A 280,605-nucleotide genomic window follows, 5' to 3' on the forward strand; every position below is an offset into this window, starting at 1 on the left:
AAACGTTTATTGAGCACCTAACCCCTCTGCGCCTTAGTTTCCTCATCTGTACAGTGGGAATAATAATAATAGAACATGCCTTTTAGGATAAAGCACTTAGACTACAGCCTGGCACACAGCAGGGGCTCAGTAGGTGTTTTTGTTTTGTTTTGTTTTGTTTGTTTTGTTTTGTTTTGTTTTTGAAATGGAGATTGGCTCTTGTCACCCAGTCTGGAGTGTAATGGCGCAGTCTCAGCTCCCTGCAACCTCTGCCTCCCAGGTTCAAGTGATTCTCCTGCCTCAGCCTCCAGAGTAGCTGGGATTACAGGTACCCGCCATCATGCCTGGCTAATTTCGGTATTTTTAGTAGAGACAGGGTTTCACCATGTTGGCCAGGATGGTCTCAAACTCCTGACCTCAGGTGATCCATCCACCTTGGCCTCCCAAAGTGCTGGGATTACAGGCGCGAGCCACCGTGCCTGGCCAATAGGTGTTTTTTGTATTATCGTAGATTTGCGGCAGGCCCTAGCTAACTTGTGGGAATAAAAGGAGGCAGAAGACAGAAGCTTTCCCCGAAGGAGCTGACCGGCTGGTAGGAAAAATGGACAAATAAACCATCACAACCTAGTAATTCTTTAAAAAATTAAAAAGTGCTACTTAAAACTTGACCAAAAGTAGATGGCACTAACTTTACAAAACAAAATAGGGGGGGGGGGGGGGGGGGGGGGGGGGGGGGGAGTTGAAGCACTATTTAAGCAATAAAAAAAAAAAAAAAAAAAAAAAAAAAACAAAAAAGATTTAACAATACAAAATACTGTTGAAATTAAATACACTTGCTAAAAGGCAGCAATGTTCTGTGGACTAAAACACAGTCCTTCCCTCCACTTGCATGAGAGCAAGGTTCTCGTTACTTGCTTTGTAAAAGCAACTTCCAGGGTAAAGCACTGGTCCAATGTACCAAACCTCCCAGCTGCTCACCACCTACCATCCGAATCAAGATTCAGGGCGACACTTAAATGCTATCAAGAAGAGAATCGGTCCTGTTCCACCAAGGATATCCATATTGAGCCTGGAAAGGAAATTTGCATCTCTTAGAAATATTTAGGGACATTAGAAACAAATTTTTGAAATATCTGGAAACTACACTTTTCTAAATTATATTTGAATTAGAATTATACAAGCTTTTGGGAAGCAGAGGCAGGCAGATCATTTGACCCCAGGAGTTTGAGACCAGCCTGAGCAACATGGTGAAACCCCATCTCCACAAAAAAAAAAAAAAAAAAAATATATATATATATATATATACACACACACAAAAATTAGCCTGATGTGGTGGTGCATGCCTGTAGTCCCAGCTGCTCAGGAGGCTGAGGTGGGAGGATCACTTGAGCCCAGGAGGTCAAGGCTGCAGTGAGCTGTGATTGTGCCACTGCCCACTGCACTCCAGCCTGTCCAGGCTGGGTGACAGGGTAAGACTCTGTCTCAAAAAAAAAAAAAAAAAAAAAGAATTATATTCGAATGTATAACTCTAAATTATAATTTAGAATGTAATACTATTAGGGTATTCTATTCGTGGTCTAAAACATCATTTCAGAAAAGAAAGACTTCACCACATGACTGCTGTCCCTTGGTAACTGTGCAGGAGAAAGGCCGTGACTCTCACCGATATCTGCAGGAGAGGCTCCGAGGCGAGGTGTGAGTGATCTACAGGAACCCAAATCCTCCACCCCTCGGGGCTGGACCCACTGCAGCATTCCAGCTGGGGCTGCTTCTTTACTGGTCTTGGGAATTCTAGGGAAGATTTCTCCCCTCCCTGTGGCATGAAAGCATGAGTCACTTTTGTGAACCACACTAGCGCGATGTCTAGTGAAGGAATGTGCCATTGGTGGAAAGATCTGGATGGGAACGTTATAAATTTTTAAGCACAAGTGAGGTCAACCCACTATCACTTGGTGTAAAATACGGTCATCTGCCAACCCTTCCCGCTGAGGGCCGAGCTCACTGGCAGAAGGAAACAGGACCTCAGGCCCTCACCGCATTTCCGGAAGGCGGTAGAATACGCCATCTAATGAGAATGTGACATGAGGAGAATATATGGACTCCTACTGAAGCCAGAGAACAGATTCCAGCTGATCCTCCATCTCTCTGGCCTTTGCAAAAGCAACAATAGTTTCATCCTTCAACCACTTACCAGGGAGGCAGATCAGCAGGGGACAACGGTCAGGAGCCCATCTCTGGCCTCACGTGACCCTGAGCCAGTAACCTGTGCCTCAGTTTCCTTATGTGTAAAACATAGTCGGTGATAATTACACGTTCCTCCCTGGGTGGCTGTGAGGATTTAATGCGACTACACAGGTTTCGGTTCTTAGCAGAGGACTTGGCACATGGCGAAGTCTCCCCACGCAGAGCTGATTTAGTATGGCGTTCCCTCCCTCCAGGCACCATGCTAAGTCTTGGCCTGCACCATTTCATGCACCCTCACAACACCTCATGAGGTGGATATTTTATTTTCTTGTTTTACAGAAGAGGAAACTGAAGCCCAGCAAGGTGAAGTGCCTTTGGCCATGGGCAAGTAGCCTCAAAGCCTGGCAGGACTCTGTGGGCCACCCCAGCTGCCTGCACAATGCCCTCCCACGGTCCTCACCGTCCTCACCACCCTCACCGCCCTGCCTCACGTGCAAAGGCCTTCCCGAGCCTTGCTGCACCCCTCCTTCATCTCGCCACCCTTTCTTGCCGCAGAGTCAGCTTGCTCTCCTGAGACCGGGTTCCAGTTATCTTAACACAAAAGCAGCCCTATTGGAGGCAGCCTCTGGGCCAGGGCTCTCCACGAGGGGTCTTCACGTGGTCAGGACTGCCCTCACCCAAGCTGCAGCCTCCTCGCAGGCAGCCCAGCCCCACGGACCTGCCCGTGGGCCTTCTGCTCCAGCCCAGGCCTGTCCTGCCTCTCTGCCCAGATCCAGGCTCTGCTGTGCCTTTTCTCATCCATAGCCCAGCTCCTAATTACTGCCCAGCAAGCATGCTGCCCTCACTCCAGAACCAGCCAGCGAAGGAGAAGCTTTAGGCTCTCAAGCAGCCTCCTCGAGCCTCCCAGCCATGAGGGTGAGCCATGTCCCTTTCCCTGGCAGGTTCCCTTAGGGAGGCAGACCCAGGGATGGAGCCACACACCCTGGGCCAACTGTGCCATTAGAGATGTGTTTATGGGAACCAGAAAGGGGGAAGTGTGTGCGTGCATGCGCGTGTGTTTCCCAATGCCTCCTGGGGCTGTGCCCAGAGCAATTCGAGAAGAGGGATATGATAGGGGTAGGCTCCTGCTACTGCTGCTTCTGGAAGGGTCCAGGGCCACCTGGAGGGCCCCTAAACATGAAAACATCTGCTTTCCCACCTGAGCAGGCAACAGTGTTTGCCCCAGGGTCAGGGGTGGACATGGACCATTGTCTTCATGTGGTAAATGGAGAAACTGAAGAAAGGTGTGTGGGCTACATCCTGGCCTCTCCCACATCCACCCTCTTGAGCACATGGTGCACAGCCCCAGGCCTCCAGTGCCTGGGCGTCATGGACTGGCTGCCCTAGGCTCACAACATAGCAGCTTTGCTGTGTGACCTGGAGCAAGGCCTCAGCCTCTCTGGGACTCAGTTTGTCCTTAGTATCAGTGATGACTAAAAGGTGACAGAGGCCAGGCGCGGTGGTTTACATCCCAGCACTTTGGGAGGCTGTAATCCCAGCACTTTGGGAGGCTGAGGCAGGCGGATCACGAGGTCAGGGGTTAGAGACCAGTCTGGCCAACATGGTGAAACCCCATCTCTACTAAAAATACAAAAATTAGCTGGGCGTGGTGATGCGCACCTGTAGTCCCAGCTACTCGGGAGGCTGAGGCAGGAGAATCGCTTGAACCTGGGAGGCGGATTTGCAGTGAGCCGTGATCGCACCACTGCACTCCAGCCTGGTGACAGAGCGAGACTCCATCTCAAAAAAAAAAAAAAAGGTGACGGAGCGCTGACTGGGTGCCAAGTACTGTTACCGTCATGACAACCTTTTGCTGAAGGGAACTGAGAGATGATGCCGTGCACAGTGGCTCACGCCTGTAATCCCAGCACTTTGGGAGCCAAAGGCAGATGGATCACCTGAGGTCAGGAGTTCGAGACTAGCCTGGCCAACATGGCAAAACCCTGTCTCTATTAAAAATACAAAAATTAGTGGGCGTGGTGGCAAGCACCTGCAATCCCAGCTACTTGAGAGGCTGAAGCAGGAGAATCGCTTGAACCCAGGGGGCAGAGGTTGCAGTGAGCCAAGATCGCACCACTGCACTCCAGCCTGGGCGACAGAATGAGACTCCGTCTCAAAAAAAAAAAAAAAAAAAAAAAAAAAGGAAAGAAAGAAAGCTGGACTGAAATCCAGATACATATGTCAGTACTGATAGACACCAAACATCTTTGAGATCATAGAGGGGAAGGGAAGGGTGCCCTGAAGGATGGAATGGGTGGGGTTTTAATCAGGTAAGAGAAGGGGGGCAGAGGCTGCTAGTTCCTTCCAGTTCAACTTTATAAAATAACTCATCCAGTTGAAAGCTAGAAAGCCCCCACCTCTCACTCCACAGAAGCAAGATGCTGTCCAGTTCCCATCTCAGCACCTCCCAGAGAGCCTTTCCAGCTGGAGCAGCTCTGCGAAACATTTCCCAAACTCATTAAGCCCTGCAACAATCTAATTTTGCTTGCAAAATTTCCCCCGGCCCTACCAACGCTCTCTAAAATTGCTCCCCCTTTCATTCCATCCTTCCCCCCAGGTCTCACCAACCTCTTCCCACATCACCTGGCAAAGAGGAGCCTCAAGCATTTACTGCCTACAGAAAAGGACTTGAACTGGAGTTTGGATTTGGTGTGAGAGGGAACTACCCTAGTTTTAGCAAACAGCTTTGCCCTGCACTGCAACCCCCACCCCACCCACCCACCACCAGCCTGATTTTCTTTAGCCGGTTTCTGTTTTCTTTCAGGCCTTGTACCTGGGACAGTTTTCACATCTACAGCTCAGTGCCAGGGCAGACCCTGCCTGGCTCTGAATCCCACCTAAGTCCCAGCCCCCCAGAGCAAACATAGAGCCGACAGCAGCCTGGAACAGACGCCTTGATTTACAGTCAAGCATAAGCTCTGCAAATTCTATTTCCCCAGAAACACATGAAAAACTTGGCTCTGTCATTTTGCTGACACAAATCTTTTTCTTTTTTTTTTCCGTTATTCCTCCCTCCACGGTCCCTTCCTTCCCCACCCCTCCTTCCACCCCAATCACCAGTACAAAACTGAAAAGTTGCAGTTGTACAGGCAAAGAGATTGGACAAACTGACTCAACTTGAACATAATCTTCTTTCTGAAGCTGCAGCTCCGGTGGTGCATACATTGCTTATCACATGTCAAGGGCAGGAGAAGGCATTTCCTAGCTCCCCGGCTTGCCTTTGCCCGGCACCCAGCGAGACCACTCACTCTGAGAGGCTCAGCAGAGTGGAACAAAATTGGCAGGCCCTGCGCCCTCCTTAAGGAGTGAAAGCCTGCTATGGAATCCCCTACAACCCGCGGGGCCACGGAGCCTCCCCACTCCTTCCCCAACACATTCTCCCCAAATCCCACTATGGCCCAAGTCAGATGCATTCACTGCACATCAAATGAGAAAGCTCCCCCCTCTCCTTCCGCCCACACAGACTCACCGAGGACAGTCCCACCATCATCCAGTGCACAGAAATGTCAGAAGCAGCAAAACCTCAGAGCAAAACCACGGGGCCTCAGAGTCCTCCCCAACGAAGAAAGTCCCCATCCCCTGTCTCAAGTCCTCTGCAAAAATGCTCACTCTAGGGGCTGGGCATGGTGGCTCACCCCTGTAATCCCAGCACTTTGGGAGGCCAAGGCGGGCAGACCACTTCAGGTCAGGAGTTCAAGACCAGCCTGGCAACATGGCGAAACCCCATCTCTACTAAAAAGAGACAAAAATTAGCCAGGCATAGTGGCACACACCTGTAATCCCAGCTACTAGGGAGGCTGAGACAGGAGAATCACTTGAACCCGGGAGGCGGAGGTTGCAGTGAGCCAAGATCGTGCCACTGCATTCTAGCCCGGGTGACAGAGCAAGACTCCATCAAAAAAAAAAAAAAAAGACTCACCATCTAAGCAAGTTGTTTAGATGTTGGAGGGTTTTGGTGTGTTGAAGGGGGGTGCTGGGTGGTTTTTGTCATTTCACATTGCCTGTTGCTTTTGGGTCAGGGACAGGAGTCACCAGCTGACTTGGGGGTGTAGAAACCTGATTAGGACATTTCACACAACACAGGAGGAAAGCATCCGCTTAGCAAGGGCTGTGCCAACTGGCAGGTGTTCACACCTGTCTTCAAAGGCCTTATGACCTATGACAGCATCAGCACCGTTCAGAGGCCAGGGACGGTTGGGCAGCACAAAATCTGGAGGGAATCTAGAGTAGCCCCCACCCCGCCCCCTCAGCACCCTCAGGTCCACAGGGGAGATGAGCGATCTAATTAAAAGGTTGTGAGGGTGCGATGATGGCGGCAATAATAACCTCCTGGCTCTCTGGAGGTCTCTGTCCTTCCTGAGAGCCCTAAGCGTCTCTCAAAGACAGTCTTATTTGTCCTGCAACAGTTCTGTGAAGGTAGAATTCCACAGAAGCTGTATCATTGAGTTCTAAGCAAAGTTGAGTCCCAGAGAGGTTAAAGGTCATGCTGGGTGGCTTTTGTCCAAGGTCATACTGTATGATAAAAAAAATAAACTGAAATTGGCAGTTTCTTAAAAGTTAAACACACATCTAACATGCAACCCAGGCATCCCACTCCTGAATATTGACCCAAGAAAAATGAAAGCATATGTGCACATGAAGACTTGTACCCAAATATTTACAGTTTTATTCATAACAGCCAAAAACTAAAAACAGCTGAAATATCTATCAAAAGGTGAATGGATAAGCAAATTGGGATATACCCCTATGCTGGAATGCTATTCAGCTATAAAAAGAAATAAATTAGGCCAGGCGTGGTGGCTCGCACCAGTAATCCCAGCACTTTGGGAGGCTGAGGCAGGGGATTGCTTGAGCCCAGGAGTTCAAGACCAGCCTGGGCAACATAGTGAGACCCCGTCTCTCAAAAAATAAAAATAAAAATAAGGGCCAGGCACAGTGGTTCACACCTGTAGTCCCAGCACTTTGGGAGGCTGAGGCAGGAGGATCACTTGAGCCCAGGAGTTCGAGACCAGCCTGGGCAACATAGTGAGACCCCATCTCTCAAAAATAAACATAAAAATAAAAATGAAGAGCTGGGTACAGTGGCCACACTGGTAATCCTAGCACTTTGGGAGGTCAAGGTGGGCGGATCGCCTGAGCTCAGGAGTCTGACACCAGCCTGGGCAACATGGTGAAACCCCATCGCCACTAAAAATACAAAATACTAGCCGGGCATGGCGACCTGTAGTCCCAGCTACTCGGGAGGCTGAGGCAGGAGAATGGTGTGAACCCGGGAGGCGGAGCTTGCAGTGAGCCAAGATAGCTCCACTGCACTCCAGCCTGGGTGACAGAGCGAGACTCCATCTCAAAAAAAAAAAAGAAGCCAGACTGAAAAAGAAAAAAAAACAAAGAGTACATACTACAGACTCCATTTATACAAAATTCCAGAAGATGCAAACTAATGTATCTTAGTAGAAAGCAAATCAAGATCACCTGGGGACAGGAGGAATGGATTACTAAGCACATGAGGAAACCTTTAGGGGTGATGGAGCTGTCCACTATCTTGATTATGGTGATAATTTAACAGGTACATACATATGTTAAAATTTATCACATTGAGCACTTTAAATATATGCAGTTTATTCTATGTCCATTATACCTCAACAAAGCTGTAATAAAAGTTGTTGTAATTTTTTGTATCTTCCTATATAAAAGCAATTTTTTTTTACTTTTTTAATATAAAAAGGGAAGCCAAGCATGGCAGCGTGTGCCTGTAGTCCCAGCTACTTGGGAGGCTAAGGTGGGAGGATTGCTTGAGCCCAGGAGTTTGAGAACAGCATAGGCAACATCCGAAGACCCCATCTCTTAAAATAATGATAATAATAGGCCGGGTGCGGTGGCTCACACCTGTAACCTCAGCACTTTGGGAGGCCGAGGTGGGCAGATTGCTTGAGGTCAGGAGTTCAAAACCAGCCTGACCAACATGGCAAAATCCCATCTCTACTAAAAATACAAAAATTAGCCGGGCATGGTGGCAGGCACCTGTAATCCCAGCTATTCAGGAGGCTGAGGAAGGAGAATCACTTACCCGGGAGGTGGAGGTTGCAGTGAGCCGAGATCGCACCACTGCGCTCCAGCCTGGGAAACAGAGTGAGACTCCATCTCAAAAATCAATCAATAAATAATATGGTGTGGGGGGTTTTTTTGTTTGTTTGTTTGTTTGTTTGTCTGTTTTGAGACAGAGTTTTGCTCTTCTTGCCCAGGCTGGAGTGCAATGGCGCAGTCTCGGCTCACCACAACCTCCACCTCCCAGGTTCAAGTGATTCTCCTGCCTCAGCCTCCCGAGTAGCTGAGATTACAGGCATGCGTCACCACACCCGGCTAATTTTTGTATTATTAGTAGAGATGGGGTTTCACCATGTTGGCCAGGCTGGTCTCGAACTCCTGACCTCGTGATCCGCCCGCCGCGGCCTCCCAAAGTGCTGGAATTATAGGCGTGAGCCACTGCGCCCGGCCATAAATAAATAAATAATATGTTTTAAATGTTCTCTTAGCCTTAGTGCCATCTTCTTAGAAACCTACGTGCCATGAGAGCCAAACACAGGCTAAAACGCAAAAGAAGAAAGACGGGGCAGAGGTGCAAGCTTGTGTACCCATGGAGGCAGAGGGAGTGCCAGAGGCTGAGGACACTGGTACAACCATTGGACTGCATGCTACTGTCTACAACTTGTCTTTCAATGGATCCAGAACATCCATCGCCATCTGATCACCAAGAGCATCTCTAAGAGATCTCCCTTGGTCACCAAAGCAGTCCCTTTGGTCCTCTGCCCTGGACCTGGGACAGCCTGGACCAGTTCTGTTCTCAGTGGTGGCTGAGTGTCACACATATACACTAAGTCATCTCTTCTGTTGTCGCAGCCAAAGCATCAAAAAAAATTTTAAAAGGGGAGGGGATGACAAGTAAAAGAAGAAACACAAGGAAGAAAATAAGGTGCTAGAAAAGGTGTCAGGATGCAGAATATAAGCTGTGCTACTTGCTAGAGGTGGGACTCAAATTCGTTTCTAAGTTTTCTAACAGTGAAGGCAAAGAAGAGGAGGGATATTAACATGATTCCGTGTCCAGGAGCTAGAAATGAAATCAGTTGTTTAGGAAGACCCACTTCTGAGTGCATGAGGCTGTTGGTCTCATAATTTCTCTGGAATAGTACACACCCATTGTCAACAAGATTCCTAATAGTGCAGGCAGAAGCTGTGGTGTGCTAGTAAATGTCTAACAACCAGCTCATGGGGTGGATTGGGTGATGTGTAGTGTCTGCCAGTTTCTGTGGTGTAAATACGCCCACCACAGCCAATTTCAAGCTGCTTATGTGAAGTCACTGAACACTAGGTAAAATAACCTCAAGAGTATAATAATAGCAAAGTGTAGAAAAATCATTAGGCAGTGGGGAGTTTTGAATACTTATTGTCTTTTTAAATAAAATCCAATTGTAAGCTTATATAATTTGATTTTTTTTTTTTTTAGACAGGGTCTCACTCTGTCACCCAGGCTGGAACACAGTGTTGCTGTCACAGCTCACTGCATCCTCAACCCCCTTGGCTCAAGCAATCCTCCCACCTCAGCCTCCTGAGTAGCTGGCATCCCAGGCATGTGCCACCACGACTGGCTAACTTTTGTATTTTTTTTGTAGAGACAGGGTTTTGCCATGTTGCCCAAGCTGGTCCCAAACTCCTGGGCTCAAGCCATCTGCCCACTTCAGCCTCCCAAAGTGCTGGGATGACAGGGGTGAGCCACTGCACCCGGCCTATAATTTGATTTTTAATGCTGCTGGCTCATGAAATGCCTGAAGATTGAACGATTGGATCTCACAATCTACTATCAGTTCCAGTTCACTGGCTGAAGGCATAAAACGTTCTAGTAAAGTTATCAACTTTTCTTTGTTGAAAATAATGCTTTTTAACCTGGCATATGTTGCTTGCTTTTTTTTTTAAGGTCCTTTCTTTTATGACATGATGCCTCAACTGGCAAAATAAACAGGCTGTCACCTCAAGTTGTCCTGAGATTGAGAAAGGTGGATTTTTACAAATCTGTGAAAGCCCAAAGGCCAGGGACTCGGCTGTCCCCCTTGGGCTGGGACTCTCCTTGAAAGTCCGCTAAGGTCCCGGCGCCACCCCAGTGGGACGGTCTCAGGGAGGACCCCTGCCTCTTCAGTGTCCACTTCGGGGTGGCTCAGCCTCACCTCCCTCCCAAGAATTCCAGAGAAAATTACTCCCACCCACCACCACTGGCCCATTTGCAAAAAGGCTCTGGTGGCTCCACTGACCCACCGAGGGCAGAACCCTTGCTCCCCAGGTTGCGCCCTGAGGGTCCAGTTGACAGTTTGGCCCAGAGGAGCCCCACTGTCCCTGGCAGGGGGAGCAGAAGTAGGGCTTCACCCTGGAAGGAGGGTAGCGTGAGGGTGGTTCTGAGAGCTTGGCCTAAAAACCTGTATGCCCAGAGCTGGGGGCAAGGGAGGGAGGAGGAGACTGAAGGAGGTGCTGCTGCCAGGACCCAGGCGGCGGGGCCGGCGGCCGGGCGTGAGGACATCTCCGGGGCTCTCAGAAGTCAGGGATAAAGTCCACGGGGGACCTTTCCTTCCGCCCCAGCTGGGGGATCCAACAGAATTCCTCTCCCTCCCTCTCAGACCAACCCCCCAGACACCCTCAGACGTGTGCACACACACTGCTCCTCACACACACACATTCTCACTCATATTCACTCTCACACTCACACATACACCCACTCTCATCCACACACTCTCATAACACACCCTCACGCATATAGCCACAGACTCACAGTGACATGCTTATACACCCACAGCACACACACGCTCACACACACTCACTGACACACTCACACTGACACACAGTCTCACATTCTCACACTCATTTACTTTTTTTTTTTTTAATGATCTTTGGGAAATCCTTTTTTTTTTTTTTTTTTTTTTTGAGATGGAGTCTCACTCTGTCCCCCAGACCGGAGTGCAGTGACGCGATCTCGGCTCACTGCAACCTCTGTTTCCCAGGTTCAAGTGATTCTCCTGCCTCAGCCTCCCAAGTAGCTGGGATTACGGCGCCCACCACCATGCCCGGGTAATTTCTGTATTTTTTAGTAGAGATGGGGTTTCAGCATGCTGGCCAGGCTGGTCTCGAACTCCTGACCTCAGGTGATCCGCCCGCCTCGGCCTCCCAAAGTGCTGGGATCACAGGTGTGAGCCACAGCACCAGGCCAGCACTGTCATTTAGTCACACACACTGACACATTATTACACTCATATAATCACACATTCTCATATGCACACTCTTGTGCTAACACACAGCCATAATCATTCACCCACTCTCATAACATTCTCACGCATATATTCACACACTCTCCACACTCATACTGACCCACACTGACACCCACGGCACACACCTTCATGCTCACGCACACCCCACCCACACCCTCACACCCACAATCATGTACACACTCTCCACACTCATGCTGACACTCAGACACCCACAGTACACACACCCATGCTCACACACACTCCCACCCACATCCTCGCACCCACAATCATGTATACACTCTCCACACTCACACTCACACACACACACACACACACACTCTACTCCAAAATCTTTCCACCAAGACGTCCCGGGCACATCCCCACAGCTACGCCAGCCATGCCCCAAACTCCCCCAACCCAGGTCTAATCTGGCTCAGGGAACTGGCTTTCCTGTGGCTCAGACTCAGCCCTGCTGGGGTAACGCTGAACCCTGATTTGACATTTCAGTCACTGCCTGCATCAAGTCTGGCCGGGGAACAAAGGGACGTCAACAAGGAATGGAGCTACACCGTCAGACAGCCAGGGCCCTGTCCCTGCGTGTCCACAGATGCCTTCCCCCGGGCTGCGGCGGCCGCGTGACAGCTCAAGCTGCTGCAGTCAGTGAGCAATGCAGGAGCCACAGGCCGGCTCCTTCTTGCATAGGGGGAAACGCCAAGGCCACTTGGCAAATGCCACGTCAGCTCTACACAAATGCTAGTGTCATGAGATGGTGTAAGGTCATGCCTACTCAGGCCTCTAGAGAAACAGCACCACCAAAACTTCCGTTCTACAGAAGGAGACACCGAGGCTGGGCTGTGACCTGGTGCCCTGCCAGCTGCCTGTCCTTGCTCAGCTCCAGAGCAGGTGCTGCTGCAGCCTCCGCACCCAGCCGAGGAGCCGAGGGAAGAACCAAGTCTCAGAGCGCAGCTGCATCCTCCCATCCCATCCTGGCAGCACCCTCCAGAGCAGGGACTGGGAACGCTCCCATTTTGCAGATAAGGAAACTGAGACTCAGCGAGGTGGGGTCAGTTGTCAACAATCAGCCTGCAGGTGGTAGAGCCCGGAGCTGAGCGCGGGCCAGCCCAGCCCAGTGCCTGAGCTGCTCAACGCCATGCCTATGGATGAGAGAGTAGACACTCAATTAATATTTGTAGGATGAATTTTTCGAAGTTCCCTGGGTGATTCAGAAGAAATTTCCATCCCAGATGGCGAATGGTCCCACCCAAGCTCCCAGTGGACACTGGACTTTCCCACAAAAATGGGGCCCATCTACCCCGCCCCTGTCCTGATTCCTAATAAAACAACAAACATGCAGTACTGGCTTCCTCCACGCCAGGCATGGTCCTGGACGCTTCCTGTGACAGAACTCGCTGAATCCTCCATTACAGCCCTGTAGTGTAGGAATTGTTATTATCCCCATTTGACAGATGAGGAAACTGAGGCACGGCACGATTAGGTAGTAAAGCCAATAGGAGGCAAGGCTGGACTTTACAGCCAGGCAGGGCAGCTCCGCACTCCACCCTGGGTGGTGACCCTTGGCACTGCCCCCTGGCACATCCCTGAGGCTGTCAGCAGCCAGGGCAGCGGCATTGTTGAGCAGTGTGATTTTTATCTTGACAAGTGGCTCTTTCACAATTGCTATTTCCCCTCCACAGCCCAGGGCGGAAATGAGAAGGGGAGAAAAAGAAAGAGGGGGCAGCGGAGCCTGATGGATGTGCCGGGCAGGATCACACCTTGAAACCAAAAATCCATTCTCTTTTGTCTACATAAACAATGCATGCAAGCAGTGGGCCGGAAGCAAAGGCACACCCCAGCCACCCCCAACCAGAGAGCTTGGCACACCTCTGGTGCCCACGCGGCCACCCCCCTTCCTAGGGACAGTGGCGGCAGGGGAGGGGCAGGTGCACACAGGTTCTAAGCAGATGGTAATGTCAGGGAGGAGTGGAGCAGGTAGCGTGACAGCCCAGAGGACAGGCCTCAGGGAAGACGCCCAAGTGCCCCAGAAGGACAGACTGGAGAAACACTTTTCAAACCACCAGGCCACAGCCCTCCCACCTGCAAACAACCAGGAAAGAGTATCAGGAAAAACCTTTCCTATGTGGCCTCAAGTCCCCAAGAAACCCAGCCTACCCCTCCCAGGCTATAAGATTCAGGGAACCTGGGGACCTGGGGGTGTGGGGACCAACACCCAGGTCGATTTGACACTGAAGCCTTGTCTGTGCTCCTCCTACATGCAATGCCTAAGGAACACAGAGGTCTTTAAGGGCCCCCAAAAATGAGCTAGATGGCTGGGCGCAGTGGCTTACACCGGCAATCCCAGCACTTTGGGAGGCCGAGGCAGGTGGATCACTTGAGGCCAGGAGTTCGAGACCAACCTGGCCAACATGACAAAGCCCCATCTCTATAGATACTACAAAAATTAACTAGGCATAGTGGGGGGCGCCTATAATCCCAGCTTACTCGGGAGGCTGAGGCAGGAGAATCGCTTGAACCCAGAGGTGGAGGTTGCAGTGAGCCGAGATCACGTCACTGCACTCGAGCCTGGGCAACAGAGTGAGACTCCATCTCAAAAAAAAAAAAAAAGAGCTAGACACACACATTAAGTGTGACACCAGGCAGGCCGTCTCACTGAAAGGACCGGCAGGTAGTGTCTGATGAGCTGGCACAATGATGATAATAACATAAATTAAAAGTTCACGGCCGGGCGCGGTGGCTCACACCTGTAATCCCAGCACTTTGGGAGGCCGAGGCAGGTGGATCACAAGGTCAGGAGATCGAGACCATCCTGGCTAACACGGTGAAACCCCGTCTCTGCTAAAAATACAAAAAATTAGCCATGCTCGGTGGCGGGCGCCTGTAGTCCCAGCTACTCGGGAGGCTGAGGCAGGAGAATGGCGTGAACCAGGGAGGTGGAGATTGCAGTGAGCCGAGACTACGCCACTGCACTCCAGCCTGGGCGACAGAGCGAGACTCTGTCTCAAAAAAAAAAAAAAAAAAGTTCACATTGATCAACCATTTGCTATGGGCCAGGCACTTACACGGGTTATCGCATGCAATCCTACAACAACCCTATAACCACGTGGGCACAAGGTAAAAACCTGCCTTTTACAGATGAAAGAATGAAGCCCAGGGTGGTTAAGTGATGTGTCCGAGAGCACGCAGCAGTGAGTGACACAGCAGGAAGCTGAACCGGGCAGCCCGACTCCGGAGGATGAATGAATACCAGCAGGGACGGGGATTTAGAGGGCTGGTGGTGGGGACGAGCCAGGGCACGGAGCAGGTGGAATCTGGGTGGAGAGGAGGTGTCCCTGCCCCGACCCTGAGACCTGCCATTTAGGAACCCTAAGGATCCATGTCTCTGCTAATACAACCAAGCGAAAGGTTGTTCTAAGTGGGCAAAGCCACCCGGGCCGGGGTGGGTTGGAGGGGTGGGAGGTGGAGGCAGCCTGGGAATGGAATAGCTGGGAAGAGCTGTGGGGCAGTGAAGACTCGCTCCACCCCACTGGGAAGCCCAGGAGTCAGGATCCCGGCTCAGCCCCCTGCCTGAGTGTTGAGGGCAGGAAAACAGTGCATAGAGCACTCCTAGCCCAACGCCTGGGTAAACAGCAGCAGCCACCAGTCCCATTAAGGGACCACACGCCCTCACTCATGCTGACTAAGCCTTGCTGTCTTTGAGTCACCCGTGTGGCCATCATTTGCTGTGCTGGGCAACTCCATATCTTTTAATGCCTGTGCTGGTAACCTGTGGCTCCCCCAAAACTATGGCTGGGCCCATAAATCCTCACCCAGCACCTCCAAGATGTCAGCCAGCCCCTGGGACACCCCGCTGAATTTACGAGCTCTAAAGTCCAGATTTGCTCTGATGAGGGAAGCAAAGGATCATGTTGCCCATCAGGGACCTGGTGCTCGGAAGCCATAAACCACGCTGGTGACAGCGCCATGACAGGTCGAGGGCCCTCGGTGGGTTATTTGCACGCTGGTTAATGGCCATCATGATGAGGCAGTAGCTGCTTGAGAACCCCTTGTGGGCCACTAATGAAGCTTTAAATCTGTCACGGGAGGTTAAAGGAGGAGGTGCCTATTTTATCTTCTTTTTGGGGTGCTTAATCCCAGCTCTTGTCTTTTTTCTCTCTTATTCCTTTTTGTTTGCTCTACCTTGGCAGGCACAATCTCACCACGGCCCTCTGAACACACACGTCGAATTCTAACTTGAGGGCACTGGGGAGTGACAGTCACTGCATTTCCCAATCTTTTTTATTGTCTTTGGAACAATAGTCTGCTGTGTTCCAAAGCACACAGGCTCATCTCAGACGGGGCAAAACAGAAGGAATGGGGAAGTCTGCGGGGAGCAGCAGCTGAGCGGGCAGAGGAGAGAAAGCTGCCTGGGGCAGTGCCCACCCGGAAGCAATGATGGGGAAGTCAGGGGCGCTCATGTCCCCACCGGTCCTGCCAGCCTTAGCATGGCCTCAGCCACCACTCCCTTGACTCCTCTCTCCCTGGACCCAAACCTCAAGCCCACAGGACTAAATAGCCATTGGAGAAAAGAGCTGGGACTAACTCTCTTGCCTTGTCCTGGGGCAAAAACTATCCAAGTCTTAACCAAGGAAATTACTAACAACTAGTATTCTTATTTGATCTAAGACTCTGTGGGCGTGGGTGTGGATGTGGGTATGAGAGAGAGGAAGAGAGAAACAGACAGAGACACAGATAGACAAAAAGAGAGAGGCAGAATTGAGGGCAAAAGAGGGGTATAAGAGGAACTATTTGTTGGCACAGGAAAGAAAGATCTAGCATCTCTTGGCAGGCTGTGAATACCCTTTAATTAAGTAATAAATTTGGAACCAGGGAAATAAGTATCAGTAGGGAAACACTCGGTTTAATTACCCATTCATCTGCTTGGCTCTGCCAGGGCGCTGCTGGGCCACTGTTGCCAAGACACACCAGCTCGTGGGCACTCAGCACTGAGGCTGCCCAAGCACACATTCCAGTTTGGTTCCAGCTCCTTCCGTGTTGACAGAGAGAAAGAGAAACAGAGGTTGAGCGAGACAGAGGCAGAGAGACAGCGACGGCCCAGAGGAGCAGCTATAATTCCATCAAAGGGCTCTGGGGACCCTGTAAGCCACCAGACACAACCAGAGTGGTTTGTCACCAGAGCCCCAGTGGAATTGACTCAGAAGGCATTGTTGCAGATTTTTCCAACATGAAGCCAAAACACAGAGGCTGAGTGTGTTCTCGGAGCCGTGCGTTACTGCGAAGAGCAAACCCGGCAGGGTTGATCCCATGTTCAGCTCCTATAGCCATCGCAGTGAGCAGCGTAGCCAGCCACACACTGTGTGTGCCTCCACCAGGGACTCAGAGCCCCGCAGAGGGCGAGGCAGGGTCCGGGGAGACAGCCTAGAAATCAGGAGCAAAAAGCCTTCAGGATTCTATTTCTGCGTCCAGGGTAGAGCTGAAAGACCTGAGGCTCTGGGCCTAATTACAGAGCTTGGGGTCCTGGGTCAGTGCCGCAGAAGCCACTCACAAGGCCCTCCCAAGGGGCCGTGCAGAAGGAGAAGCTGGGAGGAGCCGAGAGGAAGGGAAGACCCCCCTGAGCAACGTGAGAGCAAGGCTCGTGAGACCTACGCTGCCTTGTAGGTCTCTGGGGTCTGTGGCTTTGAGTTCAGCAGCATTTCTAGAATCCAAGAGAAGAGAAAAATGAGGAGGCTTTGGGAGACGTCTCTAAGGTGCCCAGGGGTGACGGAGGAGGTACTCCCTGGCCTCCACCAGGGATCCCAAGCCTCAGTCCCTTGTTTCCAGGGCTTTCTCCCCACGTGGAGGATGGAGGGAGGTGTGCTTAATGGGATGGACCAAACCTTTCTTGCTTTAGCCTCTGATTCCTAAAATCTGCTCCTATAAACAGCTCTCACCCAGCAAGTTGCTTGTGATGTGTCAAGAGTAAACGAATCTGAAACAGCAAAGGAGATCGCCTTCCAAATAGTCTTGACTTTAAAAATTAAGGCAAAGAAAGCATTTGCTGAAGGACGTTTCCAGTTTGGCCAAATCCAGGGCTTTGGAAAAATATCTTAAGATATTTCAACAAACCCAGAGCAAAGCCGGCAGGGCCCCGCTCTGGTCGTTATGAGTTATTTGTAGCTTGTTTCTTTTTTCTTTTTTCATAGTTTTTTTTTTAAATTATACTTTAGGTTTTAGGGTACATGTGCACAATGTGCAGGTTTGTTACATATGTATCCATGTGCCATGTTGATTTCCTGCACCCATTAACTCGTCATTTAGCATTAGGTATATCTCCTAATGCTGTCCCTCCCCCCTCCCAGCTTGTTTCTTATTGAGGTCATTTTCTTCTATCTGCAGGCTGAGCCCTTCTGAGCCAGCTTGATTTCTGCAGCTGTTATGCACAACGCTTCGCCTTTACAACCTGACAGGCATTCGGAGACAGGGCTGGCAGGCGGCAGGAATGTGAGGGCCCCCGCTCCAGTCCGAGCCCTCGAGGACCCTGGCCCGGTCTCTTTGTGCTACATCCACCACAGTGCCCAGGGACGGCCGTGCTCACAGGACACCACGAGTCAACATTCGCCCAAGCTGGGCATGGCCAGGCTGGCAAAGGCCTGCCTATCTGGGCCAGGTCTGTAGGGAAGAAACATCTACGGGAGAAGGCCAAATACCACGTGGTATCCAAGCTCTGACAGGCAGGGAGTCAGGACAGATGGCAGGGGCACTGGGAGAGGGTATGCGGGCACCTGGGGCCTCCGGGAAGAGCCTTAATGAGCAGGCAGGGCTGAGAGGAAGTGTGGCTTGGTGGATGAACAATGGGGCTTTGGCAGCCAATAGGTCTGGATCGGAGGCCCCACCTTGCCACTCACGGCAGTGTGGTCTGGAACCGGTAGCGTAAACCTCTGAGCCTTTGCTCCCTTGTCTGGAGGGCAAGGACAACCACAGTGCCCAGCCACAGGGCTCTCACGCTCCGAAAATCAGCTCCTGTGTGTGAAGTTTTCTCTATGTGAGTGGAAGGGCTCTTTAGGCTCCCACTTGGTGTGTGTTTGTTTGTCTGTTTGCTTTTTGAGACAGGGTCTCACTCTGTCATCCAGGCCGAGGCCGGAGTGCGGTGACGTGATCATGGCTCACTGCAGCCGCAAACTCCCAGGCTCAGGTGATCCTCCCACCTCAGACTCCCAAGTAGCTAGAACTACAGGCAGGCACCACCACACCTGGCTAATTTTTTTTTACTTTCTATGGAGATGAAGTCTCACTATGTTGCCCAGGCTGGTCTCAAAATCCCAGCCTCAAGCCATCCTCCTGCCTTATCCTCCCAAAGCACTGGGATTACAGGTATGAGCCACCATATCCGACCCCTCTGCATCTTTTCTACATTTCTTGATCCTCCCGCCTCATCATATTTAGTCCTTCCTCTGTTACAGTTGTTTCTGGACTTGCCACTCCCCTTAGCTTCATTCCGTCCCACATGGGCCTGCCCATCCAGTAGACCCCACTGCAGCTCCTCTGACAGTCAAGGCCATCAGCTTCCATGTTCACCCTTCACCCACAGCGCTGGAGGTCACCTGTCGGAAACAGACTCTCTGGAGCCCTCCACGAGATCCGATCAACAGGTAAACAAATCCCCGGGAATGTGTCCTCTGAAACTGCCTCCTCTCCCTCAGTAATGTGATCCTAAAGGCCTGTCCCACGCCTTTGTTCTCCAACAGCGTGGCCAATTGAGAAATGGGGAGGACTTGAGGCCAAGGAAGGATCTAATTACCAACACCTTATGCTCATAAGCCACGACCCTACTTCACCTTCCGCACCTCCTGCATAAAATGAGAGTGAGGGCTGTTGAGAACCAGGGGATGTCTTTCTACATGGTTTGGATGTTTGTTTGTTCCCCCCAAATCTCACGCTGAAAGGTGATTCCTAATGTCGGGGGTGGTGCCTGGTGGGAGATGACTGGACCACCAGGGCAGATCCTTCATGCATGGGTTAATGACATCCCCTTGGTGATAAGTGAGTTCTTGCTCCATGAGTTCTCATGAGTTCCGGTTCTTTAAAAGTCTGGAACTGCCAACCCCCCACTCTTTTGCTCCCACTCTCATGCCTGCTCCCCCTTTACCTTTCACCATGGCTTCCTGAGGTCCTCACCAGAAGCCGAGCAGATGCTGGCACCATGCTTCTCATACAGCCTGCAGAACCGTGAGCCAATTAAACCTCTTTTTATAAATGACCCAGCCTCAAGTATTCATTTACAGCAAGGCAAAAACAGCTGGCCGGATGCGGTGGCTCACACCTGTAATCCTAGCACTTTGGAGGGCCAAGGCGGACAGATTGCCTGAGCCACAGGAGTTCGAGACCAGCTTGGGCAACATGGCAAAACCCCGTCTCTACTAAAAATACAAAAAAAAAAAAAAATTAGCTGGGCGTGGTGGTGGGCACCTGTAATCTCAGTTACTCAGGAGGCTGAGGCAGGAGAATCACTTGAACCTGGGAGGCAGAGGTTGCAGTGAGCTAAGATCACACCACGACACTCCAGCCCAAGCGACAGAGCAAGAGTCTGTCTCAAAAAAAAACAGCCTAGCACACCTTTCCCCAAGAGCACCCACAAACACTTTTGTTATTACTTCTGCCCTGTGCACCTGTCGACACTTCCCAATACAACAAACATAGAACGCTGGGGAATAAAACACCAACGCGCCCCAGCACATTTACTTCCAGATGCCCTAGTATGACTCTGCTTACAAAAGGGACCTTTTTCCAGCGGTCAAAGTCAGTCTCGGGGTGGGATCATGAGCCCACTCCTAGACGGGCTAACGCGTTCCTCTACAGGCCAACACTGAGAGTTAAAAACTAGCCCTGGAGCTAACAAATTGTCCTGACCGTGCAGTTTGTTTCTTGCCTCGTTTCCTTCCCATGGCCCGACAATGGCAAGCTGCAGGCACATGTGTTCTGAAGAGCAGCCTCCTGCCCTTGGTCACTCTGCCCTGTGTCTCTCAGACGTTTAGTCCCGCGGACAGGGACTGCCACAGTTGGACCAAGGCTTCTGGCTCCTCTCACTCACTAAAGACCTCAATTTAACTTAATGGACTAAATAAGGAACCATTTCTATATGATTAATTAATTAGGGTCCTACTAGGAAGGATAATAATATAATAACGTAAGTAAGACTGCAAGGCCTAGCTACCAGTCTATAAAAAGAACACCAAGAATAGCACAATTAGGAAGACGTTCAAGACAGAGGAAGCTTGGAGCAGGGGACTCAGCTCTGACTAATGCTAAGATTGGTTCATGGGGTTCAAATTCAGGGTCCAGCTGGCCTTACTTAGAGAGTTACCTGACTTCTTTTTTTTTTTTTTTTTTTTTTTTTTTTTTTTTTTTTTTGGACAGAGTTTTGCTCTTACTGCCCAGGCTGGAGTGTAATGGCACGATCTTGGCTCACCGCAACCTCCGCCTCCCAGGTTCAAGTGATTCTCCTGCCTCAGCCTCCCACGTAGCTGGGATTACAGACATGAGCCACCATACCCAGCTAATTTTGTATTCTTAGTAGAGATGGGTTTTCTCCATGTTGGTCAAGCTGGTCTTGAACTCCCAACCTCAGGCAATCCACCTGCCTCAGCCTCCCAAAATGCTGGGATTACAGGTGTGAGCCACTGTGCCCAGCCGAGAATTACCTGACTTCTCTGAGCTGTTGCCTTCTTCTGAAAGATAGAAGAATTGATGTGTATTTGTCAGAGTATTGTGGAAATTCAATAAATGCAATATATGAAAATTACCCAGCACAAAATAGGCTCAAAACACCTGGAAAATATTGCTTAAGAAATTCCAGACCGGATGCAGTAGCTCACACCTGTAATCCCAGCACTTTGGGAGGCTAAGGCGGGCAGATATCTGATGTCAGAAGGTTGAGACCAGCCTTACTAAGAAGACAAAACCCTGTCTCTACAGGGTTTTACACCAGAAATGGTGATGCATGCCTGTAGTCCCAGCTACTGAGGAGGCTGAGGCCGGAGAATCACTTGAAGCCAGGAGGCAGAGGTTGCAGTGAGCCAAGATCACATCACTGCACTCCAGCCTGGGCAACAGAGTGAGACACTGTCTTAAAAAAAAAAAAAAAAAAAAAGAAAGAAAGAAATTCCAGTGCAGTAGCTGGTACTAAAGATGGAAATAAATGCAAAGAGGTTTGTCTAATGTGGTCCATTCTGTTTTATTGGCAAATGTCTTCTTTTTCTCTGCACTTTTAATTTGCACACTCACCACAAGTCCTTTGAAAGTACATGAAAATTTAAAACAGATGTAAATTAAAATCCCAACAGGAATCATCTTCATTGATTACAGATGGATAAATAGTTGTTATTTACAGATGAGTCAAGGTGATCCTAATTGGTGGGTTTGCTGGTTGGTATTTGTATTTGTGGGCATTAGCATATCAATTGAAAGCATCTGGTTGTCCCCTCTCCACGCCTCACCCAAGCCTCTTATCTCCTCCATACTGCTCCTACTCTCCCCCCACCCCCCAGAAACACTCTTAGCCATTTCACTACTCAACGTCTCCCACCTTGGGTCCCTCAACTCTCCTGGAGCTAATGACCCAATTCCTCAAGGCCTTGCTAAATAACCTCTGCATCTATCTAACCCTTTTTCTGTAAAGAGCCAGATAGTAAATATTTTAGGCCATCTGTCAACTCTGCCACTGTAAACTGAAAGTAGCCACAGACAATATGCAAATAAGTGTGGCTGTATTCCAATAAAACTTTATTTACAGGCCAGACTTGGTGGCTCACGCCTGTAATCCCAGCACTTTGGGAGGCTGAGGCAGGCAGATCACGAGGTCAAAAGATCGAAACTATCCTGACCAACATGGTGAAACCCCGTCTCTACTAAAAATACAAAAATTATCTGGGTGTGGTGGCGTGAACCTGACTGAGACAGGAGAATCACTTGAACCTGGAAGGTGGAGGTTGCAGTGAGCCAAGATCGCGCCACTGCACTCCAGCCTGGGCGACAGAGCAAGACTCCATCAAAAAAAAAAAAAAAAAATTAACTGGACGTGGTGGTGCACGCCTGTAATCCCAGCTACTCGGGAGGCTGAGGCAGAAGAATCACTTGAACCAGGGAGGCAGATGTTGCAGTGAGCAGAGATCACGCCACTGCACTCCTGCCTGGGCGACAGAGTGAGACCTTGTCGCAAAAAAATAAAAATAAAAATAAACAGATTGCTGGGCCCCACTCCCAGAGCTTCTGATTCAGTAGGTCTGGGTGGAGGCCAGAGAATTCACATTTTTAACAAATTCCTGGGTGCTGCTGTTCCAGGGAGGACACTATGGGAACCACTGGCTGCATGTTAAAAAAAAAAACCTGAAAGTGCACTGCCACCTAGTGGGCAATTCCTAGAAGTACCCTATGCCAAATATTGCTTTGATTTTAGAATATACAAAAAATTGCATTATCTTTTGTCATGGAGAAGAATCAAATTCACAAAGCCAATTTGTCATTCATATACTTGGGATTCCATAACCACATTCCAAGCTTCTTTCAAGAAATGAGGTGTCACATTATTTACAATAACATGGCAGTGATTTAAAATCAAGTTAAACCAGAAACATATTATTTTCCACCAGGGGAAAAACACTTTAAATAATCTAAATAGAATAAAACTGCTGCTGGCTCTGTTCTCTGGCCACTCTCCCATTGCCAGACGCACATACCTCTCCTGAGAAGCAAAATCCACACCCGATCCGAGCTGAGGCAGCTGATGAAATTCAGCAGGAGATGGGTCAAAATCAGCTCGTGTCAGACCCCAGAGTCTGTGATCTTTGGACACACAGAACTGTATCAGTGGTGAAGGACCCCATTAATAGGCAACTGTTAAATATTTGCTACACATGGTAGAAAACAATGAAAGCCTCTTGTTAAAGCTGAGAGCTCCTGCTCACCTCTGGTTTTCGTTTCTCACATCATATTTACATTAACCCAAATTTGTCACTGGTTTCCACCGTGCATTCAAAATTTCCAAAAAGCACTTCTGTTTTCCCCATGAAAACTGCAGTCCGACATGCCGGAAGTGAAATTACCCACTCCTACCTATCTGTCCCAGCAAAAGACCTGGGTCTCTAACTCAACCTCTCACAAAGTAAAAGGGTATTACAGTCACCAGCAGATGACTTGGGAGTCCATGCTTAGCAAGCTACAGGGTTTTTGTCAGCCATGCTACAAAAGATGGCCTGGTACCAGGAGAACGGAAATGACAGGGACCGGAATGGTTTTTGAGGCCAAAAATTTATATTTGATCTCCAGATGTGATGCAGCTGACAGCTAATTCGTTTGACTTAGATCTACACAAATCCAACCCCCCTTTCTTCCACACATGCTGTGGGGAGGCTGGTGTGAAAATGTGTCTGCCTGGGGTCGTGCTTTGATTGAGAATTCTCTGGAATGAACACACTTGGAATCCCTGAGAACACCGAAGCCCCAGCACGTGGGACATCTGGTGAGATGCTCTTTCTCCTTTCAGCTTGACCCAAGAGCAGGTAATGAAGTGGCGTTCTTTATTCAAGTGGCTGATTCCATCCTAACAAGGCTGGGGTAAACTGTTCAGCTTCATGTTTCAGTGTGCGAGGCCACCATTAACTGCAAACCTCAGTGGTCAAGAGCTACTGGATGTGAATGCTGCGGCTACTAATGAAAAAGCAATTGTGGTACATTAGCTGCAGAGCTATTTGTGAGCAATGAGAAAGACACACAGAGCAAGATGGGGGCCCTCCCTGGCAGGACACACTGAGGCAGACATAGGTCCTGCTTGTCCGGCTGCCATTCCTCCCTGCTTCCTTGCTGGTTAGGGTGTTATAGTTATCGAGGACAGCAGAAGTACCAAGACCTTAGCTACCCAGAGGATCAGAGCTAACACTTATGGCGCCTTACTATGTGCAAGGCAATTTTAGAAGCACATTTTTTTTGTTTTTTTTTTTTGAGACGGAGTCTCGCTCTGTGGCCCAGGCTGGAGTGCAGTGGCACAATCTCGGCTCACTGCAACCTCTGCCCCCTGGGTTCAAGCGATTCTCCTGCTTCAGCCTCTCAAGTAGCTGGGATTGCAGGCGCCCGCCACCACGCCCACTAATTTTTGTATTTTTAGTAGACACGGGGTTTCACCATGTTGGTCAGGCTGGTCTCGAACTCCTGACCTCAGGTGATCCACCCACCTTGGCCTCCCAAAATGCTGGGATTACAGGCATGAGCCACCGCGCTGGGCCTAGAAGCACATATTAATATAATCATCACAACAACCCTAAGAGGTAGTACCATAACTACCCTCATTTTACAGATGAGGAACCTGAGGCTCAGAGACATAAACAAATTGCTCGAGGACAAATAGCTAGCAGGAGGAGAAGCTGGGATTTGATTCCAGAAGTTCAACTCTACAGCCCATGCTCTTAACCACTACGCCATACAACTTCATAAATTGTGCTTGGACTAAGCTGTTCATGGCAATCCCAAATCCTGTTGACTGGTCTCGGGAAGGGCAGGATGTTTGGCCTTCAGTCCCCAGTAGGGGAATCATACCTGTACCCCTTATCATGTCTTCATGGAAGACTAAGTGGATTTCCTGCCCCTTTGACTTTGGTCTTGGCCATATGACTTGCTCCAGCCAATGGGACATTTCATAATATCAAGCAGGGGTTTGAAATGTGCTTGTGGCTGGGCACGGTGGCTCATGCCTGTAATCCCAGCACTTCTGGAGGCTGAAGTTGGTGGATCACTTGAGGTCAGGAGTTCAAGGCCAGCCTGGTCAACATGGTGAAACCCCGTCTCTGCCAAAAAAATATAAAAAATCAGCCAGGTGTGCTGGTGCATGCCTGTAATCCCAGCTACTTAGAAGGCTGAGGCAGGAGAATTGCTTGAACCCAGGAGGCGGAGGTTGCAGTGAGCCAAGATCGTGCCACTGTACTCCAGCCTGGGCCACAGAGCGAGACTCCGTAGCAAAAAAAAAAAAATAGAAATGGCTTGTGCCATTGGTGTGCCCTCCTTGTGCTAACGGGCCCCAGAACGAGACCCATGGAGCCCACCCAAACCAGACCTGAAGCCTAGAGCCACACGCAACTGAGCCCAGCCTGAATCAGCAAACCCCAACCAACCCATTGAGTGTTTACTGCACACCAGCATGGGGCTGATACAGCTCATGATCCTGTTCTAATCAATGACACCAGGAAAGATTTCCAGAATCAGCAGAGCCTCCAGAAGAGAAACATTTTTGCCGCTGCCCCTCTGCTCCCTACTGGGCACTGCTATGAGGACATAATGGTTAGTGCTGGGGCACCATCTGGTGACCACAGGCAACCAGGACAAAGGCAACAGGCCAATATGCTGAGGATCCCCAAGCTGAAAAGACTGAGCCTAGGACCATGATGTCCAGCCACTGAGCACTCACCCACCTCTATCTTTTTGTGAAAAAAACAATCTCCTCTGTTTCCAAGCCTTTGTTAGTTGAGATTTCAGCTGCTAATGGCCAAAGCCATTCCTCACTGCTGTTGACTTTCCCAGGTATGGCAAAATCTGTTACAGATGCTAGATCTTTATATCTCCCTCTTTTTTCTTTAGATTGGCTGGTTCCCCCACACCTTAGAATAGCAAGAAAGAAGTCACAAATTCTTGCTAATATCATTCAGTCAATACCTGCTGCTACTTGCCCCGGAGGGAGCAATTTAGAGTTGACCATGTGAGAAGCTGCATCTCCACCAACCTAAAAACATCAACCCTTAAATTCAGAGCTGCTGCGTTTCTACTTCAAGCTCAAGCTCAAGTTCTGTTTTCTCTGCTCATCTGGATCCACTCCAGCCACACTGGCCTCCTCGCTGCTTCTCAAAACACACCAGCCACATTCCTGTCTCTAGTTCTATGTTTTTGTTTTGCCATAGCACTAAACACCTTTGGACATAGTATATCATTTACTTATTCATTATGTTTCTTTTTTATTCGTTTGTCTTCCCCTGCTAGGACGTAAGCCAAAGACAGGAATCTTTGTTCTGTTCATTGATATAGCCAAGGTTCTAAAGCACTTCCTAGCATATAATGGGTGCTCAATATAACTTGTTAAATGAATGATTTAATTGATTTATTGATCTTTCTCTGCATGGGCAATCACATGTGTCTCTTGGGAATCTGTTTTGGCTGTTTTGTCTTTGTCTTCTCAAGGGGCCCCCTAGATATCATAGCCAAGTGAATTCTGCAGAGACCACACAGCCTACATATCAAGCAGACCTTCCAAACTCAGTGGAAGTCTTTTCACAGTATGGTTACAAACAGAAACCATAGCAGCTTTACTGAGATATAATTCACTTACCTTGAAACTTACCCTTCTAGGGGCCGGGCACAGTGGCTCACGCCTGTAATCCCAGCACTTTGCGAGGCCAAGGCGGGCAGATCACGAGGTCAGGAGATCGAGACTATCCTGGCTAACACAGTGAAACCCCGTCTCTACTAAAAATACAAAAAATTAGCCGGGCGTGGTGGCGGGCGCCTGTAGTCCCAGCTACTCAGGAGGCTGAGGCAGGAGAATGACGTGAACCCGGGAGGCGGAGCTTGCAGTGAGCCGAGATCGCGTCACTGCACTCCAGCCTGGGTGACAGAGCAAGACTCCATCTCAAAAAAAACTTACCCTTCTAGAATGCACAGTTCAGTGGTTTCTACATATTCACAGGGTTACGCAACCATCACCACAAATATAATTCTAGAACATTTTCATTACCCCAAAAGGAAATCCCATATCCATAATCAGTCACTACCCCACCTCACCCAACCCCTGGCAACCACTAATGGACTTTTTGTCTTTTATGGATTTGCCTATTCTGGACATTTCATACAAATTGAATCATACAGTATGTAGTCTTTTGTGTCTGACTTCTTTCACTTATCAAAATGTTTTAAAAGTTCACACATGTTATATCATGAGTCAGTACCTCATTCTGTTTGTTTGTTTGTTTGTTTGTTTTGAGATGGAGTTTCTCTCTTGTTGCCCAGGCTGGAGCACAATGGCACAATCTCAGCTCACCGCAACCTCCACCTCCCAGGTTCAAGCGATTCTCCTGCCTCAGCCTCCGAAGTAACTGGGATTACAGGCATGCACCACCATGCCAGGCTGATTTTGTATTTTTAGTAGAGATAGGGTTTCTCCATGTTGGTCAGGCTGGTCTCTAACTGCTGACCTCAGGTAATCCGCCCGCCTCGGCCTCCCAAAGTGCTAGGATTACAGGTGTGAGCCACAGCGCCAGCCAGTGCCTCATTCTTTTTTATGGCTAAATAATATCCTGTGACCCTGGCAACCAAAATCTGTGGAGATTTCTCCCCACAAACCACCAATCAATTCTGTGTCCACACCAGCTGGATGTCCTAGAATGTAACCCAATTCTGACAGTATCTACCTGGAGACAGCATCAGATCCCACAGGTAAGGGCTCAGTCCCACAAGACTGCCCCCACTCCACATACCAATTGCAAGTAATAGGTTGTCACCCACACTTCTGACCATCTGGCTATAAATTGGAGTTCCTACTACCCCCTCCCTGGGTTCAATTTCATTTGCCAGGACAGGTCACAGAACTCAGGGGAACACATTTGCCAGTTTATTAGAGCGGATGTGACAAAGGATAGAGATTAATGGCCGAATGGGCAAGGTAATGGAAGGGGCACAGAGTTGCCATGCCCTTTCTCGGGCACCATCCTCCAGGAGCCTCCATGTGTTCAGCTGTGGGGAAGCTCTCTGAACCCTGTCCTTTTGGGATTTTATGAAGGCTTCACTACGTAGGCATGATTGATTAAATCACTGGCCACTGATGATCAGCTCAATCTCAGCCCTTCGCCCCCCTCCCCTCCCTGAGGTCTAGGGGTGGGAGGAAGGAAAGAGAGACTGGGGGGAGGAGTCAAAAGTTCTAACCTTCTAATCAATCACCTGTTTAGTTCCCGTGGCAACCGGCCCCCATCTGAGGCTATCCAGGAGCCCACCAAGTCACTTCACTAAAACAAAAGATACTCCTATCACCCAAGAAATTCCAAAGGATTTAGGAGCTTTGTGTCAGATGCTCCTATCACTCAGAAAATTACAAAGGCCTTAGCAACTTTGTGGCAGGAACTGGGGTCAAAGACCAAATATTAAAACAAAAGATTCTCCTGGTGCCTCTTCTACATGGGTTTTAGTACCTCTGTCTCAGGAACCAGGGGCAGACACCAAATATATATTTTACAATATCAGCCAGGCACAGTGGCTCACACCTGTAACCCCAGCACTTTGGGAGGCCAAAGAAGGAGGATTGCTTGAGGCCAGGAGTTCAAAACCAGCCTGGGCAACATGGTGAGACCCAGTCTCCAGCAAAAAATACAAAAATTAGCCAGGTATGATGGTGTGCACCTGTAGTCTCAGCTACTCGGGAGGCTGAGGTGGGAGGATCACCTGAGCCCCAGAGATTGAGGCTACAGTGAGCTGTGATCATGCCACTGCACTCCAGCCTGAGTAACAGAGCAAGATTCTGTCAAGCAAGCAAGCAAGAGAGAAAGAAAGAAGAAAGAGGGAGAGAGAAAGAAAGAAAAGAAAAGAGAAAAGAAAAAAGAAGGCCAGGCGCGGTGGCTCATGCCTATAATCCCAGCACTTCGGGAGGCCGAGGTGGGCGGATCACGAGGTCAGGAGATCGAGACCATTCTGGCTAACACGGTGAAACCCCATCTCTACTAAAAAATACAAAAAAATTAGCCGGGTGTGGTGGCGGGCGCCTGTAGTCCCAGCTACGCGGGAGGCTGAGGCAGGAGAATGGTGTGAACCCCGGGGGGCGGAGCCTGCAGTGAGCCGAGATCGCGCCACTGCACTCCAGCCTGGGTGAAAGAGAGAGACTCCATCTCAAAAAAAAAAAAGAAAGAAAGAAAAGAAAAGAGAAGAAACGAAAAGAGAAGAAAGAAAAGGAAAGAAAACAAAAGAAAAGAAAAAAGAAAAATCAACCCTACCAGCATCTTGGTTTAGGGCTTTTGCCCTCCAGAACAGTGAGACAATACATTTATGTTGTTTGGTCCACCAGTTTACTGTACTTTTTTTTCACATCTCAAGACCCCTTTTTTTTTGAGACAAGGTCTCACTCCAATGCCCAGGCTGGAGTGCAGTGGTGTGATTAGGGCTCACTGCAGCCTCAACCTCCCGGGCTCAGGTCATCTTCCCACCTCAACCTCCTGAGTAGCTGGAACTACAGGTGCGTGCCACCGTGCCCAGCTAATTTTTATATTTTTGTAGAGATAGGGTTTTGCTTTGTTGCCCAGGCTGGTCTCGAACTCCTGAACTCAAGTGATCCTCCCACATCAGCCTCCCAAATTGCTGGGACTACAGGCATGAGCCACTGTGCCTGGCCTTGGTACCTTTTTACAGCAGTCCCAGGAAAGTTGTATGTCACCTCCTGATGGAGGACCATCAGCGCCATATTGCAAGAAGGGCACAGATGTTGGTGTGGCCATCCTCAGAAAGTGCAATCCTCTGCAGCCCGTGCTCTGGTCACAAACATTTATAGTCCTCCCACACGCAAAATACATTCACCCCCCTCATTCAAAACCACCAGTCTCATCCCTTTCAGCATCAGCTCAAAGTCCAGAATCTTTTTTTTTTTTTTGAGACAGAGTTTCACTCTTGTCGGCCAGGCTGGAGTGCAATGGTGTGATCTCAGCTCACTGCAACCTCTGCCTCCCAGGTTCAAGTGATTCTCCTGCCTCAGCCTCCCGAGTAACTGGAATTACAGACGCCCACCACTGTGCCCAGCTAATTTTTGTATTTTTAGTAGAGACAGGGTTTCGCCATGTTGGCCAGGCTGGTCTGGAACTCCTGACCTCAGGTGATCCATCCACCTCAGCCTCCCAAAGTGCTGGGATTACAGGCGTGAGCCACCACGCCCAGCCCGGAACCTTGTCCTCTAAATCTAGTCCACCTGAAGTTGCGGCTTCAGAGAACAGTTAAAGAAGACGGCTCCTCTCAACCTGAAGAGTTGTCAGTTAAAGAGACAAGTTATCTGACCCTCCCCCGGCCTCCCGACAAGCCACACACAATCGTGGGACAAGTCATTGAAGACTTCGCCTTTCAAAGTAATCATTATTCTCCTGAAGAGCTTGAAGCCATCAACTCTAAAACGACATCAAGGATCTCTCTCCGATTTTATTCTTCCCTCATTTCCTCCCTCCTTACAGAATCAGACAGTCTCAAAGTTGGAAAGCAATTTAAAGTTGAAGCTAGTCCTACACACAGCCTGGACAAACTTCACAGACAAAATGCTGAGCAAAGAAAGTCAGACTCGAAAGAGTAAATACTGTAGGATTCCATTTGTAGGAAGCTCAAAAACTGGCCAACAAATCCAAGGTGATAGAAGTCAGAACATATTTCTGGAATTTTCCACTTGAAAAAATGCCTGTAGTCTCAGCTACTCAGGAGGCTGAGGTGGGTGGATCACTGGAGCCCAGGAGTTCAAGGCATTGGGCAACATATTGAGACCCCGTCTCTATGAAAAATAAGAATTAAAAAAATGCTTATAAAAGAAGTCAGGGCCAGGTGCAGTAGCACACACCTATAATCCCAGCACTTTGGGAGGCCAAGGTGAGTGGATCACCTGAGGTCAGGAGTTTGAGACCAGCCTGGCCAAGATGGCAAAACCCCATCTCTACTGAAAATACAAAAAATTAGCCAAGCGTGGTGGTGTGTACCTATAATCCCAGCTACTCAGGAGGCTGAGGCAGAAGAATCACTTGAACCTGGGAGATGGAGGTTGCAGTGAGCCGAGATTGCACCACTACACTCCAGCCCGGGCAACTGAGCAAGACTCTGTTTCAAAAAAAAAAAAAAAGTCAGAATAATGGTTACCTTTGAGGGATGGTTTGACTGGGAGATGTCATGAGGGATCCCTCTACAGTTTGAGCTAGTTGGTGGTTGCACAGATTCACAAGTATGTAAAAATGTATCCAAATATACACTCAAGAGTGTGTAGTTTACGGTTTGTAAATTTTATCTTAGTATTTTTTAAAGAGGTCTAAGTAGTCCTGTGGTTCCCATACTTAAGTATTTCATAAACCAATAAGACTTCATACTTCTCTCAATCCCTCTCTTCAAAATCAGAGGAAGTAACTTTATACAATGACTATGGATTAATATTATAACTCAAAAAAAATGCCTTTTTTTTTTTTAAGTCTCTCCCATAACAATGCCTGTGGTGGAATGCTTGCTGCTTGGGTTTTAAAAATACAGAACTGGGGCCAGGCGCAGTGGCTCATGCCTGTGGTCCTAGCACTTTGGGAGGCTGAGGGAGGCCGATCACCTGAAGTCAGGGATTCGAGACCACCCTGGCCAACATGAAGAAACCCTGTCTCTACTAAAAATACAAAAATTAGCCAGGCATGGTGGCGCATGCCTGTGATCCCAGCTACTCGGGAGGCTGAGGCAGGAGAATTGCTTGAACCAAGGAGGCGGAGGTTGCAGTGAGCTGAGATCGTGTCACTGCACTCCAGCCTGGGTGACAGAGTGAGACTCCATCTCAAAAAAAAAAAAAAACACAGAACTGAGCCAGGCAAGGTGGCTCAAGCTTGTAATCCCAGCACTTTGGGAGGCCGAGGTGGGAGGATGGCCTGAGCCCAGGAGTTCAGGACCAGCAAGACCCCATCTCTAAGAAAAAAAAAAAAAAAAAAACTTTGCTGGGCATGATGGTGCGTGCCTGCAGTCCAATCTGCTCGGGAGGATGAAGTGGAAGGGTCACTTGCGCCCAGAAGTTCAAGGTTACCGTGAGCCATGATTGTGCCAATGAACTCCAGCCTGAGTGACAGAGTGAGATCCTGTCTCTAAAAAAAAAAAAAAAAATTTGATTTTGAAACTATGCTTCTCCAATCATCCCGTAAGAGGGCGATAAACCGTTGCTGTGCTCACTTTGAGGAGCTGTTTAATTTTTCCCAGATTCCCAAAGGGGAATGTTCGGTCACTAAACACACAGGCCTCTGAGCAACAGGAGAGGACTAAGCTGGTCTTTATTCAAAGGCTCCTATTATAGTAATAAGAATGAGCAATGGCTCACGCCCGTAATCCCAGCAATTTGGGAGGCCGAGGCAGGCGGATCACCTGAAGTCAGGAGTTCGAGACCAGCCTGGCCGTCAAGGTGAAATATTGGCTGTCTCTCGTCTCTACTAAAAATACAAAAAAATGCCAGGTTGGGCCGGGCGCGGTGGCTCACGCCTGTAATCCCAGCACTTTGGGAGGCCGAGGCGGGCGGATCACGAGGTCAGGAGATCGAGATCATCCTGGCTAACACAGTGAAACCCCGTCTCTACTAAAAATACAAAAAATTAGCCAGGCGAGGTGGCGGGCGCCTGTAGTCCCAGCTACTCGGGGGGCTGAGGCAGGAGAATGGTGTGAACCCCCGGGGGCGGAGCCTGCAGTGAGCCGAGATGGCGCCACTGCACTCCAGCCTGGGCGACAGCGAGACTCTGTCTCAAAAAAAAAAAAAAAAAAATTAGCCAGGCATGGTGGGGCATGCCTGTAGTCCCAGCTACTCAGGAGGCTGAGGCAGGAGAATGCTTGAGCCCGGGAGGTGGAGGATGCAGTGAGCCAAGATCGGGCCACTGCACTCCAGCCTGGGCAACAGAGCAAGACTCCATCTCAAAAAAAAAAAAAAAAAAAAAAAGAATGAGAAATGCCAAGACAGGATTTTCTAAAAATTGTGGTATATTTTAAATGTTTTACTTTAACCTTTACATATATGTGGTGAATACCTTCCACACATTCTAGGGTGTATTTCTGAAATTACTGGGTATTTTCTGCATCTCTCCCCAATGGACCATTTCCAGCTGAAGAAACACGCGCATCTGCCCCGACTGCCACATACACTCGTGCACCAGACAGGCGAGATGTCAGTATCTCCCAATTTCTTGTGGTCCCTCCAGCCTGTAGAGCTCCCAACAGCATGTAGGTTTCCAAACAAAAACCCAACAACCCCATTCACAGGGACAAGATTGAATCCAAAGCTAGATGATTCATCCAAAATGGGACTTTTTTTTTTTTTTTTTGAGACAGTCTCACTCTGTTGCCCAGGCTAGAGTGCAGAGGCACAACATCAGCTCACTGCCACCCTCGCCTCCCGGGTTTAGGTGAGATCCTCCCACCTCAGCCTCCTGAGTAGCTGAGACTACAGCTGTGCGCCAATAGGCCCAGCTAATTTTTATATTTTTAGTAGAAACGGGGTTTCACCATGTTGGCCAGGCTGGTCTCAAACTCCCGACCTCAAGTGATCCACCCACCTCGCCTCCCAAAGTGCTGGGATTACAGGCGTGAGCTACCTTGCCCAGCCTTAAAATGTGAACATTTTTAAAAGATATTTTGGATTGTTGTTTTTAACAAATTTACCTGAAGTGCTGCTTCTGTTCCAGCAAAAAGCCAAGGAGAACCTCCGGCCCTCAGATCCCTGGGTTCTGCAAGGAGTCGCCGTTTCTCAGAAACTAGATTTTGACTCTAACTGCTTCGGATTGGAGACGCTGACCAGGGAACGTGTAAAATCATCTTGCATAAGTGATGAGCTTATAAAGAGAGCCCCAGGGGAATGAGCATCACTTAGCTATTGCTACCTGGCCGACTGTTGCAGGAGAAGAGATTCTGGGGAAGGGAGGCTTCAAAGCTCCCGGATATCCTATTGTTTCAAACCATCAGATTGGCAGAAAGAGGAAGTCTCTGCTAGTTCTTCCTGAGAAAATGGCCAACACCTTCATGAGCAGGGAGCAAGTCACATGGGAATTCTACCCCCCTTGATGATTTCTGAAAGTTCAATTTGGCATTATCTTGATTTGGACGTGAGGAAAGAAGAGCAGATGGAATGCAGGGAATGTCCATGAGGATGATACTACTTATTGATTATATTATTACTATAAATGGCTTCTTAGCCTTTTGGCTAAGATCAAGCGGTTTATTATTACTATAATGACTCAAACTGCCGGGTCCAGTGGCTCACACCTGTAATCCTAGCACTTTGGGAGGCCAAAGCGAGCAGATCACAAGGTCAGGAATTCGAGACCAGCCTGGTCAACATGGTGAAAACCCTGTCTCTACTAAAAATACCAAAAAAAAAATTAGCCAGGCATGGTGGCAAGCGCCTATAGTCCCAGCTACTTGGGAGGCTGAGGCAGGAGAATCGCTTGAACCCAGGAGGCAGAGGCTGCAGTGAGCAGAGATCGCACCACTGCACTCCAGCCTGGGTGACAGAGTGAGACTCTGTCTCAAAAAAATAATAATAAAAATATAAAAATAATAACTCACGCCATGCCCACTTTGAAGCAGGCACTGGTCTGTACACGTCACACTCATCTGATGCTCACAATAACCCTCTAAAGTAGGTATTAACACTTTTTAAATCCAGGGAAACTGAGGCACAAAGTGGTTGGGTGATGATATGCACTGAATTGTGTCCCCTTAATGAATTTGTTGAAGCTTTAACCCCCAATGCGACTGTATTTGGAAACAGGGACTTTCAGGAGGTAACAATTAAGGTCAAATGAGGTCATGAGGGTGGAGCCCTAATCTAATAGGACTGATGTCCTTATAAGAGGAGGAAGAGACACCAGGAGTGTGAAAGCAGAGGACAGGCCATGTGAGGACACAGGGAGGAGGCAGCCATCTGCAAGACAGGGAGAGGGATCTCACCAGAAACCAACCCTGCCGGCACCTTGGTGTTGAACTTCCTGTTTTCCAGAACCGTGAAAACATGAATTTCTGTTTGAGCCACTCAGTCTGTGGTACTCTGTTATGGCAGCCCAAGTGGACTAACAGAGTGAGTTGCCGGAGATCTTTCACCCGGCAAATGGGAGAGCTGGCATTTGAATCCAGGCCGTTTGGCACCTGAGTCTGTGCTTTTTATCAGCTACTGGAGTGCTCCGGAGAAAAGGAGAGAGTAAGAGAGAGAACTACTGGAGAAGGTGATGATGATCATAGGAGCCGCCAACACTCGTGGGCATTGACTCTGCACCAGCCTGACCATCCTGGCTAATACGGTGAAACCCCATCTCTACTAAAAATACAAAAAATTAGCTGGGCGTGGTGGCGGGTGCCTGTAGTCCCAGCTACTTGGGAGGCTGAGGCAGGAGAATGGCGTGAACCCCAGAGGTGAAGCTTGCAGTGAGCCGATATCACGCCACTGCACTCCAGCCTGGGGGACAGAGCAAGACTCCGACTCTCACTAGCCCACCTCGAGAAGCACTTCCCATGGATTAGCCACTTAATCCCAACAACAATCCCATGAGGTTAGTATTATCATCACCCTCACGTCACCAAGGCCTGAAGAGAATTCCAGTGGGGCACACTCCCTCCAGAGCCATCCCAGAACACGATGCTCTACTGCAAGCCATTCTAAGCATGAGACCATTTTGTTGTGCTCAGCTCCACCACCTGGCCAAAAGCTGTGCAACTGTGCCTCCGAGGGAGAGAACAGTGTTGAGTCGAGTCGTAATGAAGCCCCCACATCTCTGAGGAGGTCTTTGAAATAAGTGGGCTAATGAGGAAGGCATCTTCACCAAGATGTCACACCCTTCGAGAAAAAGGGCCCATGGGGAGGCAACCCTTCCCTGATGGGCAGGAGCAGGGCAGAGGGGAGCACCATGAGAGGAGCAGAATTAGCCAGGACTGTTGCAGCTGGGGGTGAACAGAGCCGCCCTTCTTCCCTTGAAATACGCAATGGCTGACAAGGATTCAGCAGCAGTCAGGTGAGAGTCAAGGGTGGCCTAACATCATCCCTGTCCGCAGCCACATCCACCTAGAGAGAGAGAGAACACCCCATTTCCATTTCCGCCACTCTCCTGTACCTCCCCACAAATAGGCCTTGTTGCCTTGTTTAGGTGCCCAATTTTGTCAGTCCCACGGATAGGTTAGGAATGACTGAAATAAAAGCTCTCCATTCTGTGGGCACAGCATTTTCCAAAGGGTTAGATGTGTCTCACAGGTAGGCACACCTGAGACAGGCCCTTTGCAATTCTTCCTCACTCTTGCCTAGTCAGTGCCCAGGAGAAAGCCTCAACTTGGTGCTAACGTATCTTTCGTACACCTCTCATATTTGCTCATATTTGAACAAAGATCAGATTTGAGATCCAGAGCCTTCCACGGGGGGCAGCGTCTGCCCTTCTACCTTTGAGGAACTCCAGGTCACACGTACAGGGTCCCACGATTCACGGAGGCTTTGTTCCTATTTGTTCATTCTTTTTACTTTCTGTGCTTCACGTTGGATGGTTTCTGTTGCTGTATCTTCAAGTTCACTAATGTCTTCTGTGATATGTCATCTGCAGTCAAATCCATGCTGTACATTTCCCATCTCAGAAATTGTCATGTGCATGTCAAGAATCTCAGTGTGGGTCTTTTTATATCCCGTGTCTTTTTAACTTTTCGATGATATACAGTGATAACTTTTAATTTCCTTGCCTCTAACATTTGTGTCAGTTCTTGATTAGATGGATTGATTTTTCTTCTCCTTATGGGTCCTATTTTCCTGTTTCTCTTATGAGACACTGGGCATTGTGAATGTGACGTTCTTGGGTACTGAAGGTTTCTGTGTTTCTTTATAATTATTCTTGGTCTTTGTTCTGGAATGCAGCTAAATTATTTGCAAACAGTTGGATTATTTCAGGTCTCTGAAGATTTGTTGGGCAAGACTCAAGCAGTGTTTAGCCTAGGGCTAATTATTTTCCACTGCTGAGGCAAGAACCTTCTAAGTATTCTACCTAATGCCCCGTGAATTATGACGATCATAGGAGCCACCAACACTCGTGGGCATTGACTCTGCACCAGCCCACCTCGAGAAGCACTCCCCATGGATTAGTCACTTAATCCCAACAACAATCCCATGAGGTTAGTATTATCATCACCGTATTTTCCATTCTGGCTGGTGGGAAAAGCACTATTCCTGGCCATGAGTGCCAAGTACTGTCCCCTCTAATCTTTTCAGGTGGTTCTTTCCCTCGCCTCTAGGAGTTCTTTGCATACACATGCTGATCAGTACTCTGCCTGGTATTTGAGGGGATCCTCTGCAGACATTCCTGTACCTCTCTTCTCCCCAGTGCTCTGTACTGTGAGCTCTTGCCTTGGTCCCTCTAGACTTTCAGCTCTAGCTCCTAAACTAAGGGAGTCTTCTGGGCTCCTCTGGGTTCTCTCTCCACACACCACAGCCTATACAGCCTGAAAGTTCTCCAAAGAAAGCAAGCTGGGGCGATCATAGCTGGCTTTCCCTTGGGCATCACTCTTCTTCTATGTCTCATTTCCAGTATCCTGAAAACTACTGTTTTATATATGCCATCCTTTTTTCTTTTTTTTTGGTTGTTCCACTGGGAAGGTAAACCCATTCTTTGTTAGTCCATCTTGGTTTGATGCAGAAGTCTCCTATTTACTCTGTTTTTGTTTTTGTTCTTGAGCCAAGTCTGTCACCCAGGCTGGAGTGCAGCGGCACAATCTCAACTCACTGCAACCTCTGCCTCCTGGCAGAGTTCAAGCGATTCTCCTGCCTCAGCCTCTCGAGTAGCTGGGATTACAGGTGCATGTCACCACAGCTGGCTAATTTTTGTGTTTTTAGTAGATACAGGATTTCACCATGTTGGCCAGGCTAGTCTTGAACTCCTGACCTCAGGTGATCCGCCCACATCAGCCTCCCAATGTGCTGGGATTACAGGCGTGAGTCACTGCGCCCAGCCCTGTTTACTCTCTCAATCAGATTTTATAATCTTCTTCACGTAGATCCTGTGCTTTCTCATTAAATTTGTGCCTAAATATTTTTGTTGCTATTATAACTGGACTATTTATTTCCTCCCCTTCTCCATTTCTAGGTACTTACTTCTAGAGTGGAGAAAAACTATTGATGTTTGCTATCATTTACATTTAATTTGTTGACATTTGCCCTGAATGAACCATCCATGGGTAGGCTACCACAAAAGTAATTGCCGTTTTTGCTACTGAAAGTAATGGCAAAGGCCGGGCATGGTGGCTCACACCTGTAATCCCAGCACTTTGGGAGGCTGAGCTGGTGGATAACCTGAGGTCAGGAGTTTGAGACCAGCCTGGTCAACATGGGGAAACCCTGTCCCTACTAAAAATACAAAAATTAGCCAGGTGTGGTGGCAGGTGCCTGTAATCCCAGCTACTTGGGAGGCTGAAACAGGAGAATTGCCAGAACCCGGGAGGCGGAGGTTGCAGTGAGCCGAGATCGTACCACTGCACTCCAGCCTAGGCGACACAGCAAGACTCCACCTCAAAAAAAAAAAAAAAAAAAAAAGTAATGGCAAAAACTGCAATTACTTTTGCACCAACCTAATAAATTTATTCAACAGCAAGTAAGGGTAAAAGAGGTGAGCATCTATGTGTAGATGCTCAGCACTGCAACACAAGCTCTGCTCCACTCTCCTCTTCATGCTGACTTTCGCCCTCATGCTTGCTACTTCATGACACAAAAGGGCTTCTGCAACTCCAGGCCTCCTGGATGTGATCCAAGGTGGAAGGCAGGAGAAAGGGAGGAGCAGCACCTCCTCCCATATCAGGAAAGAAAAGGTTTCTCAAGATAAATTTAGTGTATGTCCTATTAGCCAGAATTATAACATCTGACCACCTATAATAGTAAGTCAGCCTGGGGAACTAAGCGTTTACCTGGAAATATTACAACAAATTCACAAAAAAAATCTGCGTGCTGGTTGGTAATAAAGAATTAAATTAGGCCGAGGCAGGTGGATCACAAGGTCAGGAGTTCAAGACCAGCCTGACCAACATGGTGAAACCCCGTCTCTACTAAAAATACAAAAATAAGCCGGGTGTGGTGGCGCCAGCCTGTAGTCCCACCTACTCAGGAGGCTGAGGCAGGAGAATCGCTTGAACCTGGGAGGCGGAGGTTGCAGTGAACTGAGATCATGCCACTGCATTCCAGCCTGGGCAACAGTGCGAGACTCTCTCAAAAAAAATTAAATTAAACCAGGCAACTCATAGTCTAAAACACTACTCTTGGATTCTTAGAACAAACCCTGCTGAGTCACAGTGAATTGTTCCTTTAAATACATTGCCATATTCGATTCGACAATATTTTTAAGGTGTTTTTTAAAGCTATTGCGATATTCAGGATCAAAGACCTAAGGTAATGGAAATGGGAATAAAAAGATTGAAACATAGTCAAAGTATTTTCAGAGGCATCAAGGCTTTGTGATAGATCTGTGATTAAATGCACATAGAAATGCCAGGAGAGGAGCTGGGCTCAGTGGCTCACACCTGTAATCCCAGCACTTTGGGGAGGCCAAGGCAGGAAGACAGCTGAAGCCTAAGAGTTTGAGACCAGCCTGGGCAACATGGTGAGACCTCATCTCTACAGAAAAACAAGTAACCTTCTGTTATGTCCTTTTTCACGCTGCAGGTGGGTATGAAAAAAAAAAGAAAGAAAAGAAATGCCAGGAGAGGAAACAAAGGGAGAACAGAAATTTTTTCTAAAGTGCTGCTAATTTAAAAAGAGAATAATTAATCACCAACTAACCAGCATCATATGTTATGTTGTCTTTAAACACTAAAGTTGAAGTATTTGAATTTTTTTTTTGAGACAGAGTCTTGCTCTCTTACCCAGTCTGTAGTATAGTGGCGTGATCTCGGCTTAGTGCAACCTCTGCCTCCCAGGTTCGAGCAATTCTCCTGCCTCAGCCTCCCAAAGTGCAGGGATTACAGGCACCCACCACCACGCCCAGCTAATTTTTGTATTTTTAGTAGAGATGGGATTTCACCATGTTGGCCAGACTGGTCTCAAACTCCTGATCTTAAGTGATCCACCTGCCTCAGCCTCCCAAAGTGCTGGGATTACAGGTGTGAGCCACCGCACCCAGCCAATATTTGAAATTTTCTGAGCTTCAGATTTCTTTGAATTTAAAATATCCCAATTAGATATTTAGCATTTAATTCAACATACAGAAAAAATAACAACCTTTCCCTCTGGAGTTTTATAAAAATAAATCTATTGCAGTGATAATAGTATTGTGGTCATTTAAGTCTTTATCTTTCAGAGATACATACTAAAATATTTACAGATGAAATTATGTATCTAGTATATGCACCAAGTAAGAGTCATGAAGAAAGTACATGGAAATAAAGATGAAGCAGGATTGGCCATGAGTTGATGATTGTTGAACAGGGTATTGGGTATATGGGACTCACCAAGGGTATTGGGTGTATGGAATTTCCCATAATAAAATGTTCTTGCAGTGTTTGTAGAATGGAAGCATGTATGTATATAAAGAAATGTATATATACAAATATCTGTTTTAAATGATACATTAAAAATGTTAGGAATTCTAATCCCAAGCATTTTATTGCTTTTTAAAAAGGGAACTGTACATGGTCAGATCATGGAAGGATAGCTCCATTCCTCCCTGACCTTGGTCACAGGCCGCCATGAGGAGGGACTGCTCCAGTCCTCCAGTGGCCACTGCCATCTTCCTCATCACTGTCCTTGGCTTTGGAGTCCACAACCCCAAGTGGCCCGAGTCTAGACTCTATCAAATTCCACACGGATAGCAACAATGACTGCATCTGATGTGTGCTGCTGGCAATCTTAAGCCCAAAATTCTTCAAAGATTAAACAGCCATATACATTTAAAATACATAGAAAAATAATATAATTAGAATGTATACAAAGTAGATTACAAAACAACTTCACTACAAGAAATACATCATATCCAAGCACAAAAATGTGGAAATATACATGAAAGGATATATGTTTAAGAAACCACATTTTTATTTCTAAATGCTGAGAAGGCATAGACTACTAAATTCTGGATTACTGATAAAATTTCAAAAAGAACTTGATTTTGCTAGCAGAAATTTTTACCCCATTCTCAAGCTTCTATAAACAGTTCTTGAAGGGATTAGACAGCTGTTCCTCTTTCCAAATTCTGTTTAATTTCAGCTGTGTATTTCCCATAGAATCTTTCGGCTTTCTTGTTGAATTTGGCATTCCTTTCATTAATGTAGTCGATATCTGCATCATCATTATAAGGACGTCTCCGGCTATATTTGTCTCGTTTTTCAATCCTGGGGAAAGAAGAAAATTTACAAAATTCAAAATTGCCTTCTCGTTTGATCTTTTTTTTTTTGGTAAGAATTATTTTATTTTTTTTTTGCACACAAAATAAACATTTTCTAAAAGTACATACAAACAAAAAGATGCATATCAAACATATTAGGAAGGCTGCACATGGGAAGGCGGGGAATAGAAATGGGGGGTGGGAATTAAAGAAAATAAATGAGAGGGGGACTTTGTATGGATCAATGATAACAACTCAATCCTCTATTTGACAAAGAAGAAGGAGAAGGAAGAGGAAGAAAAAGAAAAAGAAAGTGGGATAAAGGATCAGAAAGGGAGGAAAATAGAAAAAATTAGTGTATGACTCCAGGGTAGACCTGTTTTGTTTTCGCTTGGTTGGTTGGTTGGTTTGTCAGTTGTATTTTTCATATGTTTCGCCATGTTGGCCAGGCTGGTCTTGAGCTCCTAGTCTCAAGTGATCAACCCGCCTCGGCCTCCCAGAGTACTGGGACTACAGGCGTGAGCCACCACGTCCAGCCCCCACATTGCTTCTGGCCTCTGTGGTAGGCCTCCCAGATGCGGCGGCCGGGCAGAGGCGCTCTCCACATCCCAGACGGGGCGGCCAGGCAGAGGCGCTCCTCACTTCCCAGACGGGGCAGCCGGGCAGAGGCGCTCCTCACTTCCCAGACGGGGCGGCCGGGCAGAGGCGCTCCTCACTTCCCAGACGGGGCGGCCGGGCAGAGGCGCTCCTCACATCCCAGAAGGGGCGGCCGGGCAGAGGCGCTCCTCACTTCCCAGACGGGGCGGCCGGGCAGAGCTCCTCACATCCCAGAAGGGGCGGCCGGGCAGAGGCGCTCCTCACTTCCCAGACGGGGCGGCCGGGCAGAGGCGCTCCTCACTTCCCAGACGGGGCGGCCGAGCAGAGGCGCTCCTCACTTCCCAGACGGGGCGGCCGAGCAGAGTCGCTCCTCACTTCCCAGACGATGGGCGGCCGGGCAGAGTCGCTCCTCACATCCCAGACGGGGCGGCCGGGCAGAGGCGCTCCTCACATCCCAGACGATGGGCGGCCAGGCAGAGACGTTCCTCACTTCCTAGACGGGGTGGCGGCCAGGCAGAGGCGCTCCCCACCTCCCAGACGGGGCGGCCGGGCAGAGGAGCTCCTCATAACCCAGACGATGGGCGGCCAGGCAGAGACGCTCCCCACCTCCCAGACGGGGCGGCGGCCAGGCAGAGGCTGCAATCCCAGCACCCTGGGAGGCCAAGACAGGCGGCTGGGAGGCGGAGGCTGCAACGAGCCAAGACCACGCCACCGCACTCCAGCCCGGGCAACACCGAGCACCGAGTGAGCGAGCCTCCGTCTGCAGTCCCAGCACCTCGGGAGGCCGAGGCCGGCAGAGCACTCGAGGTCAGGAGCTGGAGACCAGCCTGGCCGACATGGCGAAACCGCGCCTCCAGCCAAAGGAGAAAAACCAGGGAGGGGTGGTGGCGCGCGGCCGCACTCCCAGGCAGCCCGCAGGCCAGGGCAGGAGAATCACGGGAGCCGGACGCAGGTCCCTGCAGTGAGCCGAGTTTACTCCAGCCTGGGCCACAGAGGGAAAGGACGGACTGAAGGAAGGAAGGAAGGAAGGAAGGAAGGAAGGAAGGAAGGAAGGAAGGCAGGCAGGCCGGCCTCTTTTGATCTTAATAAAACACGACCAAACATAATCTACATTTAGAATAGCACATGTTGTGAGGGCTAGAGGAAGCCAAGACAGTTTTCATCAAGTTCAAGTTGAAACTGAATTAATGGCACAACTCAGAATATGAACTGTGAAATCCAGTAAATACAAATTCATCTTCAGAATGCTAGAGCAATGACTCATTGTTGGGAATTTGACTGTACTGAAAAACCACTTAAAAGAAGATAACTTTGCAACCTACTCATCTGACAAAGGGCTAATATCCAGAATCTACAATGAACTCAAACAAATTTACAAGAAAAAAACAAACAACCCCATCAAAAAGTGGGCAAAGGACATGAACAAACACTTCTCAAAAGAAGACATTTATGCAGCCAAAAGACACATGAAAAAATACTCATCATCACTGGCCATCAGAGAAATGCAAATCAAAACCACAGTGAGATGCCATCTCACACCAGTTAGAATGGCCATCATTAAAAAGTCAGGAAACAACAGGTGCTGGAGAGGATGTGGAGAAATAGGAACACTTTTACACTGTTGGTGGAACTGTAAACTAGTTCAACCATTGTGGAAGTCAGTGTGGCGATTCCTCAGGGATCTAGAACTAGAAATACCATTTGACCCAGCCATCCCATTACGGGGTATATACCCAAAGGACTATAAATCATGCTGCTATAAAGACACATGCACACGTATGTTTACTGCGGCACTATTCACAATAGCAAAGAGCTGGAACCAACTCAAATGTCCAACAATGATAGACTGGATTAAGAAAATGTGGCACACATACACCATGGAATACTATGCAGCCATAAAAAATGATGAGTTCATGTCCTTTGTAGGGACATGGATGAAACTGGAAACCATCATTCTCAGTAAACTATCGCAAGGACAAAAAACCAAACACCGCATGTTCTCACTCATAGGTGGGAATTGAACTATGAGAACTCATGGACACAGGAAGGGGAACATCACACTCCGGGGACTGTTGTGGGGTGGGGGGAGGGGGGAGGGACAGCATTAGGAGATATACCTAATGCTAAATGACGAGTTAATGGGTGCAGCAAAACGACATGGCACATGGATACATATGTAACAAACCTGCACATTGTGCACATGTACCCTAAAACCTAAAGTATAATAATAAAAAAAATACAAAATAAAAATAAAAATAAAAATAAAAGAAGATAACTATTGGCTGGGCATGGCGGCTGTAATCCCATGCCTGTAATCCCACTACTTTTGGAGGACAAGGCCTCCCAAAAGGTCCTCTGGGAGGATCACTTGAGCCCAGGAGTTCCAAACCAGGGCCTGAACAACATAGGGAGACTCCATCACTATAAAAAAAAATTTTTTTAATACATTTTCTAAAAAAGAAGATAACTATAACAATATTAAATAGGCCAGGTGCAGTGGCTCATGCCTGTAACCCCAGCACTTTGGGAGGCCAAGGCAGGTAGATCACCTGAGGCCTGGAGTTTGAGACCAGCCTGGTCAACATGGCGAAACCCTGTCTCTACTAAAAATACAAAAATTAGCCAGGAGTGGTGGTGCACGCCTGTGGTCCCATTTACTCAGGAGGCTGAGGCAAGAGAATCGCTTAAAACCGGGAGGCGGAGGTTGTGGTGAGCCAAGATCGTGACACTGCGCTCCAGCCTGGGCAACACAGTGAGACTCCGTCTCAAAAAAAAAAAATTATATTAAATAATAACCACAGCTAATACTGAGTGCATAATATGTGCCAGACACTTTTTTTTTTTCCTGAGATAGGGTCTCGCTCTGTCGCCCAAGCTGGAGTGCAGTGATGCAATCACAGTTCACTGCACCCTCCACTTCTTGGACTCAAGTAATCCTCCTGAGTCTCCCAAGTAGCTGGAACTACAGGCATGCACCATCATGCCCAGCTAATTCCTGTATATTTTTTGTAGAGAAAGAGTTTCGCCATGTTGCCCAGGCTGTTCTCAAACTCCTGGGCTCAAGCAATCCTTCTGCCTCAGCCTCCCAAAGTGCTAGGATTATAGGCAGGAGCCACCACGCCCAGCCCAGACACTATTCTTAATACTTTTCATGTATTAACTCCTAAAATATATTTTCATTCTGCTCTACCTAATAGTCGCCTCTATCATATTAAGAAACACAAACCTAAGTGAGGAACATTTACTACAACATTCTTGCTTCTTCAAATCAAACAGCATTGTGGTTAAAGTAAAACCCTTGAAGAAGGATCATTTTTTTAGACCTTTCCCCTTCAATAATAACAATTCAATTTCATCAATATTCTTCATCTCCATTCCAAATCAGATATATTCAACCCATACTTGCTATCCATCCCCAAACCACTATAGACAGGTCAAAAATTAGCAAGTATAACTGTATAATTTCCATCTTTTGAATTCATTCTAAGCACGTCAGATACAGGTGCATATTCTAAGTGCATTTTGTCATGAAGTATTTACAACGTCAGGCTGCTCTACTGAATACTTACTGTTTTTCCAGATCTATGACCATCCTGTCAATTTCCTCTGTGGAAGGCACATGTGTTCCATGAAGAAGACTATTGGATGTTGGGAAAAACTCTTCTCCACTGAAAAGACAGCAAAATGAACTTACAGTAACACTATAAATGCTCCATTTTCAAATTTCAAACTAAAGCACCATACACAATAAGAAAATATACACATATATTTACTGTGAGATCCTAGTTTAATTTTTTTTCTTTAGAAACATACAGGCTAGGTGCAGTGGCTCACGTCTGTAATCCCAGCACTTTGGGAGGCCAAGGCAGGCGGATCGTTTGAGGTCAGGAGTTCAAGACCAGCCTGGCCAACATGGCAATACCCTGTCTCTACTGAAAATATAAAAATTAGCCGGGCATGGTGACACACACCTGTAGTCTCAGCTACTCGGGAGGCTGAGGCAGGAGAAGCACTTGAACCCGGGAGGTGCAGGCTGCAGTGAGCCAAGATCGCCCCACTGTGCTCCAGCTTGGGCGACAAGAGTTAGACTCCATCTCAAAAAAAATTTTTTTTAATTAAAAGAATTAAAATAGGGCCGTGTAGAGGCCAGGCGCAGTGGCTCACGCCTGTAATCCCAGCACTTTGGGAGGCTGAGGCGGGCGGATCACAAGGTCAGGAGTTTGAGACCAGCCTGGCCAACATGGTAAAACCCCATCTCTACTAAAAATACAAAAATTAGCTGGGCGTGGTGGCAGGTGCCTGTAATCCCAGCTACTTGGGAGGCTGAGGCAGGAGAATTGCTTGAACCCGGGGGGCAGAGGTTGCAGTGAGCCAAGATCACGCCACTGCACTCTAGCCCGGGCAACAGTGCGAGACTCCGTCTCAAAAAAAAAAAAAAAAAAAAAAAAAAATTGGGCCGTGTGCAGTGGCTCACGCCAATAATCCCAGCACTTTGGGAGGCCAAGGTGGGCACATCACCTGAGGTCAGGAGTTCAAGACCAGCCTGGCCAACATGGTGAAACCCCGTCTCTACTAAAAATACAAAAAATTAGCCAGGCGTAGTGGCGGGCACCTGTAATCTCAGCTGCTTGGCAGAAGAATCACTTGAACCCAGGAGGCGGAGGTTGCAGTGAGTCAAGATCGTGCCACTGCACTCCCGCCTGGGCAACAGAGCGAGATTCTATCTCAAAAAAAATAAAAATAAAAATAAAAAATAAAAAATTACAGAATTGAAAGGAACCTAAGACATCATCTACTCCAACACCTTCACTGCACAGATCAAAGAGCCAACAGGCAGAGAGGCTCCAGGACGTATCAGAGGTCACAAAGTGGTAGGAAAGAGCTGGGATTAGAGCTGCATCCTGAGGTTATTGCCTTTTCCACTAAAACAAGCTGCCAAACTACAGCAGCCCACCACCTGTTTATGAAAAGAGGACACATTTATGAATCCTCTGCAGCTGCTTTTGCACTGCAGCAGCACAGACGAGTAGCTGTGACAGAGACTATATGGCCCACAAAGCTGAAAATATTTACTATCTGGTCCTTCACAGAAAAAGTTCATCAACCCCAGCACTAAAGCATTCTGCCTCCTAAAATAATATCTAAGTAACTACGACAATCAGGGTGTTAACCAATCAACAACCAGTCTTAGAATGCCCAGTTAAGAAAAAAACAAAAAACAGGTGATTACTTTAATTGCTGTGAAGTAAACAATAAACAGTGCTGTCAAAACAGAGACTAGGCCTGGCACAGTGACTCACACCTGTAATCTCAACCCTGTGGGCGGCCACGGAGGGAGGATCCCTTGAGGCCAGGAGTTTGAGACGGCCTGAGCAACACAGTGAGACCCCGTCTCTACAGAAAAATTAATTAGCCAGGAATCGTGGCACATGCCTGTAATCCTAGCTACTAGGGAGGCTGATGTGGGCGGATCCCTTGAGGCCACCAGTTTGAGGTTACAGTGAGTTATGACAGTGTCAATGCACTCCAGCTTAAGCAACAGAGCGAGACACTGTCTCTTAAAAAAAAAAAAACAAGGAAGGGCCAGGCGCAGTAGCTCACGCCTGTAATCCCAACACTTTGGGAGGCTGAGGTGGACGGATCACTTGAGGTCAGGAGTTCAAGACCAGCCTGGCCAACATGGTGAAACCCCATCTCAGCTAAAACTACAAAAATTAGTCGGGCATGGTGGTGGGCGCCTGTAATCCCAGCTACTCGGGAGGCTGAGGCAGAAGAATCACTTGAGCCTAGGTGGCGGAGGTTGCAGTGAGCTGGGACCACACCATTCACTGCACTCCAACCTGGGTGACAGAGCAAGACTCCATCTCAAAGGAAAAAAAAATCCAGAAAAAATAGAGACCATCCTTAGGCAACTGTTAATAACCTATACTTTAGCATTAAAGCATGTTTCTATTTATGTACATGTATACACACACACACACACACACACAAATACATCCACATCACCTCAGGTTGAAAAAAGGACTTACTGTTTTTCTCTCAGTCTCTCATATGTTTCCATGTCAGGTTTGATCTGCTTGGTCAACCGATGATACTGGCGTAACTGGGCAGCAGCATAATCTAAAAATATAAAATGAGAATCAGAGATAATATGTTTCCTTGTTTGGACCTTCCTATTGAGAGAAAAATCTAAATTATCACAGGTGAGTATCTTTTATCCAAAACGCTTGGAATCGGAAGTGTTTCTGATTTTTTTCAGATTTTGGAATATCTTTATTATACTTAAACTCAAAATCTGAAATGCTCCAATCAGCATTTCCTTTGAGCATTATAGCACCATGTTGGCACTCAAACAGTTTTGGATTTTGCAACATTTTGGATTTCAGATTTTCATACTAGGGATACTCAATCTGTGTGAAGTAATATATGCCCATAACACTATTCTAAGCATAGCTTCTATCCTGAAGATGCTGACAAACAGACTTTGATAAATTTTATCATCAAGTATTTAAAAACCTGGCTAACTGAAGTACAGCCTTTTTTTAACTTCTCTCGTAAGAGACATATTTGTACTTTTCTTGGTCTTAAGCCTCGTCAAGAATATCCCATGAAGCACAAGAGGCACATCCTTTCTTGAAACCAGAAACAATGAAGGAAATGACTGTCTAACAGCCCAGTCAATAAAGTTCAATAAACGTCAATCTGACCTGAAAATCCCAGATCAGGGTTTTTCCTCTTCTTTTTCCTCTCCCATCTTTCTGCATCTTCTGCACTGATCTCCAGCAACTTCACTTTCTCATAGTCTTCTCCTCTTGCTGCACATTCCTAAAAAGAAGAAAAAAGCTGACACCTACAATTATGATACATGCAATAATTTGATCTACTTTACATCAAGAAAGATCCAATAAATATCAACCAATACTTTAATAGTATTTTTTTAGTTGGAGTTTCACTCGCTCTGTCACCCAGGCTGGAGTGCAGTGGCGTGATCTCAGCCCACTGCAACCTCCACCTCCCAGATTCAAGGGATTCTCATGTCTCAGCCTCCCAAGTAGCAGGGACTACAGGCATATGCCACCATGCCCGGCTAATTTTTTTATTTTTAGTAGAGATGGGGCTTTACCATGTTGGCCAGGCTGGTCTCAAATTCCTGACCTCAAATGATCTGCCAGCCTCAGCCTCCCAAAAGTGCTGGGATTACAGGCATGAGTCACTGCATCCGGCCACTTTAATAGTATTTAAAGGAAATTTGGGAATATACTATGGTATATAAGTGAGCACATGATACTTATTATCAGGTGTCAGACCTTGTTTTAAATGTTTTACATGCATTAACTCACTTAATTCATAATGAACTCAAATAATTATTGTTACAGTCCCTGTTTTATTGATGAGAAAACAGAGGTACAGAGAAGTTAAATAAACTCACCCAAGGTGTTGCAGTTGGTACTGAGCAGAGCCAGAATTTCAATTCTGGCAGCTTGGCCTAAGAGCCAGTGTATACAACCACCATATTGTAGTGTCTTGATACAACAGAATGATTGACTAAATCACTTATGAAGATAGAATAGTTCCTCACCTTTTTCTTTTCTTCTTCCTGTAGTTCCCACTCCAAACGAGCTTTTTTGGCTTCCCAGTTTGCAGGTAATTTTAGTCTTTTATCTTCTTCCACAACTTCCTGGTGATTTAATTTACGAGCTTCATTCTAAAACCATAACACAAGAAGTCTGTCAGCTAGAACATGAAAATAAATCCAGATACATCTTGCCTTCTTTGAGGAGGGTCAGGCAGGACATATTAATAAGCTGACCCCATTTTATCCTAAAAGCAATAGAGAGCCATCATAGGATTTTAAGCCAGGGAATAGCCTAATAGGGTCTACATTTTTATGCAGTCCAGAAAAATGTGTTGAGTTGCACTGGTTTGCTGTTCCAGAGCCCTGGAGGTTAAAATCAGCTTTGCCTCTATTGAGTCGTGTGGTCCCTTTTTATTGGATCAGAACAAGGTTTTGCAATATTGGAGACCATACTATAGTGGCACTTAAGTAGACTTTATTTGGCATTAATATTAAATTAGCCAGGCACGGTGGCTCACGCCTGTAATCCTAGCACTTTGGGAGGCTGAGGCAGGTGGATCACCTGAGGTCAGAAGTTCAAGACCAAGCTGGCCAACATGGCGAAACCCCGTCTCTACTAAAAATACAAAAATTAGCCAGGCATGGTGGTGCACACCTCTTTAATCCCAGCTACTCGGGAGGCTGAGGCAGGAGATTCACTTGAACCCAGGAGGCGGAGGTTGCAGTCAGCTGAGATTGTGCTACTGCACTACAGCCTGGGTGACAGAGCAAGACTCCATCTCAAAAAAAAAAAAAAAAAAAATTATGTCACATGATGTGAAAGACACTCTTTTTTTTTTTTGAGACAGAGTCTTACTCTGTCACCCAAGCTGGAGTATAGTGGAGCCATATCAGCTCATTTCAACTTTCGCCTCCGGGGTTCAAACAATTCTCATGCCTCAGGCTCCCGAGTAGCTGGGATTACAAGCATGTGCCACAATGCCTGGCTTATTTTTTTGTATTTTTGGTAGAAACAGGGTTTTGCAGTTTGGCCAGGCTGGTCTCAAACTCCTGGCCTCAAGTGATGTGCCCGCCTCGACCTCCCAAAGTGCTGAGATTACAGGCATGTGCCACCACACCAGGCCTCAATTATCTTTTAATCCTAATTCAAGAAAAAAGCCTCAATTTGGGTTAGAGGATTTAAAACCTATCTTAATGCCTCTAATGCTTTCCAAGTTCCCCTCCTTTTAAATATTTTCACAGTTCACATTGACAAATGAAAAATGAAAGGAATTTTCCATTTGAAGTACCATTGAAGAGTCTTTTTTTTGTTTTTTTTTTGGAGCTGGGGTAGCAGGGAGAAGAGTCTATTTTTAAATAAACTTAATTGCATAAAGCAAAATAAGTGTATCGTCTTAAGGAAAACTTGAGTTAGGCATTCCTTAGGTCACAAGCTGGTGGCAGTTTGTCCAGGAAGCCCTGCCTCCTAATTTCCAGACATGTGTTCCTTACACAATCACTCTAAATATTTAAGCATGTCTTTTTAATTGTTTATTAGATTAACTTTCCCTCGGCAAAGAGAGATACTCCTCCCAACTACCATCCCTAGTATATTCTTGGCCCTGGAAAAGCCCTGCAATTAAAGACACCAAGAACACACCTATGGTCAACAAAGTTGAGTCTGTTGCACACAAGAGAGCAAACCACGGCGAACCATGGGCATTTGAGTGACAGCGTGTTAGGAGGGGCTTGTTCCAGGATATGGGTTTGTATCAGGTGACTGAGGGGAGGGTTAAGGATGTGGATTGGGTACTGTCACAAAGCAGGGGCTTTCTACAATTAGGTACTATTTTTTTTTTTTTTTTTTTTTTGAGATGGAGTCTTGCTCTGTCGCCCAGGCTGGAGTGCAGTGGTGCAATCTCGGCTCACTGCAAGCTCCGACTCTCGGGCTCACGCCATTCTCCTGCCTCAGCCTCCCGTGTAGCTCGGACTACAGGCACCCACCAGCACGCCCGGCTAATTTTTTCTATTTTTAGTGGAGACGGGGTTTCACCGTGTTAGCCAAGATGGTCTCGATCTCCTGACCTTGTGATCCGCCCTCCTAGGCCTCCCAAAGTGCTGGGATTACAGGCGTGAGCCACCGCACCCGGCCCAGTATCTTACATTTTTATATAGGAGGCAGAAGTAACAGAGTGAGACTAATGCTGTATTTGGTAATAACAGTCACTGGTGTTAGCCAGAAGAAAGAAATATGTGGTCATTCTTGTGATTTGAAAAGTCTTCTGGCCGGACGCGGTGGCTCACGCTTGTAATCCCAGCACTTTGGGAGGCCGAGGCGGGCGGATCGTGAGGTCAGGAGATCGAGACCACGGTGAAACCCCGTCTCTACTAAAAATACAAAAAATTAGCCGGGCGTGGTGGCGGGCGCCTGTAGTCCCAGCTACTCGGAGAGGCTGAGGCAGGAGAATGGCGTGAACCCGGGAGGCGGAGCTTGCAGTGAGCCGAGATCGCGCCACTGCACTCCAGCCTGGGTGACAGAGCGAGACTCCGTCTCAAAAAAAAAAAAAAAAAGAAAAGAAAAGTCTTCTTTGTTTTATCTCACTACAACAGTCAGAGTGATGTTGGGATTTTGTGAAACCATGGCCTGTCAGGTCACTCCATGCTGAAACAGGGGCTGCTTTTCTCTTTCTCTGCTCCAACTGCAGCCAGCTATTTGCTGGACTCTTATCCCTAACACAAATTCTCTTTCTTTGAATTTGTTCCCTTTGCTTGGATATCTCTTTCTCTAACTCCTTTAGCTGTCTGGCTTTCAAACAGTAGTTTAGGTGTCACCTATTACATGAGGCACCCCCTGGAGACCCACAAACTGCATTCCTCTCTCCTCCTCTGCACTTCCAGGGCACTTAAACATCCGATTCCCTATCAACTGGCTGAACTACCACACTGTAGACTTTCAAAAGTTTGCCATTTTTTTATTTTCTTTTTATTCTTTTCCCCCAGAAGTCCTAAAGACAGATGATTATTTTCTTTTCACTCAAACAGATTCTGACAGAAGATTATTATTTTTTAAAGTGAACCAGGTCTCTTACTGACACTAGACAAGTTTCTTCCTGCCTCTAGCTCTACATATTTCCCTAGGTAAAATGAAGAATTTGTTAGAAGCACGGAGCAGGGAGGTTGTTAGTAATGGAGACTCCCAAACCTAACCCAGATACATTAAATTGGATGTGGGTGGGAGGGGGGCTGGAGTGAACAGGTATATTTTCAAATGTTCTCAGAATGATCCCAATGTGCTGCCAGGGTTGAGTATCACCGAACAGAGCTTTCCTCTCAGATGATCCTGCTCTGCTGGTCTGTCAGACGCAGTGGTGTGGCTTCCTCGTCCCCTCTACAAAAGCGCACAGGCTTGGCCAGGTGATGGATCTGAGCCGGCCTCCAAGACTACTCACCCGCATCAGGTGCAGCTCCCGGAATTTGCGCAGTCTCTGTTCGCGCTTCTGAGCGGCCAGCTCCGCCGCCGCAGCGAGGGACCCCTCTTCCGCGCTGTCCACCAGCACCTGCGGCAAGGAGAACTGGCTTCAGGCAGAACCGGCTCAGCTTCTCCCAGGACTGCCCAGGCCGAGTCCCCGCCAGTCCCCACAGGCTGGGCCTAGGGCCTCCACCGCCGACTTGACCCCAGTGTCTGAGCCTCCCTGAAGCGAAACTAGACTTCGCCTCCACCTCTCTCCAGGCCGCTCCCCGGAACCCTCCCTAACAAAAGCCCCAGGGTAGGGTCGGTCGAACTCACCTCGGATGCAGCGACAGCCGCCATCACCACCTTTCTCTCTTCCCACTTCCGGCAACAACATAGAGCATTTCCGGCAATCTTCAGACAACCGGGCTGATACGTACGAAAGAGCTGCCATAAGCCCCGCCCCTTCCGGGCGGCCTCCGGAAGTTGGGACTCTTTCAGCTATGAAATGTTTTGGATTGGGCAGGGTCTTGCGCAGCCGCGAAAAGTAGCCTGGGCAAGGACAGCGGGAGATAAGTCGCCAAGAAAATGATTGGGAAGAGCTCAGAATCGGACGGCTAGGAAGAAATGACCAAAAGGAGCCTGATGGAAAGCCCCCTACTCTGCACGGTGTTCCTGGAAACCGCCTTTGCAAAGACAGTGAGAGAAATCTAACATGGCTCACTCCATCTTGCTTCTAGCCTCGCAGGCCGGCTGTCTTCGCTCATTCTTGGGCATAAACCAAGCTAACCATGGGAGAATTTATAGTTTAACTTTTAAGCAAGGATGATCATAGTCCCTCCCTTAAACAGGGCCCCTCCTTGTTCGGGGGCTGAAACTGCCCTTATAAAACTAATGAAAGACCGGGAGGTTAGAATTATGAGGGGAGAATTCTGCTAAAATGTAGTTAAACGATAACCAGCCATTGTTTCGGAGGACATCGGATGTGTAACTTCCCCAGTTATTCCTGTAGATAACGTTATCGTAGAACCTAAAAGATTGGTCTTTTGAAGCATTTTTCAGACTTTGGCATTCTGGCAACTAACTGACCCCACCCAGGCTCCTGACCCATGACCCAACTGCTTCTTCTGCCCCACTCCTCCCCCAAGAGGCGGACTCAGCTGTTGAGGAGTGTAGTCCACACCCCTATGATTGCATCTCCAACCAATCAGCAGCACCCATTCCTTAGTGCCCTACCCACACCAAACTATAAAAAGCCCTAACCTCTGAGCTGACCCTTCAGGAAAACTTACTTGAGTGGTAACCCTTCTTCCCTGAGGCCAGCCTCAGGTTAATACAACTCTATACTGCAGTAGCACTTCTCAGAAATTGGTTTTGTCTGCAGTAGGCAGGAAGAACCTGTAGTGCCATTTATTCCCATGAGTGGAAAGTTCTTTCCATTTAGAGCTTAGGGTGTTGTCACTTTCTCCAAGAAGCAGGTCTTGCCCTTGGCCAGGTGTGGTGGTTCATGGCTGCAATCCCAGCACATTGCGGGGCAGAGGCGGGAGGATTGCTTGAGCCTACGAGTTCAAGACCAGCCTGGACAACAAAGTGAGAATCAGTCTCTAAATTAAAAAATAAAAATAATTTTTTTTGTTTTTTGTTTTTTTGTTTTGAGACAGAGTGTTGCACTATCACCCAGGCTGGAGTGCAGTGGCACCGATCTCGGCTCACTGCAACCTCTGCCTCCTGGGTTCAGATGATTCTCCTGCCTCAGCTTCCCAAGTAGCTGGGATTACGGGTGCCCGCCACCATGCCCAGCTAATTTTTGTATTTTTAGTAGAGACAGGGTTTCACCATGTTGGCCAGGCTGGTCTCGAACTCCTGACCTCATGATCTGCCTGCCTCAGCCTCCCAAAGTGCTGGGATTACAGGCATGAGCCACTGTGCCTGGCCATAAAAATAAATTTTTAAAAATAGAAGCAGGTCTTCCCTGACTACCCTGTCTCACTTTTAGTACTGTCATTTGACACTATTTTAATTCTCTCCAATTGCATAAGTTTTATTTTTGTCTGTTGATTTTCCATTTTTCTCATCAGCGTTATTATTGGAGAACAGCAGGGTCCACCAATCTTGTTTACTCTTACATGCTCAGTGGAGAGGCAATGCCAGAATTACTAACAGTGCTAAAGTTATTAAGATAATTCAGGCCGGGCGCGGTGGCTCACGCTTGTAATCCCAGCACTTTGGGAGGCCGAGGCGGGCGGATCACGAGGTCAGGAGATCGAGACCACGGTTAAACCCCGTCTCTACTAAAAATACAAAAAAATTAGCCGGGCGTGGTGGCGGGCGCCTGTAGTCCCAGCTACTCGGAGAGGCTGAGGCAGGAGCATGGCGTGAACCCGGGAGGCGGAGCTTGCAGTGAGCCAAGATTGCGCCACTGCACTCCAGCCTGGGCGACAGGGCAAGACTCTGTCTCAAAAAAAAAAAAAAAGATAATTCAGTAAGGTGCTGGATATAAGAGGAATATATGAAAATTATTTTTTTATGCACTAACAACTACTAGTTAGATACAGAAATGAAAAAGTAGGCCAGGTGCGGTGGCTCACGCCTGTAATCCCAGCACTTTGGGAGGCCGAGGCAGGCAGATCACGAGGTCGGGAGATCAAGACCATCCTGGCTAACACGGTGAAACCCCATCTCTACTAAAAATACAAAAAATTAGCTGGGCGTGGTGGCGAGCACCTATAGTCCCAGCTACTCGGGAGGCTGAGGCAGGAGAATGGCGGGAATCCGGCAGGCAGAGCTTGCAGTGAGTGGAGATTGCGCCACTGCACTCCAGCCTGGGCAACAGAGCGAGACTCTGTCTCAAAAAACAAAAAAAAAAAAAAAGAAAGAAAAGAAAAGTAATCCCTAAAATGAAAAGATACCTCGGTACAAAATTTAAATGGTAACATAAAAATAAAAGATAATTTGAAGTAAATTAAATCTGAATAAATGGTGGATAACCTATTTTCTGGTTGGAAGACTTAATATCATAAAAACAATATCACAAAGGAGTATCTCAAATGAGTTTATAAATGTCACGTTATTCCCATCAGAACCTCAATGGGTCATTGTTTTTGTTTTTTGGAACTGGAAAAAAAATGTGGCAAAAATCTTAAAAGTTCAATAACACACCGTGTTGATGAGACCGAAGAAAAATGAATCCTACACATATTGCTGGTAGGACTAAAAATTGATTGAACCCCTAGGGAAGGCAATTTGGCAACAGACAGAGGCAGGCGGATCACCTGAGGTCAGGAATTCGAGACCAGCCTGGCCTACACGGTGAAACCCCGTCTCTACTAAAAATACAAAAATTAGCCGGGCGTGGTGGTGTGCAGCTGTATTCCCAGCTACTAGGGAGGCTGAGGTGGGAGAACTGCTTGAACCTGGGAGGCAGAGGTTGCAGTGAGCCGAGATCGCTCCACTGCACTCCAGCCTGGGCGACAGCGAGACTCCCTCTCAAAAAAAAAAAAAAAAAAAAAAAAAAAAACCTACTCTCCATTGGTCTCCATGTTCTGTGTTCCTGAGTGCTAGCCTGAATGGACTGCATCAGTAAATTCTCTTGCCCTCTACCTTCTTGGGTCCTACCAATGCATAGTACCTACATAAGATCAGAGGTTTGGAAGAAATGAGGTCAAGGTATTTATTCTCTGGCTAGATTATGGATTTGGCATATTTCCGTAGTCACTGCTTCTGTTTGAAGACTATCTTCTATCCCTCCTGTCTCAGCCTCCCGAGTAGCGGCGACTACGGGCACCTGCCAACATGCCCGGCTAATTTTTGTATTTTTAGTAGGGAGAGTTTCGCCTTGTTGATCAGGCTGGTCTCAAACACCTGACCTCAGGTGATCCACCCGCCTCGGTCTCCTGAAGTGTTGGGATTACAGGCGTGAGCCACCGCGCCCCACCTAACCCTATACTTTCTGGATTCCCATTGCTGCTCCCTTCTTTTGCCTCTTTTGGGATAGTAGTAGTGATGGATCCCCCATTGCTAGCCCTGGTATGCTTCACTCTTTGGTTGGTTTTTCTTACCCAGTCTACAACTTTATAAACAATCCCTTGATTAAGCTCTCCTTAATTACTTAGCACATGTAAGCCTAGTAACATAACTTTCAAAACCTGTAATTCTGATAAGTGATCTTACTGAAAATAATTTTATAATTGACCTTATTTTTAAAAGACAGGGTCTCATTATGTTATTTAGGCTGGTTTCGAACTCCCAGCCTCAAGTGATCCTCCATCCTCAAACTCTTCCTCTGAGTAGCTGGGATTACAGGCATGAGCCACCATGCCTGGTTTATAATTGACATTTTTATATTCTTAAAGAATGTAAGTACCTGTAATATTGCTCTATCAAATCATCTATAACATAGAAAAAATTCCTGTTACTCTGCTATATTTGCTTTTTTTTTTTTTTTGAGACAAGGTCTTGCTCTGTTGGCTAGGCTGGAGGGCAGTGGCGCAATCTTGGCTCACTGCAACCTCTGCCTCCTGGAGGATACTCCCACCTCAGCCTCCCGAGTAGCTGCGACTACAGGCACCTGCAACTATGTCCGGCTAATACTTCAATTTTGAGGGGGTGGCAGGGTCAGAGGTAGAGACGGGGTCTTGCTCTGTTGCCCAGGCTGGCCTTGAACTCCTGGGCTCAGGTAATCCTCCCACCTCAGCCTCCCAAAGTGCTGGGATTACAGGAGTAAGCCACAGTGCCTGGTCAAATATTTGCTATTTTAATAGAGGTTAAGAAATGTCTCATTTAAATTAACTATCCATTAGGCCGGGCTCAGTGGCTCATGCCTGTAATCCCAGCACTTTGTAAAGCCTAGGCGGGCGGATCACTTGAGGTCAGGAATTCCAGGCCAGCCTGACCAACATGGTGAAACCCCGTCTCTACTAAAAATACAAAATTTAGCCGGGCGTGGTGGCGGGCGCCTGTAATTCTAGCTACTCAGGAGGCTGAGACAGGAGAATCACTTGAACCCAGGCAGCAGAGGTTGCCGTGAGCTGAGATCGCGCCACTGCACTCCAACCTGGGCGACAGAGCGAGATCCGTTCAAAATTTGGGGTTCAAAAAAAACCCAAATTAACTACATTAAACAAGCAATTCCACACTTATTTAATTACATTTATGTAAGTGCTGCAAAGAAGAAAATGTAAAAATGTATGAAGAGCTGTAACAGGGGAAACTGACTTTTAAAGTGGTAAGCTGGCTTCCCTAAAGAAAGGCATTTAAGGAAATCTGAGGAAGGAGGGGGATACGTCTGCCTTCAGGTTTTTGTTTTTGAGATAGGGTCTCACTGTCACCCAGGTTGAGATCATAGCTCTCTGCATCCTCGCGTCTCCAGCACAGGTCCAGGTTTCTCCACCCAATGCGCCTGCGCACAGGCCTAGCCCAATCGGACACATCCCAGGACTGCCAGGGGCGGGGATTGCTTGGGTTCCCCAGGAAAGGCCGGATTACGTCCGGAAAAGTGAGGCTCCGGGGCCGCCGAAAGTGAGGCCCGGGGTTCCAGTTAATTGTTACCGGAAGTGGGGGGAAGCGTTGCCAGGGGAGGGCGGAGACTGTGGCTGACACGATGGGTGACAGGCCCTTCCCTGGGGGTATCGAGGTAGGGAGGTTTGTGGCTACGTCTGTCCTAGAGAAGGAGGCGATGCCGGGGGAGAGGGAGGAGCAGACACTGGGACTGGGTCGCCAGCCGAGGGCCTCGGAAGCTAAGCCACCCCGTCTGAAGACGCTTCTCCTCACGGAGCCCAGAAGCGCGAACGGAGACTGCGCAAATCCCGGGCGCTGCGCCGGAAACGGATGCATATATAGTGTCGGACACCAGCTCAGACCTGCCGCCTGGCCAGGTCCGTGCGCGTTTGTAGTTTGTAAAGAAATGTTCTAATGTGTGTATTTCCACGTTTATCTGTATATTATTCACTTGGGTTGTCTTCTGTTTGTGTTTAACGTGAAGCCTAGAGTTGACCTTGGGAGCTTCAGAAGCAGGGTGCTAATTTTTCTTGCAAGCTATGTAGGCAGTGAAAAGAATGTGACAATGGCTACAGGAAATTCACCCTAGTCCCTCCTCTTCCCCAGAAGTGGTCACAATTACAGGTGCTTTCCTGTTCCATGCTCTATTGCACAGCCCAGGTGCATTTATGGGAACAAAACCGTAGAGGTGGAGACTGATCTCTAATAACATTCTGTAAAATGCCATCCTTCAAAAACCAAATATCCTTGTAAGAAAGTTAAGACATTTGGTCAAACTATTATTTTAGGCCAGGCACAGTGGCTCACGCCTGTAATGCCTACACTTTGGGGGCGCCGAAGCAGGAGGATTGCTTGAAGCCAGAAGTTCAAGACCAGCCTAGAGTAACAGAAATCCCACTCATCTTTACCCCCAAAAAATTAGCCAGGTGCGGTGGCATAAGCCTGTATGGTACAGGCTGTGGCAGGAGGATTGCCTGAGCCCTGGAGTTCAAGGTTGCAGCAAGCTGTGACTGACTGCACTACAGCCTGGGTGATGGAGCAAGAAACCCCTTCTCTAAAAAAATGAGTCGGCCAGGCGCGGTGGCTCACGCTTGTAATCCTAGCACTTTGGGAGGCCGAGGCGGGCGGATCACGAGGTCAGGAGATTGAGACCACGGTGAAACCCCGTCTCTACTAAAAATACAAAAAAATTAGGCGGGCGTGGTGGCGGGCGCCTGTAGTCCCAGCTACTCGGAGAGGCTGAGGCAGAATGGTGTGAACCTGGGAGGTGGAGCTTGCAGTGAGCCGAGATTGCGCCACTGCACTCCAGCCTGGGCAACAGAGTGAGACTCCGTCTCAAAAAAAAAAAAAAAAATGAGTCTATCTATAAAAATCATTCTACTTACTTAGAACAGCTGTCTAGATTCTCCAGTTCATAAAGTTTAATACCCACTTAAAACTTTATGTGTTTAAGGGTCAGGCGCGGTGGCTCACACCTGTGATCTCAGCACTCTGGGAGGCTGACGCTGGTGGATCACCTAAAGTCGGGAGTTCCAGACCAGCCTAACCAACATGGACAAACCCCATCTCTACTAAAAATACAAGCCTGTAATCCCAGCTACTCAGGAGGCTGAGGCAGGATAATCGCTTGAACCTGGGAGGTGGAGGTTGCGATGAGCCAGGATTGTGCCACTGTACCACAGCCCGGGCAACAAGAGCAAAACTCAGTCTCAAAAAAAAAAAAAAAAATTATGTGCTTCATAAAGATCCTTCCCAGCTGGGTGCAGTGGCTCACACCTGTAATCCCAGCACTTTGGGAGGCTGAGGGTGGATCACTTGAGGTCAGGAATTCTAGACCAGCTGGGCCAAGATAGCAAAACCCCGTCTCTACTAAAAATACAAAAATTAGCTGGGTATGGTGGCACGCGCCTGTAGTCCCAGCTACTCAGGAGGCTGAGGCAGGAAAATCACTTGAACCCAGGAGGTGGAGGTTGCAGTGAGCGGAGACTGTGCCACTGCACTCCAGCCTGGGTGACAGTGTGAGACTCGGTCTCCAGAAAAAAATCCTTCCCAGTTACAGTAGCGCCAATAAATTTCAAATTAAGAGTTTATTTAGAATACTTTGGCCGGGTGCAGTGGCTCACACCTGTAACCCAGCTCTTTGGGAGGCCAAGGTGGGCAGATTACAAGGTCAGGAGACCGAGACCATCCTAACACGTTGAAACCCCATCTCTACTAAAAATACAAAAAAAATTAGCCAGGTGTGGTGGCGGGCACCTGTAGTCCCAGCTACTAGGGAGGCTGAGGCAGGAGAATGGTGTGAACCCGGGAGGCAGAGCTTGCAGTGATCCCAGATTGCACCACTGTACTCCGTCTCAAAAAAAAAAAAAAAAGAAAAAAAAGAAAAGCATAATAATTTTAACTATACCTCGGATTTTACAGCTTAATGAGGGATTCCATTTCTCCTCTTTCTGGCTTACTTTCTTGCCTTGAAGCCCAGCATTCCATAAATTTTTTAGGGCAATTTTTCAAGTTGAAGTATTGACCTCAATTGGGAATACTGTTAAAATTCAGTTTCTAATTCAGCAGGTCTAGGGTAGGGACTTGAGATTCAGCATTTCTCAAAATCCCAGGTAGGGCCAGTCAGCCTTGGACTTGGGATTAACAGGGCTTTAATCAACACACACCTCCTAAATAAAGACCCATTAGGTAATATATATACAATAAAGACTATAAGAATGAAAACAAGAAATTTATTAAATATACAAAACAGGAACACAGTTCAATTACTGTGTCTAAAAAATCTCATTTTTACATAACCAAGACAATATTTACAACTTTATACAAAAGACTCCCACCTGTGCATAACCTTTGGTCCATCTGTGCTATCTCTCATATCTGCAAGAGAAACCTAAAATGTTAATATTTGAGTATTAAGTATTTACATCTTTTTGTGTTGGTTTTTAAATGCACAAGTACCCCTGAATGGCTCAAAGGGATGGGATAATGCTAGAAACACTAACTTGCAATAAAGTGCAGTTTTCATGCAAACTTCGCCATTAGTTTTCTTCTTTTAGATAGGTATCCACAGTCCATATGGACTTTTTTTCTGATCTATTTTTGGTGATCTTGAAGATGTCTCTTCTGTGGCAGCTTTAGCTGATTTTTGTATTGGCTTTGCTACAGAATTCTGTAAAAGAACAAATTCAGTCAGCTTCCCAAACATACATTGTACACTTTTTTCACACAAAAAAGTACACTGAATAATCCCATGTATGAGCCTTAGAGATATTATCAACTGCTGGGCGCAGTGGCTCACGCCTGTAATCCCAGCATTTTGGGAGGCTGACGTGGGTGGATCACGAGGTCAGATGTAGACCATCCTGGCCAACATGGTGAAACCCTGTCTCCACTAAAAATACAAAAATTAGCCGGGCGTGGTGGCATGCGCCAGTAGTCTCAGCTACTTGGGAGGCTGAGGCAGGAGAATCGCTTGAACCCTGGAGGCAGGGAGAGGCTGCAGTGAGCCAAGATCGTGCCACTACACTCCAGCCTGGGTGACAGAGCAAGACTCTGTCTCCAAAAAAAAAAAAACAAAACAAAAAAAGGATTATCAACCAAACACATAGTGTGAACCTTAAATGTAGCTTCATTCAAAAAGTGAAGATACTGGGGCAGCGGGGAGACGCTGGACATACACAAGGTATAATGATTTTGAGGCTTCGTTTTTGAAACTCTTATTTTAAAACATTGTGATTAAGGAGTATTCTAAAGATTTCCCTTTAAAATATTTCAATAAGAGGGGACACTTAAAAGAAAGGCAAAATATCGAAACTAATGTGAATGTTATATATGTTATGAACCCACTATAATGGCCACTTATAAAAGTGGCTCAAAAATAAATGATTTTGGCCGGGCGCGGTGGCTCACGCTTGTAATCCCAGCACTTTGGGAGGCCGAGGCGGGCGGATCACGAGGTCAGGAGATCGAGACCACGGTGAAACCCCGTCTCTACTAAAAATACAAAAAATTAGCCGGGCGTGGTGGCGGGCGCCTGTAGTCCCAGCTACTCGGAGAGGCTGAGGCAGGAGAATGGCGTGAACCCGGGAGGCGGAGCTTGCAGTGAGCCGAGATTGCGCCACTGCACTCCAGCCTGGGCGACAGAGCAAGACTCCGTCTCAAAAATAAATAAATAAATAAAAATAAATAAATAAATAAATGATTTTAATTCTATTTAAAAAGTTTGTCAGTAGGCCCCCAACTATCACCACAAAGATAAAAACACAAAGATGCAAATACATCCTCAATCCAATTTTTGAGTGATCAATGCCTGGATATACTTACATTAGAGCTAAAAGCTATGCTTCTTTGCTGGGTAGGTTTTTCATTGGGATTTCGAGTTCCATCTTCTGTTACCTTTTCCAACAGCTAGACAGGTTAAGAAAAAGTGTAATTTTAAAACACATACCCTTGGTTTCTAAATCCTATATTAAAAAATAACCTAATTGTATACAAAATTTAGTTGTAGACACAAAAATCAACTTGGATCTAACAGCCTAAGTAACAGAACTATTGAGTTTTCCCCTTAACAAAACTGATTTAATATTAGGCTCAAGACACTCTTCCCATAATTATTTTACTTCCCTGATGGCAAATTTAAACCAATTTTTTAATCAGTTTTCTCAGGTTGAATCAAGTTAACTTTTGAAAAGTAAAGCCACATCAGAAAATACCTCGTTTTAAGAAACTAAGGCATTTGCCAATTAGGCACCTAATCGTCTGAACAAAGACCTTGTCTACTAACACTGAGCAAACCCACGTCTGGGCCCAATTGCACAGATTCATTTAGATACAGCATCTTTTTTTTTCTCTTTCCCCCGAAACGGGAGTCTTGCTCTGTCACCCAGGCTGGAGTGAAAAGTACAGTGCAATTTGCTAATGCACATCCTGCACATTTCTGGAGAATTATAATAAACTTATCTGCAAGTGAAGCAGGCCTCCTCTTCTGTAATCTCTCAAAACATCTGGAATATATTGCATATATTATGAAAGGGACATCTTTTTCACAGATGCCCCACCATTACAACGTGTACCTTTGCTTAGTTTAAAAATTGACTTTAATACTTTATGCAAATAGTACCTGTCCCAAATTCTAGCATGCACATGGATCTACCAACAAAAAAACTAAGTTTTCAGTGTGTGAACATAAACTTCAAATTAAACCTCTGATGCTTTAGCCCATGTATCAATTACCAACAGATTTTCTTCATCAATGTCTGCAGACCACATTCATGATTTCTATAAGACAGAAATAAAGCAGATAAACTATACTGTATATGCTGAGTACAGAATTTGTGGGAACATAATGCTGCAAATGAATGCTACAAACACTCTGTAAATAGCTTAGAAAAACTAGTAATAGAAATCACCAAAGTACCAGCTAATAACGGTGTTATAAGAGTACAGTGTTAACTGAAAATGAAAAAAATAAATGTATTTTTTGAGACAGGGTCTCACTCTGCTGCCCAGGCTAGAGTGCAATGGTGCAATCTTGGCTCACTACAACCTTAGCATCCTGGGCTCAAAGATCCTCCTGCCTCAGCCTCCCAAACAGCTGGGACTACAGGCATGCATCACCATGCCTGGCTAATTTTTGTATTTTTTGTAAACACGTGGTTTTGCCACATTGCCCAGGCTAGTCTGGAACTCCTGGACTCAAGCCATCTGCCTCATTACAGGCATGAGGCACCATGCACGGCCAGATAAAGCTCATTAATCTCCCATTTTCATGGGTATGACCTTGCCTATCTTCAGATTTGCTACTTTGAATTTAGCACATTATATATATCTCTAGACTTCCCAAAAAGTATAGTCTTAAGGTAAGATATAAGTGGCTAATCAGATTTGACAGTTGGCTTTCTGAAAGCTTTGTTCGGACAAACCTAGAATACTTACTTCATGCTTTGCACCATTACTTGACACACCTATTCCACGGCTTGTTTCTTTGGCTACAGGTACAGTTCTGAGACTAGGTGGCAAGTCAATGTTGGTTGTTCCTAAAGCTTTCGCTGCATTGGCTTTTGCTATTTCTAACAGCTCCATTCGATCTTAAAAAAAAAAAGAGAGATTTTAAAATACTCATTAATCTGGTAGTTATTTCCCAAGAGAACTCAGAATTACACGATATGTTATTTTGTGGTATTAAATATATTAACTCATTTGTTTTACAATAGGTAAACTAAGGTTGCCCTTGAACACTGGTAGCTGCGCTGGTCCACTTTATACTTTACTAAATGCAGATAGAAAGTACAGTAGCCGGGCGCGGTGGCTCACACTTGTAATCCCAGCACTTTGGGAGGCCGAGGCGGGCGGATCACGAGGTCAGGAGATCGAGACCACGGTGAAACCCCGTCTCTACTAAAAATACAAAAAATTAGCCGGGCGTGGTGGCGGGCGCCTGTAGTCCCAGCTACTCGGAGAGGCTGAGGCAGGAGAATGGCGTGAACCCGGGAGGCGGAGCTAGCAGTGAGATCGCGCCACTGCACTCGAGCCAGGGTGACAGAGCGAGACTCCGTCTCAAAAAAAAAAAGAAAGTACCACAGTATTTGAGAGACTGTAAACCCCAAGTGTGCGCGAGAGTTCCATATGCGTCCTGGCACCAATCCCCCGAGTGAACAGAGGGACAACTGTGTAACTTTATTCACTGAAAATTCTATTCTCCAGCTCATTTCTTGCTGAAAAGAATAAAATTCTTAAATTATCAACAATTAGTTTTCAGTTTTCTTGACTGAGCGTCCTATTATTTTGTCTTTTTGTTGTACTTAATTTTCTCCAGTTAATAGTGATATTTTGCTTTCTCTTCAAAGATGTATTTCTCAAAACCAGGGTTTTCTGCTATACATTCTTTATATAATACAATCATCACAACCACTGAACCCATACTGATACAATACTGAAGTGTATTTCTACCACCACCCCCGGCTAATTTTTGTACTTTTACTAGGTAGTGAGCTATGTTGGCCAGGCTGTTATGGAACGCCTGGCCTCAAGTCACCCGCCCGCCTCCGCCTCCCAAAGTGCTGGGATTACAGACTTGAGCCACTGCGCCCGGCCTCCTAGGTCATTTAGAATACTCGACAATCCAATTTTATTCAGCAATAATGTCAGCTAAAAAAAGGCGTGTTTTGATATTGTTCTTCCCAATCACGTTAACTTAGAACCTTTAACTTAATCATAACATTTAAAAGGCTCCACCAAGAGGAGTCAGCCAATAGGAAAAAAAGTTCCCTACATCCTGAGCCATTTAACATCTAGCTGACCTTTAACCCTAAAAAGAATGCTGTCCACTTAAATACAGGTAATGTCCTTCCTCTTTCCTACAACAAAAAAAGATTTCGGGCACTAAAGGAACTTATATTGAAACTACACAGCAACGTTGGTTCCCTAGCCGCCTCGTACACTGTCGCCATACGTTACCACGAATGGAAAGGTAAATGATCCACCCACCTTTTTCACTTAAGCGAAAGGGGGTTCTGCTCCGCGACCTCGTCCTGGATCTGTCCCTCCATCTGCTGTGCTCCTCCGGGTACACTGTGCGACCAAAGCCGTAGTAGCGCTGCCCGCGCGCGATCGCGTACGCCCTTCCGCAGTATGACCTTCCCCGAGAGTGCGACCTGCTACGGGACCGGGACCGGGACCGGGACCGCGAAGGAGACCGGTAGTATCTCCTGGAGAATCCGTGGCGCCTCTCTCGGTAACGGCGGCTGCGGGATCGCGACCGGCTCCGCGAGTATGACCGCGAGTAGCGCCTGTACTTCCGCTGGTGGCGCCTTCGGGAACGGGACCTTGACCTGCTCCTCCGGCTCCGACTCTTGGACGAAAACCGACTAGAGACGCGGGAATGGGACCGAGAGCTTCTGGAAAAAGAGCGGCTCCTAGACCGCGACGAGAGCCGGCTGGACCCGCCCGACCGCGAGGTCGAGGGCGAATCCTTCTCCTGCGGCGAGCCCGGCCACATGTCGTTCACGTAGTTGGACATCTTCCCCCGCGGCTTTAGCCTGCGCTTTCTCCGGAAAAGATCCCGCAAGCCTCAACTCCGGACTTCCTAAAAAACCGAGAGAAAAACAAGTCGCGTCGCGGAAGCCGGCGCCTGGCCACCCGGAAGCCATAGTCCGAGGCCCTCCGGGAGGCGGAGCCACGGCGCGGGCGGCGGCCGCCGCGACGGGAACCGAGCCCTAGCAACTCCGCTCGGCGCCCTGGGGCCGCGGCCTTGAAGCGAAACGCTGCGTTCCCCAAACGCGGGGCCCGGCACGTTTCCCGTCCCTCACTCCTGAGAGACCACCGCGGTGGTCCTGAGAGACCCCGTCAGCAGAAAACTTACCGCAGGCCGTCGACACCTCCCTCACGACTGAGAGAAAGGCCCAACGGACGCCTTCCTTTCGGAACGTAAGACCAAGAAGGGCTTTTTGTCCCTGCTCTCGAACAGCGAATTCCACAACCTCCACCTCCGACGTCTGGACGCGCACTGAGGGACTGCATCAGCAGACGCGTCGAAAATACTAGAAGCTGGCCCCCGGCGCATGCGCAGAGACGTTCCGTGGTGGGCGTGGCTCTCCTCTCGCCCAATCACCGCCCTGCCTCCTCCCTCCCCAAGCCTCGCCCTGTACCTCGCGCCCTTGCCTCCAGGCCGCGCATGCGCAATGGGGCTCCAGGGGGCGGTGCTTGATACATCTGGGTGTCCCGTTGCCTTTGGCTTTCCCCCGCTACCCTATCTGGGATAATTGCGGGACCGACCCAGTCACCAGAAAACTTCGAAGATGGGACGGCCCCGCGTGGGGCTACACCAGGCTCTGGCCTCACTGCACGGGCGGGGCTGGACGTCAGTGCCGGGCGGGGAGTAGGGCCGGGAGAGGAGCGGCCGCAGGCTGGAGAGGGGTCGGAGCAGGGCTCGGAGCTGGAGCCCTCTGACGGGCTGGTGCCCACAGGGTCGTTGCCGCCACCCACCGGCAAGTCGCAGACCCGGCCTGAACCTCCCTGGACACTTCCTGGCCTCTTCCTCCTGTCCTAGGTACCGCGGCGCCAGGAGAAGGCGACCGCGTCCACACCCCGCCATGACGGAGAGGGGACCGCACTCTCCCCCGGAACACCCCAAGATCCCTGGAAATGCAGTATTGACGTAGAAAAGATGTTTTACTTCCATGTTTTGGCTAGGAAGGTAATAAGGTCGAGACAAAATAAAAAGACAACTGACCTTTAATCTGGGGATAAGAATGAAGTCTGAGATATCTCTTCCAAAAACTGGTGTGAGTGTAAACGAAGGTGACTATTTTACTTCTAGGGATCTACAAATGGGATGCATTTCAAACACTTCTTGTAATAAAGCATAACAATTGCCTTGAAAATTGTGGGTTAATTGCCTTTTTTTTTTTTTTTTTTTTTTTGAGACAGGGTCTCACTCGCCCAGGCTGGAATGTGGTGGGGCCATCACGGCTCACTGCAGCCCAGGCTCCCGAAGAGCTGGAACTACAGGCATGCACCACCATGCTAATTTTTTTTTTTTTTTTTTTTTTTTTCACCCCCCCCCCCCCCCCCCCCCCCCCCCCCCCCCCCCCCCCCCCCCCCCCCCCCCCCCCCCCCCCCCCCCCCATGCTAATTTTTGTATTTTTTTACCCACGGGATCTAACTGTGTTGCCCAGGCTGGTCTCCAACTCCTGGGCTCAAGCAATTCTCCCACCTCAGCCTCCTAAAGTGCTGGGATTACAGACGTGAGCCCCTTTGCCCAGCCTATACACTTCTTTACAAGTACATTTTGACAAAAGCCACTTTCTTTAGAGGGAGATACAAACTCATCTCTTGTTCATCTTCACCCCACATTTCCGCAGTTCATCCACATCTCCTGAGGATGCATCATGATGGAAGTAGTTCTTAAACAGTTTCTTCTCTAAATCTCAAGACAGTGAAGATACAATGCCCATCCATCAGAAACTTTTGCCGAAAGTTCTCATAAAGCTGTGTGAGTGGACAGAAAAATAACACAAGGCCAGGCGCGGTGGCTCACGCTTGTAATCCCAGCACTTTGGGAGGCCGAAGCGGGAAGATCACCTAAAATCAGGAGTTCGAGACCAGCCTGGCCAACATGGCAAAACCCCATCTCTACTAAAAATGCGAAAATTAGCTTGACATGGTGGCGGGCGCCTGTAATCCCAGCTACTCGGGAGGCTGAGGCAGGAGAATTGCTTGAACCTGAGAGGCGGAGGTTGCAGTGAGCTGAGATCATGCTATTGCACTCCAGCCTGGGCAACGAGCAAAACTCCGTCTCGAAACAAATAATAATAATACGAGTTTCACATTTGACAAGTATAAAAATGATGTGTTAGGGGAACTAAAGTTAAACTATACTTATGATACAGTTTTGAGCTCTTGGTTATGAATAGGAAAGGATGGAACAAGTCTCCGTAGACAGTTCATAGTATCAGTTAATGTGTGCCTAAAAAATGGTGATCAGAAAAATCCTAATTTTTTTTTTTTAAGACAGTCTAGCTTTGGCGCCCAGGCTGGAATGCAGTGGTGTGATCTTGGGCTCACTGCAGCCTCTGCATACTGGGTTCACACAATTCTTGTGCCTCAGTCTCCCGAGCATCTGGGTTTACAGACGTGCACCATTATGCCCAGCTAATTTTTTTTGTATTTTTAGTAGAGATGGGTTTTCGCCATGTTGGCCAGGCTGGTCTCGAACTCCAGACCTCAAGTGATCTGCCTGCCTCGGCCTCCCAAAGTGCTGGGATTACAGGCGTGAGCCACTGTGCTCAGCAAATCCTAGATATTAACAGGATTTTGGAAACAGTGGGAAACATTAGTTTGCCCTCGTGCAGAATGTTGGTGTATTTGTCTCAAAAACATACGCGGTCTACCTGAGTTAAAGTCTGCAAAGGATGGCCGGGCGCGGTGGCTCACGCTTGTAATCCCAGCACTTTGGGAGGCCGAGGCGGGTGGATCACGAGGTCAGGAGATCGAGACCACGGTGAAACCCCGTCTCTACTAAAAAAATACAAAAAAAAATTAGCCGGGCGTGGTGGCGGGCGCCTGTAGTCCCAGCTACTCGGAGAGGCTGAGGCAGGAGAATGGCGTGAACCCGGGAGGCGGAGCTTGCAGTGAGCCGAGATCGCGCCACTGCACTCCAGCCTGGGTGAAAGAGCAAGACTCCGTCTCAAAAAAAAAAAAAAAGTCTGCAAAGGATGTCCCCTTCCTTTATTTCTCTAAACAATACATATTCTCTGAGCATCTATCCACTCACCTAATGAAAAAAATTCAACTTTAGTTATTAGAACATCTAGCACCTAATTTGTAGGCTAATTTAGGCAGAAATAACATCTTTACAATAGCAAATCTTCCCATCTAAGAATGTGACAATGTTGTAACCAAGCGAGTTATAGGGAAACGCCACACTTTGAGACAAATTATGGAGTCCTTTATTAGCCAGCGACCGAGAGACAGCTAGCGCTCAAAATTGTCTCGGCCCCGAAGAAGGGGCTAGATTTTCTTTCATACTAAGGTCTAAATAGGGGAGGGGGCTTTAACTGAAGCAGTTTTACAGAAGCAGAACAAGCAAAAAGTTAAAAAAATTAATTGGTTATAGAAGCAGTTACAAAAAATAAACAGTTCCAGGTAAGGGGCTTAAACTATCACTAAGAGATAAATGCAGGGGCTTTAGGTAACTTCCACCGAGCACGTTCCCAGGAGCTGCTGGTACAGCCTGCCTCAATATCTTATCTTATGCATTCCTGGATGTGCTTGGAGTCAGCTTGCACTAGTTACTCCCTTAGAGGGGATAAAGGGGGCTGCAAGTGAAGAAACTAAAATGGAGTCTGTCCGGCTCTCTCTGCTAGGAGAGAGTCACTCAGGTTTAAACAAGGTAGGGTATCACAACAAGTTTTAAATGTGCCATTTAAGTTGGTTTTTTTGCTTATGTCCTTCATTATGGTAGGCAAACCAATCGCCTCCCGAACATGTCCATTCCCTAATTTCCTGGAACCTGTGAATATGTTACCTTAAGGTGGCAAAAGGAATTATGCAGATGTAATTACGGTTAAGGATCTGGAGATGAGATTATCCTGAAGTATCTGGGTAGGCCCAATCTAATCTCAGGAGACAGTCAAAGCATGAGAAGAATTTCATGCCCTGTTGCTGCTTCTGAAATGTAGGGGCGGGCCAGGCGCGGTGGCTCACGCCTGTAATCCCAGCACTTTGGGAGGCCAAGGCAGGCAGATCACCAGGTCAGGCATTTGAGACCAGTCTGGTCAACATGGTGAAACCCCATCTCTACTAAAAATACAAAAATTAGCCGGCCGAGGTGGCGTGTGCCTGTAATCCCAGCTACGCAGGAGGCTGAGGCAAGAGAATCACTTGAATCCAGGAGGCGGAGGTGAGCTGAGATCACACCGCTGCACTTCAGCCTGGGCAACACAGCGAGACTCGTCTCAAAGAAAAAAATAATTAGAAAAAAAAAAAGAAATGTAGGGGCTTATGTGCAAGGGCAGGGAAAGAACTCTAGGGGCTAATGGTGGCTTCCAGCTGACAGCCAGGTAACAGACCTCAATCCTACATCATAGAACTGAATTCGGCCAACACATGGATGAGCAAGTGTTGGGGATCTTCCCCTAGAGCCTCCAAAAAGAAACAAAATGTGACTGACACCTTGACTTTAACCTGGTCAGACTCCTCACCTATAGAACTATGAGATACTAAATTTAGGTTGTTTTAAGCCACTAACATTGTGGTTATTTATTACCACAGCAATAGGAAAATAAAACATTCAGTAGAATTTATAGTTTTCCTTTTTTTTTTTTTTTTTTTTGAGACGGAGTTTCACTCTGTTGCCCAGGCTGCAGTGCAATGGCACAATTTTGGCTCACTGCAACCTCCACCTCCTGGGTTCAAGCGATTCTCCTGCCTCAGCCTCCTCAGCAGCTGGGACTACAGGCGTGCACAACACCCAGCTAATTTTTATATCTTTAGTAGAGACGGAGTTTCACCATGTTGGCCAGGCTGGTCTTGAACTGACCTCAGGTGATCCGCCCACCTTGGCCTCTCAAAGTGCTGAGATTACAGGCATGAGCCACCACACCGGGGCTTTTTTTTTTTTTTTTTTTTTTTTTGAGACAGGGTCTTGCTTTTTTGCTAGGCTGGAGTGCAGTGGTGCAGCCACAGCTCACTGCAGCCTCAACTTCTCAGGCTGAAGTGATCTTCCCAGCTTAGCTGCCTGAGTAGCTGGGACTACAGGCCTACACCACTACCCCCAGCTAATTTTATTAATTTTTTGTAGAGATAGGGTCTCCATTATGTGACTCAGGCTGGTCATGAACTCCTAGGCTCAAGCAATCCTCCCACCTCAACATCCCCAAGTGCTGGGATTATAGGCATGGGCCACCACACCCAGCCCTATAGCATTTTTCTTTCTTTTGTTTTTTTTTGAGACAAAGTCTTGCTCTGTCGCCCAGGCTGGAATGCAGTGGCACAATCTCAGCTCACTGCAACTTTCACCTCCTGGATTCAAGCAATTCCTCTGTTTCAGCCTCCCAAGTAGCTGGGACTACAGGCACACACCACCACACCCAGCTAATTTTCATATTTAGTGGGATTTCATCATATTGGTCAGGACAGGATTTCACCATATTTGTCAGGGTGGTCTTGAACTCCTGACCTTTTTTTTTTTTTTTTTTTTTTTCTGAGACAGAGTCTCGCAGTCGCCCAGGCTGGAGTGCAGTGGCGTGATCTCGGCTCACTGCAGGCTCCGCCCCGCGGGGTTCACGCGATTCTCCTGCCTCAGCCTCCCGAGTAGCTGGGACTACAGGCGCCCGCCACCTCGCCCGGCTAATTTTTTGTATTTTTAGTAGAGACGGGGTTTCACTGTGTTAGCCAGGATGGTCTCGATCTCCTGACCTTGTGATCCGCCCGCCTCCGCCTCCCAAAGTGCTGGGATTACAGGCGTGAGCCACAGCGCCGGGCCTGAACTCCTGACCTTATGTAATCCACCAGCTTCGGCCTCCCAAAGCGCTGGGATTACAGGCGTGAGCCACCACACATGGTCCTATTCTGAAATATTTTAATAATATTTGTAGATTGTGAATAAGATTTTTGTTGTTAGATGTTAACTTTGGGTTTTTCCATTTTTTTATTTCTTTGAGACGGAGTCTTGCTCTGTTTCCCAGGCTGGAGTGCAGTGGCACAATCTCAGCTCACTGCAACCTCCACCTCCCAGGTTCAAGCGATTCTCCTGCCTCAGCCTCCCGAGTAGCTGGGATTACAGGCGCCCACCACCATGCCCAGCTAATTTTGGTATTTTTAGTAGAGACAGGGTTTCACCATGTTGGCCAGGCTGGTCTCGAACTCCTGACCTCAGATGATCTGCCTGCCTCAGCCTCCCAAAGTGCTGGGATTACAGACATGAGCCATTGTGCCCCGCCTAGATGTCCACTTTGTTTTAAATGTTTCAGCAGGTGAACAACACCTCCTAGCTGAGTTAGATGAATAACATCTGAGTTTTTAAAGCCAATATGAAGTTATTTTCCTTTGATAGGTAAATTCAACCCTTTTACTGGAACAAGTGCAGTGTTGACCTTATCCCTTTTATTGGTGTCTATTTTTCATTACAGACTGTTTTTTTCACTTTTTCCCATTTTATTTTGCCAGCTTATCAAGTATCTTTTTTCCTCCCATCCACTGTTTTTTTTTTTTTTTTTTTTTTAGACGGAGTCTCACTCTGTTGCCCAGGCTGGAGTGCAGTGGTGAGATCTTGGCTCACTGCAAGCTCCGCCTCCTGGGTTCATGCCATTCTCCTGCCTCAGTGTCCCGAGTAGCTGGGACTATAGGCGCCGGCCACCACACCCGACTAATTGTTTTTTGTATTTTTAGTAGAGACGTGGTTTCACCGTATTAACCAGGATGGTCTCAATCTCCTGACCTCATGATCCACCCGCCTTGGCCTCCCAAAGTGCTGGGATTACAGGCGTGAGCTACTGTGCCCAGCCAGCAACTAGTGTTCTCATAGGAGAAGAAGGCTTTTTGGAAGACCCTGTCATTGCATTTGTGAGACTGGCTCCTGCTATCCTCCTCTCAGAGCTATCTGAGGTTTCTGTTCCTATGACATAAAGAATTAGTTCCAATTATTCTCTCAGTAGGTTCAAAACCAAAAATTTTTATCTGCTGAATGAACAACAATACTGCTTTATGTAATAAAAACTCATTTAAATTTTTAATATTCAGTCTTTATACCAAATACTTTGAGTATTAAAGCATAAAGAATTATCTGTCTTTCTGGAACCAAACAATGAAATAAATATCTCTTAAAAAAAAAAAAACTGCGTTTGTACCGTTATAAGTTTGGCATCATAGGAGATTTGGCCTAGAAAACACTGTCATTTTAGGTGTTATCCAATGTTCTGCACAGGCACTGGAGTCAGAGAAAATGGAGTTGAATCCTTTCTCTGCCACTCTTTGAGGAGAATCTCACCATTTATTATGCACTGTAGAATACAACAAAATACAGCCATATACCATATAACAACATCTTGGTCAACAACAGACTGCATATATGATGGTGGTCATCCAGTAAGCTAAGGTTAATTTATTATTATTCTTTTTTTTTTTTTTTGAGATGTACTCTTACTCTGTCACCCAGGCTAGAGTGCAATGGCACCATCTTGGCTCACTGCAACCTCCGCCTCCTGGGTTCAAGCGATTCTCCTGCCTCAGCCTCCGAAGTAGCTGGGATTACAGGCGCCCACCACATCTGGCTAATTTTTTGTATTTTTAGTAAAGATGGGGTTTCACCATGTTGGCCAGGCTGATCTCAAACTCCTGACCTCAAGTGATCTGCCCGCCTCGGCCTCCCAAAGTGCTGGGATCATAGGCCTGAGCCACTGTGCCTGGCTTTGTTTGCTTTTTTAACAGATAACAGTGTGCTCATAGAAACTGCTTTGACATGACTGCAATCATGTGCTTCATAGAAACTTAATTAGATTATATCACTAGAGTCTTCAGATTTTTATACTTTTTTTTTTGAAACAGAGTCTCACTCTGTCACCAGGCTGGAGTGCAGTGCTGCCATCTCAGCTCACTGCAACCTCCGCCTCCCAGGTTCAAGCGATTCTCCTGCCTCAGCCTCCCGAGTAGCTGGGATTACAAGTGCGCACTACCACGCCCAGCTAATTTTTGCATTTTTAGTAGAGATGGTGTTTCACCATGTTGGCTAGGATAGTTTCACCAGGATCTCTTGGCCTCCTGCCTCGGCCTCCCAAAGTGCTGGGATTATAGGTGTGAGCCACCGTGCCCAGCCTATACTTCCCTTTTTGAATACCATTTGGTGTTTTGAAGAATTAACAGCTTTGTGAACGTGGCAGTGCTTGTGATTCAGGCTTCCACTGAGACCAAGGGGAGAACCTGGCTGCAGGACAAACAGATGGACAGCGTGTGCCAGTGTTTAAATGCTCTTCTGAAAGCTGATACCACAGCTCTCTGTACACTGATTGCACATGCATCCCAAGATTATATTATTGTTTTCTATTGCTGTGTGTCACACTTTGCCAAACAGGATGTGGAAAATGAATAAGCAGTTTTCTTAGGCACTTCTTAACAGACAATTGGTCAAATGAACTCCATTGCTTAAGAAACGCATAAACAACATTTAGTCACTGAATATAGCTATATGTATAGTTGTTACTATGGGGAATCTTGTTTTGCCAATTTTCTTTGAAAATTCTGGCAGGCCAAGGTTCTTTTTGTTTATGTAATACTTGAAAAATAAAAATGAACAAGCTAACAAACTACCAAGTTTTCACTTACATAAATGTAGTTGCATACAGAAAATGTGACTGTGAATTAATTTTTCTAGGACTTTTAAACTATAAGCACTATTTGCATGAAAGAGAACCAATCTATCAATTACAAACTCACAGAATTTTATAGATTTTTTTTTTCCTACCCAGCACATAAAACAGAAGGAATTTGAAGGCACCCTCCAAACACAGGGGAAGGAAGTTGTGTGTATATCCTCATTGTTTTTCGCATTCTAAGGTGGTTCCACTCAGTGACTGAAATCCTTAAGCATTGTATTAGTCTGCTTGGGCTACCATAACAGAAGCTTAAACTGTTGTTAAGCCACTCAGACTTAAACAACAGAAATTTATTTCCTTATAGTTCTGGAGGCTGAAAGTTCAAGGTGCTGGCAAGGTTGGTTTCTGGTGAGACCTCTCTCCCTGTCTTGCAGATGGCTGCCTTGCACTCCCTGTGTCCTCATAGAGCCTGTCCTCTGCTTCTACACTTCTGGTGTCGTCTTTTTTTTTTTTTTTTTTTTTTTTTTGAGACAGAGTCTCGCTCTATCACCCAGGCTGGAGTGCAGTGGCCCGATCTCAGCTCACTGCAACCTCTGCCTCCCAGGTTCAAGCAATTCTCCTGCCTCAGCCTCCCGAGTAGCTGGGACTACAGGTGCCCGCCATCATGCCTGGCTAAGTTTTGTATTCTTAGTAGAGACAGGGTTTCACCATATTGGCCAGGCTGGTCTCGAACTCCTGACCTTGTCATCTGCCTGCCTTGGCCTCCCAAAGTGTTAGGATTACAGGCGTGAGCCACCACACCTAGCCTCTTCCTCTTCTTATAAGGACATCAGTCCTATTAGATTAGGGCCCCACCCTCATGACCTCATTTATTGACCTTAACTATTATTTCTTTAAAGCACCTATTTCCAAATACAGTCACTTTAGGGGTTAGGGCTTCAAAATATGAATGTGAGGGAGATCAATTCAGTAAATAGCAGTAGTCATTAATGGACAATATATACAAAGATAATTTCATGATTACTGTCCTATGTATAAACGTCCTCAGTGTTCCACTCCCTTTATCCAGATTTACTATCACAGACTTTGCTCTGAGAAAAATGTGATTTCTTTTTTTTTTTTTTTGAGACAGAGTCTCACTCTGTCACCCAGGCTGCAGTGCAGTGGTGCAATCTCGGCTCACTGCAACCTCCGCCTCCTGGGTTCATGCCATTCTCCTGCCTCAATCTCCCGAGTAGCTGGGACTACAAGTGCCCGCCACCATGCCCAGCTAATTTTTTGTATTTTTAGTAGAGACGGGGTTTCACCATGTTAGCCAGGATGGTCTCAATCTCCTGACCTCGTGATCCACCTGCCTCAGCCTCCCAAAGTGCTCGGATTACAGGCATGAGCCACCACGCCTGGCAGCTTTTTTTTTTTTTTTTTTGAGATGGAGTCTTGCTCTGTTGCCCAGCCTGGAGTGCAGTGTTATGATTTTGGCTCACTGCAACCTCTGCCTACCATGTTCAAGTGATTCTCCCACCTCTGCCTCCCGTGTAGCTGGGATCACAGGCACACGCCACCACACCCAGCTACTTTTTGTATTTTTAGTACAAATGGGGTTTCACCATGTTGGCCAGGATGGTCCCGAACTCCTGACCTCAAGTGATTCTCCTGCCTCGGCCTCCCACAGAGCTGGGATTACAGGTGTGAGCCACTGTGCCCAGCCAAAAATGTGATTTCTTATTTCCCACATTGCCAATTCCATTTCAATTAACTATAATAGCTATGTCTATTGAGCACTCAAGTGTATTCTAGAAACCGTTCCTGATTCTGGGGATATATCCATGAATGAACTATAGTCCCTGTTATTAAGTAATTTGTAGTCTGACTAAACCATTAGAAATTCAAAAAATGGCTACTTTCAAAGACATCTTGGAGTTCAGGAGTCCCACACTGCGAACCATATTACCTAATAATCCAACCTGCTTGTAATTCACTTATTTAACTAATATTTATTGAGTGCCAACTTTGAGCCTAAGATACAGCAGTAAACAAATGGATAAAGTCCCTGTCCTCATGAAACTTGTATTCTAATGGAAGAAACAAAAAACAAACAGATACAGGATGTAGTATCAGGTAGGGATAAATACTTTGAATTCAAACAAAAGTATACGTAGTCAGGGTTCTCCAAAGAGACACAGCCAATTGGATACATAGATATATAAGAGGGGGTTTATTAGTTAGAATGGGCTCACATGATTACAGAGGCTGAGAAGTCCCACAACAGATTGTCTGCAAGCTGGAGACCCAGGGATACTGGTAGCATGGCTCAGTCCAAGTCCCAAAGCCTCAGAATCAGGAAAGCTGATGATATAATTCTTAGCCCAAAGGCCTTAGAACCCCAGCAGTGATGGAAAGGCTGGTGTAGGTCCTGGAGTCCTGAGACCCAACAGCCTGGGATCCTGAAATCCAAGGGCAGGAATGGAAGCGTGTATTCCAGCTCCAAGAGAGTAAGACCAATTTGCGTTTCTTCCGTTTTTGTTCCAAGCCAACTGCACGTTGAGGGCGGATGGTTCCCTCTTAGTCCATTCAGTCATGTATCAATCTCTTCTGGAAATACCCTCACAGACACACTAACAAATAATGCCTTTCCAGTTCTCTAGGTATTCTTTATTTTATTTTATTTTTTTTTCTAGGTATTCTTTAATCCAGTCAAGCTGTCACCTAAAATTAACCATCACATAAGTTAAGGAGAAAGAAGACAACTTGTAGGGGAGGCTGCTATGCAAGACAGTGTGTGAAGGAAGGGCTCTTTGAAGAGGTTAACATCTCAGCAGAGACTTGAATGAAGTGAAGAAGTGAGCCATGTGGGTATGCGGGATACAACTTCCAGGTAGAGAAGACAAGTGTGGTGTGTATGAGGGTCAGCAAAGAAGCCATGTGACAGAGAAGGGTGGGCCAGGGAGAAAGAGATAAGTGATCTAACTCCTGAGGAGGTGGCCTGGAGCTAGAGCATGAGGATCTCGTAGGATTTTATTCTGCAAGGTGAAAAGCCATTGTATTAGTCTGTTCACAAACCCGAGACTAGGCAATTTATAAAAGAAAGAGAGGTTTAATGGACTTACAGTTCCACATGGCTGGGGAGGTCTCACAACCATGGCGAAAGGCAATGAGGAGCAAGTCACGTCTTACATGGATGACAGGCAAAGACGAAGAGAGCTTGTGCAGAGAAACTCCCCCTTATAGAGCCATCAGATCCTGTTAGACTTATTCACTATCACAAGAACAGCATGGGAAAGACCTGTCCCCATGATTCAGTTACCTCCCACTGGGTCCCTCCCACAATGCATGGGAATTCAGGATGAGATTTGGGTGGGGACACAACCAAACCCTATCATTCCACCCATGGCCCCTCCCAAATTTCATGTCCTCACATTTCAAAACCAATCACACCATCCCCACAGTCCCTCAAAGTCTTAAATGATTTCAGCATCAACTCAAAAGTCCACAGTCTAATGTCTCATCTGAGACAAGGCAAGTCCTCTCCATCTATGAGCCTGTAAAATCCAAAGCAAGTTAGTTACTTCCTAGATACAATGGGGGTACAGGCATTGGGTAAATACAGCCATTCCAAATGGGAGAAATTGGTCAAAACAAAGAGGCTACAGACCCCATGAAAGTCCAAAATCCAGTGGGGCAGTCAAATCTTAAAGCTCCAAATGATCTCCTTTGACTCCACATCTCACATCCAGGTCAAGCTGATGGAAGGGGTGGGTTCCCATGGTCTTGGGCAGCTCTGCTCCTGTACCTTTGCAGGGTACAGCCTCCCTCTCAGCTGCTTTCACGGGCTGGCATTGAGTGTCTGCAGCTTTTCCAGGTACATGGTGCAAGCTGTTGGTGGATCTACCATTCTGGGGTCTGGAGGACCTCTTCTCACAGCCCCACTAGGTGGTGCCCCAGTAGGGACTCTGCGTGGGGTCTCTGACCCCACATTTCCCTTCTGCACTGCCCTGGCAGAGGGATCTCCATGAGGGCCCTGCCCCTGCAGAAAACTTCTGCCTGGGCATCCAGGCATTTCCACACATCCTCTTTAATCTAGGCGAAGGTTTCCAAACCCCAATTCTTGACTTCTGTGTACTCGCAGTCTCAACATCACATGGAAGCTGTCAAGGCTTGGGGCTTGCACTCCCTGAAGCTACAGCCCAAGCTCTACCTTGCCTCCTGTCAGTCATGGTTGGGAGTGGCTGGGATGCAGGGCACCAAGTCCCTAGGCTGCACACAGCACGAGGACCCTGGGCCTGGCCAACGAAACCATCTTTTCGTGATACCTCTGGGCCTGTGATGGGAGGGGTTGCCATAAAGACCTCTGACATGCCCTGGAGACATTTTCCCCATTGTCTTGGGAATTAGCATTTGGCTCCTGTTACTCATGCAAATTTCTGCAGCCAGCTTGAATTTCTCCTCAGAAAATGGGAATTTCTCTTTTCTATCACATTGTCAGGCTGCAAATTTTCTGAACTTTTATGCTCTGCTTCCCTTATAAAACTGAATGTCTTTAACAACACCCAAGTCACCTCTTGAATGCTTTGCTGCTTAGAAATTTCTCCTGCCAGATACTCTAAATCATCTCTCTGAAGTTCAAAGTTCTACAAATATCTAGTGCAGGGGCAAAATGCTGCCAGTATCTTTGCTAAAACATAACAAGAGTCACCTTTGCTCCAGTTCCCAACAAGTTCCTCATTTCCACCCGAGACCACCTCAGCCTACGGACTTTATTGTCCACAGTGCTATCAGCATTTTGGGCAAAGCCATTCAACAAGTCTCTAGGAAGTTCCAAACTTTCCCACATTTGCCTGTCTTCTTCTGAGCCCTCCAAACTGTCCCAAACCCTACCTGTTACCCAGTTCCAAAGTCACGTACCCATTTTTAAGTATCTACAGCAGCACCCCACTCTACCGGTACCAATTTAGCCACTGAAGTAGTTGGAGAACAGAAGTAACAGACTCTGGTTTACATTGTAAAAGCTTCTCTGTGGCTGCTGTGTGAAGAAAATATATGAGAATGAAGCCCCAAGATGAAGCAGGGACACAGCTGCAGTGGTTAGAGTAAGAAATGATGCTGGCTGGCACTGAAGTGATAGCCTGGAGGTTTGTGTGTGCACATGCATGTGTATGTGTTTTACAGCAGTAGGCCCAACAGATACTGTAATCCACACTATTTTTTTTTTTTTTGAGACAGAGTGTCACCTGTTGCCTAGATTAGAATGCAGTGGCACAATCTTGGCTCACTACAACCTCCACCTCCCAGGTTCAAACGATTCTTGTGCTTCAGCCTTCCAAGTAGTTGGGATTACAGGTGTGTGCCACCATGCCCAGCTATATTTTTTGTATTTTTAGTAGAGATGGGGTTTTGCCACATTGGCCAGGCTGGTCTTGAACTCCTGGCCTTGAGTGATCCTCCCACCTTAGCCTCCCAAAGTGCTGAGCTACCACACCTGGCCGCAACTGATTTTTAATCATGAAATGACACATACATTTAAAAAACCCAATACCTATAATATTCCTGACTAGTACTCTTCAAATCTATATCATCAAAAACAAAGAAAGTATGTGAAACTGACACAGCCAAGGGGAGACTAAGGAGACATAACGACTAAATGTAATGTGGTATTCTGGAGGGGATCCTGGAACAGAAAAAGACATTAGTCAAAAAACTAAAGAAATCTGAATAAAATGTGGATGTCAGTTAATAATAATGTATCATATTAGTCCAGTAATTGTAACAAATATACCACAATAATGAAAGCCATTAGTTATAGGGAAAATGGAGGGGTTAATATGGGTGGCTGGCTTTTGCTATTTCTAGCAGCTCCATTTTATCTACAAAAGACAAACATTCATTAAGTCCCAAAAAGGTAAAGAATGACAAATTAAGCATGTATCTTATTAATAAGAGTAATATAAAGATGTTCACTCATATTTATAAATATTTGACAATCATGTTAAGGTCAGAAAAGATAAAAAAGGGTAGGGGCAAAAAACGCAAAGATAAAGGAGTTAATATCTTTTCTCCTGCAGTCATTAGCTTATTAAAAGAGGATGTTTGTTTAAAGCTGCTCAGAGCTGGTAAACTAATGTTAAGTCACTAACAGGAATTTAAAAGGTTTCATTAAGAACTGCCTGCACTAGATTCCTCCACCCTGAGACATTAAACAATCACGATAAACCTCCTGAGTGGTAAGAAATTGTCCATTTAAAAATAGGCTATAGATTGTATTATGCAGTTTTATCTACTAATCGGCTAATACCCCGCCAAAAACAAACAAAAAAACCCCAAAGGGATATAAGTTTCGTCCAACAAAGGAAACAACAGTCACCTTGGTTCCCATCCCACTCATATACTGCCGCCGTACATGTAAATCAGATGAACCTGTGCGTATCTCTTAACGACAAGTGACCCACCTTTTTAACTGAAGTGAAAGGGGGTTCTGCTCCGCGACTTCTTCCTGGATCTCTCCCTCCACCCTCTGGGTTCTTTCGGGTGCACCACAGGGTCAAAGCCGCAGCAACGCCGTCTCTGTGTGATCGCATGTGCCATTCTGCAGCACGACCTTCCCCCGAGAGTGACCAGCTACCGGACAGGCACCAAGGAGGGGTACAGAGCACCTCCCGGACCGGCGGCTGCAGGATCGCGAGCGCCTCGCTAGGGAGACCGCACGTTGCGCCTGTGCTTCCTCCAGTGGCGCCTTCTGCAAGGAGACCTCGACCCTGCTCCCTCTCCGGGGCTGGATCTGACTCCTTGACGGTGATTCCAGACGCGAGACCCAAACTGACGGCTTCTAGAAGAGGGGCAAGCCCGGTCACAAGTCGTTCACGTAGCTAAGATATCGTTGCTGCCGGCTTCTTACCGTCCTCCCCTTTGTAAACGGTCACCTCCCGAAAACTCAGGCTCTCCTCCAACAGTGGTTCTCAAGCGAGGCGATCTTCCCCGGGAGGGGATATTTGGCAAAGTCTGGGGGCATTTTTGGTTCACTGGGGCTGCTACTTGCATCCACTGGGTAGAGGCGGGGGATGCAACTACACATCATCCTACGAAGCACGGGACAGCACCCTCCCCAACCCAGACAGAATTAGCCCGCCCAAAACCTCAGTAGTGCCCAGGCTGAGAAACCCTGCCTTAAACAAACAGCAAAGAAAGGCCAAGTCCCATAAGTGGGTCACCGCGCCGAGACTGGGGTCCACGGGACCCCTCAGCCACGCCAAGCCTGGAAGTCCCCGCCTCCTGGAGCTGAACCCGCCCCTCTCCCAGAGGTGGAGCTGCGGGGGGCGGGAACAGGCACGGAGAAAATAAACAAGACTATAAAGTCCTGAGTAGCGCTGTGTGGCTGCAAACCTGAACCCACCTTTTGCACGGGACCCGGCCCTCTTCCTGCCACCCACACCTGAGAGGGCTAAGCGGCCGACCCCAGTACTAGAAAACACTCGTCACCTCACTCAAGACGGGTACAAAGGCCAACGGACCCCTTCCTTTAGAAAGCTCAGCACACAGAGCAACTTCTCACGCCTACTCTCAAAGGGCGTACTCCAAGCTGGCACTTCCGACGTCCAGCTGTGAACCCAGAACTGCGGAAAGCCCCTTCGCCGAGCGCCCGGGCACACGCAGACGCGTTGGCGTGGTGGGCGTGGCTCCCTCCGTACCCCCCCCGCGCTCCGCCCTCCGCCCAGTGTCCGCATGCGCGGCTGAGCCGCGGGGGTGGTACTGCTGCATCCGGGTGTCTGGAGGCCGGGGCCGTTTTGTTTTCTTGGCTGAAACCGGAGGAGTGAGGCGGGCAGGCGCGGCGCGACACCGGGCTCCGGAACCACTGCACGGCGGGGCTGGACGTAAGTGTCGGGCAGGGAGTGGGGACAAGAGAGTAGCGGCCGCAGGCTGGAGAGGCCTCGGAGTCGGGGCCGTCTGACGGGCTGGTGCCCACAGCACAGGCTCGTTGCCGCCACCCTCCGGGAAGCCGCAGACCCGGGCTGAGCCGCCGCGGACCTCTCCTCTGCTGGGTCCGGCGGCGCTGGGAGAAGACGACCGCGTCCAAACTCCGCCAAGACGGAGAGGGGACCGCGCCCTCCCCCAGGACACCCCAGAATCCCTGGAAATCCCCCGGTCCCGCACTTCACAGCTGGACAGGCCGAAGCCCGGAGAAAGGAGGGTGACCCGGCCGGCTTCCTCAGCGAGGGGTGGCCGGGCTAAAGGTGGCTCCCCGATCTTCCAGCCGCGTCCCTTGAGACCTAAAATTCCCAGAGTTTGGAGGGCGGGGTCTGGCTTGAGCGTGCCAGTCGTCGTGCAAAGAAAAATGGATTCGGGGCGGGGCCATTGGGATGAACCGAAAATAACACTTACTGGATTGCAGTTCTTCCCGGGGAAGAACCAAATGAGTGAATTTCCTAAATTGAACTTGTCCCAAAGGCATCTTAGCAGTGGCTGTAATCATATATTTTAATATTTAATTTTTAAAAGAGAAGTTAAAAATGGGAGACGTTGCTCTTTTTTAGGGTGTCATATTTTTGGACAACCATAATTGCGGGCTACAAAGTAACTTAAGGGACTCAAGTTCGCTGTAGGAGTTTGGGTGTTGTTATTCGCAAATTATACGTATTTCAGGCTTTTTCATACTCTGAAATAGAGATAACGTGGCTGTGTCTCAGGTCTGTGCAGCTCGGCTTACAGGAATGTTTTATATAATTTGTAAAGACAGCTTGGGTCGGCTATATTTAAATAGCAGTTGGATTCTTGTAATCTGAATTAATATTAACCACGATTCTGTGCTTGCTTTTGGGTGGAAACACCCGTTAGGATCAGAGATAGGGATATTAAAATAAAGTGGATGTTCTTTATATAGAAATGACACCAAAAGGCAGGCTTGCAGAAAGAAAAATAATGAAGTGAATGAAGTGAAAGGAAATGATGTGGGTAGAGGTAAGAACTGTAGTGCAATGTTTAATTTCTTAATTTAGGTGTGAAGAAACACGTTCTGTGATAAAAGATGTAAATTAGAGAAATATTTTTCATTTGAATCTGTACTTCCACTCAGAACCAAAGTTTATCACTTCTCTCTCTACTAATGTTAGTGCTCCTGGACTGTAAATATCAAATTCATTTAATAAGTTTGGAATCAAAATGATACAAAAGAGCTCTGGTGGACTAGTAATCATATACTTGGTATTAAAAGTACCACCTAAACTAATTTAATACCTACTTAGAAATAATAGGATGTGACAGATTTTCAGGAGGAGGTCAACCAGTAGTTAAAATTTTTTCAATATTTGGAGACCCACCCTTGTTAATATTGCTTAAATATATCCAAACCATTTATTTCTATTTATTATTATTTTTGAGACAGAGTCTTGCTCTGTCGCCCAGGCTGGAGTGCAGTGGCACGATCTCGGCTCACTGCAACTTTCGCCTCCCAGGTTCAAGCAATTCTCCTGCCTCAGGCTCCCAAGTAGCTGGGATTACAGACATGCGCCACCACGCCCAGCTAATTTTTGTATTTTTAGTAGAGGTGGGGTTTGCCATGTCGTCCAGGCTGGTCTCAAACTCCTGACCTCAGGTGACCCACCCACCTCAGCCCCCCAAATTGCTAGGATTACGGGCATGAACCACCACGCCCGGCCCCGAAACCATTTTTTACATTAAAAAAGATACTAAATGAATCCAGATGTTACTTTCCAAAGTTATAATGTGGAAATTCATCAAAAACTAAATCAAATATTCTGAAGAAGTATGTGGAACCAAAACAAAGCATTTGTAATTTCACTTTTATCTAATTATTCCTGAGCTATTGTTTTTCAGGTTTGAAGCAAGTAAATGGAAGTACTTATTTAATTGTTTGTTTGTTTGTTTTTAAGTGACCTGAAAAAAATGTCTGGATTTCTAGAGGGCTTGAGATGCTCAGAATGCATTGACTGGGGGGAAAAGCGCAATACTATTGCTTCCATTGCTGCTGGTGTACTAGTAAGTGTTACTGATTATTTGGACCTTACTTTTTGGTGCATTTGTGTTTATGGGCTTTGAATTCTGCAGGATGTCTTAAAATATGTACTATTTATTTTATCTTTGACCACTTTGACCATGTTGATATTTTGTTGTTTATGGAGAGTTATTAGTTCCACTTTAAGAGTTTATGGTTTAAAATTTGATTAACAGAGTGGGTGGGTTATTCTAACTGCATGGTAAAAATGGCATAATAAAACATTTGTTCATTATATGGATTATATCTCCTTTTAATGAGTACATTAAGGTACAAGGAAGTGTTTAAGAAGCAATCAGGTCAAAACCAGTCAATAGATACGATTGCATTTCTCCATAATCCAGTTAACTTTCTTCTCAGTCTCAGGAAAAAAAAAAGTGCTCACTTTGGCAACACATACACTAAGATTGGAATGATACAGAGAAGATTAGCATGGCCCCTTAAAATTTTTTTTAAAAAAGCAAAACCAAAAAGGAAACTCATTAAAATACATTGTGTAGAAGTAATTTACAGAATAAAATTCTTATCTACACTTCAGATCCCTCAAGGGATCTGCTATTAGTTTTTTATGATCATATGGTGTCATAGGTTCTGAAGAGTAATTTTTTATTTTATTTTTTTTTGAGACAGAGTTTTGCTCTTGTTTTTTTGTTTGTTCGTTTTTGAGACAGAGTCTCGCTCTGTTGCCCAGGCTGGAGTGCAGTGGTGCGATCTCAGCCCATTGCAAGCTCTGCTTCCCGGGGTTCACGCCATTCTCCTGCCTCAGCCTCCTGAGTAGCTGGGACTACAGGCGCCTGCCACTGCGCCCAGCTAATTTTTTTGTATTTTAGTAGAGATGGGGTTTCACCGTGGTCTCGATCTCCTGACCTTGTGATCCACCCGCCTTGGCCTGGCAAAGTGCTGGGATTACAAGCGTGAGCCACCGCGCCCGGCCTTGCTCTTGTTTTAATAGAGACAGGGTTTCTCCACGTTGGTCAAGCTGGTCTTGAACTCCCGACCTCAGATGTTCTGCCTGCCTTGGCCTCCCAAAGTGTTGGGATTACAGGCTTGAGCCACTGCACCAAGCCATTTTTTCTTAAGCTTTAAGATTTATTTATTTATTTTCGAGACAGGGTCTCACTCTGTCTCCCAGGCTGGAGTACAGTGGTGAAATCACTGCTTATTGCAGCCTCGACCTCCCGGGCTCAGGTGATCCTCCCACCTCAGCCTCCGGAGTAGCCTGGACCACGGGTGAAGGCCACCGCAACCGGCTAATTTTTGTTTTTTGTTTTTTTTTGTAGAGATGGGGTCTTTCCATGTTGCCCAGGCTGGTCTCCTACTCCTGGGCTCAAGTGATTCACTGGTCTTGGCCTCCCAAGGTCCTGAGATTACAGGCCATTGCACCTGGCCAAAAAGCTTTGAGTTTTTAGTCTGTGAAGAAAATATCTTAAATATATTGAGCTGAGGGTAAAAAGAAAGGCATACGTACTCATGCTAGCCATTAAAAATGTTATTAATCGAGTATGGATCTGTCTGTAACCTAATAAAAGTAATTTGACTAGCCTAAAATTGTTACTTTAAAATAATTGCCCGAAGATGTCAGTTCCCAGAGCTAACTGAGCCAGGGTTTGGTGTGGGGATAGGAAAGGGGGTTACTTTTAAAATCTTCTAGGCTACTTCTCAGAATTTGGTTAATATAATTTTATTGTAAATTTCTGCTCAGATGATAAAAACTATTTGTGAAGTTTTGGGGTTATTTTGTTATACCTTTGCCCTTGTTAATATCTAGAGCTAAATTCAGTTAGATAAATTGTAATCTGGTGTTTAAATTGAATTTAAAATCACACCTGAAACCATCTTTAGACTGCACTGGAATTCATCAAAAGCAAAACCTCAGAGCTGTTACTTCACACCAAGAAGATAGCTAAAATTCTGTGAACAATAATTGTTCTCCATATTAATTTGAATGCTTTTTTCTTGATTTTGGGGACTGTTTCTCTGGAAGCTTATGATATATCAACAGGACACTTCTTCTGTCAGTTGGAATTTGAGTCACTTTTTTCCTTTTCCCCTCCACGAGATAACTGGTTTCTAGTTCACCAAATTAGATTACAAGGCTTTATTATGATAAAAATTAAATAATGATTGAAGTAGGCTTAGAGAAAAGTTACGTTAATAAATATAAATTGCTGTCAGATTTAAGGGTACCTAATCAGCTATTAGGCCATGTGCAAATTACGTGTGGGAAAAAGCTAGAACATTTTTGAAATGTATTAAAAGGGATCTCCTCACTTAAATACCTTGCTTTTAGCCAGTGAGATACAGAATTGCTATGATTTCTCATTGGTATCTCCTTTGTTTTAGTTTTTTACAGGCTGGTGGATTATCATAGATGCAGCTGTTATTTATCCCACCATGAAAGATTTCAACCACTCGTACCATGCCTGTGGTGTTATAGCAACCATAGCCTTCCTAATGTAAGTGTCGTCATAATTGGCATTACTTACATAGCTTGCCACAAAATAAAAATGTTTCAAATATAGTTGCATAGATTTAAAATTCTAAATATTATCAGATTAACATACTGGACATGATTTAAAAGTCATACAGTAGGGATGGACTTACACAGAAAAGCAGCAGTCCTCTTTGTTCTTTTTGTGTACCTCTCCACTCCCTCCCAGCTTCTCTCAGCTATTCTTTTATTTTTATACCCCCAGGGTTTATAGCTTTATATTTAAGTCAGAAACTGTATTTTGTCTGAGGGATAATTCTTTCAACAATATTAAGCTTTTATATTCCAGACTCTGCTCTAGGTACAGGACATATAGTAGTTAATAAAACAGGAAAAATCCATGTCTTTTTGTCATTTAAAATAAGTGCAAAGGAGAAAAAAATAGAGAAAGGAGATATGGGATGTCAACAGGAGGGATAGAAATTTAAAAAAAAATTTTTTTTATAGAGAGGGTGTCTCATTATGTTGCTCAGGTTGGTCTCCTGGGCTCAAGTGATCCTCCCACCTCGACCTCCCAAAGTGCCAGGATTACAGGTGTGAGCCACCACACGTGGCCAGAAATTTTCAACAGAGTCAGAGAAGATCTCACTAAGAAGGTGACTTTGAGTAAAGACTTGAAGAAAGTGAAGGAGCTGACCAGGGGATGGGGATATATAAGAGAGGTTCATTCCAGGCAGGTGGAACAGCAAGTACAAAGGCTTTACGGCAAGAAGACCAGTATAACTGCAGTAGCAAGATCAAGGGAAAGAGAAATTGATGAGGTCAGAGAAGTGATGGAGAGGGACAGATGGTATAGGGCCTCGAAAAGCATTATAAGAACTTTGCTTTCAGCTGGATGCAGTGACTCATGCCTGTAATTCCAGCACTTTGGGATGCCGAGGTGGGTGGATCACTTGAGCTCAGGAATTTGAGACCAGCCTGGGCAACATGGCGAAACCTCATCTCTACCAAAATACAAAAATTGGTAGGGCATGCCTGTGGTCCCAGCTGCTCCAGAGGCTGAGGCGGGAGGATTGCCAGAGCCTGGGAAGTCAAGTCGAGGTTACAGCGAGTCCTGATTGTGCCACTGCACTTCAGTCTGGGTAACAGAGCGAGACCCCATCACAAAAATAAGAACTTTACTTCATTGTAAGCATAATGGAAGCCATTGGAAGGTTTTGAGCAGAAGAATGAAATGACCTTATATTTTAATAGGAGCATTCCTGTTGAAAAAATTTTTAAAACCGGTAAACAAAATTTATTGCAGTGCCAACTAGTATAAGCACCATGACTCTGTGCTTCTCAAATTTATCAATATATTTTGAAAATATTCTTGTATTCTTACCAGTTTCTCAAATTCATAAAATCGTTTAGTTTGCTTCATACTTGGGCTGTGACTTTCTTATTTAGGATTGTTTTTTTCCTATAGTTTTTTTTTTTCTTTAATTAAGACGAGGTCTCACCATGTTTGCCAGGCTGGTCTTGAACTCCTGGGCTTAAGCGATCCACCTGCCTTGTCCTCCCAAAGTGCTAGGATTATAGGCGTGAGCCACTGTGCCTGACCTTTCCTAGAGTTTCTGATTGCTTTTTTTTTTTTTTTTTTTTTTTTTTTTTTTTTTTTTTTTGGTGGTTGTTGGTAGAAAGAATGTATATTTTCTTTAGGATTCATTTCATTCTTGAATGCCGCAGTTCTAATTTGGACAGTTACTATGTGGACTGTAGTTGTTAGGTTTTTTGTTTTTCCTAGAGTTTCTAGCTGCCTTTTCTTTGTTTTCTTGCGTTTTCTACTATTATCACATCTTTATTTTTTTCCCAAATTCCCAATTATATTCTTTAATGTATTATAACCTCTTTTGTAATAGAAATCAACATCCCAGAAGCCCATATCTGTCTGTTTCATTATGAATTGATGACTGTGTAAGCCTGCTGCAGCACTGTCACCGTGGGACTTCCCTCCCCTGTCGATCAGGGTTGAATCCACTGTTTTTCCAGTTACCACATCTTTTTTTTTTTTTTTTTTTTTGGATACAAGAAGTATTTACTTTGGCCGGGCATGGTGGCTCACGCCTGTAATCCCAACACTTTGGGAGGCCGAGGCGGGCAGACCACCTGAGGTGAGGAATTTGAGACCAGCCTGGCCAACGTGGTGAAACCCCGTCTCTAATAAAAATAATTTTAAAAGGCTGGGCGCAATGGCTCACGCCTGTAATCCCAGCACTTTGGGAGGCCAAGGCAGGCAGATCAAGAAGTCAGGAGATCGAGACCATCCTGGCTAACACAGTGAAACCCTGTCTCTACTAAAAATACAAAAAATTAGCCGGGTGTAGTGGCACACGACTGTGGTCCCAGCTACTCGAGAGGCTGAGGCAGAAGAATTGCTTGAACCCGGGAGGCAGAGGTTGCAGTGAGCAGAGATCACGCCACTACACTCCAGCCTGGGTGACAGAGTAAGACTCTGTCTCAAAAAATAAAAAATTAATTAGCCAGGCCCAGTGTTGGGTGCCTGTAGTCCCAGCTACTGGGGAGCCTGAGGCACAAGAATCACTTGAACCTGGGCAGCAGAGGTTGCCGTGAGCCGAGATCATACCACTGCACTCCAGCCTGGGCCACAGAGGGAGACTCTGTCTCAATAAATTTAAAAGGAAAAAGTATTTATTTTAATTAATTAATTTATTTTTTTGAGATGGAGTTTTGCTCTGTTGCCCAGGCTGGAGTGCAACGGCATGATCTCTGCTCACTGCAACCTCCACCTCCCAGGCTCAGTCGATTCTCCTGCTTCAGCCTCACCAAGTAGCTGGGATTACAGGCACATGCCACCATGCCTGGCTAGTTTTTATATTTTCTGTAGAGACGGGTTTCACCATGTTGGCCAGGCTGGTCTTGAACTCCTGACCTCAAGTGATCCGCTCGTCTCGGCCTCCCAAAGTGCTGGGATTACAGGCGTGAGCCACCACACCCAGCCGATATGTTTTCTTAGAATTCTCATCTCTGTATCTTTTTATTTTATATTGCAATCTGTTAAACATTTTTGCACTTCAGTTCTCATGTTTTAATTTCTAAGGGGCTTTTTTTGTTTCCTTAATTATGAATGCTTCCTTTAGGGATCAACTCTCTCTCTGGGCCTTTTTTTTCTTTTTTTTCTTTTCATGTTAGACGGGTAAGGTGCTGATGTAAGAACAAGGTTTGAGGGAGGCACATCTCAAACATGCACATGAACACTCAATCATCATGTCTAAGAACTGCAAAAGAATCAGGTTTTCCTTTTTAAATTAAAAAAAACAAATGTTTTAGAAGTAGGGCCTCACTTTGTCACCCAGGCTGGAGTGCAATGGCATGATCATAACACACTGCTGTCTCAAAATCCTGGGCTTAAGCAGTCCTCCGGCCTCAGCCTCCCCAGTAGCTAGGACTACTTGCACATGCTACCACACCCAGCTATTTTTTAAATAGTTTTTTTGTGAAGACAGGATTTCACTATGTTGCCCAGGCTGTTCTTGAACTCCTGATCTCAAGTGATTCTCCTGCCTTGGCCTCCGAGAGTGCTGGATGACAGGTGTGAGTCACTGTGCCTCTCTGCCTTTGTTATTTTAAAAATGTAATATAAAATGCATTCTGGCCAGGCATGGTGGCTCACACCTGTAATCCCAGCACTTTGGGAGGCCAAAGTGGGCGGATCACTTGAGGTCAGGAGTTCAAGACCAGCTTGGCCAACATGTGGCTCTCAACCCTGTCTCTACAAAAAATACAAAAATCAGCCAGGCATGGTGGTGCATGCCTGTGGGTCCCAGCTACTCAGGAGGCTGAGGTGGGGAATCACTTGAATCTGAGAGGCAGAGATTACAGTGAGCCAAGATTGTGGCACTGGATTCCAGCCCAGGAGACAGACCAAAAAAAAAAAAAAAAATGCATTGAGTGAGATACATAAAGTGCACAAGTCATATATACATCTCAACAAATTTTTACTTACATATACACCCATGTAAACAGCATCTAGATCAAGATTTAAAACATCACCCCAGAACGTTCTCAATCAGCACTTCCGTCACACCTGTATAGCCCTCATCCTGACCTCTACCATTGTCCATTAGCTTTCTGTAGACCTTTTTTTTTCTTTTGAGGTAGGCTCTCGCTCTGTTGCCCAGGCTGGAGTGCAGTGGCATGATCTCGGCTCACTGCAACCTCTGCCTCCCGAGTTCAAGCAATTTTCCTGCCTCAGCCTGCCGAGTAACTGGGATTACAGACATCCACCACTGTGCCCAGCTAATTTTTGTATTTTTAGTAGAGACAGGGTTTCACCATGTTGGCCAGGCTGGTCTCGAACTCCTGACCTCTCAGGTGATCCACCTGCCTTGGCCTCCCAAAGTGCTGGGATTACAAGCGTGAGCCACCATGCCTGGCCTTCTGTAGACTTTTAATTTAGGTTGTAGAGTCATCTCTTCCAGGCTTCCAGGTAATCCAAGTTGAAAATTACACACATTTTTAAATTTTGCTACAGTTACTTAAGTGTAAACACAGTAACTTGTATTTTCAGAGTAAAGCAAGTGGCTAAGGGCAGCCAGTTTGACTGTGCCTGGCGTGGAGTCAGTGCCAGAGTAGTTATTCATTCGCAGAAGTAAAGGTCTGACTTCAGAAGCCACTGATAGCAAAGGGCTGTGGTCTTTTTCTTTGAAGTTCGGCCAGTATGCAGCTATTCCTAGTTCTTTCCATTTTGTTGCAATTTATTTTACTGTAATAATGATGCTGTTAGAATTCTTTTAGAAAGCTGACACCTGAATTTCAACATTGGTTTAGATTTAAAAGTTTTACTTTTGTGATTGTATTTTTGTCCTGCTTTTGTCCTCAGATCTTTAAAAAATTATTTTGTTCCCCTTTGAAGCAGTAGCAAGTCTGACTATGGAGGGGAAGTATAGCTGTATATGAGCTTGAATGTACTATTCAAACGTGTTTCCTGCTAAACTTACCCTCTGTTGCATTAACATAATTATAGCAGAGCTGACTTCATGTTTTTATAAATGTTTATCATCTATTTGGCTTCAGTTTACATCTTTTTTTATAGTGTCAGATAGTATCAGGCCATAATTTTAAACAAAAACTGTTAGTTAATTATAACTCAAATGGATAGGAGTCAAAAAGCAGCTATTCTTTCATTAATAACTTTATTATTTTTTCTCTTATTACAAAAGTTCTCTGATTTTGTGGCTTTAAAAATGTTAATAAATGTTCTGTGTATTACTCTGTATTTTTTAATTTTAAAAATGTAGGGTAGGCCAGGCACGGTGGCTCACGCCTGTAATCCCAGCACTTTGGGAGGCTGAGGCGGAAGGATCTTGAGGTCAGGAGATCAAGACCATCCTGACCAACATGATGAAGCCCCATCTCTACTAAAATACAACAAATTAGCCGGGTGTGGTGACACGCGCCTGTGGTCCTAGCTACTCAGGAGGCTGAGGCAGGGGAATTGCTTGAACCCGGGAGGTGGAGGTTGCAGTGAGCTGAGATCGTGCCACTGCACTCCAGCCTGGCGACAGAGCAAGACTCCATCTCAAAAAAAAAAAAAAAGTAGGATATACCAATAAGCAAAAACGAAGTTGCCTGTCATCTCACCAAACTATAACATTTTGACAGATACTCTACCAGTGTTTTCTTCTGTTTTCTCTTTCTCTAACACACATCTATATGTTTTAAAAGTAATATGTAACTCTTCTCCTCTTCCTTTCCTCTTCCTGGAAAAATTCAGTCCAAAAACTATTAGGTGAGGTCAAGCATGACAGGCATCCTCTATAAAAAGACAAGTTGTGGTGGCCCAGAGCAGGCTGCTGGGCTCAGGCAGGGTGGGAAGGGGCAGCTCAGCATGGGCTCAGATCCTGAGCGGGATGAGGAGGGGATCCATGCAGCGGAGTGCAGGGTGGAAGAAGGCAGCCCTATGTGGGATGCTGGAATCTGAGCAGGGTGAAGAGGCTGTCCAGATGGGGCAGGGGAAGCAGTGTGGCAGCTCTGTCCGCTCAGAGTGCCCAGAACAGCTATACCCCAACACCAGGAGCACACCTATAACCCCCAATTATGGAGCATCATGTTGACAAATACCAGACGTTTCAGGAAAAAGATTATTTAACTAGTAACTTTTCTATAAATTTGAGAACATACATAAAAATAGTCATAGCAGGGAACAAATAGAGATTGTTCATTCCAAAGTGTCCCTAATAGTGAAGACAGGATTGTGGTGGCTCACAGAGGGCCCTGAAGTTTATTCAGATGGCTCAGCAAGGAAGACAAGAGCTGAGAACCCGTAACCCAAGAACATTTATTTGTGTTTTACTTTTAAATATGAAGCCTGTTTTTAATGTATTTATTTTATATACAAAATAATTTAGTACTGTACAGAGATCACTGAAAATAATTGAGTATTTTGATCATTCTGAAACTTAGATTTGTATGAATAAATTAAGACATCATATTACTGTGAAAAAAACTAGGATTCCTATATTCAACACTTTTTTTTTTTCATAGATACAAGGTCTTACTATGTTGCCCAGGCTGGTCTCAAAAGTCCCAGGCTCAAGCAGTCCTCCTACCTTGGCCTTCCAAAGTGCTGAGATGACTGGCACAAGCTACCAGGCCTGACCTAAACACATTTATTGAGCACCTACTATGTGCGAAGCCCCTAGCCTTGTGCTAGGCATTGAGAATGAAAATGAGAAGCAAGACAGACAATGGCTCCTGTCCTCATGAAGCTTATATTCTAGTGTTAGACACACACAACTAAATGGGTATATAGATCATAGGTATAATGTTTTGTAACTTTAACTTGATGTATTGTGAACATTTTCCCATGACATTTGGAATGTTTCAAAGGATACTTAGAAAGAAAGCAAGCCTATCTCAATTTAGAGTGGTATGCTATGAAAAGTTAGTAAAACAATTCTTATGTTTAGAGCTTGTATCAAGGATTAAAAAAAGATTTTACCACTTGAATCTCTATTCAGTAATGTCTTCAGAGCAAAAAGTTATTGTGTTGTTTGAAATATAATTATTTCTCCAAACATTTGACATCAGTACAAAATTACTACAAAAAATTTATTCCAAAGCCAATTTTAAGAAATATTTGGATTATCTAGGGCCCATTTTCTCCCTCTGCCATCGCCATACATGAGTACATGTTATGTCTGATATATACAAATGGAATATCAGATAGAACCAAGGGAAATTATCTTTTTACCTGTTCCAATCTTAGCAAAAGAAAATTTTGAGAATTTTGTTCCCGATTTTTTTTTTAAGAGATGGAGTTTCACTCTTGTCACCCAGGCTGAATCGCAATGGCGCGATCTCAGCTCACCACAACCTCTGTTTCCTGGGTTCAAACGATTCTCCTGCCTCAGCCTCCCGAGTAGCTGGGATTACAGGCATGCACCACCACGCCCAGCTAATTTTGTATTTTTAGTAAAGACGGGGTTTCTCCGTGTTGGTCAGGCTGGTCTCGAACTCCTGACCTCAAGTGATCCGCCCACCTTGGCCTCCCAAACTGCTGGGATTATACCCATGAACCACCATGCCCAGCCTCTTTCACAAATTTTAACAATCCAGACTCACCTGAAAGACTTGTTAAAACTCAGATTTCTGGGCCCCATGCCCAGAGTGTCTGCTTTGCTAGGTTTAGGTTAGGGCCAGAGAATTTTCTTGTCAAATAGGTTGCCAAGTAATGCTGATTCTGCTAGTCTGGGGCCCATGACCACTGCTCTAGAGAGTATCTGGCCGGGCGCAGTGGGTCATGTCTGTAATCCCAGCACTTTGGGAGACCGAGGCGGGCAGATCACAAGGTCAGGAGTTCGAGACCATCCTGGCTAACACGGTGAAACCCTATCTCTACTAAAAATATAAAAAAAATTAGCCGGGCGTAGGTGGTGCATGCCTGTAGTCCCAGCTACTCGGGAGGCTGAGGCAGGAGAATGGCGTAAAACCCGGGAGGTGGAGGTTGCAGTGAGCCGAGATTGCGCCACTGCACTCCAGCCTGGGAGACAGAGCGAGACTCCGTCTCAAAAAAAAAAAAAGAAAGAATATCTGGTTGAAGAGACCAGTCATATGAACTCTTTACTCAAGAACTGAAGGCCTATGAGCCAGGTGTGGTGGCACTTTGGGAGGTCAAGGCAAGGAGGATCTCTTGAGGCCAGGAGTTTGAGAGCAGCCTGAGCAACATAGCGAGACCTTGTCTCTACAAAAAAATTTTAAAAATTCGCCGAGTGTGGTGGTGCACACCTGTAATTCCAGCTACTCAGGAGGCTGAAGTGAGAGGATCACTTGAGCCTGGGAGTTCAAGGCTGCAGTAAGCCATGGTTATGCCACTGCATTCTAGCTTGAGCAACAGAGTGAGACCCTGTATCTTTAAAAAAAAAAAAAAAAAAAAAAAAAAAGGACTTTCAGTCCTAACCTTAAATTTGAGAAACTGTAGATTATTGTTTCTGATAATTGGTGTCATGGACCCTGATTTCTTGGTTTTATTTTATTCATACAGGATTAATGCAGTATCGAATGGACAAGTCCGAGGTGATAGTTACAGTGAAGGTTGTCTGGGCCAAACAGGTAAATAGGTGCAAACAGCATCTTTTTATACATGCTTAAATCCTTAAGATGAGAATTTCACATGGAAATACCACTTTTCTATTTGTTTTAATATATCTGTGAGTAACAGCTTATTATTTTGAATCTATTGTTTTATGTTGTGGGCTTGAAATTGGGAATTAACATATAACATTCTATTTGCTGTGCTTTATTGAGCTGTAGGCAGTGTTTTTATTAAAATGTATTTATGCAAATTAAAGAGGCCCTATCAGAATTCATTTTAGGCAGTCATGACTCCATTTATTATTTATAGCAAATCTTCACAAACATGTTAATGTGATTTGAAAGTTGGCTGTCCTCCTCTGTTAACATAATTTTAATGCAACCTTCCTAAGTTCTAGTGACAGTAAATTTGAATTTATTTTGCTGCCTAACTTCCCAGAAAGTGAAATATGGTAGCTTTGAGATTCGTGTATCACTGAATATGAATTTTTTACTGTATGTCTGTGTTACTGTTTGAAAGTACTCTTGGAGGATCTGGGAGCGGCCGGGCGCAGTGGCTCACGCCCGTAATCCCAGCACTTTGGGAGTCCAAGGCAGGCAGATCACAAGGTCAGGAGATTGAGACCATCCTGGCTAACACAGTGAAACCCCGTCTCTACTAAAAATACAAAAAATCAGCTGGGCGTGGTGGCGGGCACCTGTAGTCCCAGCTACTCTGGAGGCTGAGGCAGGGGAATGGCATGAACCTGGGGGACGGAGCTTGCAGTGAGCCGAGATGGTGCCACTGCACTCCAGCCTGGGAGACAGCAAGACTCTGCCTCAAAAAAAAAAAAAAAAAAAATGTAGGAGCATTGTCCATATAAAAGCATAAGGAGAATGAGCCTCTAAATATGGTGAAACAGATTTTATGAGATGTTTTATAGGAAGGTTGAATATAGGTTTTCTCAGTGTAGGCAGTTGGGGAAAGTAAGTATATGCACTTATACAGACTCATAAATAATTTTTAAAAATCTGTACAGACCAACCAAGAAGAAAAAGGCCAACAGGTACACTGATGAAGATGTTTAACACATCTTCTACTGTTCTTACAGTAGACTTTAATGGCAGTTGCACTTTTTTTTTTCTGTTTGGGTTTTGTTTTCTTTTTGAAAGTTCATTGTACTGCCCTATGAGAAAGAATTCTGGTAAAATATTATTTCTTTCAAGGTGCTCGCATTTGGCTTTTCATTGGTTTCATGTTGGCCTTTGGATCTCTGATTGCATCTATGTGGATTCTTTTTGGAGGTTATGTTGCTAAAGGTAAGAGAAAACATAGGTTACAATTTACTTCAGTGGAATACTGGAATTTCGCATTAAAGTTGGTTATTTTAGAATAAAACTTTTTTCCTATAGATGGGCCAACTACTAGCGATGCATTTATATCTGGGACCCCCCCGCCACTGACAGTGTTTGGTTTTCTTTGTCTTGTATATTTTTAGTATTCCTTTCTTCAGTCTTTTTTCTTCTTATCCAGAGCCTGGAAGGGATGAGACAGCTCTAAACACTGCTTTTCTTTGGCTTCCAAAAATCTCAAAAGCAGAACATATGTTATCTAGCTAGTTAGCAAGCTCTGTTTGTTTCTTTTTTAGAGACAAGAGTCTCACTATCACCCAGGCTGGAGTGTAATGGCATGATCATGGCCCACTGCAGCCTCAACCTCCTGGGCTCAAGCCATCCTCCCACCTCAGCTTCCCAGGTAGCTAGGGCCACAGGCACACACGAACGACCACACCCAGCTAATTTTTAAATTTTTTGTAGAGATGGATCTTGCTATGTTGCTAAGGCTGGCCTTGAACTCCTGGCCTGAAGCCTGGCCTAACAAGTTCTGACCTTCAGAATATCTGTGCAAAGCTCTAACATCCCAGAATTGAGTTTTATTCAGTTAAACCTCCCTGGTAATATGATGTCACCTCCTTTCAAACAGAAAAGTAAACTAACATTTAATATACACCTGCTATATAAGGCCACTTTAAGGCAAGCTCAGGAAAAGGTATACTGTTAGACCCTGGGTGAAATTTCACCTTGAGGGACCCTAGAAAAATAGAAAACCCATTTAATGGTCCAGGTAAAATTGCTATGGCTGTCATAGTAAAAATACAGTATTAATTATTTATAAAAACTGGACCAGGTTATATATATTCTGCTCATATTTTAACACTTATTTGAATAAAATGTAACTTTTAGATTAAAATAATGTTTCCTAAATTTTTATTAAAATCATTTAATCTCATAGACAGGAGTAATAGATATTTCCAAATATTTGTATTTTTTATTTTTATTTATTTTTTTATTTTTTGAGACAGAGTCTTGCTCTGTCACCCAGGCTGGAATGCAGTGGCACAATCTCAGCTTACTGCAACCTCCACCTCCCAGGCTCAAACAGTCCTCCCACTCAGCCTCCTGAGTAGCTGAGATGATGGGCACATGCCACCATGCCCTGCTAGTTTTTTGTATTTTTTGTAGAGATGGGGCTTCACCATGTTTCCCAGGCTGGTCTCAAACTCCCGGGCTCAAGTGATCTGCCTGCCTCAGCTTCCCAAAGTGCTGGGATTACAGGTGTGAACCACTAGGCCTAGCCATGTGTAATTTATTATTAAAATCATGTTACCAAAATTGTAGAAAATAAAAGAGGGTGGGTGCAGTGTAATCCCAGCACTTCGGGAGGCCAAGGAGGGAGTACTGCATGAGGCCAGGATTTTGAGACCAGCTTGGACAACATAGGGAGACCCCATCTCTACAAATAATAAATATTTAGCCGAGTATGGTGGCGTGCACGTGTGGTCTCAGCTACTTGGGAGACTGAGGTGAGAGGATCACCTGAGCCTGGGAGGCAGAGATTGCAGTGAGCTGTGATTGCACCACTGTACTCCAGCCTGGGTGACAAAGTGAGACCCTGTCTCAAAAAAAGAGAAAAGAAAAGAAAAAAAAAAAGAAAAAGAAGTAATAATAATTTCACCACTCTTAAATATTTTGATTTCCTTTTGTTCTCTTTTCTTATGTTTTTAGTTATTATAATTTTTATCCCCCATTTGCATTTAACATGATATTATAAGTTAGTTGTTCTTTTGCTGCTATAAAATCTGTTTTATATATATATATTTATTGCCCAGGCTGGAGTGCAGTGAGCTGTGATCATGCCACTGCACTGCAGCCTGGGCAACAGAGGGAGACCCTCTCAAAAAACAAAACAAAAAGGAAAAAAATTGCCTTTTTATCATGGGAATTGCATAATACTTGTTCATTATAGAAAACTAAGAATGTAAAAGAACTCAAAAGAAGAAAATGAAATTACTGATAATTCTTTCCCAGATACAACTATTAATACAGGGCCCCTTTTTATAGGAATGTCTTTATCTCATAATTTTAGGCTATTTTCCTGAAAGCTTCAGGAGCAAGGTTATGTTTTGAGAATTATTAGCAGTTGATCTGTAATTTTATAAAGTTGGCTTTATAACATTTTTAGAAGCCATTCTAGTGGTAATGGTTATTTAACGTGAAATAGTGGTGAAGACCTATGCAAACCATCTGTTACGTTAATCAGATTAACCAAAGCTGTTCTGAAATGAGAAAAATTTGACAGTTCGCCTATTTATTGTGCCTCTGTCAATGAGCAGTCATTAACAATTCCAGTAGTGGAAATTTATGAGAATTTCAACTTCACTTCTAGATACAATCAGAAAAAAATGTTGCTCCAGCAGTCCTTCCAATCTTAGTTAATGGCTGGCTACTCTGTCTTTCCAGGTGTTTAGGCCAAAAGCCCTGGATGTTCATGAAGGCCTGTCAAAGATGACATTTGTCTTCCTCCCACGCCCATATCCAATCTATCTGCAGATCCTGTTGACTATGCTGTAAAATATATCCTGAGTCTAACCACCATTTACCATCTCTCCATTGCTACCACCCTGGTTCAATGCATCATAATCTTTGACCTGATTTCCTGGAAGAGCCTCCTAACTGGTTTCTGTTTCCTCTCTTGCCTCCTTTAATCTACCCTCAGCACAGCAGCCAGAGGGATCCTCTTAAAATATGTCAGCTCAGATCACTTTTCTGCTCACAACCCAGTGGCTTCTCATCTCACTCAGAGTAAAAATCAAAGTCCTAACTGTGACTGCCAGGTCTCCGCCGCCCAGTTGCCCTCTTTCTTTACCCTGTCCCTGCTCTTCCCTCTTGTGCCTACGTGGCTGTTCCTTCAATCACTGGCGTGCTCCCTCAGGGCGTGTGCATGGCTTCTGCCCTCACTTCCTGCGTGTCCTTACTCCAGTGTCACCTTCTCATGGGGTCTTCCTGGCCATCTGTGTCCGATGTCACACTACACTTTTCCACCTTTCCTGCATTATTTTATCTTCTTTTTATTCAGTATATTCTCTAGTTCCATGAGGGCAAAAAAAATTTTACCTGTTTTGTTCATTGCAGTATCCTCAGCATTAAATAGGGCCAGCATACAGTATGCCCCCAGTAAATATTTGTTAAATGAACTAAGGGAGCTATCATTTACTAAAGCCATGCTAGACTCTGTTACACATTATGTCTTTTAATACTCAAGCCAACCTTAATTCTAAGAAAAATCAATTCTTCTAGGCAGGAAAACTGGTATTTGCCAATATATCTGAAACTAAATGTTTTGAGATCATAACCCTCTAAACACTGCAATTATTTTTACAGAAAAAGACATAGTATACCCTGGAATTGCTGTATTTTTCCAGAATGCCTTCATCTTTTTTGGGTAAGTTTGCTTTGCATTCTTTATCTTATCTGTTTTTTAAAAAATAGCTTCTTTTATATCATTTTCTATATTGAGTTGCCTAATTACTCATCCAATGCCCCTCCCCCATGATATTTTCATAAAACATGAAGAGTAAGGTTGAGAAGGATATTTTAAATAGATGAGTTGGTTTGCTGCCAACCTTAGGAGCATATATTAATTTTTAAGATTGCTACCACGCCCCCTTTTAATGAGTGAGTAACTATGATTCATGAAGATTTAGTTACATAACACTGGTGATGTTCATTTTAAACTTAGATCTCTAACAGTTGCTTTAAGTGAAAGCCTGCCTGAAACCATTTATCCTTAAATTTTGGTTTCTGATATATTTTATAGTTCTTCTGTCCTTGATATCATAGAATTTGTGAGTGAGATTTGAGGTGTGGAGGAAAAGCCCAAACATTTTTTATCCTTCCCTTTCAATTATAAATGAAAAGATGACGAAAATCTCTAAAAACCTCAAGGCTTTTATCAATAATCTTCTCTGATGTTCATCTTTCCTAGAAATTTAGGGCCTGCCCTTTTCTCTACCCATGCTATTCCTCCAACCACCACCACCCCCTCCAGCCCCCACAACCTACCCCCGTCACTGGCTGAAAAACCCCACAAACAAAACAGCTCAACAGCTCTTAACCCTCTGCATCAGGAGTTTGTGTGTGTGTGTGTGTGTGTGTGTGTGTGTGTGTGTGTGTTTTCTTTTTTTTGAGACGGAGTGTCAGTCTCTCACCCAGGCTGGAGTACAGTGGCATGATCTCAGCTCACTGCAACCTCTGCCTCCCGGATTCAAGTGATTCTCCTGCCTCAGCCTCCCGAGTAGCTGGGACTACAGGGACACGCCACCACACCCGGCTAATTTTTTGTATTTTTAGTAGAGACAGGGTTTCACCATGTTAGCCAGGATGGTCTTGATCTCCTGACCTCATGACCCACCTGCCTCGGCCTCCCAAAGTGCTGGGATTATGGGCATGAGCCACCACGCCTGGCCAAGAGTTCTTAACCTTTATTCTTTCAGTAGCCTTCTGAAGGTGAGGTATCACCGGACATTTCCATATGCAGGAAATTGGTGTTTTGCTTATTTCTGGAAAGAGAGAGTCTGTGGCTTTCATCAGATTTTCAAAGAAGTCCCTAATCCAAAAAAGGCTAGGAATCTGATGTATATTACAGGACTTTTCCTTCCCCTTCCCTTCCCACCCACCTCCAAAAAAGAAACAAAAATCCCATGTCTACTGAAGCCCTCTTGAAATAGTAATAGTTGCCCTTCAGAAAGAGCCACCAGTGGGTATTCACACCTGTTCTATTCCATCACCAGGCATGTAAACTTAGATGTGACAAGATGCACAGCCTCTTTGGGTTATACCTTGTATCCTGTAAGCAAATTGAACCCCAGGTAATGGACGCAGTTAGCAGAGTAGTTGTAGGAGATTGCCTGTTGTGTTAGTCCATTTGCATTGCTATTTAGGGGTACCTGAGGCTGGATAATTTAGAAAGAAAATAGGTTTGTTTTGGCTCATGGTTCTGCAGGCTGAACAGGAAGCATGGTATCAACATCTGCTTCTCGTGAGGGCCATAGGAAGCTTCCAGTCATGGCAGAAGGCAGAGTGGGAGCCAGCATATCACATGAAGCAAGAGAGAAAGGAAGAGGAGGTACCAGCCTCCTCTAAACAACCTTTCATGTGAACTAACAGAATTTACTCATCACCAAGGGGATGGCACTAAGCCATTCATGAAAGATTTGCCCCCTTGGCCGGGCACGGTGGCTCATGCCTGTAATCCCAGCACTTTGGGAGGCTGAGGCAGGTGGATCATGAGGTCAGGAGTTCAAGACCAGCCTGGCCAACATAGTGAAACCCCATCTCTACTAAAAATAACAAAAAAATTAGCTGGGCATGGTGGCGTGTGCCTGTAGTCCCAGCTACTCGGGAGGCTGAAGCAGGAGAATTGCTTGAACCTGGGAGGCAGAGTTTGCAGGGAGCCGAGATCACGCCACTGCACTCCAGCCTAGGTGACAGAGCAAGACTCCCTCTTAAAAAAAAAAAAAAAAAAAGATTTGCCCCCATGACCAACACCTCCCACTAGACTTTACCACCAACATTGGGGATCACATTTCAACATGAGATTTGGAGGGGACACCTGCCATTCTGATTCGTAACAGAATGGTACTCAGTAGCAGCATAGAATTAATATTTCAGAAGTCAGAATGGACAGATGTCAGTACCAGAGGTGACCATCTGACAGTGTAGGAGGGACTGGTCCCTGGCTCCTGCCCATGAAAAATTAGAGTTCATATCTTGTGACGAGTATTCTGAAGTTACAGCATCTCTTTTAAGCTATTTGGACAGTAGAGGCCTCTAATAACCAACTTCAGTTTTTCTTTGTTACAGCAGTAGATCCAATATTAACTAGAAGAGCAAAGATCTGGGATTACAGGCGCATGCCACCATGCCCGACTAATTTTTGTATTTTTTGTAGAGACGGGGTTTTGCCATGTTGCCCAGGCTGGTCTCAAACTCCTGGGCTCAAGCGATCCACCCGCCTTGGCCTCCCAAAGTGCTGGGATTACAGGCGTGAGCCCCTGTGTCTGGCTTATGGCCCCCATTTCATTTGGTGCCTGGGACTGTGTGCCAGCTGCCCCATAGAGCATGCAGGCAGGCATCTGCACTCTGGCTCATCTAAGGCACCTGTGGGTAATTTGCCACCCTTGGCAATTGGCTTCCCAAAGCCTGGCTGTGTCCATTCCCTGCCTCCTAATGGCCAACCATAATCCGGCCACGGTGGATTCTTCCTTGTTCTGTTAACACCTCAGGTGTCATTTGATGCATACAGTTGCCCTCTTGCCTCTTTTAAATTGAAGCCTCAAGGACAACTGTAGACATTCCTTCACCTAAACCCTAGACCAGGGGTGTCCAATTTTTTGGCTTCCTTGGGCCATATTGGAAGAATTGTCTTGAGGCACTCATAGAATACACCAACAATAGCTGATGAGCTTTAAAAAAAAATCACAAAATAAATCTCATAATGTTTTAAGAAAGTTTACGAATTTGTGTTGGGCCACATTCAAAGCCGTCCTGGGCCACGTGTGGCCCACGCTTTGTGGGTTGGACAAGCTTGCCCTGGACTGTAAGTTCTGTGAGGGCAAATTCCTGTCATACCAGTCTCCTGGGCTCTTCCAGAAGCCCCATATGCTTTCTTATGCCTCTTTCCCCTCTGATGTACAGTTTCCTGTCCCCGAAACACCTGCCTTCATCATCCTGCTAGGTCTTGTTCCTACCAGTCTCCCATTCAAACCCCTGTTTTTCCACAAAAGCCCATCTCAAATATTACCACCTCTGTAAATCCTTTTCTAACTTATTCAGGGCGACTGAATTCTGTGTTTCTGTGCCCCCTTAATACTTGGTGTATAAGTCTCCTTCTCCAACCACCCCCACACTTACCACATCACGTTAGCAAGAATAAGAGCAATTTGAGGGCAGTGGCTATGTACCTTATTTTATAGCCCTGGCACCAAAACAGTTTGTTGAATGAATTTTGTAAAATCAGACATACAGGGCTGGGCACGGTGGCTCACACCTGTAATCACAGCACTTTGGGAGGCTGAGGCAGGCGGATCACAAGGTCAGGAGATCGAGACCATCTTGGCTACCATGGTGAAACCCCATCTCTACTAAAAATACAGAAAATTGGTCGGGTGTGGTGGTGGGTGCCTGTAGTCCCAGCTACTCAGGAGGCAGAGGCAGGAGAATGGTGTGAACCTGGGAGGCGGAGCTTGCAGTGAGCCGAGATCGCACCACTGCCCTCCAGCCTGGGCGATAGAGCGAGACTCTGTTTCAAAAAAAAAAAACAAAATCAGACATATAATGGTTACATAGTAAACACTGGTAACTTTCAGTACTGGAAAGTTAAGGTTGTTGGGAATATGGTGGTTAATAGCACAGTTGAACATAATGGAAGAATTCACTACCTTAGTATGATCAGTTTCTGTTTTGATACATTTCGTACCAAAATTTCTTCTACAACTCATCAGTTATTCTTTGTTGCTTGTTTCACACCATTCTCGAAATCTCACATATTCTTTTCTCAAATTCAGGGAGTCATGTGATATTTCTTGTTTTATTCACAGAGGGCTGGTTTTTAAGTTTGGCCGCACTGAAGACTTATGGCAGTGAACACATCTGATTTCCCACAGCACAACAGCCCTGCATGGGTTTGTTTGTTTTTTTTACTGCTCACTCCCAACCTTTTGTAATGCCGTTTTCTAAACTTATTTCTGAGTGTAGTCTCAGCTTAAAGTTGTGTAATACTAAAATCACGAGAACACCCTATTTAAACAACAACCAAAAATCTATTGTGGTATGCACTTGATTAACTTATAAAATGTTAAAGGAAACTTTCACATGAATAATTTTTGTCAAATTTTATCATGGTATAATTTGTAAAAATAAAAAGAAATTACAAAAGAAATTATGGATTTGTCAATATAAGTATTTGTCATATCTGAGGTCCAAAACCACAATGAAAGTGCTCTCAAGATTGAATGTGTTTATTCAAATGTGGTCTCTTCTGTGTCAAATGTTAAATGAAATATAAACATTTTTTAGTTTTTAAAATATTTCATGGTCAAAGTTCTTCCTCACTATAATTGGTATTTACTTTTACCAAAAATTCTGTGAACATGTAATGTAACTGGCTTTTGAGGGTCTCCCAAGGGGTGAGTGGACGTGTTGGAAGAGAGAAGCACCATGGTCCAGGCACCAGTCTCCCTGTGTCCCTTCCGTGTGAAGCTCTTCCGCTGTGCCTCTCATTCCAAGGGCAGGAGGATGTGACTCAGCCATGACACGTGGTTCTGGTGGGACGCACAGTCACTCCACACCCACCATTGAAGGAAAGAGGAAAAAAGGGTGCAGAGACTTGACACTCCAGTCTTACACAGGGGACAATTTCCTTGTAGTTGTTCTGATAGTAAACTGGGTTCCATGTTTCATTTCATCTGTGTACTGAACCACTAGCCTAATAGACCAGCACGGTCAACTAGAATGACAGACATTAGCTACTGGGAACTCTCGTTGTCTCTTCCTCTTCAGAACTCTTGTCCCCGCAGGCTCCCCACCTCTGCAAGATGGGATACACTCTTCAGGACCACAGTTTGAAATGTCTTTCATAAAATGTGCTACAGTTAGCCTTCGGAATATTTGCTGGGTGATTTAAATATGTGGGTCTCATTTCCATGCTAGCCATCGTCATCTGACAGTCTCTATGCTGTGAATATTGCCTGGTGATCAAGACTCTTCTCAAAGAAATGACTTGCTGTCATCCCACATGAACTCCTGATGTTTTTTCTACAAAGGTCCATAAAATGTGAAAACTGGAGAAGATCTTAGAGGTTGAAGTCCACCTTCTCTTTTCACATAGGAGGGAACAGACCATGGAAATTTAAATGACTTCCTCACGGTCACAGAACTAGTTTTTTAATCCTCAGGCAGTGCATCCCCCCACCCTACAACTGAGCACAACCTCTTACAGTGCAATTCATAATATGCTCAGGGAATGCCAGCCACCTTGTGAAACTGCTGGGATAAAAGCATGATTCCCACAAGGACTCAGTGTCAGTGATTCGTAATTTTCCTGTTTTGTATTATCTGCTTTGCTGATGTAGATAAGAGTTAACTGGGTAGCATGCTTTATTAAGCATGAGAAAGAATCTTAAGAATTGTCAATAAAATTAACCCAAAATTTTAATAATGTGTCTGTAACCAAGAAAATATTGATAGCATCATCCTAATGAAACTAAACATTTATTTTAAACTTATTAAATTGACTCAAACTAAGTTTTTAGTCTTTTATTTTTTAATATCAAATCTGTCTCTGACCTTGTTTCATTGTATATAAGGAGACTTTGCTGTCATGAGCGTTTCTCACGTACAAATGCAGGCAACAGTGAAAGGAAGTTGTCTTGTTTTTGAACAGGCCTTGTTTTTCTTGGATGCTTTTGCTTAAAATCCAACAGCCAAATGAGGAAACTGTAAAAGCAAAACAAACATTTTTATTGCAGATGAACCCACATACTGATTTTGGCTTGATCTCTTGAAACAGCCTAAATGTCTCATTACAAAGACCTTAGAAATTATTTAATAAAACCTGAATTGGAAGAGATCTTAGATACATAGGTTTTATTTCATCTAACGTTTTACATGGATTGTTGATAAATGGCCATCTGGCTTTTGTTTGAATGCCTGCAAAGACAGAGGACTCACTACTGCCATATGAAGTAGCTCATTCCATTTGGCAGACAGTTGAGATTGTTAGAAATTTATACTGCACCTCCCCTGGGCCTAGTTAAATTCTTTGGAGAAGGGTAGAGAAAAAATATTTTTCTTCTACATGCCAGTTTTTTTTCTTTGCTTTTTTTTTTTTTTTTGAGATGGAGTTTCGCTCTTGTCTCAGGCTGGAGTGCAGTGGTGCAATCTCAGCTCACTGCAACCTCCGCCTCCTGGGTTCAAGCAATTCTCCTGCCTCAACCATCCGAGTAGCTGGGATTACAGGCACCCGCCACCATGCCCAGCTAATTGTTGTATTTTTTAGCAGAGACGGGGTTTCACCATGTTGGTCAGGCTGGTATCAAACTCCCAAACTCAGGTGATCCACCTGCCTCGGCCTCCCAAACTGCTGGGATTACAGGCGTGAGCCACTGCACCCGGCCTACATGCCAGTCTTTCAAGTGTTTGAAGAACCTTCTTAGGTCTTTGGCCTTCTCTTCTGCAAGCTGTGCATTGCGCTGAGTTCTGAAGTGGTGCCACACCACAGCCTACCATACAGCATCACTGCATGTGGCATAAACTGGGACCACAGAACTCTGAAACCGGAAATCAGGGTAGCTAACACTTGTTTGCTAAACATTTCACGTACATTATCTCCTTTAAACCCTAACAACACAGTGAGACAGTTACTGTTATCTCAGAGATGATGAGACTGAAGCTACAAGATCACAGAGCTGGCGGTGGTAGAACCCAGATCTGTCTGACTCCAGAGCACAAACTCTTAGAACATGGGATTTGATCTCATTTTATAGAGGAAGAAACTGAGCCCCAGAGAAGTGACCTGCCCAAGGGCACCAGCCTGCCAGTGGGTGAACTAGGACTAGAATTCAGATCTGCCTCCCAGAACACTGGCCTTCACCGAGGCTAGGGGAGTCTGTTGGCAGGCTGCTAATGTGTTTTCCTACTTTACTTTTTTTTTCTTTTTTTTAATACATATATTTTTTGAGACAGAGTCTCCTCACTCTGTCACCCAGGCTGGAGTACAGTGGCACGATCTCAGCTCACTGCAACCTCCCCCCAGGGGTTCAACTAATTCTGCCTCAGCTTCCCAAGTAGCTGGGATTACAGGTGTGCACCACCACACCCAGCTGATGTTTTTGTATGATTTTGTTTTGTTTTATTTTGAGATGGAGTCTCCCTCTGTCCCCCAGGCTGGAGTGCAGTGGCACGATCTTGGCTCACTGCAACCACCACCTCCCCAGTTCAAGCCATTTTCCTGCCTCAGCCTCCTGAATAGCTGGGACTACTGGTGTGCGCCACCATGCCTGGCTAATGTTTGTATTTTTAGTAGAGACAGGGTTTCACCACGCTGGCCAAGCTGTTCTTGAACTCCTGACCTCAAGTGATCTGCCCACCTCAGCCTCCCAAAGTGTTGGGATTACAGGTGTGAGCCACTGCGCCCGGCCTGTTTTCCTCCTTTGAAAGCTGGCTCTCTTTGTGTTGTTGAACAAGCATTTGTTGGGCCCTTACTGTGTCTCTAGAACATTTATTTGAAATCAGAAGTAGGGGTGATACCACTGTGATAAGAGTAGGTTTTTAAAACTTTGCGTAAAACAGCAAGAGGGACTCAACACATTTTGTTATGTTTTTGTACCAAAACAGTAGTGTTTGTATTTCTTGGCAATAAAATCATTTTTAAAAATAAACTGCAAATACTCATTCAGAAGCCAATGGATGATCTTCAGCACATTGCAGTTGTTTCAGAATTTGGCCTACATGCTTAATTCGATCACTCTACTTCACTCTCAAACTTTCATTGTAAGCATTGCTTCCCCACTCAAACCTTTGGGAGTTTCCCATTTGCCTCAAGGATGAAATTGAAGTGGCCCTAGCCACCTTTCAGCCTTTTCACACACTGCCGAGCCTGGCTGCTCATGCTGCTTCTGTTCTTGCACATGCTCCCCACCCGCCCCCCTCCGCTTGCTTGGAATGCCTTGCACTTCCTGCTGCTTAGCCAAATCCAACACAACTCCATGCTCCATTCTCCCCGACCTCCCTATGACCTCTCCCTCCTCTCATTCCAGCAGCTACTGCCAGGATTGCTTGTTTCGTATTTTACATTATTTGTATGTATTTATTTTTATTTATTTATTTTTTGAGAGTCTCACTCTGTCGCCCAGGCTGGAGTGCAGTGGCGCGATCTCAGCTCACTGTAACCTCCGCCTCCCGGGTTCAAGCAATTTTTCTGCCTCGGCCTCCTGAGTAGCTGGGATTATAGTCATGCACCACCACACCTGGCTAATTTTTTATATTTTTGGTAGAGACGTGGTTTCACCATATTGGCCAGGCTGGTCTTGAACTCCTGACTTGAAGTCATCTGTCGGCCTCAGCCTCCCAAAGTGCTGGAATTACAGGCGACCGGCCAGAATTAGTTTTAGGAAGTGCATGTCAGTGAGCCCTTGTGTTTTGCAAAGCATGAAATAAAATCCATGGTTTATTAAACTGAAATAAAGAAGGGAACTGTTTATTCTTTTAATGAAAGCAGAAGACGCATGAAAGATTGTGTTATAAACTGAAGTTTTGGCCGGGCATGGTGGCTCACGCCTGTAATCCCAGCATTTTGGGAGACTGAGGTGGGCAGATCACCTGAGGTCAGGAGTTCAAGACCAGCCTGGCCAATGTGGTGAAACCCTATCTCTACTAAAACTCCAGAAATTAGCCGTGGTGGCAGGTGCCTGTAGTCCCAGCTACTCGGGAGGCCGAGGCAGGAGAATCGCTTGAACCCGGGAGGCAGAGGTTGCAGTGAGCCGAGATCACACCATTACACTCTAGCCTGAGCTATAGAGCAAGACTCTGTCTCAAAAAAAAAAGTAATAAAATAATAAACAAACTGAATTTTTGTAAGTAAGTATCTGTTGAGGACCACTGTAAACTGCAGGAGGATAGGAGATTAGCATATCTGGCTCCTTGAGACCCATAACTATACTTTATTTAGAATTATCTCTCTGGTACTTCACACCATGTCACAAATTAGGTAATACATGTAGTGGAATGAATTAGCAAATGATGAGTGCATTTTAATAAACCATCAGAGGATGAGATGGGTGCCCTTGGGGAGTGGTGAGTGCTCCCTCCCAGAAGTGCCAGGCGTGGTCTGGCCAACCAGTGAGGCAGTGGCTGAGCTGGCTTTAATGTCTTTCCAATCCTGGCAGTCAGTTCTATGAAATTCAATAAGAGTATTTAAAATGTCTTGTTGGATGGTTTGCAAAAAAAAAAAAAAAAAAAAAAATCACCCCTGGATTTATCGGGTTTGCAAGTTTGCATCCTTGCCTCTTTAATGGATATTTGGCTTTCAACTGCAAGCTGAGAATGGTACACTGCTGAATACATGGTCCTACTCAACTGCGAGAAAACAAGTCAGAAGATTTCTGGGGGTGGGGTGGGGGTGGAATAACTTTTCTCTAGTAACTGTACCCAACACATATGTGGGGTGTCTTTGGAGCCAAAAGACATCAAATTTCTTCTTTTCTATGCATTAGTTCTGTCATTTTGGGCAAGTTACTTAATCTCTCTGGGCCTCCATTTCATCATCTTCAAGACTGAGATACTTACTTTTTTTTTTCTTTTTTGAGACGTAGCCTTGCTCTGTCACCCAGGCTGGAGTGCAGTGCTGCAATCTCATCTCACTGCAATCTCCACCTCCCGGGCTCAAGCAATTCTCCTGCCTCAGCTTCCCAAGTAGCTGGGATTACACGCATCCACCACCATGCCTGTCTAATTTTTTTTTGTATTTTTAGTAGAGACAGGGTTCACTACGTTGACCAGGCTGGTTTCAAACTCCTGACCTCAAGTGATTTGCCCACCTCAGTCTCCCAAAGTGCTGGGATTATAGGCATGAGCCACCGCACCTGGGCGAGATACTTACTTTTATGCAGGATTGTTGTGAGGATAAAATCAGGTAATGTGGAAAAGCACCTAGCACAAAATCAGAAACGGTAGGCTTGCAATATCATAGCTCTTAGGCTCACACATTCCCTTGTGGTTGGCTAAATCCCTGTAGTAAACTTGCACATTCATGTGGTGGTTTGCATTTTACAGAATGTTGTTACAGACATTATTAGCTCACTTGATCTTTAAAATAACCCAGTGAAGTAGAACAAAGATTACTACTCTTATTTTACCAGTGAGAGAGGTCGAGGAACTTGCCTACATGATATATACATTAATACATAATACATTACATAATACATGGCATTACAGAATTGATGGCTAACATCGGGTTTCCTCATTCCAAATTCACACTTGTTCTGGTTTACCTGTTGCTGCAATGGCTAGTGTTAGATGGGGTTCCTCAGATTTCCTTAATTTATCCAGCAAATATTTTTTTTTCAGAGACAGGGTCTCACTCTGTCACCCAGGCTGGAGTGCAGTGGCATGATCATGGTTCTCTGCAGCCTTGGCCTCCTGGGCTCAAGAGATCGTCCCGTCTCAGTAATCCCCAAAGTGCTGGGATTACACGTGTGAGCCACTGCACCTGACCTATCCAGCAAATATTTATTGCAACTCAAGTGACTGAGCTGGAGATTTGTCCTGTTTGTGGTATCCTTGGTTGATTAGCATAGTACTTGGTATAGAATAGTTATTCAATAAATACTTGAGGAATGAATGAATAGATTAAACCAATTTTCCGAGTCCTTTCAATAGAGTACCCTGATTCTGCTAAATAGGCAAGAACACTTGCAGGGGACAAAGAGAGATCGGCTGTTGGGAGAAGCCAGGAGCTGATGGCTGCAGAGAGAAGCCGATGAAGTCAGTTACACGCAACAACACGGATGATTCTCAGAATAATCATGCTGAGCAAAAGAGGCCGGACCAAGGGGAGTACGTGCTGCATGATTCCCTTTGTGTAACGTTACAGAGGGCTGGGCACAGTGGCTCACGCCTATAATCCCAGCACTTTGAGAGGCCAAGGCAGGAGGATTGCTTGAACCCAGGAGTTCGAGACCAGCCTAGGTAATACGGTGAAACCCCATCTCTACAAAAAAATACAAAAATTAGCCTGGCATGGTGGCATACACCTGTGGTCCTAGCTACTCAGGAGGCTGAGGGGGGAGGATCACCTGAGCCTGGGGAGGTTGAGGCTACAGTGAGCCATGATGGTGCCACTGCATTACAGTCTGGGTGACAGAGTGAGACCCTGTCTCAAACAAAAAAATTACAGAAAATGCAAACCTTAGTGACACAAAGTAGTTCAGTGGTTGCCTTTGGGTGGGACCAGGTGGGTAGGGCGGGAGGAATTTCAAAGGAGCAGGAGGAAGTGTGTGGAAGTGATGGGTATGCTCCTTGTCTTGATGGTGGTGATGGTCTCTTCAGTGTATAAATACGTTAAAATGTATCAAATTATACACTTTTGTGATACCCTAACCTGTATTAACTTGATTGACTCTCTCTTAGCTGAGAAAGCCGGAGGGATTCCATTTGGCTCCTTCATTTGCAAGACGCTAAGGGCTCCTTACCCACCCCCTTCCTCAAGGACTTACTTGTGCAAGCTGACTCCCAGCATATCAAAGAGTGCCATTAACTGATAAGGTACTGCGGCAAGCTATGTCCGCAGTTCCCAGGAATTTGCCCGGGTGACAGTACTCTAAAGCGCCTACGTTTGTGTCCGACAAATAGCACCCAGAGCCCCCGCACCTATCACCTTGTGATGGATTTAAAGCTCCTGCACCTGGAACTGTTTGTTTTCCTGTAACCATTTGTCTTTTTAACTTTTTTGCCTGTTTTACTTCCGTAAGATTGCTTCAGCTCAATTCCCCCTCCCCTTTCTAAACCAAAGTATAAAAGAAAATCTAGCCCCTTCTTTGGGGCCGAGAGAATTTTGAGCACTAGCCGTCTCTCGGTCGTCGGCTAATGAAGGACTCCTGAATTAGTCTCAAAGTGTGGTGTTTCTCTATAACTCACTTGGTTACAACACTTTAAACATGTACAATTGTTTTGTTTTTGAGACAAAGTCTCGCTCTGTCACCCAGGCTGGAGTGCAGTGGCATGATCTCAGCTCACTGCAAACTTCGCTTCCCAGGTTCAAGTAATTCTCCTGCCTCAGCCTCCCGAGTAGCCGGGATTACGGACACCTGCCACCACGACTGGCTAATTTTTGTAGTTTTAGTGGAGACGGGGTTTCACCGTGTTGCCCAGGTTGGTCTCAAACTCCTGACCTCAAGTGATCCACCCGCCTTGGCCTCCCAAAGTGCTGGGATTACAGGCGTGAGCCACCATACCCAGCCTAAACATGTACAATTGATTGTATGCCAGTTACACCTCAAAAAGCTATTTGAAGAGGAAGAAGAAGAGAAAGGAGAGGAAGGAGAAGGAAAAGAAGGGGCAGGGTCTCTCCCCAGGTTCTCTCTGCTTGGCCCCTATGCACAGGCGTCCAGGCCCATAATAAGGCTGCTTCTCTGTCTCTTTAGTGAGCAACATCTTGGATGCTGGGTGGGGCAGGTATTGGCCTGGGACTCAGAAGGCCTGGGTTCTGGTCTTGGCTCTGCCACTCACAAAAGTACAACACCGGGCAGCAGCCTGACCACTGTTGGCCTGGACTCGCTGTGACAATACTGGTCCCTGTTGGTCCAGCCTACCCACAGCATTGACTAGAGGATGGCCTGAGGGGACACATCAGAGTGCTGCGTGAACTATGAGTGTAGGTCAAAGGGAGGAGAGTGGGAGGGGAGGCAGGGAGTGAGCCCCAACCTTCTTTACCTTCTTTCTAGCCCAGTCACAACAACAAACGCTACAATGTAACATGGGACCCTCAGAAGCTGCTGAGTTGTTTGAGCTCTATGTCCCTTTGCTAAGTGACCTCAGACTCCTGTAGTACAAATTTTTTTGTGCCTGCTTGTTATCATTTATCAAGAGCTGTGTTCAGGACTCAGCCTGGATACTCACACACTGTTTAAGATTTTTTTTTTTTTCTTTTGAGACAGTGTCAGCTCTTGTCGCCCAGGCTGGAGTGCAGTGGCACGATCTCAGCGCACTGCAACCTCTGCCTCCTGAATTCAAGCGATTCTCCTGCCTCAGCCCTGTGAGTAACTGGGATTACAGGCATGTGCCACCACGCCCAGCTAATTTTTGTATTTTTAGTAGAGATGGGGTTTTGACATGTTGGCCAGGCTGGTCTTGAACTCCTGGCCTCAGGTGATCGCCCCACCTCAGCCTCCCAAAGTGCTGGGATTACAGGCATGAGCCACCGTGCCCGGCCAGCTGCAAGATCTTGATAAGTCATGTCTCCACTCTTAGCATCTGTCAAAAAAGGGGTTGGACTCCAAGGCTTGAGGTTTCTTCTAGCTTTTGCATTGCGGGGTTCTGTCACCCGCATGTCAAACTATTTGGCCACGTTGAGGACTGCAGATGGGGGAGGGGAAGTGTGGCCAGTGGCAGCTGTCTCATCCCTGACTCTGAATGAATTTGAGGTATTAGGGAAATGGTGACCTTTACCACCTCCCCGCCACCCTCCCCCCCACACACATGCATATCATGGATTTGTTCCTCCTCCAGTTCCTCCTGCAATGCTCCTTACTCCGTGTTTCTTTCTGTTTTACTCATAAACAGCAAGTCAACATATATACCCAGGTATGTTTTTAAGTTCATGCACTCAAAATCTATCATGTTAATAGGTGAAAAATCTTACCTTCCAGAAAGCTTGGTCATCAAAATATTTAGCCACATGAGGTGCTTTCCATATTTCGAGATTTAGGAGCAAACCTGTTTAAATGCATAATTTGATGTTAAAACATTTGGAGCACAGGATTTTTAATCTCAAGATTAATCAAAATATTGTGTGTCACAATGACAGTATCTCAACAGAAATCCTTTTTCTCCCACAATTGAAAGACAAATAAATGGAAGCCCTGTCATTCCTGGACCAGCTTAATTCTGTAGACTATTTTATTTATTTTATTATTTTATTTTATTTTATTTTATTTATTTAATTTTGAGACGGAGTCTCACTCTTATTGCCCAGGCTGGAGTACAATGGCGTGATCTTGGCTCACTGCAACCTCTGCCTCCCAGGTTCAAGCGATTCTCCTGCCTCAGCCTCCCAAGTAGCTGGGATTACAGGCACCCGCCACCACATCCAGCTAATTTTTTTTTTTTTTTTTTTTGTAGAGATGGGGTTTCACCATGTTGGCCAGGCTGGTCTCGAACTCCTGACCTCAGGTGATACACCCACCTCGGCCTTCCAAAGTGCTAGTATTACAGGCATGAGCCACCACACCCGGCCGATTCTGTAGACATTTTTTTTTTTTTTTTTAAAGAACTGGGAATGGCAGTGTACTGAGCAGTACATGAGAGCCACAGATCTGACGCCCTTCCCCAGATGGAGTAGAAGGGCCCCACGAAAGCTGATCCATGTAAGACATACGGACTACTATGGAGGGTGACTCCAATTGGGTGCTCCTATAGGTCTGTCTTCTCTGGCTCCAGTCAACTCCTGGGAACCTCAGCTTAAGATTCCACTTGTGTAGTTAGGAAAGTAGCTTATAACTTGCTTTTGTGCCTGTCCTTCCTTTTCCCCATCTTTTTAAGTGTCTTTTATTTTATTTTTTATTTTTGGGACAGGGTCTCATTCTGTTATTCAGGCTGGAGTGCAGTGGCACAATCACAACTCACTGCAGCCTCAAACTCCCGGGCTCAAGCAACCCTCCCACCTCAGCCTCCCAAGTAGCTGGGACCACAGGTGTGTGCTACCATACCCAGCTCATTTTTTTGTATTTTTTGCAGAGACGGGGTTTAGCCATGTTGCCCAGGCTGATCTTGAACTCCTTAGCCCAAGTAATCTGCCCGCCTTTGCCTTCTAAAGCGCTGCGATTACAGGTGTGAGCCACTGTGCCCAGCCTCCATTCCCTGTCTACTCTCTGCCCAGATAGCTTGGCCATATGTATTCCTCCAGCTTCCCGAAGTTGGCTGAATTTCACAGGACACATGGAATGAGTGCTTCCTTTCACAGGAAGCAAGGAAATGCTCCTGATAGGTTTATCTGTGTATTATTAAGGATGATCAGTTCCAGTGTCATTAACAAGAATGGGCGAGTGCTTAGTGAGATTCGTATTTCCCTTTCGTGGTGCTGCTTTTAGCTGATATTGGCATGCAGGGTACAACCAGCATGACGCAGTTAGCTTGGATTACGCAGTAATGATCTCTGGCACCTGCACGAATTTTCCAGATAGCTGAGGCTTACTCATCACTGAAGAGTATCTGTCCAAAATATATTTTGTCTTCTGAGACAACATTAAACATATTTAGACTTTAAAAAAAAACTCAGAACCATCACTAGGAACACCCACGTATAACATGCCATATAACGTGGAAAAGGTGTGTAGCCGTGGAGGGTTGTTGGTCTAATCTCTCAGCAGCCCAAGCGTTTTGTGTTCTTGTGTCCAGTTTTAAGAATTTCTCGGCCGGGCGCAGTGGCTTATGCCTGTAATCCCAGCACTTTGGGAGGCCAAGGTGGGCGGATCACCTGAGGTCAGGAGTTCAAGACCAGTATGACCAACATGGAGAAACCCTGTCTCTACTAAAAATACAAAATTAGCCGGGCGTGGTGGTGCATGTCTGTAATCCCAGCTACTCGGGAGACTGAGGCGGGAGAATCGCTTGAACCCGGGAGGCAGAGGTTGTGGTGAGCCGAGATAGCGCCATTGCACTCCAGCCTGGGCAACAAGAGCAAAACTCCGTCTCAAAAAAAAAAAAAGAATTTCTCTTCCTCTGTTAGGCTCTTTGCTTTCACTTCTAACTTCTGCTGGTGTACTTCACCTCTAGAAACCTAGCCCACCTCTAATCTGCTATTTCTAATCTACCTGGGCTGAGAAACCCAATAACCATGCTTGATAGGATTGTTTCTTAAATAAGTATAGACAGGCCCATAGAGGGCTCAATTAACAAGTTAAATGCTTGGCTTCTGGGAGTGCATTTGGTGCAATTTTGGCTGCTTGAGGAACTTTTTCCCCCTTCCATTGTCCAAGCTGTTTTGTTTCCTTTTTTGAGACAGGGTCTTGCTCTGTTGTCCAGGCTGGGATGCAGTGGCACGATCTCAGCTCACTGCAACTTCTGCCTCCCAAGCTCAACTGATCCTCCCATCTCAGCCTCCGGAGCAGCTGGGACTATAGGTGTACCACCACGCCTGGCTAATTTTTGTATCTTTTGTAGAGTTGGGGTCTCACTATGTTGCCCTGGCTTGAATTACTGGCCTCAAGCTGTTCTCCCACCTCAGCTTCCCAAAGTGCTGGGATTACAAGCGTGAGCCACCCAAGTTGTTTTTAATCACCAGTTCGCTCATGTCAAAAACAACATGTAAAGAGGAAAGCTTGCTGGTCTTAACTCTTAAAGGAATAATATGGTTGTCTTTTCTTCTATTCTCTTTTTTGACTCCAGTGAAGCATAAGAAAAGACCCCCAGGTACTTTGCAAGACAGAGGGCAAGTCAGCACCACTTCGAACATACCAGTGGTAACAGTGAATAGTGTGATTCCCAGGATAGGGTTGCCAAATAAAATGCAGGATACCCAATTCATTTCGAATTTAAAAACAGACACCTTGCATTTTTGCTAAATCCGGCAGCCTTACCCCGGGTGGGATTGCAGCTGCCACGAACTGAACGTTAACTTACGGAATTAACTCTACTCTGCCTCTGCTTCTTCACACAGACTCTGCCGAAAGCTAAGGCCAGACGTTGGTATATTAAAGCAATTCTAGCCAATCTCACACTCAAAAATTACCCAGGTAACTCCAAAAAGTACCTCCATATAGTTTGTTAAAGCTGGAAGGATGCCAGCTCAGTCACTATAATCCTTTCATTTTACAAAGAAGCTAACCAAGGCTCAGAGAGAGTGAAGTGACATGCCCAGCGTCACACAACTCATAGTGTCTTATGCCATTTGTCTCTTATTTGGCATCCACCTCCTGCTTAGGGACAGATATATGGGTGTCTAACCAATAAAAGATGTTTGCGTGTAGAATAAAGGTGAACAGTTCTGAATGGAATGTATATTTTCTTTCTTTTTTTTTTTTTGAGACAGTCTCACTCTGTCACCTAGGCTGGAGGGCAATGGTGCAACCTCGGCTCACTATAACCTCCACCTCCTGGGGTCAAGCCATTCCCCCACTTCAGCTTCCCGAGTAGCTGGGACTACAGGCACATGCCACCAAGCCTGGCTAATTTTTGTATTTCTGGTAGAGACAGGGTTTTGCCATGTTGGTCAGGCTGGTCTCGAACTCCTGACCTCAGGTGATCTGCCTGCCTCAGCCTCCCAAAGTGCTGGGATTATAGGCGTGAGCCACTGTGCCTGGCGTGAATGTGTATTTTCTTTTTTTTTTTTTAGACAGAGTCTCGGCTCACTGCAATCTCTGCCTCCCGGGTTCAAGCAATTCTCCTCCCTCAGCCTCCCAAGTAGCTGGGATTACAGGCACCCGCCACCACACCTGGCTAATTTTTGTATTTTTGGTAGAGACGGGGTTTCACCATGCTGGCCAGGCTGGTCTTGAATCCTGACCTCAGATGATCTGCCCACTTCGGTCTCCCAAAGTGCTGGGATTACAGGTATGAGCCACTGCACCTAGCCACATATTTTCACCTGGCATATAAGTAAAACTGGCTAATTAGCAACGCCCCTAGATTTTTTGCTGTTCTATTATATTGCAAGAACAGAAACATACTTTACCCCTTTGTTGAAAGACCTCCAGTGGCTTCCCATCTTTTATAAGGGCCTGCTCCTCGCTACCCTTCCGCCCTCAACCCCTGCCGCTCCTTCTCACTCCATTCACACCAACCACACTGGTCTCCTTACTGTTCCCTCAACACACAAAGCATGCTCCTGTGTCAGGGCTTCTGCACTTGCTATCCTATTTTCATGGAATGTTCTTCCCCTAACTAAATGCGTGGCATATCTCCCTCCTCTTCACCGGGGTCTCTGCTTAAAAGCCAACTACTCAGATAAGCCTTCCCTGACCACCCCCCTAAAAGAACACCCCATCCCACACTGACTCTAGGTTTCTCTAGTTTGCTCTGTCATCACAGCCACTTCTTACCATCTGACATAGTAGACACTCATTTGTCTATTTATTGCTAATACCTTCCCCCACTAGAAGGTCAATTCCATGAGGTCAGGGAATTTGTTTTGCTCACTGCTGTGTCCCCAGTGCCTGGCTCATAGTGGATATTGAATAAATATCTGTTGAATAAAATAGGATTATGGGTGTCCTCAGAAATAAAAGGTAGGCTTTTGGGTGTAAGGATTTTCTCGGGCTTCTGTACAAAACTGAGCGTGATCACCAGCCCTGGGTTCAAAAGTCTGCAACGTTGCCACTCACCCTACTTATAACCTCAGGGATGTCCCTTCCCTGACCTGGCCTCACAGTCCACATTAGCAGCAGGTGACCTCTAAGAACCTTTCGAATTCTGAAGTTATGTGATCCCCAGGGAAGGAGATGGGGCACATATACATCCAGCCACATGGCAGGGTGCGCTCTGGACGTGGGTGCTGTGTCCTGGCAATGGTGGAAGAAAGGTGGCCTCACACTGACCTGTCAGGAGACCAGACGTGAGAGCTATCGCTATGGCCAAGCTGAGTTCCCCAGTGCTGAAGAGGATCTGGAAGCCAATCCTAGAAATGACAAAGCAGAGGTGGTCACTTGGGCATCAGGCAGCAGAGGTCATCAGGGACGAAAAGGACTGTTGGTGTCAGTAGTGCCATTGCCAGGAAGGGCCATGAGGAAAACAAGGGTCCTCTTCCTGGCTGGTACATTCCCCTGTCATTTTCCCAAAAAGCCATGCAGACATGTGGGCGGGAGGGAGGCGAAGGAGATTCCAAGATCATCTGTGGCTTATTTTAGTTCTCAGCACCTCATGGATAATGAACCAGACCAGGAGTCAGAAAACCCAAGCTCAAGTCCCAGCTCTGTCACTCACTAGCTGCAAGACCCTGGGCAAGTCCCTTAACCTCTCAGAGCCTCCAGTTTTCTCTCTCTCTCTCTTTTTTTTTTTTTTGTTGTTGTTGTTGTTGTTTGTGAGATGGAGTCTCACTCTGTCATCCAGACTGGAGTGCAATGGTTGGCTCACTGCAACCTCTGCCCCCCAGGTTCAAGCGATTCTTGTGCCTCAAGTAGCTGGGACTACAGGCATGCACCACCACACCCGGCTAATTTTTGTATTATTAATAGAGACGGGGTTTCACCATGTTGACCAGGCTGATCTCGAACTCCTGACCTCAAGTGATCTGCCCGCCTCGGCCTCCCAAAGTACTGGGGTTACAGACATGAGCCACCGCGTCTGGCCAGCCCCCAGTTTTCTCATTAGGCAATTAAAGATGAAGGTTCTATTTCTCTTGGGGCAAGGTGGGTGGGGTAGAGCTTGGCTTTCAGACCCATCTCCCCTGCCCATCCCGACCCCTTGAACATACACTTCCAGGACCTCTCTCCTTTAAGGCAACCCCAGGGGTTCAATTCAAACATTAAGCTATTACGGGGGCCCTTGGATGCTGAATGTGATTGTCCCAGGGTTCAGCCTGCACCTGGGCACTGCCAGCCCCTTCACTGCAGCCCCACGGATAGTTGTACACAACAAGCCAGTTTTTTAAGCCTTTCCTATTTCTTGTCTCAACAGGTGGGCAGCTCATGTTCTCATTTTTAAGACCAAGCAAAGCTCCAAGCCTGCAGCCTCATGGGGTGGACCCCACCTTGTATGTCATTTGGTTATCTTCCGTGTCTTTACTGATTGTTCATTATAAAGTGGGAGAAATAATGACAGTCCCTACCTCATAAGATCATGGGAGAGTGGAGAGAATTAAAAAGAATTACCTGCAGACTAGAAAAATAAATTAAGGCCGGGCATGGTGGCTCATGCCTGTAATCCCAGCACTTTGGGAGGCTGAGGTGGGCGGATCACGAGGTCAGGAGATGGAGACCATCCTGGCTAACACGGTGAAACCCCATCTCTACTAAAAATACAAAAAAAATTAGCCGGGTGTGGTGACAGGCACCTGTAGTCCCAGCTACTCAGGAGGCTGAGGCAGGAGAATGGCGTGAAGCCGGGAGGTGGAGTTTGCAGTGAGCTGAGATTGCACCACTGCACTCCAGCCTGGGCGACACAGCGATACTCCATCTCAAAAAAAAAAAAAAAAAAAAAAAAGAAAAATAAATTAAAAAGATAAAAAGAGTTGCCACCCTGCTGCTCACGTAGTGAGTGCAGATGTCAACAACTACCTGCCCAACCATCCAGGCAGCCATCCCCCCTTCTGTGTGGCAAGCTCTAGTCCCTCATCTTTGCCATCTTTGTATATCTTCAATAGTTTGCTTCCTCCCCAGCACCAAACACAGTTCAGGTTATCAAAACCTCAGGTAAATGTTTGTTGAATGACTGAAAAATGGAGTCAATTACTCAATTCATTGATCTAATATTAAGTGATTTTTAGAAAAAAATTCAGGGGGACATCTGCATGACCTTGCAAAATTTCTTTCTTTTTTTTGAGATAGAGTCTTGCTGTGTCGCCAGGCTGGAGTGCAGTGGCGTGATCTCAGCTCACTGCAACCTCTGCCTCCCGAGTTCAAGCTATTCTCCTGCCTCAGCCTCCCGAGTAGCTGAGACTACAGGCAAGAGCCACAATGCCCAGCTAATTTTTTTGTATTTTTAGTAGGGACAGGCTTTCATCATGTTGGCCAGGATGATCTCGATCTCTTGACCTTGTGATCCACCAGCCTCAGCCTCCCAAAGTGCTGGGATTACAGGTGTGAGCCACCGCGCCAGCTGCAAAAATTTTTAAACAGGACATAAAAGAACTAAACATAAAGGGAACAATGATAAATTGGGCTATATTAAAATTAAGAACCTCTCTTGTTCAAAAGACACCATTAAGAAAGTAAAAGGTGGGCTGGGCATGGTGGCTCACACCTGTAATCCTGGCACTTTGAGAGGCCAAGGTGGGCCAAAGTTGAGGCCAGGAGTTCAAGATCAGCCTGGCCAACATGGCAAAACCCAGTCTCTACCAAAAATTATTTTGCTATACAAAAATTATCTGGGCATGGTGGCACGTGCCTGTAATCTAAGCTACTCAGGAAGCTGAAGTATGAGAATTGCTTGAACCTGGGAGGCAGAGGTTGCAGTGAGCTGAGATAGCACCACTGCATTCCAGCCTGGGTGACAGAAGGAGACTCTGTTTCATAATGAAAGAAAGAAGGAAAAAGGTAACCCACAAAGTGGGATTCATATCCAGGATACGTAAGGAATTCCTACAAATCAATAAGAAAAAGACAGAACACCACAATAGAAAATGGACAAACTAACTGGAATAGACATTTCACAAGAAAAGATATTCAACTGTCCAAAAAGCATATGAAAAGTGTTCCATTTAGTTAGTTATTGGAGATATCAAAATTTAAACAATAGGTTTGATTGCTAAATGACTAATCAAAAAGAAGGAAAACACCAAATGTTGGCAAAATGTGGAGTAAAAGGAGCTTCTATACACCACTGGTGATTAGATTGGTGCAAACTACTAGAGAAAATTGTTTAGCAGTAGCCACTAAAGCTGACTGTGTGAATACTGTATAATTCAACAATTTCATTTCTAGGGATATAATCAACAGAAGTGCATTCGTGTGCTCCAAAAATAAAAGTGCTAGAATGTTCATAGGAGCAATACTAGAATATTCATAATAGCTCCAAACTGGAAACTACCCAAATCCTCCTCAATAACGGATAAATAAATTCTGCTGCATTCACATAATGGAACACTTGTTCCAACTATCTTTTCTTAGATTCTCTATTTGTCTATCTGGCATTCATTTATCACAGGGCCACACTAATGGCCAAAGTTGTTTATCTCATTTTCTTGCAAGTCAGCTTTCTCAGGCATGGGAAACTCATATTATAACCCCCTCAGCTACAAATTCTAACATGTGTTTTCACTTCCTGCCCATTAGTGGATGCCCTCACCCAGTTACTCTCCCACCATTCTTTCTCATAAAGGCATAGTCCCAGTTCCCCCTTTCTTTCTGCTGCCTGGTCCCTGGGTGATAGTTTTGTGTGGCCCTGCATGATGTGTTCTGCCTCTTGTTTACAGGCGAACTGTGAACAACAAAACTTACCTTCCAATAATACTGGAAGAAAATGCCACTCAGTCACCTTTATAAATTAAGACCCAAGCATGACAGAACACTATATCCCAGTGGAAAAAGGGTACAGCAATGCTTAACAACCTGGATGAATCTCACAACTACAATGTTGAGTAAAAGCAGCATACAAAAGCACAGACTTACTGTATGATTCCATGTATATTATCTCAGTTCATTTTCTGTTGCTATAACAGAATAACACAGAATGGGTAATTTATAAAATAGGTATATATAGCTCATGGTTCTGGAGGCTGGGAAGTCCAAGAGCATGCTGCTGGCATCTGTTGAGGACCTTCTTGCTGTGCCATAACATGGCAGACGGTATCACATGGCAAGAGGGCAACAGCATGTCAGCTCGGGTCTCTCTTCCTCTTGTAAGCCACCAGTCTCATCATAGGGGCCCCACCCTGATGACTTTATCTAATCCTGGTTACCTCCCAAAGGCCTCAACTCCAATTTCATCAACATTTGAATTTGGAGATTAAGTTTCCAACACATGAAATTTGAGGGATGCATTCAAACCATAGCATTCTGCCCCAGCCCCCAAAATGCATGTCCTTCTCACATGCAAAATTCATCCCAATAGCACCAAAGCCTTTTTTTTTTTTTTTTTTTTTTTTTTTTAGAGATGGGATTTTGCTCTATCATCCACACTGGAATGCAGTGGCATGATCATAGCTCACTGCAGCCTGAAACTCCTGGGCACAAGTAATCCTCCTGTCTCAGTCTCCTGAGTAGCTAGGACTACAGATGTGTGCCACCATATCCAGCTAAGTTTATTTAATTTTATTTGTAGAGACAGAGTCTCACTCTGTTGCCCTGGCTGGAATGCAGTGGCACCACCATAGCTCACTGCAGCCTCACACTCCTGGGCTCAAGTGATCCTCTCACCTCAGCCTCCTGAGTAGCTAGAATTACAGGCACATGCCACAATACCTGGCTAATTTTTTTATTTTTATTTTTTGTAGAGACAGGTCTCACTATGTTGCCCAGGCTGGTCTTGAACTCCTGGGCTCAAGAAATCCTCCCACCTCGGCCTTCCAAATCACTGGGATTACAGGCATGAAACACCATACTTAGACAACCCCTAAAGTCTTAACTTGTTCTAGCACCAACTGAAAAGTCCAAAGTCCATGGTTTCATCTAAATCAGATGTGGGTGAGACTTAAGGTACAATTCATTCTATGGGAGATTCCCTCTGGCTGTAAGCCTATAAAGTCAAAACAAGTTAGCGACTTCCAAAATACAACAGTGGAACAGGCATAGGACAGACATTCCCATTCTAAAAGGAAAAAGAGGCAAGGGAAAAAGGGTAACTGGTTCCAAGAAAGTACAAAACCCAACATAGAAAACAACATTAAACCTTAAACCTTCAGAATGATCTTTTACTCTATGTGCCACCTCCCGGACACACTATGGAATTTGGACCCCCGAAGCTTCGGGGAGCTCTGCCCCTGTGGTTTTGCTGGGCTCTGCCCATGTTGCAGTTCTCACAGGTTGGAGTCTCATGCCTGCAGTTCTCCCAAGCTGGCATTGCACTATGATAGCTCTACTGTTCTGGGGTTTTGGCAGTGGCCCCACCCTTGTAGCTCCACTAGACACTGCTCTCCTAGGGGCTCTCTATGGTGGCTGTTCACAGCCTCCTTTGAAACGTAGGTGGAAGAAGGCATGCCCCCTCAGCTTTTGCATTCTGCACACCTGCAAAATTAGTGCCATGTGTATGCTGCCAAGGTTTATGACTTTTACCTTCCACATCACACCTGTGACCACTTGAGCCACAGCTGGGATGGCTGAAGAATGCTGCACCAGAAATGTGGGGAGCAGAGACCCAAGGCAGCCCTGGGCAGCAGCTGGTCATTCCAAACCATTCTGCCCTCTTAGAGCTCTGAGCCAGTAATGGGAGGGGCAGTCTTGAAGATCTCTGAAATGGCTTTGGAGTTTTTCTCCCTTGTCCTGATGAACGGCCTCTGGCTTTGTTCTATATATACTAATTTTCTTTCGTCCTTTTTTTTTTGTTTTGAGACAGAGTCTTGCTCTGTCTTCCAGGCTGGAGTGCAGTGGCGTGACCTCGGCTCACTGCAAGCTCTGCCTCCCGGGTTCATGCCATTCTCTTGCCTCAGCCTCCCAAGTAGCTGGGACTACAAGCGCCCACCACCACGCCTGGCTAATTTATGTGTACTAGTTTTCTTATCAATCGGTAGCTTGGTCACACTCTCAGTTTTCTCAGCTGAAAATGTTCTTTCATTCTCTACAACATGGCTGACCTACAGATTTTCTGCCTTCTATAAATAACTCTGGCACAGATGAAGTTCAGCTAAGATCTTCGCTTCTTTATAAAAAGGATGACCTTTGCTCCAGTTTCCAACACGTGGTTCTTCAGTTCTATCTGAGACCTCATCAGAATGGCCTTTACCAGCCATATTTCTATCAGCATTCTGATCTCAATGACTTAAGTAACCATTAAGAAGTTCCAGACTTTCCCTAGTTCTGGGGTCTTCTTTTAAGCCCTCACCAGAACTGCAGAACTGTCTTTAATGCTCCATTCTTTTTCTTTTTCTTTCTTTTTTTTTTTTTTTTTTTTTTGAGATGGAGTTTTGCTCTTGTTGCCCAAGCTGGAGTGCAATAGCATGATCTCAGCTCACTGCAACCTCTGCCTCCTGGGTTCAAGTGATTCTCCTGCTTCAGCCTCCTGAGTAGCTGGGATTACAGGCGTGTGCCACCACACCCAGCTAATTTTTTGTATTTTTGGTAGAAACAGGGTTTCACCATGTTAGCCAGGCTGGTCTCGAACTCCTGACCTCAGGTGATCCACCTGCTTCAGCCTCCCAAAGTGCTGGGATTATAAGCCTGAGCCACCATGCCTGGCCTAATGCTCCATTCTTGACAATACAGGCTTTTTCTAGCCTGCTCCTCAAAACTCTTCCAACCTATTCCCATCACCCAGTTCCAAAGCCAGTTCCACATTTTCAGGAATCTGTTACAGTAAAAACTCTACTTCTTGCCTTAATTTTCTTTCTTTGTCCATATTCTGTTGCTGTGACAAAATATCAAACTGGGTGATTATAAAGAAAATAAATTTATTTAGCTCACAGTTCTAGAGGCTGGGAAGTCCAAAAGCATGGTGCCACCATCTGGTGAGGGCCTTCTTGCTGCATCATAACATGGAGAAGTCATCACACGGTGAAAGGGCAAGAGCATGCCAACTCAGATTTCTCTTTCTCTTCTTACAAGTCACCAGTGCCATCATACCTCACCCCATGACCTTATCTAATCCTAATTACTTCCCAAAGACCCTTCCTCCAAATACCATCAACATAGGAATTGAAGGATTAAGTTTCCAGCACATGAAATTTGGGGGACACATTCAAACCATCACATATATAATGTACAAAAACAGACAAAACTGACCGATGCTGTTAGAAGTCAGGTTAGTGATTATCCTGGAATGAGACAAGAAGAGGTTCTGGGTGTTGGTTATGTGGGGATATCAGAAGATTCATCAAATGGTACTTGTATGATAGTTGCACTTTTCTGGATATAGCTTATACTATGTAAGTTGGGTTTTTTTTTTTTTTTTTTTTTTAAGTAATAAGTGGCAGAATAGAGGATAAACCCAAACCTGCTGACTGCCACCCGACAACTCATTCTATATGATGCTGCCTGGAAAAAGAAACGAATGAAGCAGAAATTCATCACCACGATAACAGTCTCCCTGCACAGGGTCTCCCCTGGCCAGACCCTCAGCTCAACACATGTCCTCACAGCAGCCCTGTGAGTGAGCTATTAGTGTCCCTATTTCACAGAGGGCAAGTTCAGGTTAGGGAAGTGAACCAAGAATTCCAATGTTTTGTGGCTTGGAATGGGTGGCTCTTGGGATTCAAACTAGGCAGGCCTGTCCACAAAGCTTGGCCAGATGCTTCCCAGATTTCAGCATTTGAGGACAACATTCATGAATTTAGCCATACTGGCATTCCAGAGATGCTATTAAAAATTTTATTTTCTCCAAATAGACTTATTTTTACATTTAAATAAATGAATTTAAAAGAAAACTGTTACTAGCTTGAAATAGAAGGGAAATGGGAGGTAGCTGTAAAAAGAGATACAATGAAAACAAAATGTTGCTAAAATCTCTCCCAGATATGGCAGTCTGAGGTTTTCTCTGCTATTAAAAAGAGTGGTTAACAAGAGCTAGAAGGGTGCAGAGATTCTCAGCCCAAGTGGGGACTTTCTTTTCTCCCTGATGTAATCAAAGGACTGAGAATTGAAAAAGACTATCTGCAACTGCATGATTCAATGCCATTTCACTGTGCCTTCCCATCACTTAAAAATCCCAGTTTGTGGGAAATGCTCCATCCTGGCTCTGATCACAGCATCTGACTCAATCACATATGCTCATCTGAATAGGAAACTGGGAAATATTGTTCGTGGAATTAATGCAAAGTCAACTGACTTGCCCAATGCCACCAAGTAGCTAATCCACAGTTCCCATTAAGTGTTGTGACTTTGCACTTAATCCTCTCTCCATCTTCCCATTACACAGAGACGTCCTCATACTGATGCAGCATCAGTCATCATGAAGAAAGGGGCTATGTTCTATTGCTAAATCTGCACAGCAACCCTGTGACATAGGTCTTATTTTCCCATTTTACAGACAGAAAACTGAGATTTAGAGAGTTTGAGTACCAGGACTAAGGCTGCATGACTGGTTTCATGACTGGTGAAGTCCACGCCTTTTACTCTCAGCAGACCAAAGGCCTCCGGAAGAGAGATCATCACTATCACTATGCCCTTCCCTTTGCCTGGGTCCTGCAAAGGCAAGAGGATAACTGCTTCTTGGTCCTCAACTCACTCACCCTGATGAGAGTTGACTTGCAGAGATGTGCTGGAGCCAGTTCCCATAGGCTCAGTGGGCTGATTGTTCTCATCTCTTCCCAAGTCCATGTGCAGTGATGTCTCCTTGATGGCTTGAACTCAGTCACGTGGGAAGCGTTTGTACCATAGAAATTGCAAGTGCTACCAATCAAGGCTTTATTTTCTTGGAAAGCCAGTTGTTAAGTTAATCCTTTACCAGCAAACCACTGATTGGCTTTTTCTTTTTTGGCTACAGGTCAGTGGTTCTAAAATTTGAGCTTGCAAGAGAACACTTGTGGGGCTTGTTCAAACATGGACTGATAGGTCCCACCCTCAGATTTCTAACTGGGTAGATCTGGGGTGGGGCCGTAAGTAGGGCTTGCATTTCTAACAAGTTTCCATGTGATGCAGGTGCTGTGGAGAACCAATGCTTCCAGAGAACCACAGAATCACAGAATTGGGAAGCTAGGCAGCCCACAAGCAGAATTTAGCCACACAGTGTCACTAACAATCTTGAATTTTCTGCCAGTACTTGGGAGAGCACATGCAAAACTCTAGATTTTGAGCTCTTGAGAAGTCATTGGATCTGGCAACACTGAGCCTGGGTCCCTGCACTGTGATGGTGGGTGCAAGCTGAAGAGCTTCCCTTCCTTCACTGGCTTTTTTTTTTTTTCTAACTTCCCCTGCCTGTTCTCTACAGGCATCTGAGTGGGACCTTGCTAGGTCAAGTCCTCATCTTACAGAGGGGAACTCTCAGGCCCAGAGAGAAGAAAGGTTCTGCTTACAATTGCACAGTTATTAAGACAGCGGCAGACACGTCACTGGAACCCATTACAGAGGCGCCTTGCTTCACACAGGCCATCCCCTCCTCATCCCAAGCAAGGATCTCTCACCCACTGATACGTTCTCCCTATAATTTGGGGCTACAGTTGTCTCTGTAGAAGGCATCCAAGAACCAGAAGGAACCCCAGCGCCTCCATGATTTCTCTGAGACACCTCCAAACACATCAGCTCCTCATCACCTGCTTCAGCCATTTTTACAGCCAGGTTCCAGCCGAGTGACCTTGGGCAGATAACTTCTCCTAAATTTCATTTCTTAGAGTCTGAGAATACCCTAGTAGGCGGTTGTGAGAATTCAAGGAGATAATGCATATAATGGTTTTTAGCACAATGCCCAACACTTTTAAAGCAGTCAATAACAGTAGTAAATGTTATCAGTGAATGTGATTATCATCATGCTATCAGTTCATCTCTAAAAATCTATCCCTATATCGTGCCCAATTCACTTTTTCATTTTATATAAGCCATGTCCAGAAAATATTCACACAACATCCAGGAGGTAATGGCTAGGGCTCTGGGGTGTCACACTGACCATTGCTGTCCACTGTCTAGGGGCTACAGGACCTACCTCTGGTCTGGAGGCCCACATTCCCACCTCACAGTGAGACCTCAGCCAAGGTCCACCCCTCTCTGGGCCTCAGGGATGGGTTGTGCTTAGCATGTTCCTGCATTAGCTTATTAAATCCAGTAGCATCCCAACAGCCCTGTGAGGGGAGATAGTATCATTATCTCCACTTACAATGGGGCGACTGAGGCCGAGAAAGGTTAAGCCGCATGCCCAGCCAGTACGCAGTAGGAGCAGGTCCACAGCAAAGCTCTGCATCATGACCTGAACCACAGTCTCAATTGGCTTGGGCCTATTTGACCTGCTCTGTGTTTCTGGGGTCTCAGATTTCGCGTCTTTGTCCTACACCTAGGCTGCCCTATTTGGAAAGAAGAGGTGGCCTGGAGAGGTGATAAATCCATCCAAGGTAGGGGCTGGACAGAATTTCTGAATAAATCAGCCAATAAATATTCACCAAAGCCTACTGAGCACCTGGCCCTGAATGCACACGCCCCAGCTAAGGACTCTGTGCACATTTCTTCCTGAGTTGGAGGGGAGTGTTAAGGGGATGGGGGGTAAGCCCAGTGACCCACATGTAATTGCCGGCCCAGACGGTACGAAGCACCACCAGCACAATGCAGGTGATCTCTCCAAGCAGAGCCGGCAAGCCGAAGGTGTAGTGCACGCCGTGGCTGTCGTGAATCCCCAGCACTCTGTTAAAACACACCTGTGGACAAGTGTTATTATAAGCAGACTGGCAGGAGAGACCCATATTCCCTACCCACCCCTTTCACACACCATTGGTATCCAGGGCACCAAAAGGGGATGGGCACTAAGGCTCACCTCAAAGAAGCCCTTCTCGGACTTGAATGTGCACTCACATCATCGGGGAGTTTGTTGAAATGAAGAGTTGGCTTTACTGGATGTGGGGTGGGGTCTAAGAGCATTTCTAACAAGGTCCCTGGTGATGCCGATGCTGCTGGTCCACAGACCACACTTTGAGTAGCAAGGGTCTAGTGTAGGCACTATTCACAATTTCAGCTGATAATTCCTTGTGGTGGGGGCTGCTCTGTGCACTGTAGGATGTCAAGCAGCATCCCTGGTCTCTCCCCACGAGCTGCCAGTAGCAGCCCTCACCCCACTGTGTCAACCAAGAACGCCTCCAGGCATTGTCAGATGTCCCCTGGGGGGTGACCGAGACCCACTGGTCTAGCCCAAATTTAAGCACCATCCCAAAGACAACACAGCTGGTTAGAAACAAAGCATGAGGCCACACCTCCAGATCCCTACTCAGTAATCCTTCCTCCCCATCACTCAGCCTCCCACACAGCCGTGAGCCAGCAGATGTGGACACATATGCAAATTCAATCAGGCTGGTTCCTTCCTTAGGATCCCCATTAGTCTTCAGAATAAAAATCCAGGTCGGGTGCGGTGGCTCACACCTGTAATCCCAGCACTTTGGGAGGCCGATGTGGGCGGATCACCTGAAGTCGGGAGTTCAAGACCAGCATGGCCAACATGGCAAAACCCCGTCTCTACCAAAAACACAAAAAATTAGCTGGGCGTGGTGGTGGGCGCCTGTAGTCCCAGCCACTCAGGAGGCTGAGGCAGGAGAATGGCGTGAACCCGGGAAGCGGAGCTTGCAGTAAGCCGAGATCGCACCATTGCACTCCAGCCTGGGCAACAGAGTGAGGCATCGTCTCAACAACAACAACAACAACAAACAAAAAACACACACACACAAAAATTAGCCAGGCGTGGTGGTGGTCACCTGTAATCCCAGCTACCCAGGAGGCTGAGGTAGGAGAATCACTTGAACCTGGGAGGTGGAGGTTGCAGTGAGCCAAGATTGCACCACTGCACTCCAGCCTAGGTGACAGAACGAGACTCTGTCTCAAAAAATAAATAATAAATAAATAAATAAAAATCCAGACTCCTCAACTAGCCCAGGAAGTGTGCCTGAGCACCTCCCATCTTTCAGGGATCTGGGTCCACCATGCTCCTGGGTGGACCCTATGCCTTTAGAATGCCTGTTTCCTGGTTGGGCCACACACTCTTCTTACCATTAAGCTTTCATACCCACTGTTCCTTCTGCCTGGAATACATTCCCCATGTCTCTGCCTGGCTAATACTACTTATCTGTCAGCACTTGGCTGTTAACTGTTTCCTCTGCTCCAGGAGGCATTTCCGGACCCATCCCAGGCTAGCTTAGATGTGCCCTGTAGCTGTTCTCACACTGTATTGTGTTTATCCATTTCCCTCACTAAACTATAGCTTGAAAAGCAAGATGAGTGTTAAAACGTATGTGTTGAGTGAAGGAATGATGAATGAATGAATATATGAATGAATGAGTGAATCATTTTTGAATAGTCTTGCCAGTGATGAAGTCAAGGAAACAGGCTCAGGGAACGCGATGGGGCTGAGCCTGATGATAACTTGCTATGTGTTCTTTTTTCTGCCCTTCCTCCTTTCATTTCAGGGTTTCAAAGCCAGAGAAGATAAACGAAATTTGTTCCCCTTGCAAAGATGAAAATCAGATTTGCCCTGGTTTTGGCCAAATCAAAGTATTGGTAAGTTTTTCCTTATTTATTTTATTTTATTTTTTAATGACCTCCAATTCCATCCATGTTGCTGTAAATGACAGGATTTCATTCTTGTTATGGCTAAATAATATTCCACTGTGTATATAAACCACTTTTTTTTTTTTGAGACAGAGTCTTGCTCTGTCGCCCAGGCTGGAGTGCAGTGGCGCGATTTCGGCTCACTGCAACCTCTGTCTCCCAGGTTCAAGTGATTCTAGCGTCTCAGCCTCCTGAGTAGCTAAGATGACAGGTGCCTGCCACCATGCCTGGCTAATTTTTGTATTTTTAGTAGAGATGTTGGCCAGGCTGGTCTTGAACTCCTGACCTCAGGCGATCTGCCCGCTTCGGCCTCCCAAAGCGCGTGAGCCACCACGCCTGGCCAGTTTTTCCTAATTTTACGTTGAAATGGACTCCCTGAATAGCCACTGTTCATCCAAATCCAGCCTTCGAAAATCTACTCCTTTTTCCTCCATCAAGCCTTCAAACCCATGAAGATTTGTTGTCCCTAAATATTTCTCTTAGAGAAGCACATTATAACCAATTGGCTATAATGAAGTCTTCTGGAATGATCAGGATTTGCTGAGTATTGGAGAAAGATCCATCCACTTAGAAGAAGAATTAAACAATCAGCAGTAGACACGACCTGGACCATCAGCCCAGCACTCCCTCTTCTGGGTGCTGCTCCTCTCACATCATCCACGTGGTTCCCCAGCAGCAGTGACATATGCACGATGTGCCCACCCCCAGCTGAAGACAACATTATCCAAGTTAAACCAAAGAGCCCCTTCTCCAGAGAATTTGGGATTGGGGCCAAGCGATTCCATCCACCAGGCTGCTTTCTTGAAGCAAAAGACTACAGCCCACAATGTGGGGTGAAAGAGGAGGAAGCAGGTCTACAGAGTAAGAATAAAGCAGATATTCAGGAAAAGCAAAGAAAGAAGTAAAACAGGGGCTTCTGGGCTCCCCACAACACTCCAGTCCCTGTCCTTGAGTTCTGTGACACCCCAGTAGCCTGATAACAAATTCTCCCCAATGCCCAAGCAAGCTGAAATGGGTTCTGCCACCTGCTCCCCAGCATCCTAACAAATGCACCACCGAGCCAGGATGGATCCCTCACTAGGCGTTGATGCCAACAAGAGAATGCGCCAACACCTGCCTAATGCAGCTGTGCACTGCACAGTGGCCCATCAGGTCCCAGCGTCCTGCTGGCCTTCAGCCAAAGCAGAGGGGGTTAGTTGTCTAGTTTCTTACCGGCAGGCACTTGGCTCCCCCGATGGAGATCAGCCCAGCCACAAGACCCAGCACCATGGCAAGCCATGGAGAAGAGATCAGGTGACACGAGGTACCCACAGCCACGCCTCCTGCCAACACCGCATTGTGCATATAAGTCTGCAAAGAAATAGCTTGTGGGTAAAGGAAGCAAGGTAGAGAGAGAACACCATCTTGCTGCGAGTGACCAGCGCGCTGGGAACAAGTCAACCCTGTAACATCCTCCCTGCTTTGCTGATCCTGAAACCACCTCTCCCCTGTGTTGGGGCAATGTGTCCTTCATCAGTGGACATGATGGGCCAGCTCACTACTGCCTCTTAGGCTTAGGGCACAGTTCCCCTGATTGTGCAGCATTTAGGGAATGAGCTGGGAAATCCAGGTGCTCAGCATCCTAGCCACCCATCACGCTCATTAGTGATGTGTCCCCGGGCAGTGGGGAGAATGGGTTTTTGTTTTATTTTTCAGAGAGAGGGTCTCTGTATGTTGCCTGGGCTGGTCTTGAACTCCTGGCCTCAACCAATCCTCTTGCCTCAGCCTCCCAAAATATTGGGATTACAGGTGTGAGCCACTGCACCTGGCCTAGAAGAATGGGGTTTTGGATGTACCTTCTTCACAACAAGGTTATTTTAAGGATTAAATGAGTTTCCACATATAAAGCTCTTGGCCCAGTGTCTGGCATAGAACATGACTAAATGCCCAGTAGACACAAATCATTGTTATTGTTTTTATTATTATTATTGGCTACTTGGTGCCTGTGCCACCCTGTATGACTGGGCCCAGTTCCAATAACCTGGGCCTTGTTGCTGGGTCATAGCTCTGCTATGTCCTTCACTGCTCCAGAACCGGAGTCTTGCCTTGCTCTTATCTGACACCCTCAGCTGTCACCTAGGATTAGCCTCTGGGCTTCCCTGAGCTGACACCCACTCCTGCCTTGCTGGGTGTCTTAGACTTGCTGTCACCATGGAACTCATGGCCACTCACTTCCTCTTAGCACTGAATTCTGCTGAAGCTGTCATCTGTGGCCACATTCTTTCCACTCCAGCCCCCGAGTCCCTCCCACCCCAGCCCCACCACTGGTCTGTCCAGACTTCCCTCCAACACCACCAGCTGGACCCCCTGCCCCCATCATCATGAGAACTTGTTTTGTCTCCCCTCTCACCCATCTCTTCCCACAAGACTCACACACACCATCCTCTCTCTGTATTAATAGCAGCAGCTAATGTTTGCCTACCGCTTACTCCCCGTTAAGCACTCTACATGCACCATCTCTTAATTCCCACTTTACAGATGAGGCCACTGAGACTCAAAACGTTGAAGTGGCTTGACCAGGGCCACATGGCTAGTGTCACATACTTCTCAACTTCTGATTCTGATGGTTCCATTCTTGAGATTTGTTGGGGGGAAGAGAGAGGCTGGCTAATTCTAGTCTAGTCTGTTGCTGCTGACTCTTGCTCATGGTGACTGACTTTTAGCAACTAGCAGAAACGGGGTTCAAACTCAGGTCTGTTTCATGTTAGCATGGATGGATTTAATCACTCCCCCCAGAAAGCCTTTGGTCACTGGACAGTCTCCTGAGTCCCAGGCCCACTGTGACCCACCGTTCTTCCTAGAGCTCCACTGTAGAGGCAGGCACAGCTCCACCACCCGGCATGCCCTCTCCCAACCCACGTTGGCCCTGGGGTGGGGAGGAGCATAAATATGTGTGTCAGTCCTGTTAGACCCAAGTGCTGCCCAAGGGCAGTGCCCTACTCACCATGTTGATCTTCCCTTGAGGGTGAGCCAAGGATGACACTGAGATGGCTGTCACTGTGCTGACTGCTAGAGCATAGTAGGTGTTGAACACGGCATTCTTCCTTTCGATTGGATTTGTCAGCAGAGCAGAGTTGAACCTTGGCCAGAATATCCACAAGAGGAGGGTGCCTGGGGGCCAGAGAGGGTGGTTGGCCAGAACCACACTCCTGCTCCAAAGGTCTGAGCCTCAAGGGGTTTTGGATGAGAATCCTAGGGCTAGAGAGTCTCAGCCTTGTCACTTAAGAGTTAGATGGGGAAGTCACGTCTCCCCTCCAAACTCTCAAGCTGATACCAGCTAACCACATTTTATAGACAAGGAAACAAAGGCCAGGAGGGTTGAAATCTGCATACCCCAGGCCTCCTGAACCTGCTCTGTGATGGTCAAATGCTTATTTTTATTTTTTTATTTTTCTTTTTAATTCAGATGGAGTCTTGCTCTGTTGCCCAGGCTGGAGTGCAGTGGTGCGATCTTGGCTCACTGCAACCTCCACCGCCTGGATTCAAGAGATGATCCTGCCTCAGCCTCCCAAGTAGCTGGGATCACAGGCGTGCACCACCACGCCCAGCTAATTTGTTTGTATTTTTAGTAAAGATGGGCTTTCTCCCTGTTGGCCAGGCTGGTCTCGAACTCCTGACCTCAGGTGATCCCCCTACCTTGGCCTCCCAAAGTGCTGGGATTATAGCTTGAGCCACCATGCCTGGCCCAAATGCTTATTTGTTTTTAAATGAATGTGCTGCTTTAACTTGACCCCATGGCCTGATAGTCCTTTGCCTACTATCAAGCTCACTGCCTGATTTTCTATTAGCCTCTCCCAGCAGTCTAAGTTCATCATTTTCAAAGCAGATTTTCAAAGTACAACATTATTACTATTCCCACCCTTGTTCCTTCACTCCTGGGCCCTACTTTCTTCACTTGTCCATTTCCCTCCTTTCAGTTGAAAATAAAGGGATTGGATAAACTTATTGAAACTCACACATAATGAGTCTCTCCTTTCTAGTGGATATTAATGAAGAGAGGTCCCAAAAGGAAACGCTTAATTCAAAGGTATGAATTTAACAAACACTACTCAAAGACATGAATCATGATGAAAGGGCTTCAGACACGCAGGGGAAGTTGGTAGAGGGAGATTTTTCAGCCAGAGCCTTTTCTGAGCCATTGTGCTCAGCCCAAGTATGAGACCACTCACCCCACCTTGTCCTTACCCAGCATGGCAGACAAACTGGGGCTGTTTCGTATCTGTTCTTTATCCTCCGTTCCCTTGGGTGGAGGCTTTGGCAGGCACCAGGCCACAGTCAGCCCAAAATAGGCTGCGAACACGTGGATGTGCATTATGTTCACGTGGTAGTCTGTCTGCAATAAAACCCAGTAAGAGCAGTGAGTGTCGGCATCCTCTGCCCACAGGCGAGCCCTGATGGTCCTTGGAGAAAGTTCAGAGCTTCACTTAGGAGGTGTGACTTGAAGCCATGAGACTGGTGGTCAGAGCTTACCCAGCCCAACCCAGCAGGCTTTGCCCAGACTGGAGTGCAATGGCGCAATCTTGGCTCACTGGAACCTTTGGCTCCCAGGTTCACGTGATTCTCCTGCCTCAGCTTCCCTAGTAGCGGGGATTACAGGCATGCGCCACCATGCTGGGCTAATTTTGTAGTTTTAGTAGAGATGGGGTTTCACCGTGTTTGCCAGGCTGGTCTCAAACTCCTGACCTCAGGCGATCCACCTGCCTCGGCCTCCCAAAGTGTTGGGATTACAGGCATGAGCCACTGCACCAGCCTTTTTTTTTTTTGATTGTTTGTTTTTTCTTTTTTTGAGACAGAGTCTTGCTTCATTGCTCAAGCTGGAGTGCAGTGGTGTGGTCACAGCTCACTGTAGTCTCCAACTCCTGGGCTCAAGCAATCCTCCCACCTCAGCCTCCTGAGTAGCTGGGATTACAGGAGTGCACAACCATGCCTGGCCAATTTTTAAATTGTGTGTAAAGATGGAATCTCGCTATGTTGCTCAGGCTGGTCTCGAACTCCTGGGCTCAAGAGATCCTTCCCTCCAAAACTGCTGGGATTACAAGCATGAGCCACCACACCCGGCCTATCAGTAGCTCTTATATGCTTTTGACCAAGGTTCACTTAGGTGTGGCAAAAACCCACATGGACACGCACCTCACTGATTCCTACTTCTCAGCAGAATTTTAACTCTGCAGGTAGTGATGAGTGATATAAATTTTGCAACATGAAGCAGCCAGACTTCTTATAGTACCAAACTAAAGTCTTTGGTAAATTCTAGATATATTCTAATTTTGCATCATGACTATCACATTTTAGTAATGCTTAATAACTTACTTAGTGGGCTACTGGAGAAAGCTGGCAGCTGTGCTTTCTAAAAATACCCAGAATTGGCAGGATTTTTAGCACCATTTCCCACTGACCCCATCTTGGTTTAAGCCACCATCACCACTGCCCCAAATTGTTACAATAACCTCCTAACTGGTCTCCCCATTTCCACCCTTGTCTCCCTGTGGACTGTTCTCCACACGGCAGGCAGAGTGACCCTGTTAAAATGCTAGTCCGGCTGGGTGTGGTGGCTCACACTTGTAATCCCATGTAATACCAGCACTTTGGAAGGCTGAGGTGGGTGGATCACCTGAGGTCAGGAGTTTGAGACCAGCCTGGCCAAGATGGCAAAACCCTGTCTCTACTAAAAATACAAAAATTAGCTGGGCGTGGTGATGCTTGCTTGTAATCCCATATACCTGGGAGGCTGAGGCAGGAGATTCACTGGAACCTGGGAGGCGGAGGCTGTAGTGAGCTGAGATGGCGCCACTGCACTCCAGCTTCGGCGACAGAGTGAGACTTTGCGTCAAATAAATAAATAAAATAAAATGCAAGTCAGATCGTACTACTCCTCTGCTCAGAAGCCTCCAGAGGCTCCCATGTCACTCAGAGTCAAGGTCCATGTTCTTGCCATGACCCTGCAGGATCCACTCTTGCCTGACCTCTCAGGCATCACCTCCTATTGCACTCCTCCACTTGCTCTTCTCTCATCCTCAAACCCACTAGCGTGTTCCCACTTTGGGTCATTCAGCTGCCTGAAATATTGACCCCCAGCCAGGGTGTAACAAGGGCAGGGTGGAGGGAGTAGTCCACCCTGGGTGCAAGCAATCGGGGTGCCTTGTCTGTAGAGAGTTTCTAACAGTTCTAAAGCCAACTAAAAAGTCTGTCTGCTTTTTATTTTTATTTACTTATTTATTTATTTTTGAGACGGAGTCTCGCTCTGTTGCCTGGCTGGAGTGCAGTGGCGCAATCTTGGCTCACTGCAACCTCCACCCGCTGGGCTCAAGTGATTCTCCTGCTTCAGCCTCCCAAGTAGCTGGGATTACAGGCGCCCACCACTGTGCCCGGCTAATTTTTGTATTTTTAGTAGAGACGGGGTTTCACCATGTTCCCCAGGCTGGTCTCTAACTCCTGACCTCAAGTGATCCATCCGCCTTGGCCTCCCAAAGCACTGGGATTACAGGCATGAGCCACCGCATCCAGCCTATTTTTTTTTTTATCACCATGTGCTGACAATTCTAAACAGCGTGTGCGGCAAACAGCCCTCCCAGCGCCCTGCCGTTGTTCTGCCGCTGTTCTCAGGTACCCATGTGGCTTGTGCACTCGCTACCTTCAGGTCTGTACTCAAAAAACCACCCCCTTGATGAGATGAAGCTGACCCTGGCCACCCTCTCAAACAGTTATCCTCTCTCCCCAACTTTTCGTGTTTTGTTTCTCCATTTTATTTTTCTCTGTGGTACTTACCACTTTCTAACATGCTATATCTTTTGCCTATTTTATTGCTTATTGGCAGTCTTTCCTTCTGGAACAGACGTTCCATGAGAGTTGTATTTTCCACTGCCACAAGAGTGCCTGGTATATAGTAAATATCAAATAAATATTTGTGAAGTGAACAAATGATGGGAAAAAGCCCTCAGTCATACATAAAGATGAAAGTCCATGCAGTGCCCTGGTAAGAACTAAAAAGCAGGCTTGCGTTTTTCATCTCTTTGAGCTCCACCAGGAAGGAGTTCAGGAAGAACACTTGGGGATTCTTGGCCTGGTATATTCATTTCTTGAGCTGCCTGCACTGAAATGACTCTGGTCCCTGGCTCTGGTTCCCCCGAGCCCTCCTGCTGAAGAAACCCAGGATGAATTGAAGTTTTGAGGAAAATGAACACTCGAAATCAGTGCTAAGCCCTCCTCTAGATCAGTTAAGCTAGCAAGTCAAAGCTGCAGAGAAGAGAGGAGATGATATTACATGAATGCAGCCTTTTAAAGCAATCGTTATGAAGACTGCAACAAGGCAGGAAGAGGTTCCGGCTCACAGGGAGTGTTCTGCTTCTGAAATTTACCCCTCTTCTTGACAGCCATGTTTTTACTGTGTGAACTATCTCCCATGCCAGCTGCAGCTAGTTGGACCAGAGTGGAAAAATGACCCAGGGGACTGATCAGATTCTGTCCCTGGACTACAGAATTGCGACTAACTGAGAGAAAAGAGTGGTTTTCTGCAGGATCTGGGACATAGAAATGCAGGAACAAGTGGAGGTGGGTAGGTGGGTGGAGGGGACACGTTTTTTGCTAAAGAGAAAGCTGGTGTACAGAGATGTTAGATGTACAGAGAGAAACAGAGCCAAAAGATGGAGAGCACAGACTACCTGGGATCTCAGCAGCTTCTTATAGCCAGTTCCAGTGCCTTCCTGAGTCTGGCAGCACCTCCTGCCCTTGGAGGTTCTTTTTGTTTGTTTGTTTTTTAAAATTGTCCATACTACACAGATACACCTTTATGGTTCTTACACTGAATTCTCTTCATTCTGCCTAAGAAAGCTCTGGTGACATTTTCTTCCTGGGAATCAGGGAGATCTCATTAATCCTTACATTAAACAGAGAGAAAAGGCAGAAAATGGGAGTGTGCAAACCGGAATCCAGGAGCCCATGGTGATGTAAACAAATACATAGATGAGTGGATGAACAGAGAAGCGAAAGCTTTTCCTTACAGAAGAATGCCAACTATTGAAGGGAAGACGGAATTAGAAAACCAACATTGGCAATTATTATAGTACTAATTTATTCAGGGAACAATCAATGAACACCAAAATCAGTGGGTGAAAGTTGGATGATAAACAGGATTTCTGTGGGAAATTATCTCCTCACAAGATGTTTATTAATTACAAAGGGGAAAATAGTAACTTTGCAGTGGAAGATCCTGGCAGGTACCATCTTAACCCAATGATCACAGTTAACACACCTAGTAATGGGGCAAATTGATAGCATGTCTTCTGATATGATATACTAAGAAGGGCACACACAGCTCTTGAGGAATTCCTACCAAAAATGCATACCCACAATCTATTCATGAGGAAGAGCAGACAAACCCACATTCTACAAAATAACTGGCTCAAAACTTCAAAACATGTCAAGGTCATGAAAGATAAAGAAAGATGAAGAAACTGTTCCAGATTGATGGAATTTAATAAGACATGAGAACTAAATGCAAGATGTAATCCTCAACCACAAAAAATATATGTATTTTTTTCTAGAAAGGATATCATTGAGAAAATTGGTGAAATGAGAATAAGGTAATCATAATATATCAATGTCAATTTCTCATTTTTGTTAACTGAACAATGGTTATGTAAGAGAATGTCCCCCATGTTTTAGGAAATTGTGTTAGTCTGTTTTCACACTGCTATAAAGATACTTCCTGAGACTGGGTAATTTATAAACAAAAGAGGCTTAATTGACTCACAGTTTGGCATGGCTGGGGAGGCCTCAGGAAACTTACAATCATGGTGGAAGGTGAAGGGGAAGCAAGGCACATCTTACCTGGTGGCAGGTGACAGAGAGACAGAAAGAGAGGAAGTGCGACACTTTCAAACCATCAGCTCTCCTGAAAACCCACTCACTGTCACAAGAACAGCATGGGGGAAACCACCTCTGTGATCCAATCACCTCCCACGAGGTCCTGCCCTCAACACGTGGGGATTACAATTCGAGATGAGATTGGAGGGGGATACAGAACCCAACTGCATCAGAAATATACACTGAGGCCGGTTATGGTGGCTCACACCTGTAATCTCAGCAATTTGGGAGGCTGAGACAGGTGGATCAACTGAGGCCAGGAGCTCAAGACCAGCCTGGCCAATATGGTGAAACCCCATCTCTACTAAAAATACAAAAATTAACTGGGCATGGTGGCATGCCTCTAATCCCAGCTACTCGGGAGGGTGAGGCACAAGAATTGCTTGAATCCAGGAGGTGGAGGTTGCAGCGAGCCGAGATCACACCACTGCACTCCAGCCTGGGTGATCTGGGTGATGGAGCAAGACTCTGTCTCAAAAAAAAAAAAAAGAAATATACACTGAAGTATTTAGGGGTTAAAGTCACACACACAGATGAAGACAACCAAAAATTAATAAATACAAACTTTCATGCTGGGTGTGGTGGCTCACACCTCTAATCCCAGCACTTTGGGAGGCCAAGGTGGGTGGATCACCTGAGGTCAGGAGTTTGAGACCAGCCTGGCCAACATGGCGAAACTCTGTCTCTACTAAAAATACAAAAGTAAGCCAGGCGTGGTGGTGTGTGCCTGTAATCTCATCTACTCCAGAAGCTGAGACAGGAGAATCACTTGAACCTGGAAGGCAGAGGTTGCAGTGAGCTGAGATTGCAACATTGCAATCCAGCCTGGGTGACAACAGCGAAACTCCATCTCAAAAAAAAAAAAAAAAACTTCCCATATTCCCTCCCAGACCATTGTTCTTTTTTCCACCCCAAACATCCCCAGCTCCCTTGAAGAAGATGCCATCACACTCTCCCTTCCTTGCTGCGGTCTCAGCCTCCTGGCCGCCTCTTGGTCACTGATGATGTCAGTTCCTGCCCTTCAGCCTTTCTCTCCATCATTCTTCCACAAATGATCTTAGTTCACCCAACTCCTTCCTTCTCGGCTCCTTGACCGCTCGTCTCTTTCCCTACGTTACACTTCTGCCACCCACTGTCAAGCCTTAGACCTTGTCATTACCAGTAACTGTGTTGCCTCCGAAGCCCCAGTTTCAAGCATTACACCTGATAACCACCACCACCTCCTATCTGTCCGGCTCACTTCCTTAAATTGCCTCCCTTCAGCAGCTCCAATCAACGGAGCCTGAGAACAATGGTGATGATGAAAATAACAGCACTGCTGTAACACTTACCCCATGCCAGGCACTGTTCTAAATGCTTTAGAACAGTGTTCAAAATTGAACAAGTGTTCGTTCACTTGTTCAATTCTCACAACAGCCCTAGGAAGTAGCATTATTCTTATCCCCATTCTATAGATAGGGAAACTGAGGCACAGAGAGGTCAGCTAAGGGGCCCAAATGGATTCAGCTAGTGTGGGTTGAGCTGTGTGCCCAGGCTGCCAGGCTGGGCTCCCCATTTTCGCTCTCTCTCCTTTCTTAACCAGCTCACATTTTGTGGGCTACCGTTATACTTCCTCCTTTGCAAACAGCCCCATCTCTGGTCTCCCTTGGGCTTTGGGCTCACTCTGGGCAGCACCCCAGGCTGGGCAAGTTCAACTCTGTTTCTTCCACACCTGCCTGGAGCAGCTGCACACAGCCCTGGTCACTGATGCACTTTCCACCAACTACAAGCCCTAGGGACCCTGGCGCCAGCCTGCAGTCCCGCTGCACCCCTCCAGCCCTCTCACTCTCTTCCACTCCCACAGATGACCATACCACACTTTCCCTCTCCGCAAACCCCACCCCTCCTTCCCACCCTCACATGAGACTGATGATGGTGCCCCTTGTTTCTCTGAGAAAATACAAGTAATTACTAAGGAATTTTCTCCTCTCCCTGCAGGAGACTGAACCTGTGGCACCCACCACCAAATCTGCCAGCCTGTTCACAGTCCCTGCCATTTCTCTCGTTAAGATGAACTGTCCCTGCATCAGCCTAAAGGTATCAGTGCTCAAAATCCCACTCCTGCTTTCCAACTCAAAGGCTTGACTCTTACAATTCATCTCTCTTCTGTATCATCAGATTTTTCCTCTCGCTATCGGATTATTGCCCTCCTGCTTCTCCTCCATTTCTCTGTTCCCCTTTACAGCAAAGTCCTTGGCAGGGCTGCCCCTGCATGCTGTCTCCACTTTCTCATCTCCTGCTCTTGAATCAGTCAAGCCAGGCTTTTGCCTTCATCCTCCTCTAAAACCATGCATGCCAAGGTCTCCTTGCCGAATCCAATGGCTACTTCTCAGCCCTCATCCTACTTGACCTCTCAGCAGCATTCAGCCCACCTGGGGCCCTCTCCTTCCTTGCCTTCCAGGACCTCACCCTCTCCTGGGCTTCCTCCTGCCTCTCTAAGCACAATTCTGTCTCTTTTGCTGGCTCTTACACATGTCCCCCTCTAAAATGCAGGGTGTTCTAGGACCCAGTCCTCAGACTTCTTCCCATCTCTCTTTATCCTCACTCTTGATGATCTCCTTGGGTCTCATGGCTTTAAACACCATCTGTATTGTAACAACTCCCAAATGTATATCCCTAGCCCTAACCGTTCCACTAAGCTTTAGACTTGTACATTTCCATTCAGTGTCTCCACTGGGGTGTTTCATACACATCTCTACCCCCACCCGACCTTAACCCTAACACTACCACATTCGACACTGAACTCTGGGTTTTCCCTCCCAGATCTATCCCACCCCAGTGTTCCCCATCTCAGTAAATGGCACCAGCAGCCGCTGAGTTGTGCCAGATCAGAACCTTGAAGTCATCTTGACCCTCTCCCACCCCATGTGCAGTCCATCAGCAAATCCTGTCAATTCTGCTATTAAAATACGGTCAGGATCCAACCGCTTCCCACCACTCTCGCAGCTATTGTCCTAGTCTGAGTCTGGATGATGGCAGTCGCTGCCGCTCTGGTCTCCACCTGCTTCCTCTCTTGCCCCTTCAGTCTTTTCTGAACCCAGAAGCCGGAGTGATTCTCTTAAAACATAAGTCAGATCATAGCTCTGCTCTGCCCAACACTCCCTAGTTCTCCCTGTATTTCTCAGAGTAAAATCCAAAGTCCTTTGGGATACTGAGGCACAGTAAAGGGGCTTCATGGTTTTTTTTGTAAACATGCATCATCTCATGTGATTAATTCAATTACTCCCTCAAAACCCTATGTGGTAGTACTGCTACCCTCATATTACAGACAAAGAAACTAAAGCTCTAAGAGGTTAAATTGCCCAGAGTCACAGGGGGATTTATGGCAGAGCTGGGATGCAAACCCCAGCCTTTGACTCCAAGTCCAGTGCACTTTCTTCTAAGCCAGGCTGGAACTGTGGGTTCTCGTTTGGGTTCTGCCACTATTTTGCTGTGTGATCTTGGGCAGTCCCTTCCCCTCTCCAGGCATCAGCTTTCTCACCTATGAGATGGGAAGGTTGGCTATGTCCTCACTCAGGGTCAGGGTTACAGCAGAGGAGCTGGGAGAGCCATTTGGATTGACCTTCCCTTCACAGCTGCCTTCAAACTTAGACTTTCGACAGGCTCTCCCAATGACAGGACACGTGCAGTTACTGACACGCACTGACTGAAAGAAGATGCTGGCTGTACAAACTTGCTGGACCCACTGCTGGTGAGGCTCTGAGAATTAATTACTTTTATACAACCATAATTATGTCGTGAATAGCACAATCCTACAGGATTATACTGTAGTAGTTAAAGGCACTGGTTTGTTGTGTTTAAACATTTGCACAGACCACACTTTTGTAACCTCATTTGGGTATCTATCTATCTATCAATCTTTTCTTTTCTTTTTTCTTTTTTTTTTTTTTTGAGATGAAGTCTTGCTCTTGTCCCCCAGGCTGCAGTGCAATAGCGCGATCTCGGTTCACTGCAACCTCCACCTCTCGGGTTCAAGCGATTCTCTTGCCTCAGCCTCCTGAGTAGCTGGGATTACAGGCACCTGCCACCATGCCCAGCTAAATTTTGTATTTTTAGTAGAGATGAGGTTCCACCATGTTGACCAGGCTGGTCTTGAACTCCTGACCTCAGGTGGTCTGCCCTCCTCAGCCTCCCAAAGTGCTGGGATTACAGGTGTGAGCCACCATACCCAGCCTGTCTGTCTGTCTGTCTACCTATCTGTCTATCTATCTATCTATCTATCTATCTATCTATCTATCTATCCATCTATCTGCCTATCTATTTATTTAGAGATGAGGTCTTGCTATGTTGCCCAGGTTGGTCTCCAACTCCTAGGCTCAAGCAATCCTTCCAACTCACATCTCAGCCTCCTGAGTAACTGAGACTACAGATGCATGCCACCACAACTGGATAATTTAGAAAAAATTACTTTTTAGAGATGAGGATCTTGCTATGATGCCCAGGCTGGTCTCAAACTCCTGGCCTCAAGTGATCTTCCCCCATCAGCCTCCCAAGTAGCTGGGATTACAGGTTGTCTTTATTTTTTAAAACCCTGGAAACCCCACCAAATGGAGATTTTGGCCCTTTTCTCCCAGGTCCCTCCTCCCAGCACCGTGACTCACTTTGAAGATATTATTGATGACCATCCTCATGGTGCCAAAAGCTGTCAGCTCCACCAGCACCATCACCACCAACTGCACCAAGTTGACCTTCCCCAGGACAGCACCCACTGAGATCAGCGACGACATAGCACTCATGGTGGCCAGCCGAATACTGGGGGAGAGAGGGAGAGCCAGGATGACTGAGAAGGAAGGATGCCTCCCATTCATTCATTCATTCATTCAACAAACACTGTTGGACACCTACTTCCTGTGGGAATAGAAGACAAGATTTCTACTCACCTGGACACTGATGCTGCAGACTGGAGTGACCATCTCTTCTCCCATTAAGGTGGCCTCTGCAGCCTGAGCCTTGTGGTCTGGCAGACGGCGTAACCACCCTGTGCCTCAGTGCCTTCATCTATGAGGCATTGATCTACACACACTCATCCGACTGAGGATGATCGGGGTGACTGTTCCCTCAGGGGATCTGACAACTGGGATTCTGCCCAGTCTTCTTTTCTGCCGCCATCATTCAGATGCTCAACAGAGGGCACTCTTCCCCCACGGGCCTGCCCACATCCAGTCACCCCCAGCCACATCTGGGGCCACTGTCCCTTTTCTCCCTCTCCGTGGCAGTGGAAAGAAACTGGATTTGGAATCAGGACAAGCCTGGCTTCCAGTCCCAGCCTTGCCACTCGAGTGGCTATTTCATCTCACTGAGCCTATTTCTCCTTCTGCAAATTAAGAATGATGATCAAACGTATCCCATGTTGGTGTCCTGGGGATGTGAAGGAGTATTCTTCCTATCGGTGTGTCTAGCACCAAGACTGGCACGAAGAACCAACTCCTGAAAAGACGCTAGCGTTATTAACACTATTACGATTCCTTCCTTCCCTCGACCAATGAGCATGCTCAGGAGGAGAAAATGATTTTTGTCTTGAAGGTACTTACGATCCAAAAAAAAAAAAAAAACGTACTTATGATCCAGACAGGCTACACCATTAGCCTGTCAACTAAGAATATATGTGATATCACAAGGCCAGTGGGGTTCATTGGAAGGAGAGGGTGATGCTGACTGGACTTATCAGGGAGGACTTCCTGGAGGAAGTGGTACTGAGCTGGAGAATCCATGGACATCCAGTCTCCCCTGAGCACTTTGCTCTGAGACTCCCTCCTCCCTCTGGCAGTTAATGATGACGATGCTACAACCACAGCAACAGTGATGATCATGATTTATTATAAGAGCATTTTGTAAAACAGGCTTGTAACAGCATCACCTCTTTTAAATTTTAACCCTATAAGGCTGGGCACAGTGGCTCATGCCTGTACTGCCAGCACTTTGGGAAGCCAAGGCAGGTGGATCACTTGAGGCCAGGGGTTCAAGACTAGCCTGGCCAACATGGTGAAACTCTGTCTCAACTAAAAATACAAAAATTACCTGGGCATGGTGGCACATGCTTGTAATCCCAGCCACTCTCGAGGCTGAGGCACGGGAGTCACTTGAAACCGGGAGGCAGAGGTTGCAGTGAGCCGAGATCGCACCACTGCACTCCAGCCTGGGCGACAGAATAAGACTCTGTCTCACAAAAAGAAAAAAAAAATTTAACTCTCTGTGCGACTCTCTGTGAAATCGTGCTAGCTTACCATTCAGTATCCCCATTTTACAGAGGGTCACGTAGAGGATTAAAATGGATTTTTTGGAAACAGTCATGCCAGCTGATCACAAATGTGAGGTTCAAATCCAGCTGGCCTAGATCCAAAGCCTGTGCTCTGAAGTCTGGACTCAGCTTCCCCAGTGTTTGCTGCAGACTATGCCCGCTTAAGCCTCAAGGACTTTAGGGGAAGGTCAGAAAAGGGCAAAGGGCATGGGGAACGACTCTTACAGGGACCAGGAATTTAGAATAAGGGGTTACTCAATGTTCCAACGTGCCTGGACAGGTTATTCCTTTTAAGTGGGTGTTCATTTCATTGACAAAGGCTTAACTCAGGAGCGTGTGTGCCGGCGGCGGTACTTCATTCCTCAAGGGCCAGTTTGTGCTGGGGAGGTGCTAAGACAGTGATGTGCAGTGGTCAGGAGCGCGCTCTCAGGTCTAGGCTGCCTGGGCTGGAATCTTGACTCAGCCACTTTCTGGCTGTGTGATCCTGGGCAACTTATTTAATCACTCTGTGCCTTGGTGCCTCCATTTATAAGGTGGACCAAATGCCTCTGGAGCCACGGTAAGGGCAAAGTGAGTTGATATATGTCAAGTGCAATAAAAGAGTTGGTTATTGCTATTATCTTCTAGGGAGAGTCCTGGAGATTTCAAAATACATTAAAAATGTCACACTTTTAAGGCCAGGAATGGTGGCTCACACCTGTAATCTTGGCACTTTGGGAGGCTGAGGTGGGAGGACTGCTTAAGGCCTGGAGTTTGAGACCAGCCTGGGCAACATAGTGAGACTCCATCTCTACAAAAAGCAAAAAAAAAAAAAGCTAGGTGTGGTGGTGTGTGCCTGTGGTCTCAGCTACTCAGGAGGCTGTAATTCCAGTACTTTTCGGAGCCGAGGTGGGCAGATCACTTGAGCCCAGGAATTTGAGACCAGCCTGAGCAACACAGTGAGATCCTGTCTCTGCAGAAGACAGAAAAATCAGCTAGGCATGGTGGTGTGCACCCATAGTCCCAGCTACTTGGGAGGCTGAGGCAGGAGGATCACCTGAACCCAGTGAGGTTGAGGCTGAGTGAGCCATGATCGTGCCACTTCACTCCAGCCTGGACAACGGAATGAGACTCTGTCTCAAAAACAGTTTTAGGCCAGCCACAGTGGCTCATGCCTGTAATCCCAGTACTTTGGGAGGCCTAGACGGGTGGATCACTTGAGGTCAGGAGTTCGAGACCAACCTGACCCACCTGGTGAAACCCCGTCCCTACTAAAAATACAAAAATGAGCTGGGCATGGTAGCGGGTGCCTGCAAAAAATTTAACTCAGGAGGCTGAGGTGGGAGGATCACTTGAGCCCAGGAGGCAGAGGGCGCAGTGAGCTATGATTGTACCACTGTACTCCAGACTGGGCAACAGAGCAAGACCCTGTCTCTAAAAAAATACAAATAAAAAATTTAAAACATCCCACTTCAGGGTTCTGTTTATTTTCATATTTGTTCCAATAGCCATTTGCTAAGTTATTAGTATGTGAGGAAAACAAAGAACAATGTCGAGTAAGATAGGCCACTCCCCTGAAGGGACTCAAAACAGAACCAGATCAGTCTCAAGTCAAGTGGCACAAGCTGGAGTGTTGCCAAGGAGGAGTACCTTGTCCCCAGGGGCAGGCCTGGGCACCACCCATCAGCACAGCCCTGACAGTCAGGAAGGAGCCAGTTTCAGCAGGGGTCACCCCTAGGGGGATCCAAGCAGTCGGGGTGGGGCAGGGGAGTTCACTCAGGCTATGAGTGACTTCTCTCTCTTCTCGTCTTCCTGGATTAAGTCAAGAACAAACAGGTCCCTGTGGACATCAGATGAAGGGAGCAGCCCTAGACGCCTCCTGCCCCATACTGCTGTGGTGCAGAAGGCTGAAGGCTGGTGTGACCTTAAGCTAAGGCAGCAACACCAAACCAGGGCCACCACCGTTTGAATTCCCCCAGGGTGCCCTTTGTCACTTCCCAGGTGGATGCAGTGTGTGCATGCGTGTGTGTGTGTGTGTGTGTGTGTGTGTGTGTGTGTGTGTGTGTGTGTATTGAATCCCCATGGGAATTAACTCTAAGACTGTTTTTTTTGTTTTGTTTTGTTTTGTTTCTGAGACAGAGCCTCGCTCTGTTGCCCAGGCTACAGTGCAATGGCACGATCTTGGCTCACTATAGCCTCCACCTCCTGGGTTCAAGTGATTCACCTGCCTCAACCTCCCAAGTAGCTGGGATTACAGGCGCCTGCCACCACACCCAGCTAATTTTTGTGTTTTTAGTAGAGACAGGATTTCACCATGTTGTTCAGGTTGGTCTCGAATTCCTGACCTCAGGTAATCCACCTGCCTAGGCCTCCCAAAGTACTAGGATTACAGGCATGAACCACCACGCCTGGCCTAAAACTGGTTTTTTGTTTGTTTTTTTTTTGAGACGGAGTCTCGCTCTGTCGCCCAGGCTGGAGTACAGTGGCATGATCTCGGCTCACTGCAAACTCCGCCTCCTGGGTTCACGCCATTCTCCTGCCTCAGCCTCCCGAGTGGCTGGGACTACAGGCACCTGCCACCACGCCCGGCTAATATTTTGTATTTTTAGTAGAGACAGGGTTTCTCCGTGTTAGCCAGGATGGTCTCGATCTCCTGACCTCATGATCCACCTGCCTTGGCCTCCCAAAGTGCTGGGATTACAGGCGTGAGCCACCACACCCCGCCCCTAAAACTGTTTTTTGAGACAGGGTCTCACTCTGTTGTCCAGGCTGGAGTGAAGTGGCATGATCATGGCTCACTCAGCCTCAACCTCACTGGGTTCAGGTGATCCTCCTGCCTCAGCTTCCCAAGTAGCTGGGACCGTGGGTGCACACCACCACACCTAGCTAATTTTTCAATTTTCTGCAGAGACAGGGTCTCACTGCATTGCTCAGGCTGGTCTCAAACTTCTGGGCTCAAGTGATCTGCCCACCTCGGCTCCCAAAAGTACTGGGATTACAGGTGTGACCCACAATGCCCAGCCTCTAAAACTTTTAAAAAAGAAAAATACATAGAGTTTTTTTCCCCCAGGGCCAATCGGGAGCTGGCTAGACTGTGTTTCATGTTCTGACCGCTCTGGATCATGTGGAAAAGGTTATAATAAAAAGTTGGAGCCATCTCCACCACTTAGCTGTGTGGCCCTAGGCAAGTGCCTTGCCCTCTCTGAGCTTCCACTTCCTTACCTGTATACCAGGTTAGATCCCTACCTGGAAGAGTTAAACAAAATAATATTTGTGGAGTGCTCAGCACAGTTCCTGGCTCATAGAGTAATGTTTAACAGCAGTGCCCAGAGGTTTAGCAGGGTCTTAGAAGGGGGGGCTGGAATGGCCTTGAGAGGCCTTGAGAGGTCCCTAAGATGCCTAGGATGCCTGGGCAGCACAGAGATTCAGAGTTTTGAACAAAACAAAACAATGTTACAGGAAAAAATTTAGCCTAGTTCCTCCTATTAAGTGCCAATGCCCTTTTAAAATGTGTATAGCTTGATGTGTAACCATCACCCAGGTGAACACAGAGAACATTTTCTGCATCCCATGAGGTTATTTTGTGTTCCTTCCTAATCAATATCCACTTCCTGCCCAGGTAACCACTATTCTGATTTCTAGCACCATACATTAGTTGTGATGGTTCTTAGCATTTCACACAAATGCATCTAAACAAAGCACAGGTAATTTAATGAAAATAAAGGCGTGGCTATTTCTTGTCTAGCAGCATTAGGGGGCTGAAAGTCCTTTCTTTTCAAGAGAATGTCTCTCAGGCTGGTCGTGGTGGCTCATGTCTGTAATCCCAGCACTTTGGGAGGCCGAGGCGGGCAGATCACCTGAGGTCAGGAGTTTGAGACTAGCCTGACCAACACGGAGAAACCCTATCTCTACTAAAAATACAAAATCAGCCAGGTGCGGTGGCACATGCCTGTAATCCCAGCTACTCAGGAGGCTGAGGCAGGAGAATCGCTTGAACCCAGAAGGCTGAGGTTGTGGTGTGCCGAGATAGCACCACTGCACTCCAGCCTGGACAACAAAAGCGAAACTCCGTCTCAAAAAAAAAAAAAATAGAATGTCTTTCTAGGTGTGGCATGCCTATTTCTCTCTGTCTAACGTGTTTCTTACTTTTTCCATAAACTTATATTGATTATGTAACTTTACAAAATCATAATCGACAATAACAGGAAAGAAAGGATGCAGGAGGAATGTAGGCCTGGACTCCTTGTGATACACAGAGTAGGGCTGTCCAGTAAAATACAGGATGCCCGTTAAATTTGAATTTTAAACAATGAATAATCTTTTAGTATAAGGATGTCCTAAATATTGCACCGCATTGGTGCTAGACAGAGAGGAGCCAATATCCCAGATCTTTTGGAACCTGTCCTTTCGGGTTCCATTCCCTCTATGACCCAGAAGTGATCCAGCCACCATCCCAATACCTGAGCAGTCTGATGACCACCTTCCCGGGAGGGAACTGGCTCAGGAAGCCGTCCAGCAGGATTGCCCACTGCACACCAAGCGCCAGCATGAAGAGGTTGAAGGCCACACTGCTCCAGCTGTGTCTCCGCAAGTTCGAGGTGAGGAAGCCCAAGCCAAGGGCCGCCATCACGGTCAGATCTTGGCCGACTGCTCAGTGGGGAGATGGCGAGAAGGAGGAGGGGGAAGCAGACGAGATTTAGGGTGGTGTGAAATTAGAGTCTTACAAAATGGCAGCTGGAAGGGACATGCGAGATCATTTACAAGTATTTTGTCAAGTTACTTTGCCTCTTTGAGCCTCAATGTTCTCAGCTGAATAATGGGGATAACATACACATGTCGTGTGGGGATAAGGTAAGGATTAGAGGAGCTAAAGCTAATTAAGCACTTAGGGCAGGGCCTGGCCCATATGACTGCTCAGTAAATGTGGCAATTATTGTATTATTAAACCTAATAATAAGAACAAGTGTAAAGCACACGTGCTCGACGCACATGGACACTCAGTAAAGGTCATTGCTGCCGTTATTGCATATCAGGGCCAACTCCTGGCTGGGCACATGAGAAAATAAGACCACAGAAGCCAAGTGACTTGGCCCAGGACACACAGAAAAGAGCGGGCAGAGATAGGCCCAGTGCTCTTGTTTTTGGGAACCACATAATCTTCACAGCAAACCTCCCTCCCTTTGCCACCTGCTGCGACGGACCTGGGGAGCTGGCTGGCAGAAAACATCAGGGCCATCTGGGTAGCCCTCACCTTTCCCAGTCTCAGACCCTGGGCAGAGGCTGCTGTGGCAGGTGAGTGGAAGAGACGCACCTGAGGACAGGGAGGGGCCCAGCAAAGCGAAGAGGGTGAGCACTTTGGTTTAATTCCAGTTTTGAAAAAGGGTTAGCAGCTTAGATCCAGAACGAGACAAACTTGGGTTCAAATCAGGACTCTGGCACCCTCTAACTGTGTGGTCTTGATCTAGTTACTTAACATCTCTGAGCTTTATAACAGCCTACATTTCTTAAGCGTTTACCATGTGCCTATGCTGTTTTAATCACTTTACATAGACTATCTTGTTTCGTTCTCACAACACTCTGACGTGGGTGCTGTTACTGTCACCATTTTACAGATATGAAAACCAAGGCACAGAGGAGTTACGTAACTTGCCCCGGTAGGTAGAGCTAAGATTTTTTTTTTTTTTTAATTTTGAGATAGAGTTTCACTCTTGTCACCCAGGCTGGAGTACAGTGGCGAGATCTCGGCTCACTGCAACCTCTGCCTCCTGGGTTCAAGTGATTCTCCTGCCTCAGCCTCCCAAGTAGCTGGGATTACAGGTGCCCGCCACCATGCCCGGCTAATTTTTGTATTTTTAATAGAGAAGGAGTTTCACTATGTTGGTCAAGCTGGTCTCGCACTCCTGACCTCAAGTGATCTGCCCGCCTCAGTTTCCCAAAGTGATGGGATTACAGACATGAGCCACAGGGCCCGGCCTACAGCCAAGATTTAAACCTAGATAATCTGCTGGAGCCTGTGCCTTGGACTACCACACCATCTGCCCTCCCTCTTCCTGTTCTTGTCTGCTAAATAGGGGAAATGATCATATCTCCTTCATTAGGTTGCCAGAATCAAATGGTATATGTAATGCACATAATTGCTCCAAATTGTAAAAGCTGTTTTATCAATAATCACCAACTGTTTTCGCACATGAATAAATGACTGGAGAGAGAGAGATCTTGAAGAATTTTTTTTTTTCCATCATGAATATTGCCTCTAAGTTTGGGAGATGTTTTACTTTTTTAGTTTTAGTGTTTAAATTTTCTGCAACCAGCATGTAGACAATTTTTTTTTTTTTTTGAGACAGAGTCTCTCTGTTGCCCCCGTTGGAGTGCAGTGGTGTGATTGCGGCTTGCTGCAACCTCCGCCTCCGGGGTTCAAGTGATTCTTGTGCTTCAGCCTCCTGTGCTTCAGCGGGAACCACAGGCGCGTGCCGCCATGCCTGGCTAATTTTTATATTTTTAGTAGAGACAGGGTTTCACTATATTGGCCAAGCTGGTCTCGAACTCCTGACCTCATGTAATCCACCCGCCTCCGTCTCCCAAAGTGCTGGGATTACAGGCATGAGCCACCGTGTCCAGCCTAGACAATGTTTTTTAAAAAGGTGGAAGGGGAAGCATAGGCTTGGAGTTCACAGAGCTCTGTTCGAGCCCAGCTCTATCATTTCCTATTAGATTAAACCTCACTAAATTGCCACCAATTGACTCTTTTGGACATATAAAAATATTAATTTAGGAGGCTGAGGTGGGCGGATCATGAGGTCACCAGTTCGAGACCAGCCTGGCCAACATGGTGAAACCCCATCTCTACTAAAATTACAAAAAAATTCGCTGGGTGTGTTGGCGGGCACCTGTAATCCCAGCTACTCGGGAGGCTGAGGTAGGAGAATCGCTTGAACCCGGGAGGCGGAGGTTGCAGTGAGCCGAGACCGCACCACTGCACTCCAGCCTGGGCGACACAGTGAGACTCCGTCTCAAAATAAATAAATAAATAAATAAAATAAAATATCAATTTTTGTGTTTCAACTTCATAGCCCTGTGGTCTTGTAAGTTGCTTACTTTCCTTATCAGCTAAATAAGGGTAATTAGACCCACCTCAGAGGTTGCTGGGAAATCCAAAGGAAATAATGTTTCGTTCAGGTGCTTAGTACAGTGCCTGGCACACGGAGAACGCTCAATAAATAGTGGCTATTCATCAACATCATCATGACAATCACAGCAATAGGAACTCACCTGCCACTGGTCTCCGGCCCTGGCTTTGATAACAATGAGAAGCTCTCATTACTGGAACTCTCCAAAGTCTCAGAAAAAGTCTTTGATTTATAAAGTACATTTAAAGTCACTTCCATTGAAACATACACACACCTAGGGTCTGCCAGAGAGGACAAGGGAGGACACTGACATTTCCAAATCAACCTGACACCACCAGGATATAGGAGGCCCCCAAGGACCTCCACGGGACCTGGGGATTTGGGGCGTGGGTGAGAAGTGGGCATTAGGAAGGATTCAACTCTTTGCACTTCTTCTGACAGCAGGGAGGGAGGTACAGGGACTGTTTCTGTCTCCTGCTTGCATCCTTAGGAATGGGGGTGTGTGGCCAGGGGACATTATATACAGAGGTTCCTCTTGGGATTACTCAAATTCCCTCAGGAGCCAAGCAGGAAATATATATATGAAGGTGCAATGCACATGTGGGAGCAGTGAGGCTCGTGTTCAGTAGGAGACTGCACGCCCAACTTAAGATATGCAAATTCAACCTTTTATTAAACACGATTGTTAAAGTGCATCTGCCATTTTGCAGCAATGCTGTAATGCATGGGGTCCATACTTACTGAAGATTCCATGAGTAGCGCAATTCTTCCATTTTCCTCTCATTTTACAGAAGGGGACCAGAGAGAGCCTGTGAGGGGCGCCCATGACCGGGCCCAGAGGAGAATTGTACTTTCTAAGGAAGACCTTCAGGAAAAGTTTATGAAAGCCCCACAACTTGGAGAAAGAAAATCTAACCTGGTAGTTCAGCAGTGAACTAACTACCAGGTCCCAAAACATGCCAGCAGCAGAGCCCAGCTCTGAATGCCTGGAATATGTCCTTGCACAGGCTAGGCTGTCTCTAGCTCTTTTTCTCTCACCTCACTAAGCGATCTTAGGCAAGTCCATTATCCTCTTTAGGCCTCAGTTTCCCTGTCTGTAACATATAGGAGTTGGACTTGATACTCTCTAAGGCTTTTACAGCTCTGGAATATTCCAAAGAAGTTAGTGGAAGATGGGGAGAGGAGAGTTGCCTGGATAAGGGCAGAGTTGGGGCCCTAAAGATGAGGAAGTCAGACCGGGTGTGGTGGCTCATACCTGTAATCCCAGCACAATCCCAGCACTTTGGGAGGCCAAGGAGGGAGGACTGCTTGAGCTGAGGAGTTCAAGACCAGCCTAGGCAACATAGCAAGACCTTGTCTCTACAAAAAATACAAAATTAGTTGTGCGTGGTGGCGAGTGCCTGTAGTCCCAGCTACTCGGGAGGCTGAGGTGGGAGGATGGCTTGTGCCTAGGAGGTTAAGGCTGCAGTGAGCCGCGATCACACCACTACACTCCAGCAGCCTGGGTGACAGAGGGAGACCCTGTTTCAAAAAAAAAAAAAAAAAAAAAGGCCAGGAACGGTGACTTATGCCTGTAATCCTAGCAATTTGGGAGGCTGAGGTGGGCAGATCACTTGAAGTCATGAGTTTGACACCAGCCTGGCCAACATGGTGAAACCCCAACTCTACTAAAAATACAAAAATTAGCCTGGCATGGTGGCGCATGCCTGTAATCCCAGCTACTCAGGAGGCTGAGGCAGGAGAATCGCTTGAACCCAGAAGGCTGAGGTTGCAGTGAGCCGAGATCGCACCACTGTACTCCAGCCTGGATGACAGAGTGAGACTCTGGCTCAAAAAAAAAAGACAGAGATGAAGAAGTCAGAGGATCCTGGGTGGGGGCTTTATCGGTCACAGCTGCTGCCCCTGATCCCGATTTCCTGATTCCAGGTAGAGGCGCTCGGGGCTCCACACTGTCCCTGAGAGAGGAATTGTGCCTCAGCCAACAAGATGAAATTAGGGCAGCAGTTTCCATGAGCTGTTGACAGAGCTCATGCACCCCAAACTGGTCAGGAAATAACATTTGATCAGGCTTCTCCTCCCCCTGCCCCCTTATCCTCCCACCTCTCCTGGGCTCCAGGCCCATTTCCACCCCTCCATTATCTGGGCTCCCGCTTCAGGGCTGGGCCCCAGCTTGGAGCATCCTGATTGGTGTCAGCCTCCACCTCTCACAGTCTGCTCTGCACTCACATCAGCTGCTGGTTTGATAAGCTAATGGGCTCTAAGGTGTTCAGGGGTGATAAGAATTGTATGTGCTACCTGGGCGCCCATGCCTGGGCCCAGAGGGGAATTGTACATTCTACGGAAAGCCTTCAGGAAAAGTTGATGAAAGCCTCATGACTTGCAGAAAGAAGTCTAACCTGGTAGTTCAGCAGCGAGAGATAAGGCAATACTCACCATCGTTGTAACAGCAGGCACATAGACAGTACCCCACGTTCCAGGCACTCTTCTACGTGCCTTACAGACTTACCCCACTTAGCCTCAGGCAGGAGGTACAATTTATTATCCCCATTTTAGAGATGGGGAAAGGGAGGCACAGAGAGGTGCTATAACTAGTCCAAGTCACAGAGCTAGTAAATGGTAGCAGGAGGATTCGAACCCTACCTACCTAGATTTAACCATTATGCCATCCTGCCTTTCTATACAGCATATATAGAGTTAACAGTGATGAACAGTGTGGGTCTCTGAATCAGGTTGTCGGTGTTCAGAGCCTGGCTCTTCCCGTGTCCCAGCTTCCTGAGCTGTAAAATTGGGATGAAACAATGCCACCTGCTCAGAGGATTGCCATGAGCACTGAGCTCACTGGCTCATGCAAGTCACTTCGCCCAGCATTGGGTACGTAGTGAGTGTAACTATTACCCCGCGCCGGCTGCTGATTAGCGGTGTGACTTTAGGCAAGACTGCTCTCCCCCAGGCCTGTTGCAAAGAGACCACTTGCAAAGAGTTCGTTTGGATAACAGCATTTTGGCCTTCTGAGTCCATCCCCGTGGGCAGCTGCCTCCTCCGGTCAGCTGCCTCTGTGAATCTGGATCTGCGCCCCCTCCCACTCTTGCCCCTCCCTCTGGCCTGCAGAAACTTCAGCACCAACAGCTCTGAAGACAGATCCAGCTTCACTCCCCCAGGCTCTAGGGTTGACCTCCACGCTGTGCTCCCACTGCTGCCTGGGAAGACCTCTGCAGCCTCAGGCTGCCGCCACCTCCTCACCCACAGCCTCTACTCTACTGGCGACTCTCACCCCTGCAGCAGCCTGGGAAGAAAAACAGATTTCCCAAAGGGGCAGACCAAAGCTGCAGTGTGGAAGGTGCCAGGGTTTGGAGTGTTTACATGTCACTGGGAAAACTCCTCTGTCTTCTAGTAGCCCCTCTCTCTGCCTTTGAGGAGTATGGGGTGGGGATGCGGGACTGAGTGGTATCCACAGCACAGGACCCAGGATAGTCTCCCAGTTTGGTAGCCTTAGGGAAGCTCTGCCTGGTAGGCAATTGTTATAGTAATGGCCCCCAATGAATCACCAACTGCCAAACATGTGAATGAGGTCATCTGAGGCCATCCTACCCCAAACTGCAGATGCATGAATGACCCTGGGTGAAACCAACAGAAGAACTGCCCAGCTGAACCCAGCCCAGTTGTTGCACCACAGAATCACGATCATGAGTAAATTAAAAGGTTGCTATTTTAAGCCACTAAGTTTGGGGTGGCTGTTATGCAGCAATAGGTAACTGATACTCTCTGCTTCCCCTAAGCATATCATAGGCCCCTTAACTCCAAGCCCAGAATGAACATATCATTGTTCATTCATCCTCACGATCTGTCCCTCCCCTTCTGACTCTCATCTCAGGAACTGGTACCTCTCTATGCCAAATCATACATCTGCAGCCAGCCTTAACTCCCCACTCTTTTCATCAAGTACAGCTGATTTTATCTCCTAAATATCTCTAGAATCTCCTCCACTGCCCCTGCCCATCTGGTCTCATCACAGGTCATCCAGACAAGTAGTCACTACAGCAAAGAACACACACCCCAGAAAATGCTCAATACAATCACCAGGGTAGCTGGAAGAAAACAAGCAATTCTAGTTTTATTTTTATTTAAAAAATTAAGAAATTAAAGCTTTGGGGCCAGGCGCGGTGGCTCACACCTGTAATCCCAGCACTTTGGGAGGCTGAGGCGGGTGGATCACCTGAGGTTGGAGGTTTGAGACCAGCCTGACCAACATGGAGAAACCCCGTCTCTACTAAAAATACAAAATTAGCTGGGCGTGGTGGCGCATGCCTGTAATCCCAGCTACTCAGGAGGCTGAGGCAGGAGAATTACTTGAACCTGGGAGGCGGAGGTTGCGGTGAGCCGAGATCGCACCACTGCACTCCCCTGGGCAATAAGAGCAAAACTCTGTCTCAAAAAAAAAAAAAAAAAAAAAAAGCTTTTGATAATAAAAGCTAATACTCTTTATGTGTGTCAATTCATTTATCCTTTCAACAACTTAATGAAACAAGTACTATCATCCTCTGACAGAAGTTGAAACAGAGACAGAAAGAAGTTGACTAATCTGCCCAAGGTCTCTAAGATACAGAGGCAAGATTTGAATCAGTCTAGCTCCAGGAATTCTCCAACTTTCATGCACAGAAGAATCACCCAGAGGGCTTGTGAAAACACTGATTGCTGGGCCCCAGGCCCAGAGCTTCTGATCAGTAGGTCTGGGCTAGGGCCTGAGAATCTGCATTTCTACTAAATTTCCAGGAGATGCTGAGGCAGCAGGTCTGGGGACCACACTTTGAGAAACATGGATCTAGGCTATTCTATCTCTAAAGGTACTTTGTGAAGTTTTCAATTCTGCAAATATTTAATATTCAGATTCACCCAGAAGCCACCCCTCACTTGCTCAGCATGTCATACAGCCTTGAGTCTCCTAGCTTTGGAAGGTGCCCTAAGGGAATATTGGTCCAATGAGAAGGATTCGATATGCATTTTTCTATATTCATCATGTTGCAACTAATGGCAGGGTTTTATGTTTTATTTATTTTTACTTTCATTTTTTTTTTTTTTGAGATAGAGTCTCGCTCTGTTGCCCAGGCTGGAGTGCAGTGGCGTAATCTCAGCTCACTGAAAGCTCCGCCTCCTGGGTTCACGCCATTCTCCTGCCTCAGCCTCCCGAGCAGCTGGGACTACAGGCACCCGCCACCACACCCGGCTAATTTTTTGGATTTTTAGTAGAGACGGGGTTTCACCGTGTTAGCCAGGATGGTTTCCATCTCCAGACCTCGTGATCTGCCCGCCTCGGCCTCCCAAAGTGCTGGGATTACAGGCGTGAGCCACCGCACCCAGTCTTTATGTTTTATTTATATTTTTAAATTTGTTATTATGTCCTCGCTTCACCTCAAATATTTTTATTTTTTTTGAGACAGGGTGTTGCTCTGTCACCCGTGCTGGAGTGAAGTGGTACAATCCCATCCCACTGCAGCCTCAAGCTGCCAGGCTCAAGCAATCCTCTCACCTCAGCCTACTGAGTAGCTGGGACTACAGGCATGTGCCACCACACTGGGTTAAATTTTAAAGTTTTTTTTTGTTGTTAGCAATGGGGGGGCAGGTCTCCCTGTGTTTCCTAGGCTGGTCTTGAACTCCTTGGTTTAAGCGATCCTCCCCACTTGGCCTCCCTAAGTGCTCAGCCAGGGTGGTTTTTTTTTTAATTAACTATTACAGAACTTTTAAAGCATATACGAAAACAGAGAGAACAGCATGATGACCCTACGTGCCCATCTCCAAACTCTGATGATTGTCACGAGATCAATCTTGTTTTTATAATCCTTTTCTACTTTTTCTTTTCTCTGGCATAAAAGCAAACCCCAGATATCATGTCATTTCAATGTGCCGCTCTAACAGATGGAGCTTTAAAAAAAAAAACCCACCATGCTTTTATCATACCTAACAAAATTAACAATAATTCTTGTATATCATAAGACATTCATGCTATATTCAGATTTCCTGATTGTCTCAAAATGTCTTTTTAGAATTGGCAGGTTTTAATAATCTATTATAGTTTACCAGGACTGAATTCAATTAAGTGGACTGACAGATTAAGTTACCTAAGTTTAACTCAACAAACTTTCACAAAATGAAGTAATGGCTTAACCAACTCATGCAGAAAAACACAGATTGGAAGCATAGAAATAATGGCAGTCAAGTGAACAAAAAGGAAAAGGCAGAGTGAAACTTCTCCTCGTACAAGCTGTCAGTCACATTTGAGATTAAAAAAAAAGTCAATCTAATCAGATCTGACAAGTCAATCAAGACAATTTCAAATTATCAAGAAGACTCTGAGGAGTGAATTTTCATCCACTATCGTCAACTGTAGCAATGGACCCTGCCTGGAGATTGACACCATTATGATTAGTAATTTGAAAATACTATATATTTCATTTTGACCTCTTTCAATTTCCCTAATTTGTACGTATTTATTATAACATACAAAATACATTAATGTAGTAATACTTAAAGTGTAACATACAACCATGGTACATGCTCAAAAAATGGTGTGTACACCATCAGAAGGTTGAAGCCCTCGAGTCAATACTACACTACAGCCTCCACGCTGGTCTTGTGTCTCAAGCCCCTTCCCCTGTCCCCTACACCAGCCCTGGCATAGCTTCCTCCATGACCCAAACCCAAACTTGTTGCGCTTCTGTTTACTATTCAGACCTCAGACTGAAGCCAAACTGCGTATGCAGCCCAGTGAGTCTACCACCCGCTGCTTCCCTCTTTATTTTTATTTATTACTATTATTTTTTTCAGACAGAGTCCCACTCTGTCACCCAGGCTGGAGTGCAGTGGCGTGTTCTCAGCTCAGCAACCTCTGCCTCCTGGGTTCAAGCAATTCTCCTGCCTCAGCTTCCCAAGCAGCTGGGACTACAGGCACGTGCCACCACATCCGGCTAATTTTTGTATTTTTAGTAGAGACGGGGTTTCACCATGTTGGCCAGGCTGGTCTCGAACTCCTGACCTCAGGTGATTTGCCTGCCTTGGCCTCCCAAAGTGTTTGGGATTACAGGCATGAGCCACCACGCCCAGTCCCTGCTTTCCTCTTTGTTTTTTTGTTGTTGTTGTTGTTTTTATTGTTTGGTTTTTTGAGATGAAGTCTCGCTCTGTCACCCAGGCTGGAGTGTAATGGCCTCCCAAGTAGCTGGGATTACAGACGTGTGCTACCACACTCGGCTAGTTTTTATAATTTTAGTAGAGATGGGGGTTTCACCATGTTGGCCAGGCTGGTCTCCAACTCCTAACCTCAAGTGATTCCCCAGCCTCGGCCTCCCAAAGTGCCAGGATTACAGGTGTGAGCCACCTCACCTGGCCCCTTGCTTCCCTTTTTAAGCTCCAGGGCAATGCAATGTTAAGCCCAGACTCAGTCTGCTCTAGTGTGTGCACACGCAATGGCACCCACCGTGCCCTCACTTGGATGACCCTCCTTTGTCCCACAGGTAATTCCTATTGAGCCTTCAAGACCTGGCTGGGCAGTCACCTCCCTCCAGAAGCCTCCCGACACCATCGTCTCCCCTGCCTGGGTTGTGGACCCTCCTCTGAGCTTCCATATAAAGTGAGTTTCTGAGGACAGTTTGTACCTAGCTTAGAAGCACGGTGCAGGGGTAAAGAACATGGACCCTAGGGTCAATCTACAGGGTTGGAATAGTGGCTGCTACACCTACTCGGTTATATGACAAATGACAACTCCACTGTAAAATGGGGCCATGATGCATAATGGTTAAGTGTGAGGAAACTAAATCCAGGATGGTTAAATTTAAATATGCTGTGCTATTGCCAGCTGAGCGACCTTGGGCAAATAACTCAACATCCATATGCCTAGTTTCCTCATATGAAAAACGAAGATCATAATAGTACCCACCTCACTGGGTTGTTGTGAGGGTTCAATGTAAAGCATTTAGACTAGTGCCTGGTACATAGTAAGTGCTCATAAATACCAGCTCTAATCATCATGTGTCTAGATCCCACATTGGATGTCATACATGGTTGAATGAATGGAATGCACTGAATTGTATTGGATTGAAATGAATTAAAGTAAATTGAAATGAATTAAAATTGTGCCAGCTCTTGTTTGTCTGTCACTGAAGGCTCCTCTCTGGGCCAGCCCTTTAAATGGTATAAGAGCTTCCCTCCCTAAGTCCTACTTGTCACTGCCACGGCCCCCAGGATGACTTCTCTTTGCCTGCAGTTAACCAGCCGTTAATATCACCTAGGAACAAGCAAGCACTCAACCAGGCTCAAGCTTCAACTTTGTCTCAGGGACATTCTTCAAGGAGGCCCTGTCCATTATCAACAACCTATCAGCCCACTGAGATGGTTGAAACTCATTTCAATATTTTTAAAAAAGCAAAGTCACACCATTGTGGACATCTGTCTTATTTACAGTTGTCTCATCACAGTCTGGGAATATTTTTAGCTGAATATAAAATAACCATCATCCTACCCTCCCCTTCAGCCATACCTTCTGGTTCTGGATTTACAGACAGCATGCAGACTTCCTAGCCCCTAAGTGAGAAGAAAGCTGGGGTCGGTGGGGGTGGGGGTGGGGGTGGGGGGGTAGCAACAGGCTGAAGCTTCCAAAAGAAAAGTAGTATAGATATGAGCAAGAGAGCTGGGCACAGTGGCTCACACCTGCAATTCCAGCATTTGGGAGACTGAGGCTGGAGGATTGCTTGTGTCCAGGAGTTTGAGACCAGTCTGGGAAACACAGGGAGACCCACATCTCTACCGAAAAAAAAAAAAAAAAAAAAATTAGCCAGGCATGGCAGTGCGCTCCTGTGGTCCCAGCTTCTTGGGAGGCTGATGTGGGAAGATTGCTTGAGCCCAGGAGGTCAAGGCTGCAGTGAACCATGATCATGCCACTGCACTTCAGCCTGGGCAACAGAGTGAGGGTCTGTCTCAAAAAGAAATAAGAAATGAGCAAGAGGCCACAAAAAGGAAACAAAAACCAAAAACCCAAAAACAACATGAAATTGCTTGCATAAGATAGCTGCACTTGTATCCCCTAAATCTATAAAAATAAAAAATTTTAAATAAAAAGATTCCTTGCCACTAAGGAGAGAGAAGGGGAAGCAGAGAAGCAGAGAATTATGAAGACCATTTGGCAGAGGGAATTTGAGGAACACCAAAGAGGATGCCTCTCACTGCGCTGAAAAATCAAGGCAGGCGTCACGGAAGAGGGAATGCCCAGGCTGCTTCTAAAGGAAAGCTTACATTGTTGGCTGAATTTTGGTGCAGTCTACCAAAGAAGATGGGGGAATCTTTTTCCTTGGAATTTTGTAGAAAGGAACATCTTTGCCCCTGGAGAACCACAAGCCTCCCCCACCCCTGCCCCTGCTATTTGCTCCAATGAATCCTCACCTTGATAGGTTGCCACGAGCCCCTTTTGATCTTCTAAGGAAGTGTCGTAGTGGGTAAAAAAAAAGAAGAGGAGAATGAGAGCTGCTTCCAGTGTTAGGGCCCAGAGGGGCAGGCAGCCCCGGACAGACCGCGGGTACTTAGAACTCATCCTGTGTCCGTCTCTCTGCAGGGGTTCCACCAGAACCAGGCATCACCCCTCTCTCCAACACCTACTTGAGGGCTTGAGGGAGCGATAGGGGAGACACCCGCCAAAGGCCTTATCTCAGGCTGCAAGGCTGGCTGTGCTGGCCTGTCTATGCAGTTAACACGGAAGCAGAGGGACTGTGATGGGGAGGGGAGGAAATGTATGTTTTCCAATATTAAGTCATTCATTCAACAAGTTGCTGTGTTCCTGTTACAGGTTCCTGCTGTGCTCAGTTTGAAAGAAGGCATTCTATTCCTTTGACACCCAAACATAATCCTTCTTTACTCTGTACTTCAGTCATCTTCACCATATCCTTGTAAGAAAAGCAAGGAAGGGATCAATACTCCTATTTTATGAATAAGGAAACTGAAGCTCAGAAGAGGCTTTCTTTTTAAAACCTTACAACATGACAGAGAGGGCACCCAGTGAGCTCTTAACAACAATGTATTGAATGAGAATGAATGAAAGCAAAGAATGGAGCTGAGCCCTGGGGAGGATACAGATAGGACCCACGTAGAATTGACTCCTCATAGTTACACAGTTGAAATTACTTACATCTGAATTTGTATTTAAATCTATGTGTTTCTAAGCATTTTAAGGGTGGGTGGCAGAAGGGAAAGGAGACGTGGGTTTGGCTCTAGTAAAAACCTGGAGGGGATCCTGATCCAGCCTTAGGGTGAAGTTGCTCTACCTCTGGTCACCTCCTCACAGGGCAGCCCAGGACTCTGCCTGGGGCACTACAGTGCATTTGAGGAAGGCCACCAGCCTCAGCATCCCCATCCCTCAGTAGTGGACAGTCCAGTCCCCTGGCATGAGCTTTAGGGGACTTGGGACTTAGTTCTAACCCTGCAGCCAACTTCCCCTGTGGCTCCCATCCATGTGCCTGGCAGAAGGTCTGATACATGGTGTCAAGGAAGGAAGGAAGAGAGAGAGGGATGGAGGGAGGGAGGAAGGGATGAAAGAGGAAGAAAAGAAGGAAGGAATTGGAGTTTCCTTATTTTCTACAATGGCCCCAGCCACTGGCCACTGAGTATAAACCGAATGTGTGGAGCCCCAGAGAATAAAGCCAGGGCCAGGAGCTGCAGGGAGGTGGAAAGTGGAAAGTGGAAACTTTATTGACCATTACAGTTGCCCACTGAAATACTCAGGAGGTAGTGAGCACCCTGTCACTAGAGGAATGCAGAAATGTCTTGAAAACAATTCCTATGTAGATCAGAGGAGATTTTAATCACCCAGTAGAATCCTGTCATTTTGTTTTTAGACGAAGAAACCAAGACCCAGAGAGGTCATACCTAAGGTCATCTAGTCATTTGGCATCGGTCACTTCTTGCTCACTGCAGCTTTATTTACAGAAGGAAAAAACTGAGACTAACCTAAACGTCCACTAGCAGGGGCTTGGTTAAGAAAACTACAGGACATGAAACTTGCTACCAATATCATGGCTCTGAACATATGCAGGAAAAGCAAGAGGAAAATGCTTTTATCAAAACTGACACAGAGGATACAGTTCAGTGAAAAAGCAAGTTATATAACAGTATGTACAATATACTCCCACTCTTACAAAATAATATGTTAGCACATGCATAGAAGAAAGTTGGCTGCAAACCACTAAAACATTGGTTAATTTTGCTTTATACATTTTCAGAGCTAACTGTTACTAAGTACTTGCTAGGCACCATGCTAAGCACTTTACATATATGAACTTAGTTCATGACACAGGGCTAGTAAGTAGTAGAGCTGGGATTTAAACCCAGGCAGCCTAACTTCAGGACCTGGGTGTTTGACCACTTAACTGTAGCCTAGATCAGGGGTCCCCAACCTTTTTGGCACCAGGGACGGGTTTTGTAGAAGACAATTTTTCCACGGACCAGGGTGAGGTTGGAGGGATGGTTTGGGGATGAAACTGTTCCACCTCAGATCATCAGGCATTAGTTAGATTCTCCTAAAGAGCACGCAACCTAGATCCCTCTCATGCGCAGTTCCCAATAGGGTTTGAGCCCCTATGAGAATCTAATGCCGCTGCTGATCTGACAGGAGGCGGAGCTCAGGCGGTAGTGCTCGCTGGCCTACCTCTCATGCTGTGCGGTCAGGTTCCTAACGGGCCACAGCCTGGGGGTTAGGGACCCCCGGCCTAGATTACTTCTAAGTCTTCTAAATCTAAAAGTCTAGAAACATGGGCTTCTAAGCCCTCTGCTACCCCAACAGCAATTAAGGGGGAGGGTACCCCAATCCCCAGAGGTCCGAAGTCTCCATTCCTCTCACAATTGCCTCCTGGTTCTGATTTCTGCTCTATTTCTGGCAGTCAGTACTCCTTATAAACTGGGTTTCCTGAGAAGGAACTCCCCTGTGCAGTGGGATAAATGGATGTGACCCCTGCTAACCTGGGCCCAGTACAAGCTCTATAAACCAGGCAGCCAACTGCACTTACCTGCCCGAGGGCACCAGATGTCAGCAAGATGAACACTAAAGATTTCCAGGCAATGCCAACCCCTGGACCTGACAGGCATGTTTACCAGCTGGCAAACAGCATGGGTGGTGGTTGCTTCTAAGGCACTCCAAATCCCTGTGTGTCCTGATCCTGCCCCAGTAAGCAAGCAGCAGGGACTGACTGCTTGACAAGAGGACCCCGTTCCTCGCAGAACAGAAAGGCTTTCATTAAAAAAGGGAGGTATCCCTGCAGTTGGCCTCTCCCGACAGATTTGTCAAAAGCAGAGTTTTTGCTCTTCCCCTCTGACTCTTATAAAAGGCCCAATTTTCTGACTACATTTCCTGATATTCTGTCTTTAAATCTTCAAGGCAGGTCACCTGCTACAGAAAGCAAAAGGGATCTAGGATAGATAAGTCAAAAACCAAATACGGTAAAATGTTAATTGTTGATTCTAGCTGTGAGATGTATGGCTTTTCACCGTACAAGTCTTTCAACTTTTTTTGGTAGATGTTTGAAATTTTTCATAATAAAATGCTGGGGAAAAAAGCACTCTGTGCACCTGCTGTTCTCTCTGTCTGAAACACTCCTCCTACCAGATACAGATGGCCTCCGACTTACGATGGTTTGACTTAACGCTTTGCAACTTTATGATGGCACGAAAGCAACACACGTGCAGTAGAAGCCGCGCTTAGAGTACCCATCCCACCACTCCATCTTTCGCTTTCCGTACAGTACTCAGTACATTACATGAGATATTCAATACTTTATGATAAAATAGGCTTTGTGTTAGATGATTTTGCCCAACTGTAGGCTCATGTAAGTGTTCTAAGCATGTTTAAGGCAGGTGACACTAAGCTATGATGTTCCGTAGGTTAGGTGTATTAAATGCATTTTTGACTTACAGTATTTCATGGCTTTATCAGGACATAACCCCATTGAAAGTTAAGGAGCAACTGTACTGGCTTGCTCCCCACCTCACCTCCCTGGATCTGTACTCCACCATCCCCTTCTCAGGGAAGTTTTCCCTGACTGCCCTATTTTTTTGTTTGTTTGTTTTTCTTTTTTTTGAGATGAAGTTTTGCTCTTGTTGCCCAGGCTGGACTGCAATGGCACAATCTCGGCTCACTGCAACCTCCACCTCCCAGGTTCAAGCGATTCTCCCGCCTCAGCCTCCCAAGTAGCTGGGATTATAGGCGCGCGATACCACACCCAGCTAGTTTTTGTATTTTTAGTAGAGACAGGGTTTCACCACGTTGGCCAGGCTGGTCTTGAACTCCTGACCTCAAGTGATCCACCTGCCTCGACCTCCCAAAGTGCTGGGATTATAGGTGTGAGCCACTGTGCCCGGCCTCTGACTGGCCTATTTAAAAGGACAGCATCAACTCCCCTTTCTGCTCCCATTGACAAGGGTTCCTTGTGTTCCCCTTTTAGTTTCCTTCACAGCACTTACTAGCATCTGACGAAGTCTATATTTTTACTTGTGTATTTAGGTTTTTTTTTTTAGATGGAGTACTCTGTCACCCAGGCAGGAATGCAGTGGAACGATCTCGGCTCATTGCAACTTCTGCCTTTTAGGTTCAGGCGATTCTCCTTCCTCAGCCTCCCAAGTAGCTGGGACTACAGGCATGAGCCACCACACCTAGCTAATTTTTGTATTTTTAGGAGTGACAGGATTTCACCATGTTGGCTAGGCTGGTCTCGAACTCCTGACCTTAGGTGATTTGCCCACCTTGGCCTTGCAAAGTACTGGGATTACAGGCGTGAGCCACTGTGCCTGGCCGTGTGTTTGTTTATTATCTGCTTTCCCCTGTGAGAATCTGAGCAACATGAAGACAGGGACTTTTGACTGCTGTGGTTGCTGCTGTATCCTCAGCACCATGGAAGTCCATAGTAGATGCTCAATAAATATTTGTTGGCTGAATAACAGCTACCATTTCTGGAATGCCAAGCACAGAACCAATCATTTTGCGTATGTTATTTCATCGGATCTTCCTCTCAAGCCTGTGAGTGTAGGCATCATTATGCTTACAAAAGAGGAAACTGCTGCTCAGAGAGGTGGCATGAGTACCCAAAGCCACACAGCTAATAAATGGCAGAGCTGGGACCTAACCCAGATCCACCTGACACCATGGCTTGTGTTGCTAATTACTTTGCAATTCTGCCTCCCAAGTTACTAAATCGCCCAGTCTCAATTTCCTTATGAGTCAAATAAGATGATGTACTCTGGTCTCCTCACAGGGTTATTACACACGTGAAAATCTGTCAGCAGGCCTGGCAGCCTGAGTTACGGAAATGAAGCTGAGCAAGTGGTGCTACGACCGCGGCGTGCTGGTCTGAGCAGCCAGGCTTCCTGCAGGTGTGGTGAATCAAGCCAGGGAGCCCACAGCTTTCACGTGTAATCATGACTTTCCTGTAAAAACTGGACTCCCTGAGAATACCTGCCATGCCCTCCTACCTGAGTCAAGCTCAGTCATGGGCAGTGACCAATGAGGTAGGAGGTCCTCTGGTCCCTCCCTGGAAATGTGTCCACGCCAAGGGTGTGACCTTGCTCTGGGCACGTTTGGCTAAAGTGCAGCTAAGTCAGTCATTCACTGATTTAACACACATGAGCTTTGGAGTTAGACAACCTGGTTCAAATTCTGGCTTTGGAATGAGCTGTGTGACCTTGGGTAAAACAGTCCGTGTCTCTGTGCCTGTTTCCTCATCTGGAAAGGCAGAAAATCAGAGTGTCAATCTCAGTGCATAAAGTGTCAGATGTGTAGAAAGCACTCCATAAATGTTAGCAATTATGATTATCACACAAGCTTGGCAAGTTTACTGTAGAAACCTTTGAAAATACAGATGCATAAAGCTAACATAAAATGTCCATTTCAATCTCTCCAAAAACCAGCACTATGTTTTGAGTGTATATCCTTTCAGATGTTTTTCTATTCCTGTCGACTTAGGCCTTGTTTTTCTCCCTACAAAAATGGGATTACACAGCACATACTGTTTGGTAACTTGTTATTTTCATGAACTCTATATCATAAGCAGTTTCCAAACCAGGAAAATCTTTCTACAACACTATAACATGGTGGTTAAAGAGCCCAGGCTCTGAAAGCAGACTGCCTGGATTTGAATTCCCAACTCTGTTACTATGTGACCTCAGGCAAGTGCCTTAACTCCTCTGTGCCACAGTGTCCTCATCTGTAATATGGTGCCAGTAATCCCTATCTCATGGGATTGTTGTGAGGATTAAAACAAAATGTATCTGATACTTGGAGTGGTGGCTGCCATAGTTAGTGCTGTGTATAATCATCCTCCATGCCACACTGACATCCATGGTACGGATATGTGATAACGGGTTTGGTCAGTCCTCTTCCAAACTAGCCCTGTTCTAAACACTACAGTGAACATCTTCCATTAACATGGCTCTGGCCTGGTGTGGTGTCTCACGCCTGTAATCCCAGCACTTTGGGAGGCCGAGGCAGGTGGATCACCTAAGGTCAGGAGTTTGAGACCAGCCTGGCTAATGGCAAAACCCCATTTCTACTAAAATGACAAAAATTATCCAGGTGTGGTGGCATGTGCCTGTGGTCTCAGCTACTCTGGAGGCTGAGGCAGGAGAATCACTTGAACCCAGGAGGTGGAGATTGCAGTGAGCTGAGAATGCACCACTGCACTCCAGCCTGGGTGGCCGAGCAAGACACCATCTCAAAAAAAAAAAAAAAAAAAAAAGATTTCTCTAGGGGATACAGGTACATGTGTAAGAGGTGGCCATCGAAATGTTTGGACTTTTCTGTGATTCTTATAGGGCAGAAACAAAGCTCAAGACAGCTAGTGGGCTTGCAGGGATTGAACGGGATGACAGAAGTGGGAATACTATTTCCTTATATGTGAAACAGGGTTTAATGATCTGGCCTCTAGAGCTGTTCTGGGCTCAGCTGAAGCCCAAGTGCAAATCCCTTCATCAGAAAGTCCCAGAAGGAGGGACAAGCCTAAATTCCTATGTAGGCCTTGATCTTCTGAATGAGGGTAAATTACTTCCCTTCCTTGTTTTACTCATTTGTAAAATGGCCACTGCTGATCTCTGCTTCCTGACTGGTGAAGGTGTGGGGAGCTGGGGCCTTCTGGCAGGAGGCCTGCCTCAGGTCAGCCCACTTCTGTGCCCTTAGAATCCCAAAGGGCCATTTCAGGTCTCAGAGGAAAAAGGCTGGCACTTGGCTGGAGCCAAAAGGGCTTGTGCTAGAGTGGGTCATGGAAAAAAGAGCTGGGTCTGGAGGCGTGAAAGAGGAAGAGTATGGAGATGGGCAGTCCTGCTCTGGCCTGTCTTTGGGTCTTGGCAAGAAGGCCATTCCCATCATCTCACCCCAACTCTATCCATCAATAGCTATATACAGGCACCACAGCTTGCTCAGCTTACACTTTGAGCTAGATTGCTCTACCACATCTATTATGTGACCTTGTTTCCTCTCGGCCTCAGTCTTCTCACTTGTAAAATGGAGCTAGCACGATCTGCTTCTAAACACAGAACTAGAAGCACCACCTCCAGAGGAGATCTTGGCACAGGGTGGGCTGGTGACTCAACCAAGGACACTGGTGAGTTGCCATGTGAATTGGGATTGGAACTTAGACCTCCAGACCTTCAGGGTCGTTTCTCAGCCGTCACCCTGAGATTTTCTCTGCCCTTTCTCTGCTTCCACGTAGTCCTAAGCTCAACACTAACAACTCTCAGCCACACCCCCCATTGCTCCCAGCCACTCTGCACTTTTGCCACAGCACGAGATGCCCTGTCAGGAGCCCACTTAATAGTAGGCTAGATAATGAGCCTCAGAAAGCTGGCATGTGTCCCCAATGCCTCTCATCTTTTCTTTGGATTACTCATCTAACCATCCCACTTAGTCTCTGGCCCAGGTAATCTGGAACACTGCAGTCATGGGGATGAGGGATATTCAAGTCTGGGGTTCCCATGGAGTCTGGAGCCAGGACTTTACCATGTACCTGTTCCTGCCCACCCCAATGCCTTTAAGCTTCCATTTTGATTTGGTACCCACCTGTCTCTTCCTCTGTGAACCAATCTGCCTTGGCAGCTGAAGACTTTTTTCTGCTGCTCCACACATAGGATTCTGTTCATATCCTTTCTCAGTGATGGGCAGGCCTTGGTGAAACTTTGAGCTCACAGAGTTTGTTTTCTTGGCCACTCAGTGCCACTTGATCAATATACTGAAATAGAGTTAAGGCATGAGAAACAAGTATACTGCTATCAGCAGTTACTTTCTGTTACCTACTGCTTGTCTGGCTCTGAAGGCTCATTGTCCTCCAAGCCTTAAAACAAACCTGAGTGGAAACAGACTCTGAGAGATTTAGTAACTTGTCCAAGTTAGTAAGTGGCCAAGCTAGAATTTCAGCCCTAGTCTGAAAAAGCAAGTACTTTGGCTATTTTTCTGAACTGTATCTCTGCAGGGTATAGATTTGATCTCCAAGAAGCTTTTTGCCTAAGTGGATGGATAAGCCTTGCCTAAGAAACCACACACCAGAAGCGGCACTGACAGGGATGCTGTGTTGGGGCAGAGGCAGGAAGGGGGAAAGATCGATTGCAGTGGATTTAAGGATAGTGAGAAAAACGGTTTGCTTGCCTGGTGTAGCCTGGAAAAGGAGGGTGGGTCCCCATTGTGACCAGCTCTGTATGCCCTTCTAAACAGAATGAGTTTTCTCTTCCAGGCACTGGGAGATCTTTGAAGGTTTGTGAGCAGAAGAAAGTAACACAGAGTCATGATTGAGGACAATGCATTTGGTGTAAAGTTTCTCCCTGGGGTAGATGTTGATTAAGGGAGGGGTGATTACAGGCCAGAGAGAGTTCTGTGTGTCCCAGGACAAAACAAAATGGCATCTACTTCCTGGGAAGTTTTTTTTTTTTTTTTGAGACAAAGTCTCGCTCTCCTGCCACAGCCTCTCCAGTAGCTGGGACTACAGGTGCCCGCCACCACGCCCAGCTAATTTTTTTGTATTTTTAGTAGAGACGGGGTTTCATCATGTTACCCAGGATGGTCTCCTGACCTCGTGATCTACCCGCCTCCCAAAATGCTGGGATTACAAGGGTGAGCCACCGCGCCCAGCCCTTCCTGGGAAGTTTTTAAAATGCACTGGAAGACTAACTGCCTCATTGTCGTTGAGGGATTACACTGGTAAAGCTACTAGATAGGACATTCTGCAATATTTTCAGAAATATTTATAAAAGCTGCATTAAAACACGTAAAAATGCTTATGTTAAAAACAGTATGACTACTATTCTAGTATGACCACTATTCTATTTAATAGCAATAGTAACATTATCATCCATAGGGGAAAACTGGAAAACAAGCAAATACAATAAAATGTCAACTGTATTTGTGTTAATGTGATGAGACCCATGGGTGTTTTTCCCTTTTCGGCCACTTTCCTACATTTTCCCCAGTTTTCTCTAATGATAAACATTCTTATTTCTCTTAAAAAAAAAAAAAAAACCACCCTGCGGCCTTTTCTAAGTGTTATTTTGCCATACGTACGTGGCAGGGGAGTTATGAGGAGTAAACGAGCAAATACACGCAAATTACCCAGCACGGTGCCTGGCATAAAATCGGCGCTCAATGAGTATGACGCGTAAAGGGTCGCCGGCCCCGCCGAGCAGGCTCCCGGTCGGCCCGGAGGCCGATGCTTTGCGGTAGTGCCCTCGCGGGTCCTGCGGACTCGGCGCCCGCGGGGCCCACAGCGCTGCCCAGCCTGTGGACGTGGAGCCCGGGCGGCACCGCCGCACAAGCCCCGGGCATCTCTGCGCTACGTCGCGCGCCCCCACGGCTCCGCCCCGTGACGTAACCCGGGGCGGGGCCGCCACCTCCGATTGGCCGGCGCGCTGTCACCACGTCGCGGGAAGCTGGCAGGGTGTGTGTCTGTGTGCGTGTGGGGTTTGCTTTGTCATTCGTGCCCCCGGTGCGCGCTGACGCGGCCGGCCTGGCCGAGCTCTCCAGCATCCGCAGAAGGGTCCCCGGCGCTGTTCCTGGGATGCTGCCTTACATAATGACGCGACTGGCTGAAGCGCACGTCAGCGCAGACACCGCACATGCCGCAAACCCGGGCCTTCCGATTTCATACATTGCTAGACGAGAGCCTACAATGCCATGCCGTACGGTATGCTCTAGTAGGGATTACAATACAACGAAACGCAACCCAATAATAATAAAGCATACCTTCGCAACAAGGCGTAATATAGGATGTTATATTTATAGGGCCTATTTATAAGCCTCTATTTAAATCTTTTCTGATAGGCTCAGCCGCGGACCCAGACACCATAATGATTGGCGCATTCTTCTGTCCTTCAAAGAGGCGGGTCCTAGAGTCAGTTTTGCCTCAGCGGGCCCTAGGATTGGCCGACAGCGGTTTACCGGTGGCTTCGATTGGCCTCCCGGGCCGTCCGTCGGAGCTGGGGAGGCGGGGCAGGCGGGAGGCTGGTGCTGGGCGGGCGGGCCCCGGAATTGTCATTTCTTTGTTTCCGAAGGCGGAGAAGGCTCCGAGCCCCCCCTCCCCGTGCCACCCCCTCCCCCCGGGTGCTGGCTCCATGTCTGTGTGACCGGCCCCAGGGGTAGAGTCCAGGCCCGACGCGGGGCGGGCCAGCGGCGGCGGTGAGAGACGGCGGCGGCGGCGGCGCGGGCACCCGGCCCCCCAGCGGGAGGATGAAGCGGCGGAACGCCGACTGCAGTAAGCTCCGCCGCCCCCTAAAGCGGAACCGGATCACCGAGGGCATCTACGGCAGGTGAGCGGCTGCGCCCCCACCCCGCGGGCGCGGGCCCTGCGGTCCCCCTCCAGCTCCGAGGGGCCCGGCCCCGTTATGTAACCCCGAGTAGGCCGCACGCCCGCGCCGGGGGCTCTCCTGAAGAGCGCTGGTCGCGGAGCCGCTGGCCGGCCCGCCGGGGGTCCGCGCCGGGGGCGCGGGGCGTGGCGAGGGCCGGCCCGGCCGGGCGGGCAGGGCGCGGCGGGCGCTGGTTGAGGGAGCCGCCGCGCCGCGGTTGGTAAGCGCCGGGCCCGCCGGGGGGAGGGGCGGAGAGCCCCCCCCCAACCAGCCCGACGTTCCCCAGCATCCCGGCCATGCCGCTGGGCCCGGAGAGCCGCTTCCGGGACCCCTGACTGGCCGCCGCTGTCCCCCGAGCCCCCCGGTGGCCTGGGGGTTTGCCGGCCTGAGCCAGGAGGCGCGTGGACCACAGCGCGGGGGGGTGGGGGAGGCTGACAAAGTTGAGAGCCCACTGTGGCCCCTCGTTCCCCCAAGCTGCCATCAGACTGGCCTGGGGCCATGCTGTCACTTCTTTCACCTTCTACTTCCCATATGTGATCTCAAACTTGGCACCCAGGGCTGAAGCTGATACCCCCAAATCATGCCCTGTGGCCCTGCTCCAGACTCGGAAGGGTCTGATGACCAGTTTTTCAGCAAATACTGTTTTGACAATTCCAAGCAGAGAGCTTGCTTTGAACGTTTTTAAGAAGGGATTTTCTCCAAACTCTTTTTTTTTTTTTTTCTTCCGCAAGAAAAGCAGTGTCCCTTTAAATAGAAATTGAATTCAGTCCACCGGTAGAGAAAGACAACAGGTTCATGGGGCAACTTACTATCATAGCTTCCCCAAGTCGATTTGTGCACGGCTGTTATTTTCTGGTTCTTCTCAGAATGTTAATTGTAAATGGTATTTGCCTTGATACAGATTTCGGTGGAGTGGTAATTAGTTTACAAAGGAGAATTCTCAGCATGTGGATATAGGCTTAATTGAGTCCTCATGGTGTTTTACAATTAGCTCCTCTAGCTGTGGGATTTCAAGAAATATGTGAGGTAGCTGATGGCACCCAAGTTGTCTTAACATAACTGTACACCTTGCACATGCTCTTGTTTACAGATGTGGACTGATTGCTTTCCACAAGCAGCTGACTGATGTAAACACTGGGGATTTTCTTCAAGTTTCCAAGCATTAAGAAATCAATTAAAGTAAAAATTTCTTGGGTATATTCTTATAAAATGAGCCATAGAGCATAGGAGTAATTCATTCATTTAACAGTTATATATACTATGTGCCAGGAACATTTCTAATCAGTGAAGATAGAGCAGTGAGTAAAACAGACTCGAATCTATGCTGAATCAACCTAACTTGACCATTTTAACTAAAACTGTAAAAGCAAACAATTTTTTCTACACATAGATGGAGGAAAGGTCAATTCACGTTACATACACTGTACATTCTTGAATTAAAGAAAGTTTTTCCCCTTTGGCTATTGAAAAATATTTGACCAACTTAACATTAATGGTAACATAAAAATAGGAAAGGGATATTAAACAGAGTTGGTAGACTTAGCACAACTGTGGCGTTTAAATAGCTGCTATTTACAGTAACATAAGATGATGTATCTCCATTTATAGCAAGAAGATTGAGAGTCCCATATTGTTTACGTGTTTTCTGCTGTATTTCAATTTCTCTTTGTACTTGAACAAATAGACCCAGTTTACAACCTGCGCCATAATAGCTACTCAGTGTGAATCGATGTGAAGAAGTGAATTCATTGTTTAATGAAGATTTATCATCTTACTGATGGCTTTTGAAATTTGAATTTTCTTACCCTAAAGGTTAATTGTAAATACTCTATGCAAGTTATTCAGAGCTTCATCTGCAAAATTTTAAAAACCAACAGTGTATTAGCCTTAAATCTTCTTAGGCTTCTCTGTTTCGCATTCTTTCAGTTAAATGTTAATAAAAGACCTAAATGTATTTCTACCTGTCTTTCCTGGTTGGAGCATCATATATCAAATGAGCATTTCAACTCACTTATCTGTTTCTTGGTTTATATTATGGAGTATTGGACTGAAGAACAAGATTTTTTTTTTCTTGCCCAATTCTGTTTTTAAAGAGATTCAGAAAAATTTCCTGTTATTTCTAAAGCAAACAGGATGAGTGGACTGGTTATAAACTAAAATGCTTGAGGATTCATGAATATCAAATTTCTGGTGATCATCGAATTTAAGTCTATGCTAAGTTGTTTTTCACACCATCTATTGCCCATTTTGTTTCTCAACAACATCTGGCCAATTTTGGATTCATTAAATAGAGAGCCTTGTTTTTTTTCTGGGGCCGTGTTGACAGTTTTGATAACCACTGTCTGCTGTTTCATAGCCAAACCTTTCATGGACTTATTATTTTCATATTCTCAGTCTGTACAACTTTCTGAGCCTTGGCATAGGAAGGAGGCAGCTGTGGTGAAAAGCGCACTGGACTGCAGGAATCAGGAGACCCAGGATCAGACTCAAAATCCCAGCTCTGCTGCTTTAGGCAAACAGGGCATCCACAGCTTTGAGCCCCAGTTCTCCCATCTTCAAATGAGTTTTGAGGACTAAAGGAGAGATGTACAGTTTGTGAAATGCTTTATAAATCCTAGTGTAGTTTACAGATACTATTTACCATGTTGTTGCTATCACAGTTTAACATGTGTGGTTTATTTTTTAAGGAGGCAGGAAATACTATAAGATTTGGTGCAACTGTAAACAAAATTTGAGTAGCCAAAACAAGGGGTCAGTTGCTGTTTGGTCTTGCTTTAAAAAATCCTGTTGTGGACTCACTTTTAAATCATGGGCTGCAGTCCAACAACTGTTACTGAGGTGACTGTCAAATGATATCATTTATTGTGAGTATCATGGCTGTCTTGGAATTCTGTTTCGGGGTGAGATACAAGGAAAATTAATTTTAGACATTATATTAATGTAATCTGCATTTATACGTATGAAATATTTGAAAAGTGAAACATGCTATAGAAATATTTTAGTCCAGTTAATAATTAAAAATAGGAGAAAGGAAATAGGAATAGTGATCTTTTCATCTTACTAGGGGCTAAAGTTCGACGTAGTTTTAAAAAAATCAGACCCAGCCCAGAGCCTGACACAGAGTTGACATTCAGTGTTCAATAAATGTTGAGTGAGTAAATTAATAAATGAATATAAGCTAGTCCATTTCATTCATGAAGTGCCTACATTGTTCAGGGAATTGTGGAGGATACACGATAACACATGGCTCATTGTCCTCAAGGAGTTTACAGTCTAGTAGGCCGTAGTAATACCATCTTAAATTTGTGCAGTGGTTTAGAGTTTCCAAAGAACTTTAAGTTCTGTTCAAGTAAAAATATTTCTATTGTACTAAATTTTAGCTTACTGTTTTAGTGGTTCACCTGACACATTAACAGCTGTATTTTGCTCTGTGCTATTTTATGATAAAGTAGACAGTTGCCACTATATGAGGGAGTCTTTTCTATCTCAAATGAGATAGATATGAAAGTACTTTAAAAATTATGAACATAAGTTATTAAGTACCTAACTCTTATATTTCTAAGCTCGTTTGGTTTTCTGGGCTGGGTTCTCTCCCTGTGTCTGCCTGGACACATGTGCACCAGACACTCCCAATAGTAATATCTCATTGCCGGCAGTGATTTTCCAGGTGAGGTGAGGTCAGGGTACTATGTAGTTTTTAAAAGCCTTAAGGGGATTCTGTATGGTTTACCCCTACCTCTCACTCTGCCATACTTTCCACTTCCTTCCCTCAGAGAATTACTGACTTTATAATACAAAAATGAGGAGATAAGATGTGGTAAGTAGAAGAAGGAGGCAGAAACATTTATGTTTAAAGTATACATATATTCCAAGTCTCTACAGTTAAATGGTTATTTATACAAGTAGATATAATACGAATTTTAAGTAAGGTATGTGTTTTAAGCTTCTGGAAATGATTTTATATCTGTGTTACTGGTGGCTGAAGGAAGTACCCCTTCACTGTGTATTTAAGACTGCTTCCTGTCTTCATGTACTGGATTCTGCTCGCAGTGCTGTGTGAAGCTCAGGCAGTGCAATATTGTACCTGTCATATTTTTGCAGCTTAATGCCTTAAAACTAGGACTAAGAACTCAGCACTGGTGTATATGTTATTATTTCCCATTTTTATTTCAGAGAAAAATTCTCTGGTCCTTGGGGCTCCTCAAAAGTGACTTTAAAGTGATTAAATTTTGCATTCTTCTCAACTTCCCAATTTCCTTTTTCAGACCCTTGTCTACATCTGATCTCCAGAGGTTTCATTTGACTGCTTTTTCTGCCTCTTTAATGATGTTTTCTAAGCCTAGTTTTAGACTCCTTTGGGCTATGCTTATTAAAGTCACTGCAGGCTGTCATGACCCTTGGCTGCCTTCATTGTACATGTGTTCTGCAACTGAAACGCCAGATACCTGTGTTGCAATCTCATAGCCTAAAAGCATTTTGGTAATCTTGGTAGGCTTTAACTTTAACAATCCTGGACCTGGCACGAAAATGATAGATTCTGTATTGTTTTAGAGGAGTGTTGGGGAAGGAGAAATTGAAATGTTTTCACTAACCTGTGCAATGAAGTGTTTATTAGCTAAACTCTTCTATTCGTGGTTTTCACAAAATACACTTTAAAAATCGGCCACACTGAGATGAAAAAGCACTTTCTTCCAACTTTCATTGTGATTCTTCCTGTCTGAGCAGTCTTGGCAGTTTAGTTTCATTAGGTGTTTTGAAAATCCCTTTAAATTGCTGCTGGGTTGAGGAGGGGAACAGGAGAGAATGTGATTCACTTCACAGTATTTGCTTAAAAGCTTCCTGTTTTATCATTGATAGTCTCCTTTTTCTTCACATCGATTCCTCATGGCCTCTCTTGAACCTCACTAGATTTAGAGATTGATCTTAATGGTAGGTTTAACAAATAATTATTTTCATTTTCTTACTAGTTATATGCTTGTATATATCTCATGGACCCAGTCCATGTTTTGTAAGCATTTATGTTCCTAGAATCGTTTTCTTTGGCCATTTCTCCCAGATCTCCCCATTGATATTGTTAAGCCTTTGGGGTTTTATGTATATAAATGTGCACTTTGTTTTATCTGTTTCTAGGCTACCATCTCGTGGAGTTTGGAGGGCAAGTAGAAATTTCACAAACATAGTTAAGTGAAATACTGTAATTAGGTTACTTTTCTTCATAAAATTTAGTGTGCTCTTCAAATATACTGATTACTTTATCCCCAGGCTTACTAGATTTGGGCATAATTATTTTACTTGGCTCTTTCTCAAGAATTAAGTCCAGAAGAAAAATAAGTTGGCTGTCCAGCAAGCTGCATAAGTACGATGGTACCTACAACAGTAGATACACACATCCTTGTTAGACTTTTTCCACTGTGGATTTCTTCAGATGCTTAAGTAGTGACTTTTCAAAGCCTCTCACCTTGCATCCTGGCAATGGAAACTTGAAAAAAGTTAATCGACTTTTAGAGAATATTGAGGCTTTGTATCTTTAATTTGATATTTAACTGACATCAAATTATTTCAGCTGATGAGCCTTCCAAGGCATTTGTCTTCCCTGGCCTTTGAAGACATTCATAGTACTGACCTTGATTGCTTTATATTTTTTTCTCTGCTGCCTTTAAGGATGATATGCCCACTTTGAGTCATGGGATTGTGGCACCAAAAATAATGTATCCCTCACCCCATCTCATCTCTGTTGCCTTCTCTTTTTCAGAGCTTTTGCATTTAGTGATTAAAATGGTGTGACTAGTCCACTTTCATGTATCTGTTCATGTCACTGATGCCTTTGAGCCGTTTAGGACCGATCTCCCACCCAGCACAGAGGAGTGGCTAGAAATAATCTCATTCTGTTTTTTAATCATATTGTTACATTGTTCATCTTCAAAACACTTTTTTTTTTTTTTTTTTTTGACACAGGGTCTCATTCCGTCGCCCAGGCTGGAGTGCAGCAGCAAGATCACAGCTCACTGTATCCTTCATTTCCTGGGTTCAAGAGATCCTCACACTTAAGCTGACTGAGTAGCTGGATTGGGACCAAAGGCATATACTACCATGCCTGGCTATTTTTTTTTTTTTTTTTTTTTTTTTTGCGTTTTCATAAAGATGGAGTCTCGCCGTGTTGTATGGGCTGGTCTTGAACTCCTGGGCTCAAGTGAGCCACTCACCTTGACCTCTCAAAGTGCTGGGATTATAGGCATCAGCCACCGCACCCACCCAACACTTTTAAAAACCAAATAAATGGCTGAGTACTAAAATCAGTACTTTGCCTATCTTGTAGCAAGAACGGTTGAACATTAAAGAGAATGAATACTATGTTCATGTTCAAAGTAAGGATTCCTGTCTCAGAAAAGAGAGATACTGTCTGAGGCTTGAGTTGTCTTGCTCAGATGTAATAAGAATTTTTGGCCGGGTGTGACGGCTATAACCCCAGCACTTTGGGAGGCTGAGGCAAGAGGACCGCTTGAGTCCAGGAGTTCAAGACTAGCCTAGGTAACATAGTGAGACCTCATCTCTACTAAAATTCAAAAAAATTAGCTGGGTGTGGTGTCACATTCCTGTAGTCCCAGCTACTCAGGAGGCTGAGGCGGGAGGATCACGTGAGCCCAGGAGTTTGAGGCTGCAGTGTGCCATGATCGTGTCACTGCACTCCAGCCTGGGCAATAGAGCAAGACCCTGTGTCATAAAAAGAGAATTGGCTGGGCGTGGTGGTTAATATAATCCCAAAGTGCTGATATTGCAGGCGTGAGCCACCATAACCAGCCCCCAATTTAAAGGAAAAAAAAATCTAGAATGGAAATCGCTAAAAAAGGTTTTCACAGTTTTGTAGTATAACATTTTTATAAAGGTCTGTATAGACCACAGAGATATCAAGGACAGGTATTGTAACCTAATGCAGGTGGTGAGTTTTAGAATTTCTGTTTCAAGAATACTTTTAACAGTGTGGAGTCTATGGGGTTGAGGAAGGGGAGGGGTGAAGAAACATAGGAGGAGAGAGAAAACAACTCACAGGCGCTAAAAAAACCTGTTAACATTATATAAACTTTAGAAATTCATTTCATAAGGGAATCAAAATTATGCTTCATATAATTGATAGTAATCTGCTTAATCACACCTTACATTTCTATCATACTTGTAACTTTTCCAAATGTTTTCGTATTATCTCATTTTATCCTCACAAGTGTGAAATAGGCAGAGTAGTTATTGCCATTTTATAGGAAACAAACCTGAGGAATAGAGAACTAAAAAGCTGCAAGGCACTGTTGAAAGAGTACAGAAAGAGAAGTTAGGAGACTGCAGAGAACAATGTAAATTCTATGTGGAACTCTGTGTTGCTGCTAAAATGGATAAGGGAAATTCTATGTAAAGAAGTGGACATGGCTGGGCCCGGTGGCTCACGCCTGTAATCCCAGCACTTTGGGAGGTCGAGGTGGGTGGATCACCTGAGGTCAGGAGTTCAAGACCAGCCTGGCCAACATGGCGAAACCCCGTCTCTACTAAAAATATAAAAATTAGCTGGGCGCGGTAGCATGCGCCTGTAACCCCAGCTACTTGGGAGACTGAGGCAGGAGAACTGCTTGAACCCGGGAGGCAGAGGTTGCAATGAGTCGAGATTGTGCCACTGCACTCCAGCCTGGGCGACAGAGTGAGACTGTCTCAAGAAAAATAAAATAAAAAACTAAAAAAAAAAAAGAAGTGGACATGTCAAACAGAAACCTGTTTTTGTTAAGAAAGAAACACATTTGTTTATATAGAAAAAACAAACTATATGAGTTATATAACAGCAATCATCTTGGGGCAGGACTACTAAGGGCTTCTATATTATTATACATTATATAACCTTTTTAATAACAAGTATGTGTTGCTTCTTTTTAACTTCTCATTTTGAAATAATTTTAGATTTAATTAAACAGAAAAGTTGCAAAAACAGTACAAAGTACTTACACCTTAGTGAAAGGCATAAGGTACCCTATTTATTTATTTATTTTTAAAGGAAAAAAAATAGCCAGGCATGGTGGCTCTTGCCTGTCACCCTTGCTACTTGGGAGGCTGAGGTGGGAGGATCGCTTGAGCTCAGGAGTTGGAGGTTGCAGTGAGTTATGATCGTACCACTGCGCTACAGCCTAGGAGACAGAGTAAGACTCTGTCTCTGAAAAAAAAACAAACAAAAAAGGGCATATTTCACACTGTTAGATTTGTCATTGCAGTGGCTGCACATGTACGCGCACATGTGTGTGTGTGTAATTGACACTAGAAAGGTTCCCTTTGCAGTATGCAGGAGGCCTAGAATAGAAAAGAGAAATATGGAACAGCTTGGTCTTCTCAGCCTGCTCCCCTTTTTTGGATTTTATACAAGGAGGTGCCTGCAGAATGCAGCAGTGGTTCCAGTTTATTTTATGTTAAGGCTCACACACAACTTTATATATATATATATATATATTTTTTTTTTTTTTTTTTGGTCAAAAAATTTTTTTGTCTCTGGATCTCTTTATACTCTTAAAAATGATAGAGGCTGGATGCTGTGGCTCACACCTGTAATCCCAGCACTTTGGGAGGCCAAGATGGGTGGATCACCTGAGGTCAGGAGTTCGAGACCAGCCTGACCAACATGGAGAAACCCCGTCTCTACTAAAAATGAAAAATTAGCTGGGTATGGTGGTGCATGCCTGTAATCCCAGCTACTTGGGAGGCTGAGGCAGGAGAATCACTTGAACCCAGGAGGCAGAGATTGCGGTGAGCCAGGATCATGCCATTGCATTCTAGCTTGGGCAACAAGCAAAACTGTCTCCAAAAAAAAAAAAAAAAAAAAAAAAGAATATCACAGAGATTTGGTTTATATGGATTATATCTATCAATATTTACTGTATTAGAAATTAAAACTAGCTGGATGTGGTGGCTCATGCCTGTAGTCCCAACACTTTGGGAGGTCAAGGTAGGAGGATCACTTGAGCCCAGGATCTTGCTATGTTGACCAACCTGGGCAACATAGCGACATCTCATCTCTACAAAAAAAAAAAAAAAAAAAAATTAGCCAAGCATGGTGGTATGTGCCCGTAGTCCTAATTACTCTGGAGGCTGAGGTAGGAGGATCACTTGAGCCCAGGTTGAGGTTGAGGCTGCAGTGAGCTATGATTGTACCACTGCACTTCAGCCTGGACAACAAAGGAAGACCCCAGTTCTGGGGAAAAAAAAAAAAGAAGAAAGAAAAAAGTTAAAATAGAAAAATTTAAAACATTAATTCACTTAAAAGTAAAAATAAATTGCCGAGCACAGTGGCTCACGCCTGTAATCCCAGCACTTTGTGAGGCCAAGGCGGGCAGATCACCTGAGGTCAGAAGTTCGAGACCAGCCTGGTCAACATGGCGAAACCCCATCTCTACTAAAAATACAAAAATTAGCCAGGCATGGTGGTAGGCACCTGTAATCCCAGCTACTCGAGAGGCTGAGGTGGGAGAATCCCTTGAACTGGGAGGTAGAGGTTGCAGTGAACCAAGATCATGCCATTGCACTCCAGCCTTGGCGACAGAGTGAGACTCTGTCTCAAAAAAAAAAAAAAATGAAAAGTAACAATAAATTAATAAATTCATGAGTAGACTGGTGTGGTTTTACATTTTTGCATAGCTCTTTAGTGTCTGGCTTACTAGAAGATACTTTGAGAACCACTGCTGTCGTCAGAGCCAGTGGCAGGTAGGCCAAATGGAGTGATAGTCTGGCATCTAGAACAAGGCTTATTAAATTTGTTTCTTCATAGTGAAGAACATTCAGAACAGATGGGAGCAGGTTCATGGTAATACTTCAGGCAGAAGCTGCGTTGGTTATCTTGGTTGTTGTTGTTTTGTCCAGATACCTTCCCAGTCAGTCACCTGTGTGTCATCTCTCCCTCTATATTCATTGTAAGTATGTGCTTTGGTAAAAGTCCTACTGTCAGTCCTGAACACTTTTCTACATTACAGATCATTCATTCAACATTTTTTTTTTTTGAGGCGGAGTTTTGCTCTTGTTGCCCAGACTGGAGCTCAGTGGTATGATCTCGGCTCACTGTAACCTCCACCTCCTGGGTTCAAGAGATTCTCCTGCTTCAGCCGCCAGAGTAGCTGGGATTACAGGCATCTGCCTGGCTAATTTTTTTGTATTTTTAGTAGAGACGGGGTTTCACCATGTTGGCCAGGCTGGTCTCGGACTCCTGACTTCAGGTCATCCACCTGCCTCAGCCTCCCAAAGTGCTGGGATTATAGGCGTGAGCCACTGCGTCTGGCCTCAACAAATATTTTTTGAGAAAAAAAATAGTTAAGCTTCTGTAGTCAGAGTACTGTGCTGGGCACTAAGGAGATAAAGCAGGGAACAAAATGGGAAGCTCCTTTTTTCTTGTGGACTTTACATCCGAACAGCTAATTACACAAAATATTATTTAATTATCATTGTGATTCAGTGTTCTTATAGTACAGGATGCTATGTGAGTATGTAATGGGGTCCTAGTCTTTACTTTGGGGTTAGGGCGGCTTATTGTGAGGAAGTGATATTTGTGCTGTGTGCCGAAGGATGAGTAGCAATGGAAGTGCTTCGTTTAGTTTTAATTGTACTTAGGTAGGGATCTTGGCTTTGACTCAGAAAGAAATGTAGAAAAATGGAAGAACTAACCCTGAACAGTTTGAATGTTCCCAGTTATGAGGAGGAGAGTCAACCGTTGGGTGATAAGTACTGATTATCTGATTAGGGCAATGTCTTTTTTCTGAGACATCCTGTAATTGAGTGGAAATTCCATGACAATGAGAAATTTATATTATATACCAGTGCTTCTAAAATTTGATTGTATGCACAAGTAGCCTAGGGATCTGGTTTAAATGAAGGCTTAGATTAAATAGGTCCTGAAATTCTGCTTTTCTAAAAAGCTCGTATGTGATGGTGATTCTGCTAGTCCAGAGACCAATACTTTGATTAGCAAGGCTATAATTAACAAATGGCCAGTGTGAGACTTCAGGTAGAGTACAAGCCAGATAAGGGGCTGAACAAATGTTCTAGAGGTGATGTCCAGTAGGGAGAGATATTGGATAACAGAAAAGATAAAGCAGTTTGGTCTAGGAAGTATCATGGCAGATACTGAATGCAAAAGGTGACTCACAGTTGCCATTACCAAGAGGACAGGAAAGCTGGGATTGAGATGGATGGCTACTAGCAGAGCCAGTGAAATATTCCACAGACTCATTTCTGTAGTGAGGACCAAATGAACTAAATGGCCATTAGTCTGCCTAGGGAAAAGGTCAGGTACTAAGGATTGATGGCCAGCTCATGGTAATTGTGTGGGCTCCAGAAAATGATCTAGATGATAAGCAGCTAGAGATACTGGAGAAAAGGTGCACTTTACTTGGAATAAGAAGAATGTTGAATACTGTTTCTCATTAATCATAGATGATTAATCTATAGATGGAGAGTCCTGCTAAATGGATTGAGGTAAAAAATGGTTGTAAATGGCAAAGGTAGGAATAGAATGGGGGGAAAATCTTATAGTTAATATTCACTTTGATAGAGTCACCACCATTAAGCCTAACAATTGCATAAGACTGCTTAATTTCATTGGCACTCAGAATAGAAGCTTACAAGACCATCAGAAGATGTTACTCATTTGTCCTTGTTTCAATATATTATTTTGGAAAATATCTTTTTGTTGCAGTTATGCTTTAAAATTTTGTTTAAGATACAGTATAGTTATTAGCAAATTTATTTGGATCAGAGAATCAAGGTAACATCAAATTAGCCATGAGTCATATAACGAACTATGTATAAAAGTATTTTATATTTAATCATATTTTCTTCATAGTTTAAAAGAAATATTTTAGAATGCCATGATGGCTTAAATCCCTGCCTAATTTTCTCATCCTTTGGAATGTCATCTCTTTAGATTTGGCAAAAATCTTATGACCGTCAGAATATGAAAGGAGAGGAATTAGAGCTTTTACTCTGATGAGCAGTCATTTTAGATTACTTGTCTTTTAACTTCTGTACATGTACCTACAGAAGGATAAGAGGCATCATTTACTGATGGAGAGGGCTAAATGAATACTGAATCAGGCAGCTGTCTTAAACTTCTAAAACCTCTAAGACTAAAATGACTCAATAGAATTCAAGATTAGTCTTAGAGAAAGTTAGCTTTGTTAATTAGGTTGTCTCTTGATTTTAGAGGCAGGCCTGCCTGAAAGGAGAGCCAAAGGAAAGTTGAGGGTATGGCATATGTTTGTAAAAGATCAAGTTTTCTTAGATATCTATACTTCTAAACTGTGACTCAGTAAGAACTGGGTGTCAAGGAACATCAAAGGTATGAAAGCAGTTGTTTGAAAAGAAATGTATCAAAAGGAACCCCGCCTTAAAGTTATGCAATTGGAAAAGAATTGTCACTAACAAAGATGGTAATTTTTGAACTGCCTTAGTTTTAAATGACTGAATTATTAGAAAGTACGTATCCAACAGGCTGCCATTCTTTGGATAATGCTATCTAAATAGTGAAGCGGAATGTTGCCATGGCAGGATCTGACTGGGGTCTGACTGGGATCCTGCCATGCCTTGGGGGCATTTTGGGCAGAAAGCAATTGGTGATACTCTTTCTTCTCCACTTTGGGAATGGTAAGGACTAGACCTGATGGGGTACCCTTCATGTCTCATTCAGCTACATTCCAGAGATAGCTCCATGGGGAAAAGGATTAATCAGGAAAAAGAATATATTTCCATGCCTTTTATTTTTTTTTAAGAGATGAGGTCTTGGCCAGACACAGTGGCTCACGCCTGTAATCCCAGCACTTTGGGAGGCCAAGGCGGGCAGATCACTTGAGGTCAGGAGTTTGAGACCAGCCTGGCCAACATGGTGAAAACATGTCTCTACTAAAAAAATACAAAAATTAGCTGGGCGTGGTGTGGTGGTGTGCACCTGTAGTCTTAGCTACTTGGGAGGCCGAGGCAGGAGGATTGCTTGAACCTGAGAAGTGGAGGTTGCAGTGAGCTGAGATCATGCCACCACTCTCCAGCCTGGGCAATAGAGTGAAACTCAGTCTTTAAATAAATAAATAAATAGCCGGGCGCGGTGGCTCACGCTTGTAATCCCAGCACTTTGGGAGGCCGAGGCGGGCGGATCACGAGGTCAGGAGATCGAGACCACGGTGAAACCCCGTCTCTACTAAAAAATACAAAAATTAGCCGGGCGTAGTGGCGGGCGCCTGTAGTCCCAGCTACTCGGAGAGGCTGAGGCAGGAGAATGGCGTGAACCCGGGAGGCGGAGCTTGCAGTGAGCCGAGGTGGCGCCACTGCACTCCAGCCTGGGCGACAGCGAGACTCCGTCTCCAAAAAAAAATAAAATAAAATAAAAAAAAAAAATAAATAAATAAATAAATAAGTAAGTAAAGAGATGGGGTCTCCTTTTGTTGACCAGGCTGGACTTGAACCCCTGGGCTCAAATGATCCTCCTACCTCAGCCTCCCAAATAGCTGGGACTACAGGTGCACGCCACTGCTTCTAGCTATGCCATTTTTTAAAAAATGCTCTGAAACCATGGTGGAGAGGCTGTTATTCATTTTTCAAAACGTAAAAACGGTTCTAGACACAAGGAAAAAAACTCTTGGTTTTAAAGTCAAGCACCTTGGAAATGTAGTTTCAAACTAGATTTGTGCTCCCGAATACTTGCATGAGAAACTTGTGTTTTTCTTGTTTTTGTTTTTGTTTTGAGACAGGGTCTTGCTCTGTCACCCAGGCTGGAGTGCAGTGGCACAGTCGTGGCTCACTACAGCGTGGACCTCCCAGGTTCAAACAATTCTTTTACCTCAGCCTCCTGAGTAGCTGGGACTACAAGTGTGCGCCACCACACCTTTTAAATTTTTTTTAAATTTTTAAATTTTTTGTACAGATGGGGTCTCACTATGTTGCCCAGGCTGGTCTCGAACTCCTGGACACCTTGGCCACCCAAAGTGTTGGGATTACAGGCATAAGCCGCTGTGCCTGGCCCTCATTTGTTCTTTGTAATAAAATGTGCATTGCTCTCCACTAGGTCAGTTATGGATTTAACGAGTGAGAATTACAAGGGCTCTATCTTCATCTGGCCAGCAGAACTCTAGTGAAATGAAACTAAAAGGTGGGACTTAGGATTCAAGACTGTGTTCTGGCCAGGCACATACCTGAAATCCCAACACTTTGGGAGGGTGAGACAGGAGGAGCCCTGGAGTTTGAGACCAGCCTGGGTAACATGGTGAGACCCCCATCTCTATTAAAAAAAAAAAAAAGATCGCTAAACGTGGTGGCACATGCCTATATTACCACCTACTTGGGAAGCTGAGGTAGAAGGATCACTTGAGCCCAGTAGATTGAGGCTGCTGTGAGCTATGATCGTGCCACTGCGCTCCATCCTGGGAGACAGCGCAAGACCCTGTCTCAAAAACAAACAAAAAAAAGATTGCGTTCTTTTGTGATTTGCTTCAGATTCCTTTATGGCAAACCTCTTAGTAGAAACTTATTATCAGACCTAAAGAAGTTCTAAGGATAAATATTAGAAATCGACCCTAGATGACAAATTATGTATCACTGTGAATACTGTATCATTGAGGGTCAAATGTTTCTGTTCTTGACATTTCTTGCCTGAATGGCTTCAAAGGGCACAAAATAAATCCTCAATGCTGGATCCTGCTTTTTTTTTTTTCTTTTTTCTTTTTTTCTCTTTTCTTTTTATTATTTTACTTTAAGTTCTTGCTTTTGTTTTTGTTTTTTTCCTCCAAGTATGTAAGTCTTTTGTATCTTATTGGAATATATTTCAAAATTATTTATTAAAAATCTTAATTTTGTTGTTTTTTTAAATGACTAATTCGATCACATGAGTATTGAAATATTTGTACTACAAAATACTGTGCAAGGCTTTATCCCAAATGAAAGTGAATTTTAGGGATTTCCAATTTGTACATTGTGGAAAATATTTTTTAATACCTAAATTTGACCTCCAGAATTGGCAGGATTAGGAGCACAGAAATAGAGGCTTGTTAACAAGTAGAATCTAAAGGCCTCTGTTGTCCATTATGCAACTAATGAACTGGAAAATTGACCTATAGAGTATATGAAAAATAATATTTTTTTCTGTGTCCTTGTTTGACCTACTGCAGTGGTTACATATGTGTCCTAACTGGCTTGTCTGAGTGTTTCTGTTTAACACAAGTCCAGAGGGAACTGGGAACACACATTTATATCTCAGCTGGAGCATGGCTTAGATGTTTAAGGATTTTTTTCTTTAATGTACATTTTTATGCTTTCACAGCCCTTGGTAGTGATTAGCATCTGCTCCCTAAGTTTGTTTCTGTCTATTTGGGGAAGTCATCTGGTTTTTGTTTGGTTAATGCAGATGAATACTATATACAGAGGCAAGAGGAAAAAAGGGAAAAAAAAAAAGACAGAATTCTTTAAGCATGTAAGGATGTGCATCAAGAATTTCAAAGACTCTTCAAACAGATGTATAGGGGTGGGGAAACAGCAAATTTGAAGCCTTTCAACTGTGACATTTTCTTCTAATGAAGAACAGCTTGAAAGCTGTAATTTTGAGAGTGTTGCAGTATTTTGAAGTCAGACACTTAGCACATTTTTAAAATAGTGGTGGGATTTAAATGGTTTTTTTTCCATCTTAAGTGGAATTAAGCAGTTTTGGTTATCATCTTATCTTGATAGTTTTGGGTCTGAGAATGAACACCAGAGCATTTAAAATGCAGATGGGCCACAGCAGCATCTCTTTTTTGTGCTTTATCTCCATTGTTTTCATGATATATGGAGGTATTTTTTTGTCATCTTAAACAGAAACAGTGAATTTTCTATTTCTAGTTATTCACAAATGACCTTAAATTAATTCTTTATTTTTATATTTTGCAGTACATTTTTATACCTGAAATTCCTGGTGGTGTGGGCACTTGTCCTTCTAGCAGATTTTGTCCTGGAGTTCAGATTTGAATACCTGTGGCCATTCTGGCTTTTCATCAGAAGCGTCTATGATTCCTTCAGATACCAGGGACTGGTATGTCTGCTAATACTCATTTTCCATTTGTGGGGACCGTTCAGCTGTTAGAGTAGATGTTATTAGCAATACTCAAGTGACTATGTTAGGATTAGCTAATAGGGTCTGTTAACTGAAATTGACCTCTAAACTATTTTGTCTAAACCCGTTGATCAAATAGTTACATTTTCTCCTCCTCTCCCATTCCAGTGAAACAGAACAGTGGAGGAAGCAATAATTACTCAGGCTTTTGGAGGGCGGCAGCCTAGTCTGGGGATGGCATATTCCCTCCTCTTCCGTTTCCCATTGCAACCAATAAAGGCCGTTCCTACCTTAAAAAAAATTGCTCAGTCCTGCTTTGAAGTGTTTCTGGGTTCCCTGTTGCTAGGTTAGTGATTGGATTCGAGTTAGAGTAGTGTTTCAAACGTTTTGGTCTCAGGGCCCCTTTTCACTCGTAAACACTATTGAGGACTCCAGAGAGCCTTTGTTAATGTGGCTTATATCTATCCAGATTTACTGTATTAGAAATTAAAACCGAGAAAAATTTAAAACACACACTTATTAATGCACTTAAACATAATAATAAGCCCATTACATGTTAATAGAAATTACATTTTTAAGTGAAAAATAGCTATATTTTCTAAAACAAACAGAATATAGAAGAGTGGCTCCATTTTTGTACATCTCTTTAATATTTGGCTCAATGGAAGACACCTATATTCTCATATCTGCTTCTGAAGTCAGTCTGTTACTGTATCACATGTCATGTAACTTACAGAAAATTCCACCATATGCATGAGTGAGTGTAAAAAAGGCAGGTAACATCTTAGTATTGTTACGAAAATAGTTTTAACCTCAAAGAGCCCTTGGAGGGATCTCAAAGACACCCCAGAAATCCCCGAACCACATTTAGACAGCTGCTGGGTTGGAGCAAGCACAGGCCTGGGCTTGTTCCCTTGATTAATGTGTTAATTCTATTGTGTTCTACAGCCACATCTTAAAACTATAACTCTCCCCCCCAGGCCTGGTGCTTTGGTCAGAGCAAATCCATGCTTTAAAAAGATGGTTTCGGCTCATGTTCTATTGGCGGTAGTGGTGTCCAGAGGAAAGCTGCATTATTAAAAGTATTATTAGTTTGGTGCAATTACTTTTGCACCAACCTAATAGCATCAGTGTATTTCTTACTAATATTATGGTTCATCTGTGCTGCAGACAGCCTGTCTTTTAAGAATGAAGCTCTTTAGGAATGGTTTGTGAGGAAAGAGAAGACTTTTCTGTGTTAAAATTCTAGTTTTTTCAGGGCCAGACGTGGTGGTTCACACCTGTAATCCCAGCACTTTGGGAGGCCAAGGCGGGCGGATCACAAGGTCAGGAGATTGAGACCATCCTAGCTAACATGGTGAAACCCTGTCTCTACTAAAATTACAAAAAATTAGTTGGGTGTAGTGGCAAGTGCCTGTAGTCGCAGCTACTCAGGAGGCTGAGGCGGGAGAATCGCTTGAACCCGGGAGGTGGAGGTTGCAGTGAGCCAAGATTGCACCACTGCACTCCAGCCTGGGTGACAGAACGAGACTCTATTTCAAAAAAGAAAAAAGAAAAAAAATTCTAGTTCTTTCAGGTAACCCACATTTATTTGGAATCCAAACGAATTCACTGTGGTCCCACCTCAGTTCATTCTGATCCAGTTCTTTTTCATGATTTGAGGACCATAAAGTAGTAGTATTCTTTAATGTTAAAGTAACCGCTAGTTTTTATATGGTTGATTTTAAATGTTTAAAATTTCCTTTTGTGAATTTGCTCTATAGTTACCAAGTTATCTCTTAGCAGTTTCAATAATTTTGTCCAACATATGGTTAACAACGTGTGGTTGAAAATAACAGGTTCTAAGATGTATCTTTTACTTTGTTTTATTTTTCCCTTTAGGCCTTCTCAGTATTTTTTGTTTGTGTAGCATTCACATCAAATATAATATGCCTGCTGTTCATCCCCATACAGTGGCTTTTTTTTGCTGCTAGCACATATGTATGGGTTCAGTACGTATGGCACACAGGTAAGTCTTAATGATTTCTTAGATGGATAGAAATCTTAGGTTCAAATTTTTAAATGTGGTTATTTCTTTGAATACATTATTTAGAGTTGAGTTTAATGTGGACATTTTAAAGTTTTAATAGATTATAATATACCTTCAAAAATGTGTATCTTTTTTCATTATTTGAATAAAAACTTTAAGCTGTTATGATTTGATATTTCAGTTACAGGCATTGCAGGTACCAGCTCTCACTCTGAATATGTCTTTTTAAAAAAAAATAGTTGGACTGATTTCTATTTGGGTATACTTGAAGACAGCCATGTGCCAAAAAAGAAAAAAATGTTCATGGAATTTCATCATTGAAAGGAATGTCATTTAGATGAACCCTTAATCTGGCACAAGAATCCTCACAGCATCCCTGGCACGTGGTGGTTTTACCTCTGATGGAAAACCTACAGTGACAAGGAACTTACCTACCGTTCCTGGTACCGTACTCTGTTTTTGGGCAGCTATAAAATCAAGTTCTTCCTCATATTAAGCCAGAATTTTCTTCCTTACATTTTGACCCAGTATGTCTTAACTGTTTTGGGGCTTATTTCTTTTTTTAAATTTTCTATTTTTTTTTTAAGATGGGGTCTCACTGTGTTGCCCAGGCTGGACTTGAACTCCTGGGCTCAAATGATCCTCTCACCTCAGCCTCCTAAGTATCCGGACTAAGCCACAGCTTGCTGATTTCTTAGAGGATCTAAAGAGGTTTTCCCAGAAAAATATAAGGGAATGTATAAAACTTTTCCTTAAAATGTCAGGGGGGCCAGGTGCAGTGGCTCACGCCTGTAATCCCAGCACTTTGGGAGGCTAAGGCAGGCAGATCACCTGAGGTCAGGAGTTTGAGACCAACCTGGCCAACATGGTGAAACCCCACCTCTACTAAAAATACCAAAATGAGCTGGGTGTGGTGGCACATGCCTGTAATCCCAGCTGCTCGGGTGGCCAAGGCAAGAGAATCACTTGAACCTGGGAGACAGAGGTGGTAGTGAGCCGAGACTGCACCACTGCACTCCAGCCTGGGTGACAGAGCGAGGCTCCATCTCAAAAAACACACACAAAAAAAGAAAACAAAATAAAAAAATATTAAGGGACCTACCAGACCATCCCCTCAATCCCAAACATTGAACCTCTGCATTAGAGCCACACTGAATGAATGTAATCTCCCTTCCGCGTTAACATTTCTTTAGAGATTTAAAGACACTGTCATAACCTCTTAAGTCTTTTCTGTAGGCAAGAACACCTCTGGTTTCATCATCTTTTCATTATATATTTTAAGCACTTTCACCCTCCTAGTCTGCCTACCTCAGTGGTTCTCTACTCTGTTGCAGGTGTGTTCTGACTAGAGTACAGCTCCCTACTTCTTAGAGCTATACTTCTGTTACTTCATACTAAGATCAGATGAGATATTTTGACAGCCTCAGCCCACTGTGAAAGCCAGAGCTTGGTATGCACTAGGATTTGAGGATTGGCTGTCAGAGTCAAATTTGTCTGCAAAGCTGTGTGAAACTTGATTCTTGGGCCTAGCTACAACCTGTAGGATTTTGACCAGAGAGGGAGCACCAAATAATAATAAAAGCTGTCTGGACCAACATTCATCCTCTTCTCAGAACTGCTAAGATGATGATGTTGGCCCATGTAGAAGACATAGTTGAGCTGTGTTTTTTAAAGTATCTGCTATGAGCATGATTTTCTCCATGTTTCACACTCTTTCATATCTGACTTGATTTATAAGCTACGATGAAGTTTCTTTAGTCTGCTTTCCTCTAATTAAAGTGATTTTTCTTCCCACGAGTTTTTAATTTGTATTTTCTTATCCTGGGCCTCAGTTTCTAGTGAGCTGCATTTTACATTCATCACTCTCCCTAAGTCTCAGCTTCTCTGTTATATAAAGGTGGAGTAATCTAAATAATGGCTAAAGAACCTTCCACCTCAAATATTCTGTGACTCTGATGAGCTGTGGCAATTTCTTAAATTTCTTTAGTAATATCTTAGTAGTGGAGAAGAAACTAACCATATAACTATTAATAGAACCTATTGGAAACTAGTTCAGTGGGTGACCCACAGGGCAGCAGTGTAGCTAATGTCATAAAATGCTACTGGCCCCTGTTTAGCCCTAGGCTCAAAAATGCATATTGGAATAGCTAAGTTATGAAATATGTTTTAATTTGGGATGACTAGTTCTTAAACGAAACAAAAAACTGCTCTTATTGGGCTGACAAATATGAGTGCACTTCCTATAACTTGGGGTAGTTGTTAAAATTTAAAATTATTTCCTGACAATATTAGGAATGGTTGATGAAATTACATATGATTACAAAGAATAATATTGTAGCATAAGCTTTTTTCCTGGTGGTTAAGAGGGGAAAAAAAACAGGATATAAAACTGTATGTACAATATGATTATTATACCTGCTCAAAAATGCTTTCAATGTGATTTTGTTTATTTCATAAATGTATAATACAGGTATTTTGTCCAATTTTTCTATTTTTTTGTATAATGTGCTTATTATGTTTATAATAACCTTATAAATTAGTATAGAGAATAGGGCAGATAAATATTTGAAAGTGCATTTTGAAATGATTTTGAAAATGCATTGTCCTGTGGGTTGCTATTCTTCCTCCCACATTGTGAAAATACCTATTTTTGGGCTGGGCATGGTGGCTCACACCTGCAATCCCAGCACTTTGGGAGGCCAAGGCAGGTAGATCATTTGAGTTCAGGAGTTCAAAACCAACCTGGCCAAAATGGCGAAACTTGTCTCTACTAAAAATACAAAAATTAGCCAGGCATGGTGGTGTGTGCCTGTAATCCCAGCTGCTCAGGAGGCTGAGGCAGGAAAATCACTTGAACCCAGGAGGCAAAAGTTGCAGTGAGCTGAGATCGCACATGTACTCCACTGCACTCCAGCACTCCACTGCACTCCAGCCTGGGCGACAGAGCGAGACTCTGTCTCAAAAAAAAAAAAAAAAAAGAGAAAAAAAAGAAAAGGAAAAAAAGTACCTATTTTTGATATGTTAAATTCATAAGAATGGTTGAGACCATTAGCTGGCTTCACAGAGCATCCAGTGTCAACTTCACTCAGGTACTAGGACTAAGGGAGGTTCTCCTCAGAAGCAGATTTAGTACTGTCTCTGTGAACTTGGGCCCAGTTTGTTTAAACTCTGGGGTTTACTCTTCAAGAAAATGAGGAAGTTAGGCAAAATGATCTTCCTAGTTTCAAGATACTATGATTTTTCTTTAGTTTCATCCCAAAGATCCTTAGCAAAAAGCCCTCATGTCACTGATTTTTTCTACCCTCATGCCCATGTAGTCCACATTCATAAATATCCCGTTATTAGTCATGTCCTGATATAGATGGACCTTAGCCTGCAGATTTTGATTCTAAAAGCCAATGGACATTTGCCTTTATTTGCATCTTATTTTGTTGCAAGTTGCTTTTTCCTCCCTTGAAAATTGTTTTTAATTACAAAAGGAATATGAGTTTGTGCTTCAGAAAAAAAATTTTTGAACAATACTTAAGTGTCAGAAACATTTCTTTGTCCTACAACTTGTTCTTAAGGATTTTTTTTTAATGTCATTCCATGACAATGTAGATCTTCCCCATTCTTTAGGAAACCTTCAACATATTTAATTATATAGATTTATCATAAACAGTTTCCTGTTGATGAACATTTAAATTCTAAATTTTTGCTATTGCAAATAATATTACGGTGAATTGTTTTTTTTTTTTTTTTGAGGTGGAGTCTCGCTCTGTTGCCCAGGCTGGAGTGTAGTGGCGCAATCTCGGCTCACTGCAACCTCCGCCTCCAGGCAATTCAAGCAACTACCCTGTCTCAGCCTCCCGGGTAACTGGAATTACAGGTGTGCGCCACCATGCCCAGCTAATTTTTGTATTTTTAGTAGAGATGGGGTTTCACTACGTTAGTCAGGCTGGTCTTGAACTCCTGACCTCGTGATCCACCCACCTCGACCTCCCAAAGTGCTGGGATTACAAGCATGAGCCACGACACCTGGCCCTACAGTGAATTTTTTTTTTTTTTTTTTTGAGACAGAGCTTCGCTCTTGTTGCCCAAGCTGGAGTGCAATGGTGCGATCTCGGCTCACCGCAACCTCTGCCTCCCGGGTTCAAGCGATTCTCCTGCCTTAGCCTCCCAAGTAGCTGGGATTACAGGCACCTGCCACCACGCCTGGCTATTGTTTGTATTTTTAGTAGAAACAGGGTTTCACCATCTTGGCCAGGCTGGTCTTGAACTCCCGACCTCAGGTGATCCACCCTCCTCAGCCTCCCAAAGTGCTGGGATTACAGGCGTGAGCCACTGCGCCCAGCCCAGTGAATATTTTTATGTATTTATCTCAAGACTCTTTTATGTTTCTATAGGGTAGATTCTTAGAAGTGCAATTTCTGGGCCGGGCGCGGTGGCCCACGCCTGTAATCCCAGCACTTTGGGAGGCCGAGGTGGGCGGATCACGAGGTCAGCAGATGGAGACCATCCTGACTAACACGGTGAAACCCTCTCTCTACTAAAAATACAAAAAATTAGCCGGTCGTGGTGGTAGGCGCCTATAGTCCCAGCTATTTGAGAGGTTGAGGCAGGAGAATTGCTTGAACCTGAGAGGTGGAGCTTGCAGTGAGCCGAGATCACACCACTGCACTCCAGCCTGGGCAACAGAGCGAGACTCAGTCTCGAAAAAGAAGTGGAATTTCTGGGTAAAAGAAAGGTACAAGTATTTAAATTTAAATATACTGCCAAATTGCTATCTAAAATAGTTGCCCCAATTTATATTATTGCCGAGTATGAAAATGAACCTTTCCCCATACCCTCCCTATGCTATTATCTGTCTTTAAAAATTTTATCTAGTAGTTAAGAAAATGGAATCTGATTGGTTTAATTTGTATTTCTCTAATCAGTAGTTAACATCTTTTTCTATGTTTTTTAGCCATCTATATTTCTTCTTTTGTGACTTGTAAATTATTTTCTTAAGTTTTTATTGATTTGTAGGAGCTCTTTGTATGTCAGGGCTATGAATCCTTTATTTTACATGCATTGTAAATATTTTTTGTCAGGATGTTTGTCTTTTATTTTTATCAGTGATTCTGTGGAATCATTTGTCATATAAAAGCTTTCAGTTTGGATCAGTTTGCCTTTTAATTTAGTTTAGGCGAAGGTCTTAATGAAAGTTACTGTCGTTGAATTAGTCTCCCAAACAATCGATCTGTTAGTTACTATATCATTTATTAATGCTTGCCTCTCTGCTGCTTTCCACAGAAAGGGGAGTGTGTTTGCCTACAGTGTCTCTCTGGATCCTCTTTGTTTATATTGAAGCAGCCATTAGATTTAAAGATCTCAAAAACTTTCATGTAGACTTTTGTCGTCCATTTGCTGCTCACTGGTAAGTATTACATAAATGTGTGTGTGTGTGTATGTGTGTGTGTGTGTGTGTGTGTATTTTTTTTTTTTTTTTTTTTTTTAGACGGAGTCTCGCTCTGTCACCCAGGCTGGAATGCAGTGGCACGATCTTGGTTATGCAACCTCTGCTTCCCAGCTTCAAGCGATTTTCCTGCCTCAGCTTCCCAAGTAGCTGGGATTACAGGCACGTGCCACCATGCCTGGCTAATTTTTGTATTTTTAGTAGAGACAGGGTTTCATCATATTGGCCAGGCTGGTCTCGAACTCCTGACCTCAAGTGATCCACCTGCCTCGGCCTCCCAAAGTGCTGGGATTATAGGCGTGAGCCACTGCACCCAGCCAGTATTATATATATTCTTTATCTATAATTCATTTCACTGTAGAATGTTAAGTTCAACTGTAAATTTATTCTTGGAAATTTTACATGGACCCAGAAAGCAGTACAGCATGGTTGGAAAGAGCATGAGCCCCTCCTTTTCAGGCAGATGAGCGAATCCCAGCTCTTTCCCCTGACAGCTGTGTTGCCTTGTCACTGCCTCTAAGCCATGGTTTTCTTACCTGCCTCACTGGGTCATGGGAAAAAGGAACTGAAGTGATACATGTAAAGTATTCAACTTAATGCCAAGCACATAGGTGTCTGATGAATGTTAGCTATGTTTATTATAATCAGGTAATGATTCCAGAAGGTCTTGATGAAATATATGGCTAATTCATGAAACTTAAAATAATTTAGAATTTCCTTAGCCTATTATAAGTAAGATAATATTATTAATAATTTTTGAATGAATATTATTTCTCTTTATGACATGTTAATGAATATTAAGATATTATTCATTTAATCTTAACCATGAAACATTTTTGAAAAATGAGCTTGGTTCTTATTTATATCTATTGTGGAACTTACCACCTAATGTATGTTTCTCCTAAACACACCAATTTTTACTAATATTTATGGCAGAAACCAAAATAAACAGTAATCAACTAAAAAAATACTGTTTCCAGTATTTTTAGTCTTTTTACAAACAAGTAAATTAAATGAACTTGGTCAATAAAACATGTCACTGTAAGTTTGTAGTAAGACCACATTTAAACTAATTATAAATTGATACATTTTCATGTTAGTGAAACTTACGTGGGCTTGACAGTGTTTGCAGAGGCTTTGAAATGATGTTAGGCAGGCTGGTAAGTTCAATGAAAATATTTAACTTTCTATCCCAGAGATTAGAGTTCTAAGTACAGCTGGTTTAATTTGGTGATACAAACCAAATGTTGGCACTGATCATATCGGATACTTATTTTAATGATTCTTGAATTTATGTATGACAGAATTTATATATGACAGAGTGTTTGTGAACCAATCTTCAAGGAATAGCTGGTGACAGTACCCCTTAGGCAGCAAGATTAAGTTAGTCACCTGAATTTGACCCTGCCTTCTGGTATTGAAAATCAAGATGTCCTTGTGATTTTTTTTTTTTTTTTAACACTTAATGTTTACTTTTGGCTACCCATAAAGTCTCTACCCTTTTAGTTTTTAAAAGCATACAGGCCAGGCGTGGTGGCTCACACCTGTAATCCCAGCACTTTGGGAGGCCGAGGCAAGCGGATCACGAGGTCGAGAGATCGAGACCATCCTGGCCAACATGGTGAAACCCTGTCTCTACTAAAATTACAAAAATTAGCTGGGCATGGTGGCGCAGGCCTGTAGTCCCAGCTACTCGGGAGGCTGAGGCAGGAGAATCACTTGAACCCGGGAGGCGGAGGTTGCAGTGAGCCGAGATCACACCACTGCACTCCAGCCTGGGCAACAGAGCAAGACTCTATTTCCAAAAAAAAAAAAAAAAAAAAAGGGTACAGGTATCTGCCTAAGTTCTAATGCATAAGGCAATTCTTCAATATTTCTTCAAAGGCATTAGCCACTGTATCTGACAGTCACTGTGGTGACTCCTTGAATTAATTTGAAGAATGCCAAAGTCTAATGGGAAGTGTCCTCTTATGGTCTAGCAGTCCTGTTGTTCCTGGGGGTTTTGTTCTGTGTGCCAATTGCTTCTGATTTCCACAGTAGACATTACATTTATTTGTGTGTCTAGTGAATGCTATTCTCAACTACCATCATCAATTAGAATTTATTTTTAAATTTTAAGCCATAGGTATTCTCATGTGCTTGAGGCACATGTGGTTCATTTTAAACCTACAGTTACTGGCTGGATTGTCTTCTTTCTAGTATTGGGTACCCTGTGGTAACTTTGGGCTTTGGCTTCAAAAGTTACGTAAGCTACAAAATGCGGTTAAGGAAGCAAAAAGAAGTACAAAAAGAGAACGAGTTTTACATGCAACTTCTTCAACAAGCTCTCCCTCCAGAGCAACAGATGCTACAGAAGCAAGAAAAAGAGCCCGAGGAAGGTAGGTCTTTACCCTAAAGCTGTTGGCTCAATAGGCTAGTCATTATTTTGTCTCTTGGTAGAATTTTCTTTTCTGGAAAAGTAGCTAGGATTTTGTTTTTTTCTGTCTAATGGTGTTCCTCCTCAGGGTCATTGTTTTATTTGATCAATGAAATACAGATTGTGAATGAAGTTTTTTACATACTGTCTGAAGGCTATGTGTTTAAATATGTTTATTTTATTATTTTAAAATATATTTATATCTTTTTTATATTTTATGATATATTTTTTTTAATTTAGTTTTTTGAGACAGGGAGGGTGTCACTCTGTTGCCTAAGCTGGAGTGCAGTGATAAAAGGGCACACTGCAGCCTCAGACTCCTAGGAGCAAAGTAATCTTCTCTCCTCAGCCTCCTGAGCAGCTGCTACCATAGGCACGTGCCACCATGCCTGGCTAATTTTTTAAAATTTTTTTTTGTAGAGGTGAGGTCTCACCGTGTTGTTCAGGCTGGTCTCGAACTCCTGATCTCAAGCAATCTTCCCACCTCCACCTTCTAAAGTACAGGGATTACAGGCATGAGCCACTATGCCCAGCCTGTTTTACATATTTTAAAATATATATTCTCAGCAACAAAATAGTATGGAACTACATGAACTGGTAATTGAAGCAAGCCAAGAACCAAAGTATAAGCACAATGGAGATGTAGACATGTAGAATTGAACTTTAGAAGCCAGATGTCTTCTGAATAGAGCCAAGATGGATAGGTCATGTTCTAAATGCTTCATGTAATGTAATGCAGATTTTAAATTGAATCATTTCTAATGGAATCTATCTCATGGGCATTTGACCAATAGAAATAGATAATTGGCAGTAGCTAGTTTCCATTGGTTTGAGAGTTGAAAGTTTGAGGTCATGTTTTTATTTAATATATTTCAAAATTATCTTTTTGTCTGATGTGGTGCAAAAATATCTCTTCAAGTAGACTTTAATAAATTGGAATGTGTAGACCCGATACACAAAATTCTTTCTGAGTGGTCTGGTAAATGATACAGACTTCCTTATTACCTCAACACTAGAGTCCAGAAAAAGGATAGATGTCCTGTATCCTAAAATTATTCTTCTTCTTTTGTTTCATTTAACCTCTTTCTTTTCAGTAAAGTTATTAGCAGTTCATTTACTCCAGGCACTTAAAAAAATATGACTTCTTAGGATCTGCCTTTGTCCTCTCACCTCAGTGATAGGCGAGTTTGATTTGACTGATACACAAAGTGTGACCTAATTATAAAACCCTGATCTTGTTTTCAAGACTAGACCTTTAGTGGCCATCATTTTCATAAATGATGGTGATTTTCTAAATGTGGAGTTTGTCAAATGTATTTGGATTTTCTTCTGTTTTTTCCTACATCTTCTAGTAAGCTATGAGGATTTGCTTCTTGATTAGCATATAATGAGTGTACAAACTAATGTGAATTTCTTAAGTGTAGATAATAGTTTGTTGAATTTGTGTTGTTAAAAAACTAAATATTCCGGTGTGGGCTTTTTGTTTGTTGGTTTGTTTTTGGTATTGTAGCAGCCAAAGGATTACCTGATATGGATTCTTCAATCCTTATACACCACAATGGAGGTATCCCAGCCAACAAAAAACTCTCCACAACTTTGCCAGAGATAGAATACCGAGAAAAAGGGAAAGAAAAGGACAAGGATGCCAAAAAACACAACCTTGGAATAAATAACAACAATATTCTACAACCAGTAGACTCTAAAATACAAGAGATTGAGTATATGGAAAACCATATCAATAGTAAAAGATTAAATAATGATCTTGTGGGAAGTACAGAAAATCTCTTGAAAGAGGACTCATGCACTGCTTCCTCAAAAAATTACAAAAATGCCAGTGGAGTTGCGAACTCCTCACCTCGAAGTCATAGCGCCACAAATGGGAGCATTCCTTCCTCATCTAGTAAAAACGAGAAGAAGCAGAAATGCACTAGCAAGAGCCCAAGTACACACAAGGACTTAATGGAAAACTGTATTCCTAATAACCAGCTAAGCAAACCAGACGCACTGGTCAGGTAAGTGCGCGTGCTGCGTCCTTACTAACACTTCCCAGTAAACTTGACATACTCTTGACATACTCCTATATGGGCCTGTAGGGATTGTTCGTAATCAGATATTGTGACTAGTGACATGTAGTGTTTTACATGAGTTTGTTGGCCACCTTGTGTTATCGTGTTGAAGCATTGACTTCAGCTCTTTGCAGTGTTCTAAATAAGGAGTGACACTGATTACTTCCCACATGTGACAAATTGACCTGTAACTTGATTCTTCTAGTCGTGTTGTAAGGCACTTCTTTGGTCCTTGTCCTTTTCCGTTTGCATGTCCAAAGTTCTTCTGGCATAAACACAAAAAGAAGAGTTTGTGCTTGTTCATGCAAATCTCTGTCAAACAGATGTACATTGCAGGAGAGGGGTGAGGAAGTTGTCCCTACTACTTTGTGCTTGTTTTGTTTTTCTGCACTTAGAATATGAATTATCCTAGATAACTCTGGGAAAGTTAGATTTGAAAAGCAATCTCTTTCACAAAAATGCATGGACAAACACAGTGTTAGACACGAAGTTTAATTAGGAATGTTCCTTTTCTCGTTTTAATTAAAAGAATTTTTTTTTTTTTTGAGACGGAGTCTTGCCCTGTCACCCAGGCTGGCACGATCTCGGCTCACTGCAACCTCCGCCCCCTGGCTCCAAGTGATTCTCCTGCCTCAGCCTCCCGACTAACTGGGATTACAGGTGCTTGCCGCCACGCCAGGCTAATTTTTTTGTATTTTTAATAGTGACGGGATTTCACCATGTTGGCCAGGCTGGTCTCAAACTCCTGACCTCAAGTGATCCACCTGCTTCAGCCTCGCAAAGTCCTGGGATTACAGATGTGAGCCACCGCGCCCGGCCATAAAAGAATAACATTGTTTTATTACATTGACTGGCTCAGACTTAATTTTACTATATTTTATATGGCGTATGTTAGGCAAACACAAATATGTTCCTTTCACCTCAGATCTTTAATTTGGAAACTGAGATCTAAACTGGAGCTTTTTTGTGTGTATGTAACTCAAGAGGGTAATTGAAACTCTCCCCTTCCAGTAAGTTATATTCTCCTTTCTCTGGCTTGCTTCAGGCAGCCCTTTAGGCAGTCCGTTTATTCTAGGAGGGAGGTTTTCCAGCATTATAAATGGTATGAACTAGATTATTAATTTGTTTCAATTTTCTGATTGGCAGTTAAACTAAGCGAGATATATTTGGGTTCTACTAATACAGGCTTTAGAGGTTTCACAGCCCCCAGGCTACTTTTGGAAGTGTGCTATTGCTATTGCCTGGCTGGCATCCATATCCATTTATTAGGACATTCTGGCCATTGTGCCAGCAGAAAAAACACATGGAAGAGAACCCTCCTCCAGATGCCCATGGGAGAAAGACCAATTAGTTGACCTTCTATTTCAGAGGAATATCCCACAAATTCACTAAATGCTATACACAAAACATCTGTCACAACTATTTACCATCCTTTCTCCTACACAATTTTTTTTTGAGATAGGATCTCACTGTTTTGCTCAGGCTGGAGTGTAGTGGCGTGATCACAGCTAACTGTAGACTCCACCTCCCCAGGCTCAGGTTTTCCTCCCACCTCATCCTCCTGTGTAGCTGGGAATACAGGCGCATGCCACTATGCCTGGCTAATTTTTTAATTTTTTTATAGAGAGGAGATCTCGCCATGTTGCCCAGGCTGACACAAGTTTAGTAATAGCGGTCAAGACAAAATACTTTGGTGGTTGTTGCAGAGAAAGCAGTCAGGGCTCGGTCTTGTGCTACCGTTGCCCTTGGGCCCCGGTTGTGATATTGATTGACTCTACTATCTGATCTGCTTTTAGTAGAGAAGTTCAAGGACCCCGAAGGCTAATTGTCCAGTAAGCTGGGGATGATGACATGGGTGCAGTGCCCCCGTGCCTACACCTAAGGAGTATGCTTCTTCTTGTGGTCACTAATGCGTACTCTGCCTTGACCTACAGTGCCCCAGGTATTACTCTGTTTTGGAGAACTACTTACTATCAAATGACTAATAGACAACATTATATTTAAGTAGGTTTATAAGCTCCCATGGTATTATTTTCAACTTTTAATGTTATAAAAAATAAGGGGATGATCTAAATATCCAATAATGGGAGAAATTTAAAATAAATTATGGTCCATCCATTTGATAAACTTTTAATATAGATACTATAAAATCATACTTTTGAGCCATATTAAAGAATATGGAGAAGTATGTCAAAGCATTTCATGAATAAAGGAGAAAGCAATTTAATGAAAAACAATTTTTTCTAATATACATAGAAAAATGATTTAAAGGGAAAAGAACCAAATTGTTAGCAATAGTTGTTATCCCTTGATAGTGTTGGGCATTTATTTTTTCTTTTTATTTTCATACATTTTCACATTTTTCTATGATGAACAACAATGAAAGAGTTTAAAAGGAAAGGCATCTATCTGAGCAGATTATCCAGCTTGGTTGGAGGAGGTCTTATCTTACTTCCTCCCACCCTTAACTGTCTCCTCTGTTTCCTCGTTTGACTTCATGTATCTTTTGATCCATGTCAATAAGATTGTGACTCATTCAAACCTGACATGTTTGAGTTGTTAGCTAGAGAGTGGGTTTGTTATCCAGATGGAGCAGGCTGGACTCAGCGGTCTCTAAGACCCCTTCTGATGCAAACATACAGGGCTGACAGTATGTACATGCACTGTTTGCTTCTGCAGGCACACTTGGGTTGGTGCACAGTTTCAGGCCAACAAACTTCCACAGGGATTCTTTAGCGATAAAATTGATCTCTCCTTTTTTTTTAAATTTTAGATTTAGGAGGTACACGTGCGTTCATATGCAGGTTTGTTGCAAGGGCATATTGCATGATGCTGAGCTTTGGGCTTCTATTGATCCCATCACCTAGACAGTGAACATAGTACCCAATAGGAAGGTTTTTCAGCCCTTGACTGCCTCCCTCTCTTCCTCCTTTTCAAGTCCCTAGTGTCTATTGTTCCAGTCTTTCTGTCCATGTGTCCCCAAGTTGATCTACCCTTTTCTAAGTGTTGAAGACAAAATTTGAAAACCAGTACTATATTAACTAACCAGTAACTCTACTGTAATAATAGATTAATTGCAACACATTCTACAGCTATGTCTGTCTGAAAACTGTGGGTGAGAACTGCTATTTTTGAGAAAACAATTCAGTGACTTTTGGGGGGAAAATTCATTTCTGCTCCACCAGTTTCAAGGAGAATTCTTGTAGCTCGGTTTGGCTGTCCAATTAAGGTTTGATGGCTATTCCCTGTAAAAGGGCGGGCAGTCTGGCAGGTCTTTCTCAAGCTCTCTCAGCTCCAGGGATGTTCTTTAGTATGCTGTATACCATGGGTTAGCAAACAACAGCACACAGGCCAAATCTGGCCCACTGCCTGTTTTTGTAAAAATAAATTTTACTGGAACACAGCCACTCTCATTCATTTACATCATATCAATGGCCACTTTCGTGCTACAGTGGCAGGGCTGAATAGCTGCCACAGAGACTATGGCCTGCAAAGCCGAAAGTATATACTGTCTGGCCCTTTACAGAAAAAGTGTGCTGACGTCCATCGTATAGTAGTCACTTGTTTTGACGATCTTTCCCCCTTATTAGATTGTGAGCTCCAGGGGGCAGAAGCTGGTTCTCTTCATTTTTAATATCTCTCTATAAAAACAGTGCTTAGTAAATGTTGAATCAATGAATGATATATGGTCACAAGGAACTGGGTGAATGGAAGAAGCTCTGCTTTACGAGGAAATACAAGAGAAAGTGGAGCAGAAGGTGCTGGGTAGATTCCTAAGGTAAAGAAATGTGGAGGAAGGTGAGGAACCTGGGAATAAATAGGGGTTGCCTATAGGGTCCTTTCCTAGAAAGTTTGGGAACTTGCGAAAGGCAGTCTGGAGTACTCTGTTGGTTTTAGAAACATATACCTTACAAAATGACCCTGTTTTCTGCCAGTTTGATTTCTGAATTGTTTATCTAAGACATTTAAAAACACTTAATGTTGGAAGCCAAAAATTGTTTTGATTCCAACATGAGAAAAATTCTAGTCAAAAACAGAAAAAGCAATGAGGAAGATCAGTTGTTTTAACTAAGTACTGAGTTGGAAAGGAATAATATAAATTAGAATAAGGTTGGTTTAAAATTTTTCCTCAGTGGTCAATTAAAAATATTTTAAGTGTGAAAAAAATCATTACAATTTTAGATAAAGGAAAAAGAGAAAATAGTCCCACAATCATGACACAAATTGCTGTTAAAATTTTGTTGTCTTCTCGTAAGCTAATTATATGTAGTTGTCATCATAGCATTTTATAGTGTTTTTTTTTAAATAGATTTTAATTTTTAGAACAGTTTTAGGTTCACAGAAAAATTGAGTGGAAGATACAGAGATTTCTCATATACCTGCTGTCCCCACATGTGCCTAGCCTTCCCATTGTCAGCATCCCCCACCAGAGTGGTACATTTGTTACACAGACGAACCTCCATTGACACATCATTGTCATTTAGTCCACAGTTTACATTAGGATTCATTCTTAGTGTTAAATAGTCTTATGGGTGTGAATACATTTATAATGGCATGTATCTACCATTACAATATACAGAGTAGTTTTACTGCCCTAGAAATCCTCTGTGCTCTGTCCATCTATCCCTCCCCTCCCCTGACCCCTGGGAAGTGCTGATCTTTTCACTATCTCTTTAGTTTTGCCTTTTCCAGAATGTCGTATGGTTGGAATGATATTGCATAGCCTTTTCAGATTGACTTCTTTCACTTAGTAATGTGCATTTAAGATTCCTCCATGTCTTCTATAATTTTTTTTTTTTTTTTTTGAAATGGAGTCTCACTCTGTCGCCCAGGCTGGAGTGCAATGGGGTGATCTTGGCTCAGTGCAACCTCCACCTCCCAGGTTCAAGCGATTCTCCTGCCTCAGCCTCCTGAGTAGTTGGGATTACAGGCGGCTTCCATCACACCTGGCTAATTTTTGTATTTTTGGTAGAGATGGCGTTTCGCTATGTTGGCCAGGCTGGTCTTGAACTCCTGACCTCAGGTGATCTGCCTGCCTGGGCCTCCCAAAGTTCTGGGATTACAGGCGTGAGCCACCGCACCCATCTATAATTTCTTTTTTTTTCCCCCCCGAAATGGAATCTTGCTCTTGTTGCCCAGGCTGGAGTGCAAGGTGCGATCTCAGTTAACTGCAACCTTCACCTCCCAGGTTCAAGTGATTCTCCTGGCTTAGCCTCCCGAGTAGCTTGGATTACAGGCACCCGCCACCATGCCCAGCTGATTTTTTGTATTTTTAGTAGAGACGGTTTTTTAGTAGAAATGGGGTTTCGCCATGTTAACCAGGCTGGTCTTGAACTCCTGACCCCAGGTGATCCACCCACCTTGGCCTCCCAAAGTGCTGGAATTACAGGCATGAGCCACTGCGCCCAGGCAATTTTTTTTTTTTTTTTTTTAATATAGAGACAGGAACTTACTATGTTGCCCAAGCTGGTCTTGAACTCCTGTGCTCAAGTGATCAACCTGCCTTGGCCTCCCAAAGTGCTGGGATTACAGGTGTGAGCCATCATGCCCAGCCTGCTCCGTGTCTTTTCCTGGCCTAATAGCTCATTTCTTGTTAGTACTGAATAATATTCCATTGTCTGGATATACCACAAGTTTATCCATTCACCTGCTGTAGGACATCTTGGTTTTTTCCAAGTTTTGGCAATTATAAATAAAGCTATAAACATCTATGTGCCGGTTTTGGGGTGGACATAAGTTTTCAACTTCTTTGGATAAATTCCAAGGAGCACAGTTGCTGGATCATAGAGCATGTTTAGTTGTAAGAAACTGCCGCAATGTCTTTGATAGTGGCTATGCCATTTTGCATTCCCACCAGCAATGGATGGGAGTTCCTGTAAATCCTGGCCAGCACTTGGTATTATCAGTGTTATGGATTTTGGCCACCCTAATAGGTGGATAGTGGTATCTCGTTTTAATTTGCATTTCCCTGGTGACATATGATATGATGTTACATCTTTTTATATGCTTGTTTACCATCTATGCATCTTTTTTTGGTGAGGTGTCAAAGCCTTAGCCCACTTTTAAAATTTGTATAAATTCATGGTGTACAAGTGCAATTTTGTTACATGCATAGATTGTGTATTGGTCAAGTCAGGGCTTTCACCCAAATAATATACATTTTACCTGTTAACCAACTTCTCATCATCGACCCTCCTTCTACCCCTTCATCTTTCCGAGTCTCCATTGTCTATCATTCAGCTCTCTGTGTCCATGTATACACACTTTTTAGCACCCACTTATGAGTACAAACATGTAATATCAGGCTTTTCGCATCTGGCTTGTTTCACTTAAAATAATGACCTCCATTTCTACCCATGTTGCTGCAAAAGACATAATTTCATTCTTTATGTGGCTGAACAATATTCCATTGTGTATGTATACCACATTTTCTTTATGCAGTCATCCATTGACGGACACTTAGGTTGATTCCATATCTTTGCTATTGTGACTAGTGTGGTAGTAAACATACAAGTGCAGGTATATTTTTGATACATTGATTTCTTTTTCTTTGGGTAGCTAACCAGTAGTGGGATTGCTGGATCAAGTGGCAGTTTTACTTATAATTCTTTGAGGAATCTCCATACTGTTTGCCATAGAAATTGTAATGATTTACATTCTCACCAGCAGTGTTTAAGGGTTTCCTTCTCTCCACATCCTTGCCAACATCTGTTACTTTTTGTCTTTTTGATATTAGTTCCGCCCATTTTATTTATTTATTTATTTATTTTCGAGACGGAGTTTCACTCTTGTTGTCCAGGCTGGAGTGCAATGGTGCCATCTTGGCTCACTGCAACCTCCACCTCCTGGGTTCAAGGGATTCTCGTGCCTCAGCCTCTCGAGTAGCTGGGATTACAGACATGCAGCACCATGCCCGGCTAATTTTGTATTTTTAGTAGAGATGGGGTTTCTCCATGTTGATCAGGCTGGTCTCAAACTCCTGACCTCAGGTGATCCACCTGCCTCGGCCTCCCAAAGTGCTGGGATTACAGGCGTGAGCCACCTCACCCGGCCAGTTGAGCCCATTTTAAAATCAGTGTGTTTGTTTTCTTATTGTTCTAAGAGTTCTTCGTATATTTTCGATAATAGTCCTTTATCAGATGCCTTTTGCAAATGTTACACTTTCTGTCAGTCTGAGGCTTTTTATTCACTTGACAGTGTCTTTTATAGAGCAGAGATTTTTATTTTAATGAGGTCTAGCTTATCAATTTTTTCTGTCATAGATCATGCCTTTAGAGTTGTTTGTGTAGTTTTTGTGTCCTGCTTTTTTCACTTAAATTATATAAAAATCATTTTCTCAACTTAGTCTAACACTCATTTTTACATAGGGTGGAATATTCCATGGCAGGCCAGTGCGATCATTCAGAAATCATGGTCAGCCGGGCACGGTGGTTCACGTCTATAACCCTAGCACTTTGGGAGGCCAAGGTGGGTGGATCACTTGAGGTCAGGAGTTTGAGACCAGCCTGACCAACATGGTGGAACCTCGTCTCTACTAAAAATACAAAATTAGCTGGGCATGGTGGCACACACCTGTAACCCCAGCTACTTGGGAAGCTGAGGCAGGAGAATCACTTGAACCCAAGTAGTGGAGGTTGCAGTAAGCCAAGATCACGCCACAGCACTCTAGCCTGGGCAACAGAGCGAGGCTCTTTCTCAAAAAAAATAAAAAAGAAATCACTCTCTAAGATCAGGCAGAGCAGGGTGCGACACCTGAACTGCTGTCCTGAAGTTTCAAGGCCTGCAAACAGAGGAATCAACAATTTTGTTTGCACTTGCCACAAGATTCCCTCTCAAAACAGCCCAAGACCATGTAGTTTCTTGTCGGCAATTGTTACTTCTTTCAGTTTCCTTGTTAAGGGAGAGAATTTAACACTTTGAGTTAACAAAATACTAAGTGATCCATAATCCGCAGAAATGTTGAAGCAAACGTCTCTTCTCTGTTTATTTCCATTCCACTGCCTTTTTTGTTAAGACAGATTCGTCTTTTTTATTATAGTGTTTATTTTTAATATGATATCAACCCTTTAAAGTAGTTGAATTGTATCTGGTATAAAGAGTCATAAAGGAAATATATCCAGAGTTTGCTTGGTAGAGTACCATTTAATAAAACTGAGTAGAATTTAGAATGATGATTTTTTTTTTTTTGCAAGTAGAAGAGATCTAAGAGCTATCTAGACCAGCTTCCTTGAACTCTGTTGTTTTTCATTTTTATCAGTGAAGTGAATGAACCCTGGAAGATTACATGGCTGGTGTGGGTGACCAAGCTAGGGTGACGGTGCCAGGACCAGAGCTGAAGTTTCTTGACTTCTGGAACCCTTTCTGTTATACCATAGTACTTTAAAAATTTTTATCAACTCGCTTTTTCTGCTTTATATTTTTTTGGCTTTTTGTTTTGAATGCAAATACAACTAACATTGGCCCAAGGATTGGCACTAGAATGAGATTCTAGGATCTCATGGCTAAAATCTGTAAAAAAAATGGTTAGAATTTCAGAATTTTTTTTTCCTACTGGAGAGGTGCTGTTGTGTGTTAAAAATTCTTGCTCTTGCCAAAGACACATGCGTGTACTTACTTATCTCTAAATAGAAGGGGGCCAGCTGCTTGTATCCCTGGAAGCTTATAGGATCTCTGAAACTTCAACTCTGGTTAGGGCTAGCTTGGGAACTGGTCTGGTCCAGACAGCCTAGAGCCCCACAGCATGGGAATTGTTCTTTATATCTGGGGTAGGCTTAGCTTGGCAGCAGCAGATTTAAGAACCCTGAACTAGAAGATGTTGAGACCAGGGTTGTAACCATCAACTTACCCTGCAGAGAGGCCACCATTAACCTCGTTCCTCATTCTTGCTTCGAAGGCCTAGAGTCCCGGGGTGTGCACATTGCCATGATGGTGAGCTCCTAGAAATTTTGAAGCCATGAAAAAGAGAGTGCCTTTTCTTAAGGAGAATATGGAAATCTGGGTAAAGTGTAATGTATTGAATACTCACTCTTTTATTCCACTTCAAATTCATTTGGTTATTTTAGGCACATCAAAATGATATTACTTATAACTTGGTTTGCTCCCATAATTAGTTCTGTTTATTTAGAGACTTGAGAGCCTGAAAGGAAATGGGGAAAACATTGCTCAGGATTTTTTCAGGAATCTCCAAGCAACTGGTAGACCTGCCTCAGAGAAGAGGGAAGCATAGAGAAGCACTTTGAGAGATTTTAACTCATTTGTTTACACTGAGAAGTGTCTTTTGGTTTTTTTGTTTTGTTTTGTTTTTGGAGACGGAGTCTCACTGTTGCCCAGGCTGAAGTGCAGTGGCGCAGTCTCGGAACCTTCACCTCCTAGGTTCAAGTAATTCTCCTGCCTCAGCCTCCCAAGTAGCTGGGATTACAGGTGGTGCCACCACATCTAGCTAATTTTTTTATTTTTTTTAGTAGAGACAGGGTTTCACCGTGTTGCCCAGGCTGGTCTCGAGCTCCTGACCTCAGGTGATCTGCCTGCCTTGGCCTCCCAAAGTGCTAGGATTACAGGCGTGAGCCACCACGCCTGGCTGAGAAGTGTTTAACTTACACTCATATGCAAGTACTAATTTAAATTAACAAATCTGAATCTAGAGAAATATTTTTAGAGCATATATATTGATAACAACATAATCTATAAATAAGCTATATAGTGTTCTAGTCATCAGTGAGTATGTTGATTAGTATTGTGTTTAGTTGTCTGTGATACAAGTTTTTGTGACTCATTCCTTTCTAGTTTAAGTTGGTGAGTGAGCAAAGTGTCATTGCCCTTCATTGTACTTTCTAGCCCACTTAAACCTTGTATTTATGTTTTTTTATTTTAAAACATAAATCTGCTCTTTTTTCCTTAAAAGGGCAGATGAAGATAGGAAACATTAAAAATGATCAGCTTTCCTCTTTGACTAGACTTTCCTGATGGCACACATTGCTCAAATGTGGCTTGACTAGGAATTCACAGACTTTCATACTTCTGAATTTAACCTTGTCTTCCAGCTACCAGCATTTAATACTGCTGTGTAACCTCTGACTTTTTTTTTTTTTTTTTTGACAGAGTCCTGCTCTGTCACCCAGGCTGTAGTGCAGTGGTCCGATCTCGGCTCACTGCAACCTCTGTCTTCTGGGTTCAAGTGATTCTCCTGCCTCAGCCTCCGGAGTAGCTGGGACTACAGGCGCGCGCCACCATGCCCGGCTAATTTTTGTAGAGACGGGGTTTCACCATATTGGCCAGGCTGGTCTCGAACTCCTGACTTTGTGATCTACCTGCCTCAGCTTCCCAAAGTGCTGGAATTACAGGCGTGAGCCACCGTGCCCGGCCAACCTCTGACTTTTATAAGACTCCTTGGTGTATTTGGTCTTGCAGTTTAGGAAAAAACTAAAGTAGACATTTTAGGGTACTTATTTTTTGTTTCTCCACATTATAAGATGTCTACACCCAATTTAAAATTATACCTTGGTTGAATAGAAAGGACTATATTTTTAGATACTGATTTTTCATAATCAGTGGATTCAATATGATTTGGTGTGAATAACTATAAAATAGAGCAAAGTGAGGAGAGAATCCAAGATGTCCCTATTGTGTGATCTTAGAGAAACATTTCAAAGCCACTAGTAAATTTGGGGGCTAATGCTATTTACTGTCTATATTTCTATCATTCTCTATCTCTTATAGGGAACTGGCCTGGGTCAGGGTTAGGAGTGATTGAGGCTGGCTCCCAGCTCCAGGGCAAGAGAGTAAGTTGCAACAGAAGGTAGAGAAGAAGGTTGTAGGCATGAAGCAAGAATTGAATCCAAAGCTAGGACCTGACCATTGGATTGAAGCAAGACAGAGCAGTCAGTTTAGGAGACAGAGCCTGTGAGCATTCCCTGGACTGGTAACCCAGGGGCAGGTGGCTTTTCGTGGATTATTCCATCCTTCCCCCAGGGCCCTGACGAGTCCTTAGTGGGAAACCACAGTAGTTAAGTGGGAAAGATAACAAACAATTCTCTTGAAAGGTTCAAGCCCATCTTAAGGTAATTAAAGGAACCCAAGATTGTTTGCTAAAGTGGGGTGGGGAGGGGGCAGGTAGCAAAACAGATTGTATAGTATGAATCCATTGAAAAATATGGGTAGGGGCCGGGCTCAGTGGTTCACACCTGTAATCCCACACTTCGGGAGGCTGAGGCAGGTGGATCATTTGAGGTCAGGAGTTCGAGACCAGCCTGGCCAACATGGTGAAACCCCGTCTCTACTAAAAATATAAAAATTAGCTGGGCGTGGTGGCATGTGTCTGTAGTCCCAGCTACTCAGGAGGCTGAGGCACGAGAATCGCTTGAACCTGGGAGTCAGAGGTTGCAGTGAGCCAAGGTCGCACCTCTGCACTCCAGCCTGGGCCACAGAGTGAGAACCTGTCTTTAAAAAAAATGAAAGATATATATGGGTAGGGCCGGGTGCGGTGGCTCACACCTGTAATCCCAGCACTTTGGGAGGTCAAAGCAGGTGGATCACGTAAGGCCAGAAGTTCGAGACCAACCTTGCCAACATGGCAAAACTCTGTCTCTACTAAAAATACAAAAATTAGCTGAGTGCGGTGGCGGGTGCCTGTAATCCCAGATACTCAAGAGGCTGAGGCACGCAAATCACTTGAACCTGAGAGGCAGAGATTGCAGTGAGCAGAGATCTGTCTCAACCAAAAAAAAAAAAAAAAGAAAGAAAGAAAAATATGGGTAGATGTATTTCTCATGTGCACAGAAAATTACTTGAAATATATACCAGATGATCAATTGTAGTTGGCTGTCGAGACATTTACTTTCTGCATTGTTTATTTCTGTATAGTTTAAGTTTTTATAACATGCTTATTATACCATAATAGAATGTAAGCTCAGTAAGGGCAGGGAACTTATTTTCACTGGTTTGTCACAGTACACAGTGCTTGGCTTGGCACAGAGTAGATACTCAATAAATACTTGTTGAATTAATAAATAGCACCTTTGTGCAGGGAAAATACTGGGAAGCAGGGAGGATGGCACCCAGTAATTTTATCACAGTGCAACTCAAAGGCTTTTGAAGTTAGAAAACCTGAATATCACATTAGACCCAATCGAGGACTACACATCCAGTGTCAAACTCTTTGTTATTTTTGAGGTTATTAACAATTTTATTCCTAAATAGAAAGTCTTTTTGCTCCAAACCCCTTTTCTTGGTATTTCATAGGAAGTTTTAAAATCCAGCACTCTGTCAGTAGTTTTTCCCAAGGCTTTGAAAGAGGTGTAAGAATTTCTGGAAGTTACAAGGGAAAAGAGAAAAGTCCTCTGAGACTGCTGTCAAAAAAGGCATTTGCTCTGGCAGTGGGGTTGGTTGTGCTTCAGGGCCAAGGAATCTAGACACAAGCCTCATCTCAGCCAGGAACAGGAAAGATAATCTCGGTTTGCCTTATCTTATTCATCTTTCCTGGTGGGTCTGGCCCTCTCTCTCCTCGCCAGTCCCAGATCATTCTTTGTCTTTGTGGTAGCTGGAAATACAGCTCAGACCTCACATTAAAAAAAAAAAAATTACTTCAAGTTCTGGGATACATGTGCAGAATGTGCAGGTTTGTTACACAGGTGCATACATGCCATGGTGGTTTGCTGCACCCATCAACCCGTCATCTACATTAGGTATTTCTCCTAATGCTATCCCACCCCTAGCCCCCCACCCCCCAACAGGCCCCGGTGTGTGATGTTCCCCTCCCTGTGTTCATGTGTTCTCATTGTTTGTCTCCCACTTATGAGTGAGAATATGTGGTGTTTGGTTTTCTGTTCTTGTGTTAGTTTGCTGAGGGTGATGGTTTCCAGCTTCATCCATGTTTCTGTTCCAACCTCTCCAAGGAGATCCTCCAGGTTAGAATATGTGTTTGGCTGCTTTCTCTCTAGTGCTACAGAGAGAATGGTACATTTGTTTCTTCTCTTCTGCTTTGAATGCATTTTGCTTGTGTCAGGAGTAGTTTGCGGAAGAAAATCTGATCTTGGTAGACAGTGATTCAGGCTTTGGGGGTTCCCCTAGCTGCTTTCCCTGCAGGTGGCTACACAACAGGGTGCTGACAGATTGCTGCAGAGTCACCTGCTTGTCCCCTCCGTGAGTGATGGCGACCACAGCCGGCCTTTCTGCTTCTGTGGGGCATAAAGTAATTTTCTGGAACAGCATTATTCTAGCCGAGAGATAAAATTGTAATAAAAATGTATGAAATTTTAGAATGGGAACTATGAAAACTAGACACTTAGATGTTCTAGCTAGACTAAATTGAATATGTTGGCTATAGCTGCTGCTAAATTATTTGGAAGTTATCAAGTGGGAAAAAATAAGTAGTAGAGCCATCTATTTAGTAAGTTTAGTGTGTTTTCTGTCTCTGTGGAAACATGTTTTTGATTTATGTTTCTCTAGCACTATGTCTGAGCAGATATACTTTGTCGGACCTGATTAATTTTCATTTTCTGCTATGCCCATAATATTTTATCTACCTATGGTTTGACTCTGTTTATATTAATATACAATATAGTTTGAGTTTATTTTAACCATTGCAGGAATTTAAAACTATCGTATTCTGGGATATAAATGTGGTAATAGAGGCATGATTTTATACTTAAACAGGGTTATTTTGTGGCTTGAAAACCATGTGGCATTTTAGAAACTAGGCATAAGTGAATTTAAGCAAGCAGTTTACCGAACGTCTCCATATCTAAGAGGCCAAACAGGAAAGTGATTATGGTGTATGGATAAATTATGAAGTAACATGTAGGTTATTGGGGAGGGGGCTTCTACATAAACATGAAAAAAAAAAAAACATTTTTATGTTGAGTCCCGAGAGTTTATTTTATCAAAACTGATTTCTAGATAGGCTGTTTGAAAGTTTACTCCCTAGAATTGAGAAGGAACTATTACACAACTTTGAAAGGCTTTGTGTTAAATTCTGAGTCAGTACCTCTGTTGGCATATAATGAATTTAGTTTTTCATCAAAGGGGGTTGGGGTGGATTCCCTGAAGGGAAGGTAACCGCAAGGAAAAGGAACCATATTCGTTAAATATTATTCATGCTATCATTTAGAAACCGGCTATTTGGATACTTTGCCAGTCAATGTGGGTATATTTCAGTCTTTGCAAATCTCTTGGGTACCTCTTAGATCTTTAAAACCAACTTTCAGTTTCTTTTTTATAGGTAGAATGACAACTCTCCTCTATCACAAGGTACATTTCACTCTTCTTGTTAGAGTGTTCCAATAGATTCAAAACAGAAACACAAATTAATGAATTAGAAAGGACCATTGCTCCCCCCACACTCTGCTCCAGAGCAAGGAATGCAGATTCAGACTCCTACAGGAGTGAGTGAGGCAGGCTGGGGTGAGCATTCTGGAGTCTGGCATTGTCATCATTCTCATTCAGTACTGAACCTGACACCCTTCCAAAGGGGACAGCCAGTTGTTGCCATGGGGGATTGTAGGCCCAATGTTGCCAAGTCTTCTGATACTTTGGAGAGATGCTGAAAATATCTTTACATGAAACCTCTCAGTTAAAAAACTTTTTTTTTAACATCATATGGGGGAGGGTCAAACAAAACACGTTTATGGGCCAACCTCTGTGCCTCACCTTTTCTGTTATACTTGTGTTTTGCTCCCTGTAGCCCTCTGGCCCCACCAGTGAAAACTTGACTTTCCTTTAGCAAGGACTTTTCTATTAGGGAATACCTGGTAAATCCTATGAACTAATCTGCCATATATTAATGGGACCTTTTTGCTTTTTCTTCTAAAATCTTCTGTGCTCCTAGAAAACAGGCCATGTTGACGGTACCTCTAGAGTGAAACACCACTCCCTTTACTGTTAAATTCCCACACCTGACTGTGAGGCTTTCATACCGCTTAGAAGGAGAGGGGACAGCCTTGTGATAAGGGTGGTTTGGGGCCTTCTGGCATTCCTCAAACTATACTGTGCGGAGAGCTGCTTACTCCATCTGTGTCTAGGACTGGTAACTTCTTCTACATCAAGATATTTTTCTACTGTGTTCTCAGAGCACAAAATACACCAAAACTCAGAATGTGGGTCCTGCTTATTCACAGACAACACAGGGCTGGCTTAGAATTTGAACTTCGCAGCACCATTTCTTGTAACGTGTGGTACAGTGAAGTCTCAAGTCAGAGCAGTGCCTCATCTCCTGCAGTCAATGTTGTACGTGACCAAGAGATCTTTCCAAAGAGAGCAGGACAAGCAGGACAATAAACTGCAGCTACAGAATCTAAATTTAGAAAAACTATTATTTTGATAGGAGCTGATGAATAGGAAGTAGTTGAGGTAGATTTAAAAACTGAGGCATTCGTGGCCGGGCACGGTGGCTCACGCCTGTAATCCCAGCACTTTGGGAGGCCAAGGCAGGCAGATCACGAGGTCAGGAGATCAAGACCATCCTGGCTAACATGGTGAAACCCTGTCTCTACTAAAAATACAAAAAAAATTAGCTGGGTGTGGTGGTGGGCGCCTGTAGTCCCAGCTACTCGGGAGGCCAAGGTAGGAGAATGGCGTGAACCCGGGAGGCGGAGCTTGCAGTGAGCCAAGATCGTGCCACTGTACTCCAGCCTGGGTGACAGAGCGAGACTCGGTCTCAAAAACAAACAAACAAACAAACAAAAAACAGGCATTCTCTGTATCAGAAAGTTAAAGTTCCCCTTTTTTGGAGTGACCTAAAAAGTTTATGTTGGCTGGGCATGGTGGCTCACGCCTGTAATCCGACACTTTGAGAGGCCAAGGTGGGAGGATCACTTGAGTCCAGGAGTTAGCTTGACCAGTCTGTCAACATAGCAAGACCCAGGCTCTACAAAAAAAAAAAAAAAAAAGTAAGAGACTTGGATTTTCCCTAAGGTTTTGGGTTGTTCTGAAACTGCCCTGTGACGTGGGCAAATCTGAGAGTGTCAGTGAATGCGGAACAGAATGGGGAGCAGGTTAGCAGTGTCCTCTTTTAAAATTATCGAATAATAATTAAAATGTTAAAAATAAGTTATGCATATTATATCTGATTTTGAAAAGGAAAAGATAACCACTATTTTATATCCTCCCAGCATTTTTCTCTTGCATATATATTCTTTTTACAAAATTAAGCTCATACTATGTATGTTTTGTAGCTTTTATTTTTCACAGACTCTATCATGAGCATTCTTCCATGTCACGGAATATTCTTCATTGGTGATTTTTTAATGATTTAATTTTTTAATGACAAACAAATGTGAATGTACTGTAATTTATTTAGCCACCCTTCTGTTGAATATCTAAGTGCTTATGATTTTTTTCTCACTACAACAGACAAGCTTTTACATAAGATATGAATATTAATGATTGCTGATACACACTTGTCAAATCTGACTAGATTCCTTTATGGGCCTTACTAAAATGACTAGTTCTTGGGACTCACAGCTTTATTCTTGAAGAACTTTAAGAAGTCAGTAAGTACCCTGTTTCCCTAAATGACCAGTTGGGTGAAAGTCTCTAGAATTCTTTTCTGTCTCTCTTTGCATTCCTTTAGGAAAATTAATGTGTTTGCCTTTTGTGTTTGACAGATTATGGAGCAGAGACATAAAGTACTTTGCAACATGGCTTCACCTAGTAATCAGGTCATCAAGCTCTTGCTTGTGTTTGTACACTTATGCCTTGTAGTCACTGCAATGACACCAGAGGCAGCTTCACGTCAGTATTTCCGAATCTGTGGTTTATACCTGCTACATTGGAACAGGGTCATGTTAGTGTAGGCCTCACTTAAGATGGGATATCTCTACCATATACTTAAAATACATTTTTCTGTGAATGACCCAAGCTACCTATCCTGTCAGTGTGAGTGACCTGGAAAGGAGAGGGGGAGGAGTTGGTAGAGAGGGTAATCGGTATTGCTTCTGGGGACAGAGCTTTGATTTATGAGTTCAACTTTCTGCACAGACAGCTGTGTGGTCCTTAAACAAGTCTTGTCTTGTATGATTAATGTGTACCAGGGGAACTCCTAATGGAATTAGGTACTAATCGAGATGAAGCAGTTGCTCTTCATTAATTCTTTTCATGTGCACCTGCCTTCCTTAAAAGCAAATGCCCACTTACCCCTGTTCCCTTCAGCCACTATTTAAATTAAAAATCGGCTGGTCTGCTGTAGATAAGTTTCCAGAGCCTCCTATGTCGTAACACTGACCCTGTTCTGTTGTGAGCACTGAGGAGATAGACACAGAGTGAAGATGAGTGACATGATGTATAAGGATTGGAAGAAACTAGAAATACAGTCCCAGCTTCTAATTTTGTAGCACAGTCCCTGGCTTCAAAGAACTTACAGTCTTGTTAGAAATACGATACAGACACAGGAAAAGATTAAACATCAGAACAACAGCAACAGAAAGAAGCCCAGCACAGGGTGATGGTTTGATGCCAGATGTGAAACACTAACATGGAGAGCTTTAGGGTTTTAGAAGGAGAAGGGATGTTGGGCACCTTGTGCTGGAGAGTTTAATTTTTGTTGTTTTTTAACTGAGCCTTGAAGAATGGGTAAGATTGAAAAATGGAGGCCATTCCTCCCAAGGATGTAGCACAGTAAAAGGCAGAAAATGTCTGGAAAACAAGGAGCTTTGGCTGATGTGAGGGGTTTGTTAGAAAACCTACCTTTCAATCAGTTGGCTATATAACGTGGAGATGACTTTCTGAAGCCCCTTCTACAGAGCAAGCAGCAGGGTAAGTTCTATATTGCAGAGCCTAGAGTCTCTCTGTCACTTGCTCTTTAGAGTTCATAGATAACCAGCAAAGCTGAGGCTCCTTATCATCCCCAGGGGTTCATGGGGTCCATCCTGCAGCCCACAGACATATATCCTTAGGTAGTTTTCTGAAATGGATATGGGCTGTGACTCATAGTCACCCCTAGGTGAAGTCTTGGCTGAGAAAAAGGTCTGCTTCTTTTTTATAAGACTTGATTCCTGGGGAAATTTACTGCCCTGATGCCTTAAACTTCCCCTGTGCTTTCAGTTAGGCCTCATAAAGCTGAAGTCAGGCTTAAAATCATGAAGTTATTGTCAGTAGCCACTGAAGGCTTTTAAACTTTCAGTGAAGGCATAGTGGTGTGGGCTGTAATTCAGGTAATTCACAAGAGAGAAGAATTACAAACATTTAGACATAGTATCTCCCTACCTTTTCAGATACTTAAAAACAATACCCATTTCAACTAAAAGCTAATACTTAAATACTGTATTTCAGCTGGGCATGGTGGCTCACGCCTGTAATCCCAACACTTTGGGAGGCCAAGGCAGGCAGATCACTTGAGGTCAGGAGTTCAAGACCAGCCTGGCCAACATGGTGAAACCCCATCTGTTTCTACAAAAAATACAAACATTAGCCAGGCATGGTGGTACGTGCCTATAATCCCAGCTACTCGGGAGGCTGAGGCACGAGAATCGCTTGAGCCCAGGAGGCAGAGGTTGCAGTGAGCCAAGATCATGCCACTACACTCTAGCCTGGGCGACAGAGCGAGACTCTGTCTCAAAAAAAAATTTTCAGTAAATAAATACTGTATTTTACTACCAGGTGTTCTTCCAGATACTCAAAGATATTTTTCCTATTTAGCCTCTCTGAAAGGCTAACATTTGAACTTCATTCTTTTAGCCAATTAGCAGATTAACCTTTATTAAAATGTAAATCTCTTCCTCTTAAAATTAAATTTAAATAATTATTAATCAATTTACATTACAGTTTATCTTAATTGGATAGGATTAGGGAGATGGTGAGATATAGTTAAGGTCTGGAATAAGAGTGATCCTTAAACTTGACACTTCTGCTTTGAAGTCAGCCTGGCATCTGACACAGGGACCTGAGAAAGTGCTGCTGTATGGGTCCCAACTCTTGCTGTGAGTTAGATAATTGGATTCAGAGGTAGCTTCACAACTCCCTTAGAAGTTGAGTGCTATCTTTTGAAATTATCAGTAAAGTGAGTAGGAAAGTTGCCTGGACCTGATGTGTAATAATTTAGAACACTGGCTTGTTCAGTTGGACAAAAATGGACATATTTATTGTACATATAAACTCTAGCTTTGCCATGGGCTCTGTGTCCAAAGTGGTGATGCCACAGGGCAGGCCTTTGTAAGGGTGAAAACTGGTTCCACAAGAGTTAGGCAAGAAGGAAGTGCATTTATTTCCTGACTAAGCCTTAATAAAACTTGGTTCAGATGTATCTGGCCCATTATTTTTTTTTTAATGAGATTGTAGCTCTTCTGGAGAAAACTTCTCTTTTATCCCTTAAAATTCTATAGTCTAGGGAAGAGTGTGGCCCTTAACTCAGATAAAAGGGGTTTGATGTTTTCCTCCATTCTCTCCATCCCTATCTGCTGAGATTAGTTTCAGGGCCTATAATCTATTACTTCTGCCTCGTTTTCTTCCTGATCATTGCTTTTAATTTAGGTTTCAGCTAATGACATTTTAATAGAAACATATTAATACATTTGGCGATTTTGCATTAACCTGTTAACACCATTTAATAAAAACTTCTTTGTACTTCACACTAATAAATTATATAGCTGTATTTTACCTATAAAGTATTGAACTTCACCGCTAAAGGGTTAAGTATGCCATTAAGACAAGTAGTAGTTATCTGTTTAATAAATGCTTCTAGCACTCGACTATCTTGATTCAGTTCAATTTGCTAACACATAAATCTTTTTTTTTTTTTGAAATGGAGTCTCCCTCTGTCGCCCAGACTGGAGTGCAGTGGTGTGATCTTGGTTCACTACAACCTCCGCCTCCTGGGTTCAAGCGATTCTCCTGCCTCAGCCTCCCCTAGTAGCTGGAACTACAGGCACGCGCCACCAAGCCCAGCTAATTTTTTTTGTATTTTTAGTAAAGACAAGGTTTCACCATGTTGGTAGGGCTGGTCTCGAACTCTTGACCTCAGATGATCTGTTCGCCTCAGCTTCCCAAAGTGCTGGGATTACAGGCCTGAGCCGCTGCACCTGGCCACACATAATTCTTTCAAAACTCATGACATACATTTTTCTATTGGGCAAATGCAAAAATTGAGATATATCTTAGAAAATAGGATTGTATAGTACATCCATACAATGGAATATTAGACAGCAATTAATTATTTATGGAAAATGTCTAACAGTGTGAGAAGGTGCTTATGATTTATAAGGTGTATATGTGGTACTCTCTCACCAATATTAAATGTATTTACATGTATGAAGAAATAGAAAAAAACATACAGAAAAGAGGTACTCCAAATAGTGAGCTGTTCTGTCTGGATAAGAGGATTATGAGTTATTTATATTTTTATGTATACTTTTCCATTGTTTATTCAGTTTTTGATACTGTGACTGGGTATCAAAAATAAACTCAGTTCAGGTGGTAAATCATTTTGCTGCCTACCTTAGTAAAGATTTAAAATATATAGTGGACTTTCAAGGCAAATTAATGCTTTCTGTAGACAGCTAATGAAAAATTGTCCATCGTAAATATTTTTAAATTGCTGAGAATTTTGCCGTTTACTGCTTTATGTTACCTGCATGCCATTAGCCATTAGGCAGTGTTCTTATAGAGCAGTGTTTCTTAAACTGGGAATGCTGGTGTTAACTCTCAGGCCTGCTGCAGCAGTTTGGAAAATAATTCACAGTTTGGAAAATAATTCAGTTTTACAAAATTCATGGTAGCAGTTATGAAAATCCTGAAGTATTTTAGTTCTGTGTCTAGTGAGATTATTTTATTTTTTAAATAAACCTTTTCTTATTGAAGTATAACATGTATACACACCAGTGCACAAATCAAGTGTTCCATTTATGGATTTTCACAAAGTAAACACATTCCTGTAACCACTTCATTTTATTTTTGTTGTATTGTGCCACTATTAGTCTTTGACAAAATTTTTATAGAAGCTTCACATTAAAAAATATATTGTTGGCTGGGCACGGTGGCTCACACCTGTAATACCAGCACCCTTTAGGAGGCCAAGGTGGGTGGATCACCTGAAAGAAGTCAGGAGTTCGAGACCAGCCTGGCCAACATGGCGAAACCTCATCTCTACTAAAAATACAAAAATTAGCTGGGCATGGTGGTGGGCACCTGTAATCCCAGCTACTCGGGAGGCTGAGGCAGGAGAATCGCTTGAACTCAGGAGGGGGAGATTGCAGTGAGCTGAGATCAGCCTGGGCAACAGAGTGAGACTTGGTTAAAAAAAACATGTGTGTGTATATATATATATATATATATATTTCATGTTCTTTGGTCTTCAGAAGTTATACTCTAGATATTTTATGCTTTTTGGTCTCATAACTGCATTAGCTCATTGGATTTTTACATTTTTCAAGGAACTCTAAAATTTCACTCAGAATAAATATTGTTATTTTTAGTTTGTGGTGGGAAAAGATTAAAAAATGAAAGAAAGTAACAACTACAAAATTCTCACAATCTAGCCTCTACAGATTTAATTTTTCTTTCATTCCCAACTGTGGCATATGTTTTGCCCCAGCGACTGGTTGTGTGGAACTCGATTCCTGTGCATCTGCATATGATACAGCTTAGTTTGCTAATCTAAAGAGGCACATCAGCAGCCATCTGTAAGTGTGTCAGGCCTAGAAATCCTAGCGCAGACTGGGAGGAACTTTAGAGATATCAGCCGTAGATGAAGAAACTGAGGCCTGGAAGATTACACGCCTTGTTCAGGGTCAGAGAATTGGCGCCAGAGCTGAATGTAGAACCCTGATCCTAAACTCTGTTACTAAACCATGCTTAGCCCTGTTTTCACCTAAGAACTCACCCTTTCTACTGAAAATGCAATCCTCAGACTGTGAAATCAGCTTCTCAAGAAAGACAAATTACCTAACACATTTTTCAGCCAAATTTCTCAAAGAGGATAGCATTGACCTGACAACATTGACCTCTTTCGGAATATATTCTTTGGGCTACTTGGGAGTGAATGAGAGACAGTATGGTGATGGTATAAATGCCGATCTGTAATTGTTTAGAGCAGTTCTGAGAGTACATTCAACTGGAATAACCCTGGCAATAGGGAAAGTGTGGTGTGATGTCGACTTGTGACCCTTCCCTGGGGAGCAAGCTGTCAGGACACCCAGCGGTGCTTTTGGAACAAAAGGTTTCTAGGCCATGCTCCCAGGCACTGGACAGGAGGACTGGCTACTTGCACCTGCAGGGTGACTGTCAGTGTTTTATGATTTGGGGTTTTGGGGGTTTTTTTAAGTTGCCTAAAGGTAGATATGTAAATAAAGCTGCTCTGTGTCAGGCAACATTTATTGAGTAAGCGTTGATCACTGTGGAGGGCTCTGGGGATTTAGTGCTTCATAAAACATGTCTCTAAGACTTAGTCTTTGGAGCTGACAGTTCCACAGAGATCACCATTGCCCTTCAGACATCTTGGTTCTGTTGGTGACATGAACAAGAGTCTCATCAGAGCAAACGGACTTTACCTACCTGCGAGTTTGTATCCTGATAGAAAAAGCCTCTTCTAAATAAATATTGTTATTCCTAGTTTGTGGTAGGAAGAGATTCAAAAATGAAAGTAATAACTACAAAATTATTGAGATCTAGCCTCTGTAGATCTAATTTTTCTTTCATTCTCAACTGCAGCTCACATGGCAGCCATCCTTGACCTGACCTTCAGCACTGCTCTCCACAGTCCTATCTACCAGAACTGTTCTATCCTTTCCTACTCTGTCCCCAGTACAAGCCTTTCTCAGAAGCCAGACTAATGGCTTGCCCACACATGTCGATGGCTGTTGCTGCCTTTGAGTTTTTTAATACATTTCTCCCCTCATTTAGAATGTCCTCTCCTCCTCTTCTACTTCTCCAAATCCTATCCAAATATCAGGGCCCAAGTCAATCTCTACCTGCTCTGCAAAGCCTTTCCCAGTCTTCTCTCCTCAGACTCACATAGCACTTCTTCCTCTACCATGCTGTGGATGACATGGCTACAGTTTGGCCTAATGGTGGAGAATGGACTCTGGAGCTAGACTGCCTGGATGACCTTGGGCTGCATCCGTTCCTAGCCTAGAGTTCTTCATCTGTAAAAATGGGAATAGGAATTGCATTTGGCCCATAGTTGTACAGATCATAGGATTAAACCCTATAGAACAGTGCTGGCCCGTAAGTTCTCATTAAATGGTAGCTGTTGTTATTATTCCTTCTAGCATATATTTAATCATGGCCTTCCTTGTGTTATTGTTTAATCATTTAAATTATGTATTTCTTGGTTCCTATTTCTTGGTTCCTAATTGTGAAGTTTTCCCATGAAGAAAGAGACTTGATTTTATCGTTTTTGTTTGTTTTTTGTTTTTTGAGACAGAGTCTCACTCTTGTTGCCCAGGCTGGAGTGCAGTGGCACAATCTCGGCTCACTGCAACCTCCACCTCCTGGGTTCAAGTGATTCTCCTGCCTCAGCCTCCTGAGTAGGTGGGATTACAGGCGCCCGCCACCATGCCCAGCTAATTTTTGTACTTTTAGTAGAGATGGGGTTGCACCACGTTGGCCAGGCTGGTCTTGAACTCCTGACCTTAGGTGATCCGCCCGCCTCAGGCTCCCAAAGTGCTGGGATTACAGGCATGAGCCATTGCGCCCGGCCGATAGTTTTTGTTGACCGTTTTCAGCACTACATATGCATAGTAGGTCTCCAATACCTGTCACTTAAAGTGAAACTGTTACTGCAGTAAAGAAAATAGATGGAACAAGAGTAAGGAATTGAGGAGAAAAGATAGGCTCCATTTTGCACATGGAGTTCTCTTATGATTCTTAGAGCATGTAATTTGTTCCTTTTTTCATTGTTGTTGAGTCTCGTGAGCTCTTCTGCCACACTCACCAGAGGCGTGAACGTCATTCAGCAAGGATGCTAGCAATTTCTGGAGGTTGTCGCAGACCGTTTTCTTCTAGGCCCATGGTGGGACAGAGTCTCAGACAGTAGATTCTGATTTATCAAAATATCACAGAGTATTAAGTGGTAGGTCATGAGCTGGTTGTTTGAACATATTTCCCTTGCTGAGGGCATGAAAAGCCACCAGAAAGGAGCCTTTAGTCTTCAGCAACCCTCTCTGCTGTCCCCTTCTCCTTTGTCAGCAGCTCGGATGGATATTCACAAGCACCATACTCACCGGTCAATATCCATAAACATTTGGGGGAAGTTGAAAGTTACACCCCAGTAGGAAGAGGTAGGGACCCAGGTGGAATCATTCAACAAAATTAACCCAGTTGCAGACAGGAGTCCTCATGATGGCAGGAACTGCCAGCAGGGTCCTTCTTCTGCCATTCACGCAGCAGACCAGGACCCCCACCAGGTCCCTCTCAGCTCTGTGGGTGCCCTCACCTGGATGAAAATGCTGCATTTCTCCTTCTCCTAGGCTGGAACAAGACATTAAAAAGTTAAAGGCTGACCTGCAAGCCAGCAGACAAGTGGAACAAGAGCTCCGCAGTCAGATCAGCTCCCTTTCGAGCACCGAGCGAGGGATCCGCTCAGAAATGGGCCAGCTTCGGCAGGAGAACGAGCTGCTGCAGAACAAGTATGTGCACCTTTTAGGTCTTTGGCCGTAAGCCCAGCAGCTTCACTGCTTCTCCTGTTTCCAGGGGTTGGAGCACAAGATTTATGGTGACAGAGACCTGCTGAGAGGTTTTTAAATAAAATGTTTAAAATACTTTATTTAGTACCAGATATTCAACATGTTTATAAAATCTATAAAAACTCATTTCATTGCCACAAAACAGTTTATTAATATTACTGTTTTTGTCTTCTCTCATTTAATAACTTCATAGTTTAAAATAGTTATTGAGTTTTGGGATGGTAAAATTGACAAGAAGTAGTTCTGCCGCAGTTTGAAAATTTTGCTCCTTTGAGTGAAAATTTCTAGAGTATTTGACTATATTTACTTTTATTTCCAGAACTAAAAGATGACATTGAACTTTGATTTTATTTGAAAAGGCAGGCAGAAAGCCAGGTCTTCTGTGTGAATTCTTTTAGGCTTTTGATTAGTTCATTCTGGAATTACTTCTTAACTCAGTGTGGTTCTTTCCTTTTTTCTTTTTTTAAATCTCCCAGCAATGTGTGCCCGTGGTAGCGATGATCATTACAGGCTGTTGGCTTTCTGGGCTTTCCCTATTGAAAGAGGAGTTCAACATTTTTAAGGAACGTAACTCAAAAGCTAGGGCATTACAGGCAAATAACCTCTCCATTGCCTCTGACCAGCATTTGTGGTGGTTCTAGCATTGATATGTAGAGAACATCCCAATGATAAACTCACCTCATGCTGATAGGTAAAGCTAGGGGTGGTAGTAAGCAGGAAATATGGCTGAAATTTCTATCTGAAACTAAGCATCCTGTGACTCTAAAAGAGGATTTGGGGACACTGTGAGCAAACATCCTGAGCTGGAAAGGAAAAGCTGTAGTAGGCTACAGCAAAATTGTATTCAGGAAAAATAAAAACCTTCCCCTTTCCACCCATTACCTCAGTTTCACTGGGGCTGGTCCCATCAGTGGTTCTTTGGTGGGACCAAAGTTCTTTCAGGGTGCTCTGGAACATTAGAATTAGTTACACAATTATCTCCCCCTCTGTTCGAAATTTGTTTTACCCTGTTTTCTGGATGACCTTTTGTAGATCACTTACTTGAACAGAGCACAGAGCGGGGGCTAGGTCTGAATCTCTGTTTTGTAAGGCGGCTTGTTTACTGGTGTTTAGGAATTATTAAAGCATAACAGTGTGTTTTCCTCAGGCATTCTGGGAGTTGACATTTCTGATTTGCTGTTCAAACCTCCTGTTTAGTTGGCCTTAAGGTGATAAAGAGATGTTTCTCAAGGGTTTATAGTGGGCATTTGTAATTTTAAGACTTTGTATGACAATCATTTCCATATAGGTTACATAATGCTGTGCAAATGAAGCAAAAAGACAAGCAGAATATCAGCCAGTTGGAGAAAAAGCTAAAAGCTGAGCAGGAAGCCCGAAGTTTTGTAGAGAAACAGTTAATGGAAGAGAAAAAAAGGAAGAAGTTAGAAGAAGCCACTGCTGCCCGGGCTGTTGCGTTTGCTGCTGCATCTAGGTATGTCCATGTCACCTGAGTGTTTAATCCAAGGTTGGCTTTCCTTTACCAACAAAGACATGGGAATTTGATGCCTTGGGCAGGATTGGACGTACAGCAACCATGCGCAGATGGATTGCTTTTAAGTACTGTTTTATTAGCTGGTTTAAACTCCATCTATGCAAGCTTGTACTATCTTATAACAGCTTTATCCCTCAGTGACCTCATCTATAAAGTGGGATGAGGGAATTACCATGTTTCCCATACCTGGGAGGCAAAGTACTGCTCATAAAAATGTTTCCAGTCACTTTTTGTCAGACTGATGATTACTAAATGCATTGAGAGATTCCATCTGGAAGTTCGTTTCCTTTAGAGAGCTATCATTACTCTCCACTCTTAGGTATATGTGTTTCTGAAGTTTTTATCTTAAAATGGAAGAAAGATAAAATCTTGGTTGCCCAAGCACTGTGTACTGGCTGCTCAAATGGATATCAGCAAACTGTCAAATGAAATGGCAAAAAAAGTGAAACATAAGTCTCTACTAGATGGAATTACATTTGTGACATAATGAAAATTGGGGACTACCTCCAGTACCATTGGAAAGTACCCCTGTGTGCAAGTATTCCAAAAACTATTAGATAGTTAAGAGCTTTCTTTTTTTCTTTTTGCTTCTACTTCACTTACCACTTTTTCCTTTGTTTTCTTGACTAGTCTGCATGTGGGAATCAGTTAGGTGTTTGCAGATATAGAGCGATGGTAAATTATTATTTATTTCACTTTTAAATTCCATCCTAATCTGTATCTATGTGGTATAATTCAACTGTAATTTTTCCTTGAATTTTGCTTTGTTGTAATTTAAGTAATTTAACTTTTGGCATGTCGATAGCCTTCTTTGTGGGTTCTAGCATTTGCAGAATAATTGGTGAATCATTTCACCTTTTAGGAAATAACAGCAAGTGAGAACTCTGTCCTGTGTGATCCTGTCTCCCCCCAGCAGATGGCCGAGCTGGCTTGGCCCATCAGCATCTATACAGACTTACGAGGCCCTTGACCAGCCTGCCTACAATGTGGGGTTGTTTGTTTGAAGATGTATTTGCATTCTGAAGCACTTATACTTGCAGGAGATGTTCCTGAACAGTCATCTAGTGATGACTGTTCTCCTCTCTCCTCAATTCATCCAGCACCTGCCCTTTCTGAAAAATTCCACTCAGGAGGACATAGCAGTTCCTTAACGATATTGCTTAGTGTCTCCCATGCCTGAGAATCAGCAAGTTGGTTTCAGTGTCTACCCCAAATCCCTTTTGCTTCCAGTTAAGCTTATTTATCTTATCCCTGGACAGTCCTTGTTTGCTATAACTTATTCTTTTTTTCCTTCTTTTTGAGACGGAGTCTTATTCTGTCACCCGGGCTGGAGTGCAGTGGCACAATCTCAGCTCACTGCAACCTTTGCCACCCAGGTTCAAGCGATTCTCCTGGCTCAGCCTCCCAAGTAGCTGGGATTACAGGCTCCTGCCACCGCGCCCAGCAAATTTTTGTATTTTTAGTAGAGACGAGGTTTCACCATCTTGGCCAGGCTGGTCTTGAACTCGTGACCTGAGGTGATCTGCCACCTTGGCCTCCCAAAGTGCTGGGATTACAGGCGTGAGCCACCACGCCAGGCCTGCCATCACTTATTCAGTAAATCTCAGGGCATAAATCTCTGACTGGACCTTCCTTTTTGGTAGGCAGAGAACACCTACTTCCTTCATTGGGCTGTTTCTGGAACCTAGACAGTTCCAGCTTTGGACTGGCCATTGCCATCATCTCTTTTAGCTCAACCTTATGATAGCCCTGAGAAGCAGCTCAACAGTGTGCCCTTATTTTTCTGTTTACTCCAGTCTTGTGGCAACTTTATGACAAGAAAGACAAAAGTCCCAATGCATAGCCCCTCAAAAGTGGGGGGAAAATTTTTTTTCTAGTTCACCGCCCCCTGCTGGACATAGTACATGTTCAGTTCTATCTGGTTTTGTGTGTATTGTCTCAAGTCTCATGGCCTGGTGGGAAGTTTGCTGGATTGGGAAGCCAGAAAACCTCAGTTCTTATCCCTGCTCTATGACCTAAAAGCTGGGTAATCTTGGACTAGTATTTTATCTATGTAGCCTCAGTTTTCTTATCTGGAAAATGGGATAAATATACCCTAGGTTGTTATAAGGATTGAAGAAGGTAGTATGGGTAAAGTACCTTAGTGTCTGGCTCATCTAGACACTCAGTAATAATTATTATATATATGTATGTATTTTGAGACAGGATATCATTCTGTCACTCAGACTGGAGTGCAGTGGTGCAATCATAGCTTACTATAACCTCAAGCTCCTGGGCTCAAGCTGTCCTCTTGCTCAGCCTCCTGAATAGCTGAGACTACAGGCATGTGCTACTATGCCCAGCTATTTTTTAAATTTTTTGTAGAGACAGGGTCTCTCTGTGTTGCCCAGGCTGATCTCAGACTCTGGGCTCAAGCAGTCCTCCCACCTTGCCTTGGGAGTGCTGGGATTACGGGCATGAGCCACCATGCCCAGCCCAGTTATTTTAGAGTATTACTGAAATTATCAAAGGACACAGAGAACTGAGCAGACTGAGCCAAAAGCTAAAACCTGACAGACCCTGGAGTATAAAATAAATTAAATATAAATCCCACAATACAGGTAAACCTATAGTCTTTTTTTTTTCTTTTTTTTGAGACAGAGTCTCACTTTGTCACCCAGGCTGAAGTGCTGTGGCACCATCTCAGCTCACTGCAGCCTCTGCCTCCTGGGTACAAGCGATTCTCCTGCCTCAGCCTCCCGAGTAGCTGGGATTACAGACATGTGCCACTACACCCAGCTAATTTTTGTAGAGGGGGTTTCACTGTGTTGGCCAGGCTGGTCTTGAACTCCTGACCTCAAGTGATCCACCTGCCTTGGCCCCCCAAATTGCTGTGATTACAGACGTGAGCCACTGCACTCGGCCAACCTATAGTCTTTTTTAAAATTTTATTTATTTATTTATTTATTTATTTATTTATTTATTTATTTATTTTTGAGATGGAGTCTCACTCTGACTCCCAGGCTGGAGTGCAGTGGCACAATCTGGACTCGCTGCAATCTCCACCTCCTGGGTTCAAGCAATTCTTCTGCCTCAGCCTCCCCAGTAGCTGGGACTACAGGCATGTACCACCATGCCCAGCCAATTTTTTTTGTATTTTTAGTAGAGACGGGGTTTCACCATGCTGGTCAGGTTGGTCTCGAACTCCTGACCTCAAATAATCTGCCCGCCTCGGCCTCCCAAAGTGCTGGGATTACAGGCCTGAGTCACAGGGCCCAGCCCCAACCTATAGTCTTTTAAATCACTTTATTTCCTTCTCTTCTTTTTCAAAAGGGGAGAATGCACCGAAACCTTACGGAATCGGATCAGAGAACTAGAAGCAGAGGGCAAGAAGCTCACGATGGACATGAAGGTGAAAGAAGACCAAATCAGAGAACTAGAACTGAAAGTCCAGGTAAGTGGGGAACAAAAGACTTCCCTTGTATTTGAATTCCACTTTTATGCTAAACTTGTGCTCTGTGTTGCAGTGTAGATGATGCCTTTTAATACAGATCAAATCTCATTGCATCTGAAAAATCTCTATGTGACAAAAAGATTTGAAGTTCTAATCTTGTCCAGCTCATTTCAAGTCATATTAATGTAGCCAGATTCTAATACAAACCAGAAATGTTGACAATCCCTTGGTATGTTTTATACCAGGATTTAACTTGCTGTAGATTCATTTAACTTTTTCAGGTTGTAGGCCAGATTAGTGTCCTCTGAAACTTATACACCTCCTTTTAGCCCCAACCCTCTTTCTGTTGCCAGGGGATTGGCCCTCCTGCATGGCTCTGAGCCTTGCAGATTGTTGTTCATAGCAGTGAATAATAGGAAAGGTGCTAGTGCTATGGACATAGCCTGTTTTATGGGCTATGTATACTTTAGCCAAATATTTGTCATTTAAACTAATGTCATATATATGTAAAGTTACAGTAATTTGAGCCAGGTGGGACAAGTGAAAAATTGCTGTCAAGTCAGTGGACTAGAATGATGGCCTGGAGTACAGTACCAAAAAAAATACCAAAAAAAGTAAAGGTGGCATCAGAGATAGATGGGAAAGGTAAGGATTAGTCAGTAAAAGGCTTTGGAATAGCTAAATAACTGGAGAAAAAAAATTAGAAGCTCATCTCATGGCACATATAAAGAAATTCCAGATGAAGAGTTGAAGGCAGAAAAAACAAAGAATAAATGAGTTTTTAAAAACCAGGTGGAAATATACTTGACCTTGAAACAAGGGAAAGATTTTCTAAACATAAAAGCAATGGAAAAAAATCACAAAGCAAAAATCATAATAATAAATGAAAAAATTGATTGGGGAAGGTACAAATATTGCAACAAATATTATAATAAGGAATTAATATTCTCAACATATCCGTAGCTCATAAAAGTTGCTAAGGAAAGCTCAAATATATAGCAAAATAGGCTGAGGATGTGAACAAATAATTCAGAGGAAATACAGGTGACTGATAAGATCATAAAAATATAAAATCACCCATCATGAAAGACATGCAGATTAAAAGTAGATATCATTTTTCTCCTATGAAATTAGCAGATAATTTTTAAATGAGAATATCAATTGTGGTGAGGATGCAACAAAATAGGCCTCATACATTGCTGGTGGAAATGTAACTTTCTGGAAAAGATCTTGCACTTTTTAAGTATTTACCTTTTTTAGGAATCCAGCCTAAGGTAAACAATTTTAAAACCTCACCAATGAGTGATGTACAGAGATGTTCATCATAGTGGTATAAAAATGCAAAAAAATTGAAAACAGTCTTAACAATGGGAGAGTCATTTAAATTTTGGTATGTAAACATTCAGGAATATCGTACAGCCAATAAAAATTTTATTTTCAAACAATAGTTGAAATCATTTAGTTTTTAAAAGACCATGTACAAAACTGTACACAATATTTCACTTATGCTAAAAGATACACATATGCATAAAAGATTAAAAGAAATATTAAATTTTTTAGTGTTGTATTATGAGTAATTTTCATTTTCTTCTTTGAATTTTTCTATATTCCTAAATTCTCTGTAATAAGTTTGGATTTTTCTGTTAAAAAGAAAAATTTAAATATCTGTATATATTTATTGTTTACATTAAAGTGGGCTTATTCTGCAGTATGCCCTGTCAAAATAATTAACATTTTTACAATTATTAATGCAGGTTGAGAGAAGAGTTTTGGCAAGTTCGATTACAGCATTATGATAATTTGCACGTGGCCAGCAAGGAAAAATGTTCTCCGTGGTTCTGAATTAGGCTTATAAGAAAAGTGTTTTATTTGGAAGCAGATTCCATTGTTTTCTAGACACGTGCCCAGCACAGTCGAATGATTATCTTCTAAATGTTTTTGTGCATATTGCCATATAAACACATTTAGCACTTGCCTAAACCCATGAAACACCAGATTTTGTGTTCTAGTGGCCAGACCAAGAATAGTGGGATTTAATTTGTGATTTCAGGCTAATTTATAGACATCGATGCCAAAACTACCTTGTAGCATTGCTGTTTTGATGATATTGATAGGAGCTTCGGAAATATAAGGAAAATGAGAAGGACACTGAGGTGTTAATGTCAGCCCTCTCAGCCATGCAAGACAAAACACAGCACCTGGAGAACAGCTTAAGCGCAGAGACGAGAATCAAGCTGGACCTATTCTCCGCACTGGGCGATGCAAAGCGGCAGCTCGAGATTGCCCAAGGTAGGAGAACGTGGGCCCCTGGTGAGGTGGTGTGACTGATAATGCACAGGGATGCACAGGCCAGACCTCTCCTGAGAGCTCTGAACCAAGGGGCATTTCAGTTTTCTCTTCAAGAGTCTTGGTAAGTGCCCAACATCGAAATATAGGAACAATCACATTAATTCATTTGCAGATATATTTTGAGATGAGAACATGTCAAGTGCAGAGCATACAGAGAATAGTATGTTTTCTAAGTTCAAGGAGCTCACAGTGTTGTTGAAGAAGTAGAGAACTGCAGAGGCATCAAAAGGTGCTTAGGTAGAAGGATATATGGGGCCTGAGGGAACATAGAAAGAGGCAGGGACGAAACTAGTTTGGGGAATTGGAGAGGGCCCCTCCCCAGGGGAGCTGATGTCTGAGGTGGGCCTGAATGATGAGCAGTTGGCCCAGTGAAGCAGCAGTGTGGTGGAGGGTGAGGGGTAGAGGGGTCCACACAGAAGAAACAGCTTAGGCAAGGGCTGGGAGCTAGTGGGGCTTGATGTGTTCCAAGCTGCAGCCAGCCTGCTTGGCTGAAGCAGAGGTTACGAATGAGGGAGCCGCAGGCGAGAGTCTGGAGAGTAGGCCATGGTCATCCACTTGGCCGATATTTACTGAGACCTACTTTGTGCCAAGCACCATAAGATTCCTTGAAAATACAGCCCTGGCGATGACAGGTGATGAACAAACCAGCAGGGAGTATGTCAGGTAGCCGTAGGTGCAATGATGGAAGTAAAGCCGTGGTGAGGCAGAACGTATGTGGCAGGGGTCTCCCTTTTTAACAGGGCAATCATGGAAAATCCCTTGAGTAGGTAGTATTTGAGCAGAGACGCAAAGGAAGAGAGAGGAGTGAGCCGTGTAAAGAGCTGGAGGAAAGCACTTCCGGGGAGGGGGCAGCAAGTGAAAAGCCTGGCAGGGGGAGTGTGGGTACTCTGCAGGCAGAGGGTGGGGGCTGTAGCCTGTGTGATAACGGGGAGAGTTGTCAGAGCAGGCAGGAGTAACAGCAGCCAGATTGTGTGGGACTTGAGGCCCATGGAAAGAACTTAGGGTTTTACCGTGAGTGCCATAGGGGAGCACTGGAAGGCTTCTGAACAGAGGCATGGCATGACCTGAGAAAAATAAATTTGGATTTTTGTCCAAGAAATTGATTAGCTATCCAACCAGAGTACTAAATTGAGTATAGTACTGGAAAAACAGAGTACTCTATAGAGTACTAAATAGAGTACTGCATAAAATAGAGTACCGAAAAGAATTTTCAAATGGTTGACTTAGTGGAAAGAAAAGAGTATTTCAAGCAAGGCATGGTGGTTTGTGTCAGTGCCTGCCCATAGTCCCAGCTGCTCAGGAGGCTAGGGCAGGAGGATCACTTGAGCCCAGGAATTTGAGACTAGCCTGGGGAACATAGCGAGACCTTGTCTCTAAAATAAAGAATATTTCAACAGGGACTGACAGAGTAGTCACACTCTGTGCGAAGCATTCTCCTAGAAGCTCTGGGGGAGACAAACCTGAGTACAACATGGTGTGTGAATTTTGTCTTAGGGACCCCTTTACACTCTTAAAATTATTACCCCAAAGAGGTTTATTTCAAGTGGATTATATCTATCAGTATTTACCTACTAGAAATTAAAACTTAAAACATTTATTTATTTTCAAGACGGGGTCTTGCTCTGTCACCCAGGCTGGAGTGCAGTGGCACAATCTCAACTGACTACAGCCTCGACCTTCTGGGCTCAAGTGATCCTCCCACCTCAGCCTCTCCCTAGTAGCTGTGACTATAGGCATGTGCCACCATGCCCAGCTAATTTTTTTTTTCTAGAGACGAGGTCTCACTTTGTTGCCCAGGCTGACCTTGAACTCCCGGGCTCAAGAGATCCTCCCATCTCAGCCTCCCAAAGTGTTGGGATTGCAGGCATGAGCCACTGTGCTCAGCCAAATTAATTATTCATTTTAAAATAACATACAAACATATTACATGTTAATATAAATAACTTTTTTATTTGAAACTCTATTTTCCAAAACAAAAAAAAATTCCTGAAAAAGTGGCATTATTTTACATTTAGCAGATCTCTTTAATGTCTGACTTAGTAGAAGATAGTTTGATTCTTTTTGTTTGTTTGTTTTTTGAGATGGAGTCTTGCTCTGTCAACCAGGCTGGAGTGCAGTGGCGTGATCTCGGCTCACTGCAAGTTCCAGCTCCCGGGTTCACGCCATTCTCCTGCCCCAGCCTCCCGAGTAGCTGGGACTACGGGCGCCCGCCACCACACCTGGCTAATTTTTTGTATTTTTAGTAGAGACAGGGTTTCACCTTGTTAGCTAGGATGGTCTCGATCTCCTGACCTCGTGATCCGCCCGCCTTGGCCTCCCAAAGTGCTGGGATTACAGGCGTGAGCCACCGCGCCCGGCCAGATAGTTTCTTAGCTCTGTTTCTACATTCATTCTGTTGTGATTTCACACTGCACCTAATTTCTAGAAGACTCCACTTAACACTTGTGACAGAATGAGCATGAAGAAGGGACGTAATGTCTCAGTACTATTGTGAAGGTAGTTTTGAGCCTGTGGACCCTGACTGTACTTTGAGAATTGCTGAACTAGGGTGAGCCCAGCAGAAAAATAGAGGCATGAGGTAGAGGCAGGGGGCTAGAAAGGCCAGAGGGAGATGAGGGAAGGCCTCGTGAAGGAGGGGGCATTGAGTGGGCTTTGAGGGTGAATTTCAAGAGCAGAGAATGCCAGGGAAAAACATGTTGCCTGAGGAAGTAGTATAAACAAAGGAAAGAAGGTGCGGGGATGTTCAGGTGAGCAGTCCAGCAGCCTTAAGCTGGGGGCAGGGAAGGAAAGAGTGGGAGGGTAGGGGACCGTGAATGAAGCCATACTAGAGAGGGTATTCCCTAGATCTTCCTGAGGGAAGAAGGAGGGGACGTGTTCAGACTGTTAGGTGGGAAATCTCCCTCCTATAGCAATGTGAAAGACTGATGGAAGGGGTGAGACTGAGTGGAGACAGACTGTGAGGAAGTTACCACTGTCCTCTAAGAGATGATAAGTATGGGGAGGGCGGACAGGCCGGACAGGTGAATGGAGAGTGGAGGTGCCTGAGAGTTCTGGAAGGACAAAGTTGTTGGAACCAAGGAAGGAGAGCAGAACAGATAGAAGGAGTGAAGGAAGAATAAGTTTGGTTTTGGATGTTTTGATTTGAAGGTACTCCCCAGAAACCCAAGTAAGAAATATTCCTCAGTCAGTGGGAACTTTGGGCCTAAACCAAAGATGGAGGCCCAAACCCCTGGGAGTAAGGGGTTGGATCTAGAAGTTGTGAGAAGTTAGTGAAGCGCAGGAGTAGCTTGGGATGGCACAGGTGATTGAGCAAGAGAAGGAGTTTGAGAATCACACTGCTTTAATCTGTGGACTCGAGGAAAGGCATTTAAGAAGGTTCCCAGGAATCCTGCTTTGAAGCTGAGCTTCTGACCTTACACTGACTTCTTTTTGCCTGCCTGGCTTAGCTCCCTGAGGAGTGGCCACCCCTCAGTGCTTCAACCCTGTTTACTTGGTCTTGCAAACTTGGAAAAGATTTCCCCTGGCGTGAAGCAGCACCTGGCCTCAGAGTAGCCAGAGGAGCTTGGCTTCCCAGCTCAGACTGTGTGCTCTGTTGTCAGCCCAGAAATCCTCATAAAGTGACAAAGAAGCAAAAAGAACTTTTTCCAAAGCACTGGGTATGTTTTCCTGTTACTGATTGAAGAAATCAAACTTAAATCAGCAGGGAAAAAGATACAGTGGCTCATATATCAGATGCTTTTAGGTATTTTATTCATCTGAGGCTTATTTTGTTCAAAGAGAAGGTGGATATTTGATGCTTCCTTGAAGCTTAGGGGACATGAAGGAAGTGAGGGGGGCAGCTCCTTTCTACTGCTCTCACTGCTGCCTTCCCCACTCCCTCCCTCCAGGGTTGTGCTCAGGATATTCTAATAAGAACCCAACTTTGTAATTTAAATCAAACCTCTTGTTGCTTTTCTCCTTCCTACTCTCTATATCATTTGATACATCCTGGTTCCAAAATGACTTTCAGGCCAGGCGCCGTGGCTCACGCCTGTAATCCCAGCACTTTGGGAGGCCAAGGCGGGCGGATCACAAGGTCAAGAGATCGAGACCATCCTGGCCAACATGGTGAAACCCCATCTCTACTAAAAATACAAAAATTAGCTAGGTGTTGTGGTGCATGCCTGTAATCCCAGCTACTTGGGAGGCTGAGGCAGGAGAACTGCTTGAACCCCGAAGGTGGAGGTTGCAGTGAGCAGGGATCACACCACTGCACTCCAGCCTGGCGACAGAGCAAGACTCCATCTCAAAAAAAAAATAAATAAATAAATAAAACGAACAAAACAAAACCAAAATGGCTTTCATCTCTACTACATTCTTTTAAAAAATATACTGCCAAGCTTTCTTATATTCCAAATAGATTATTGTCTTCTATAGGACCCATGAGCAATCTCAAAATTAATGCAACTCAGATGCAACCTTTTTCTTTTTTAAGCATTTTTGTGGGGTTTGTGTTTTTTTTTTTTTTTTTTTTTTGAGACAGGGTCTCTGTCTCCCAGGCTGGAGTAGAGTGGCACGATCTTGCCTCACTACCTCCGCCTTCTAGGCTCACGTGATCCTCCTGCATCAGCCTTCTGAGTAGCTAGGATTACAGGTGTGAACCACCAAGTCTGGCTAATTTTTGTATTTTTTGTAGAGACAGGGTTTTGTCATGTTGCCCAAGCTGGTCTCGAACTCCTGGGCTCAAGCAGTCCACCCACCCGGTCTCCCAAAGTGTTGGCATTACAGGCATTAGCCACCACACCTGGCCAGCATTTAAGTTTCTGAAAGACTACTCCTAAGTGTTCTAAGTGCTTTTACATATACCAACCATGTCTTTCTTCTGGTCTCCCTAGAAGACCAGGAAGCTACATAGCATGATGAAAGTCACGTGGGGCTTTGGAACAAAGTGGTCCTGGGTTTAAATCCTGCCCTACCTTTTGATAACTAAGTGACTTTGAGCAAGATACACAACTTGTAGAACTCCAGCTTTCTACTGGACTGGGCAATAGGGAGCTAACAATGGAAAAAAAAAAAAAAAAGGTAGACACAGTGTCTGCCCTCATGGAACTCATGGTCCAGCAGAGAGATGATGGACACAGATCATCACCAAATGAATAGTTGCCAGAGATTGAAGAATGCTGTAGGTAGGAGTGTACATTTGAAACAGACTGCATGGAATTGAATCCTGGCTCTGTCGCTAGCTGTATACCTTGAGCAAGTCACTCAACTTCTCTATGCCTCAGTTTCCTCATCTATAAAATGGATAATAATTCCCCCATCATGGGGTTGTCGTAAGAAAGAAATGAGTTAGTATACATAAGCATTTAGCATGCCTGGCATATATGAAGCCCTATGTGTTAGTTTTTGTCATTATAAGTGACAGAAAGGGAAGTTGAGGGTGTGTTAAGAATCTAGGAGTTAGGCCAGGCGCGGTAGCTCACGCCTGTAATCCCAGCACTTTGGGAGGCCGAGGTGGGCAGATCACCTGAGGTTGGGAGTTCGAGACCAGCCTGACCAACATGGAGAAACCCCGTCTCTACTAAAAATACAAAATTAGCCAGGCGTGGTGGCGCATGCTTGTAATCCCAGCTACTCGGGAGGCTGAGGCGGGAGAATCGCTTGAACCGGAGAGGCGGAGGTTGCGGTGAACTGAGATCTCGCCATTGCACTTCAGCCTGGGCAACAAGAGCAAAACTCCATCTCAAAAAAAAAAAAAAGAATTTAGGAGTTGTAGGAAGCTAATTTAGACAGGAGGCTCAGGGAAAGTTTTGCTGAGGAAGTAGAAACAGAATCCTCAAGATTTAGCTAGCTTCACAAAGAAAGCAGGAGACACACAGGACAGGAAGTGGCCCGAGGTAAGCAGGAGCTGACTGGATCAAGAAACTGAAGCGTACTGAGGGCAAGCGTGCTGGAAGGCTAAATAGGGTGATGCTGCTAAAGCAAGGGCAAGCGATGTGGGTCACACTAGCGTTCCTCCCAGTGCAGCAGCCACAGAGCTTCCTCTGTTTTCTGTCAGAGAACCTGGTGGCAGAAGCGTATTACTGTGACTGAGTCTGAGGCCTTGGTTATGCTGTATTCCTTGGTCTGACATTCAGAGATAGTCTGTCCTCTCAAAAAAATTCCAGCTCAAGAGGTGGAGCCAGAGATCAAAATCACTAGCCCTCTTACTCCGTCATAGGTGACTGCCATGTTCAAAACATGGTTCCTGGAAACTGACTTCTTTACATCAATCACACCTGCATGAACAGAATCCCTTCTTAGCTCTAAGCCAAGAATCAGTAAACTGTGGCCCATGGGCCAAATCTGGCCTGCCACCTGTGCCTGTACTGCCTGCCCATGAAGAATGGTTTTTACATCTTTCCACGGCTAGGAAGAAAAGATGACAAAGATAGTACACTGTATATGGCCCACGACACCTAAAATATTTACTGTGTGTCCCATTACAGGACAAGTTTGCCTGCTCTTATAAATCACCGAACCTGGAGCTGCTCACACCGAACCGAATCTACTCAGGGATTGGCCCCTGGGGATATTGTGTTGGGTGAGGCCTCCCTTTTCACTAATGGTGGGTCTTTGATCTTACAGGACAAATCCTTCAGAAAGATCAGGAAATCAAGGACCTAAAACAGAAGATAGCCGAAGTCATGGCCGTCATGCCCAGCATAACATACAGTGCTGCCACCAGCCCCCTGAGCCCTGTTTCCCCCCACTACTCTTCCAAATTTGTGGAGACCAGCCCCTCTGGACTTGACCCCAATGCCTCTGTTTACCAGCCCCTGAAGAAATGAAGGCCAGCTGTGTGTTGTGCCCAAACATTTGGTTACCGGAAGGCATTGCAAAGGAGCGTCTCTGGCAGTCAAGATAAAAAAACAGTTTCTATTGTATTTTGTGGAACTGTATCTGTTGTCATTTTTAAAAAGGGGGGAAAAGATAACATCCAAGTCTGATTAGAACTGCCCATCAGTTTTTCTTGTAAATTTTTAGAAGACCTCACAGAACTTTACAGTTTATTTTTCTCGGCCAACACATTAAAACCGTTCTTGGATTTCAAGTAGCCAACTTTGCCTTTTATGTATTCTTACATAGTTTCCTCTTGAAGAAAAAAAAAGCAGAGTTTTTGTTTTTTAACCCTTTACATTTGTTTTGTTTTATTCTTAAATAAGCAAGCAAAACCTGCACATTGGATTCACATGAGATGATAATGAAAACTTTTAGTTTAAGAGTGAAGGGTTAAGTAACCTAACAGAGCTTTGATGTTATAGCTGCATTAAAGAAGGTGATTGTCAATATTACAGAAAACAAAAATGGATTGCCCCTCCAAGGACCAAACAGATTCAAGGAGCATCATTTAAGCTAAGAAGAGACCTAAGTGATGAAACTAGCTGTAAGAATGTAACAGGGGTTGTGTTTGAAATATTTATATTCCCATCAGTGTGTTTAGTCCTAGAAAATTGCTAGCAGCAGTCTTCTTCACAGTGCCTTGGGAAAAGACATTTCAAGAGGAAACTTGATAATTTTAAACTCTTTTCCCCCTTTACCGTCATCTATCCTCTATCTGTATCAAGCTCACTGCGGATCCTGCTGTAAAACTGGTGGGTAGCTGGGCTGTCCGTTACCACCACAGCTACATCTTCTGTTTCTTTGAATAGAAAGCACCACAGTGTTTTGCACTTGCCTCCAGTAAAGTGCCCTGGGAAGGGAGCCGGGCAGTGTTTGTGGACGAGAGACTGTAACGATGGCTAATAAAAGCTGCGGGTCTAGGTTCTTTTTTTTTTTTTTTTTTTTTTTTTTTTTCATTTCATTTAACTGTGCTTTCTCCACTTTTCATCATTTTGTGTTTGATGATTTAAAAGAAGCTTGACTATTCCTCAGCTCTTGTGCCAAGGAGGGTTTGTTTTTTTTTTAAGACTCTTAAAACTCTGCACAAAGATTTCAGTTTCAAATGTGTATTATACATGGGTAGAAAAGTGTTTGCACAGGCAACTTTTGGAAGTGTTTAAGAATCAGGGTGGGGGTGGCGGGAGGGACCGGGTGGGGGCAATGCAAAATTGTATTTGGAAACTAGGAAAAATTAAGAAACCAAATAAATTGGTTTTGCTTCCTTGCCATGGATTCTGGAAGGACGTAGTTCTTCTAAAATTTCCTGTTAATTGGCATGTACGTCTCATTTAAAGCAAATTAAGTAGTACAAGCAAGTCAGTAAAATAGAAGTATTAAAAAGAATCATCCTTTAAATCACAGATCTTATTTTGAGATAAAAAAAATACTTCTAGCTTTAGCCAGATGTGCATGTTGCTGCCATTTTGCATTTTTGAATCATCTTGTGTAATTGTCACCATGAAAGTGTTACTCAGAATTGTCATAGATTTTCTCTTCTTTGTGCAAAAACATGGAAAATTGTCACTGACTTTGTGTTGAGGTTTCCCCCATTTGCTGCCTTTTGGGACACTTCGTTAAATACTGGTCTTGGCTGCATTCTTTTTTTTTTTCCTGTGGGGTTCAAAAGAATAAACATTTTCTTACAGATAAAACTAGTTTTCTGCCTTTTTAACTTTCAGGAGAGCACAGCAAGGTAGATTGTTCTGAGTGGGGCTTAGCCGGTTGCTATCTTGTTCTCATCTCGGCCTGGGTCAGGTGGGGGTCCCCCCACACAGCCGATCCCTGGGTAGGGGGCAGACCCAGGATTTGGGGGAGACCCATCAGGATCTCAAGTTGGTTTGGTTTCTGTGCGTAAGACATGTCCGTTCTCATTTGTTTTCTCCCTTCTCTGGCATCTGATTAGAGCCAAGGCTGACTTGTTTTCTGGTACAACCCTCCTTTCCTAAGAAAGCAAATTAGGGGTGGAGTTGGGGGGTAGTTGGTGAGAAAATCTTGAGAGCAAATTTCCTTCATCAATGCCTTGCCTTCTATTTTCTAGAATCTTGTTTGGCCACCTAGTGACCAGTACCCTATTGGGTTTCCTGTCTGCTATAGATCCTGAACTAACCTCCACTTTTGTCATCCTCCCTTGTTTTTAGAGGCTTTGTCTGTTTTCATCTTCTGAGAAGCCAACTGCCTCTCTTGGCCATTGTTACAATTGATCTTGGCTCTAGTTTTGGAAAATTCTGCTCTTGGCACCTCACCCTCTGTCCTTATTGCTAGATAGCCTTTCTGAGTCTTGGCCATCAAGTCTATTGCAGACACTCCACACTTAATATCATGAGCAGAATTCCCCAGGGGGAACACGTTGGCTTGCCTTGGCTTTTGCCTTTGCCTTCCCTGAAGGAATGTGTCTGCCTACAGAACTCTCATTGGCACGTTCTTTTCCACCAAGGAAATCTCCAGTTGTTGTCTTTGTTATTTTAGGCCCATCATAAAGCAGCAATTAACTATGAAAATCAAAAGGCTGTAATCGTGATGAACTAATGGGGACAGACTAGGAGAGAGAAAGAGAAAACTCAGATCTTCAAGTTTCATTGCTTCTTTTTCTTTTTTTTTTTTTTTTTTGAGATGGAGTCTCACACCATCATAAAGCAGCTCCACATCTCAGTACGTAATTTGTTACGTGCTATAAAGCAGTGTTTGCCATTCTAGATGGTTAAATATTTAGAGGAAGAGTAGGCTGAGTATGTTTTGACTGGCTGAATAACCTCTCTCTATTGACTTCTCCCACCTTTGCATAAGGAAATAGCTGTCTATGTTCATTCTCCCTGTGGCAGTCTTTCCAAGAGATCCTATGGAATGAGAATGAACAATTCCTCATGACTCCCAGCCTGCAGGAAGGGCGTAATCCTTTTTCCTGCCATCCCTCTCCCCTGCCTATGTTAATCTGGGCTATGAAGAGCCACCTGGGAGGGCTGTACATTTCTGACAGCTGCCCTCACTGCTGCTTTTGAAATTCACACCACAGCAGAGAACTAAAGAGGTAAACCAGAAGCCTACCCCCAAGCCACTGGCCAGAGTAGCTAGGCCTGTTTAGATTAAAGGGCCTCTGAGCCCCATAAATGCCTGGTTACATATGACTCTCAAAGACGCTTACTGCTGAGCTGGCCTCTTCCCAGGCCTCACAGGACTTGCCCAAAGGCATCCCCCTCATCCTTCATGCAGAGCCCTAGGGCCCAGCCAAGCCCTCCAGACAGGGATGGGAGTCGACTCCCAGCTTTGCCTCCACAGGCTCTGTGACTGCCCTTAACCTCTCTAGGGTGCCGTTTCCTCACATGACAGAGTTGCTATGGAGACTGGGTGACATGATGCAAAAGGGTACCCTGAAAACCATCTAGGGCGCTCCCAGGTGGAAGCGCAGACCTGCCACAAGGAATCATGAGGAGGGCAGGACCTGGCCAAGAATTCCTGCTCGTGGGGCTACTTCATCCTTAACAGCCTGACTCCTAAACTCATGACACTCAAAAACATGGTCTGCAACTGCAGCCCAGCAGCACCGGTGTCCTATGTGAGCTTGCATCGGGCTCTTGCCCAGACCCATCTGAATCTGCATATTACAGGATGTGAGTGGGTAATTCAGTTGCATATTATTTTAGAAGCCCCATCCTGAGCTGACTTTCCTAACACGAAGACTCTAAACATTGTCACCCTCTCTCTTCTAGTCCAGAAAAAAGCTGACACACAGGCTTTGAAAATTTAGAATTAAAAATTTGGGCCGGGCGTGGTGGCTCACACCTGTAATCCCAGCACTTTGGGAGGCCAAGGTGGACAGATCACGCGGTCAGGAATTCGAGACCAGCCTAGCCAACATGGTGAAACCCTGTCTCCACTAAAAATATAAAAATTAGCTGGGCATGGTGGTGGGTGCCTGTAATCCCAGATACTCGGGAGGCTGAGGCAGGAGAATCGCTTGAAACCAGAAGGCAGAGAGGTTGCAGTGAGCCAAGATTGCACCACTGCACTCCAGCCTGGGCAACAAGAGCAAGACTCTGTCTCAAAAAAAAAAAAAAAAAGAATTTATTGACGAGAGGCCATGCAGGAGATGAATTCTAAGGCTTACTCCTTTTTACTTATTTTGTTTATTACGTTTCCCACCATTAGAATGTAAGCTCTATGAGGGCAAAGGTTTTGTTTTTTTACTGCTGTAACCCAGAACCTAGAACGATGACTGCCACATAGTAGGTATTCAATAAACACTTATTGAGTGATTAAGGTTTTAGGTTAGACATGTAATCTGAAGTACCATGTCTTGATTGAATCAGAGCATCTCTGTAATGGTATTATTAGAATGACAAGCATAAACAGAATTGTTTCTAGAAGGAGAGGGATAAATTTGAAGTAGCATATTTACTATGACATCTCCCATCTGCCTGTCTCAAACCTTGCTTTTTTGTCAGACTTTCTCTACAAACTCCTGCTTCATTTAGTCAGGTGCAAAAAGATTTCCTTACCAGCTAGATGTGCTGCGAACAGTCACTTCTCTTGGAAGCCTGGCAGCAGGGGCCTGCTGGGGGTCTGTCCATGCTTCACCCCTCTGGAGCCTTAGACCAACTTCCACAAGAGCCAGCACTGCTGCGTTGTGAGTCGGTGTGGGGATTTTTAATGTTGACAGTAATTGAATTATAAAGCATTTCCTTCTGGAAGGTATCTGGGTGATTGAATGTCTCAGAGAATTCCTTTCCATCTGACCAAGGGGGCCACACTTCTTTTCTCTCCTTGAGCCTATTTTAAGTGTTTCTGTTTGTTCCATCTCAACGTTTGCTTTTAGTTCCTGTCTTTGCCTGAGGTTCAAGTCTTATTTCCCCTCAGGATGGGCTTTCTAGGGTTCTGGGACCACTCTGCTGTGATACCCTGATTTTTCTCCTAAGAATCCCAGACTTAGCTTCACACATGTGGCGGGGCCTTTTAAACCCTGTCCGAAGGAGCCTGGACCGGTTGCTCTGAGAGAGGTGCATTCTGCCCGCTTCCCAGCTCTGCAGCCTTCGGGTTGAGAGGGAGGTGCAGGTGAGTGTGGGCGGGGACCTCCATGAGCCGCGTTTGGCCTGGCACCAGCGTATCCTGCATGCTGTTCTTCGCCGTTCCCTTCCCTTCTGAGTCTATTGCAGACACTCCACACTTAATATCATGAGCAGAATTCCCCAGGGGGAACATGTTGGCTTGCCTTGGCTTTTGCCTTTGCCTTCCCTGGAGCCCTAGGCCATGTTGGCACATTTCTCCAGTACCAGGCCCATACTTCCTTAGAACAATCATTCTCAAACTTGTTCACCAGAACAGCCTGAAGTCACCTGCGAAAACACAGATTACTGGGTCCCACCCCAGAGTTTCTCATTCATGAGGTCTGGGGGTGGGCCTGAAAAACTGCATTTCTAACACATTCCCAAGTGAGGCTGGGTCCCACCTTGGCAACCACTGGCTTGAGCACGAGGGCTGACACAGCCCTGCCCGAAGCCACCCCCCAGCTGCCACCAGAGGGCACATGCAGCCTGAGCCAGAGGTCTTGTTTCACCTCCAGCTGCCAGCTTCCCGCCTTCCACCCAGCAGAGGTTCTTTCCGAAAGATTTCTTTCTAGTTGTAATTTTTGTTATCATGTATTAGGAAGAAGAAACGCAGATCTAAAAAATAAGGTGGGTTCTCAAAGTCTGTCTCTGACAAATATTAAAGGTCAGATGGATCAGCCTTTTGAAAGTGTTGAATGTCCTGACTTTTAAGAAATGGAACAGGCTGGGTGGGGTGGCTCACGCCTGTAATCCCAGCACTCTGGGAGGCTGAGGTGGACGAATTGCTTGAGCTCAGGAGTTCAAGACCAGCCTGGGCAACGTGGGGAAACCCATCTCTACTAAAAATACAAAAATTAGCTGGGTGTGGTAGTGTGCGTATAGTCTCAGCTATTTAGGGGACTGAGGTGGGAGGATCATTTGAACCTGGGAGGTTGAGGCTGCAGTGAGCTGAGATCACACCACCGCATTCCAGTCTGGGTGACAAAGTGAGACCCTGTCTCAAAAAAAAAAAAAAAAAAAGAAATGGAACAAATGGTTCCCACTGGAGGCTTCCAGGGTTTCTGTCACACTGGAGTGGGGACTTCCTTTCAGAACATCGTAGAATCTTTGTGTATTCAGAACCCAAAAGGCAGTTAAGATGATAGGTGATTTTCATTTTCTTCTTTATACTTTATATTCCAAATTATCTAATATTACTTTTACAACAAAAAAATGATTTTTAAAACACATTTTAAATGTGACTAAAAGCCAAAACAACAACTCCAAAATAATAAAAACAAACCCGAAAAGGAACTTGGAGTGAGCAGCGTGGGGTGAGGAGAAAGCCCCCAGCTGGCACTTGTCCCCTCAGTTGGTCCTGCTGAGGTATCTGCTTAGGAGTAGGGGTCTAGTGGGATCACAGTTGGCCGAGTGCTCGAGGAAGTGATTTAGGACTGAGGAATAGATGGTTACCTGTGAGGACTCGGCCTGTCATCTGTGTAAGTCATGTGTTGCTGAAGCTTGTGGCCAACTGTTTGGCTTCAGGCAGCCCCAACCCAAGTACAACACTTCATCCACATTCAGTGCTGATGTTCTCACTGCCCAGGGACTCTCAGAGGCCAAGGGACTGGGAGCAAAGCCAGAAACAGGAAAATGTAGGCACTTTACAGCCTTAGGTTCCTATTTAGTAGCTTCCAGACATATTTTGTTTGATCTGCAGATAATACATTTGAGCTAACATTTAAAAATTGGGAGATTTCACATTATCCAGATTCTTTTTGTTTTCGGTTGAAAAATCTCAAGCTCTGGCATCTCAGGGCTGGCATCCCCCTCCACGCACTGCAGAGTTCAGGAGAAGTAGGGCAGTGGGTCTCAACCCTGGCTGCTCATTCGAGTCACCTGGGGAGCTCTTAAAAATGCCCATGGCCAGGGCCCACCCCGAGAGCGCCTGATTTAACTGGGCTGGGGAGGAACCCGGACTTTCTTTGTTGTTTGAATTCCCCAGAGGTTTCTAATGTGCAGTCAGGGTTGAGAAACTGGGAACTAGAGGGGAGTAAGAGGAAGCCTCCATCCTGCTGGGGCCTGGGACCTCAGAGGATGCATGCAGGTGTCTGGGGGCTGGAGCTGGGGCTGGGACTTCAAATGTTTTTACCTGGCCAAGTGGAGATATGAGCAAAGTTGGTCTCTGCTGTCTTCCCACCTCCCCTGTGGAGACCCTCATGTCTCTTCTTCCTTCTGGCCCCTGGGCTTCCTTCCAGGCCCTTGTCCTAGATTCCCCTTGTCAACCACATTTATCACACTGTCTGCAAATATAAATTGTTAGCCCTCCCATTTCCAAAAAGGAATTCTGTTAGCATCACCCCAATTTGTGGTTATTATGTGTCTGCTTGTGAGGGTTTTTTTAATTATTATTATTGCAAGCCACAGAAGCTGACTGCGGCCAGTATAAGCCCAAAGAGGAACTGAATGAAAAGAGATGGGGCATGCACATATGGGGCTGTCGAGAGGGCTGAAGAAGCCATATGGGAAAGACAGGAGCCAGCCAGCATGGGCAGTTTGGAGGCAGGAGCTGCTCAGCAGAGCCCATGGCTGAGTGAGTCCGTGTCCCAGCTTCTCAAGTCAAAGTCTTGGGGGATGGTGGTAGATGTGTGCTCCTGCTCCCAATTATCCACTCCATCGCTGCAGCGAGGTTGATCCATCCCAGTCTACTCAGCGTCCAAGTTGGCCATATAACTTGCACTGGTCAATGGAATGTGAGTGGGCATCACGTGTGCCAGGTGTGGGCAACCTGAAATGCACCTGAGTGCTTTAGATCAGCCTCTTGCTCCTCTCTGCGGGAGAACAGCATCTCCCAGAGAGGGGCCACAGCTGGGTGAGAGGTGAGCCATGTCAAAGCCTGCCCTCAGACGTGGGAGCAAAAAATATGGGTTACTGGTCTTAAGTCACTGACATTCGGGGGCTGTTTGTTACCAGAGCAAAAACTGATATAGACAAAGAGTCCAAGCTTGAGTAGTATCTCCTCCCCTTGGCTGAACCTTGGGCTGGAGAACACTAGCTGAGGGAAGGAGATTCAGGGCCCTTTTGTGGTCTGAATGTTTGTGTACCCTTAAAATCCTTATGTTGAAATCCTCACCTGCAAGGCCTTTTGGGGGGTGATTAGGTCATGAGGGTGGCTCTATGAAAGAGGTCCAGGAGAGCTGCCTTGCCCCTTCCACCATGTGAACAGTTAGGAGGCACCCTCCCCAGACCCCAGATCTACCAATGCCTTGATCTTGGACTTCCCAGCCCCCAGAACTGTGAGAAATACATTTTAGTTGTTTAAAAGCCACTCAGTTTGTGGTATCTGTTGTAGCAGCCTGAACAGACCAAGACAGGCCCCCTTGGCTTCACGGCAGGAGACAGAGCTGTGGCCCCTCCAAGGCTGCACACAGAAACTGGTAGCTTTTTCAAACGTTTAATTTAACTTTTTTTGAAACAGAGTCTTGCTCTGTCACCCAGGCTGGAGTGCAGTGGTGTGATCTCAGCTCACTGCAATATCCACCTCCTGGTTTCAAGCGATTCTCATGCCTCAGCCTCCCAACTAGCTGGAACTACAAGCACTCGCCAGCAAACCTAGCTAATTTTTGTATTTTTAGTAGAGACAGAGTTTCACCATGTTGGCCAGGCTGGTCTTGAACTCCTGGCCTCAGGTGATCCACCCGCCTCGGCCTCCCGAAGTGCTAGGATTACAGGCGTGAGCCACCACACCTGGCCAGAAACTGGTAGCTTTTACAAAAAAGAAACCAAAGTACCACTGGGCTGGAGGGGCCAAGAACTCCACAGATGTTCACCACACCAACAGTTCCAGTGGCCAAAGCTCAAAGCAAAGAGTTTTAGCCTTTCTGCCACGAAGACCCTTTTTATTACCTTCGTCTTGCAGAAGCTCAATTTCTTAAGGATTTTGCCAAGCAACGAAACTAACTATATGCATTAATTCATTACTGACATTGTATTAGTCCAGGGTGTAATTGCTCATAGAACTTCCGATTGACCAACATGGCAGTGGAGCTGCAAAGAGAGTCAATCTTTCAAGTCACCTGTGCAGCCTTATCATGCTTTTTGAAATACCAAAAATAGCCCTAGGAATATACACTACCACCTTCCCAGGCATCTGGGCCCTCAGGTGGGAAGCGACAACTTAATATGTTTCCTCTCCTGAGAGTGCATCATTCTAGCAGCCCACTAGAAGCCAAAAATGTCCTCAAGAGCCAGAGGAATTGGCCCAGCGGGGCGCTTCAGGCATAGCGGCAGGCCTTGCCGCAAATCCTGTGGTTAAGGCTGCTCTGCAGACTGACTGGCCCTGACTTCCAGGAAACTGAGTTCCTTGTGAGAGCAGAGGGGGTGTGATGTGACCCCCCCAGGATGCTTTGTCAGGTGGACAGAGCTTGGGCCAAATGCCTCCCTTTCCTCATCTGCCAGGTGGAGATGTTGACATCCCAAAGGTCACAGGCTTTACTGTAAGAACTCAGTGAATTGGTACCTGCCAGGCACTGGGCTGGTTAGTACTTCACCTACCACTTCATTCATCCTCCCTGAGTCTTTTAGGAGGAACAGACAAGGAGTGGGCTGGGGAGCTTCTTGCAAGGATGAAATGAGCAAATGCATGCAAATCTCTATGTGCATAAAATGGTGTTTTGTGCTTGTGTCTGTCTGCATTCACCCCTCCCCCAGCTGACTTCACCCCTCATCCCAGGTGGCAGGGCGTACACTGTTTCTTTCCTGATGACTCCACATTCATAATCTCCAGCTTTGATCTCTCACCTCCTGACGTTTCCACTCACAGCTCCTGGGGGTCTCAGGTGCAGTATGTTTTTTGTTTGTTTGTTTGTTTTTGAGATGGAGTCTTGCTCTGTCACCCAGGCTGGAGTGCAGTGGCACGATCTCAGCTCACTGCAAGCTCCGCCTCCGGATTCACACCATTCTCCTGCCTCAGCCTCCCGAGTAGCTGGGACTACATGTGCCCACCACCACGCCCAGCTAATTCTTTGTATTTTTTAGTAGAGACAGGGTTTCACTGTGTTAGCCAGGATGGTCCTGATCTCCTGACCTTGTGATCCGTCCGCCTTGGCCTCCCAAAGTGCTGGGATTACAGGTGTGAGCCACCGCGCCTGGCCAGGTGCAGTATGTTTAAACCCATTCCTCATTCCCCCTCATCCTCCTCATCTCATTTCATGTCAACTCCATCCTTCCAGTTGCTCAGACTGTCCTTGGGTTCTCTTTGACTCTTCTCTTTCTCTCACACCCCACATCTGACCTGTCAGCATATGGTCAGCTCCACTTACAAAATGTTTCCAGAACTTGCCCAGTTCTCACGTCCTCCGTGGCTTCCATCCTGGTCTTGTGCACCATCCTCTTGCCTGGACTTCCGCAGGAGCCTCCTCACTGTCCTGCTTCAGCCCTGGCCCCACACAGCTTCAACAAAGCCGCCAGAGGAAGCTGTTGGAATACAAGTCAGATCATGTCACTCCTGCACTCAAAGGCCTCCAGTGGTTCCACATCCAAAGGACAGGGTCCTGAGAATGTCCCAGCAGCCTGAACACAGTCCATTCTCCACCTGCCTCTCCAACCTCCTTCCTCCCACTCTCCCTCGTGCCTCTTGCTGATTCCGTCAGGCACGCTCCTGCCCCAGGGACTTTGCACTTGCTGCCTCCCCACTTTGGATAAACATTTTATTTTAGAATAATTGTAGATTTACAGAGAATTTGAGAAGATAGTACAGAGAGTTCCCATAAACCCCACACCTGGTTTCTCCTATTCCTAACATCTTACATTAAAGGTACATTTGGTACAATTCATGAACCAATATTGATATATTGTTAGGAACTAGAGTCCATACTTAATTCGGATTTCCTTAGTTTGTATCTAATAGCCTTCTGCTCCAGGATCCCATCCAGGATGCCACATTCCATTTAGTTGTCATGTTTCCTTAGGTTCCCTTTAGCTGTGACAGTTCTGTTCCCTCTTTTTAGAATGCCTCACTCATTCATTCACCCCTTATAATCAGCACTCAAATGTTACCATCTCAGCTAATCAGATAATCAGACAGTCTCTATCCCTCTTCTCTGCTTTAGTCTTCTCAGTATTGGGCACTACCATATTTTTAGTCTATTTAATTTATATTATTTGTTATCACCGTCTATCGTATTTTTAATTTTTACTTTCTTCTTTTTTTTTTTTTCCTCAGGCTGGAGTGCAGTGGCACAATCTTGGCCCACTGCAGCCTCCGCCTCCTGGGTTCAAGCAATTATCCTGCCTCAGCCTCCCGAGTAGCTGGGATTACAGGTGTGCACCACCATGCCTGGCTAATTTTTTTCTTCTTTTTTTCTTTTTTTTTTTTTTAGTAGAGATGGGGTTTCGCCGTGTTGGCCAGGCTGATCTGGAACTCCTGACCTCAGGTGATCTGCCTGCCTCGGCCTCCCAAGGTGCTGGGATTACAGGCGTGAGCCATCACTCCCTGCCTATTTTTACTTTCTTACTTTGTAGTTTGTCTCCCCTGACAGAAATGTCAGCTTCGTGAGGGCAGGGGTTTTTATCTCTTTTCACTGCTGTATCCCTGGCACTTGGAATCATGCCTGGTACATAGTAGGTGCTCAATAAATGTTTGCTGAATGAGGGAAGGAGCACTAGGATCTGACTGGTAGCCTCCGGATCCTCTTTCCATCCGTAGTCTGCACTCCTGCCTCTCTTCCTCCTCAGAGCCCGCCCAGTCCTGAAGACACCAATAAGAGAAAAGCTTTCAAAGCCCCTCCCTCGTGCCAGACCCCACGTGCCCTTCTCATTATTCTCACAGCAATCCTGGGGGGTTGGGAGAGTTACCTTGACCTCACAGGTGAGGAAACTGAGGCTCAGAGAGGCAGGGAATCTTACCCAGGGTCACACAGGCAGGAAGTGGAGAAGCTGGGATTTAAACTCAGGCTGGTCTGCTCCAGGGCCTGGGTGCTTTAATCACAAGATTGTCCTACAAGTCCCCAAGACTGGGTGAGGGTGTCTAGGAAGTCAGGACCCCCTGGATGTCACCCCCTCCCAATGTGCTGTATTATCTTGTGGGCAGGAAACACTGAGGCTCTGAGGTAGGGGCTGAAGGGGCTACAACAAAGAGGTCACTCTGGGGAGTCCCTAATGCTACCCTTGAATAGCCTCTTCCCCCCACTGCACCCGTTTTTGCTCCTGATGTTGGCCACGCAGCTGCCCCATTCTGTTAGAGTGCTGTCTCCACAGCTGCTGACACCTGTCTTCCCCAGCTGTCCAGGAAGGCATCTGAACCTGAGTGACCACTTGCAGCTGCCATGACCAGCACCCACCACCCACCACCCACTCTGGGAGGCCTCACCCTCCAAGGCTTTTACCAGGGCCTTATGTGGCTGACACTCAGCCTAGCTGTAAGGAAGTGGTCTCTGTCCAGCTGTGTCCCCGTGGCCTGGAAGCTCTCTGGAGGAGACCCTGAATCCCAATCTTTCCTTACCACCTCCACCTTCTCTTCTGTACCCCAAGCTGAGATGGCATCACCAAGGGTTAGGGTTAGGGTTAGGATCTTTTGGTTGCAAGCAACAGAAAACCAAATCAAATGGGATTAAGCAAAGGAGGTTAATTGGCTCATATCATTGAAAACTCCAGAGGGTACAGCTGGCTTCAGGAAGGGTGGACAAAGGGGCTCAGGTGTCACCATCAGACCTGTTTTCTCCTCGGTCTTGCCTCAGCTATGTCTCCTTTGAGTGTTGGCTTCATTGTCACTCTCTACCTGGTGGCAAGAAGGTACTGGCAGCCTGTAGTTCTACAGCCAGGTTCCCTCCAATGGTAAAAAAGCAAAAGTCCTAAGAGCCACTCAGACTGACTCTGCCTGGCTCTGGCCACCCCTGAACCAGTCACTGTGGAACACGGCACAGACTATGGCTGGGACTGGGCTTGGGCACCCTATACCCAGGAAAAAACTGGGACACGCTTACCGCAATGGTAAGCAGGTGCTGGACACGGAAAACAAGAGATGCTGCTGACACCTGGGGGAGACACGCCCCCTGCCACCATTCCAGGGGCAGCAGGGTCAGCCTTTGGTTGCCGTCAGTCAGCCAGTCTCCCACATCTCTGGGACTCCTCTTGCCACGTCGCAGCTGGGAGAGGCCTAGGGAGAGGGGCTGTTTGCACGGATTGGCAGTGGGAGAGAGATGTAGGCCAATCAGAATATCACACGGGTTGGAGAGGGGGCCACTGTGCGCGAGGTGCCTTCTCGTGCCCTGCCTCAGTGGGACCCTCACCTTAGTTCCGTGCAGGTGGGGAGGCTGGGCGTGGGCCAAGCTCTCACAGCTACAGGGTGCTGGGTGGAAGGGGGCCACCTGCACCTGGAGCTCTTGGTTTGTCTCCCCCCAGCAGCTCCCTTGAGGAAGGTGGGGAAGGTCGCAGCTTTGTGCAAAGGGAGCGAGTACACAATGTGGCTGCCTCCGTATCCACCCCCTCTTTTCCATCCCATCCCCTCTCATTTCGCCAACCTGCCTGAGGCTGCAATCAACTCTTCCCGCGTGTGGGGGCGGAGCCAACCCACGAGGCCATGCTTCAGGCCCCTGATTGGTTCAGGGGTGGGCGCTTGACTTAATGAGGGCCAATGGGATGCAAAGAGACATTCCCTGGCCTTCTGCCAGGGCGGTTTCCCTCTTCTCCCAATAAACATACCTGGACCACGTGGCGTGAGGATATTAAGTTTAAGATGGTGGCAGCAGTTTTTGAGACCTTGCAGAGAGAGCTGCTGAAAGCTGCTGGGGGCACAGCCTCTCAGGTTGTACACGAGGTGCTGAGGCTTTTTGTTTTTAATTTATGTATTTATATTTATTTATTGAAAGGGAGTCTTCCTCTGTCTCCTAGGCTGGAATGCAATGGCGCCATCTCGGCTCACTGCAACCTCCGTCTCCAGGGTTCAAGCGATTCTCCTGCCTCAGCCTCCCGAGTAGCTGGGATTACAGGCTCCCACCACCAAGCCTGGCTAATTTTTGTATTTTTAGTAGAGACGTGGTTTCACCGTGTCACCCAGGCTGGTCTCAAACTCCTGACATCAAATGATCCACCCACCTCGGCCTCCCAAAGTGCTGGGATTACAGGTGTTTGTTTGTTTGTTTGTTTGTTTGTTTGTTTGTTTTGAGACGGAGTCTCGCTATCGCCCAGGCTGGAGTGTAGTGGCCCGATCTCGGCTCACTGCAGGCTCTGCCCCCCGGGGTTCACGCCATTCTCCTGCCTCAGCCTTCCGAGTAGCTGGGACTACAGGTGCCCGCCACCTCGCCCGGCTAATTTTTTGTATTTTTAGTAGAGACGGGGTTTCACCGTCTTAGCCAGGATGGTCTGGATCTCCTGACCTCGTGATCTGCCCACCTCAGCCTCCCAAAGTGCTGGGATTACAGTTGTGAGCCACTGCGCCCGGCCTACAGTGTTTTTTTGTTGTTGTGTTGTTGTATTTTTAGTAGAGACGGGGTTTCACCGTGGTCTCGATCTCCTGACCTCGTGATCCGCCCGCCTCAGCCTCCCAAAGTGCTGGGATTACAGGTGTGAGCCACCGCGCCCGGCCTCGTGTTTTTTATTTTTTATTTTTTTAAGACAGAGTCTCAGTCTGTCGCCCAGGCTGGAGTGCAGTGGCACGATCTTGGCTCACTGCAACCTCTGCCGCCTGGGTTCAAGCAATTCTCCTGCCTCAGCCTCCCGAGTAGCTGGGATTACAGGCACCTGCCACCACACCCGACTAATTTTTGTATTTTTAGTAGAGACGGGGGTTTCACCATCTTGGCCAAGCTGGTCTGGAACTCCTGACCTCGTGATCCACCCGCCTTGGCCTCCCAAAGTGCTAGGATTACAGTCGTGAGCCACCGCGCCCGGCCCATTTTTGATTTTTTTAGGGTCAGAGTCTCGCCCTGTCACCTTTCAGGCTGGAGGGTGGTGGCATGATCATAGCTCACTATCGTCTTCAACTCCAGGGCTCAAGCCATCCACTCATCTCAGCTTCCTGAGTAGTTAGGACTACAGGCATGGGCCACCACACCTGGCTAATTTTTAACTTTTTTATTTTTGGAGAGCCAGAGTTTCGCTATGTTATCCAGGCTGGTCTCATAACTCCTGAGCCCAAGTTATCCCCTTGCCTCGGCCTCCCAAAGCACTACTAGGATTATAGGCGTGAGCTACCAGGCCTGGCCCAAGGAACTGAGGTTTGGACTCAGGCTGCCTCCTGCCTCAGCCAGAGCGATGAGCACTCATCCCTTCTGTGTGCTCACCCACCACAGGCCTAGCAGGGGCGTCTAACTATAGTAAACTTGTCCTGAATAAATGAACAGCAGGATGAGTGATGCCTGCCCTCAACTTCCTCTCCCAAATGAGCTACTGAACTGGACTTATGTCCCCTTCAGTTGCTCCCTCCCCCATCTCAAATGTCTCTCAGCCTCAGTTCCCTCATCTGCATAATGCACGTAATAATGGTATCCTAGAGTTGTTGTGGGAACTAGAGTTAATATATGTCCGGGACGTAGTAGGTACATAGCAAATGCCAATTATTATTATTATTATTATTGGTATTATTTCCCTCCAGGAACTTTAGTTTCCTCAGCTGTGAAATAGCAATTCATTTATTCATTCAACCAACTGCTTATCATCACCCATGTGCCAGCCATTGTGGTTAAGACCCAGAACGGTAGCAGATGAATGAGTCATGGTGTCTGCTTGGAGGGACTAACCTTCTGGTGTGGCAGACAGTCATGTTAAAACCCAGGCCTGGCACGGTGGCTCATGCCTGTATTCCCAGCACTTTGGGAGGCTGAGGCAGGCAGATCTCTTGAGATCAGGAGTTCAAGGCTAGCCTGGCCAAGGTGGTGAAACCCGTCTCTACTAAAAATACAAAAATTAGCCGGGCATGGTGGTGGGCGCCAGTAGTCTTAGCTACTTGGGAGGCTGAGGCACGAGAATCGCTTGAACACGGAGGTGGAGGTTGCAATGAGCCGAGAGCAGAGATAACCCACTGCACTCCAGCCTGGGTGACAGAGCAAGAGTCTGTCAAAAAAAAAAAAAAAAAGAATTAAAACCCAGTGGGAGGAGAGCCACGATATATGTAAAGTCTATGTAGAAGGTGGGCAGCTATCTCCAGAATTGGGCTAATTGAGGGGAAGGATGAGAGCTGACTGTGTCCCTTGCTCTTTCTGGCTTCTCAAGTTGGCATGAAAACTTTTGGGGTGGGCTTCACTGGCTGTTGACTAGGGCCATACAGACAGATCACCAGAAAGCCCAGGCTTAGGGTAGGTAGACGGAAAGTTAAGGGTCAGGGAAGAATGAACCAAACTGTATCTCAGGCATTTTCCCCTAAAATGTTACCTTAGTTTTTAAAAATCAAGTGAAATAATATATAAATCTAATTCTTTAAAGACTTTTATCCTTTTGAAAAATGAGTGCAATTTATTTTAATAGAGGTGAATCTGTGATATGAGTAGCCACATTACACCGCCACCTGGTGGCAGCATACTAAAGTCACAGGTTTGTTTTCCTTTGAGACACCACAAGCTCAGTTGTTTTTGGACGTGAGCAAAGATACCAAAGCCATTTTCCCCTTTCCCCTTCTCCCCAGCCCTCTTCTAAAACCCACTTCCATGGTTGAAGCACCCAAGTTTCCAGCTTTTTTGACTCAGCCACACCTGCTCCAGTTTCCAGCAGAGAAGCCAGCCTAGTTTTCCTCCCCATCTCCTGCCTCAGGCCCATCCTGCCCTCCAGCTCTACATCAGAGCTAAACTCCCCAAGCCCTCGGCCCAGGCCCCAAGGGGAATGTGGATCAGGGAGAGAACCCTGCCTGAGGATAAAGGTTAAGAGTGCAGATGCTACATGCACTGATGTGGGTTTGACTCTCCAGCTGACCACTTATTGGCTGTCGTCTCTCTACCTCCCTAAGGCCTCTCTGAGCTTCACTTTCCCCATCTGGAAAAAGTGGGATGCAGTCTGGATTTCTTTTTCTTTTTTTTTTTTGAGATGGAATTTCGCTCTCGTCACCCAGGCTGGAGTACAATCTTGGCTCACTGCAACCTCCACCTCCCAGGTTCAAGCAATTCTCCTGCCTCAGCCTCCCGAGTAGCTGGAACTACAGTCATGTGCCACCATGCCTGGCTAATTTGTTTTTTGTTTTAGAGATGGGGTCTCACTATGTTGCCCAGGCAGCTCTTGAACTCCTGGGCTCAAGAGATTCTCCCACCTCAGCCTCCCAAAATGCTGGGATTACAGGCATGAGCCACTGCACCCAGCCCTAACAGAGATTTCTTGTTCTTTCTAATACACGTCCTTCTACTCTTCTTTCTACAAGAGCTGGAGTGGGTGAAGACCAAGAAATGCTGGGGAGGAGAGGAATGGAGAAGATCATGAGAAGCAGAATGCTGCTTCACTGCTCTTCCACCCTTTGCCAGAAATGTCTAAGGCCTGTCCTGTAGGACCTCCCTCTCAGGCTCCTCTCCCCATCCCAACCTCTCCAGTTCCCTCCTCCAAAGTTCCTCTGAGCCTGGTCCCCAACACCCTGGGTCAACTGAGAACCCACTTCGCATTGAATGGGCCATGACTGCCTCCCACCCACCCTGACCTCCCCACTCCACCCCCAGCTTGGGTCATTTGCACTGTGTTCCAGGCATTCTGGAAGGGGAGAAGTTTTGGAGCTGGGCTTCCTCAAACTTGGCAATCACTGGAGTTCTGTCCTAAAGCTTAGGAAATCAGCTTTCCACCCAATGGTGATGCTGTCTGGATCTTGTGTGGCCTTGGTCAAGTCACACACTCTCCCTTAGACCAGCTCTGACAGCATGGCTGCTGGGCCTGCTGAAGGGGTGGGCGGGGGGGGGGGGGGTCGGTCCTCTCCCCCACCCACTTTCTCCTTGGAGAACACCAGGATCCTGCTCAGAGGAGGAGGCAGCGCTCCCCCTGGGGAAGTGGATCCCGGGGGACTCTGGAATCCTCTCCCACACTCTGCGGGCAGCCAGCACTAAGTGCTGTATTAATTATTACCAGCCTCCCCTGGGAAGCAAATTCAAAGTGAGGTCACCATGGTAACCCAGACACTGCAATGTGACCAAATTTTTAAAGTTCTCAACATGTTCCATGCAGATTACCTATTGATGGAAGAGAAACGAATGAGGCTTCAATCCCACAGCTCAGTGGCCTTAGGAAGAAAAGCCCAGAAGCTCCCATGGGGCCTGGAACCTTTCTACAAAGGAGTGAGGCAGGGGCAGGGATGGCAGATCAGAGCCCCCACCTTGAGAGAGCAGAGCAGAGATGGAAATGACATCCAGGGTCCTGAATGATCTCTTATGGGCGGGCATGAGGCCTGGCCAGAGAGCCAGAGGGCCTGGGTCCTAGGACCAGCTCTGGCACCATTTAGCTCTGCAGCCCCAGGCCAGTTCCTTGCCCTCTCTGAGCCTCCAGTAAAGCCTCACCCAGAAGTATTTCTTGAAGGACCACAGAGATGAACTGTAGTGAGTTATTAATCTTATATATGAGCGTACGGGGGTGGTAAGAGGAAGGGTGAGGGGTTTTTGCGAAATCAGGCTTCTAAGGTAGAGACCTAGATTCAAATCCCACTTCTGCCATCCAGCAGCTGTGTGACCTGGGGTCAGAGACTTCACCCCTCTGAGTTGGCTCCCTTACCTGTAAGAGGGGGGCCAATCACAGTCCCACCGCCTCTGGGTGGTTATGAAGTTTAAATCAGATAATCCATGAAAAGCACTCGGCACAGCACCCTGGACAGAGTAAGGTCCCCTGTCATCATCTCTGCTGCCAATTAATACGTGTCCCACGTGCCAGGCTCTAAGCTGAGCATGATGAACACGATCCATCACCAAATCCTCGCCACATCCTTCCCATGAGGCGGGTGCCATTGTTACTCCACTTTACAGATGTGGAAACGGAAAGTAAAGCTAGCAGGGCGAGGCAACTCACCAAAGCACACAGATACCCATGGTGGGGGCCTGGATTCTGACCCAGGGCCGTCTTCCTCCAGAACTCAGGCCCCTAACCATTCACCTGAGTGAAATGAGATGTGTGTTGAGTGCCCAACACAAATGCATGGCACACTGTTGGTACTCACTAATAGTGGCCACCCACTGGCACATTCAGGGTTCACGTCATAGCCACCGTTTTGCCCTGATCCCTGCCTTCTGGCACTTGGGAACCTGGATCTGGCGGATTCAGCACTTGCATGGCTCAGGCAGTGATGAGGGAATTAGAGGCAGCGACCTCCTCCCTTCTTCCTGAGCAAGGGCCCCCTCTTCAGGCCACGGCCCGAAGGTGCATCACACTAGCCTTGTCGCCTCCTCTCACTGTCCCTGGGGCATTGGCTACCCTCATACTGCGGAGACACAGATATCCAGCAGTTGTCTCTGACCTCATCCCACCCAAGGTACTCTCTGGCCTTGCATAGCCCCTGCCCACCCTTTCCTCCTGGGTCAGCCCCACCCCTTCCACCCCACCCTAACCGCCCGGCCAGCCCAGGCAGGACTGGCTTACGTGGGACAGAATGAAGCCAGGCCTTCTGAGTGATAGATGGTTTTAATAACCAGCCATTCTTACTACCAGCCCATTTGCTCTTCACTGTCCCAGGCCCCAAGTAGGGGCTAGAGTCAGCCCGACCAGTCAGGGAAAGCATCAGAGGGGCAGGGACCACCTGCCCAGCCAGCTCAGGTGGTCCTGAGGGACCTCCGGGGACCCAGAGCCACTCAAAGCTGAGCCCATGGGAAATAGCCAGCCCAGTGCTAGCCCTTCTGCTTGACAGTGGGGTGACCTCAGCAAATCACTGCTCTTCTCTGAGCCTCAGTTTCTCCATCTGTAAAGCAGAGTACATGGGTCCCGCTGCCTGTGGGGTCACTGCAGGGACCAAGCACGTGTGGCCTCACTGTGTAAATTTCAGTAGCATTAAGAGGCAATTCTGGTTATTGATCATCTTGGCTGCTGCCGGGTTGGGGTCCTCCACAAGCTGACCCTGAGACAAGGATGAGCGAGCAGGTAGTTCCCTTGGGCAGTGACCCCAGGAAGCAAGGTGGGAAGTGGGGAAGCGAGGCAGGACCGGTTCAGGCTGCGCTGGCAAACTGGCTATGGCCAGGGACGCTGGGGCTCAATCCTGCTGGAGTCCGCTGGGAACTGCACAGGATGTGCCTCAGATTGTCCTAATCAAGGGCTGAGAAAGCTGGGGCATTTATCCACCAATTCCCACCCACCTCTGGTTGAGGACTGCTCTGAAAGACAGCAGCTCCCCTGCCCTTCCGACATCCTCTGTAAGGAGGCTGGGCCTGCCCCACGGCCAGAGAAGCTCCCCAGAGAGTCCCAGGGACTTGGAGTAGGAGGGTGCCACGTGCACGGGAACAATGCTGAAGTGATTAAGGCAGCAATCCCCATACGTGATCCTGTTTATCCTCACAGCAACCTTATGAAGGAGGTACTATTAGATCCACTTTGCAGATGAGGAATCTGAGGCGGAAAGAAGTGACATTCACTTGCCCGAGGCCACACGGCTCAGAAGGAGCAGGATTAGACACGGCTCCTGGATCTGTGCTCTTTTCACTGCCTCCCACATAAGCAGGATATCTCCTCGTGTGGGTCGCAGTCAGCAGTGTGCTGATAAATGGTTAACGAAGGGAGGAAAAAAGCCCTGACTTGGGTGTTTGCTAATCGCCGTGGTGTAAATACTCCCACCGCGGCCAATTTTAAGCTACCAAAGCAATGTCACTGACACAGAGCTGGGCAAAGATGCTAACAGTTGGCTCTCATGAGCCAGTATGAGCTGGCTCTAGCACCCCACTAGTTGGAACATATTTGATCGCAACTCCTACCCAGCATATCCCTCTGTGCCAATCAGGCTGAATTTCTCTCTAGGGTGCAAACACATCACACCTGTTCCTACTCCCACCCCTTTGCTCCTGCTATTTCTTCCCTCTGGAATACGCTTTTCCTTCTCTTCATGTATCCAAATCTTACTCGCCTTTTTAGAACCTGCTATGGTCCCACTTCTTCCAGACTGTATTAGTCAGGATGAGTACCACTAGCTGCTATAATGAACAGCCCCATAATCTCAGTGACTCAACATAACCTAAGTTTATTGTTCATTCATCCTGCAGTCCACTGCAAGTAGCAGGGGTGTTCTGCTCCTTGCAGCCACAGGAACCCCAATTCCTTCCCTTTATAAATGCTACCATCATCAACACTTCACTTCCAAGCTGACCACAGAAGAGGAAGAGAGCATGGCGGATCCCACAGGAGTTTCATGGCCGTGTCTGGAACTGATGCTCATCAGTTACCTACTTTACTGGTCATCAGTTACCTACTTTATGGGCCTCTCCTAACTGCAAAGGGGCCAGGAAGTGTGGTTTAGCTGGAAATGTGATTTTCTTGCAAAGGAGAGATGAAGCCATGAAAATAAACCAAAGCCAGCTTCAGTTTCTACTTCCCCAATGTCCACGGTACAACCTGACATCTTTATCTTCTGGATTCTTTCAGAGACAATTTTCTTTGGTGTTTGAGTCAGATTGCCTGAAATGGTTACTGGGTTGGTCTCTTCTGCCTCCGTAAACTCACAGAGGCTCAGCTGTTGAAGGGCCCCTAGAGGCAAGGTTCCTAATGCTTGCTTCAGGTGTGAATCTACCTGTGGATTCAAGGTTCCCAGGCCTGATTTTCAGGTCTGGGGAAGAGTCCAGGAATCATTATTATTGTTGTTGTTGTTGTTTTAAGAGACAGTGTCTTGCTCTATTGTCCAGGCTGGAGTGCAGTGGCATGAACATAACTCAACTGCAACCTTGAACTCCTAGGCTCAAGTGATCCTCCTGCCTCGGTGTCCCAAATTGCTGGGATTGCAGGCATGAGCCACCATGCTCAGCCAGGAATCATTATTACTATTATTATTATTGTATATTTTTTTGAGACAGAGTCTCGCTCTGTCACCCAAGCTGGAGGGCAGTGGCATGATCTCAGCTCACTGCAGCCTCCGCTTCCCAGGTTCAAGCAATTCTCCTGCTTCAGCCTCCAGAGTAGCTGGGATTACAGCTGTGTACCACCAGGTCCGACTAATTTTTGTATTTTTAGTAGAGAGAGGTTTTCACCATGTTTGCCAGGCTGGTCTTGAGTTCCTGACCTCAAGTGATCCACCCGCCTCTGCCTCCCAAAGTGCTGGGATTATAGACGTGAGCCATTGCACCTGGCCCAGAAATCATTATTTTTTAACCAGCTCGTTAGGGAGTTCAGATGCACAGTCAACACTGGGAACCACTGATCTCGTCCAAATGTCCCATTCCGTGGATGTGGGTACTGGGACCTTGAGGGTAGGGGAAGGAATTTGCCGTAAGCCATGGAGTAAATTAAAGCTGGATCTGAAACTTAAAGCCAGGACTCCCAACTTTTAATCCTGGGTTCTGTCTACCAAAGCATGATGTGTGTCACCCTAAAGGATCTGACTGCTGACTCCGGCACAAGACACAGGTGGATGCTGAGTCAGTTGCAGGTTATCAAGATGACCTCAGAGGCCAAATATGGTGAGTTGAGTGTGAGTTCGGAGGCAGGCCCACCTGGGCTCAAACTCCGCCCCTTCCACCTACTTGCTGTGGGAGCTTGGGAAAATCTCTTAACCTCTCTTGAGCCTTAGTTTCTTCATCTGAAAAATGGGAATGATGACAGTGCCTACCCCTTGGGATGGTTAGGAAGACGAAATACACGAGAAGCGCTCAACATGGTATCTAGTAAGTTCTCCATAAGTACTCATTGTTGGCTCTGATTAGCTGCCGATTGAATGGATATTCTCAAAGATGAGGCTGATCCAGGAGAGAGCCTCGCCTGGGTAAAGTTTCAGCCACTATGCAGACAGATTTTTCTCATGAAAATCAGCTCCCAAAATGTACATGCCGATCACTTGGAAACTCGAGCCGCACAGCTTGATCTCGGTTTTTATCCAGTTTGGCACATAACTAATTGTTTTAAAAATACACCCAAGCTGTGTCTGTGCATATGCAAGCCTGGGCTCGCTCCCGTGCACGGCGGCTGTGCGGGACCCAGCCCGCCGAGGGCCAGGCTGGTTAGAAGGGGGACCAGGCTCTGCTGCGGTAACCAAGAGCCCCCACATCTTGGTGGCCTAGAACAACACTGAGACATGTTACAACATGGATGAACCTTGAAAACATGCCAAGTAGAAAGCCAGTCACCAACAGGCCACGTAGAATAGAATTCTATTCATATGAAATGTCCAGAATAGGTAACTCCATAGAGACCGAAAGTGGATTAGAGGTTGCCAGAGGCTGGAGGGAGGAGGGAACGGGAGTGACCGCTGCAAAATACAGGGTTTCCTTTTGGGGTGATGGAACTGTCCTGGCATTAGCTAGTGGGGATGGTTGCACCACACTGTGGATGTATGAAAAGCCACTGAATGGTACACTTTAAAATAGTAACATTATGTCACGTAAATTATATCTCAATAATATTAAAGCCACAGAAAATAAATAATAAATAAACGATGGGGAATATTCCCTTCCCGGCTACAGAGTTGTTCGCCACCACCCAAGCACTGCCAGCCGCCCACTAGAGTTTTTGTGTTGTCACTTCTTGTGGACTGGTCTGTCTCCCTGGCCCTGGAACCCTTCGCGGGCAGGGCAAAGCCGGGCTACCTCTGCTCCTCTCTGCAGCCCCAGGGCCCTGGCGGGCAGGCAGCGTCAGGTGTCCAGCCCATGCGCTCTTGCTGTCACTCCCAAAGCTGTGCCCGTGCCCTCCGTGTGCAGCTTGGGCTTGGAGCCTACGGGGAACTGGTCTCACATCCGTTCCATGACAGGGGCGTCCTCCCCTCTCAGGTCTCCCCAGGCCCGTCTACTGCTGCCCCCAGGACCCCATGAGATGCCTGGCGGGGAAGCCCTTGGCCACCAAGCATCCATCCCCTTCCATTCAGTGATGAGGAAAGCCAGGGCCAGAGAGAGAGATGCCCAGTGTCACACAGAAAGAGTAGACCAAGAGCCCAGCCACCCAGTGCCCTCCTTGCTGGTGGCACGCCAGAGGACAGGCCTGCAGGGCTGGACAAGCACCAGGGGACCCTTGCACCAGGCAGGTGGCCCGCCTGGTGTATGAGGATATGGAAGGACAGAGGGCTGGTTGGATCGGGAGGCTGAATGAAGTCAGGAGGGAAGGTCCCAGCGCCGTCCTTATTATACGCCATGTTTTGATCATGGAGACAGCCATGCCAGACTCATGGGCTTCCCTTTGCAAACACCCCTCCTCCCGCTCCAGGCTCACAGAACTAGGGTTCCCGTGTCAGGGATGGGGCTGGACCCTGAGATGAACCAGCCCTCTGGGAGCCATTGGGGCAGCCAGGACCGCAGCTCCCTGAGGCCCAACCTTTCCCCTCTTCCAAGGGCTCTGTGTTCGTGCATTTATTGGGCACCCATTGTGTGCCAGCTCCTATACCACAGGCTGAGGTTAAGGGGACAGCAAAACTGGCACAGGCCTTGCCTTCATGGAGCACACAGTCAAGGGGGAGACAGGCATCCAACAATCCCACAATCAAGCTTTCCATTGCCACCGCCCAGACTGGTCATTGTGGACACACAGGGAGCCACGTGTGGGAGCCCTGCCGTGGCCTGCGGGCGCAGAGAAGTTTCTCTGAGGAAGTGGGGCCTGAAGCGGGGGGTTGGGGGGGTAGGGGGTGGAGGGCAGCCCCTCCCTTTGCTCTGCCAGCCTGCTGCCTCCCTCTGTGGAGTAGCTGCTGGGCATGGACCAGATGAGGAGTCCGTGGGTTTTGTCTATAGAATGTGCATGTGTGTGGTGCGTTGTGTGTTGTGTGTGGTGTGTTGTGTATTGTGTTGAGATTATGCATTTGTGTGTATGTATATGTTGTGCCTGTGTGGTGTGTCTGTATATATGTGTTGTGTGTGTTGTATGTTGTGTTGTGTGCATGTGTTGTGTGTTTGTGTGTGTTTTGTGTATGTTTGTTGTGTGTATGTTTGTGTGTATGTTTGTGCGTGTATTGTACGTTGTGTGTATAGTGCCTATGTGTGTGTGGTGTGTATGTTGTGTGTGTGTGTCGCATGCATGTTTGTATTGTGTGTATGAGGGTTGTGTGCTGTGTGTTGTGTATATATTGTATGTGTTATGTGTATGTATGTCATATGAGTGTGTTCCGTATATGTGTTGTGTGTGGTCTATGTATGTGTGTGGTATGTGTTGTGTGTGATGTGTTGTGTGTGTGTGTTGTGCATATATGTTGTTTCTGTGTATGTATGAGTGTTGTGTGTATGTGTATGTCGTGTTGTGTTGTATGTATGGGTTGTGCCTATGTGTTGTGTGCTGCATGCATGTTTGTGTTGTGTGCTATTTATGTGTCTATATTGTGTATATGTGTTGTATGTGTGTTGTATGTATGTGTAGTGTATGTGTGGTGTGTGTGGTGTGGTGTGTGTCTGTGTTATGTGTATGTATGAGTGTATGTGTGTTGTGTGTGTGTTGTGTATATGTGGTGTATGTGTGCGTTGAGTACATGTGTTGTATGTGTGTTGTGTGTATGTGTGTATATGTGATATGTGAATGTGTGTGTTGTATGTGTGTGTTGTGTTGTGTATGTATGTGTGTTGTGTATATGTGGTGTGTGTTTTGTATATGTGGTGTATGTATACGTGTGTATGTGTGTTGTGTGTGTATGCATGTGTGTTGTGTATATGTGGTATGTGTGCATGTGTGTTGTGCCGTGTGTATGTGTGTTGTGTATATGTGTGCGTTGTGTATATGTGTGTCGTGTTGTATGTATGTGTTGTGTATATGTGGTGTGTGAATGTGTGTGTTGTATGTGTATGTTGTCTGTTTTTTGTGTGTATACGTGGTGTATGTGTGTTGTGTTGTGTATATGTGTTGTGTGGGTTGTAGGTGTTGTGTGTTGTGTATTGTGGGTCATGTGTATACTGTGTGTGCTGTGGTGCACTGTGTGTTATGCAGTGCAAGGGGACAGCAGAGACAGCTCCCCTCCTCTCCCTTCCCAGCAGGGGAAGTGGCTTGGTGGTCAGGGAGGGGCTGTGGGGAGCCGGCCCCGCTGCTGGCACACCTCACCCACTGGAGCAGAAGAAGGAAGGGGTGCGCAGTCCTGTCTGCAGTGGGATGGGGGTGCTGCCCATGCTCCTGCCACAGGACTTCTATCCTGGCTCCACCATGGGCATGGGGGGTAGGGGGAGTCCCTTTCTTCATTTGTAGATGGAGGCGCCTACGGCATCTGCCCCAGGGAATAGCCGAGAAGAGGTGCGTGCGCAGGGCATGCCGCACTGCAGGTGCGGGGCATTCTTCTGAAAACACCCCCTTCGTTAGTTTTTCCTCTTCAGAATCCCCTGGTGCCCCCGATGGAGTCAGTCCTAATTTTTCTCACTGGTGTGGGAGACCCTGGCGGCCTGGTCCCTCTGCTCTGTCTAGGGACTCTCAACACCCCCTCTGCCCACCCCCACACACCTGGCTCATTCCACGGCCCTCCCTCCCCGCCCAGCCCCACCAAGCCCACCCGCCAGCCCCCAGCGCCCTTCCACCCACACAGGGTCCTCCTGTTCCTTCCCTTAGCGATGCCATCTCCAGGGGCCTGCGCCATCCTGTAGCCCCAAGTAGACCCAGAGGGCAGGGCCCGGGCCTCCTCCAGCCTCCCGCTCCTGCGGTGCCTGGTGGAGGCTGCGGCCCGTGATCAGGTTGGATCCCGGGATTGCAGGGTTCAGAGGATCTCATGTGAAGAGCTTCCGAACACCTCTGTCAACGAGAGCCGCTGCTCACTTGAGACGGTAGACAAGGATGAGGCTGGGGGGGCGCTCAGGTCCCAGCCATTCCCAGAGCCAGCGGTCTCCCCTCCCCAACCGCAAAAGGTAGTTCTTCCAGCCACTGCCTGGGACTCCCCTGGAAACATTTTTCACAAGGAGGAGACACATTCATGAGGCACGTGGGCACCGCCTCCACAACAAGGGAGAAAGTGATTCCATCCCTGGTGAGAGGGGAGAGCCGCTGCGGGGCTGCGGGGCTGCAGAGCTTTATCTTTCTGCCTTCTTCACCTCCTGTTTGAACAGAGACTGGCTCTGGGTTCAGAGTCCTGGGGGCACCAGAGTCCAGCCAGAAGGAATAACACCTGCATGTTTATGGCAACTCAGCTGCTTTCTATTTGCATAGTTTCCTTTGAAAATAATTATTTAAGCAAAGAGGAGTGGGTTTTCCAAAACACACTATATAGCTATCAGTGCAGGCAAAGATGAAAGTGATTTTGGATGTTAGAGGTTTGGGAAACACAGCCTAAAGCTTTCTGGGATCTGGGAGGTGAGACAGTAGTCCTGGTATTCTCCGGGTGTTGACAATGGTAACTGACTCACACGTGGCCTCTTGTATCTCAAAGCATCAGGGGGTCAGCCTCCGCGTCTCCAAAGCAGCTGGAGGGAAGGGTGCTGGGGGCCAAGAAGGACACTTCTGAGTGAGGGCCGGGCCTTGCTCGGGCTGTCGCCCTGGACCCTGTGTCCTCCCCAGAGTGTGAGCACAGCCTGCAGAGCCCAGGTCTGCCGTGGCCTTCTCTCTTCCCTACCTCTTTCCCCACAACTTTTCCTATAAACCCCTCAATCACAAGCAAGGGGGCTGATTACCCGGCCCTCCCTTCGCTCCTCTCCCATGGGCGGCAGGTCACCCTCCTTCTAGGCAAGGCAGCCTTCTCAGCACAGCGCCTCCCCTGGCACCCAGCTCCCTGGACTGTCTCCTGCCCTGGGTTCCTCTTGCAGAGTCAGCCTCCTCCATGGCTCCCAGCTGCTGAAAGAAGCTGCCCTCTGTGAGTCTGAGGTGGTTTTCTGGCACTTTCCTTTAAAACACTGCCACCACCTCCTATAGCTGTTGGGAATCCATAGAACAGACCAGGGTGAAGGTGAGGCCAGCGAGGTGCCTCGTGTGCAAGGTTTACGGAGCCACTCTCATCCTCAGCGAGCCCTGAATGTGAGTCTTGACTTTCGTACCCCAGGCCTCACACCAGTCCCAGCCCTACTGCAGAACCCAAGAAAAAGAAAACCTGCTGGTTAGAAGGGTTGGCTGGGCACAGTGGCTTATGCCTGTAATCCCAGCACTTTGGGAGGCTAAGAGGCCAGATCACCTGAGGTCAGGAGTTCGAGACAATCCTGGCCAGCATAGTGAAACCCTGTCTCTACTAAAAATACAAAAATTAGCCAAGCGTGGTGGTGGGCACCTGTTATCCCAGCTACTTGGGAGGCTGAGGCAGGAGAATCGCTGGAACCGGAGAGGTGGAGGTTGCAGTGAGCTGAGATTGCGCCATTGCACTCCAGCCTGGGTGACAAGAGCAAGACTCCATCTCAAAAAAAAAAGAAGGGTTTTCTGGGGGTCATTGATGCTTAGACCCGTTCTCATAGCAGTTACGGCCTTGGGATAATACATCTCAGGGAGGCTGATTGGCAAGACTGCTGCCTAAACACAGCTGTGTGGGTTGTGCACTGCACAAGCGCATAAAGTGAACGGGTAGGGTGGCTGAAAGACAGCCTGTCTCCATGCTGTATGTCTCAGCATAGGGGAAGGGACACCTGTTTGTGTTTTGTCCATTGGTGAGGGAACCTATCAGTAGTTCTGACATGGGTATCAAATATGCTATTGATGGCCCTGTAGATACCATGAGGAAATTAGACGGGGCAGGGACTTGCTGTGGATGGAATACACAGAGCAGAACCCAAGTTTCTTGATTTTTTTTTTTTTTCAGACAGGGTCTCACTCTGTTGCCCAGGCTGGAGTGCAGTGGTGTGTTCTCGGCTCACTGCAACCTCCACCTCCTGGACTCAAGCGACCCTCCCACCTCAGCCTCCTGAGTAGCTGGAACCACAGGCATGTGGTTTTGAAGCCAAAAAGGACTTGAAGCTGGAAGCAGATGGGGAAACCAGCAAGGGAAGCTTTCCAACATGGAGAGATGAACTCAAGAAGTTGCAGCCAAAGACAATCGATGGAAGTGACCTAAGGAATCCCAGGAAGGAGGGAAGCCTGGAGGTCCAGGCTGAGTGCCTTGCAGCCTGCTGGGCAGTCGTCATTCACACCCACAGTCCCGGGGCTGGCAGGAAGCAGAAGGGCTGAATCACTCAGGTCTGGAAAAGAATGCTGGAATCACCAAGTTCTGACGTGAGATATCGGAACCAAAATGGGCGAAACGGACAAGGGAAGGGACTGAAGCCCAGACTGCTGGGGAGTGGAAAGACAAGGGACCAAAGTCAGGCTGGAGAGCATTCATCATGCCACACTCCCAGGATGTTTACTGAGCACCTACTGTGTACTGGGCTCCTCCGTGCCCTGGGGCTGTGCCCTGAATCCAGTATTCAAAACCCCATCCTCTAAGGGTCCATATTCTAGTGGCAGGAGCAGACCATAAACAATAACCTTAAAAAATAAATCAATTATATAGACTGTCAGGATGCAATACATGCTATTTAAAACAAAACAACCACAGGATAAGAGGTATCAGGAGTGACCAGATGAAGCCAGCTGCATAATTTATAAAGCCCAATCCCAAAAGAAAATGTGTGTGGGCCTGTTGTTCAAAAAGCAGACAAAAGGGGCCATTAAAGGTACATGGGGGCAGGTAAAGGTGCAGTGGTTCACGCCTGTAATCCTAGCACTTTGGGAAGCCAAAGCAGGAGGATCGCTTGAGCCCAGGAACTTGAGACCAGCCTGGGCAACAAAGCAAGATCCTGTCTCTATTTGGGAAAAAAAAAAAAAAAAAAACCAGGCACGGTGACTCACGCCTGTAATCCCAGGACTTTGAGAGGCCGAGGCGGGTGGATCACTTGAGGTCAGGAGTTTAAGACCAGCCTGGCCAACATAGTGAAACCTAGTCTCTACTAAAAATACAAAAATTAGCCAGGTGTGGTGGCATGTGCCTGTAGTCCCAGCTACTTGGGAGGCTGAGACTGGACAAAAATTAGCAGAATGTGGTGGTGCACACCTGTAGTCCCAGCTATTTGGGAGGCTAAGGCTGGACAAAAATTAGCAGGATGTGGTGGTGCACACCTGTAGTCCCAGCTACTTGGGAGGCTAAGGCTGGAGAATCACTTGAACTGGGGAGGCAGAGGTGAGCTAAGATCACACCACTGCACTCCAGCCTGGGCAACAGAGCAAGACCCTGTCTCAAAAACAAAAAAACAAACAAAACAAAAAAACGAAAGAAAAGAAAAAAGAAGGCGCATGCATAATCTTTTTCTTTCTTCTGAGGTTTTTCTCTTGTCACTGTGTTTTTTTTATTAGCTATTTATCTGGTTCTAAGTAAGGAAAAATTAAAAATTTAAATTATTAACATGAATTTTACCATTCGTCTTTGTATTATGCAATGTCAGTTTACAATGCCAATATCAGAGCCTTTAACTTGTGTGTGGAATCACAGAAATTACTCAATTTTTATTTCATGGCTCATCCCTGAGGGTGCCTCAAGCCGACCAGAAGAGACAGACATAAGTCAGACGCGGGAAGATTGGAAGGAGGAAGAGGCCATCCCCTCAGCACAGGTGAGAAAGTGCTTCTGGGCACAGGAAGACTCATAAAGACCCTCATAGGTGCCCAGGGGCGCCACCCCCAGTGGAGGACAGACCCACTCTCTGGAGCCTGACAGTGTTCACATCGTCCACACGAACCCTACGATGAGCGCTCAACTCTCCCAGGCTCCCCTCTAGCCAGACACTGGAGTGACGCAAGGTACGCCAGGTGTGAGTGGGGTGTGTTGAAGCCAAGCCAGGCCTCTCCTTCCCACGGGTCCACTGCCCCAACCCTTGGCAGATGGCCACCCCCAAGGGTCTTTAAACCTCCATGCCAGGATGTGCTGAGTCCCTGGATCAGAGTCTTTCCCCCGCTGAGATGTGGCCTCTAGCCAGCTACCCACCAGATGTGCCATGGTGCTGCCAGCCCAGGGTGGTGAGAGCTGCTGCCATGCCCTGCCCAAGATGACGAAGGGTGTGTGCACCCGATTCCAAACCATCCCCCCTCCCCCATGCCTGGGCCCAGGGTCCTGCCTGGCACAGGAGACAGCACAGCTGCAAAGTGGAGCTAGGCATAGGAGGCGAACAGGTGCTAACAGAGGGGGAGCAGCAGCGGAGCTGGCACACACTTAAGCTGAGGCTCTAAATCCTCTAGGCATACTCCACTGTCCCATCAGACTTCATTTACAAAACACAAATTCGAAGATGCAATTATGAAGAATTGGCTAGGTGCGATGGCTCACGCCTGTAATCTCAACACTTTGGGAGGCCAAGGCAGGTGGATCACCTGAGGCCAGGAGTTCGAGACCAGCCTGTCCAACATGGTGAGACCCTGTCTCTACTAAAAACACAAAAATTAGCTGGGCGTGGTGGTGTGTGCCTGTAGTCCCAACTACTGGGGAAGCTGAGGCAAGAGAATTGCTTGAACCCAGGAGGTGGAGGTTGCAGTGAGCCGAGATCGTGCCGCTGCACTCCAGCCTGGGCGACAGAGTGAGGCTCTGTCTCAAAAAAAAAAAAAAAAAAAGAAAGAAATTATGAAGAATTGCAGGACAGTAATGGCAGATGCCAAGTGGGGACCCTTCTGAGCCTGGGAGATAAAGGGGTCATAGGAAAGGAGGCTACAGGAGGTCGTGCACAAGCTTTCTTTGATCCCCACTGTGACCAGGTTTAGCTTGATTCACTTGCAACAGCTGTGGGGACAGGGCTATTGCAAGCTGGGCCCTGTGGCCTGCATGGCTAGCACCCTCTTGCCCAGGCCCCCAAGAACCACTGATGGATGGATCTGCCAGGCCCCTTAACCAGCCTCTGTTCTTCCTTCTGCGGGAGGAGATGAACAATTTCACAGCTTTTATCTCAGGAAACAAAGGGGCTGGAGGCCTGGGGGCGGGAGATGAGCGAAGGCCTCTGTGTGGGGCATGGCTGACCCTATGGCCCTCCCCTGGGTGGCCCTCAATGTGCTGGCTGGGCAGAGGGCATGGGAGGCAGCCTGTCCCTCAACCGGGACCCAAGCCTGCTCTGGTTCGTCTTATGCTCAGCATAGTCACACCCGGAGGGGTGCGGGAGCCCCGTGGCTCAAATGAGCAGGTTGTTCAATATTTAGCAGTTTTGCAAGATGATTATTAAACTTCTGGTAACTTGAAATTGGCTGTGGTGGGTGTATTTGCATCATGGAAATTGGCAAACAGTACAAATCAGAAATTGGGTTAATCAGCACGCCACTGACAAGGTAGCAAGCTGCCAGCACCATGGGGCAGGGGGCCCCCAGAGACCCACACTCAACGCATGGCTCCGTGCAAGCCCTGGGCTGGGCACAGGAAACCTCTAGGCAGATCAGCCACTCTCAAGTGCCCCTCCCCTCAAGTAGCAACCGGCCTAGTAGGGAGACAGAAAAGCAATGTGGAAAGTTATGAACCAAAGGGATACCACTGACAGCAGCTGTCATATCTGAGGTCTCTACCCTGTGCCACGGTGCTGGAAACTTTTCACATATCACCTCTAGACTCCACTGCACAGATGGGAAAATGAGGCTCAGCAGTATTAAGTCATGTGCCCAGGATTGTGCAACTGGCAAAGTCAGGTCTGAAGCCCACATTGTTCTGACTGCTGAGCCTGTAGCCTTAACCATAGCAATATCCTGTCCCCACACATGCTCCATGTGAAGTATGGAGAAGGGAGCAACCCCACCTGGGGTGAGTGCTGGGGTGGCATTGGGAAAGGCTTCCCAGGATTGGTGACATTTAATCTGGGCTTTGAAGGATGAATAGGAGTTTGCCAGTTGGAGGGCAAAGTGGAGAAAGGCATTCCAGGTAGAAGGAACAGCAAAGGCATGGAGAAGTAGGAGGACACAGGAAGTTTAGGGGAAGAGGTTACAGGGTAGTATCACAAGGCTATGTGGCTGGGGAGGATGAGGGATGGGAAGGGGGGTTGGGACTTTAGTGAGAAAGGCCTTCAAAGCCAGGCTAAGAGGTTTGGTCTTTATCCCACAGGCTTTGGAGAAGTTGAAGGTTCCTGGAAATCAAACCCTGGAACTATATAGATACTATGGCAAGATGGCCACCAATGTCTGTTTTATGAAGTCCAGTAAGTAGTGATTCTCAAAGCATCAGTGGAGCAGGACTGTTTTTAAAAGAATTTCTCATCTGTCACAGACCAATGCTTTTGTAAAATACAAGGAAAACAAATTACTAGAAAAATAAAATAAGACAAAAAACAGAAGCCTAATTTTAAAAATGAGATTAACAGACATAAAATTACTCTATCAAATTGCTCTAAAAGTTCTCAACCCTTAATATCTACAGTCTCTTTGATAGGATCGGGCTTGTCCAGGGATGTCTTTAGAGGCCCAGATTCAGGACACATGCAGGTTGTCCTAGTAAGAGCTAAGTGCTCTCAGGCGAGTCCCGTTTTAGAACTGAGGAAGCTGCTGCATGGAGACGGTAGGTAGGTGGGCTGCCCAGGATCACACAGCTGCTGAGTGGAGCTTGGGACTCAAACCTGAGGCTGTCTGCCTTGCACTCAACCAATGTGGAAGGTGGAGCAGACCCCTTAGCAGCCTGGCCCCTTCACTCTGTCCCTCCTCCTACCTCCTTTCAGCACAAGGTCGAGATCCCTGTGGACGGAAAAAGGGAAATAGAGCCAATTTAAGAAGAGAACTTCCTTGCCCAAAGTGCCACTGCAAGAGGGTGGCAGAGGTGGCCAGCCCCTGTGCTCAGTCACACCACTCTGCCTGCCTCCGTGTCTGTGCGGTGACCTCCAGGCCAGACAGTGCCAAGGAGGACGAGGGAAGCGGGGGCAGGAGGAGGCAGGGGACTCATCAATTGCTGGCAATTACACGGTGCTTTGTCATTCTTAATTAGCTCAGTGGCTCCACAGCCTAGAGATCTCCCTGTGGACGCTAGGCTCGGGGAGGAGACAGCTGCTGGTCCCACCATGGAGGGCAATTTGGAGGGGTAGGGACTGAGGGGCTCCCCTCAGGAGCACCTCCCCAGCCCCATTAGGGGCTGCTGTTTCTCATCCTTCCTCACCCACTTGCCAGACACTGTGAGAACCAGAGACAGAAGTTAAGCCATCGGATGTGTCTGGGGCACCTCCTTTGTGCCAGGCACTGGTCAGCAGCTCTAGGAGCCCCTGGAGTGAATGCCGATTTCCATCCCCCATGCTTGAGGCACGCTGCTGGAAGAGGCAAACAGGCTCACCATAATCGTAACAATGATAACCAGAGTTACCCTTTAAAAAAAAGTTTATCTTCATTTTTATTTCTTTGAGACAGGGTCTCTGTCGCCCAGGCTGGAATTCAGTGGCGCAGTCTCAGCTCACTGCAACCTCTGCCTGCCGGGCTCAAGCGATCCTCCCACCTCAGCCTCCTGAGAAGCCGGGACCACAGGTGTGTGTCACCATACCCGGCTAATTTTTTTAATTTTGTTTTATAGAGACAAGGTTTTGCTTTGTTGCCCAGACTGGTCTTGAACTCCTGAGCTCAAGTGATGATCCACCCACCTACGCCTCCCAAAGTGCTGGGATTACAGGCGTGAGCCACCGTACCCAACCCTGTTACCATTTACTGAGCGCTCACCACACGCCTGGCACTAGACTAAGCATTTTCCATGTATTATCCCACAGAAGGCTTACAAAGCCCTCTAAGGTAGGTATTATGCCCACTATACAGATGAGGAAACTGAGGCTCAGAGATAGCTAAGGTTACATATACATACATGGAGGATTTGTTTTAGAGCCAAGGTATGTGGAGCTCCAAGGTCTAACAGTTGTTTAGGAGTGTGTGTGTGTTGGGGAGAGAATACTGGTGTGTGGGTGGCTGCGATCGTGGGTGTTAGGGAGGAGGCCAAGTAGCTGTTCAGAGCAAAGGTAGGGAGGCCAGGAGAGTTGAAGCAGTCTGGCTGGATGTTCCTGGAAGAAGCAGCTGCATGGGAAGGGTCTGAGGAAGGACAGGTTCAGAGGCAACTGGTTGGGGTGGTCAGGTCAGCGGGCACAGCAGGCAGGAAAGGCCCTGCATTTAGGGTAAAAGGTCAGAGCCCTGGGGCTTGTGACTCACCAGTAAGTAACCCAGACTCCCTCTGACTCCCTAGGACAGGACTGTCTCCGACCCAGGCCCCAGGGAGGGTGGGGCAACCCTACCCTGTCCGTTGAGGGTGTGATGTTAGCCTGCCTACTGCTCAGACTGGGCTATGCTGGTTCCAACCCGGAGAGAGAGCTCCCTTCCCTGGGGACCAGCCAAGAATTATGATATTCATAGGTACTCCAGCCATGTCATCTTCATTGTTCACCCAGTTGGGAAAGCAATTTTAGTTTTATTAAAATATGTGGCCGGGCGTGGTGGCTCATGCTTGTAATCCCAGCACTTTGGGAGGCCGAGGCGGGCGGATCACGAGGTCAGGAGTTTGAGACCAGCCTGACCAACATGGTCAAACCCCTGTCTCTACTAAAAATACAAAAATTAGCTGGGCGTGGTGGTGGGTGCCTGTAATCCTAGCTACTCAGGAGGCTGAGGCAGGAGAATCACTTGAACTCGGGAAGCGGAGGTTGCAGTGAGCCAAGATGGCACCACTGCACTCCAGCCTGGGCAACAGAGAGCTAGACTCCATCTCAAAAAAAAAAAAAAAATTATATATATATATATATATATGTATATATGCAACATATATATCACTTACTATACGCCAGGCAGAATTCTAAACGTGTCACAAACATTAACTTTTGTTAAAGTCCCAGCCTGTAGCTAGGACTACAGGCGCCTGCTACCACGCCTAGCTAATTTTTGTATTTTCAGTAGAGGCGGTGTTTCACCATGTTGGCCAGGCTGGTTTCAAATTCTTGGCCTCAGGTGATCTGCCCACCTGGGCCTCCCAAAGTGCTGGGATTACAGGCATGAGCCTCGGCGCCCAGCCAACATTAACTTTTAATCCTCATGATGACTCCACGAGGGGTAATCCCCATTATTCTAGTCTATTCGGGCTGCTCTAATAAAAATACCAAAGACCGGCTGGCTTATCAACAACAAAAATGTATTTCTCACAGTTGCAGATGCTAGGAAGTTCAAGTTCAAGGTGTTGTCATATTCCGTCTGGCGAGAAGCTGCTTCCTGGTTCATAGATGGCTGTCTTGTCACTGTAAGAGTGAACAGGGCCAGGAATCTCTCTGGGGTCTTCTTTATACTCATCCCATTCATGCAGGCTCTGCTTTCATGAAGGGATTACCTCCCAACGGCCCCATCTGCTGATACCTTGAAGGTTAGGATTTTGACATACGAATTTTGATAGGACAGAAAATGGTCCATGGTGCCAATTTTACATTTTAGAGGAAACTGAGGCCCGTGGAATTTAAATGACTTGCCTAAGGCCATGCAGTAAAGAAATAGGGAAGCCTGGATCCTGGGATCCAACACTGGTGTGCTTAACTACTGCGCTCTGGTGTCTTCCACGAACTCCCATTTTACAGATGAAGAAACAGAGGAAGGGATTGGCTCAGGGAAGTAGGGAGGACAGACCACTTGAGGAAACCAGGGCCTCTCATCCCAGCTTAGGCTTTTGTCTTGGTCCCACTGCAAGCCCAAATGATGGCTGGAGAGAGGCTGACAGCCCTGTCAACTCCTTGGCATCCACTATCTCGCTGGGGTCCTGTGGGTCCACTGAGGAAGAAATGAGTAAGATTGTAGCTGATGCCATTTGACTAAAGACAAAAGCCATTTATTCTCATAGGTAGCTCCCCCACCCCTTTTATTGTTCTTTTTCTGATTACTAAAGGAACATGATCCCTGCAGAAATGTTTACGAAGTTAGAGCAGATAAACAGAAAACCAAACAAAAGAGAAAAGAAAAATCCCCTTTCAAGCCCCTCTTGAATTTCAGGACTTATTTTTTTCTTTTCTTTTTTTTTTTTTTTTGTTTTGTTTTTTTGAGATGGAGATTTGCTCTTGTTGCCCAGGCTGGAGTGCAGTGGCGTGATCTCGGCTCACTGCAACCTCTGCCTCCTGGGTTCAAGCAATTCTCCTGCCTCAGCCTCCGGAGTAGCTGGGATTACAGGCATGTGCCACCACGCCCAGCTAATTTTGTATTTTTAGTAGAGACGGAGTTTCTCCATGTTGGTCAGGCTGGTCTCAAATTCCCGACCTCAGGTGATCCGCCTCAGCCTCCCAAAGTGCTGGGATTACAGGCACGAGCTACCGCACGCGGCCCTACTTCTTTGCCTCCTCCTTGTTATAAGCATCCAAGGTGGGAGGCAGGAGACCTGGCATCTGTTCCTGGCTTGCTGTGTAACCTTGCGAAAGTCCCTGTCCCTCTCTGGGCCTTAGGCTCCTCATCTGTGAAATGAGGGTTTGGCCACAGTGACCTCAGAGAAGGCCACTCGCAGCTCTGACCTTCTGTTTCTGCTTCTGTTTCTGGGATTGGCAGAAGGGGCACTAGCAGGCTGCCCCTCTGCAGGGGACACATGGCTGACAGCTCCCAGCAAGCCATCTCCGGGAAACTGCAAAGGCCGGTAAACAGTTCTCGTTGCACATGCAGCGTTCCCAGGCCTTCCTGCTTATCAGGCCCATATGGTGCCCCCTGCCAGCCGGACACCACCAGCTGCCCTTGGCCAGTCTGCCCTGGGTGATCACTTTTCCTCCCTGCTCCAGAATGCTCTCTCTACTATTCCAGAATCTAGCTGGCTTGGGATAAGTGAGCTGGGGGTGCTCAGCCCTATGGACCCATCTACCTATTGCCACAGCCCTTTTGCAGAAGGCAGCCTGGTGTGGTGAAAAGCTGGAGAAAGGGAGAAGGGGAGGAAAGGAGGGAGGAAGGATAGGAACACTGACTGTGTTCCAACTCCATTTGGACCCCTTACTAGGCATTTGGGATTCAGAAATGAATCAGAAAAACTTCCTGCTTTTGGAGGGTACAAAATCTAATGGAGATGAGAAGAGTATAAACAGGCAGCAGCAGTGCTTGCAATCCTGAAAGTTCAGGACTGTGGGCGCCCACAAAGAGAAACTTAATCCATGGGTGGTAGTCAGGGAAGGCTTCCTGGAGGAGGCAACTTTAAAGGTGGGTTCTCAAGAACAGGCTTCAGCCATTCCAACTCCTGTTATTTAGTCCTTAAGGACAGCCCTGTGAAATAGATATAGTTGTCCCTTTTACAGATGAGGCTCAGAAGGGTGAGTTCACAACCACCAAAAGGACAGCTGGGTTCTAACCCCTGGCATTATACTATACCCCATCGCCTATGGGCCTGAGTCTGATCCCAGTCTCTGACTCTCGGAGACTATCAGTGAATGCTTCCCTCCCTGACCTAGGGCTCTCATCTGTAAAGTGGGTCCACCTAAGCAGTGTTGCTGGGGAAGCCAAGGACAGACTGGCTAACAAAGCACTTGGTTTATAAACAGGGGAATGTCAGTGAGGCCGCCCTATCCAGCTGGGGACAGCACAGCGCTATATTTCTCCCGACACAGAGAGGACCGCTGGCTTCTGAGCCGGGAGTAATTACAGAGGCTGAAGTTGGCCTTGCCTGAGGCACCCCCTTCTAAAAGAAGCCAGGCTGTGGCTTGGATGTGTGTGTCCTCTCTCTGGCTCCTTTTGGCACAGTTTGAAAGGAAGGCACGGCATCCTAGAGAGTTGGAACAAATCCTTCCAATCCTGGAGTTAGAACATCTGTGCCTGAGCAATTCTGGGGTTCAGACTGCCCTCCGAATGCTCCTAGGAAGCAGCATGGGGTCAGGGTCAAGGTCATGCAGATTCTTGACCCTGGCAGGTTGGAAAGATCACTAGAGATAGCATTGACTCTCATTCACAGATAAACAAGACTCAGAGAGGGGAAGGACTTGCCTGAGGTCACACAGCAAGTCAGTGTCAGGGGCACATTCCAGATCATACCATCTGTGAGGCTACCTGGGAAGTTGCAGGGGCATGGGGTGGCCCAGCATGCTCAGGTGGTGCCAGGGAGCAGCCTGGGAGCTATGAGGATGAGTAAAGTGCCTGGCTGGACTTGCTAAAGGCAAATTTTTATATACCGACCCTGCGCCTAACAAGGGTCTATACTGCAAGTTTGTCCAACCTGTGGCCCACTGGCCATGTGAGGTCCAGGAC

At 45.7% G+C, this 280,605-nt stretch overlaps 5 protein-coding genes, 1 non-coding gene and 1 pseudogene across 19 annotated transcripts; 3 read left to right on the forward strand and 4 right to left on the reverse strand.

The window, feature by feature from the left end:
• Positions 1–40,819: 40,819 nt before the first annotated feature.
• Positions 40,820–53,594, reverse strand: SYF2 (SYF2 pre-mRNA splicing factor). Its single transcript, XM_003271622.3, has 7 exons — positions 53,500–53,594; positions 53,162–53,269; positions 49,737–49,862; positions 48,865–48,982; positions 48,187–48,277; positions 45,727–45,825; positions 40,820–41,567 (listed from the first exon to the last, which is right to left on the reverse strand). The coding sequence occupies exons 1-7, from the start codon at positions 53,521–53,523 to the stop codon at positions 41,402–41,404; spliced, it is 732 nt and encodes a 243-aa protein (XP_003271670.1). The 5' UTR covers positions 53,524–53,594; the 3' UTR covers positions 40,820–41,401.
• Positions 53,595–61,371: 7,777 nt separating this feature from the next.
• On the reverse strand, positions 61,372–67,483 carry RSRP1 (arginine and serine rich protein 1). 7 transcript variants are annotated; one of them, XR_004028453.1, is made up of 6 exons: positions 67,019–67,481; positions 66,145–66,742; positions 64,594–64,745; positions 63,892–63,936; positions 62,983–63,066; positions 61,372–61,828 (listed from the first exon to the last, which is right to left on the reverse strand). XR_004028453.1 is itself a non-coding variant. In XM_030805608.1 (5 exons), the coding sequence occupies exons 2-5, from the start codon at positions 66,674–66,676 to the stop codon at positions 61,712–61,714; spliced, it is 885 nt and encodes a 294-aa protein (XP_030661468.1). In that variant the 5' UTR covers positions 66,677–66,742; positions 67,019–67,320; the 3' UTR covers positions 61,372–61,711. The 7 variants fall into 7 exon arrangements, 1 of the variants encoding a protein (XP_030661468.1); XR_004028451.1 differs by having other exon boundaries at positions 62,983–63,662; positions 67,019–67,480; XR_004028448.1 differs by having other exon boundaries at positions 62,983–63,662; positions 63,892–64,745; positions 67,019–67,483.
• A 13,661-nt stretch (positions 67,484–81,144) lies between these two features.
• TMEM50A (transmembrane protein 50A) lies at positions 81,145–107,116 on the forward strand. 2 transcript variants are annotated; one of them, XM_003271625.4, is made up of 7 exons: positions 81,145–83,329; positions 85,346–85,451; positions 87,811–87,923; positions 96,444–96,511; positions 97,700–97,792; positions 101,195–101,255; positions 105,412–107,116. In XM_003271625.4, exons 2-7 carry the CDS (start codon positions 85,359–85,361, stop codon positions 105,455–105,457), a joined length of 474 nt encoding a protein of 157 aa, XP_003271673.1. In that variant the 5' UTR covers positions 81,145–83,329; positions 85,346–85,358; the 3' UTR covers positions 105,458–107,116. The 2 variants fall into 2 exon arrangements, with proteins under 2 accessions (XP_003271673.1, XP_012353886.1); XM_012498432.2 differs by lacking the exon at positions 97,700–97,792 and having other exon boundaries at positions 83,179–83,329.
• LOC115833099 lies at positions 85,845–85,908 on the forward strand (annotated as a pseudogene).
• On the reverse strand, positions 91,085–91,188 carry LOC115833065. Its single transcript, XR_004028518.1, has one exon. It is a non-coding gene; the product is annotated as a small nucleolar RNA U13 (small nucleolar RNA).
• Positions 105,411–173,660, reverse strand: RHCE (Rh blood group CcEe antigens). Of its 7 annotated transcripts, none has more exons than XM_030805610.1 (10): positions 173,453–173,660; positions 152,179–152,365; positions 146,103–146,253; positions 136,786–136,933; positions 135,545–135,711; positions 133,774–133,911; positions 130,534–130,667; positions 120,121–120,200; positions 115,230–115,303; positions 107,006–107,308 (listed from the first exon to the last, which is right to left on the reverse strand). In XM_030805610.1, the coding sequence occupies exons 1-10, from the start codon at positions 173,469–173,471 to the stop codon at positions 107,282–107,284; spliced, it is 1,125 nt and encodes a 374-aa protein (XP_030661470.1). In that variant the 5' UTR covers positions 173,472–173,660; the 3' UTR covers positions 107,006–107,281. The 7 variants fall into 7 exon arrangements, with proteins under 7 accessions (XP_030661475.1, XP_030661476.1, XP_030661470.1 ...); XM_030805611.1 differs by lacking the exon at positions 173,453–173,660 and adding an exon at positions 171,914–171,998; XM_030805609.1 differs by lacking the exon at positions 173,453–173,660 and adding an exon at positions 164,269–164,571.
• Positions 173,661–174,331: 671 nt separating this feature from the next.
• Positions 174,332–242,409, forward strand: MACO1 (macoilin 1). The gene is made up of 11 exons (XM_003271628.2): positions 174,332–174,645; positions 190,597–190,738; positions 192,641–192,767; positions 198,063–198,186; positions 200,425–200,603; positions 202,152–202,653; positions 227,100–227,258; positions 228,604–228,786; positions 232,159–232,279; positions 234,394–234,568; positions 241,235–242,409. Exons 1-11 carry the CDS (start codon positions 174,566–174,568, stop codon positions 241,435–241,437), a joined length of 1,995 nt encoding a protein of 664 aa, XP_003271676.1. The 5' UTR covers positions 174,332–174,565; the 3' UTR covers positions 241,438–242,409.
• Positions 242,410–280,605: the final 38,196 nt, after the last annotated feature.

This window comes from Nomascus leucogenys, chromosome 24 (assembly GCF_006542625.1).
Source record: "Nomascus leucogenys isolate Asia chromosome 24, Asia_NLE_v1, whole genome shotgun sequence".
Lineage (NCBI taxonomy): Eukaryota > Metazoa > Chordata > Mammalia > Primates > Hylobatidae > Nomascus > Nomascus leucogenys.

What these genes read in the sequence shown, in the direction of transcription:
- SYF2 (XM_003271622.3), bottom strand. Translation starts at nt 53,523, where the DNA reads ATGGCGGCTGTCGCTGCATCCGAG. An exon ending in GGGAGCTGCACCTGATGCGG is followed by an intron (nt 49,863 to 53,161) that starts GTGAGTAGTCTT and finishes TTATGGTTTTAG; the next exon opens with AATGAAGCTCGTAAATTAAA. An exon ending in GAGAGACTGAGAGAAAAACA is followed by an intron (nt 45,826 to 48,186) that starts GTAAGTCCTTTT and finishes CTGTCTTTTCAG; the next exon opens with TGGAGAAGAGTTTTTCCCAA.
- RSRP1 (XM_030805608.1), bottom strand. Translation starts at nt 66,676, where the DNA reads ATGTCCAACTACGTGAACGACATGTGGCCGGGCTCGCCGCAGGAGAAG. An exon ending in GTAATGGTGCAAAGCATGAA is followed by an intron (nt 63,067 to 64,593) that starts GTAAGTATTCTA and finishes TAACCTGTCTAG; the next exon opens with CTGTTGGAAAAGGTAACAGA. An exon ending in GCATAGCTTTTAGCTCTAAT is followed by an intron (nt 61,829 to 62,982) that starts GTAAGTATATCC and finishes GTTCTTTTACAG; the next exon opens with AATTCTGTAGCAAAGCCAAT.
- TMEM50A (XM_003271625.4), top strand. Translation starts at nt 85,359, where the DNA reads ATGTCTGGATTTCTAGAGGGCTTGAGATGCTCAGAATGCATTGACTGG. An exon ending in CCATTGCTGCTGGTGTACTA is followed by an intron (nt 85,452 to 87,810) that starts GTAAGTGTTACT and finishes CCTTTGTTTTAG; the next exon opens with TTTTTTACAGGCTGGTGGAT. An exon ending in AGGTTGTCTGGGCCAAACAG is followed by an intron (nt 96,512 to 97,699) that starts GTAAATAGGTGC and finishes ATTTCTTTCAAG; the next exon opens with GTGCTCGCATTTGGCTTTTC.
- RHCE (XM_030805615.1), bottom strand. Translation starts at nt 164,416, where the DNA reads ATGAGTTCTAAGTACCCGCGGTCTGTCCGGGGCTGCCTGCCCCTCTGG. An exon ending in CAGTTTGTCTGCCATGCTGG is followed by an intron (nt 135,712 to 136,785) that starts GTAAGGACAAGG and finishes TCTGGCCCCCAG; the next exon opens with GCACCCTCCTCTTGTGGATA. An exon ending in CACGTCTGGTCTCCTGACAG is followed by an intron (nt 107,309 to 120,120) that starts GTCAGTGTGAGG and finishes TTGCTTTTACAG; the next exon opens with TTTCCTCATTTGGCTGTTGG.
- MACO1 (XM_003271628.2), top strand. Translation starts at nt 174,566, where the DNA reads ATGAAGCGGCGGAACGCCGACTGCAGTAAGCTCCGCCGCCCCCTAAAG. An exon ending in CCTTCAGATACCAGGGACTG is followed by an intron (nt 190,739 to 192,640) that starts GTATGTCTGCTA and finishes TTTTCCCTTTAG; the next exon opens with GCCTTCTCAGTATTTTTTGT. An exon ending in GCAGCTCGAGATTGCCCAAG is followed by an intron (nt 234,569 to 241,234) that starts GTAGGAGAACGT and finishes TTGATCTTACAG; the next exon opens with GACAAATCCTTCAGAAAGAT.